Raw genomic sequence first — 269,319 nt, forward strand, 5'->3', positions numbered from 1 at the left:
CCTGGCTGGAGAGGTGGCTCCCAGCAGCCAAAAGTGCTCAAGCCTGCATTACATCCACTCCCCTCCATCTCCGCTGTTTCTTGTTTGGTGCCAAGCACCAAATGGAGCCAGGACACGGGACGCTGCACAGAGTGAGAAGGTGCCTGTTGCTGCTTTAGCCTCTAACATTTATTTATGTCTAGAAAAGCTCTGTTTGGTCTCCAGTGCCTGCGTTGGAAGGAAGAAAACACAAGCTGTTTATAAGTGCACATATCCCTGTCGTCCTCTGCTATTACCCTGGCTACATGCAGCGAAGGTTTTGCCACGCATGCAACCTGCTCGGATGGTGAAAACCAAACTAAAGCACGCAGGAGAAAACGCTCAGCCTCCAGCCCTCTGCCTCCTTCCCCAGGTGATGCTTTGGTTCGGGGAGATGGGAACCACTCGATCCCCACCAGTGCGGCTGCTGGAGCTGCTGGAGCAGCCAGTGCCCTGCTCGCCCGAAAAACAGCCACCCCAAGAAGACGTCCACCAGAAGAGATTGCTGTGTGTATAAATAACCCGCACGGTTTGAAAGCAGAGGGTCTGGAGAGGCTGCGGGACCCACGGGACTGGGACGGTGCCGAGCTGCCTTTTATCTCCCAGCCGCTGCCTGCGCTCCTGCAGAGCCTGGAAGTTGTTCTCAGCTGGTTATTTTTAAAGAACTAATAATACTTCTCCACGGCTCCATCCTGCACCCGCTGGGGCTGGTGGAAGTCTTGCCACGCTCCATGGTGGGAAGGAGGTTTTGGTGGCCATCCCTCAGGTCTGCTGGGTCTCACGGTCCTTCAGAGGTCGCTGGTGTGAAATGCGCTGGAAGCCGGGTGGGAGAAGGCTCCCAGGGACCACGCGGTGGCTCCTGCGGAGGTGCCCACCAGGTGTCCCACCACGTTGTCCCCAGACGTGAAGGACCCTGCCCCTCCAGCCTGCTGGAGGCCAGACCCAGCTCTGAGATGTTCTCAGGGGTACCATGAGAATTTTCTCCTTCTCCGTGGGGTCCCGATGGTCCAGGGAGGTCGGGGCATTGCTGGAGGAGATCTCCAGCCCTGGTGGTCTCTGGAACCAGCTCCGTATCACCCCCAGTCCTTTGAGAGTGCAAGCTTTTTAGGTGTCCTAAGCACTTGAAGCATGCAGTCAGGGTCATGACCATTTAACCTCTTTAGGGACTCACTCCCCCCAAAATCCCTCCCTGGACCTGTTTTCCCCTAGAGTGGCAGCCACCCCTCAAGGGTATGTTCAGCCCTACATCTAACTTTCCCGAATATAAGGATTTTTCCACCTGACCTACCAGAGATGGCTACTTCTGAACAATGAATTAACTGACCGATTAATTAAATGAAATGATTTTGGAAAACCATAGCAAATATCCTGCTTTGTCAGGACCTTACTGGGATAAAAGTTCCCAAAAAGGCATATGTTCTCTAATGTGATTCCCCTCGATCAAAATGTGCCTCCTCCCGCGCTTTCTCCCCTCAAAGGCTGAGTCAGATCCTTTTCGTGACTTGCTGGCTGCTGCTTCCTTCTCCTCCCGGGGAGACTTTCTGCCTCCACCCTCTGCTTTCACCCAGCAGCTACCTGGAGCCCCAGCGCCGATCCCACCGGTGCCAACGACTCCCCATGGGCACAGCAGGGACGAGAGGTGCCCCCGGACCACCAGGAGGGAGGGTTTCTTCTCCACTTTCCTTAGGCTTTATGCTCATTCCCACACTTCTTATTTCTTTTTCCTCCTGCAAAGAAGCCAGAAAGCCAGAATGTGTATCCCAAAGCCCTTCCCCATCCTTTTTCTACCCTCTGCCCCCATCCAGGTGCTCCGAGGGAGCACCATGTCTTTCGGAGAAAGCCTCGCCTCGAGGAACACCAACGCAGGACCTTCACACTGCCTTTCCTCGCTGCTGAGCCTTGCTTCTTTCTTACTTTTTTTTTTTTTTTCCACCAGCTCTCTGCCCGAGAAACTTTTGCCAAAATGCATTTTCCACATGTTCCCTATTAGTCATGCTCTCTGTCTTACAAATCTGTTACCAGCGCCACTAGCTGATGCTATTAATTTACTTCCAGCCGGCGCGAGAGCTCGGCAGCAAAATTCCAGGCAGCGTTCCTAAAACCAGACCCGGCGGCTTGTTTGGATTTAAAACCCATGCCTCCTTCCCCCCTCTGGGACATAGATTCCACCTTCTCCCAAGGCTTAGGGAGACCCGGCGAGGTGTGGAAGCAGGAGGTTGCGGTGGGAGCGGGGCTGCCCCAGAGGCGGGGTCTGCGGTGCCTTAAATTCATCCCCGGAGCTCCGGTTTCCAACGGCCGGGGCATGGCTTGACCGCAGCGGTGGCGGCGGCAGGAGTTTATCTAGGGCAAGGCGCAGGAATGCCGACGGAGGAGGGCAAGCCGCCGCAAGAAGCACCATGTCTCTGTGAGTACGTTTCCCATTGTTTTCCCTTCAGTTTAAACAACTGGGTGGGAAGCGAGCGGAAAGGAAGGACGTCCAGCGAGCACGGATTTTCTTCTCTTTTTTTCGTCTATTATTCTTTTTTTCTTCTTCTATTATTCTTTTTTTCTTCTACTATTCTTTTATTTATATTTTTCTCCCTGTTCTGCTTAGTTTACCCTCGGCTTTTAAAGTTTTCCCAGTTCCAACAGTCGTGCCTGCGATTGCACAGAGGGGTCAGTGGATTTGGGGAAGTAACCGCGGTGGGAACGTGGAGCCAGCAGCTAGTTCCTGGCTAAAATTGTCACTATCCTAAAACGCTGCTGCCGGGCAGAGAGGTCCAGCCGCTCTCTGTGCACCATGTGCCCGATGTGCACCCCATGCACGGCAGCAGGGCTGGAGAAGCGTGCAGGCGGATGGCTGTGAATGAATGGATTTCCGAGCCGGAGGGATGGGAGGTCCTCTCAGGGGATGTCTGTGGCAGATAACAGAGCTACAAAAGCCAACAAATCCCAACCGTCTACCTGCTGCAGACCCGTGCACCCCTTCCCCAGGGGCTCGGCTGCCTGCCCTCTCCACTCAGCGGAGGAATGAGGGCTGCAGCACACGGAAGATGCAAAAATCCAGTTCTTGGGCTTCGATAGCCAGCAGCGTCCGGAGCTGAGATATAGTCCTGGCCTGTTACCGTCCTCCCCATCAGCAAAAGTGAACGAATCCTTCCTCAGAAGCTTGTTTGTGTTAGAATTGGTTTTAAAATGTTAGCATAATACTCTCTCCCCACAACTAAAGGCACTGAAATCCCACAGCATTGCCTTCCCGGCTGGCACGTCGCAGGCCGAGCACGGGAAGCAGAACCAAGCTGGCCCTAGGAGGGTTTCTGCCCTCATTTCCCCGGGGTCCAGGGGCTGCAGGAGCTGATTTCTGCAGATGTTTCTGAGGGTCCGGGACAGCACTGACAGCTCTGCCTGTAGCTGGCATCCTCTGCGTGCCTCCTCAAAGCCCCAGCCTGCCAATTCTGCTGGTTCACAGCCTCTCTCCCTGATGCAGGGGGGCTGTGAATGTTTTTATGCCAATGTTGTGGGGTGCTCCTTTCTGAAACGTGCCTCCCAGAGGAGTCAGTAGGTGCTTTGCTAACAATCCTGACTAATAGGATTATTATAATTAGGATCCAAAGTGGAGTATTTGCTCCAAAATCCATCATTACCTGGGGCAGGCCCTCGCTGCTCCAGCCAAACTGCTGCTGGGAGGTGACTCCAGTCTGTGTGGATCGTGTCACAGAACCACAGCATGGTTTGGGCTGGAAGGGACCTTAAAAATCATCCAGTTCCAACCTGTGCCATGGGCAGGGTCCCCTGCCCCCAGCCCAGGCTGCCCCCAGCCCCATCCAGCCTGGCCTTGGGCACTGCCAGGGATGGGGCACCCACAGCTCCTCTGGGCAGCCTGGGCCAGGGCCTCACTGCCCTCTGAGTGAAGGATTTCTTCCTAATATCTAATCTAAATCTCCCTTCTTTTAGTTTAAGGCCATTCCCCTTGTTTTATCCCTACACGGAGTCCCTCTCCAGCTGTCCTGCAGCCCCTTCAGGCCCTGGCAGGCCGCTGTGAGGTCTCCCCAGTCCCTGAGTGACCCTTGCAAAATGCTGAATTGTCCCCAGGGCCCACCTCAGGCGAGCACCGAGCTGACAAAGAAACTGCTGTACGGGACATTTGAAGTCCATGTTTTAGAACAAGCCTAAGTTGGGGCTCACAGCTAATTGGAGAAGCAGACGGTGGCTGAGCACCGACATGGGGACCAAGGGGCTGGGTCCCCGTGTGCTCCGTGTAGGCCCCAGACTTGCCTCAGCTGGACACTGATGCTCCAGAGGTGGAGGCACCATGTCCCACAGTGGGCGATCGGCACCCTGGTGCCTTCCCTTCCTACCCACCGTCAGCTGGAGCTTGGCTGAGCGCTGGGATTAATCCTACAAATTGGCTGAGGTCCCATCCTGCCCTAATAGGTCAGGGACACAACGCAGAGGGAGGGCTGAAGACACCTTGAAGTGGGTCCAGTGGGTCTAAAAGAAGCAAAAGGTGCTCAAAGGGGATGGTTTCCTGCCTCACCCCAGATAAATAACATAATGCTAAACCCAAATGCTTCAATAAAGAAAGAAGAGCTCTGTGGGGTCACTTTCCACATTCTTCTGCAGCGGCTGAGCTGTTGGTTTTGTGGCAGCATTTCTGTACTGACCATCAGGTCTGAGGCGTCACTTTTGGGGCAGGAGATGAGGATTTCTGGTCCCAGTAGCATTGAGGGCTGTAGTGCTTCTCCAGGTAAGCTGAGGGCAGAGAGGAGACCTTCCCCAGCCCTGCTGGCTGGGCCGAGCTCTTCCCCTGCTCCCTGCCCCGGTTTCTCCAGCTGCAGGACAGGAATTACAGCCCCCAGCACCATCTGCAGCGCTCCCGCGGTCCCAGCCTGGCGTGTGAAGACCTGGGGGTTTGGGTTCACAGAGGTTTTGTTTGATCTAGAAATAGCAGGGTTAGAAAATTCCATCTGCCGGCTCTCGAGAGCCCTCGACAGTGGAAGAATTGAGCTGGATCTCGAGCCTCCGGCCGCGCGAAGGCGAGCGCTGAGCAAACCAGAGCTGCTTGGCTCCCGTCCTAAGAAGCAGCGTGAGCAAAATAACATTCCAGGAAGGCAAAACGTGGAGAACAGAGCAAGTCACGTTCGTGGCTTGCTCCTGTGCCGGCTGCTGCTCGCAGCTGCTCCCACCCCGTGCCTGAGTGGCTAAGGGGGTTCAAAGCCTCCCCTGAAAACCTCAGGGTGGGATTTTGTGTCTCCGTGTAAAAACGGTGCCAAGGGTTAGGACCAGGCTCAAGTCTTGCGGCGTCATTTGTCTTCCTGGACATTTGCCCCCGTAAATGAGGGCTGTGGAGCAGCAGGGAGGTTTGGGAAGGCTTGGTTCTCCACCTGCAGAGCCATCACACACCCCACACCAACCAGCTTGTGCCCACACTCATGCACTTGGCTCCGTCATCCACCACCATCCCACTCTATCTTCACTCCCACCTAGGCACTGTTTCGCGGCTGGGACTGGGCTCATGGGTGCCCAATTCATCACCTGACATTAGGGGCACGGCTCCGAGCCTAGGGGTGATCCGGAGCAGGGACGCAGGGGTGCAGAAAGGGTGAGCCGTGCAATTACCGCCTGCCTTTAATGGTGCCTGGGGCAACCCAAGGAGCTTGGGCTGAGCCCCTGACTCCCACAAATCGAGCTAAACACAAAACAGTTCTTCTTCCTGCCCAGCTGTCCAGGTCTTCTAAAACATGCGTGGTTTTCCCTGCAAGCTTTTGAAGGTTTATTTTTAAAACAGTCTGCATTTGATTTAGGCATGTTTTGCTTTGTTTTTCAAACGGAACTTGAAAGGGACATCAGCCTGTAAATATAAATATTCCCATTCTTTCGCTGATTCTTTGCATTTTTCTGGGTTTGCTAATGAAAGACATTTCAGCATCCCCTGCTCCCGCATTCAGCCCAGGCGCTCGAGCCCATGGCAGGCAAGCAAAAGACTATCACAAGTTAAGGATGTTCTGGGTACCTAGGTGGCCTCTGTGGTGCACTGCATTCATTTTTAGTCACCCAAGCCCTTCCTACAGCTGAGCAACGTCTTGAAACAGGCAACAAAACGTGTAGCTGGGATGTTGGGATGTTTATTTACAGCTCTGTTGTCTTCCTTCCTTCTCCCTGCAGGTTATAACTGAGTAGCCCTTATGACCAACATGAGCTGGAGCTTTCTAACCCGCCTGCTAGAAGAGATTCACAATCACTCCACCTTTGTGGGGAAGGTCTGGCTCACCGTGCTCATCGTCTTCCGCATCGTCTTGACGGCGGTCGGCGGAGAGTCCATCTACTCCGATGAGCAGAGCAAGTTCACCTGTAACACCAAGCAGCCCGGCTGCGACAACGTCTGCTACGATGCCTTCGCACCGCTGTCGCACGTCAGGTTCTGGGTCTTCCAGATCATCATGATATCCACCCCTTCGGTCATGTACCTGGGCTATGCCATCCACAGGATTGCCCGGTCGGCGGAGGAGGAGAAGAAGTTCAAGGGATTCAAGAAGAAGAAGCAGTTTGCTCTGAACTGGCAGGCGGTGCGCAACATGGAGGACCCGATGGAGGCAGACGAGGAGGAGCCCATGATCTCCGACGACACGGCAGACAACGAGAAAACCAAAGCCAAGCCCAAGAGCAAAGAGCAACAAAAGCACGACGGGCGGAGGCGCATCCAGCAGGAAGGACTGATGAAAATCTACGTCTTCCAGCTACTTACCAGGGCTTCGTTTGAAGTTTGCTTTTTGATAGGGCAGTATTTGCTCTACGGTTTTGAGGTAGAAGCTTATTTCGTCTGCAACAGACTCCCCTGCCCTCACACCGTGGACTGCTTCGTGTCCCGGCCAACAGAGAAGACGATCTTTCTGCTGGTGATGTACGTCGTGAGCTGCCTGTGCTTACTGCTGAACATGTGTGAGATGTTTCACCTGGGGTTCGGGACCATCCGAGACGCCATTCGCAACCGGAAAATCAACAGCTTTAGGCAGCCCCCCTACAACTACGCCTACCCGAAGAACATCTCCTGCCCTCCCGAGTACAACCTGGTGGTGAAATCAGAGAAGTCCACCAAGATCCCCAACAGCCTGATGGCTCACGAGCAGAACCTGGCGAACGTCGCTCAGGAGCAGCAGTGCACCAGCCCGGACGAGAACATCCCGGCAGACCTGTCCACCCTCCACAAACACTTGCGAGTGGCCCAGGAGCAGCTGGACATAGCGTTTCAGAGCTACAGCAGCACCCAGGCCAACACGCAGCCCTCTCGAACCAGCAGTCCTGCCTCAGGGGGCACGGTGGTGGAGCAGAACAGGGCCAACACCGCCCAGGAGAAACAAAGCGCTAAACCTAAGGCCTGCTTGGAGAAAGGGAGCTCCAGCAGTAAAGACGGAAAGACATCTGTATGGATATAGCTTGTCTGATGGCAGAGAGGGCAGTGTAAGTGCGGTTTTTGTTTTGGTTTGTTTCTGGTTTTCGGTATTGTCTTGAGTTCATTTCACAGGGCACAGACGCAACTTTTATATAGAAGTCAAGAGAGAAAATTCAGACCAGTTTAGTGCTGTCTTCCGGTGCATTAACAAAAGACGTTTCCTTCCTCTTCCCAACTCGTTCTCCAGCTGGGAAACTCCAGCGAGCAACAGCGAATGCCACATCCCACCGGGACTGGCTGCGAGCAGGCAGCACGAGGACGCAGTGCTGTAGATCATACGGTGTTTAATTACTAAATACCCTTAATCAAAATTAACTTCTGATCCCTCGGTTGGAAGGGAAAACAACCAGTCGGTGGCATGAACTTTGACGACGTGCTGCCCTGCCTGAACCTGCAGACCTCAGGCATCGCTGAGGGTGGCAGAGATGTGTGCTGCGAGCGACGGCCCGGCACCCGCACCACTAACACAGCACTGAAGGCTTTCATCTTTTGGTCCCCTGCGCTGAAACACCAAGCAACTACGATTGACCACCCTTGCAGATGCGGTGGGAAGCACTGCAGTTACGGTGTTTGCAGCAAACCGCTGCTCCACATCATCAGAAAGTGCCTTTATGGAACCAGGAAAACAAAATCGCAAAGGGTTTCGACTACTTGGTTTGCTAATTTGAGCAGAGGTGGGAAGATCAGTGCTGGCAGATTTGTTTTTCTGTTTAATCAAACCCTTCTAACTAGTGGCAGAGAGCAGATCTATGCATCGCGTGTATACGGTGTGTGTGTGCGTGCATATGCGTATATACATGGACACATGAACATGTGTGTGTGCATATAGATATATAGAGAGATATATAAATGTAATATCAACCCTCTGGTAATTTTACAGCCTTCCAGCCTCACCAGGCCACGGGCAGGTTTCCACACACTTGTCTGGGGGCTCACCAGCAGCTCCGGCTTCCCTGGGGGCAGGACCCAGGCCAGCAGCAAGAAGTTTTCCCCCAGTTTATGGACAGCTTCTTTTGGCTTCACTTGGTTTTAGGGTGAGGTAGCTAGTGCTGGATGTGTTTCGTCAGGATGCTTTCATCCTGGGAGCTGGGATGTCCCTGAGATGCTTGAGGCTTGGCAGATGCTCTTGCAAGAGTCAAATGGTTGATTCACCACCATGGTCAAGGTCATACTTCACGTGAAGGAAGCAAATCCTTTCTGAACACAGCACCATCCCTGCTGAGCTGCTCCCTCATGGCTGTGCCAGCACACAAGTCCCCATGCATTTCTCATCCACTGGATCAATGTACCTTCCTGATGGGCATCTTTCTCCTGTCCCCGAGATCAGTCTCTGAAAGCCTCAGGGGTGCCAGTTGTCACAGGCCAGCCCTTGGGGACCTGAGCGTGGCCATGAACACTGGGTTCACTGCATCAGAGCTGTGCAATGCCCTTGGGGTAGCTAAAAAAAGAGGTTCAGAAAGATGCAAAGAAACATCCTACAGGGTATTCAGCTGCAAATATTCAGCATGGTTTTGGGGAACAGTTTCAGGCTTGTTCCTGGTCCCGCTGAGGGTACTGGTGAAATGCCTGGAGCTCTGCCTGCTCTCGCTGCTGGAGATCTTCCCCTTGATAAAGCCCATATGCATCCAGGAGGAGGATCAGCGCCTCCTCACAGCAGCAACAGGCAGCAGCACACACCGGTCACATGGAGGGATGCTTTGTGCTGTCAATTTTCCATGAAGGGCTTGTAGAGTTCACGCCGCGGTGGTAGGACACACATATCACACGGCTGGAGGGGCCAGGTGCTGGTGGGTGAGCTCCTGAAGGTACAGGGAGAGCACAAGAGGAGCTCTTGGTGGACATTTGCCCCCGGCAATTACAGCAGACACCAACCTGTCCCACACACTGATGTGAAATCCTCACCGAGGGAATCCCCCCACGTGGCCTGAGCACAGCCTGGTGAGGTCCCGGGGCTCTCTCAGGAGCCCACGACAGATCCGTTTCCACACCTGCAGGTTCAGAGATGCTCAGAGCAATGGTGCTGGAAAGGAGCACAGATCTTCTCGCCAACCTGCCAGCATCGAACGCATCCCCAAAGGCTAGCACCAACGCCCCGCTGCCACCCCTGGCTTCTCCCCTGCTCGGTAGACACGAAGAGACGCTTCTTCCCTTTGGGTCTGCAGAAGGTTGGGGGTGCCTGAAGAGGGTCTCTTTTTTTTTTTTTTTTTAATTTTAATTTAATTTAATTTTTTATTTTCACACCACGGATCCAGCACGCCGAGAGGGTTTTGGACGCTCTTGGTCCTGCAGCAGATCCGCAGCCTCCTCCTGGCTGGTGTCACCGCCCCATGCAATACGCACACACTGTTTTCCATAGTGGGAGTCGATAATTGCAATATTGACAAGTACTGGAGCCGGGGCAGACACTCGGGGGGATCGATACCAGCTCCTCATCTGGCAGGGCAACCGCTCGCTCGGCCGCCCTCCCAGCCAGCCCTGCTCATCTCCAGGGCTTGAAACCTTCCCTTGCATCAAAGGCTTTGCATATGGGGGCCGATCTCGCTTCCCTATTTCTTTTTCCAAGCGTTTTGACAGGGACCAGAGCACACAGGCACGTCCATGGCAGGACTGCTCGGTGCTGGAGAGGGATGCAGGGTGTCCTGCGAGGCCCCATTGACTCCTCTCACTCTGAGTCAGACATGTATAGAGGGTTATTATTATAATAATATTATTATTATATTGCTCACTTTCTCCTTTCCTCCTCCACTGCTTGGCCCCTGAACCCCTCAGGAGGTTGTGTCTTCCACTGAGCCACCACCAGCAACGCAACCGGCGCGCACTGAGCGGCTCCTTCCAGGGCAGGAGGAGCAAGCCCACCTCCGCCGTGTCCGTCTGGGGAGCAGAAGGCAAAGAAGGCAAAATAAGCAGTGCCACAAGCAAAAAAAAAAAAAAAAAAAAAAAAAAAAAACCCTCACAAACCCAACCGGCAGCCGGAGGAATTTCAAGTAGACGACTGGCAGCGTCGGCCGCGAAGGAGACGCCAGTAGAATAATTAACGCTTTGCTTTTCTTCCTGCAGGTCGGTCATTTTGTTCACGCTCCGGACGGGTTTAGCTCTGTAGCTGAACTAATCGTAAACGTTGACACTCTTGCTAAGCTTTGCCGGGTAAAGCGCCCGCCCTCGCGTTTCTGTTCTTGCCATTCAGGGCCAGGAATGTCCCCCGTAAAAGCCAGATTACCTTGTTGCTTGCATCACATTCCTCTGGGAAATACTTGAACTTAACTCGAGGCCATAACCAGTCTGTGCTGTTATGAAGTTTCTGGGATTTTTTCTTTTTTTTTTTTGTATGTACTAACTGTATTTGTACTAGAAAACCTTTGAGTATGAGGTTGACTCTCTAAGTATTTTTCAGTGTAAATGTTCCATGTGGGCTGTAGTTAGAATATGAAGCACTGGTCAAAGGAGAGATACGTCAGCCCGACTCTTCAACTGGCTATTCCACATCCATTACTAATAAATGGAATAAAACTTACATTTTGTTACAGTACGCAGAGTGTGTGATGTTTCCGTGCGAAGGGGGCTGAATGTTGATGAGAAGACATTCTTCTCAACCTCTCATTTGCCCGGTTTAACCATATAAGACCTCTATTTTCCCAGATACGGCTATAAATCACCGCAAAATATTTTTGCCTTAAGAAGCAGTTGACCTTCGGGTTGTTTGGGATGTGTTGTCTCTCTGATGAATCACTGCCTGCAGTTCCTTCAGGCATGGAGCTGAAACCGCCTAGAAAAAGCCTCTACCCCGAAAATTGAGAAAACTTTTCCGAGGCTGGGAGAAGTCAGGAGCGAAGGCGAGCAAACGCTGGGAGAGCCCTTGTGAGAAAGCCTGCTTTTCGGAAAGCCCTCGGTCTTCGCCCCTCCCATTAACTGGCAGGCATGTTCGCTCACAACTGCCATCCAAAGAGTCTTCAGGAAACGGATTTGGGGCGGAAACGTGCATTTTTTGCTGTTCCTCTGGCAGCTGGGCTGTCTCCACGACTCCTCCGGCAGAGCAGGATCAGCTCCCCCCAGGAGACGAAGGGAAATGGCACCCTGCAAGGCGTCCTTGAGGATGGCCGGTGGTCAGAGGCACCTTGTAGGGCACCCACTTTGCAGTGCTACACAAAGCAGATGAAAGAAAGAAAGAAAGAAAGAAAGAAAGAAAGAAAGAAAGAAAGAAAGAAAGAAAGAAAGAAAGAAAGAAAAAAAAGTCTTGCTAAACAACAAGGCGTCCTTCAGACCAGGAACAGGCTGAATTCGCCCATGCTGTGGGGTGATACCAAAGCCAAACACCCATGGGTGCTGACCTCAGCCTGGTGCCGCTGCAGGACTGGGCCCTGCAGCGCGATTCCCTCGCTAGCAGCCTTCATCTCTCACCTCAATTCCTCCGGGACCCAGCCTGGGGGCAGCCCTGTCCTGTCCCAGTGGGCGAGCGGCATCAGCGAGGGGTGAGGTGTGCGGAGCAGCAGTACCCCTCTTCCCCAGGTCACCTCCAAATTCCTGCTGCCGAGAGAAGTGGCAGCAGCAGCCTCGGTCTTGCATTTTCTCGTTTCTCTAGAAAGCCAGGCTGAAATGCCAGCGGCTTTCCAGCACCCCTGAGATCACAGGGCTCGTCTTGTTCATCAGCTGCTCCACGCCTGCAGACGTTCGTCCTGCCAACAGCATCTCACCAGCCCCCAGTCGCCCCCCCTGGGGAAATGACAATGACAGCTTCACCTTCGTTTTCAGACAAGTCTCGCGTTTTTTTGTGCCACCCAGGCCAGCTGCAAGCTGTGTTTCCCTCCCGTGCCCTGACCCCTGGATGCACAGCTCGGGGACTAGCACACGCACGGGGCTGGGGCTGAACAATCGCATCTCACGTGGGTTTGTGGACGGCAGCTTGTGTGCTCTGAGGAAAAGCCGGAGCAAAGGAGTGCACGGCAGCAGTGCTGAGCTGCGGGCGGGTGGCCAGGGGCAGCCACCGCTGGGTTAGGGGGGAGCACCCCAGGGTGAGCCCTGGCAGGTGGGAACCCAGCAGCCAGCAAGCCCCAGGGAGAGCAGGGAGCAGAAAGGCAGGGGCAAAAGGCTGCTGGCAGCTCTCTGAGGCCAGAGGGAGAATTGCTGGCCTTTTCCCATGTCGTATTCATTGTTAGAGGTGTTTCTGAGGCGCCCCAGTGCCTGGAGGAGACGTTTGGGGGGGATGTCCCCTTTGGGACAGGGTCCTGTCACCCTGCCACCCTATGCCACCGTTAGAGCATTACAGAGAAATTGCTTTTCCAAATTCCCCCTGCCTCTGCCAGCCCTGCTCAGCACCAGGGCACTAAAACTCCTTCGAAGCGGAGACATGGAGCAGTAGCTATCAGGTCGAAGGGGGTGCCTCTCCCCCACTATCCCACCCTTGTGAGACCCCATCTGGAGTCTGCACCCAGCTCTGGGCCCCCAGCACCCGAAGGACAGGGACCTGTTGGAGAGAGTCCAGAGGAGGCCACGAGGATGCTCAGAGGCTGGAGCACCTCTGCTGTGGAGCCAGGCTGAGGGAGTTGGGGTTGTTCAGCCTGGAGAGGAGAAGGCTCCGGGGAGACCTCACAGCGGCCTGCCAGGGCCTAAAGGGAGAGCTGGGGAGGGACTCTTGGTCAGGGGTGTAGGGATAGGACAGGAGGAATGGCTTTAAACTAAAAGAGGGGAGATTTAGATTAGATGTAAGGAAGACATTCTTCACTCAGAGGGTGGTGAGGCCCTGGCTCAGGCTGCCCAGAGGAGCTGTGGGTGCCCCATCCCTGGCAGTGCCCAAGGCCAGGCTGGATGGGGCTGGGGGCAGCCTGGGCTGGGGGCAGGGGGCCCTGCCCATGGCAGGGGGGTGGCTCTGGATGATCTTTAAGGTCCCTTCCAGCCTGAACTGCTCTGTTATTTCATGTTTCTATGACTCCAAGTGCACTGAGGGCAGGGCGCAGACTCCTCTCCAGCTTAGTTTTTCCACACAGATGCTGAGCAGAGAAGGGGGGTCTCAGGGCAGAGAGGAGAGGACCAGACAAGCCCATGCATACATGCTTCTGGAAGCACAGGTCAGATGCAAACTGCCTCAAATGCAGTTCCCAGTGAGGGACACGGCAGTGCTCACTCTCACCCTGTTCATCTCACAGGAGAGCACCCGCCACATGCAATATTGCCCTCCTGAACAAAGGCAGGAGGGTGCTGCTGGAGAGGGGCTCTGGTGCACCATAGCTTCATCAGGTGCTGAATGATGGAGGTGGAGGGTGGGTAGGAGGCACCCCATGTCTGCTATGTCCATGGGGCCAAAGCTGGATCCGGCTGTGGGTCCACAGTGCCCGTTACCCCTGGGGACTCAGCCCAGCTGTGCTTCCAGATGTGCAACTTCTTCCAGACCTCTAAATGTGCCGCTCTTGGCAGGGATATAAAATAAATAAATAAATAAATAAATAATAATAATAATAAAACAACGATGGGCATCACCTCTGCATCCCCAGCTGGCTCAGCCACCATGTGTGCAGCTCCCCAAAAAAAACAGCCCCATCAGCCATGTTTTAGGGTTTGGTGGGTTGCGCCTTGGGACCTTCCCATTTATTTGGGGCCAGCTGAGCCCCCCGTGCCCAGGGCAGCAGGAGGGATGTGACCACAAGCGACAGGCACCCCCAGCTGAGGGACGAGCCCCAGGCTGACGAACCATGGCAGTACCAGTCCCTTGAGAGCCACCCGCCCCCTGAGAGCCACCCCAAGGAGCGCCACCAGGGTGGGCGCGCAGCAGGGTGGGTTGACCAGGCGGCCCTAGGGGCTGGGGCGGCCAGGTCTACCCGGGGTTAGGCCAGCTGGATGGGGCGTGGCCACCAGGGGGCGTGGTCTGTAAGAAGGGGGCGTGGTTTGCAACCAGGGGGCGTGCCCCGCCCCTCCCCGCCGGCAGGTGGCGCCCGGCGGACACACACAAGATGGCGGCGGCGGCGGGAAGAGGAAGCGGCGGCCCGCCCTGACAGCCCGTTACCCCGCCGCCATGTTGGTGAGGGCGGGCCTGCCCGGCCTGCGGCGGCTGTGGGGGCGCGGAGTGGGGAGCGGGGCCGGGACCGGGGCCGGGGCTGCCGCCGCCGCCTGGTGCTTCCCGGCGGGCCGAGCGCTGCTGAGCGTGCGGGGCGCCGAGGCCGCCATCTTCCTGCAGGGGCTGCTCACCAATGACGTCACGCGGCTGGCGGGGGCGGGGCCGGGGGAGGGCGCCGTGCCCCCCCTACCGCGCGCGCTCTACGCGCATGCGCTCAACGTGCAGGGCCGCTGCCTCTACGACCTCGTCCTCTACAGGTGAGACCAATGAAGGGGGGGGGGGGAGATGGGCGAGACCATTGCCGGGAGGCGGGGGGGGAGCCTTGGAGCCTGCGCTGTTGCCATGGAAACGGGGGCACGCGGCCTGCGCGGCATGCTGTGTGGTGGCATAATTCTAATAAAGTGAAAATCCTAATAAAATTATAATGATGTATCTTACTTTATCATTCTCATAAAATGACAATTATTTTATTTTATCATTATTAAAAATGATTTTTTAATTTTATCATCATAAATGATCATTGCCACAAAGATAATTATTTATTTTATCTTTATTAAAAATGATATTTTTTATTTTATCATCATAAAGTGATCATTACCACAAAAAGATCATTATTTATTTTATTGCTATTATACAATGATGATTTTATTTTATTTTACCATCATAAAATTTAGTTTTTATTTTATCATTATTATAAAACGATAATTTTTATTTTATTATCATAAAATTATATATTTTTTTATTTTATCATTATCATAAAATAATAATTCCTGTCAGCGGCAGTCACAGACCCGCCCCTAAGAAACTTTGTGCGTGTCTTTATAAATTCAGAAAAGTACCAAAAGCAGCTCCTCTGTATGATTTTCCTCCCTGGCTGTCATATCTGTGAATTATCCCACAGAAAATTACGATAACCTGACTTTTTAAAGCAGCCCTCCCAGCAGGTCCGGTGTCCGAGGATCTGTCTGGATGGTGTCCAAGGGTTTGGGTTCTCCACTCACTGCCATTAATGGGGTCATTAGCACAAGCAGGATGTCCGGCGCTAATTACACTTTATAGCCACCTGACCCAGGTGTGAGAGGGGAAATGTGTAACCCAGTGAATAAACATCACGGAATGTTAGGGATTGGAAGGGACCTTGAAAGATCATCTATTCCAATCCCCTAAACATCCTGTTTGTACCGTCAGGTCACTCGCTTAGTAATGAAAGGCACAAAAATGAAGACCAAAAGATGGAACTATCAGTCTGCTTCTTAAGCTGGTTATGATCTGGAAGAGAACAAGAAAAATACACATCTCAAAAATACGCTCTAGGTGACCCTGCTTGAGCAGAGGGGTTGGACTGGATGATCTCTGCAGGTCCCTTCCAACCTCAACCATTCTGTGATTATTTTGTTACGGGGTGCTGAGTGCTGTCCTTGTCTGCAGCAGCAGCATTCCCCAGATCTCTGGATTCGGACCAGGCTCAAGATAATAATGCCTGTTTGCTTCCTCCGCTGTGGGGGTTTGCTTCCCTGACCTTGTAGGTGTTGCTTTTTTTAGGCTTCACGAGAGTCCAGAAGAAGAGCCACACATCCTGCTGGAGTGTGACAGCAGCGTGCTGGATGCCATACAGAAACATCTGAAACTGTACAAGATCCGGAGGAAAGTAAACATCGTCCCTTGCCTTGACCTTTCTTTGTGGGCCGTCTTCCCTGGGGAGCAGGCTGGAGATATCGCTGGTTCCCTCGCACAATGTGCAGACCAGGCTCTGGTTTTAACTCCTGACCCCAGGACAGAAGTCATGGGGTGGAGACTGGTTACAAAGAAAGGAGCAAATCTGACAGAGGTCATCCCTGGAAGTCGTATCGGGAGCATTCAGGATTACCACAGGCACAGGTATAAGCAAGGTAAAGCCAATACCTGTTTTGCGCTCTCTGTCACTGGGTTTTAGATAAATACATTTCTTTATTATGAGGGTCTTACTATCGGAGTCCACTCTGATACTGATTGGTGGAGTAAATTATAAAAGCTACAGGGGAATGCCTCAGTGTGTTTAACTTTTTAATAAAGGCAGGAATTGTTTGCTAATTTAAGGATAAGACTGATCCAGTAGTTACAATTCTGGCCTGTGGCAGAATCAATATTTGAGTCCAGTTTCCCATTACAAAAATCGTGGGATTGTGGGTCAGCGAAAGAAAAAGGGGATTATTCATTTTCTTAGAGGGGAATTTCTGTGGTTTGAGTCACTTTGATTATTTTAGAATTATGCACAATCTACATATTTTCCTTGTTGCTAAGGAAGGAAAAGGAAACACCCTGACATACTTTCCTAGAAATGTATGACTGGATTTGAAGTTATTTTGGAGGCCAAGGAGTGTATGTTTGATTTGAGAAGGAGTTTGGTCTTGAACGCCTCTGTGCCTGTGCAGAGCTCCCATTGATTTTACTATGTCCACATAGACAGTGGAATAAAATAATTAGCAGACAGAAAGATGATGGTCGTCTGCTAATAAACAATGACCGCAACGTGAGTGTCTGTCTGGTACAGAAAAGCTAACTGTTAATGGGTCACAGTGGGCTGGACCGCGGTGGTGTGCTGCCTCCCAGAAATACCAGCGCTAGTCTTGCTTGCTACTACAAAAAGCCAGGCCCAGCACTGCTTCAAAAAAAAATAACATGCCACTGGTCACAAAAGAAGCAGTCATAGCTACTCACACAGCATTTGACAGTTGGCTGGGTTACTTTTGCTAGCTTTGAAGAAAATAATTCATTGACGTTACGGTCTACCTGTGGGAGAAGATAATTTTGCCATTAGCATTAAATGTATGTTGATGCCTTTGTATGGGAGTCTGTATTGCTCAGCTTCACAGGATTAGGGTTTAGTGCAGTTTTTGCAGTTATCTTTAGAATAATCTTTGCTAACCCTGATCATTTACAGCTAGTGGTTTCATTAAGGCCCAGACCAGAGTACTGACAAGCTCATTCCTTTACATTGCTTCTTCTCACCTCTCATTTTATAACACAGACGAAACATACTCCAGAACTCTAAAATACTGAACATGTTACTTTATTTACATGTTGGTTTTACTCCTTTCCTAGGAATTCCTGAAGGTGTGAAAGATCTCCCTCCTGGAGTAGCCCTCCCACTGGAATCCAACCTGGCCTTCATGAATGGCGTCAGCTTTACCAAAGGCTGCTATGTGGGACAGGAGTTAACAGCCAGGACCCACCACATGGGTGTCATTCGCAAGCGTCTGGTGCCAGTGCAGTTTTCAGTTCCTCTTCCCCAGGAGAGCATTCCCGAGGGTGCCGAGATCTTGACTGAATCGGGAAAGTCAGCTGGCAAGTTCCGGGCTGGAGGAGATGAACTCGGCATAGCTTTGCTGAGGCTGGCTAATATAAACGAACCACTCTGCCTAAACGTAGCGGGTGATAAGGTGAAGCTCACCGCAAGTATCCCTGAGTGGTGGCCAAAAACTGCTAGCAAATAAATGAGGAGCCGCCACTTGCACATTTGCCTTATTGAGAGTATTTTTGTGTGACAAGCTTGGGAAGGTGACTGTGCCTTCAGCTGTTGTTTGTGGTGTTTGGTGAGGGTGTGTGTCAGCAGAATTCTTCAAATTGGGCTTAAACAGCAGGAGCCCAAACCAGCAGCAAGTGCTGCTGACTGTAATGCTTTGTGGAGAGACCCTTACACAGGGAGGCACACCTTTCTCTGAGGGTGCCCCTTGTTTATTTGGACTCCTGCTGAATCTTTAGTCCACCACTTGCTCGATCAAGTTGTATTCTGCACGGGGTGCTGTGTGTATGGAGAGACCAAAGTGAGTGATGGGGCAGGAGTATCAACACTCTATGCACTGAAGTTTTGTGTTCAGAATTACCAATCTGTGGTATTGTAATTTTCCATTGGGGAGCATGCTGCACTTACCTTGAATAGGATATATCGTTGCTATACTCAGGCTGAAGTGTTCATTGCAAAACACTCATTGCATTGAGCTTCTTATTAAACTTGCTGATTGGGTGGGTATTTTTTTTCCACCACTCTAACTTCTAATTGTGCTCAGGAAGAGGAATAAATTGTACTTCTCCTTTCAGATCTGCTTTTAATACATCACGCCACATTGAGAAATGGGGGAAAGCTCTCAAAATATCCCTGTCCTGTTCCCTGCTTCATAGCCAGCAGAGGGAGCACAGCCAGAGCAACCTGCACCGAGCTCCTGTGCCGTTGCTCACCTTGGCCACGCGTGCTTTGCTCACTCAAACGACTGTTCAGAGAGGAAAGTGATATTTTATGGAAATAAGGTGTGCTGGGGCATGCCCTGGAGTGGCTATTGTATTGGTGTACTGGTGCTTGGCTGAATAATCTATTACTATAAGCACCTTCCCTCCAGCCTTAGTGATTGAGTTGCCAACAACAGTTGAGGGGTGGAATTTTTTGGCAACTTTGTAATTTGTACATGAATGTGTGCACAGTTACATAGGAGGAAAGATTCCTCACTGTGTTTCAGTTGCGCTGGTGTAGTTACAAATGAAGGTAATGCCAGGTGAAGGTGTTGTGATTAAATGCAAAAAACACTAAGACCACATGCCCCGCAATCTTGTAGAAAAATCCTCTGAACTTTCCTGAAGGCTTCAGCAGGGGTAGCACAGCTGGTGAAGGGACAGCGTGCCCCCACGTCACACTGAGGTCCTTGCTCTTCCCTCTGCGTAAGCTGCACTCTGGGGCAGGGGTTAGTGCTTAGCCTGGTGCTTGGGGCAGGATTTTCACCATGTTCATTTCTCTGGCTGCTTCATCACCACACTTGTTCTTCCAAGAGCTGTGTCCCTCATACAAAAAGCCCATTTTGGGCGAGTCTCTGCTGCCATCCCTAGCTGAGGTTTTCTCCATCCATAGTCCCCTCTGGGTTTTCAGAGCAGCCCAATACTTCAGGGTGTCTTTGCTGCTTTTTTCTATCTCCTGCTGCTCTTCTTTAAGCTTGTTCCTGCTTCTGCAATCAATGTGTCCATCTCTCTGTGCCCCAAAGCCAGACAGGTCTGTGCCTGTCAACCTGTGGCAATTTATAGGAGCCCTATGTATTTTTATATTACAATAAATCCATTATGTGTTCAGTCTTGTATTTCCATGGGTGATGAAGGGGGCGATGAGAGAGTTTAGCAGGTGACTAAAAACGCTCTTGTATGCATATTTGTAATAAAAAACCGTCCAAAGTGTGTTCTATTACTGTGAAGGGAATTTATCTGTGAAAAAAATGCTCATATTGCTTAAAGCTCATTAAGCTTGCTGTGAAATGAATCTGTGGAATATCTCATTAAAAGTTTATTGTCTCAGTAATTTAAATGCGACTTCTCTTAGAGGGAGAAACACTAGCTGTTGTTTACCTTGTGCAAGGATATACAACAGAAGAGTTGTTAGGGCTGGTTGCCGACAAGAAACATGTTCAACACAGCCCTAAAACACTTTGATGGGTTTGAGATTGTTAAAAAGTCTCTGCACTGGAAAAATAAACTAAACTGTAGTGCTTCACACTTTCAGGATCCTCTGAAAGCGACAAAGGAGAGACTGTGCTGCCTGTGTTTATGCCAGTCTGACAGAAGCAGCTTTTCCTCTCAGCCACCCACTGTGCAAAGCCTTCTCAAAATAGTTATATTGCACCGCCATACCAACAGCCTGAATAAACACCGCATTTCTTCTGTCTGGGGAAGCCCAGTACCTCTTTTCTGGTGCCCAATACCTCTTTTTCTCTCTTAAGTATTTGAAAGGCTTTTTTTCTGTTGTCAACTGCTGCATTTTTCAGACTGCAGACTGAAAATGTGCAGGCACAAAATATGTCCACAGGCTGATTTTCAGAGGCACTAGACCACTTCTGGAGGTGAGAAGGGATGTTGCAGAAGTTGGGAGGGCAGCCCCCATGCCCACCATCCTCTTTTTTTTTCTTTTTATTCTCCCTCACAGCCCGCTCCATCACTAAGAGCTTTGTCTGGGTGAGCTTGGGCTGAAAGGTCAGCAACACAGCTTTATAACTATGAGCTTGCATTTGCAGTGGCATTTACTCTATTATTGATTTTCGGTAAGGAAAATCTCATTCAGCTAAGGTAGAACTGAATGAGGCACAAAGATCCGTTGCTGAATGAAGAAGCTATCAAATACAAGCTAGTCAAAAACAGAGTAACCACTGACCTTTCTGTTAGCTGCATAAACTAATGGGTCAAAGTGGTACTTTTAATGAGCAACTTCAGTATGAATGAGGAAAAACTGAGAAATAAATCACTGGAGGGCTGCTGCCTGCATGATCTGATGCCTTCCTAGTCAGGGTTTAGGCACAGTCCACATATTAGAGGATTACCTCCCTACAGACTGCTCTCAGTTGCCAAAATCCTTATCAAACTGCTTGCTCTGAAATTTCCAACCAGGTGTAGACAGCTTGAAACACCTGAGCGTGGCTCACACAGTCCCCTTGCAGAGAAACAAGATGCTTTTATGGTGCAAAGCCATCTGGTTTTTGTGCTTTTGCCAGCAGGGGATGAGCATCGCCCCGGGTTACCGAGCTCAGCTGCGTGTATTTACCTCCCCAGAAGCTAGGTGAGGTGAATCCCACACCAGGTGCTTGTCTCAGACTAAATATAGCTGAAAAACGTCAGCCAGAATAGATTATATCTGTAAACACGCAGCTACGGGACAAGGCATTGTTGTGGCTATTTAAAAATCGCGGTGGCCCTGCCTGGCAGAAGTTTCTGGGCTTTCTGAGGTGGAGCGGGGACTGCATCCAGGACCAGTGGGCAGCAGGAGAAGGGGGCACGTATAATTTCTGAAAAACAAACAAACAAAAAAAAACATTTCAGTGGGCGGTGGCAGCAACGGCCGGGGGGGAGGGCTGGGGCGGACCGTGAGGGAGGGGGAGAAGGGCTAAGATGGCGGCAGGCCCTGGGGCTGAGGGGGCTTGTGAGGGGAGGAAGGGTTTCTTTCCTTGTGAGGAGCAGTGCTGTCACTGCAGTGGGGTTGTTGGGCTCCCTTAGAGCTGAGGGGAGCCCCTGTGGTGGTGTAAATAAATAAAGGACTGTCTTTGAAAGTACCAGGTTTTCTTGTCTGTCGTGTGCCCTGCTGGGTGTCTTTCAGAAGTTAAAGGACTGTGAGGGGTGCTGGCACCCCAAATGGGTGATGTTTCTGACCTGACAGGGAGCAGGAGGGAGCTCTGAAGCAAGCAAGGGTTATCGATTGAAATCCCAACAGGGTAAGACAGGCATCATTTTCTGAGACTGTTGAGGGGAATACCCTGAAATGTTTGGTTTCAGGAAAAAAAGTTTTTTTTTTTTTTTTCCTTTTTTTTCTTCTTTTCTTCTGTTTGTTTCTGGAAGCAATGCTCGGTTTCATGTTTCTGGTGTTTAAGTTTCCTCTCATAATAAAAAGCCTAAAGGTGTGGTGAGGGGTCCCAAAGGAGGAGTGCTGGTGCTGAGTCTGCTGTGCATGCAGGTGTTTGCGGGGTTATTGAAATCACTGCTGCCTGCCCTGTAAAACGTATTGTTACTTGAGTGAATCCACTGCTGTGGCCTGCTTGATCTTACAGATAGTGGTAACTTTACTAACATTTTGAGTATGTTTGTCAGCTGTTGATACTTTGCTAAGACCTTTTAAATCTTTGTTGAGTTGGAGTGCTGCACAGGTGAGTCACAAATGCCACATATTCCTCCCCAAAGCGTGTGGTGTTCCTGCCTTTCTAACAGGCATGTTTTCTCCAGAGTTTTCAATACATGGCAGTTTGACAGCTTGTGCTGACTTTTTCATAACAATCCCTGTTGAAACCCAGCTCTGCCTGCACACCTCTGCATGGGCAGGAGGGGCACTCAGTGCATTACTTGGAGGTGCAGGTACCAGTGCTGGCTCCTTCCTCACCTTGGTGGTGTGGGAGCGTGGGTTCTGCTGGCTGGGGGCAATGAGATCTGCTACATTTTGACTTAAAACTACTCTCATCAACCATTTACCTTTTGTTTTTGGCATAGACTGCGAGCCCATCTTGTTCTGCCATACCATGCAGTTCTGAAGCTAGTGGAAATAATTTATCTCCAAACAGGATTTGGGGATTTGTATATGGTTTTCTTGACTTTCCCCTTTCTTGTCCAGGTCAAACGAGTGTGAAATTTTGCTCTCAGACTTCATTTGAAGCCGTTTTGGTCTCCATATCGCTAAATTGAGTGCCTGTACTTCAGCACTGTTTGTGTTGCCATAACACTGGAGTTGTTTGGGCTTTCTCTGTTTCTTTAATCCCTGGTCAGAACGTGGCTTGAGATCAGACTTGTTGAAACACTTGAGCTTGGCCTGTACTTTTGGCAGCGTTAGTGCAAATACATTATTCTAAACATGGAAGTGGGTGTTAAAGCTTCCTATATCACGTTTATGTACATTGTCGGTCTTAAATCATGGCCCCATCAGATTATTGGGGAGGGTGGAGGAGGACAGCCACCTCCTCTAAGTGCTTTGTGATAGGGGAACAGCGACAGCCTCATGGTGAGGGGCTGAGGCTGTTAGGAAGGCGAGCCCTCATTTCCTACATGCTGCTGTGTCAGGAAAACCATATGGATGGACTTAACATCTGGGGGAGGTTATGTGCTGCGGGAAATTCTGGGGTGTGTTTTAGCAGTGCTGTCACTGGTAAGTGCTAGGGTGATGGTGATTGTGAAGGATTTTAGTGAAAATGCCTTAGGAACTTTGGATAAAGTCTCTCTCTCTTTCACCTTTTAAGTTCTTTAGTTTTTAGTCAGTCTGCACTAAGTTGTTCAAGAATTTAAGAAAGCGATTTTCTGATTTCTAATGCAACACTTGTGGCTGTCATAGGAGTTTTCTCCTATTTTGTAGGATGGATTTAGGGGCATGGTAAACACTTCAGTTTTATTGCTCAGGGTGAGCAGTGTATATTTTTGATTGTAATTCAGCTGAAGGATAGATTGAGATTTTTTGGGGAAAAAAAAAAAAAAGGCTAGGGACTTGCTGGCACTTTGCTTCCTGCTTTATTCCAGTCTCTAGAGTCACTACTAATACCTGGCTGGTGATGGACTGTCCTACCCAGCTTGCTTTCATTTATAGCTATCTGACAAGTTGATTGCTTTGTTGGTTTGTTTTCCCCCAAAAAAGATGAAAATGGCTCTGTTGGCACTGTGCATTGTCTCTATGGATTTCTTAATTTGCTTAAATTATTTCTTATTCTTTTGTAGAATGAAAGAATGTGGTGTGAGGGAAGGATCAGGGTTCACTGTCTGAATTAATGCAAAGAGTTGTAGAAAAATAACATCTTTATAAGGAAAAATGTGTAAATAACTGTTTAAGGGGTGTTTGACTGAAAGTGGAGAGAAGGTAAGTCAGGTACAGCACTTTAGCTTGCAAGGAAACCTTTGCCTAACATAGCCTTTGTTTCCTGTAATGAGAATTAAAAATATAGGGCTCCATTTGCTCACACTGCATCCTTCCCTGGTTACTTAGCTGGAGTGAGCCAAGCTGTAGCTTTCAGTGGGGAGAACAGGAACAGGAGAGGAGTGGCAGGTGCACCATAGGCACTGACAGAAACATTCATTTGGGGAAATTATTTTTTCATGTAGAGAAACCAAAACCCTGGAGGTACAAGAGGCAATGAACTTGTTGTAGGAACTCCTGTATTGTTAAATAGGATGTTACTATACCCCATAGCAATTAATCCTCAGTGACAGTGCTTCCTGATTACACCTTAAAGGCATTTGGAATTATTGATCACCTGAAAGCAATTGTCTAGGAACTACTGTTCCTGCGGGCAGTAGGAGAAAGTGCATTTCACAAGCACCAGACGCCTTTTTCTTTCCATCTGAGCAGCAGTCCCCAGCTAAAATACTTCATCTCTGTTTGCCAGGCAGTTCCTGCGAGGCGCCGTGCGAAGGAAACTGCTCCAAGGGCTGCAGCCCTGGCTCCTGTGCCTCGTGGCTGCTGCACGACGGAGAGGAGACTACAATTCCCATAGTACTTCCACATACTGGCACTCCAGTGACATCAGACGCTACATGGCTGAGACTGGTTGTAAAGCGAGGAGACCGAAAATGTAAGCTCGGTGTTTCTTTCGCTTCTGTAGCTTGGCCTTCGGCAGCGTGAAATCTTTGCCTGCTAGGGGAGGATTTCACTTGCTGCGGAGGTGTTTGATAAGGGCGCGTACCTGAAGAAAACCTGAGGTGACACCTAAGGGCAAGCCACCCGTACTGCTCGTGGCGGTGCTGCTGCAGCTCTGGGACTCCCCTAGTCTCGGAGCAGCTGCGTGGAGCCCTCGCTTAATGCCTGTGTTGCCAGTTGGGCTCGGTGGGCCGTTGCCTTGCCCGCTGCTTTCCGCTCTTTCTGGCGGGTGGAGAGGAGACGCTGTCCATAGCCTGGCAACGGCTTCGCCTGCGTGTAGTAACCGGCTGCGCGGCGCCGGTCCCATGGCAGCGCTGGTAGGAAGGGGAACGAGGTGCAGCGGTGGCACCGGCTGAGCTACGCCAGCGGACTCGCGAGCCCAGGGATCGGCTGCTGCAGTGTGTACAGCTGGCACGTCCCAGTGCCTGCGCCGCGTCCTCGGTGGCCCGTGGCGGGGTTGGGAACGCTGCTGCGAGCGGCTGGGGGGGACCGTCCCCGCAGGTTTGTCTTCAGGGAGGTTGGTTCTCGCAACGGGGAGAGATTTATGGGGGGGTTTATTGCTCGGGAGAGATGTCAGCTGTCTGAAGTCGTGCTGGTGTTTTAGGAAGCTGGAAAGCAGTTTTGCAGTGTAGTATTGCTTGGGTTGCTTGAATGCTGCAGTTTAAAGTGTAATCGGTTACTCGCCTGGCGGTGCCCAGCCTTTCAAGAGATCCCATACTACAAGTGCCTGGTAAAAACAATTCTCCAGACACAAACGTCGCGTAGTGTGGACTGCCTGAGCTTTCTATAGGGCGATGGTGGGAGACTTACAAAGTGGATGGGAAACTTGAGAATACTTGCTGTTGTCCTTACTCTGAGAAACTCAACTTTTCAAGCAGGTAATAGTTTTCCTTTAATTCCTGTTAACAGTTTAAAGCTGTTAAATGGCCTCGTGACGTTATTTGCTCAAGTCCGCAGTCCTGAAGACTATTTACTACTTGAATTTCACAAACTGAAGAAAGAAGTGGCCAAGAGGGAAGAGTAGCTTTATATCTAATCTTAGCAGTCTAATGAAACTAGGAGACAATTCTTTTTATAATGATACTGTGTATACAGATCTGTGTATACAGATCCTTGTACTGCTGACCTTAAAAATTCAATTTGGCCACATATACTGGTTTGTAACTTCAGAAAATTTATTTTGGTACATGAAGTAATTTGAACTTGAGCAATTTTATGTCTGTTTAAAAATAACTCTAAAAAATACATTTGCAAAGACGTTTTCATTTAATGGAGTTTAAATTGTAGTGGATGAATCTGGAAAAATATTTTGTAACTTCATTATTGATTTTGTATTCCTAAACAAAGAGGTTTACTGGGAGTATGTCAGTACTAACAGTGCTGTTCTACAGAAACATCTCCGAAAGGATATCAACTGCATATTGTGCTTTTATTTTTAATACATTTAAACCACCTTTGGGTTAGTTATTTGTGAAGTGAGGAATTCAAAAGTCATCGCCTGTCTGTGTAGCAGTGCCTTGTGTTTCCCTGCTCTACCAGGAGGTGATGGATGTGACACGTGGTAAGAACTGAGCTGAAGGTGAATAAATAGAGGTAGCTGCTGCTAAGTTCCTTTTTATTTCCATGAAGCCTACAGTGAACTTAATATTTTATTAATTCAAACACTGAAGCATATATTTGGTTGCCAAATATTTTAAGTATCATAGCCTGCTCACTGATAAAGGTGTTAGAGTAAATTCTTTCACCACCTTTGTACAACTTTCCCTTATCAGTCCCAAATCTGACCTTCTGGCTAAGGACATCCCACAGCTGAGTTGTGCCTACTGCTCTTACAGCTGGCAGCTTAAAGTCAATGCTTTGTGAGGAGTGGGTTTTCTTTTTAATGGGGGATTAGCGCATCAAGGCATTTATAAACAAAAACATCCTCTGAAACTCCAGAGTAAGGGTGGGAAGCTTAAGTCACTGCCTGCAGATGGACTTGGAAATAGGGCTCTGCTGTTTGAGGTACTCAGGGTTTTGGAGCACTGTTAGAGTTTGTAGATCATTAAAAACAACGCTGGTAACTTTTGTTTAAATGAATTGCAGATCAGGACTTTGTTTCTTAGCTACCAACTGGCAAAGGAATAGCTTATTTTTTAATTAATAAAGCAAAAATTGCAGCAAGAGAGGTTAAAAATTTGAATTTCTGAAATTAAAAACTTTAGGAAGGTTGAAATTACAGTGCTTGCACCTACACAGCCCCACTTCCTGTGGATAAATCTGTGTTGCGTGGCTTCCCAGGTGCTGAACTTGCTTCATTTCTTCCCATTGACTCTCTAAGCTTTTAAGTTCATGTTGTAGAACTGTAGAACTGTTCTGCATGTTGATTGTTTAATTTTTTTTGGCCAAGGAAGAAGCACCTCACAGAGGTACTGGCACACTCTTCCGGGGATAATGTTTTCATGAAGTTGCAATTGAGGAGCAGATGGGAGATCCGTTCTGCAGCAGAATCTTTGTCTTGTGGCTTTGTAAAGCAGACACAGGACTAAATATAAGAAGTCCAAACCAGGCGTGTCAAAAAAAGGAATGAGGGTCTTCAGACTTAGCACTTCACCCTTGGAATCTGATTTCTACAACTTGTAAAGGCTCAGGTAGTGGAAGTGGAAGTCTTTATGCCCTCCTTATGATCTACCTACAATATTAAAGTGACGTTTCAAATTCTTTTTTCCCCCCTATGGTTTTAGATGCAGCCCTGATGCTGATACTCTTCCATGCTGACATCAGCGTGGGTGCACGTGCACAAAGCATCTCTAGGAGGGCGATGTAAATCCTTCTGAAGATGCTGCTACTTGTGTTATTTTGAAAAGCAGGCAGCCAGGTTAGCAGAGCTCACGTTAATCAGTGAGAAAGAGCTCAAAGTGAAGTTTCGTGCTCAAAGTTTGCTTCTGTTTGATCAAAACAAGGAGATTGTTGAAGCGTGTGTGTCCAGACATGTGCATAAGTATACAGGGGAACACATTATCCCTGCCTTCATCAGGGGACAGGGCACGTGGGGGCAGAAGCTCAGAAATCGGAGTGGCTGCATATGTCTTGAGAGGGCTCATTATTTACAAGGCGTGTTCAAAGTTTCTGGTGTTAACCTGAAGTGCTGAAGGGCAGGCTGATGGACATGACGCTGGCATGAAGGAAGGGTTGGGGGCCTGTTCTTTCAGGATACTGAGAGTTATGTTTTTGGGGAACCTGTCCTTCCTCTAAGCTTTGAACCATCGGTTAAATGCCCTGAAGTTGCAGGAGAGGTGGCGACGTGTCTTGGCAATAATGGATTTCCGTAAATGCCACGGAATTTGACAGGTTTGCACAGAAGAGAGCATCCTCGTACGGAAAAAGGCTTCTGAGTAACTTTGAGCATCCATCGTGGCCTGCTGGTGCAGCCCCATTACCGTAAGCTCTGTGCTGGTGGCCCTTAGGAAGAGAAGGGGGGAGGCCACGAGGCTGCGGCAGGGGAGGTGCTGCTTGGGGCAGGGCACGAACGTGGAGGAAGGAAGCCAGTCTTTGGTTTTCCCTGCTGATGGAAGAGTGGTTTCCTCCAGGTGCTGGGCCTGAGGTCGTTCATCTTTTGCTCAGAGTTCTTGAACAGTGTCAGAAGAAAAAAGGAAAAAAAATAAAAATAAAACTGTTTAAGCATTCAAGACACGGTGTGGAAAAGCTCCACGAGAAACTTTTTGTTTGTGAATTTAGCAAAATGCAAGCTGGCATTGCTTCTCTAACTGAAGCATTTGCTTCTACCTGAACTCTAACGTAGCACCCTCCCATCCTGAAGATACCCCAAAAGGCCTTTCTAGGAATGAATTATTTACCAGTAGGGCAGCGAGCATGTGTTTGTCACTCCCTAAAAGGTAAGTAACAGCTCACAAAGTTATTGAGAATCCTTTTTTTTTTTTTTTTTTCCTGAAAGATGGTGTATTGGCTGGGGCACAGTGATTGCACTCTTACCTCTTTTTTGGACAGCTGTATGAATTTAAAACTTGGGTGTTTCAAGCCAAGCCTGCGGAAATCCCACTTTTAAAGCTGCAAGTAGTTGCAGTGTGTCACAGAGAGGAATGATTTGGCTAATCACTGCAGGTCTCGTTAAGTCTGCTTTGGCAGAAGAACGGCTAATAAACCACAAGTAGGTAAAAGATCCAGAGAGGTTAGCAGCTTAAACGTACTGACAGAACAAATCATCACTGGTGGTGTAAAGATCCTGCTCATCATCTCTATTGAAAGGAAGCTGTGTAGGGAAGGCAGCACCAGGAGCAGCTGTGTGCACCTGAATCCCTTCAGTGCTGAGCCCCCTAACTTAGCTTAAGCACGGGGGGGGGCTGATCCCCCTGGTTGTAGGGGCCACGGAGCTTTTTGTCAGGAGTTCAGAGGGTGTCAGCGCATCGAACGTGCGCTGAAGGCCACTTGGTGCTAGAGCTGCAAGCTCGGCCCTTCCTAGAAGCATCGAGGTACCTGCAGGACACTTCCCAGCACTGTTCTGCTACTGGCTGCAGACTTTGCTGTCCGTCTGAGCATGTTTCTCTGCTAAAAGGTGATGTAAATGCTGTAGGAATCCCAAAAAAGCTGACTACCAAGAACGGGTTAACTAATTCATCCAGCTCTTTGCCCGTTTCCAGCAGCCCTTGGAAGAGAGAAGAGCAGGAGCTTGTCTGGGGGCTGAATTAATTGCTGTAGCATGTTTCGGTATGGCCATCAGGTTGGGTAAATCTGGTTCTGCCGTTCAGCAGGTCAGCCACAGGTGGACGTGCGTGCAGCCGGACATAAGCTTCTTTCTTTAGAGGAGTAAATTTAGAAGAGTAAGCGCTGCGCTGATTTTTAAGAACTTAAGATGGGACTTGCACACTTAAGAACAAGCTAAATGGAGACGAAAAGCAGCCCGTTCCCCACTTGTTGCTTCCACTAATTAATGCTTTGTGTCAGCAAAGATGAGACCTTACAAAGATGAGACCTTGAGCAGCGTTCAGTTCAAATGTGGGCTCTGCTCTGCTGCGTGCCGCGACACGGGCGGCTGATGCTGGAGGAGTGGCACACATACAGCTGCAGGTGTGTCAGTAAGCGGCGGCAGCTTGACAGTCTGCTTCCCAAAAGGGAAGCACGGAAGGTTAGACTCTTAACACGTGTAAATGCACATGCAGAGCAAAGATCTTTAGGGTCAGCCTGTTTTTAATTGGAGTGCTGCTGGGAACGTGCTCTTATCACACCTGGATTTGGGTAATGGTGGGAGAACCTGCCTGGCCTTTGCCACTGACGGAAGGTGGAGTGGAGCCCTTACACAGGCAGTCCCAGGGGGTTTGTCCTGTGTGCTGGGGATGGCCGTCGGGTTCTGGGCTTGTGAGCAGGACCCCGTGGTCCTTACCTGGTAGGTAAGGACCTGCGTGATGTGTCGGTCAGCCTGTGGCTTGCTGGGCAGCGTGCTTCTGCCTGCCTGAGCCTAGGTGCAGCACAGGGCTGCTTGCTTGTCCCTTCTGGGCCTCCATGTGCCCCGTGGTCAGCAGCTCCTGGCTGCCGAGCTGTTTTATCGTGTGGGACCTCAGCAAGAAAGGAACATCGTCATTGTTCTGCCAGCATCTGAGATGTAGGTGATAGCGGAGGAGCTGTGGGCATGGAAAGATGGTGGGAGGAGCAGTGAGGGGTGGCTAGAAATGAGTTTCGTGCATACCAAGAAATACACTGACCTGGTAATTGTTCTTCTTCTTTTTAATTGTTTTTAAATAGGTTAAATCTGCCCATAAGAATCTAAATTTCTGCTTGCGTGGCAATGCTGCATACGTCAGAGAAGAGAACTGGCATTCTGCTACCAAGGACATGGTCAAGCCAAGTGCCACCCTTGGTCCTTACAAGTCACAGGTGAGTCCAAAGAGCAAGTTTGCTTAGGGAAACAGAAATAAATACTTCTACAATATGTTGTTTTTTTTCTAACTACGTGTATTGAATAAGCACATACAAAAAATAAAACTCCTCCAACCCAGGAAGTGAAGAGAGTGCTCCATTACAGCCAGAGCAGATTTCACTGTTTGTGTCGGTGCAGGAGATTAATCCCCTGTTCGTGGCAGTCAGCAGTTCCTCATCCAGGCGGGCTTTGAGTGTCTCCTGTCAAGGGCGCTTGTGAGACTCACCACAAAGTCTTCTGAAGAACAATTACTGGAAACTACTCTGGATAAAAATTCTTTGACCGTAAGAAATGAGTGTACTTAGATGTCAGTGTTTAAAACAAACATAAATTTCCACAGTAGCCCTTGAGTGTGCTTAATGGTAATGGGGCTACAGAACCCCTGTATTGAGCAAGCGTCTCAGAGCTGTGCTCTCTGTAGGATTTTGACCCAGCTATCAAAGGAAGCAAGTCTGTCAGAGCTCTCTTATTCTCAGGAAAAGTTTCCAGTGCTTTGCAGAGAAGGAGCATTCCCTTTATCCCTAACAAGCCCTTTGGATGTTAGGAAATTGAGATTTAGAAGGAAGTCTCCAGTAACCTGCCATCATTGTCTTTTTGTCCCTAATATCACGAGATCTGAATACCTGACCTATTTTCTTCCCCATTTGTAGTTTTTATTTATCCCTGTCACCTGTTTGTACCCCTGCTGGTTAGTTTCCCAGGTATCACAAGAAGGCAACTCGTAGAACTCTGATTTTTTTCACTAGTTTGTTTCAGAGAGTTACTAGCAGTGCCTCCCAAATGGTTAACTGGTTTGTGTGCTGTAGGTAGGAGTTATTAGGGTTCTTAGTCACAAACAAACAAAAACCACAATGCTTTTTCATGTTTGGTTTATCTTGCCAGGAAAAGCAAGAAATAAACACTAAACGCTTATCCTGCCAAGAAATCAAAGAATACATTCAATATAGAAGCAGTAATGCTGTTGTGGTGCTGTCACTTACTGGCATCACAGATAAAGTTTGACAGCTGGTCACAAAATGCGTCTGCGAGCAGTGCTCTGTAGTGGGGCAGTCCTGCAGTTTTAGGATACCTGGCTGTAAAAGGACTTTTTGCTGATGTAGCTCAAATGTTTTTGGTAAGTGCTCGAGTTTGCTTACTCCTCAGTCGTGATGAGCTTCCTGGAAGTGAAAAGCCCTCTGTGTGCATCTGAAGATATGGTGTGACTTAATAACAGTATTAGATGTCTCAAAAACAAAGCAGTGTGCCCAGTTATGTTTGCAGAGAGAGAGCTTAGCATATGCACGCTTCCATTTTCCAGGAACAAACTGAAGCTCTGTCTTGTTATGTTTTGAAAGAAAAATCCTGAGATAATCTGTAGGTTTTAGATAGGGCAAGTCTTTTGTTGTTGTTTTGAGAGGTAGTTGAGTGGGAGCAGAGGTTTTCCCATGCTTTGCAGGGTGGGAAGAATGAAGTAAGAACCTGACTGCAGGAGTTGCCATTTCGTTTTGTTGGAGACAGCGTTTTGTTCATTGATTTACTTTATACATTCTCTTAGGGTTGAAATCTGGAGTGAAAGACACCTGTGCTTCTGCAGGCAGCCCTTTCTTTGCAAGGCCTGTTAGGGAGGTTATCACTGTCTGAACCTCAGTGAAGAAGGTTGAAAATAAAACAAACTGGCAGGCAGCACGTTGTTTTATCCCTTTTCTTTTTTTACTCTAGCTTGCTGCTAGTCTGTACGTGAAGCCCAGGTGAGATTTCCCAGTTAGTTTGGAATTTTGTTGAACCAGATCGAATGAGACTTCAGAGCTTTGGAAGTGCAGACCGATGGGGCTGTGTGCGGGGTACATGGAATACCTCCTCTGCTGAGCTGTGGTCACATTGTCCTGCACAGCTCCCATCAGCAGTGACTGATGGCTCTGAAAATAAAGGATACATCCAATAGTTACAGGTCCTATTTTTAAAGCTCTGCAAAAGCATTTTATACTTTAGCCAAGGAGTGTGATTTATCTCCGCGCTTTGATTCTGAGCGGACTAAACAAGACCAGAGCCCAGGCAGTGGCACATGCTTGCTGATGCCACTAAATTGTTCCAGAAGTTCTGGCCCTGGTGAGCTCCTGCTTTCCTAAATGGTACCTGGGCACGATTTGGGAGCCACTCGCAGCAGGCCCTTTGGGTACCGTGCTCCTTCCCATCAGCCAGGGTGAGGGTTCAGCTGAACAGCGTCGTGCCGCTGGGTCTCTGGGAGAGGGATCACGTCCTGTACCGTGTGTGTGTATGGAACAGTACAGAAAGTGTCCACTCTACAGGATGATACTGCCTCTAAAATAACCCGTTATTTAATAGGGGTTTGTTTGGGTGTGTGAGACAAGGTTGTAGCAACTGATAAGCCCTCAGTTTAAGCTTTTTTCCATTCAAGTGCGCTGCAGTGTCAAAGGGCTGTTCAGTCCTGCTCCCGGTAGGAGCAGGCTTTGGCAGGTAATGCTATGTGTTCAGACTTAGAGTCAGGAAGAGAGCCTTCTGAGGCTGTGGCAGCTTTCGCTAAATCAAATTCTGGCTGAAGAGTTGTAGTAAGCAATTTTTCTTTCTTTACACAACTTTTTTCAATAGTAGACCAGTGAAATCTTAATTTAACTTCATATTTTCTCTTTTGAACAGATAAGGCACGAGGTAGTGATTGATATCTAAATAACATAAAAAGATAAATCCAATATAAATGACTTTTGAAAAGCCTGTCACTGGCTCTAGAGACACTTAAAACATAGCTATATTCAGACAATGTGAATTTCCCATAGCAAGTGCCAGTCTCACAGGGTTGACAATTTTGGCCACGTAACTGTGACTCTAGCGACAGTGCAGTTTTTAATCTTAGGGCCATAAAATGAGATTTTAGTAGATCTGTTTAAATGTTTTTAAATAACTCGTTGTCGTAGCACCGTTTCTTCCTTTCATGTTCTGTTTTTAACCCTTTTCAGGATTTTAAGTACATGATGGCGATTTCTCTACAGTTATTCAAAAAGGGTTTAGCAAACGGTTTGTTTTGTGTGATCCAAGGCTAGTTTGACCATGCTGATGAAAGATGTTTTTCTTTTTTTCCTTTTGTTTTTGAAAGCTTCCCCCCCCCCCCCCCCCCCCCCCCCCCCCCCCCCCCACAAAAAAAAACAAATGTTAAGCCTGTCTTTGTACCTTCTCTAGCTGCATTTGCAATGGAGGAGAAGTGTTTTATCCTCAGTCTTAAGAGCTCTTGCTTTCCATCCTCTGCAGCCAGGTAGGCAGAGTTCAGCATGGCTTCTAAATGCTAGGATCTCAGATGAAGCTTTTTGCTGCGGTGCCTCTGGAATTCTTCCTGCTGACAGGTTGGACGCAGGGGGACTGAAGGTGAGAGATTAGCGGAAGGAAGGGATTCCTTTTATGCAGCAAGTTGTTTTTTTTTCAGTCTGCCTACTGACCATTCATTTACCAAGAATGCAAAATTCTGAGATTGTTTCAGGAAGGTGGGTTGAGTTACAGAAACTGAAAGGTGGCATCTTGAATGAAACTCATCTTGAAATAGGAAATCCCCTCGATAGATTTTTTTAAGCTGGTACGTTGGTGTTTTTCTTTGCTCGTAAGAACCGCAGCTTGCTAAGAAATACTTCTAGAAACGGTTGGGGAAAAGATGCTGCTCAATGTTCTCCCTTGCCTCACACCCTTCCCTCCTTCCCATGGTCTCTTGCAGCTTTGGTTTGAGTCTCCCAAATGTCACTTGCAGAAGAGGAGTCAGTACCCCATCTTGACTGGGTAGCTTTACTTAGGAGAACTGAAGGGACCTAGTTCAGTACTGCATTATATATAATCTATTTTTTTTTTTCCAGGAAAGCTTGAGGTTTTATTTTGAGAGTCAAAACTTGCAAAAATTGATCAACAAGGATCGGGGGCCTGGTGGCAAGTTGGCCATTGGTCAGCGGTGTGACCCTGCAGCAGAGAGACAGCGACCCTGTGCTGGGTTGCTTTAGGAAGAGCACGGTCAGCAGGGCGAGTGCTCTTGTAATCCCTCTGTTCTGGGGCTTCCCGTACAAGGGGGGACTGGAGCGAGTCCTGCAGAGGCCCCCAGGATGGTTGTGGGGTGGGGACCAGGGAGCCCAAGGAGAGGCTGAGAGAGCAGAGTGTGATCAGCTGGGAGAAAAGAGGAGGAGCAGCTTGCTGGTGTGTGCAGCTACCGTATGGGAAGGTAGAGGTAAGGTAGTCCAGGCTCTTCTCTGTAATTCTTAGCAGTAATTCCAGGCAGCATTTAGAAAAACTTGCCCAGAGAAGAAACGTTGGGACCTCAAAACCCAGTGTCAGGTTTGTGAGTAACCTACCTGATCAAATCTACCACGAGCAGGGAATTAGGCCGGGTGACCCCAAAGGTCCCTTCTGATTCAAAGAGTTTCTGGTATTCTGTTCCCACCTTCATCTGTCACAGGTTCTGCTGTAGCAGCTCCTCGTCTAGATGCAGGAGGTGCAGTTCCTCGTGTTGCTTACATCTCCCACTTTTTGCTCTTTGAACAGTAGCTGTCAGTCACTTACCTGTAAGAGTCTTTCCGGGACCAGTACTCGAAGAGAGGTTGCTTTTCTTAACTCCACTTTTCTCTGAAGTTTAGATTTCCCTCCCTGCTTACGTGGGGCGCTCTGCAGGAACATTTCTGTTCTCAGGGGATATAGCAGGGGTAATTGCTGTACTCTGTTTTCCCAGAAGGGATGTGTATGCCTGTGACATGTGCATTTCCAGTCACATAGGCTAGAAGATTCTGAGCTTGTGAACTTGACACTCAAAAACCAGCAATGTGAAATCTGTAGAGAATTCCTGTTATTGTATAGTAAGTAATCTTTATTATTTACTTTCTTATTTTTAGGAGATGCGTAAACTTGTCACATTTCAACTACTTTAAGGCAGGGAAAGGAACAAGTTTTAGACAGTATCCTTTTATAACACTTATGTTTCATTTTCCTGACAAATTATTTAGCTCATCATATGAAAGACAAGTTTAACTTTGTTGCCCTTACTGCTCACTGAGATAAACATCTAATGTTAACAATTTTTCCTTTTTCAACGTAGGTAAATATCAAGAAACAAAAAATGGACACTCAAATATTTTCCCCGTTACTAGGGGCAATTACTAGCACGCCACCTCCGTTAGAATCTTCCCGGCTGTATAGCGACTGGTCAGCATGTGGAGAAGAGATCAGCACAAAAACTTCTTTTCAAGACTGCACAAAAAAACGGTATGAACCTTTTTGGCATAGTCTTCTGGTGGTGTTCTGCAACACTGAAATTGTTGCTGAGCAGCACCAGTGGGATTGTGGATTGTTTTAAGAAGAGGTTATGGCATAACCTTGCTCATTGTGGCCTTTCAGTACTTGAAGGGGGCTTAGAAAAATGATGGAGAGCGACTTTTTACACGGAAGTTACCGCCGGGACAAAAGGGAATGGTTTCATACTAGAAGAGGGGAGGTTTAGATTAGAGGTTAGGAGGAAATTCTTCACTCAGAGGGTGGTGAGGCACTGGCACAGGTTGCCCAGAGAAGCTGTGGGTGCCCCATCCCTGGAGATATTTAAGGCCAGGCTGGATGGGGCTTTGGGCAACCTGGTCTAGTGGGTGGCATCCCTGCCTGTGGCAGGGGCTTGGGACTGGGCAGTCTTTAAGGTCCGTTAAAGGTCCAACCCAAGCCACTATGTGGTTCTGTCTTCATTAGAAACTCAACTTATTATGTAGTAGTTGATGTAGAGCTTGTGAGAAAAGATGAGGGAGTCTGTGTATGTGTATCTATGTAAAAACTTAAGAGTTTGGTAAGAATAGTACAATTTCATTGTTAGGGAATGGAATGGGAAACTGTCATAAGTGAGAACTCCTTTGGGGGGAAGAAAAAAACAACAAAAAAACCACCACCTCTCCTTCCTTGCCCCATCACTCAGTGCTGCAGCTCGTAAAGATCCCGCCTGGTGGTGCAGTGTCATGGAACATGGGTGTCAGTGGTACCCATCTGCCACTGAAAGCGTAAATACGTGCACCACTGCTCTTGTGGCAGCCTACTGTCTTCATGTGCCCTTGACTAATGCACTCAAGTTTGATTCTTATAATACATTAAAAAATATACTTGTAATGCTGGCTGAATGCAAAGCCCTTTTTGGCTTGCATCGTCTATTAACTGGAACCATGTATTAAGAATAAATAAGTGAACTTTCATGTCAGCTAAAATTAGCTAGTTTAATACACAATTTTGTTTTCTTGATGGAAAAGATTAACGTTCTTTTCTGAGATTAAAAGCCTTGTTTTCCCCCTAATTAAAACAGCTTTAAAATGCTCTCGAAGAGGAGAGGATCACTGAGTTCTCTTTAAATGACAATGGGCTTCCTCATCTGCACTTCTCTTGGGTTCTTGACCTTTAGACCAAAGCTATTTTATCTTTACAGCCCTCCCTTGGACTTCTTATGGAGTCCTCCATGGTAGATCTCTGAAAAGATCACCATAATTCTTTAGCATTTGCCAGAAAGACACATACATCGTTTTGAAGCTTATCGAGGAAAAAAGGCAAAACCAGAAACAATTTTATTCCTCTGGAGAAATTCACTCTGAGTCTTGAGTATTGCAGGCACTTGTGATCCATCTGGTCTTAGTAATGCAGTGAAATTATTAAAGGGACAGAGAATGAGGCTGGGCAAAGGCTTGAAATATTCCATGTCAGAGTGTAAATAAAACTGCTTTTTGGTTGTGATAAATCAGGTGGGCAGGCAAAAAATCATGACTTCTGTAAAATCAGGAGTTATATGAGGATTGTGAGGAGCAGGGAATGAGTTCGTAGTATACAAACTAGGGTAGGTACTATGGTTTTATTGTATACTACAATTAAAATTGGGATGTTTAAATTATTTCAACTTTTGAAATGCATAAACAGTGAATTCATATTAGGCTTCCTACTCTTTTTTTCTTAATAGCATATGCTGGCAGTATAATACTGCCTTATTTCGGGGGTTGGTCGGTGCAGACTGACGGTAGCTTTTAACACTTGCTACCAGCGCTGCTAGCATTTCTAGTATCAATCTCTCTGTGTTCAGAGTCATAGAACATCCTAAGTTGGGTTTGTATAAGGGAAGGGATAGTTGAACACTTAGTGTTATCACAAACACTTAACAAAATTCTGACTTCTTCTAAAATGGGATTACAAAGTGGTTCAATAGATCTTAAATAAAAAAAAATACATTTAAAAAGTAAGATTAAAATAGTAGATATTCAATATCAAAGTAGAATAAATCAGAACCCTCAAGATTTTGAGAATGATGATTGTGTTTACCCTATGAAGGAAATAGTCAAGATTTGAAGAAATGTGTTCTGTGAAATAGTTGCATTGATTGGAAAGAGGAAGATCTTTTGGCACTCCTGTCTCTTCATGTAACAGCTAGAGAAATCCCCACTGAAGCAAAAAGTTAGGAATTGGGAAATGATAAAGGAAATTCCTTCTACTTGGTATAAGCTATAGAATTCACAAATGCAGGAAGAGATTTCTATATGTTGCTGCTGAGAATACATTACATTCAAAACACTTGAGAGATGCTGCTAATGCAAATCAAAGGTGAAAATAATATTTTACCTTTTCTTTTATATGGTTTGTTTAGGGGAGAGACTTGCTTATTTAGACTTTATTTTTTTCAGGGCACAGGTAAATCTTTCTTATTCTGGCAGTGGCCCAGATATGTTTGGGCTAGTGTCAAGCATTTTAGAGGAGCCAAACAAGACAGAACCGGTTACAGATTGGTAAGTTTATTCTGAAAATTCTTTTATGTTGCATATCACTTTTGCATTCTTTTATCACCTGTATACGTTTTGAATGTTTTCACAGAATTTAGATGTAAGGGTCTTATAAATGCCCTTGAAATGTGGAAGCTTTTTCTTTTTCTTTTTTTTAACAAGTGGTTGAAGTAAGCTGTTAGAAGTGAAAATTTTTTCCTCCAAATGCTTTGAGATGAGACTAAAAATTTCATTTTAAAATAATAGAGAGTTGACTAAATAGAGTCAAATCTAAAACACTGAGCATAAAATCTGCGGTGCTGAATATATATATATATATATATATATATATATATTAAACAGAGAACAACGTTGGCAGTCAGATCTCACAGCATTTATTGAACTACAGCAGGAACTTCCCTGCCCTGAAATTTTGTAGGAGAGCTGTGTGTGACTAGCCAAGAATGTAACTGGGGGCACTGTGTTAGGGGCAGGAAACCAACCCTGAGATGTGAACTATTGCACTGTATAAAGAAGCGTTCGATTACTGCTGGAATTTTGTTTAATTTTGTTACAGGAATTCTCTTTCAAGATTGTTTCCGCCAATGTGGGCACCTGATCTTGGAAACAAAGGTGAATTCTCAGGGCTTTCATCTAAGCACTCTGTAGAAAATAAGGATTTTTCAAACCTGATGTGCACACAGAACTACTACCAAGAAGAGCTGCAGAAGTCGCGTGACGTGGAGATGTTGCACAGAGGGTTAGAAGATCTCCATCTCCTAGAGTCTTGGCTTTCTCCATCTGGCCCTTGCACTCAGCCTGATAACATGCTGAAGAACAGTTATCCTGACAATTCCTCTTTCCAGAATAAGAATTCAGTTCACCAAGAAGGGTATTCATTTCAAAGTGCCAACTACAATCAGCACTTGCGCAGTTATGACCACACGAGGTTAAATGGGGACTGTGAAAAAATTGGTCCCAATTTTAATACTTTTTCTTCTAGAAACAGACTTAAAGACGACACTACTGTTCAGAAAGACTATTGGAAAATTGAAAGAACAAGGGGTAACGTTATGAATAATGATGCACGTGAGCAAACTAAATATTCCCCTGATCTTTCCAATCAGCCTGCTGATGACTCCTGGGATAAAACGTCGCAGGACAGCCACTTGTTTTCTAAAAGATATGAAAACTTTACAGCTGCTCATAAATCACAGTCATCTGTTCATCCATCGCTGTATTTTTTCAATCAACCATCTAAAGAAAATTTTTCTGGAGTGACAAACAGAAAACCACAGGAAACCCACATGCAAAATGGTCATCAGAGCTTTACTTTGGGGGATGCTTTTAATAACAATGAATCTAAGATCCATGCTAGTCCTAAAGAGTGCTCTCATAAAACTTTGGAGTATGATTTGTCTGTCAAAAATATGCAAAATGGGAGTTACTCGCCCTACCATATGTGGCTGGATGGAAAAACTGCAGGTCCAACAGCTGCGTCAGATGTTGTGTATGGAAAGCAGCTGGTAACAAGTCCCCAGTCAGCTTCTGGGGTTTCAACCATGTCTGGTGGTTCTCCCACCCATCACTCTGTAACACACTCCTACTTCTCACAGCTCTCCCCTGTCCCCCCTTCAAGAAAGGATGGAAGGTTACACCCTTCAAATGGTGTTTCTAATAATTTGGGACTTTCTAATTTCATCTCGGGAAACCAGAAGCAAACGAAACCCTTTGGACGCTCGCAGCACGAGTCGTTGACCAGTAAGGAGTGGCAGCACAGCAAATTCCCCACGAGTTTTTCATCCAACTGGTTAACACAGCCCAATGCTGTGAGCGAAGACCCCGAGCTATTCCACAGATTTCAAAAAAAGCAAACGCAAGAAAATGGTAATAAAGATGATAGAAGAGGCAGAAGGAATTGGGTTCCCCATTTTGGATATGCAACCCCAAACCGCCCGCAGTTCAACATGTTCCGAAAAAAGCCCGAGCAGAACGGTGGTAGCATGTCAGATCTCATCAGTCCTTCTTTTCTCCCCTCCTTCCCGTTAATGGCTGATTTTAAGCAAAATCCTGGCTTCCCTCCGTTTAATCACCACCTGTTTTCATCAGCAAATAACTTCAGCTTTCCCCCTTCACCCTTTCCATTCTCAGAACTTGTTGATTTTCTTCATTATGATGATTTTAACCACTTGAACCCCTTCATCAGTGATCTGTTTTGTGGGGAAATAACCGCACCGTACTTTGCCTTTCCAACGCCATTTAACAAGTACAGACCGCCAAGAAATCGCAGCGGACCTGCTAATGAGCTTCATACCCACCTGGAGGAGTGTTACGAGCAGTGGAGAGCTCTGGAGAAAGAGAGAAAGAAGGTAAAACCATAAATGAGTAGCTTTCTGTCAAAGCTGGTGATGGGATCAAACAATCCACAGAGAGCAGAGGCTCTGGTACTTCTGAGGAGCAGAGGATCCTGTTGTCACACTTAGCTTTAAATACTTCAGATGCCATCTGAAACATCTTCCCTTTCCACTCAGACAGGGCTGCTGACACAACGTTTTTCTCCGTTAACCTGCAATATTCGCTACAACAAACAGATGTGTCGCTGGCCAAAGCACTGAATTATCCTTAGCTTGGATGCTGGTTCTTCTTTTTATGGTCGATAAAAGATCACCAGCTCCTTGTTACTCATTCAGGAGGCCTTTATTATGATTCTGGAGCCACCAACCATACGTGGAGACAAACAGGGTCAGCGCTACCACAGGCGATTCTTGTAGACTGGCGTTTTATGCACCTCCGTGGTGTAAATTTTTATATTATGTTCAGGGATTGCTTTTCTTGTCCCACCCCATTTTTCCCCAACTAAATCTTTAAGTGATATATTTAGCACCCAGGCTCTACTCTTCGATAGTGCAGTCACTTAGAGAGAAACTTGTGTTATCTTTTATTTAATTAAACTAACAGTCATCTTCTGGTGTTTTTCCCTTTTTATTTCTCCTTTTTTTTTTTTAAAAAAAAAATCTTTGGCTTAGTAAAAAAGAAAGGAAATAATCCTGGGCACCCCATGCCCAGCTGTAGAAGACACCTGCAGTGTCTTGTGTGGATGTGACTTCTCCCAAAGGTTCACGCTCCTATCTCAGGTTCTCTTTAAGAAATTGTCTGCGAGGGGACCGTGCTCCTAATAAATGTCTTATTTTTAGGAATGAAAACTCTGAGCTCCGAAGGAGCAGGAATTGCTTCCCCAGGAAGAGTCAAATCTCCTAACTCTGCATCAGGTTTTGGCAGCTGGGTTGTTGCTCATCCAACAGTCCCAGCGGATACGCCGAGCGCCTGCTTTCTGCCTCTGTTAGGGAAGTCTCCTGGTCCTTGGAGAAGAGGCAGGTTTCTGACCCAGCTGGCTTGCCGGAGAGCACTTCTTTGTTTCTTTCTAGGTTTTTGGAGACCTAACTAGAACTGCTTGTCGTCTTTGCTTACTGATGCCCTTAACTCTTTTCTACCCATCCAGTCGTCTACCAGGAATTCTCTGCAAGTGAGAACGGGTGCTGATTCTTGCTCCTGGGTCTGAGAACAGTGTTTCCAGAAACTCTTCTGCTTTCTGTTGTGACAGGCAGCTATTCCAAGCCTGCTCATGCAGCACTGGGGTCAATTAAGTCTTTTGGGATGATTGATTCAGTCTTCATCTCATAAAACACATTTTTGTGCTTTCATCCTTAAAGAAGGATTGTTCATCCTTGTTCAGTGATGTTCTTAATAATCCAAGGGATTTAATCAGTGAATTTGATCTGGTCCATTTTAAGTGGTCGTTTATCCTAGTGGTCTACTCAGGCTACAAACATCGGTCCTTGATTTTTGTGGTAAAAGCTACACCTGCAGATAGCTTTATTTATGAGCATAAACTCTTCTCAGTCCTACAGGTCAGCTGTGATAGTATGGTTCACATCCCTACAGCCAAAATATTTACTCCTCAAACGAGGATGACTGCATCATGACTGCCTGACAGGAACGTGCCTGGACTGCATTAATTGCTGATTGTGGCTCTTGTTTGGACGAATGCTGGTTGGCAGGGAGTAAAACTGTCAGAAACTGCTCTCATGCTCCTGACAGTCTGAACCATGCTATGACAGTGCCGAGGCCTCTGTGTCAGTGTTGTTTAGCTCATTAGGATATGCATTTCACCTTTCCTTGGTCCTTAAAAAGGGTTTGCTCTTGAGGTTCTCGCCCTTTTGATGTTGTTTTGATTAGCCTGTATGCTTTCTGAAGAGGGTCGGCACGAACTCCTCGCAGTGGGACTTGTGTTAAAGTCTGGCACAGCGAGCTTGGTTCTTCCTCTACATCTTCCTCTTCTAGGGATCTGTCATCAACAGAATATTACTAATTGTCCATTTGGAATTGCCTGCAGTATTAAATTGGCATATAGATTAACACTAAAAGTTGTTTATTAGCTGTCATTCTTGAATACCTGGTAGGGTTTTGTAAATTCATGACCCTTGCCCCAACTTTTTTTCCTGAATGTCAGACTTCAAGAGTTGACTGTAAGTGGAGTGATTGAGCTCTGTACTTACTGATTCTGAGTTAGAAGGCAGACACCCAGTAGTAAGGATGCCAGTAAAGCAAAAAGGAAGAGAATTTTGCACGCTTTCTGTCTGAATATGGACTTAACCTTACCCTGAACAGCAGCATGGTACCTAATCTTTGTCCTCAGTCCCTTGCATGCTGAAGAAGGACCAAGACGGAAAATCCACTGCTAGTTTTAGCTCTTTTTATACTCCAGGTACCAGAAGCTCCTATCCAAAAACAGGTTTGGTGGTGGTTAGTCACTACCTGTGCTGTATAGCATTTGGGCCAGTTCCTTTCTCAACACAGTCTGGCAGCTGTGTTGATGACTTTCAGAGCCAATACCAGATGGTTAAATCTGGTTTAATTCTGATGCAGTTCAGATGCAGCTCGTGCTCCTGGGACCATCTGTTTCTTTTGGTATGATCATAATATGTAACAATAGATGTGGTGAGAGAGTTTAAGTAACTGGTATACAGAACAAGAAAATCTCTGCTTTAGCCTGTGCCCAAGGTTGGTTAAAATAAAGGTGCCCAGAGAACTTTATTCTGAGGTAGGGCTGAATTAGAGAAGTATTCTTCTGTAGCTTGCTGCACATCTAGACAGATACTTGGGAGCATTTTGCTGTGAATGCAGTCAGAAGCAAAGATAGGAAGTACTCTTCGAATGTATTTGAGAACTCTTAAATGAAAACCTTGGTTGTAATTTTGTGCTAATTTCAGACAGTTAAAATGGGTATGTATTTCCCCTTCAGACTGAGGCTGACCTCGCAAGAAACTTCCCAGGAAAGCGCATATCTAGCTCAAATAACACTCCTGTGTCTCGGCTGCCTGCTAACCCATCCCGCGTCGATCGCTTGATTGTCGACCAATTGCGAGAGCAGGCCAGGGTAAGTTTTCTTGAAATATTGTCTAGTGAGCTCTAATATCTGGTTAAATGCTTCATTTCTCTTCTTTTCTTTGTTTTATTTTGATAGAGAGTTATAAATAGTTAGCGACTTTGGTGTTTTCGATGTGTCTGGTAGGTGCTCACCTTGATAGGGAAAATGGAAAGGCTTCGTGGTGCCCCTGTGCACGGTAACATATCCGCGACGTTGGAACACCACATGGAAGCCATCCACGTAACACAAGCGAGGCGTAAGGATGAGATTGTTAATGCTGCTAATCCGCAGAGACAAGGAGCGCTGCGCTATAATAATGAGAAAGGTAAATACTTTCCGTCTAGTAGTTCTTGGAAAATCTTTTCCAAAGATTTAACTATGAAGATAAATGATTTGAATTACGCAGCAATTATTTTATCTTCAGCAAAAAAGTTTTTAAAAAAAAGTCTACACCTGCCATTAGGTAAAATTGTTTAAGCTTTTTGAAGAGCTCTTTTCCTTCTTTTTGTTACTACACTAAACACTTTGAGGCCTTCTCCTCTTTATTAAAAGATCTGTAAAAACTGTCCAGCGATACTATCTAACCAGAAGTAGTTCTTAAAATCAAAATGTACTTGTTCTTAAACAAGTTTGTTTTCTTATTAGTGCTGTTTGGCTAATCTTTTCTCTTTAGCTTATAAGGTAAAAAATGTGTTGGTGCTGTGTTACTTCATGGTGTTTACCTTATCAAAGTCACAAAACCACCAGAAATTAGACTTTCTAATTCCTAACTTCTGTTAAAGTAAAGCCAGAATAACTTGCAGCAGAAGTATGTATTTCTGTAGAGACATTGTGTGCTGTTCTGCAGTGTTTTTCTCACCTGGCATAGCTGCTACTTAAATAAAAGATTAGCTGCAAGAATTTACCATAAATCTGTTTTCTAACTGTGACTTTGAAAGCATATTAATTGCTAAAAAGTTAACAAACTCTAGCTTGTTATGTATTACAAAATACCTCCAAAATACAAAATACCTCCAAACCTCAGTGCCTAAAGGTGCAGATCATTACTTTTCTTCAGAAAGTACCCATCTCAGGAAAAGGTTTCCAGAGGGGAAACCTACTTCCCCGGCCTCATTTGGATCCGTGTGCAGCACTGGTTTGCAGTGTGTGACTTAACTGTCCCTGTAGTGACACTGCCAGTGGGTAGTCCTCGGCTTTGTGGGATAACCTTCCTCGTAAGAAGGGAAAGCTGAACTGTAAAGAGTCAAAATACTTAGTTTTCACAACTTAGGTGTCAAGCACCTTCTTAATGATGTCGTATACTTAAAAGTAATAGTCCCGTAAGCAAACCACCTTCTAAAATTACTCTGAAAATTGTATGATGTGATTTGAAACACAAGTATAGGGCAGGAAGTAGGCATCTTACCAAAAAACCCAACGCCAACCATGTTTTTGATAACACTTTATAGTCGAAGGACCTGGAACCAGTATGTGAGCCATTGTAGCTAGAAAAATTGCTGTTGCTTTTGTCGTTAATGGTGACACTTCCAGTGTCGATAGGGTCCTGAAGAAGAGTTGTGCTGCTGTTGCTCGTCTAAGTTTAGTCTAAATTGCATACAGAAAAACCTCAGGTCTGTTTTCTGCTGTGAAATAGTTACTGCCCTGGGTTCTGCTGCTGATTAGGTAGCCAAAGTTCGGTGCGCTACTGGCGGGTGGGTAAAGGAGGAAAAAAGGATTGCCTCCAGCTCCTCTGGCTGGACTGAAGTAGGTAGTTTTACTAATCATACTTGTTTAATGTTGTTGTAGATGGTCTATTTTGATAACATTAATTAGGTTTAATTATTATATCATAGGCATGGTGATTATGGCAGTGAATTTTAAACATGATTATGGTCGCTAGTAGTGTGAGATGTTAGAGCTATCAGTTGCAAGAAGGGAATAACTGTTGCAATTCAACTGTTGCAGTAACAGGGTACAATTTTAGCTCTTTCTTCGTAAAATTGTGTGTATTTTCAATGTATTATGAGGCTTGTGTACTAGTTTTACCCATAACGTGTTTTTCTGTTGCAGATGTTTTGGCTCTGGCAGCTGCCATCAGAGAGTTGGCTGCTTCCACACGCAAGGCTCGTACTGCGCTGTGGTGTGCGCTACAGATGACTTTGCCAAAAATCTCTTTAAGCAGCCCAGTACGGCAGGACAACGTTGAAAAGGCCTTGCAAGAGCTCTATCCTACAAGCACACAGGAAAAAAACAATGTGGAGCATGAAAAAGGAAGCAAAAATGAACAACCTGAGGAACCCATGAGGATTCTGGATTAATAACAAATACTCGAAGGGAGGCAGAGGGCTGAGGATCGGGAGGGAAGGGCAAAAAGCCTGCCTAGTACTGAGGGGGGGGTGTTTTGATGGGCTATCGGAAGGTGAAAGGGTTAAAAATAACTAATCAGTGCTGCAATTCTATTACTGTGATTCTGGTGTTGAGAGACACATCCTGTAATAGTGTTAATGCAATTTTAATATTGCTGGTGTTGCGATGTCTGCTACATAAGAATTTTATTATTAAGGGGAACTAAACAATAGCTGAGCATTTTCCTTTGTCTGCTTATCCAAAGCTCCGTATCAGCTGTGACTCAAGCCATGACCCGAGAAACCAGTGAGACAGGACTTAATTCTCTTTTGTTAATGATATAATTTTGCATACTTAAAAGACAAAGAAAAAAACACATTTTAAAGGTATTTAAGAAAGGTATTTAATTCAGGTGTTTTTTTCTTTTGTTTGTTTTGCACCATGATGTGGTTCTTTGAAGTGCCAAAGTGATCAATAAGTAGATTGCATCCTGTCACAGAGCAGTCCACCTCCTGTATTGTTTCTGTGACTGGGAGTCGTTGATCGTTCAGGTTATTGCCAAGTTTAACGAGAAGAATCGGTGTTTCCTGGTGGTTCTGCGAGATGCTTCAGCAGTTGTGCTGCCGATTCAGTTTCTACCTAGACCAATGTAAACTGAGATTTCATATCCCGTATTCCATATAACAATGTTTTACATCTTAAAAAAAAAAAAAAAAAAGATTTTGTAGATGTGCAGTAAGTTCTGCATTAGCAGGCGATATAAAATTGTCACTCAGGATCAGAAACTAGATGTATTGATTTCTCACTGGGTTCAAACCCATGAACTAGATGTCATAGTATGCACTTAATTAGAAAATATTTTTTGTTACTAATGTAAGTTCATGGTACTATAGTTTTCAGAACCATTCCATATTTATTTTAATGGCTTTATTGAATGTTTATTTAAAACTTTATTTTAGTAATATAAAGTTGGATCTTTTTGCCAAACCTTCCGAATAATCAGATTTAACGATTTACTCAGGAAATATGTATATTATAGTATACACGTGGTATATAGGGATTTTGGGTGGGAAGGGATGTTTGCAAAATATTTACACAAAGCTAACTATATACTAGATTACCAAAGCTGTTTAATTCATTTTCCGCATGGAAGACTTCGTAAACTTAATTGCTGTTAACTAGTCTCCGTTTTGTGGCTTAGACAATCAGAAGTGTCGTGTGTCAGTGTGGATGTTCAGGGTGAGAATTAGAAAGGAGAGAGTAATTCCAGTTTTGTTCGTAGGGCACGTCAATATTTTAATGCTTTAACAGCTGTCTTGATGGAACAGGATCTCTTAACATGTGCTGGTAACCAGCTGTGGCTCCTGGGCGTTGCGATATTAGCGGGTGGCTTTGGAGAGCAGGTCTTGTTTTAAAAGTCAATTAAGTATGAAGAAAGGTTGAAAGATAGAAAGGTGGAAAGATTAAAAATGATTTGTTTTGTGTTCCATAATGCTTGATGTTAAATTCGACACTTTGTGGATAAATCTGATTGTTTCCATATATATGCACTTGCAAAATGTTCTGTAGTTTTGGATCTGTGAATGTTTCTAGGACAGATACAGACTCGTTAGTCCCACTGTTAACTGGAAGGAGGCAGTAACCACATAACCCTGTAGATACAAGGTTACATGAGCCTCTTTGTAATGCACTGAATAAAGCTCAAAAGCTAGAGTTGACAGAAATCCGAATCTTAGTGTAGCAAGATCATTTTTTCCTAAAGAAAGTGAATTCAACTTAAATGAATATTTGCAGCCTTAGCCTAAAAAAAGGTACCGAAGAGTTATTTTACCATTTTCTTTGTGTGCGTGCAGTTTATTTGCACAAATTAATTTCAGAATTTACTTTTGTGAAACTAATTAACTATACTTCACAGTTTAGAAAGTGGAGTCTACAGTATTTCAGTTAATGACTATTCTTTAATTATGATTACTGTACTGACGGGAAGTCAGAATTTGAAAGTCTTGATCTGCTTTTCTGTTTACAGAACAGTCGTGGTCCTGCGGGATTGCTTTGTAGTGGTGGATGTACAGGGCGTGGTAGGTCCTACTGTATCGCTTGTGTATTAATTATTATTATGAGGGAATGTGGTCTTAATTGGTTCATACCATAGTTAATGTGCCTTCAGCTGTCTCCGTTTTCAAAACCAGTAACTGTGCTCACTCTGTTTTCCATTGCAGTTTAAAACCTCCCTTAAAAAGGGTTACGGTGGCTGTGTTTGGCTGCAGCCAACACCTGGACACTCATTCCTGTTGCTCGTGGGAATGCCCAGCACAAAGCTCCATGGCTGCGGAGAGTTATCGGGGTCAAATGTGTTCAGTATGGGACCTCCCTGGTCATGCCCCACACATGCAAGCACCGTGTGCTCCAACTTCACTTTGCCTTGCTCTGCTTTCCCTCAAACCCCAGGTCTTCATATCAATATGATTTTGCGCCCATTGCTTTAAATTATTTAAATATGGATAGCACTGGACCTAAAAAGACCTATTTCAGAATATTCATTTCCATTGCTTTATTGCACACCCTTTTATATTTCAGGGGAAGTAGCACTCTATTTTATCAAGTTGCCACTTAGAGTTGCAGTAGCTCTGTTGCAGTCATAAAATATTTTTAGCTGCCTAGCATTTGATTTGTCAACAATGCACAAATTGTGAACGTATTGCACTGAATTGTTGGTATGAATGAGTGTAATGCTTCTGCTTTTAGGGACCAATCCTATTCACATTTTATTGACTTTGCTGGAAGCAGAGTTGGGGTGCCAGGTTACACTTAAGCCAGAGATGGTTTTGGATTGGACTTGGGATTGATTTTTGATTATTTTTTTTCCATTTGTAAAGCAATCAGGTAAAAAAAAATTAGCAGTGGATCCTTAATGCTTTAAAATCTCCAACTCCTATTCCAATACAAGGTGGATTTTAAGAATTCAAGTTACTTTGCGGCCTGTATAAATAACTGGAGTCCTCTGGTGATTCGACCTTACAGTTTCCCAGAAGAAAGGCTTGCTTCAAAGAATGATTTTTTTTTTTTTCCTGGTAATGTGTGATATCTCTGCTTTTCTTCTGTATCCACGGAGTGCCCATGGCAGTTAAGTTAGTCTGATGGGATTTACATAAACCAAAACTAAGAAGTTGGTGTTAGTTTGTGTGGTGTTCTAGTAAGTAATGACAGGGAGATTGTTTTGCTGGGGCTTTTTGAGGAGCGTGTGTCAGGTTGTAGAGTTCCTAAGCCAGCCCTATTGTTTTTTCTTCCCAGACTGACTATTCTTTGTTGGTATTGGTATTTACCGCTGCTGCTAACCTCTTTCCCTCCCTACCTGGACATGTATAATTTGGAAACAGTTTGCCTTACAGCTTAGGAACTGTTGCTCTGGGCTTCACGATGTCTTCGTATTCCTGTTAACATTCCTTACTGGTGTAGCAAATGCACGGCAGCAGATGCAGGTTGGGTGAGTGGGAGGCTGTCTGAGGAAGTTGCTGGCCTTTTGGCCTTCACTGTGTCTTCAGAGAGGCGTGGAGATGCTCCAGGCTGTAGTGGAAAGCTTCCTAGCCGTTAGTCCTATGCACTTGTCTAGAAGTGACCATGAGCACACTTTCCTGGGGCTGTCTGGTCTGCTGCCTTCTCACACTCTGGGGAAATACAAAAGGAAAGGGGAGCCACAAGGAGGAACACCGAGCCACTGGAAGCCCTCCTTCCAGAGGACAAGATCACCCTCTGTGGCTTAGCGTGAGACTTTCCTTGAGCTATCTGGCTGTGGGTTAATTTTTTAATCGGTTATTCCCCAAGTGAAAGCATTCAGCTCTGCTCAGCACAATGTATCTGGTACCTGATTTATGAGGTCATAGCTCTAACTCCAGGATGTGGGATTTTTTTGTTTAACTGCTGTGAAGATTATGCAACAAACAAACCTTAAAGCTATATGTATTTGTTTAAAAGTTACCTTCTTACCTGTTCTGAGAGCTGATTTTGTTTGTTTTATTCTCTGTTTGGGAACTGATGTCAAAATGCTGCATTTTGGAGCGACCCGAAGCAGTAGGGTTTTGAGTTTTTTGTTATTTGTATCTTTATTGCTCTGAGAGTATATATGATAAAATTTTATTGCCATGGTACTCTGTAGCTTTTTTTCTAATAGTGTCATTAAAATGGAAAAACTTGAGCTCGGGATTATTTAAATCTTCAAGATTGTACATTATGTTGGACACGAATAAGGTATGTGGCACCTTGGTGAATATATGAGAGCAGTTGACTTTGGAATATATATTTTTATTTTTTTTAATTAGGTGCATTTGCAATTAGGCTACTGAGGAGATGGGTGCGGTCCTGCTTCCACTGAAGCCAGCAGCTTTAACAGATTTTTGTCTTTGTCTGTCTTTGTCACTCTCCTGGCATGGTATCTCGAGTTAGGTAGGCTTTTTGTAAATACAGCCTTAGTAGTTCACCTTGAACATTTGATATCGAGAAACTCCGGAAGGATGTGTTCCTGACCTTTTTGATAAGGTTTCTCCCTCTGCTGACAAACTTGGGATTAGCAGGGTTGGTTTGCTTTCTTTTAAAGCTGAGGAATGTACCCACAGCTGAAGCTTCGGCTGAGTTGAATTTGTGGGTTTCTGAGAATTTTGCACCTTGTTTTATCCCGATTTGCTTGGATGGAAAATAGAGCCTTAACCATACCAAGACCCTGATTTATTTCCTGTGCAGTTTATTGGTCTCTGTCACCAGCACTTTTTTGTCTTGTGGAATGTTCTATAAAAATCAGGCATCTCCTAATAGATTGCTTTCTAATTAAGAAAATAAAAATCACTTTCCTGATCAGTTTTATCAGTTGTATAAAATGGAAGGTCGTTATTTTTCTTCGTTAGCAATACTGTAATCAAAGGTGCAAAAAAAAAGAGATGCATTTAATGTCTGTGCTGTTACAGATTGGAAGTGTACGGGGTTAGGAGCAACTTTTAAAAAAAACTTGAGGAACTGGAGCTATAAATCTTTGCTTGTTTGCCAAATGAGCTTTAAAAAGGAAATTATTTGCAAATAGTGTGTTGAAAGTTAGTTAGAAAGGATAAACCAGAGTCAACGTAAAATCATTGCCAGATAAAAGTTGCTTTACATTTTTTTACTGTATGAAATACAACCAGTTCAAAACTTGTTTATGCACAATAATAACTTAAGGAGCGTAATTTTTTCACAGAATTAGGCTATTTCCAATATGTGTGGGGAAAAATAGGTTTCCTTTTATTTTTTATGACAGATATACAAAGATTAATAGTGTCTATATTTTAATATACTATTTGGTGTCTGAAGTATCTTTTACATGTTTGTTGGTCAAACTTATTTACTTAAAATAGTAAATTTTACACTGCTAGCGTTGTATTACTGCAGGAGGGTTTTGTGAGTTGATCCATGTGATAGACCCAACAGAAATATGTGAAAGTATAATTTAGCTTAAAAAAAGTCAATTGTTGATTATAAAAGATTTTAATCATTGGTCAATTTCGGCTTATTTAAGTATTTCTGTAAAAACAACTGTGGCTGTTGAATGAACACTGCAGAAATCTTACTTCTACCTCTTGTGTGACGTTCTTAAAATTATACTTCACAGATCTCTTTGGGATGTACTTTGACGTTAGAGGAAGTCGGTACACCTGAACTTGTGAATTTCATGTGCTTTCTTTTTTTTTCTGTTAGTAGTTTCACGTGGAACACCAGGATGCCTTGTGGCTGAGGCTAGGTTCTGTTCACTCGTGTAAAGTAGCTTCAGGCAAGCTGTGCACATTCACGCACCGTTTCTGTTGAGCAAAAGGTACAGCAGTCGAGAGATGAGGTTTGTGTTACATGTGTGAAGTCTCAGAAGTATGAGAATTCTGTAATAAATCATGGCCAGTGTAATTTTCTAGTCTTTTTATGTACACGATTGATTCCTTTTATTTAAATAATCAACTGTGTTGTATGTATGTCCCTAATAAATAGTTACAGCTTGTTGTTTCGTTAGTTCAACACTATTCATCAGCTGCTGTTCTCCATATGAAATTAATTTTGGGGCAATTCTGCCTCAAAAAGACATGTTATGTGTTCTGCTTTAACACAGTTACAAAAATTAAAACTCTTTGTTTTATGACACTGATCTTACTCCTTTAGCAACCTCTGTGGGTGAAGAACGGGCAGTTCTGTTGAGTATTTGTTGTGCCTGGGTCTAAGGAATACCCTTTGAGCTGTATGCGAGGTCGCATACAGATTTTTCTCAGAGAATGTAGAATTGCATCAAAGAGTTGAAAATAAAGGATGGTCTTCAGTTGTACTTCCAGTAAATTGTACTCATCACTTCACACAGCATTACTTGGGGTGGGGCTGGGTGGGAAGTGCTGATGAATTTGGCACGTTTCTCAAACCAAGCTACCAAGTGTCGTGGTTCTGTTGGTACGAGGCAATAGTTACAAGCAGCAACAGAACTCCTGTGTACTGAATATTCTAAAAGGCACTGTGAAAGACTGCGTGCTCTGCAAGATCTGTACTTCCCCCGTGCCCTCAGCAAGATGACTTTTGGCAAATCTCAGGTATGTGGAAACTCTTTAAATTCTGGGCTTACTCATTGACAAGGTGTCTGTGTGCACATCAGGTGAGTTTAAGCACTTTAAAAATTAAAAATAAAATATTACTGATAAATAATGAACGCTTGCTTTATTTACACTGGGTGAGCTGTTCTTTACAGACTTTTGAGGATCCCATCTATCCTGCATATAATAGCTGAACGCTTTGTAAGGGTCAAGGGTGATTCCTCTCAACAACACGTAGACACGTAACGTGAGCCCGGCAGGTCACGTTGGCTGAAAGGGCCCATGTTTTTTCCCCTAGTTATAGATGGGGCATAAGCTGGCTATCTCTTGTTACTTATGTTGATGATGAGATTAATCCTGTCTTGCATACTTTCTGGATTTATTACTGGTAGCAAGTCAAGCATTGCACAGCCAACGTAAGGATTCAGCTTGTTTGTCTTTTGGAGTCTAGTGTGAAATTTCAGACCTCACAGGGAATAAATGTTCCTTAGTTTAGAGTTTAAAACTTTCTTACAGCATTTTCTTTGCTGGTGGCATGCAGGAAAAACAATTTCCACTAAAAACAAATATATTAAGTTTTTATGGTACTTTGAATGATATAAATCTGCAATTTGCAAGCAGCACATTTCTAGATTGAAATTACTTATATGTGTCAGTTATCTTAATGTGAAGTTATTAAACTCTTTTTCCATGGCTCAGCTTTGCAAGAGTTCCTCCCAAATCAAAGCTGTACAAACTGTTTCGGTTCCTTTCTCCGAAATCCCCAAGTTCGTGCATGTCCTATATGGTGTAGGTGCTTGTGTGGCACCCAGGGGCACGCACACGATGGCTCAGAATGACGGCAGCAGTGTCAGATGTGGCTCGAGGAGGGAGGTTGCAGTGGTTTCCTGAGGCATCCTGCTGCACCTGTGTGGGTTTGGGTTGAAGTCTGCTTGGGAATCGATCAAGCCATGTCACTTACGGCAAGCCACAGGAATTTAGGTTATTAACCTCAGTGCCATTACAGCTGTGATGGCTTGCATGATAACATGCAAGAAACACTTGAAGTCTTCCTATGAAAACGCTTAACTAGGTAATGGAAGCAGCTGTCTGGGTTCTGGACCCCAGATCTATTCACTTATTCTCAGCAGGTTTCTGTTGCTCTGGGGTCACTAAAAGGAGCTCTTTTTTTTTTTCTTTTTCCCCCAGCCCCTTTTACATAGAGAACAGGATTTCCAAAGCACTGTTATTTATCACATCTTCAGAGGAACGTGCCTCTGCAGATGAGTGTCTCTACTTTTGCTCAAGTACAGCTTGGTTGCTTTGATGCTTGTTCCAAAACACCTGTAATGGAATAGTCGCAGCTATTTCAGTACGACTGTGCTGGCAGCTTGCCTGGGAAGATGCTTTGGAAAACAGTCACAGTGAAGTGTTCTGGTCTGTTACCCACCCCCGTATTAATCTGATAATGTTTGGTTATCTTACGGTGATTGTTAAATAATAATAATAATTGAAAGTATGTGGAATTACGTGTTTGATAGGTTGATTTTTACAAAACCATGCAATTTGGTTGTCCTGTTAGGATTTGAGTAATAGTCTCATATAAAAATGAAAACACTTTCCACGGTGCTAGCTTGTAAAGGTTCCCGAGAAGACCTTTGACTTCTAGCTGATGAATCATGATGTGTATAGATAGATCTCTATTTCATGAGTGTTGAGTTGCAAGATATACACAGTTCGGTAAGTGAGGAATTTAGTTAAACACTGTATGTTTTCCTAAAAGAAGCAGCATTCCTTTATACTGTCTAAGGAATAAAATTTGTTGCACTCAATGACACCGCGAGTAGATTATAAGCAAATGTAAAACTGAAAAGTTTGTTTTATTTGTTTAGGATCGGTGCCTGAAAAGCAGAAGATGGACGTGCTAAATGAAGAAAACAGATTTGGCATAAAGACCTCAGTCTAGCTGTTAAAAGGGAAGTAATGACCAACTAAAAAAGTGGCAGTGTTGTCTTAATTTCCTCACTAATGTGTTGTCCTAGAAACAAATCTATCTTGTACTAGCAATAGGAGTACCAGCTTACCAGCTGTTGGGATTTTTTTTCCTCCTAATAGCCACCGACTGCCTCATCAATTTTATTACAAAACATTATTTCATATGGTCCTTTCAGACTGCCAAGTAGCTTCCGCAGTTGTTTGCAATATACACTTCCCAGATACTTGTGACTTCGGTAAGCCATTACTGAAGCTAATACATAACTTGTAACTCAAATGTGGCTCTTTCCCTGCCTCTCCCCTGACATTTGTGATTTTCCTGGTCTCTGGTGATTGAAGAATCCATCACAGCAAACCATTGATGTTGCAGGTTTTCTTTTTTTTAAAAAAAAAAAACAAAACTCACAAATTGTGAACTAGAGCATGTAGCTGGATATATGGGCTCTAACGGTAAAAACACGTGAAAAATCTGCTTTTAAATTTCTGTATGGTTTTGTGAGTGCAAGGGTGATATGAGGTATGATTTAGTAGTGTAGTGGGTAGTATTGGTGATAGGAGGATGGTTGGACTAGATGATCTTGTAGGTCCTTTCTAACCTTGTGTTTCTATGATTCTGAGTGCAGACGTGTGTCAGAACAAATGTGAACAACTGACTACCAAGTGACTGGCAATCTGAAAATTCCCTAAATACATCTTCAGTGTCAATTTTGCGTACAGTTTGCAGCTTGTTCAAAACAACTGTAATTTTTCTCCTTTTCTGTTTCCTTTCTTTATTTGCATGATTGCATTAGAGGCCAGGCTTCCCACTGCCTGTTCACTCACAGCTAGCTGGTTTTGTGCAGAGCCCTGCATGCAAGACATGCAATGTGAAGGAGCTGCGTGGACATTCTGATTTACAGAAAATTCCTTACGGCATGAGCTTTAAATTTGCTTAAGTTGTTGTTCTGAGAAATGTAGATGAGATTAAGAGCTTCTAAAACTTGCAGGGTTATGTTTTCATCGTAAGTAGAAGAAAATAGTGGCTTCTGTAGGTAAGAGTGAGTTTCAGATCTTATGTAGGCAGTGTTGCATATGTAGTTGTTTGGCTAATCCTCTTCTATAAGTTCATACCTTACGTAACTCTCAGGACCCACTTCTGGTTTCCCTCTCCCATCTTGCAGTGTTACAGACTTACTGAATGAAAGAGTTCCTTCTGGTTTCTGGGTTTTGTGGTGGGGAGGCTGCCTCAACAGTTCCTGATGTAAATATAGAAGGACTCGAGCTCTGCTTGAGTTTAAGTCAGTGTAGTTGTATCAGCATGACACCGAAAGCTTCTGGTTAATATCGCAATACAGGATGGACTAAAATCTCTTAGAGTGAAAAATAGGATTGCCAAAGACTTCTCAGAACCTTAAACGAAGACGTGTGGGCAATCGATATCAAAAGTTTTAGAAAAGCAATCTTGTTGAATCGATGGAGCAATGCTTTGTTTCTGTGATCCACCTGCCTGTTTTCAACAAATATTTAATGTGTAGCCTGCTTGCATGTGGCTTATAGTGCGAAAGATGATTTTACATTATCCTGCCAGATCACCATAACAAAGGCTGTAGGGCAATTACATCAAGACTTAAATGTCCAGAAGAACAAACAGCTTAGTTGTAAGAATTAGCAATATGAAACTGCAGGTGTCAAGGGAGGGAAATAAATTCTATCTTGCTAGTGTCAGAGGTTTTTATCAAAATATTTAAGTAAAACTTTCATCGTATCTTATTATAGGGCAGTTTATTAGCAGAAGGATAATGCTGTTTGTGTCACTACAAGCTCAGCTAATGATGAAGTACAACAGATGGGTGAGCTGGAGAGCCAGAAGAAGGGGTGAGGTGATGGTCAAACACCAGTGTTCTGGAGGCACTGGGACAAGCTGAGTCCTTGGGCAAGGTCTGAAGAAGGTTTGGGATGAGAAAAGGAGACCATTTTATCAATTCTGACACCTCTTCCTTAAATGAAATCAGTATCAAGCAAGAGCTTTATGCATATGACTAGCTTAGAGCGTATGACTAATCCCATTGACATCAGTGGTGCTACTTAAACACTTAAAAATAGGCATTACTTTTGGGTAACTTTGAAATGGATTAAACTTCCCATGTGATAGGCATTCCATAAAGTAAGTCAGCTTCTAATTTCTTCTGATAGTCTAGTATTGTCTGAATATTTATATACAAAAGCTTCTGACCAGCTTCTGTATGGTCTCTTCAGTTGCCTGTGCATGATCCAAGGTGTTTGCATATTCTTGAAGATCTTCACCACCCAGCAAAGAAGTTGTTCACAAGCAAAACCATACTTGCATCAGGATTAAAATTTAATGTACCCAATATAAAAGCTAACTTTGCTATATTGGCAAGGCAAGAGCTAGTGAACTACTGGCACTCAGTGATAAAACACTTGGTCAGAGGAACCTACTATGAAAATGTTTCTGGACCCTCGCCTTCCTGAAAATGTCAGTTGCCTGGGAAGAAATAGTGCTTTTTGAAAAACAATGATAATAAACCAGCACCTGTGCTCTTCAAGAATGCGTGTTTTCAGGAAGTAAGGAGTATTTTTAAGAGATGAAGTTGTAAAAGAAAGGAAGGGATGAGAGAAAATACAAAGAAAAGCATCCATGGAAGACATGGTGAGAGCTTAAAAGCGATGGAAATGTTTTTGAGGACAATTTTAAAAAGTGAATGTTTTCTAAACATAATGCTATTTAGCAAAGACAATTTCACTACTCTTGGTGTAAAAGAAGAAATAAATCCGGTGCCTGTTTCTAGTAGTATGGGTTTTTTCATTTTCATGAAGACAGTAATCCATGTAGAAACTAGTGATGCCTAATCTTTTATTTATTTATTTTAATTCCCTTTACATCAAAAATGACCCATGTAACATTTAGGAAGTATTAGACAAATTAGACAACTTTCACGGGCAGAAGTACATACGAAATCTCCAGCAACCACATTCTAAGAGAAGAACTGGATCATGAAATATGTAAGTTTGGAAGGGACTTCTGAGTATCTACTTCTCTGCCTGCTTAAAGGAAGGCCAATTTCATAGCCTGGGGGCTTGTCCGCTCAAATTCTGCATTTCTCCACGGATGGAGATCCCACAGCCTCTCTGGGTGCTGCACCACTCTCATAAGGAAGACTTTCATTTTTCTTATATCCAATTTGGCTTTTCCTTGTAACTTTTCTTTGTCTATTGTCCTTTTGCTGTATCTATGAGAAGAGTCTGGCCACAGTCTGTTACAGCTCTGTCTCCTTACCCTTTGGGTTCTGGTATGTGTCAGTAGAGCTTAGGAGGAATGTCGGATCGTGTAATGGAAAGTGGGTACTGGTGAATGTTCCTTCAGAAGTTTATCAGCTCTACCGAGACTAGTGGGAGCACTTTACAGAGAGCCCAGCTGTAGAGGGAGGTACTAGCTTGCTTGCTTTTCACCTGGATTCATATGTAGGAGTCTTGGAGAAGTTCAGGTATAACGGATGGGGCTGCTGCATGCAGAGGGATTTGAGATATGCTTAGAGAAATGCTGGTACCCGTGTTCAGATTGGAGCCACGGTAATCAAGGAAGGTCAGTGGGCTATCCAGAAACAGAGAGCTTGGCTGTGTGGTCGGACTCCAAGCTGGGATGTACGCGTGTGTCTGAACAGGACCCAGACTAGAGAAATAGTTGAGAAAAGCTGTGGTGTGAAAAACATGCAAGGAGCAAGCGACTTAATGATGATAAACATTTTACAATTGTATGAATGATAAAAAAAAAAGATTGAGGAAAGGATTGACTGAATATTTAGTAAAGCAGGGGAGTTGTCAATACATTTTTTTTTTTTATTATTTTTACTCAGTACAAAGGAGGCTGCAGCCAGATGAGTGACATAGTGTCAGAACAAAAGGTTTTATCAAGCAGGCTCTGCTGTGGGCACACTGACATTTTCCTGAAAACCTGATTTTTGACAGCCTGTATCATGGCCTCAGCAAGTCAGATTTAGAGTTCCACAATCACGGATTTGAGAAGAGGTCTGAAAACTATGCGAGGTTCTCTGAGAGGGAAGGTGCTAATAACAATCAGGTGCTCAGTGGCAGCATGGGAATAGCCGTTCAGGTGCGGTTCTGTGAAGGATTTGGGGATTACTGGGAAGCACGAGTAGATTTGGGATCAACAATGCCTGGCTCTTGTGAAACAGCAGAGTCCATCCCAGGATGCCCAAAGGGACCGGCAGGCTGCAGCACGGCCCCAGTCATCCTTCTGGTCAGCTTCCCCGAGGGCTGCGCCCTGCTTTGGCCATCACTCATAAAATTCATGCAGACAGATGGATTTGGTCCAACTGAGAGGAAGGAAAATCACCGGTGGGTCAGAACTGGGGCTGTGCAGCCCAAAGAGAAGATGAGTGGGGGAGGCGGTCTGCAGCCATGTCAAGGCTTCCTGCCAGAACAGAAGGGCATGAAGTGTCTTTCCTATTTAGGGCATATACGGTTTTAAATTATGTTTCAGATTTGCTGTATAGAAATAGGTTTAATGTCAAGGACAGGAAAAGGCTGAAAAAGATGGCATAGGATCCTTTGTATGATTTTTTTTTGAAGCCTTTAATACTAAGTCAGGCAAGCATGTGTAAATTTTGTTTTTTCGTTATCGTCTGTCCACAAATTATTTTTTTCCATCAAATCCTGGAAAGATGCCTTTAAAAAAAAAAAGTTAATCCAGTACCTCTTTTTTTTTTCCTCAAGTACTTAAATTTCCCTTTGTACTATGGCCATTTCTGTATCCTCAGTGACTCTTAACTACCAAGTAATGTTGTCAGGCACATGCAACCTTTTGGGATAGAAATGCTCTGTTCAGTGTGGAGTGCTTTAGAAAGCTGCTAGTGACTGCAAGATGTTTGGCACAGAATAGGTGGTTCTAATAATCAGAATTAGATGTGGTAGAAAAATGTTGTCTGCAGGTTGTTCATGTGTGAAATTTTTGTTAGCATTGTTTTTTTTCTGCTCTGAAATTTTAGTGTTAGATGGGAAGAGAATTTTTTTTAAAGTTTTCTGTGAAAACTAAATAATATTGAGAAGAAAAAAGGTGACAGCTTTTTAATTAATTTTTTTTACAGCATCACTTGGGAAAAAAAGGTTGTTTTTTTTTTTGATGAAAACCTGCCCTTCTATCCAAAATATGTAGTACTTAAGAGGAACATTGCAATTAGACCTAATGCCCTAGGCCTTGCCAGTTGGAGCAATTCAAAGAATTTCATTGATTGCCTGAAGGAAAAACAAGCACAACTCATTTCGTTTTCTGCAAGCTGTGGTTAAATCACTTTGGAATCCTTTTGCTTTCAACTTAGAATTTAGATGAACAACTCTGGAGCTCAAAGATACAACCTTTTCAAGCACAAGCAAAGAATTTTCTCTATTTTAAAACCGTATGAATAGAAATTGCTCCTTAAAGCACAGCTCCCTGATGTTTGGAGGGACAGAGGGGAAGAAGACATCCTTGTGGAAGAGCTGGCTGTTGGCTTCACAAAGGATGAGAAGGGACTGGTATCATGCCTGATACTGGTATTTTGTGTGTTTTCATTCAAATGCAGGTTACTTCAACCTATTCATCATTAAATCATTAATTTATATCTACAATTTCAAACATTTATTAGTCAATATAGAGCTTTTCCTTTAGTTTATACCTGCGATGCTGTAACTTCTAGGTAAATAACTCCTTGCTACTTCAGTTCATCTCACTTGAGAGATCTTCGTTCAGGGTATCTCAGGCCATCCACTCACGTCAAGAGATCTGGGATGAGTTGGAGTCCAGGAAAGCAACTGCTAGTGCAAGAACACAGATATCACTCATTTGTGTGGTGCCTGGGAATGCCACTGCGGAGTACTGGCAGGCACGGTAAGAGGAGCTGCAAAGAGATGAGTTAAGCAATGAGGTAAATGCTCCAGGGAACTGTGCTTGGAAAAGAGAAAATTGAGAAGGGGTCTTAATGTGTATAACTATCTGAAGGGAGGATGTTAAGAGGATGGGATCAGTCTCTCTTCAGTGATGCCCAGTGATAGGACGGGGCAATGGGAACAAAGTGAAACACAGGAGGCTCCAGCTGAATACGAGAAAATATTTTGTTACTGTGAGGGTGACAGAGCACTGAAGAGGTTGCCCAGGGAGGCTGCGGAGTCTCCTTCTCTGAAGGTATTAAAAACCCACCTGGCTGCCATTCTGTGTGAGGTGCTGGGCAGAGGGTTGGAAAAGGTGATCTCCAGGGGTCCCTTCCAACCTCAGCCCAACCTCAGCCATTCTGGGATTTGGTGATGTGTAAAGGTCGGGGGCAATTCAAACAGGATCCTCTTAAAAGGTATTAGGTAAATATGTGACAATTTGCTGGAACTCTAAACTCAGTTTTGGTGTTTTTTTCTCAGACTGAAGGAAACGTTCTCCCAAAATAAAAGGATTACACATTTGTTGACCAAAGTACATTTAAAAGCCTTCCTTAAAACAGACCACCACCACCAAAAAAAGCACCCTAAAGCCAGAAAAAAGGGGCACTCTTTGTCCATCTCTCCAAAATGCACCAGGTGAATCACAGAATCAAGGTCCAGAGCTGGAAGCCCTTCCAAAAAAAGTACCTGTGTTTTCACTCACATCAGGGGAGTGCCAGCACCCTTATGATGCTGGGCTGGCTTCAGCTGGTGCCTGCAGAATTGAACAGGAACAGAGGTGGGGGCTTGGAAGGGGCTTTTGTGCCATTATCATCACAGGGTTGCAATGTGGAGCTGATGCAGGTGCATTCATCTTATGCTTTGCACCTCCAAAGAGTGAGTCTTGCATATTAATTACCTGATCCTCCTTCATAGAACTAAGCAGAAGGGCCAGAATCTTTAAGAGGGAAGATGAGTTTCACAAAGCCATCACTAAACATCAGATAAAGTTACAAGTCATTTGTAAAAAGGCTTCATACAAACCTCTGCCTCCATCTCTCAAAGGAGTGCCCGAAGATTTGTGTGGAGCACACCATTTCCTTTGGTAGATGGTGCTAACCATGAGTGGCCTCTCTGTTTCCAAGTATTTGGCTCTGTCATGCAATGAGGACGAGTAGTCAGGGACAGCATAATGGCATTCATGTCCACCTGAACTCCTCTATATCTGAAATAGCTCTACAAATTGCTTTCTCAAACGCTGTAAGAAAATAGGCAGCCACTGATGTTACATATCAAATCAGAGATACTACCAACGATGCTGTAGACTTTGTATTTCCACGTGTTTGGCTTTCTGTTCCTAATGGCAGGTGAGATGTCTGGAAGAAAGCAACTTTTGTACATGCTGCCTGTGGCTTTGGGTGGTGGTCCTGGTGTTCCCGATCCCTCAGCCAGTGTGCAGGCAGTTCAGGACCAGAAGGTGATGAGGAACAGCCACTGTGCGTGGATCAATATCCAGTAGCGCCTGACCAACCTGGTGGCATTTTGTGATGATGTGGGGACAGCAGTGGATGGTTAGAACGGACTTTGTCATGGTCTGCCATACTGTCCCTATGGCCAATTCAGAAAACTATGAACTAGATGGGTAGACTACAAATTGAATGGAAAACTGTCTGGAATCCCAGAATCCCAGGTTCAAAGGGATTCAGTTTTTCACTGTCCATCTGGCTGGCAGACTGTTCACTTGGTAACAAAGTCTTCTAGTTTTCCTGTCCTTATCTCCTGAGGGTCAGCATTAGGTACACACCTCAGATAATTTCTCCCTTTTTTCCTTGCCTGTGCTTTCTGATCAAACTGTCTTCGTATTGATATCATAAACTATATCAGGAACTTTTTAGCATGTTCTGGTTCAGGATTGCAAAGCTCTCAATGATAACCACAAGCCAGGGTCTGTCTACTTCTGCCTGGGCTTTCTCTACCAACTTGAGGAACTTATGAAAACACCACCTAAGATCTAGGTGCCTTCTTCCTCCTCAATCTTACAGCTTTATAGTCATTTTTGACCCACTGTGGGTAACTTCTGATTGTATTTTTACTCAAAAGGAGTGGGGAGCATGAGGCAGTAGCATGCCACCTTCCTGCAGTGTCTCTTTGGTCCCTCTTACTCTTCTCAGCCCCTGCTTTCAAAATCCCTAATACCACTCCCGTTTGCTCCCCTGCTGGTGTTTTTGTCCTCTGGAAAGCGAGTAAACACAATACATCGTTGTGCCTTCAGCTGATCTGTGTCCTCAGACATGCAGAATGTTATCTGTTTTGTTTCCTGCCAAGAATAAGCATATCTCACAGCTCATTCCCGATAGCCACGTGGAGATGAAGTGGTTGTGGGGGGCTCTGCTAGACTTTGGTCTAATGCCCAAAATATTAGCAGAATTGAATTTTAATTTCAAAATTGTGAGCCTTGATTGCTAGTAAGAGTTACCAGAAGCTCTGTGTTGAGGAAATAAATAAAAACAACAGTTTTACAGGTAGAAAATAGGATCTTGGGCCTCTGAGATGCAACGCGTGTGCAACTCAACACCATTTCTGCTGACGCCGTGCACAACAGATTCGTGCTGCAAAAAGGGAGATAGTGTTAGGGTTATTAACTCAATGCTTATTTGCCGTTCTAACAGCTCTTGCCTGGGAGGCTATAAATAAACCTACTATTGATCTGATGCCTTTTGAAAAAGGCATTACTCCTGTGAGGAGCGGCGTGCAGCGCTGATAAGCTGGCAACTGCCTGCTCCCGAGTCCCTGTTTCACATTTATTGCTTGGCTCTGGAGAAGCAGCCCTGACCCGTGCTGTCACCACAGCCTGTCCCCTACACCACTGACTACACGCCCCTCCGATGAGTCCCCCCCTGTTGCTGGACTGTCCCAGTGAGTCCCTAAAACGCTGCCCTTTCGCCTCTCTCCCGCAGGAAACCTAATCTCCCCGATAAATGACACCCGGAGCTATTTTGGAGCTGGGCTGCAGAGGGAAAAGCGAAGCACGTCAGCGATTTGACGGGAGGAGGACAAGCGAGAGGAGGGGTGGGGAGGGGGTGGCACAGCCTAACCCTGAGCCGCAAAGGCACTGCCGGGGGACTTGGGGGGACCTCCTGCTGCACGTCCCTGCCATCGCTGGGGTTTCTGTTTTATTTTGCTGAAGGGGAAAGGGGGGAACCAAAAGCAACATGGTCCCCCCATGTCCTCTGTTCCCCTTTTCCCCCTTCCCCCTTCTGTCATCTCAGTAGGAAGCGGCTGTTACCCTGCCCAGAGCTTTTTACCTCCTCAGACCCTGACAAGACTCCAGGTAAGACCTAAACCTTCAGCTAAAGAGGAGTAGGCTCGGGGAATCCGGTATTTCAGAGAGAGTGGAGGACGGTGGTCCTAGCTGAGGGAGGGGTGAGCTTATTCCTCTGACAGTGTTTCTGTGCTGGAGTTATGTCTTGTCTCACGAAACGTATTTGAAGATGGAGCTGAAGACAGAGGAAATCCATCCTTCTTCTGGTCTGAAGCAAACACGGATTCGCTTTGCTTAATTACTTCTGGCCTTGTTAGCCAAAGAGCAAAGATAGCCTCCAAAGGAGAGGAGAAAAGAGAGGGAAGTCAGGTTTAAAGCTGGTGGCTGTACTTGGTACATTTTCTCCTCAAACTGGTGAGAACAGTGTGCGCGAAGAGCCTGGAATAAATCAGGTTCCTGCGGAGAGGTGGCAGCAAGGAGTGTTTTTTAAAGAATTATTTGCAGGGCATAAAGTCTGCGCTGCTTTTCTCCTCAGCAAGAACTTTTTTTCCTCTGAGCTTCTCTCCGGTGTCAATACCAATTCAAACCACAGCCCCCCACCCTCCTCACATTTCTACAAATGGCTCTGACGAGAGATGGGGAGAGATGGAGCTCGACAGCTGAGGCTATTTTCGGCCCTACAGCTCAATGGGGTGGAGTGGCTGTAATGACAATGACGTCCACCCGTTAAAATACAAACGCTCGGGCCGCAGCCTCATAGCTAATTGTCACAGAGGGAATTCTTTGTCCCTGTGGCAGTTGTGACCCTGAAACTCCCTCACACAGGAAATCACACGTGCTAAAACTCGAGGCAGTGCTTCCAGATTAATATAAGACAGTTTACTTTTCTGTTAATGCTGGTGGTGAAGTATTTAAGGGTTGGGATTATTTCTTTCAGTGCTGGTAAGAGCCTGCATTCTTCGTGAATATGCATGTGACAAGTGACAGAAAGCAAGGAAACGGTCTCAGATTGTACCAAAAGAGGTTTAGGTTGGACGTTAGGAAGAACTTCTTCACAGAGAAGATGGTCAGGGTTGGGAATGGGCTGCCCAGGGACGTGGTGGAGTCCCCAGCCCTGGAGGTATTTCAGAGATGTGTGGACGTGGCACTGAGGGACATGGTGTAGTGATGGGACCCGGGAGGTCAGGCTGGTGGTTGGACTTAGTGATCCTGAAGGACTTTTCCAACCTAGCTGAATCTATGACTCGATGTGTAAGGGAGAGAAAGGTACATGCACACGTCCAGGGTGTGTGTGTGTGTGCATGGAGAGGAAACGTGCATTAGCTCAGCCGTGGAATAGTGCTGCCAACTTCAGACATGTAGAACTCCAGCCTTCAAAACTGTGAAGTAGTATAAATGAAGTATTATAAATCTGTGTGAATCCACTGTTTTTCCGAACTTTTCAAGCTCACCCAGCTCACGCTGTCATTCCTTGCCATCTGAGCAGACACTGGGGTGCACCTGCAGCAGGGGTTCTGCTATAGACACTTGCTTCCCGGGTATGTTTTAAGCAAAATCCAGTTGGAGGAAATCTGTGATGAAATTGCTAGAGTTTACATCACTCCTTTTCTGTCCCCAGGGTGTCAAACTCATAATTTTTGTCTTTCCCCTCTACTCATGTCCTGCCTTTTCAGCCCCGCAAAGCAGTGATGAGCATCGCCACATGCCTAAGAACTCCCCTGCATTGTAGTTATTCTTTATGTCCCATCAGAGCAGCCTGGGTGGCTTTAGGTTCAGAAAAATAAAAGGAAAATATGATGCCACACCATCTTGAGTATCAGAGGGGCTGAGCTGAACAGTTTTGGTCCTTTGGAAGCTTCTGGGGTTGTTTTTGTGGCTTCATCAAACAGAGGATCCCAATGAAACCCTATGCTGCAGCAAAGCCCTGGTAGGAAGAAGTCTCTATGTGGACCTATGGACCTTTTTGGACCTTTGGATGTGTTAGAAGGAAAGCAAACGCTAGCTGTATAGTTAAAAGGGGTGAGTTTTATAAGCAATAGGTCTGCCTTCATCAAACAGGAAAGACCAGTGTGCTTGAACCAATGTAAACCATCTAATTGGCTTCAGCCACCCGTGCTTTACATTAACCATGTGCTTATGTGACTGGAAGGTGATCTGCCTGGCTTGGTAGAATCACAGAATGGTTTGGGTTGGAAGGGACCTTAAAGGTCATCTAATTCCAACCCCTCTGCCGTGGGCAGGGACACCTCCCACTAGACCAGGTTGCTCAAACCTCATGAATGATACTTGTTACAGTTTTCTAATGGTTTGACTCTCTTGTTCGCTACCAGTCATTGGAAATATTCGGATTATTAAGAGAGGATTCATACCAGGAGCATGAGGTGGTGCAGGTCCCTTCCTAGACAGCTGGTGCACATTTAGCCCTTTCCTGAGGGCCAGGTTGGAAGATTTTGTCTTGAGCTTAGCTGTCTTTTTGCTGAGGGCTACTCACAACCTTTAATACCACATGCTAGCCACTGACCAGCTATGAAACTTCCCTGAACATCTCCTGTGGACTTTGGCTAACTATGGAGGCACCAGATGGCGGGGAAGGCAAGTGAGCCTCCCTCTGACTTGAGATAGCTTATGGCAGTAGGCTTATTTTAATGCATGGAGTCCTCTGTGTCCAACATCTCCTACAGAGCATGGACACCTATCCTCCAAAGCGCCATGGAAAGCTTTCATCTGCTCACCAAGTGACCTTTAAACATGCCAAAATCTGTTGTCTCTCACTGAAGAAGAATTTAGAGTAGCCCAGGCTAAGCTCTATGTCCAGCTCCTCCGTGACAGATCCTGTTCCTGCGCAGATGAAACAGGCATCCGATCAATTCTGTCATCTCAGAGCAGTGCGTCTGTGTGAATGTCTACTTACACCTGATTTGGAGGTGTGATGGGCATGTAGCACTGGGTGTGCTGGTGAGCATTTCATCCTCCAAGCAGGAAGGATTTGGGACCCAGGAACAGGAGCTTCCCTGACTTAATTGCCTCTCTTCTCAGGAGAGGAAGGAGTGCAAGGCTGTAGCAGTTGTCCTTGTGGAGAAGTCCAGGAGACATGAGCTCTAAAGCTGAGTAAATGAACAAGCAGGCGTGTGATGGGTCTTAATGTGTTTCTGAGAGAACCCTCGTGTTCCTGACTTGCATTTCAGTAGTCTCCTGGGTTTAGGGAGCTGTTGTCATGTGTTTAATATCCTTAAAGTTCCTTGTTCTTTGGGGGGGGGGCTACTCATGGCCACATTTGTCTTGGGAATGTTTTGTGAGGTGCACTGCACAGTGCTCTTTGCCCAGGGTCATGGTGGACAAGATTTCCTTTCCAACCATTGACCTGAGAGGCCTCGGCAGAGAATAACCTGCCACCTCTGTACCCTCTCATGCCAAAGAGCATCACTACAGGGGCAGTACTCCACGGCGTGGGGCCTCTGCCTGCCCAGGGGCTGCTGAAGGCTTCTCAGATGCAGCCCAACATTGGCGAATCGAGGTGAAACCCATCCGCTAGCCAGCTCCGCTCAGCGAGTCACGGGAGGTCACGCGAGCGATGGCGCTGCCTATACATGAGGTGACATTTAATGACAAGGGCAGTGCCTGGCTCCATGGGCTAAGACAAGTGGCAGGAGGGAATCATCTCATTGATGTAACCAGAGGCGCCTGCGACGGCTTCCAGCGGGGGCTGCCTGCTGGTGTGCAGGAGGCCTGCTCTCGGTACTGCAGTCGGCACGGTGGCCTGAGGTGATGCTTCTTTCTTGAGGGGAGAGACCTTTCTCTCTGAAGGCCATTTAAGTTTATTTTCTCTTCAGAAGGAGAATCCTGAAAGTAAATGTGCCCTTGGCGGAAGACCACTGTCAGGGGCTTGCTTGTCCAGGGGGAAGCAGGTGAAGGTGGAGGCTGACAGCAGTGAGGAGAGTGTCGGTGGCCTTGGCTGTGTGCATGCTGTGTGTTATTTCCTATGATTTATTTACATTATCTGACAATTCTTTCCCCAAAACACAAAACGGTGAAAATTTGAACGAATAAAGACGCGGTTAAATTACAATACCACTGCGTTTCCCTCAGTGTGCTCAGAAACACCCCGATGGGAATGTGATCTCTGCTGCAAATGATTAATCACAGTGGGATTATAAAGTGAAATATGACACTGGTAAATGTCTGAGATTAATTGGAAGGGGCGTTTGCATTGACTAGGTTTATTCATGCTTTGCTGTCAGTCCTGCCGCTTCCAAGAGAGCTGTCCTGGCATTTGCAGAGTTACTATTATTTTTGACGTTTACATGCACCTACAAAGAATTTGAATTAGTGATTTTTTTTTTTTTTTACTAAATTGATTAACAAGTTGCACTATAGAGAAAAAAATAAATCTTTTAGCAGTATGTCCACAAGGTTATTCTCTCCCTCTTACTTGTAATCTATTTATCAGTCTAATCTAAGGTGATGCGTTTTGTCCTATTTAAACTTATAAAATGTAGTTTATCTAGTCCAACCTATCCAAACCTTTTGTTATGTCTGACTGTTGGTTAGATATTTATTGTAGCTTCATCCTTGCCACAAGTTAAGATTTCATGCCTGTTACGGGATTTCTTGCATTCAGCACCCTTAAGACAATGTTTTTATTCAGGCAGAGACTGAAGATACGAGTGATTTTTCTCATGATTATAAAAGTAAGCCAGTGGCAGAGCAAGGAATAAGCCCTGTTTTATTTTCCTACTGTGTTAGAAATGTATCTAAAATAATGCTGATGAGCACACTGTTGTCACTGATGCCTGGTGGTCTCCTGTCATCCTGGCCATCTATAATGGCATAAGAACCGTCCAGTGTGAGGGTGCGTGGTGAAAGCTGGTAGAGAGCAAGGTGCCTGTAGGTTACAGGATCAGACCTGGGGGCTCGACCTGGCACAAGGATGTCTCTGTCTGCTGGGGCATAGGGGCTTGTGCCTGCTGGAGAGAAGAGAAATGAGATGCAGATACCAGGGAAAGGTTTGGGAGAAAGGGGAGAGGGAGGCTGCAACTTAAGGGAGCAGACCTTGGAGAGAAGTGTTTTGGAGTGGCTGCACCAGTCTAGTTCAAGAGCAAGGCCAATAGGCAGTCGATGCTGCAGCTTCCCCATGTTTTAACTGCTCTTGGCTGTCAGAGCTACCAGTGAATGGTGAGGCACCCGTTTCGAACAGGGATGTATCCATGCAAGCAGACTGTGGGTGGAAGGAAAGCACGGGAGGGTGGGTGAGGTGAATGCACAAGAGCTTTAGGAAGTGAGAAGCATTCCTGTTCTCACCTTGTAACAGCCAGGCTTTGTGAGCGCCCACCGCATGCCCACAGCTCTCCTCCAGCCGTGGAGATGTCCCCTGGTGACCAGGGGAGGCAGGCTGCTTGAGGGAAGCCTCTGCTGAAAGGTCTCTGGTTGGCTCATAACCAGGCACCTCTTGTGTCTGTAGCCATCTCTGTGCTCCAGCACTGCTCCATATTACACAGATCCCACTTCACAGAAGTGAAGCAACTTCACTCTTTTGCTCTTTTTGGTGCCGTGGATTTGAAGCTGGAAATGTTGTTGGTGTGACACATCTGTCAGGAACAAACAGGGATCTGGAAAGGATGAGACACAGCAATGCCTTGTGAAGGTAGATCCAAAAACTTTGATGCCACGATGCAGCCTGAAATTCAGCCTAATGGGCAGGAAAAATTAGGTAGGACATGAGCTTGAAGTCCATACCTTGATTTATTCATTCTTATTGTCCTGAATTTTCCTGCTAGATTCTCCAGAGATGAACTTGGATCCCAGCATACACACACACACCACTAAAACTGTCCAGCCTCAAACAAGCAGAAGACCCTGATCATCACTCAGTCAACTTCAGTGGAAATTTCCACTGACTTCAGTGTACTTTGGCTCAAGCCCAACGCCTGTATCTACATCTTCCAACCGTTCATGTAGCTTCTCTGCTTGCAGCCTTGCACGTGTTTATGGAAAATATATTTTAAAGCTTAAGTGAGGACAGAGATTGAATTTAGTCAGAGGGAATAGGAAGTGCAAACTAGTTCGCAGATTTCTGAACTCAGTTTGAGACTAAGGGAAAAACAGTTCTGTACATTAATTTCAACGACTAAAGGTGACCACTGTACAAAAAGTCAGATGTTCTGAGCATTAATGACTGCAAGTCAATTGTTCTTTGCATTCCTAGCATTTACAGAGTGATTTTTCCCCATTACTGTTTTTCAGGTTTAAACTTTGAGAACAATTTATTTAATTGCTAAAGATTTTTGGTGGAATAATGCAAAATGCTCAATAACTGGAAGAAAAAAAAAAAACAAGCAAAGCTGAATTAGTTTAGCAAGTATCAATTTCCTCTAAACAGAAAGGTGTCTGACTACTTCTTAAGAGTTCAGTATGTTGGAGAGGGAAACAGGAGAGGGTTGTAAGTAGTGTATTTTTCCTGTTATATATAGCAGGAAGACTGCATTTGGTTTTGGCTTAGATCCATGGCCCAAATGAAGTCTGAAGGTTAGATCAGCTATACCATCTTCAATGGTAATAATGATTACAGTGAAAACCATTTTGTGTTTTTGTGCCACCACTTTCCCCGTATTTAGTTTTAATGGTAATTTGCGTCTTTCAGTCTCCAGCAGAGAAAATGGAATGAAAAACAGTAATTTGCTGTTAATTTTCATGCATGATTGTTATATACTCCAGCAAGTACCTTGTCATATACACGGAGCACATCATTATTCATGAGACCATCCCTGTCCTAATACAGAGACGACTTGGGAGAGGAGCCAAGGCACAGGGCAAGCAGGCAGTTTCCCCAAGGTCATGCTGCGGGTCAACAGCCCACTCAACTCCCACACCCTTGTGCCATTATCGATTTGCATATTAACATTAATGCACTGCAACGGGAACTGGGGAAGGAAGGAAAAAATAATGCAACTTCTGCCCAAACGGTGGTGCAAGAAACGGAAGCCAGGTTTTTGGCCTACTCTTAGTGCTTTCTGCTGGAGGTGGGAAGGAGGTTGTAAGGGCATGCATCTGTCATTGGGTGAGAGAGTGGGTGGATTTGTGGCCAGCAGGGAAGCCAACCTGCTGTAGGATTAAGAAGGATATTTCTGTCAGGGTGACTGGGTATTATTTCCTTTGAATTACTTACAATGCTGGCACAGTTTGCTTTGTGTGGCCCTTCTGAAAGGTGAAAAAGCAGATATGTGAGAGCAGCCTTGCAGATCTCCCCTGAGTAGCTCCCATGGCTCAGGGGGTGCAACTCGCTAATGCCCAAGTGTCTGGCATTATACAGCTGAGGACATCTAGTAGCTTGGAGAGAAACAGTGCACACTGGTCTGGTGAGTAGGCCTTGAAGAAAGGCTTGGAGCTGGGGAGTTTGCTCTTTACAGAGCACTATTCCCAGGCCTCATCCTGCTCCCAGGAAGAGTCAGGTGGTGCGCCCTGGGGTTTCTGGTGCCAGTAGGGTCAATAGCAGGCCTTGAGCTGTGCTTTGCTTGTATAAGTAAATGACAGCCAGTACACAAAAGGGATTCTGTTCTTGGAGGATTAGAAGTAGTTTCACTCCATCGGTAGGGGAGGGACATCCAGGAGTCTGCATAGAGAGCAGCGAATGAAGAAGACAAGTTTGTGTGTCATGGGGAATTCAAGGGGACCCTAAATGCAATGCTCTCTGTTCATAGAATCATAGAATCACAGAATCATTAAGGTTGGAAAAGACCTTCAAGCTCATCCGGTCCAACCATCCCCCTACCACCACCGTCACCACTAAACCATGTCCCCAAGCACGTCCAACCTTTCCTTCAGCACCCCCAGGGACGGTGACGCCACCACCTCCCTGGGCAACCTGTCCCAATGCCTGACTGCTCTTTCTGAGCAGAAATGTCTCCTCATTTCCAACCTGAACCTCCCCTGGTGCAACCTGAGGCCATTCCCTCTAGTCCTATCACTAGTTACCTGTGAGAAGAGGCCGACACCCAGCTCCCCACACCTTCCTTTCAGGCAGTTGTAGAGAGCAATGAGGTCTCCCCTGAGTCTCCTCTTCTCCAGACTAAACAACCCCAGTTCCCTCAGCCGTTCCTCACAGGACTTGTGTTCCAGGCCCTTCCTCAGCTTCGTAGCCCTGTTGTATTGTTCTCCAGCCACAAAGGGGCTGGTGGACTCTGTGTGGATGAGGGCTGTCAGGAGTAGTGCCACTGATGGCTTTTGGACACAGTGGCACCAGAATTGCCATGAGCTGTAGTTCTGAACACTGCTTAAGCCTCATCTCCTTGGCTGGTCTTTGTTATCAAACAGCTGCAGGCTGGTGCACAGCTAGCTCTGAGAGCAGCTGACAACAGGCGGGTGATGAGACATCTTTCCTGTGAGCCCTAAGCCACGTGGTGCCTGTTTGGAGACATCTGGCACCGTCTGGATTCCAGTGTGGGTGTCCCGTGGTGGTTCCTTCATGTGCCTTTGTGCTCCTGGGAACGTGAGCAGGTGGGAGAAGGCAGGAGTGAGAAGGCAGACCCACTGCGGCTGGGTCTGGCCCTGCAATGTCTGGATGAAGCTGCACATAAGTGACAGATACTCGCTGACTACCATCCCAGTCAAAGTGGCTGTGTCTCAGGGTTGTGCTGAATACAAATTGGGAATAAAGAGAAATGTCATCAATAACGTGGCAGGGATATCTGCGTCCCCCACTAAAGACTGGCCCCTGCAGGAGAGGGGTTTACTGCAAGGTCTGCATGAACAAGATTCATAAAACAAGGCCTAGGGGTGGATAAAGACCAGACAACAGAGACAATAGAGATGGAGAGTGTTATATTAGCAGAATTAAAACAGTAACAACAAATGGGAAGGAGAAAGAAATGTTGAAAAGAGTAAGGTTAATGAAGTGGGGGATGGAAAAAAAAGATGAAAAGGAAGAAGAGGTGACCATGAAGAAGGAAGCATCTTGATAGGTAGGCCCATCTCTCAGAATTTGTTTTCTGTGATTACAAAACTGGTCCGTATGTTATATAGCATCAGTGCTGATCATTTCCTAGTGCCATCATGTTCTTCCTGTATGAACGCTTGTATTTTGAATACTTGTATTTTGCCTGGTGACTCCAGTGGTAAACTGGGCCACTTCCTCTGTCAGCAGATTCACGACTGAGATAAAAACCAAGAAGTAGGCAAGATCTTCTCACCCGTAATGAGAACAATGAAAACGTGCCCCAACCAGATTGTTCTAGATGGCAAATGTCCTGAAACCATGAAAGTGCAACAGTTCTTTGCTTGTACCACCTAATCTGTTCGCTCCTGACATTTTTCTTTCTCACCCTTTAGGTAACCAAGATGGATTACAGCTCGTTCAGTGGAGTCCCCCGATTCTTGACCCGGCCTAAGGCATTTATGGTGTCTGTGGGGAAGGACGCCACCCTGAGCTGCCAGATCATTGGGAACCCCATCCCAGTTGTGAGCTGGGAAAAGGATAAACTTCCAGTCCAGTCTGGGGGAAGGTTTAAAACCACAGAAGATGGGGATCTCTATCGGCTAACAATCTATGATCTGAGCCTGGAGGACAGTGGCCAATACATCTGCCGGGCCAAGAACACCATTGGGGAAGCTTTTGCTGCTGTCAGTATCAAAGTTGGAGAGGAGACCACGGTAACAGAGTCAGCCCCGTATTTCATCCAGAAACCGTCCTCCATCAAAGTAACTTTGGGCGAGGATGCCATGTTCAAATGCAAAGTTCAGGGCAGCCCTCCCCTCTCGGTGAACTGGGAGAAAGATGGGAGACACCTGCGGAACCGGGCTGACGCAGGCCGCTTCCAGATCGAGTCTTCCGGGGAGTCAAATGCTCTCACCATCCAATGTGCCCGGCTGGGGGACAGTGGCACATACACGTGCCGGGCAGAGAATCCCATTGGCTCTGCCAGCGCTTCAGCTGCGCTGGTGGTGGAAACGCAGGGCTCTTCGAACCCAGGCAGCAGCAGCCATTTTGACACCAGCTGCGGCAAGACGGCTTCCTTGTTGTCTCACTTGCAAAAGAGGAGGGAGGAGATAAGGAAGACAGACGTAGCCCATGGGTCTCTCGATTCCACGGCTGCCCAGTCTTACTCCATGACAGAAGGGCTGTCCAGCATCAGTTACAGCCTCTCCCGGGACTACGAGCGGGCAGCCAGCCTCACCACCAAAGGGGCCCGCAACGCAACCTTCGGTGCGCTGACGCGCACCTGCAGCGTGACGGAGGGCAAGCACGCTAAGCTGAGCTGCTATGTGACGGGTGAGCCCAAGCCTGAGATCGTGTGGAAGAAGGACAACGAGGTCATTTCGGAAGGGCGGCGGCACGTCATCTACGAGGACGATCAGGAAAACTTTGTGTTGAAGATCCTCTTCTGCAAGCAGGTAGACAACGGGCTGTACACCTGCACGGCCTCTAACCTGGCAGGCCAGACCTACAGCTCTGTGTTGGTCACTGTCAAAGGTGAGTGCTGACGTCTCACTGGGGTGGGCAGCACACAAGAAGAAAACCGCTTCCACATCGGGTGGGAATGTGGGCAGAACTTCAGGAAAGAGGTGTGGGTGAGGTATGAAGAAAAGCTCTCCAGCTGTGAAGGGGGTTAGCATTGGAACAGAATACCTGGGGAGGTTCCAGAATACCTGGGGAGGTCTCTGGGAGAGAGTCCCATCACTGGAGGTTTTTAGGAAGCACAATAAACAAGCATCACTCAGGGATGGATGGTGTCGAACTGGCAGGTTGTGGGGCAGCTGGAATGAACTAGATCTTTAAAGCCCCCCTCTGTCCTCATTTTATAGTAATCTAAGAGATCCATTATCATCCTCTGGTTTAGTGATACTAACCCCTCATCTTCCCCTCCAAGGTTTAATCATATTTAATCAAGGTTTAAAATCACCACAGGGCTTAATCAAACTGGTCCTCTTAATCTCACGCTTGCCATTTAAAAGATGGTAGAGGAAACTCCTCCCTGCAAACTGAGTGTGCCAGGTTGCACCGGATCCCTTGAGGGGCCTACCCCAGCTTTAATACTGTCCCCTCTCAGTTTTCCTGCCCAGAGTGACCCATCACCAGCATTTTTCTTGTCTGGCCTCTTCAGTCTTTTCCCAGCTTGTGTTGCTGGATAGCCAGTAGTCCTTGTGTGCTCCCAGATCTCCACCAGCTCCAGCATGCCTCTGTTTGCAGTGCTTAGAGGTGATGAACTTGCCTTCAGAAGGTCCCTCAGCTCTGGCAGAGGTCAGATCAAGCTCTTCAGAACACAAACAAAAATGTGGCACGTTTTCACAGAGGAATTTCTAAATTTTCAAGTTGCTCTCCCATTTGGCAAGGCTTCAGCAGGCAGTCTGCAACCCCAATAAATTAACTCTCAGATGTATAAAAAAACAACAACAACAACAACAAAACTTTGCCACTTGTGTGACAAAACAGACTTTTTTGACTGGCAGCGAAATGTGTTAGAAATTCAAATGAGTAGGAAGGGTCTGTGTTTGAAATTTGTCTTTAAGACGCTCAGCTTTTATTCGGTTTTCTGGTTTCCCTGTTCCAGACCTCTCCTTTCGTGCTCACCATCTTTCCCGTCAGTGACTCAGTCCCTGTGTCAGTCAGTGACACCCGATCCGCCGAGCTCGCTGGCACTTGTCCCGCTCATTGCCATCCCCTGGAGGTGCTGAGTGGTGTCGAGAAGGGCATTTGGCCCCTTCCATAATGCTGTGATTCCCTTATGAGACAGGACTCAAGGGAGAAGACTGAGCCTGTTCCCTCTGAGCGTGGCTCAGGCTCCAGTCCTCGCCTAGCTCTTGTCTCGCAGAGAATTGCCCCGTGCCTATGTGGTTATTCCCAACGGGTGCACCTGCTCCAAAGGAGACAGGCAAAGCACGTGAAGCAGCAGGTCTGGGAGCAGGCACCACGGGAAAGGGTTATTTATCAATGTCCATTGTCAAAAGATGCCTGTGAGTCAGAGGACTCAAGTGGAAATGTTTGCGGTATGTTTCTTTGTTACACTACACCACGGTGGGCTTGCTGGCCAGGCTTGCTGCCATGGAAAATCTACATGGGTTGGTTATAATTAGGCCCTGCATAATGACTCTCCTTTTTGTTACCAGAAGTCCTCAGTCATCCAAAGACAGCGAAATGATGGAGCAGTGAAGGGAGCTTTTAATTCTGTCCATTATGCCATTGGTGGTGCCCTTAGCTCATCTGCAATCATGTTTGGGGGGGTAGGTCATCTTGCCACATTATCTTCTCTTAGCCACTTCTGCAGGACTGAGCAAAACTCTCTGTGCAGCCACCTTCTGCCAACACGAAGCTGCTGCACTGGCTTTACACAGGTGGCAGCATGTTTGTAGAGCCTGTGACTCTGCTTCCCCAGAGTATATCCATAGCCACAGATACCTGGGTAGGCAAGCTTCATGGGTTTAAGTACCCTCTGGCATTCTGGTATGCATATAGCACGTAATTTCAGCCTGAGTGAGAATATTTGTGGGTGTTTTAAAGTGTAATAATAAGAAAAAAACAACTAGCTCAGCATCCTGCCTCTGAGGTATTTAGTAGCAGCCTCTCAGGGTATAGGACTGGGCACAGGTCAGACATCTTCTAGCTTGCCTCCTGTATTTTGTCAGTCTAGATGTTAGACCTAGGGACCCAACACTTGGCCAAACCCATGCCTTAAAGATCATTGAGCTGAAAGAGATTTTTTTGAGCTGTTCTTAAATGGCATGTAGTCAGTTAGGTGAAAATCTCAAAGGAGAGGCTACAAGGCAGAGAGTCACTATCATAGTTAGGGAAAACCAAGAGTTGATAACTCTTATTCAGAAATGTGCTGGATTCTAATGTCTAGAGCAGGGATAAAAGCACAAGCCATATACTGAAACGTGAGCTGTAAAAGTTAAGAAACTCTTCCCAAGAGTAAACCTCTTTGATGAACCAAAGAGCAGAGACGATGGGAAGAATGTGAATTAATGACTTAAGTTTCCTGAAGGCTTTGAAGATGTCCCTAAGCCATGCGTAAAGTTAGCAAGAATAGCGTACAGGTCTCTATCCTTGGGCCTGGGCCAAGCAATGTTCATCTGAGGAAAGGAATTTGGGACTGGGTCACTGAATACAGAGGGACTAGTTGAGTAATCAGATACTGTATGGAAAGGTTAAAGGCTGCGAGTCAGATAGGATCAGGACTGGAAAAACAGACCGGTGTGGAGGCTAATCCTTTCTTCTTCTGATCTGAAGTGATTTTGGATGACTGCTGTCATGGTAGCTGCATTTGAGATCTGAAAGAGAACTACAACATGAGAAATGTGGATGCACAGAGGCAATTTGGAAAGCACAGTAACTAAGGAAAAGAGCTAGGAAACAAGATGGTGGAAGCTTGTCTACATACCTTCAGATAGCTTCTCTTGGAAGTATTTTCCATATTCTTACTCTCATTGGATTGTTTTTGGAGAAAAAGGAAAAATTGCCTCTAGAGTAAAAAATGGAGAACCTCTGAGAAGGCCAGGAGTAGGCAACAGGAATTGTAGGCAGGTGAAAATCACAGAATATCCTGAGTTGGGAAGGACCCACAAAGATCATCAATTCCAACTCCCAGGTCTGCACAGGCCCACCCCAAAATCAGCAATCAGACCACATGTGTGAAAAGACCTACAGGTGAAAAGATAAAGGTCAGGCAGGCAGATATGCCTTGGGAAGGTTAGGAAGACACTAGCTTCTCTGCAGGCTGCACCTATTCTTAGCAAAATATGTGTGAGCAGGACCTGTTTTTAACACATAACATCATCTCATTGCTAGTTTGGTTGGTATGGACCAAACAAAAGCCTATGACACCCTGGAGAAATATGTTTTCAAGACAAGCAGCCAAATTTATGGCTGGTTTAAGCTCTTGCAGCTTTCCCACTGACTCCATGAACTGCTCTTGCTCCATGCTCCCTTGGGGTTTTGTTGTGCTGTTTCCATCTCACATTTTTCCCAGTAGGCAGGATTTTGTAGGTCTTTGATTTCTCCTTCTTTAGAATTGTTTTTATTGCCTTCGTTATGTGCCTTGGTGAGTATTTCTGCTTTGGCTGAAGACAGATTAATAGAAAAATGTAGCCAAAACATTGTGGAGAATTCATCATTAAAAAAATAAATTCATACTGACAGTAGAAATGTATTTAAATGACCTCTCAGGGCACTCAGTGAATAAAAATGAGTCATATTGGGAGTCCAGGTACTACAAGGACAAAGTAGAAGTGATGCTCAAATTAGGACCACTGAGCTTGGATGGAAGTAAACGTTTCTAGAGAATGAATGGTTGATTTGGAGTGATCAGAAAATCTTTGTTTCATACTTGTGGTCTGATTCTGTACGACATCACATCCACGTGAGCCGTGCTTCCAGCTGACAAGACCTGCAGCTTGGGGACCTCTGCTCGCCCCCAGCCTTGGCTGTGTCTAAACTGTGTCCTCCACAACGTGTGGCCCTTGCTCTGCCGGGAGCTCTGGTGACTTGAGCAGAGCTGAAAGTGCTTTGTCGTGGGAACGATGGAGCCAGTGGGGAGTGTGTCCTCAGGAAAGGATGGGGACACAAAACAGCCAAAGCGTGGGGTCCAAAAAGCACCACAACAGATCACCGGGTTGTCTTCTGGTGGGAGAAAAAGTTTTTTGTTACCACTTTTGAACATTTCCACTCTAGTCATTCTGACAAACCACTTAAATACAAGATGGGGTAGGCTGACACAAACCACTTAAATTTTCTTATAGGTAAAAATAATAATAATTGAAAAAAAAATTGAGTAATTTAGGGTCTTGAGTAAAATCAGCATTTTGCTGTGGAACAGAAAAGGAGATCAGAAATTGCCGTTTTTACTTGATGTTAAATAATTTCTAACCAGCTCTGGTATTATAGGAGCTAGAGATGGGAACTGGTGGCACTTCTTATGTGAAACAGGGCTCCCTGTGCAAACTGTCACAGGTAACCTCAGGTGAATGCACCTTATCCTCCAAGGACATTCTCAGATATTCTGAACATTTTGGATAAGGACACCGGTTGGTAGCCAACTGGCTTTATCTTCCATATTAGAGTCATACTTAACAAGAGCTTACATTGAGAATTACCTTATGAAAGTAATGCATGACAAACAGGCATGTAGAATTGAATAGTCAATATTTATGGAGTCCAACAGATCAAGAATAATGTAGTTATCTGCACCAACTCTTCCCCAAACGCCTGCGGTAGCTGCAGCACAGAATTCAGAGTTGTGCTGGGTGCTGTACAGAGAAGTAAGAGGGTCCCTGGGCTGGAGGATTTGCACTGTAAATGTTGATATCTGGCTGATATCTGCAATATCTGCAGCCCGGCGTGGGGTGAAAGAGGGCGATGTAGAGGTCTCTGTTCAACTCACCATTCTGACCAGTGGGGTCCTTCTGTGGTCCCCTTACCAAAATTGACACCTCCTGCCTGAAAGCTGACCAGGCATTTGTTAGACTGTGTAAAGAGCATGAAGATGTATTCAGGAAGAGGAGGCTGGTGGGTTTCAGAGCCTGTCTTATATCTCCAAAAAAGCAGTGGGCTGGGAGAATTGCAGCTTTTAGTTCAGTTTGTCAGCTGCTGTCCCTCTGAAGCCCATTCAGAGAAAAATAAGATGCGTGTGCACATCAGCAGAATGAAAGCAAAGTTTTTTTTCAGAGGAGATCTGTGACCCTAGGCTGGCAAGGATAGCCTTGTACCTACCATCCCTGGCTGGAAAAGCCATGCTTTTACTGCAACACATAAGAAAGAATCTAATGACTCGCCTGTGGTTATACATTTAAGAACATTTTCCTGGGGTAGCTTTTTTTTTTTTACTTTAGATACTGCTCGGTGGCTGTAAAGGGAGAGGTTAATGACACGGCCAGCTGCTCCAAGTGTAGAAACAAGCTGCTGTGCTTCTCAGGTGCATCTTGGATTTCCTTCTGGCCCTTGGGCATGCCCCTGTGCTCTCATGGCCAGCTCCAGAGTCCCTCTGGTCTCACATAGCAATATCGCCTCCAGTTCCTCAAGGCTGGCATCCTTCTGATAAAGGCTTGTTCTCCTCCCCCTGCTTGGTCCCATGGCATGAGAATTGCATCCACGTCATTCCCCCTAACCACATGGGGGGCTTCCAGATGTGAAATACAGGAGCGCAGGGCAGGAGGCTGAATTCTACATGGGACAGAGGAAGATAATTAATACGTGGGATGGGGGCAGACAAGGTCTGTGTTACTGCAGCAAGACTGCAAGACTTTGACTTGCCTTGAAACGAAGCACATAAAGCCAAAAGACACGTCCCTGTTCCTAAGGTATTCCATGGGTTCCCAGTCAGGTTTCAGTCCCCATTTAACAACCAAGCTAGCATTGCTCCCTCCAGGTGCCCTGCAGGAATCCACTCCTGCCTGACACTTAGGCTAACACCTGCCATTACTAGCTGCTAGCTACCAGCTGAAATTATCAGCCTGGGAGCGTGTGTGTGTGATCAAGAAGAGGGGGAATGGCACCATGAGAACAGCCTGGATGCTGATGCAGGAGCTATTAGAAGGTGAAGGTACACATCAAGACATAATTTCTCATGAAGCATGGGTGGTGACACATTGTCATGAGCTAATCCAAGTGTCTGATGTGGCAGTGGCACCGCTGACCACTGGCTGCCCTGTTCGGTTCAGTTCTCCTTTTTCTAGTTTGTTGCTGGGGTACCAGGATGATTTCACAGCTCAGCTGTCACAGGAATTAAAGGGCATCTGCATTGTTCTGTTTGTAAAATGTTTTTCCTCACTGTCGTGCAGCTGTTCTGCCCATTTGATCTACGCTCTGGTATTTCCCTAAGCCACAGCAGTGCAGCCCCATTGTTGTAGGAAAGCAGAGGCAGTTGGGAGACTCAGGCTCTTTCTCCTGTCCTTTCATTGCTATTGACCAAAGCAGATGTGGAGGCTTTGGCGCTTGCAGGGAGAACAGGAAGCACCTCCATCAGCTACGTCGGTGCTTTCCTTCCCATCTGCCCGTGTCCGCACAAACACCTCTCATCTTTCCGTGCCATTTCAGATCCCTCCATTGAGCTCATCTCTGACTCAAGACCCTTTACACATTGTTTTTTGCACCAGCTGACTAGCTCAGCTGCTCACCTTGACCTAGAATTGCTGCCCTGTGTCCTACCCACCTGTAGCACTTAGCGAGTACGGTGCAGAGACGTTCGTGTTAGAGGACGAGCAGGCCATGAGAGCAGAACTTACCAACCCAATGCTGCACCAGCTCGTTCACATGGCTTTGGATTAGAGCTAACTCCTGGGCGGTGTTGTGGGGCAGGTACTGCAGTTCAGACTGACACTGGTTTGTCTATAAGTAAGTCCTGAAAAATATGTCTGATGAGATCTAATATATATATATTTGAGAGCAGATCACCTACTGCAGTAGGGCTTGATTCTGGGGTCAGATGGGAGCCCAGTACAAATCAATATCATTATTAAGGAGTGTTAGGGTTAAGTCTTCCCTACTAAGTTATTTATTTGCATGCTTCTTACCTCAGACCATCCCAAATTCTTGTTTCTCCTTTCTTTTTTTAATTCCCTGAAGAACCCTTGATACCCTTCAAGGAAAAACTGAAGGATCTTGAAGTTCGGGAGAAGGAATCTGCCACCTTCCAATGTGAGGTACCTGTTCCTAGTACGGAGACAGCTTGGTTCAAGGAGGAAACCAAACTCCGGCAGAGCAAGAAATACAACATCGAGGAAGAGGGCACGTACCGCCGGCTCACCGTCCAGAATGTCACTGCAGATGATGATGCCGTCTATATCTGTGAGATGAAAGAAGGGAGCAGGACCATTGCAGAGCTGTCTGTCCAAGGTAAGGAAGAGTCTTACTATTTCAGACAGGCCAAGTCTCGCCTACTGAGTGCCAGATGCACATGTGAGCCTCCAGATGTGAGCTTACGAACCGTGTACATCCCCTGCACGTATGTATGGAAGAACAGCCGACTCCTTACAGTGAGAGGAGAGCCACGTGTGATGGGTCAGTGGGTCCCTGGGTCCCCTGCCAGGGCGTATCTGGGACATGGGGTCACAGAGCAGGGAGAGATTGTGTTTCTGCTTAAGACATGTCACTTGGTGGAGCCCTGTGCTTGAAGGGGCTTCCTAGAAGGCGAAGCCCTGGAGCTGTAGCCCAGCATCGTAGACTTTCCTTAACATGATCCAAAGCAAAGGATGTGTCCCCTGGTGCTGTCTCACACCGGTCTTGCCGGGAGTCTGGCAGACACGATGGTAAATCTGGTCTGAGAGTGGTGCTGATCACACTGGGAAGGTGGCTTAGCAACGGTTCTATGGTCTGACGTGTGGGGCAGGCTGTGGTCATCACCAGGATGATTTCAGACTGGGAACCAGGTTCATGTTTCAGAGCCCTGACATCGGGAGCTACTTTCTGGGGTATGGAAGGCTGATGAGTAAGGGGTAAAATGTAGGTGTAGATCCACATCCAAGCCCCCTGAGACTGGCAACTTAGGACTGAAGTTAATGTAGGCATAGAGTTGGGTGCACTGTTGGTGTCTCACAACCAGTGGATGTGCTCATCAGAGACACAGGCATGTCTGCAGAAGGGGCCATCAGTTCAGAACTCACCGATTTGCTCACTTACCTGTGCAACTCCAGGACCTGCAGTTTTGATTTAGATACTGCTTACGCTGCAATCATTGACATGTTTTCTGTAGTATGAGTTGCAGACCTGTAATAGCTGCAGGCTCACACTTTTCCTGTCTCCTTTGAAGCCTGAGTTTACTCCCACTGAAAACAGAAGTTCTACACTACACAAATCGGTGAAAGATAACTGGGTGCTCTTCATCCTTGGGCATATTCCTTTCTGTATAATTAGCAAAGGCGTAAGAGTTCATACGGATGAAGGCAGAAGGGGTAATATAGCCCACAGACACCTGAGAGTTTAGATAGCCCTACCAGAACAAAAAGGATGTCTAAGCCATTCAAACACTGTAAATGTGTTTAGCCCTGGTAGGACATCTGGTATTTGTGTTGTGCTTTGGTCCTACAACAAGCTCCATTATAAGACAGTGACTGAGCCAGGTGGAGCTCTCAGGAGGGAAAGGAGGCAGAGGCTTACTGGGGGATCCCATTGCCTGCCTTGGGGGAGAATATTCGAGAGAGCAGGGTGGGGTTGGGAGAGTGTGAGAGCTTGGCAGGATGCACAGGCCACAAGTAAGTGATTTAATTCCATGTGAATTTCAGGGCTCACTCTAAAAAGAAATCTGAGGCTTTTGATGTATTTTCTGTTAAGTTAGGTGGCTGCTGTGTTTGGCCTCTTGGTTATGTAACTTAATGGTCATTTAATGGAGACAAAATCCCAAAGACAGCCGAGGACCTGTCTGGGTTAAGACTGACCTACTTCAGCAGAGTGTTTGTGCAAATTCCCAGCATATGCAGGCAATAAAAGCCGTATCACTGACAAATCTGTTCTTGGCAAAGCCACGTACCTTGTGTTTACCCAACAACAGATACTGCATGTGAGACTAGAAACATGAGTGACTGTAGTCAAATAAAATTGTTTTTCTCTCTTTGAAGGGCAAAATGAGTCCTTGGGATTATCTCTTCTGTATAACACAGAGCCTAGGGTTTCATTTAGGAATGCCTGTGTAGTGTCTATAGTTTCAATTAGGTGAGAGCTATTGGCTAGAACAGCTGTAGTCTGGGTGGTCTCGTGTTACTAGACACTTTAATATCTGCTGTTTGCTAATCATAATTACTTTATTTAAAGGGAACATCATTAAAAAACTTCCACGAAAGACTGCAGTTTCCATAAACGATACAGCCATCTTCTGTGTGGAGCTGGACAACGAATGCCAGAACATCCGCTGGCTGAAAAACAAAGAGGAGGTGAAAGCCAGTGATCGGATCTCCATCACACGCTCTGGCAAGCAACACACCATGATCATCCGAGAGTGTACGATGGAAGACGCTGGTGAAATTGCCTTCCTGGCTGATGAAAGCAGGACTTCTACCCAGTTCACTGTGACCAGTAAGTTTCCTTTTTATTTGGCCTTGGTGTTGTGTCTTCCCCTGCGAGCAGGTACTCCCGTGTTAGCACTGCTCTTACTGCCATGGTAAGTCATGCGTTGTCCAAAGACAGTGGGAAGTTCGTTGCCTGCGAGAAAAGGCCAACGACCTGATGTTATGGAGAGGTTAAAAGAGAGAGAGAAAACACGTTTTGGGAAAGAGCGTGGCACAAATGTGTCTCCCCCATACCATTCTCATTCCATACTGGAATGAATATACAATGACAGCTGTGTAAAATGTAGTGGTAAGTGTAGTGTGATTTCTTCACACTGGGAGGTGCTTAGAAAACAATTTGTAAGCTACATGCATTATGGTCATCTTGCTTCATTATACACAGAGTGCTGTGGGTACTCTGTCTACAAGCTGACCTGCATTTTCCAAAATCATTTGTTTATCTGAGGGGTATTTACCAGTCCTTGTTGCCACTTATTTCTCTCCCTCTCTTCAGTGAGTATTTGGAGGGAAGTGTCAGCCAGCATTCAGTTCAGTCCCTAAGTCCTCAGTCTCCAGAGACACGAGGGTAGCTTGTAGGCATGCTGGCTCTTACAGGGAAGTAGATAGGTGTCCCAAATACTTTTGGCAGTGTGTGAAGTTCATTTCCATTCTAGGAAGCAAAAACATCTGTGAAAGAACATCTACACACTTGCACACTAAACCTTTCAGGGGCAGTCAAGCGTTCAACAAACTCGAAACATCTTACTTTGATTTTAGCTTCTTAAGCTGTTTGCATTGAAGTAAAATAAATAAATAAATAATAAAAAATAAAAATAAAAGAAAAAACAAAGACCTGCAAGAAAAAGGGAAAATGCTTCCTCATGAAAATATAATTTCTTTCCTTTTGTGGGGCAACGGATATAATATGCAGGCTGGAGAATTCCTTCGGATGGCAAATCTGATCTGAGCAAGGGTCCCAAGCATAGCAGTAGCAGCAGGTGCAGTGTAGTTGATAACAGACCTGAAATGAAATTTTGATGAAACTGCCTAATTTTATTAGGTAGGTGTTCATATTTTGGCACTGTGTTTCCCAGACGTGTGGTTTTTGGCTCTGCTGCAGTTCTGGTCTGCATGTGAACACCAACTCTACTTACCACTCGGGGAGAATAATACTTCTTTTCTCCCACCAGCACCTCCAAATTGCGGGGAGAATAATACTTCTTTTCTCCCACCAGCACCTCCAAATTGCAATTACTGAGTAGTAAAAAGAAATCCTTAAATAACAGTTTAAAACTGTTGTGTTATCTAAAGTGCTTGGGGCATTCTGATGCTATTAAGCTACATGTTTAAATGAGAAAAAAAGCATAAGTATCTTAGCATTGTGACATTTTCTAAGGTATTTGGGAAGTTATAACATCCAACCAAGCATTGATGGGGATGACAATATTCAGTATGATTTCTGACTCTGCTGTTTAAATTGTGAAGCAAGAGCTGATTCATGGAACAGAAAGAGCAAAGTAGTTGTCTTCCTGCAAGCAGGTATCTCTGAACAAAATATTACATTTCAGTTTCTGTTGGTAAGGTCAGGAGATCCAATTCCAGCGTCTAGTTTTCAGCTTAATGCTATGTTAGCAGGACCTTTGGCATCTAGCTCTGACCAGCACCAACTGACAGGCTGGTAACAGTGCACCCCAAAACACTTATGTGTCTACTTATGTAATGAAGAAAAAGTGTATCACATTGAGATTTCCTATTTTTACACTTTGTGCCTATTTGATTAGCTACTATGTGCTATGTCCACATCTTTTTCGATTAGCTGGATGAGATTGTTGTTGTGGTTAAGATTGTTGTTAGCTGTTTAATACCATTCACTGGACAAGCAATGTTTATATATTAGTTGCTCATGATCATGTGTTATTACTATGTCTGTTTTACAGATAGTAAACTGAGGCAGAGAGCAGCTCAGATCTCCCGGACTTCAGTTTGTAGTCTAGACTCATCACACAGGCTCCCTCTTTAGTCTTGAATACTTGAGTCTCTACAACATGCAACTCATTGCCCCTGTCTCACACACCTTCAAGCTGGGAATTGTTGCTCCTGAGTGTGCTGTTCTCCATAGGACTGCAGTTGGAGTCTGGATGGCTGACTTAAACCAGACAGCGAACTTTTAAATATCCAGAATTACACAAAATTAATCCTTTACAGTGTCAGTAGTCTGTAACTAGAGCACATCAGCTAATGCCTAGCCTCTTGCCCATATCAGTGGAAGCACATAGTGATTAACCCTAGTAGGATTTTAGCCTTCTCTACAAGAGCAACAAGAGGGAGAATGCAAATCTTTGCTATGCAAATACCTGCAGGAATAAACCTGTCATATATGACCTCAGGTACCACGAAAGAGCCACATCTCCTTGGCTGTAGGGTCCCACAGTGGGACATGCCTTTTGCATCATTTCCTTTCAAAGTTAATTCCCCAACCCCAAAAGCTGGCTCTGCATAGATTACTAAAACACACCTTTCCCAACAGAGGTCCCTGCTGATGGCTATCACTCGGGGGACAAAGTTTACAGAAGGCTGTCTGCGGCATAAAATTCAGAGGCAGGACAGATTCCCAGAAGAAAGTGGCTACAGAGAACAGACAAGCCTGTGTAACCCACAAATGAGACCTCTGTGAGGCAGTGTGACTCCAAAACCCTTGCACTCTTTATTCATGTGTATCTTTTGTCTCTGAAACGTCCCAGTCATTTAGCTGGTCTGTGTTTAAGCCTGTTAGAACCTAGACTGAAACATTTCTGTATGCTGTTGGAACAGGTTCTTGAGAAGAAATTTAGTCCACAGACTCTGGCACACGCTGCTCTTTATGGGGTAGATTTACATTGCCTCACAGGATGCCACATCTGCATGGAAAGCATAGCAAAATGTTATTATAGAATCATAGGATGGCTTGGCTTGGAAGGGACTTTAAAGACTATCTAAATCCACCCCCTGCCATGGGAAGGGCCCCCTCCCACGAGCCCAGGCTGCCCCCAGCCCCATCCAGCCTGGCCTTGGGCACTGCCAGGGATGGGGCAGCCACAGCTCCTGGGGGCAGCCTGGGCCAGGACCTCACCACCCTCTGAGTGAAGAATTTCTTCCTTACATCTAATCTAAATCCCCCCTCTTTTAGTCTAAAGCCATTCCCCTTGTCCTATCAGTATCTGTCAGTGTAAAAAGTCTCTCTCCATCACTGTGCTCCTCCTTGACACCTTGGTGCCTTGCCACATGCTGGTTCTCATAGGCACATCTGTGTTCTTGTCTGTGATTCCGAGGGGACTTGTTCGGTTGAAGTTCTGACAGCAGATGAATCCCAGTAGGCTGGCAGTATTATTGCAGGTCAATCCCCTGTTCAATGAATGACATGTAGTAAGCAGGTGGATGAGGGGTAAAATCACATTGATGTCCCTTTTTTTTTTTTTTGGTTGGATTCACACTAGGGAAGTGGAAGAGGAGTTTGGTGCATACAATTTTGGACAACAACTGATGGTGATTTTATCCCTCTTCTGAGTGAAAATAACATACTGAGCCTTAGTCTGCTTTATCCAGGAGCTGTATAGGAGGTGGCATGGGTCTGTATCTACTTTAAGCCTGTGAGTTGTTCACAGTAAACTCTTTGTCTGTGTAAAGCAGCCTGAAAGGATCTTCCATCGATTCTCTTGCTTTTCCATGTCACATTAAGGTTTTACAGAGGTTTATTAACCTAGGGTAGCCTTTAGACCAGTGTAAGCTCTGGTTTTCTTCAGTGAGACACAGTGGCCTTTTCACTCCAACATTTGGAGTACCCATTCCTGGAGGTTTTGGAGTCCACATCCCTGGAAGTATTTCAGAGACGTGTAGACGTGGCAGTAGGGGACATGGTTTAGTGACGGGACTCAGCAGGTCAGTTTGATGGTTGAGCTTGATGATCATTAAGGTTTTTTGCAACCTAAATGATTCTATGATAAACTTCTTGCTGTTTTTATTTCTGTGCAGCTCCCAAAAAACCTCCCACACAGCCCCCAGTTGACCCCGTGGTGAAAAATAAAACAGAAACCTCAGTGACGCTAGCATGGTCCCCTCCGAAGCTGGACCGCCCCATTCCAATAGATGGCTACGTAGTGGAACGCAAGAAACTAACTGGCTTTACCTGGGTGAGATGCCACGAGTCTCACATCCCTGTCCCTGAGTTCACAGCGAGCAATCTGGCAGAAGAGGCTGATTACCAGTTCCGAGTGTCTGCCGTCAACGCACATGGACAGAGCCCGTATCTGGAATTCCCAGGGAGCATGCACCTCGGTGAGCACAAAACCCCCAGAGAAATGGCTCAGTCTGTGCTGACCTGCCACGTTGGTGCTCTAAAGACATTTCCCATGTCTTTGAGGAGTACTGAGCAGTAGCACTCCAAAGCCTTTTTCCTTTGCTTCTAGCTCTTCTACCTCATTTCAATGTCTGCCTATCACTAACGTGATGCAAGTTGGGTTTCTGTGATAGAGCTGTGAATATGGTTATATTCCAATATCTCACACCAGGCTGTGTGAGAGGCAGAGCTCTCTGTAGTGGATCTTCAGCCTGGAAGTGCTTCTTCCAGCGCTTGTGTGAAAGGAAAAATAAAGGTGTGCTTGTGATTTAATATTCAGTATATAAATGAGATACTCAACTTGCATCTAAAGAATATTTCTGTGATGATCATACGGTCCTAAAAACCAGGTTCCAATTAGACTCTCTAAAGTGTCCGAGTTACTATGAGAAATATGGGGATTTTACTTTATTTCTAGGGTACCAGTGTGCCACAGAATTATGTATAGTGGTATTGTCTCCTCCTTTGATTCGTTCTACTGAGCAATATCTACTTAGACCCAGATCACACTCTGTCTTGTTACTGTGTCATTCTTTTCCCTAGCTGACCACATATGCCTGTGCTTCCCTAGAATATCTAGAAGTAATTAGTGGGCTGAGTGGCCTGTTGAAGATCCTTTTGAAATCTGAAAGTAATATTTTTTACTAAAGAAATAGCACGCTTGCTAGGGATCCTGGGTGGTTCAGGATGCCTAGCAAGTGTTATGTCTGTCATGCCTTTAAAGACGGTAGGGAAAAAATAAGTAAAATATATTTGTTGTTCTATCTGTGCAGGAAACAGGACTTAATCTAGTGCCACAGGTCAGTTAATGGCAGACGTAGAAATCAAATCCCATTCACCCATTGTGCATTGCTTTCGGTACATGCAAGTTGTGTAAGTGTGTAGGATTTTATTCTCACGTCTCATTTACCTTGAGAGCTTTGCTCTTAGGAAGGACTGTTCTCCAGCATGGCAGTCTTGTGTCTTTTGTTCTCAGACATACAAGTTGTTCTTCTTTCCCAGAACCGGTCCTGGCTGTGAAAACCCCCTTGACAACTGTTGAAGCTGTACCTGGAGGGGATGCCATGTTCACTATTGACCTCACAAAAACGTGTTCTGGAACTTGGTACCTTAATGGTAAGGTCTTGCAGGAAAGTGAGACCTATATCATTAAGAGAACCCAAACTACTCACAACCTAATCATAAAGAATGTCACCAAGAACGATGATGGAGCAGAAGTGAAATTTGTTGCCAACAATGTTGATATGAGCACCAAGATGAGAGTGAGAGGTATTTACTTTGATCATTGTCCTTTCTTCTTCCAGTCAAGGGACAGTTGCTGTGACCTGATAGTTAGAACTGGGGCTGGAGGCCTGCACTGTGGCCTGGACTGTACAAAATACCTGAAATTGCAGCATATGGACTAATGTGGGTCCTGGTAATGACAGAACCGTGGTAGCACAGAGGGAGTCAGTCTACTCAGCTGCTTGGTATTTGAACTAGACTGCTTAATGTCAGCTTGGGAATTTCTGCAGCTCCCAACCATCAGTCAGTAGATTCAGTTACCGGATAAACTGCTGAATCCCTTTAAATCGGTAATTTCAGCTCCAGGTTTGGCTAGACTTTCTGGCTATAGTGGAATCATTCAAAAGTAAAGGAGCATTAATGGCTATACTATCTGTATCTACTGGTGTTGCATGGCAAAAGGTAACGAATAAAATGTTTCTTATGGAAGAAAGTGTTTGGCTTTGGGTGAAAATCTCTGCAGAAACATGTTTAGAGTATTGTTAATCAGTAGAAAATGTGCATTTTTTCCTCAGTGAATCTGAAAGGAAACAAAAAAAAAAAGATTAAATCTGCAATGGGAAAAGAATTGCGAGGGCAGGAACAGGACCTAACACTTTTTCAAAGGTCTTGCAGCAGACACATATCAGGGACATGCTAGCCTGATATAACTTGAAATAATGAGGCCTGTTGTTCCTGACAGGTGCTGAAGTGAGATTTACCAACAAGAGCAGAGATATAGAAAAGGTCTCTGCTCGGCTGCGTGAGGAAGCCAAACTTCAGGCTGAGCTTTCAGACACAGACGCTACTGTGAAGTGGATGAAGGATGGGAAAGAGCTCAAGGCCAGTGAAAAATACGAACTTCAAGCTGTGGGGAAGAGGCACGTCTTGAAAATTCGCAACATTGCAACAGAGGATGCTGGAGTTTATCAGTGCATCTGTGAAGGGGATAAAATGGTCTTCCAGCTTTCAGTGAAAGGTATGTGACTGGGTTGCTTTGCATGAATGGCCTGTTCCTGCCCTATACCAACAGAGTGTTCAAGGGACAGAAAGGGAGTGCTCCAGAGGTGGTGGCATAAGCTGCTGGAACTGGGGGTTGTCTTAACTTCCCATTGACATCCAGCGTTGACAGTGTCTAAGATCCCAGAGTAGGAGAATTTGGGAGTGAATACAAGATGTAACACCATCTCAGTGGTAAGAGCTATGTTTTCACTCAAATTGGCATCTTGAAATTCCACAGGGTTTATTTCATGAGCTTAAATTGTAGGTAGTGAAAAGGTGAAGAAATTCAGCCACGGAGGCAGGTCATGATGCCATCTCTGCCCTTTGCTTGCTATGTGATGGTGGGTAAGTCACTCAGGAGGTAGTTCAGCTCTGATTAAAGGTGAAGGGACCAAGGTAATATTGGCACTGCTTTTTGTTTTTTCATCTGTTTGTTTTCTGTCAGTACCCTGGCAAATAAGAACAGACATTTCCAGGGCATGGTTGAATGGCTTGACTCATTGCTATTTGCAGGGTGTTCGGATGGAGGCTGTGTGGAACAAACAGCAAAACACAATTTCCTTTATATTATAGAATCATAGAATATCCTGTGTTGGAAGGGAACTATAAGGATCGTTGAGTCCATCTCTGGACTCCACACTGGGCAACCTGAGTTAAACCATGTATCTATAATGCTTCTTGAACTTGGGCAGGCTTGGTGCTGTGACAGGGGCAGCCTGTCCCAGTGCCCAACCACCTCTGGGTGCAGAACCTTTCCCTAACACCCAGCCTGACCCTCCCCTGTCCCAGCTCCACACCGTTCCCTCGGGTCCTGTCGCTGTCCCCAGAGAGCAGAGCTCAGCGCCTGCCCCTCCGCTCCCCTCGTGAGGGAGCTGCAGGCTGCCATGAGGCCTTCCCTCAGTCTCCTCTACTCTGGGCTGAACAAACCACATATTAATGCTTCCTGTTTGACAGATTTGAACCAGTACAACTTTACAGCTGCCTGTTGTTCAGCTGTTTCTGCCTTCATGGCTGTCCTTTCCTTACTGCATGCCCTCTCTCTAGCTGGCAGGCACTGTGACTACACATCCACCCTCAGAGCAAGGTGAGGAGTCTTGAAGCTTTTCTCTGAAAACAGTGGAATGAAACTTTTGTCTCGCAGTTTTGAGTTTTGTCTACCTTGAATGGGACCAGAATTTGGCTGAAAAGCACCAGATCCTCAGACTTTTCCTTATGAGTATCATCTAGTTGTCTGCTGAAGTTCAGAGTATAAAGCCTGACTCCAGGACAGTCTAGTGTGTTATCAGACATTGTTTGGGGTGTGTTCAGTGGCTATTTTGATTTAAACTGGCAAATTCACTTTGTAGAGCCATTTGATTTCTTTGTAGAGCCATTTGATTTCTTTGTAGAGCCATTTGATTTCTTTGTTCTGTTCTGTAATTTATCCCTAAGATACAGGAGGAATCAAGGAAAAGATGGGAAGAAGAGCAACCTAGCTTTTCTGCTGTTCTCTTAGGATAGCTAGAAGAGGTGATATAGTTTTTTTTATGGCAGTGATACAAAATTTGAAAGAGGAAAAGACCTGTGAAGAGTTACAGGGGTTTTTACCTAGCTGTCATTCTGTCATTTAATACACAGTAGTAAAGAGAGGGTTAAATTTTCCACCCTGATACCTGTTTTGCTGAAGGTTATAGGTCTGATCTCTGAGATCAGTGTGCTGGGCATTGGTTGCAATAAGTAAGAATCCTTTGTGTACTCCATAGAAAGATTTGCTGTTTTGTCCTGAATCTTCAGGACTGCATGCAGATTACAGTAATGCAAAGGCACCTTCTTCCCAGCAATGACTGCACTGAGTATGTATGAGGCTCCTCTCCATCATATTCTGCTGGCTTGTCACACTCATTCACCTCTAGAAATAACTAAACCCTGGAGTAATATATGCATTTTGCCATTGGAAAACATACTTGCTTGGTTATTCTCAAAAAACAAACTCAAAAGAGACTTGAAGACAGCTGAAAAAAAATGATTGAAAAATGGGACTAAATTTATGGAGGAGGAACTTTCTGTGTACGCTTGGCAGCTGTTCTTAATTTTGGTTTTCTTCTCTCTCTCTGCCTCTTTAGCATAATTTTTCACACTGGCAGATCTACCCATGGATTTAATTGAATTAATTGATGGACATGTCTATGTGCTTTTCACTGTAATGTGACCATCAAATGAGTAACGAATGCTATTATTTTAAAATCTGTGTTGGCAATCTGTGACTTAAATGTCTGCTGTTTGTAGCTTGATTACTGGAGAATCAGCTTTGATACATCTCATACTGGTAGCACGAGGCTCACAAAACTAGTCCCCTTTTCATGCTGTCCCACTATTTCACTTTCCAGCATCACCACCTTTGATCCGTTCTTCCTGTAATTCAGGTACAGCTAGCTGGTAAATCATTTGATTTGCAGGTCAGCTGTGTCTAGCACACGAGCATCAGGTGGCTGCCGAGAGGCCTCTGTGTCAAGCTGCGGCCGGAGGTGTGCCACTTGCTGGGCCTGATGCCCAAAAAGCCCCGCTAGAAGGTGCACTTGTCATTTATCACTTCAGTCCCTACACTGCCGTGACACTTCATGTGCCAGATGTCCTCTGACACATGACCTCCTGCGTCGAAACAGGACATCTGAGAAGTCTCTTTCAGCCTGCCGTGGCTGTAGTTTTTATTCTAGTTTTCTAAGTAATGGAAAAGTGCATGAATAAACTTATTTTCCTGTTCTTCCTCCTAAACCTTTTAACCTATGCACCAAGTTCCAATAATGCTGATGGAGAAGTGGAGATCTCAGCAACATTCAGCCTCCACAGGCTTCACGGGTATAGGAGTTGGGTAGAAGAGAGACACTGTGTTGTTGTCCTGCTGAAACAAAGCAGCACCATCCTGAGTCTCTAGAGAAACCACTGGAAACAGGACCCTCAGACAAAAAAATAAGAAATTCATTGTTTTAAAAGTATCTGGTATGACTTCTTTACCCATAGACACTGCTTCACCAAGCTTAATAAACCCCCAAAAACAGGGCTGGTAGCAACCTAGAGAGGTCAGATAAAATCTCATGTCTGCCAGAAGCTCATGGTTGAACAAACTCACTTGAGGACCAAAACTAGAGAGGTCTCTAGTTTCTTTTTCTTCAAGGTTTCTTTTTCTTTCTTACCTGTGGACTGCTTAGCAAGTCAGTTCACTCTTAATTCTTTAGATGTCCAGACTCTGTCACTGTACAAGCCAGTGAATTTTGATTTCCTACCAAATATTTAGTAATATGTACATAATTAAAAGCACTACACATTCAGAGAAATCTGAACAGCTAATCATGTAATCACACAGAACCACAGAATAGTTTGGGTTGGAAGGGACCTTAAATATCACCCAATCCCTCCCCCTGCCACGGGCAGGGACACCTCCCACCAGCCCAGGCTGCTCCCAGCCCCATCCAGCCTGGCCTTGGGCACTGCCAGGGATGGGGCACCCACAGCTCCTGGGAGCAGCCAGGGCCTCACCTCAATCTGCGTGAAGAATTTCTTCCTCATATTTAATCTAAATCTACCCTCTTTTAGTTTAAAACCATTCCCCGTGTCCTATCCCTACACCCCCAACAAAGAGTCCCTCCCCAGCTCTCCTGCAGCCCCCTTTAGGCCCTGGCAGGCCGCTGTGAGGTCTCCCCAGAGTCTTCTCCTCTCCAGGCTGAACAACCCCAACTCCCTCAGCCTGGCTCCATAGCAGAGGTGCTCCAGCCCTCTGGTCATCCTCTTGGCCTCCTCTGGACTTGCTCTAGTGCAGGCTCCAGGTGGGGTCTCACAAGAGCAGCGCAGAGGGGGACAATCCCCTCCCTCGCCCTGCTGCCCACGCTGCTGTTGGTGCAGCCCAGGGCACGGTTGGCTTTCTGGGCTGCAGGCACACATTGCCAGCTCATGTCGAGCTTCTCATCCACCAGCACCCCCAGGTCCTTCTCCTCAGGGCTGCTCTCAATCCATTCCCCACCCAGCCTGTATTTGTGGTTGGGATTGCCCCGCCCCAGCTGCAGGACCTTGCACTTGGCCGTGTTGAACCTCATGCGATTCACACAGGCCCACCTCTCAGGCCTGCACAGGTCACTCTGGAAGACATCCCTTCCCTCCAGCATCACACAGCTTGGTGTTGTCGGCAAACCTGCTGAGGGTGCACTCAATCCCACTGTCCATATCACCAACAAAGATGTTAAGTAGAACTGGTCCCAGTACTGATCCCTGAGGAACACCACTCATTACTGATCTCCACCTGGACATTGAGCTGTTGACTGCAACTCTTTGTGTGCGACCATCCAGCCAATTCCTTACCCACCGAGTGGTCCATCCCTCAAATCCATGTCTATCCAATTTAGAGACAAGGATATCATGGGGGACGGTGTCAAATGCCTTGCACAAGTCTGGGTAGATGGTACATAATTAAAAAGAAGGAAACTAAATGCAAAATCCATCCTTGTTAATAAGGTCTCCTGAGGGCTTTGAGATAAGGAAAGCCCTCATGCATTGCACCAGGAGGTAGCACTGATAATGACACCTTTGGAGCAAATCCTGTGACAGTTGTGCTTAGCTGGTCCAGTCCCGTGGACTGTATCAGCAACGAAAGCCAATAACTGCATTTGAATGGACTGGGCTTATATCCATCAGTGGTAGTGTGCAGTTAGAAGTAACAGTTTCTGAAAAATGAGTTTTTAAATCTGACATGATTACAGGATGGAGTTAAACGTATTTACAGGATCTCAGAAACTTCTGTGTACATCAGCTAGCTCTTGAGCTCCTAAAACACAGCCATTTGGTACAAATTTGTTTAATTAGTATTATGTGTGCACATTCTTGAAATTACGGAAAACATGCATACATAATAAAGGCTTTGATTTTAGTAGCTTTGGCAGCACAGTCCCAAAAATCTGACTTAATTGTATGTGCTATTTTAAAATAATATGTTAACAAGAGGTTTGAAGATTAATTCCATTATCTAGAGTAAAGTGGGACTGTGGCTTTAGGCTAACGTTTTTGGCTAGAATAGTGGTGCTTTTTTGGAATCTTTGCAGTCAGTGACTTGAAGTGACTTGATTATTCCACTATGTATTAATAGATGCCAGATTCATCGTCTGTCTTCTGTGCTCCAGTAGATTTCCAGGAAGATTTTTTTTTTTCATTTCTGTCCTATGTGATATCTCCATAGATTTTTAATTTATTCTAACTTTAGTTATCTAGATTACATTTTAATTACATTTTACATGGAGTTGATTTCTTTGCCAGGAGGTTACAGTAGAATGATTGGATATCCTTCATCTCTTTCCTTCCAGTTTGCTTGTTTCAATTCTTTCCTCACTTTTCCTATTTCAGGTATTTTCTTAAAGCCCTATTGCCTAGGTTCCTCTCCCCTTGACTCAGCCTCTGTATGTCCTCTGACTTTTGGATGTATGATTATCTGGTATATGGTTTGTAAAGGCTGCAAATTTGTCTGCTTCTGAATTAGAATCTAGTGACTATATCCATAATTATACATGGATATTTGCTCTTATGATAAATTAATACCTTATGTGCATGTTTTCTAATGTTTATGCAATTATTTACCAGCACTAAGTGTCCATATTTTGTTTCAGCACTTGCAACCTTCATAAACAAAGAGAGAACTGGAGGAGTTATCAGGGCCATCACTGGAAAACAAGCTGAATTTGTTTCTGAGACCTCTGAAGCCAACATCATGGTTAAGTGGTATAAAGATGGCAAAGAAATCACGGCCAGCAAGAAATTCACTATGGAAGATAAGGGGAAACTGCATAAACTTGTGGCTTCAGCTGTGACAAAAGAAGATGAGGGAACATACACATGCAAAATTGGAGATGACACTCTTATTTTTGATTTAAAAGTCTCAGGTAAGCTTGTGATGCAAGTGTGGGATCAGAGTCTGTGTTAGGCACTCAAGACTTGATTCAAGTTACTTGTGTTGCCTTGTAGATTTCCAGGTCTTTGGATTAAGTTTGCACAGTACTATTTCAGAAACACTGACCTTACAATAGTCCTCTTGCAAATCCACAGTACAGGCAAATAATATAACCATGCTGTTCTATGTTCAGGTCCGCTCAAGGTTTTGCTAGGGTTGTAGTCCTGACTTGAACACTCCATGTGGTGAGCAGGCTGAGGGCCACATCTGGGCTATATGCTTTTACTTGAAGGATTGCCTCAGCATTTACATTATCCTTGAACCTCCTGACTGAAGTGGCCATAAAGTCTTTCCCTGGAAGTCCTGTGTCCTCCTTTGACAAGCTGGAGCTTGGAGATTTGGAGAGCTAAGCGTCTCCTTTTGTTCCCAAAGGACGTTATGATCTCTGAGATGTCCCTCCGAGGTGCCGTAAGCCCAGCCATTAGTTCATGGCATATGCCCATCAGCATAAAGCACATGCTCAAGCGTGTGCTTCTCAGATCAAGCCCAGAAGAGTAATGCTTGTCACTGATGTGTTCCAGTTCGGGATGGAGCTGGAGTATAAAATAACACAAGAAATTATCTGTGAAATTCAATATCTGGAAAATTCTGCTGACTCAATTTGCATAGCCTGGTGGGAAGCTTTCTCTTAAAAATGGTTTTCTGGCTTGTGTCTCAAGCCTAATTTTTCAACCCAGTCCTCAGTTACAAACTGAAACTCTAGTGAAAGCTTCTCATTTTGTATCTATGTGCTGCAGTGCAATGCCGTTTAAGAGAAGTAACAACTCCCTGCTTGTGACCTGTAGCAGTACATCTGAGTTACGGTAATGCTGTCCATCAGCAAACTTAAAAACTCAGCAGAGCTGATAGATCTAGCACATCACTGAACTTGGGATTCCTAGAGGGTTTACTGAGCTAGAGGGATTGCTTCCAGTTTACAGGTGATGTTTGCTCAAGTATTCACTCTGCATCCTGCCGCCAGTTCTGTTTGCTGTTTTGCCAAAAAAAAAAAAAACAAACAAACAAAACAAACAAACAAAAACCAACAAACAGAAAACAACAAACAAACAAACATAAACCAGCATCATATGCAAAGTATCTGTGTATCCTCATGAACTTTTTGATGAACAAGGAATGAGTTACAGCCTGTTAACAAAACCTTAGCTAGGGCAATTTCCACCTTGTTTCACGTCACCACAAAATGTTTCCAGGTTGTTAATAGGAAGTACCAAACAGTCATGATATGGTCTTAAGGCAGGAAAGTAATCTGCCTTTATGGTAATGAGTTACCCCATTAGTTTTGAATAGCAGGACTCTGGAGGGAGTTACCCTTCCTTGCCCGTCTATTTTTAAAAGAATAGATCACTCCTAATGATTACAGTTTTTAATGAAATAATTGTTTCCTGATGCCACAAATTTGCCTGGCATGGGTATAGAATAGCAAATGTCCTTGGTATATTCAGTGACTGAAAGCAACAGTTGCTGCTAGCAGAAATACAATACTGAGCCAAGATTGCTGGTAACTGACAGCCATCAGCTTGCTCTTCAGGCATGGGCTGGCTTGATGGAACGAAGGGTATGAAATACCTGACATGCTCATCAAACACTGCTTGTTAGCTTAGGGACGGGGCGTGTTGAGTAGGTTTGCTCACATTTTGCGAGCAAGGTGACTGTTTCCACTTAGTTAGTTGCCTTCATTTTAGCTTTAGAAATGCAGAAAAATAATACAGTAATACAGAAAACTGAATTGATTGAAAAGAAAAAATTATTGAAAAAAAAAAGGCTGTCAGTAACTTGAGGGCATCTCAGCTTGATTTAAAAGATCAAAGATTGCAGATTTTCAAATTCCATGTATTCGACTAAAACACACTGAGTATTATTTGTATGAAGTTACATGTTGAGACCCAATTCTGAAACCATTTTACTTACAGAAACAGTCGTATTGAATACAGTGAGGCTTAACATAATATTCTCCTATCTCTGTATGTCTCACGCATGCACGTGTATATAGGAGTGTATGTATACACATATGGAAGAACAGTTTATTCATATGTATACATTTATAAAGGATTCATCAATACCCAGCTCCCAAACTGGAGACCACTGTGTACTAACTCTCTTAAAACTTGAGCAACAAGTTCCCCAGTACAGATAACTCTGCTGTACCTCGGTGGGAGGACTTTTCTGACTTGTAAGGACACCTTCTTGCTGTGTCTGTTAATGCCCTGCCATAGTTAAATTGAAAGAGTACCATGCACACATCTGTACCTTTATACCTCCAGAGATGAAACTTGATCACCCAAGCGTGACTAGCAATGAAATAACAATCAGTTGTAACTATATCTTAACATTGTGCTGAATAAGCCATGAATCAGGGTGTAAACTGCCTTCTTCTTTTCTTTCAGATGAAGCTGTTAATTTTGTTAACAAGCCCAAAACAACTCCGGAAATATCAGTCAGTCCTTCTGAAAACCTTGAGCTGGTGTGTGAGGTGTCGGCTGCAAGTGGAACTGTCGTATGGAAGAAGGATCAAACTGAGGTGAAGCAGGACCAGAGGACAACAATCATCTCTCAGGGGACACACCGCAAGCTCATCATCAAAAATGTGACGCTGCAAGACCAAGGGAGCTATACCTGTGAAACAAAGAACGACAAAGCAACATTCCAAGTCAAAGTCAGAGGTGAGAAAATGCTCAAAATTCCAAAGATCAAGGGATACTCCATTTTGAATAATATCTGACAGTTCGAGAATGATCTTACAACCTCTCTGGGGTGAAACATTTCAGCTGTAGGACTTGATTTGCAGTCAAGTATCCCATCAGCTTTTGTACACACAGTTTTAGTAGTAACTGCAACAAATGATGGGCAAGGAGGGTAATTTCTGCACCTCTCACAGTCAGCAGGTGTGTCTGCAGAAACACTCCTGCAGAATTACAGTGCAAGGCCATAGCAGAGGTGCAGGGGTAAATAAAAGGGAAGGGGGTGGCATTTGAAGAGCTCTGATTAGATGGAGAATTGCAAAATTTAAGTGACCCAAATAGGTGAAAAAACGGGGGTGATTCCTAGATAGGAGGGCTCTTCCCTTCTGATTCGCTGGAAGCTGAGAGAGATATCAGAAGAGAGAAAGAGATGAGAGAGGAGGGTTCAGGCAGTGCATATTGGTGCCTCAGGTCCAAACCTGTGCTTGAATTTTTTAACATTGTCCCACAGTTCCCACACACCTATCATTTCCCACTGGCAAAGTAGAGAAGGTGCTTTCCTGTCCTAATGGGCCAGCACTTGCTCTGTTAGAGGCAAGTACGGTGAAATAGGGGGAGCTTGAATAAGCACTAGAGAAGATTACTGCAAAAAACGGTGTGACTATTGTGGTATTCTTGCAGAGAAAGATGTGTTTACAAACAAGGGCAAGGTACAAAAGGAGGTGAAGGCTGTACTGACACAAAATGCCACGCTGAGCTGTGATGTGGCCCAGGAGAAAACTGATGTGAAATGGTACAAGGAGGGGAAGCTGATCACCTCGAGCAAGAAGTTCAAGGTGGAGTCGGAGGGCAAATCTCGTCGGCTGGTGGTGAGTGAGGTGGAGAATAAAGATGCTGGGGAGTACACCTGCGAGGCTGCTGGCCAGAAGCTGACCTTCAAGATTGTTGTCACAGGTAGGAGAGACGTTGTTTCTCATCATGGAATGGCCCATGAGTCCCCTTTAATACAGACCAGAATAAATCAGTTTCTAGGCTCCAGGGATTGGGTAGCGTAGATCTTCATTGAGGTAGTGATAGAGATCAGGCAATCAGCTGGTGTGCATGCACTGTCATACAGATGCTTATAGCTAAGTGTCTTCATCTGTGACCTGAATCCCACTTAGCCATCCTTGCTGTTTTCTGACTACCTGGTAAAGGAAAAACAAACAGTGATATGTAGTGTTGTGATTTATGGGGATAAAGGTAGGGCCAGCTCCCAGATCTGTTGGAAAATAGGTCTGGGAACAGGTTCAAGAAGTCACCTAGAGTGGACAAGGCTTATACATGAGTACCAGTGGCAGATAAGATCAGATACCTGCATGTGCATTATGTTATGGAGCAAAAAGACATATCCTGTACATCCACAGAGATAAGAAGAACCTAAACTCCTAAAGCATTGGAACATTTTGCTCAGAAATGGTGATTTGTTGCCCTCAGGTTGTACACAGGGTCATGTCCTGTCTGAGGTGTACCTCAACTCTGTGTGGGGACAATTCTGACATGACAGAGCTGTGTGAAACTTTCATAAGCAGGATTTCATATTCAGTTGTGAAAACTATGGACAGCATGAACATACCTGTGCATTTTAAATTGCTTCTCCCACTCTACAGAAGAAGACGGTTTTATCAACAAGGACAAAGTGCAGAAGGAGGTGAAAGCTGCACTGACACAAAATGCCACGCTGAGCTGCGAGGTGGCCCAGGAGAAGACTGATGTGAAATGGTATAAGGAAGGGAAGCTGATCACCTCGAGCAAGAAGTTCAAGGTGGAGTCAGAGGGCAAATCTCGTCGGCTGGTGGTGAGTGAGGTGGAGAAGAAAGATGCTGGGGAATACATCTGCGAGGCTGCTGGCCAGAAACTGACCTTCAAGATTGTTGTCACAGGTGAGAGAAGATACTTTGGCCCATCCTTCCTATTTATAGAACATTTAGAAAAATTATTATTATTTTATAAAAGTTTTTTCCAATTATGCTTCAAATTTTTGGAGAACATCATTGGGATGACCGAGCTCTGATGGGGAAATGGAAGAAAGTGTTTCAGGTACAGTTCTGAGGAAGCTCCTTCCTTTGAAAAGTTCAGGAATTTCCCTTCACTGTGGGAATGGGGAATGGGGGAATGGGGAATGGGGAAAGGAAGGTTCTGATTGCACCTCTCCATCACTGCGTGTTGGTGCAAGTGGAACAACTCTGCGGTGCAGCTGATTCCCAGGACATTTCAGAGCAGGGGCACAGTGGTGAGCGATAGGGTGTCTGCCCCACGTCTGCACACTTTTTGTTTGTCTTGGAAGGGCTCGTTTCAGCCTGTGGGGAGAACATGACACGAAAGCTTTGTGAAAGTTCAGGTCTCTAAGGCATTGAGTTAATGGCAACTGAGGGAAGAAAGTGGCATGGAGAGTCATTCAAGATGTATTGCCATGCTGGGGCTCCAGAGTGGGGGAGTGGGTTCGATTTTCCAGCTCCCTCTCTGCCTCCTGCTCCTCTTTCCAGTGGCCCAACTAATCTTTCTCTCTCCCCTTCTCCCCCAAGAGCCAGAAGCTGTATTCACAAACAAGGAGAAGGTGCAGAAGGAGGTGAAAGCTGCACTGACACAAAATGCCACGCTGAGCTGCGAGGTGGCCCAGGAGAAGACTGATGTGAAATGGTACAAGGAGGGGAAGCTGATCACCTCGAGCAAGAAGTTCAAGGTGGAGTCGGAGGGCAAATCTCGTCGGCTGGTGGTGAATCAGGTGGAGAAGAAAGATGCTGGGGAGTACACCTGCGAGGCTGCTGGCCAGAAACTGACCTTCAAGATTGTCGTCACAGGTAGGAGAAACCCACCATTTTGGTTGATATTTCATTACCTTTTCTTTGTGTCTAGGTGTTCTCTCCTGTTCTTTCAGTCCAAAAATACTGCTAGGCTGCCTTTTGGTGTTGGCCTAAGCTACCATTTCAGTGAGGTTGTGTCAGACTTGGCAGGTCTACTGATTACACGCAGGTATCTTGTTGTCAGTCACTCGACTTCCCCTGTCTCCTTAGGCTCAGATATTGCATCTAGAGTTTTTGCTAGGGAGCACTGTACTAAAGGACCTCTTCCAGTTTGGTATTCTCTTATTTTTGCTTTTCATTCATGAAAGTAACTGTTTTCTTCCCTCTTCATTTCATCTTTTTCTATGCACAATGTCCTATCTACCAAAACAGAGAATTTCTTTGATTATTTCACTGTCAGGCTGTGCAATCACATACATGTACACTTCCTTATGACTCTCCCATGAAACAGTTTTGTGGGTAATGAACAGAAGTGGGTACAGATGCATGGAACTCGAATTATGAGTTGTTTTTAACAACCTCTCATCCTTCCCTTACCTCTTCCTTCACATCAGCTGCCTTTGGGTACCTGAATGTGATTTATCCAGCTATGAGAACTGTGCAACACTGGTTTACCAATCAATATTGCAACAGTAGCATTTACAGCTCCCTACTTTGTTGTGGCTGCATTGAGGTTTGGAAGTTGATGGTAGCATACTGTCCTAAAAATTTTCAATCAGATACAGTACACTTGTCTGTGGTCTATTGAATCCCAAGTTGATGACTGTTTCTTCCAGGTTCTACATCTGTAATGACCAGTTGTGAGTCCAGTAATGTGTATTTCTATTTGCAATTTTCTCTTTAGCTTTAGATTTGGACTCTTTAGATTTGGAGTCTGGGGATTTAGTGCAGAGGCAGTTCTCTTGCTCTAACTGCGGTATGTATTTCTTTGGTATCAGTAAATTTTGTGAGAGGTCTAATACATTTTAACTTAGGCTCCAGACATCCATGGGCTTGTCAGATACATTCTGAGTGACTGTTTCTGAATCGGCTGATAAGAAGGGCTTTTGTTTTGTTTTATTCATAGTAGTTACACTCTACTGTCTCTGCTCATAAGTCAGATGGCTCTCTGTTAACTTTATGGTTTTTGTTTCATATTCTGAGCTGATCAGAACAAGGAATCCTTCCTTCCTTCCTTCCTTCCTTCCTTCCTTCCTTCCTTCCTTCCTTCCTTCCTTCCTTCTTTCCTTCTTTCCTTCTTTCCTTCTTTCCTTCTTACGGCATTGAACACACTGGACCTTAATCCTGGCTGAAGTCTGGCATTTTATCAGCTATGCAGAGGAGCAACTGCACTGGGAGTCTACTGACTTTCCTGCTCGCACACATGCTAGAGACCTGAAGTCCTTACAGGGCATAGCTTGCGTTCTGTTCCCTTGTAAAGGTTGCAGTCTTTCTGCTGTCACTGTCCTGGAGCATCCCGCTCCCTGAGTCTTCAGTGTGCAATGTGCAACTGCTCCTATAGCGCAAAGCTTTGCTGCTGCCCTGACTGTCAGCCGTCAGCTGTTACTGTCCCCACACCTCGTGGTGTACATGGGGTGTGATTTGAGGGCCTTGGGATCTTTATCACGAGTTGTGTAGCTCATGCTTTTGGCTTAGGAAATTGCCAGTTTCAGTGAATGATGGATTACAGTAAGGCTAGGTTTGAGAGGCATCTGTCACACAACGTGGACATTGATGGAAAGACTGTGGCATGGATCAGAATAAACCAAGTACATCCTCAGCTGCTGAAGCCAGCCCATACGTTACTGCACAGGTGTAGATAGGAAATGCAGAAATGTAAGGCCTTTACACTTGAATTTCGCTAGCTGAGGGCTATTCTTAGCTGTTTGCCTCAGAAACCAAGGGTTTTCAGTTCTCTTTCAAACTGGGTGACTTCATGGCTGCACGAGGTAATTTAACACCTTTCCCTCTCTGCCGTAAGTGGAGAGCGCTTGCCTAGCTACTGTTGCTGTATTTCTCATGTGTATCACTGTAACGTGACGTGCAAGCCCAGCACTCACTGGAAAATGATCTAGTGTGAAAGTCAGGAGGGGATTATGAGTACTCTTTGAGCGGTTGGCTCTTTCACTGCAGAAGTCCTCGTCTTACTGGATTATCCCAAAGTGCAATGGCTTTCTGAGTCTTAATTTATCCTCTTACCATTGTATTCAGAAAGCTTTTCAGGGTTCCTGTATTCCAGGGTTCCACTGGTAGCACAAATCCATCCCATTTTAAGGACAGCTTAAGGTTAGATTCTTAGTGTTGAGTATCGGGATGCAGCTATGGCACTTTTAGCTCATCATGAAAAGAACAAAGTGCCGCACACCTTAGAGACCAAGATAAAAGTGTAGTAAGAAGAGTTTAATCTGCAATCTCATTATCTCAAGATTCATGATATACAGTGAAACCCTTATCAGAAGGATACATGATATCCTTTTGAAGCCAGCTCCATTTGTTGAGACAGAGGTTCCAAAGGGAAGCGTGGAAGAGAGTGACTTTAAACACTTCATTCTGCATGTGTTAAGTATTAAGAGAAGATTCCCTCAGTCAGTTTTCTGAAAAGTCAGAGATTTCCAAGTACAAAAAAGTGTATTTTATGCATAAAACTGAGCTATGAAAATTAACTTAAACCAAGTACTTTTCCATATTAAGAACTGTATCTTTATAATTTCCTTGGGATTAAGTTAAAAGATATTTTCTGAACAATACCCCATCTTAATCTGACATACTCAGATGCTGGTAAATTCCTGTAAATAATGTGATAGAGAAGTCTGTGATTCATAATTGGGCTATATTTGGCTAAACTCAAATGCAGAGTGTAGCAATACGAAAAAGTCACAATGGTGAAGATTTATCTTTGTCTTCATTAGAAGAAATTCAAAAATGAGGAGTTCCAGCTATTTTAAAAGAATAGTTAGAGAGATAGAATGATTATATGGACTATCTGTAGAGGGTGCATTATAATGTATGATAAACACAATCGTAAAGCAATGTTCCTTACAAGAAATCGTCCTATACAATATGTACACAAAATATGTGTAATATCTTCCAGTCGCAAGCTATTTGTATCTTATATATATTTTCCCTAACATTTCCCAATATCAGAGCCAGAAGCTGTATTCACAAACAAGGAGAAGGTGCAGAAGGAGGTGAAAGCTGCACTGACACAAAATGCCACGCTGAGCTGCGAGGTGGCCCAGGAGAAGACTGATGTGAAATGGTACAAGGAGGGGAAACTGATCACCTCGAGCAAGAAGTTCAAGGTGGAGTCGGAGGGCAAATCTCGTCGGCTGGTGGTGAGTGAGGTGGAGAAGAAAGATGCTGGGGAGTACACCTGCGAGGCTGCTGGCCAGAAGCTGACCTTCAAGATTGTCGTCACAGGTAGGAGAGAGATTCTCTCAGTACTGTTTCCTATCATGATTAATTGCTGCCTTAAACATATTCTGAGTTTATATGCACTCTGCAGCTTTATTTTATTTGTCATTCTACAAAACTGAGTTTGATTCACAGGGTGATAGTTACATCTTACCTCTTTCTATCCGTTCCCAAGATGGACATAAGATTCGGTTCAGATGCCTGCATGTAGACTTCCAGTTATTCCTGAAATGCTCTGGAGATCCCTGGCTGGCATCCATCTGCCGTACTAGAAATGGGCAGCTTTCCCAAGAGTCCCTGGTATATGTCCCAGCCTCATGAAGACATCTTGGGTGTACAGGGTGTGTCAGATTGCCCAAGACACTTGTATGTGGGCAACTGAAGTGTGGTCCTAATCAGTGCAGTCTGTGAAGTGACCATTGACAGGGTCACTCCTGACTACAGCAGGGTTTCCAGTACCACATTCTCACTGGGAAATCTAAGCTTAGGTGTCTTAATCTGGGAGCTGAGACCAGCTCTACCTCCTGGGTAGCTAAAGTTGAGTGAATTTCTGTCATGATGTCAGATTCCTAACTACTGTGAATCATCAGTGGCTTCTGGGTCTCAGTAACATAAAACCTTTTTTCACTCTTGAAGATTCGCTCCACAGCTGAGATTGATTTGTAGGTATGCAGTAAAAAATGTAGTATTCCTGCTTACAAGGGCTGAAACAAGCATGTAATCAGAGGTCAAATAAATACTGGTGGTGCATATGATTTTAATATGAGTATATTGTTTTGTGTACAAAATATTCCAGTTACCACAGATTTTCTAAGGAATTATTGCTGATACCTAGATATTACAGAGCACATCATGTTCATATTTGCTGTTTGCTGTTGGTTTCCAATTTTTAATTAATGTAACCATGCAAACACTATACTCATTTAAAAACAGATTTTGCAGAAATGAGTTTATGCAGAGCTCCATGAACCACAGAGAAATGGAGTTAAAAGGGATCTCCAGAGGTCGACCTAATGAATTCCTCTCTGCTGCATGAAAGTAGCTAGATTTCTATCCAGGTACCCAAGAGGGTTACAGATGGCTCGTTTAGAGACAGCTCTGTGCTTAAATTAGGAAAATATTTGATTAAGAACCCTATTTGTTTCAAAACTTTATAAGATATGAAGAATATATGGTTACAGTAGTCCACTAGTTGTCTGGAGAAGGAAGTGTTAGGTTGTTAACTTACAGAAAGAACATTTTTAATCTGGATCATGTTCATTCACTTTAGTATGGATGGAATTATTCTAAAATGACAAAGATGCATGAAGTTGTTGTAAGCCGAATTTTGCATTTGGTTATGAACACTTTGGACAGAATGACTGTACCTTTGCATTTTAAATTGTCTCCCACTGTAGAAGCAGAAGATGCTTTTGTAAACAAGGAGAAGGTACAGAAGGAGGTGCAGGCAGTCACGAAAGACAATGCCACACTGAGCTGCGAGGTGGCCCGGGAGAAGACTGATGTAAAATGGTACAAGGAGGGGAAACTGATCACCTCAAGCAAGAAGTTCAAGGTGGAGTCAGAGGGTAAATCTCGTCGGCTGGTGGTGAATCAGGTGGAGAAGAAAGATGCTGGGGAGTACACCTGCGAGGCTGCTGGCCAGAAACTGACCTTCAAGATTGATGTAACAGGTGAGAGATTACCTACTTACATTTATTTATTTTTTTGTCATAACAATTAAGAGAGTTCCCTAGTGTTTTAATTCCAGAATTCCAGTGATTTACTTCCAGCATTGACCTGTGTGGTTCTGCAACACAACGTATATCGTTATTCTTAAAAATCAATATTAAAGGCATGTGCTTGGACACTTTAGGAAATAGAGAGGTCCATGCAAGCCAGTATTCTTTCTCGGAGACTGACCAAGAATGGTTATTAAGATAAAGGATTTAAGAACAAGACGAACGTATAACAGTCCTTCCATCCTTTAGGAATCACTAATTCCACTCTAAAAATCTGTAGTTTCTGTCTCTGCTGGGACAGAGTTTGCTTCTACCATATCTATACAAGACATGGCTTTGCTGAAAGATTTTGCCAGTATGACCTTGTGAGGAATTGAAGAACACATTTTGAGTGTAAGTTCAGAACACTATCCAGCAGTTTGTGTAAGCAACTCTGTCATCAATACATACCCTTCTATTCTTGCTGCTAGTTATTTTTGTTGAAAACACTCCCCCCTACTTCCTTTGTCATGGAATAAGTTCCTTCCTTCTGTCTTGCTTGAAAGAATTGAGAGAAGACTAGTTTTGATGTAGTCATTTCTTAATTGATTGTGGACAAGAAGAAAATTTTAAAGATGCATGCAATTAAAACTAAAACAGATAAAACTACCAGAAAGTGAAGCAAAACAATAGAATTGGATTTGGTGGAAAGACTTGCTGTTTTTTCTTTCAGTGGATTTACCCAACACTAGAATCTGCTCATTTTTGAAGTGTGTGCATCTACACAGCCCAATGCACCACTCACGCCTCAAAGCTCTTTATTTTGGATTCAGCTGAGAATGTGGTTATTTATCTTCTGCACTGGAGGTGTTTTGTGGCTGGCCTCCTCCCAGTGTGGTCTGAGCAAAAGCATGACATTACAGCGTTGAGATTCATGTGACTGCCAGTTGTGGGTCTCACTGAGGTACAAGCTGATTGGATTTCACTCTGCTTGCCCTGCTGTGTCTGTGTTCTGTGGTATATATTGCTGGGGAGTGACCCTACAAGGAAATTAGAGACAAATGTGCCTCATTCTGCTTTGAGAGGTGGCAACTCTCCTTTGTGCTAGAAAAAATACAGTAATATTTATTTTGTGGGTCAGTTACGTGACTCTTCTGCAGCTCTATGCAGTTTGTAGGAGCGGTACAGGGTAAAACTGAATAATTATTTTATTTCAAACGATGAATGTCATTGATAGCAGAAGCTGTTCAAGGAAAAAATGTAGTAGATTATTAATTTCTGCCTTTTAGTTTCATTTTTAAAGGATCTTATTACACTGTTTGAAAGAAGAACTCTTCTTAGCTTCATGTGGAAGAATCTTATAATCTGGACCAGGAGAACTTTATCCTGTAGTGGATGCAACAAAGCACTGAAGGGCTTTCAGCAGCTGTTTGTGCTTACAACTTAGCCAAAAGGTCTCTCTCTGAGGAAAGCTGTTGACAGCAATAACTGAGGGTTGCATGAGACTTTGGGATGAAAACCCAAGATTGGCCTGCTGTCAGGGCGTCTGAGAAATATTCAGTCATATTCATGGGAGAAAATCGCACGGCTTGGACAATGAGGATTCATATTTTTGGGAAATGGCGTCATCCTCTGCAACTTGAGATGGGTATCCTTGCTATCACCACACATTTCTGCACCTCACATCCTCTCCAATAAATAGGTGTAAGAACAGTGTCCTACCCAATGGAAGTGTTTTTCATATCATGGGTTGTGAGATACAGGGGGACCATAGAAAAGTGGACAAGCATTTTATCTGTAAGATACATATTAGTGTTCTCCAAGCCAATTGCTGCCAAAGGGAGGATGTTTTCCAGCTTTTGCAACTGCAAAAATAGGAGGGTAAAGAAGAGTAGGCCTTCTCTTGACACTGAGAGATTGACTGTTTACTTTAAAGACAGAAGTTGGGAGCCTTGAGGTTCTTGTTTGAGACTGCAGAGAAAGTACGCTGTAGAACCAGGCAGGGAAATGGATCTTCTGACCCTCTTCTGTGCCTTAATCCTAGGTCACCTTTCTTTTCACTTTGTGGATGATTAAAGGTACAACTGAGGGAGAGTACCAACTAGAGTTTGTGTAAACAAGTAACATTACCCCAAGGGAAATTAAAATAAACTGAAGCCTCCCACTTAAGAGAATTGTCTAGGTTGGAACATGACGTGTGAGCTTAGGAGTTGATCATTCAGTTAGTAGCTGTATAACCTCTGTTGGTTTATACTGGTAGGTGAGATGTCTACCTAGGGTGAGAGCCAAAACAAAACAAATTAACCTGTAGAACACTTTCTAGGAACATCTGCAGGTTATCTTTGGAAGTATGGTACAAAAAGGTCTGAAGCTTGAAATCCACGCTCTTTGTAACATGGCCTCACTTCTTCCCTTGCCTACACATACATCTAAGGGTTATATGTGCTAAAGTATTCCTTGCTAGGTGTTTTAACTTCCTTCAAGAGCTTGGATCCAGCCTGACTTTTGGCAAATTTTGCTCTGTTACTACTGCTCCTGTTACCAGAGATGTAGCTTTCTAGGAGAGCTGCCCTTTCTTCTATTCCTTGTTTGTGCCATGTCTTTTGAAGGATTTTAAGGGACAGTTCCATGATTTTTAGCTGGTCTTGACGATCCTTTCCCTCCTCCTCTTCTACTGCGTAAAAAAGAAGATTCTGAAACCCTTTAATGTGAAGAAGCCAGATTGAACACTGAGTCTTGAACAAGTTGTTCATCTTTTCTTCAATTATCAGTTCTCATAATTCACCCAGGTGTACAGCTTCCAAATAAGTGCATTACAGGGATATTTTTTTAATTTCCTCTATGACTTTAAACTAGATCATCTTATGTTCCTTATATCTAGGGTTATTTCCCACATCCAACTTTTAAAATGATGTCCTTGGAATTTACCAAAACTAAGCCTAAAATCAAGTTACTTTTCTTAGTTCAGTGTCTGCTTGACTGGAGAATTTCCCAGATCTTACATCTAGAAATCCATGATGCTGCTGGCATAGCTCCAGTGGAGGCAACCAAGATGATTATGGGGCTGGAGCATGTCATATGAGGAGTGGTTAGAGGCTGAGAAAATTGGATATGTTCAGACTAGAGAAGAGAAGCCAAAGGGAGTTTTTACTGCAGCCTGCAGCTAGCTAATGGGAGGATATAGCTACAGGTTCTTCTCAAAGGTGCACAGTGACAGGGAGAAGAGGCAAAGTACTCAAGCTGAAACGTGGGATGTTCTGAAAAGGTATTACGAAAAATATGCATCATGAAGGCAATAAAGCTCTGGAACAGGAGCCCTAAGGTTGTGGGTTCTCCACCACTGGAGATATTCAGAACTCAATTCGACGTGGCCCTGAGTGATGCAATGTAATTTTATCTGCTCATAGTGGGCAAATTGGACTGGATGACCTGCAGAGATCACTCCCCACTTGAATTGTTTTATGACTTGGAATTTTGTATTATTACCAGCACATGTTCTGAAGAATATATCTGGGAAGTTATGTTGATCCATACGGACACAATTCCATATAAATCACTGTGAAGATACTCCAGTTGTTATGCAGCTACTTCTTAACCCTTATTGTTTTTTTCCTGAAAATGATCTGGACCCAAATATGGGGACAGCACTGGCAAATGAAGGATCCTGCCTGGTATATCTAAAGTAAACAGGAGATAGGCAGCCCAGTCTTCTCTGCAAGTGAACACAACATGCTGTGCTTGCTGAAGAGAGCCCTCCTGCTTGGCTTGTAGAAACTGACCCTACAGCATGTCTGCAGGAAAGCTGGTGGAAGCCTAAGGATGAGGTTCGTCTTGCTCCTCAACTGAGCAGCAGCCAGAAACTGTGATGTCTCAAAGCAAGCTTGTACTGTTGGGAAGTTTCTGCCAATGCTTCCTCAAGCATTTGCTTAGCTCTGTTAGCCTTTTTGATTTCACATCTGCTTTATTTAAATTGTAACCTAATATGCAGTCTCCCACTGAAAACCCAGTACCATGCAGTTTCGGAGACAAAGCTTTGTCACAGGCTTCTTAAAATCTGTCACCAGCTTCACTGGCATGGTTTGGAAACTTGTCTGAATGAACCTAGACTGTGTTCCAAGGTAGAAATAAAAGGTGAAAGCTGTTCCTGTCATTCTTCTGTGCAGCTCTGATGGGATATACCCATGGCCATAAAAAGGCTGGCTAGTTGTCCATACGGTATTGCATTCTGACCCCAGCTGTGTCTGGTACCACCTCATTCACAGAGAGTTGCAGGATGCCTCCAAGCACTTGGCTGTGGTTAACATGATCTTTTCCAAATTGCCTGTCTTTTACTTCTGTTACATCTGAGGGCTTTAGTGCTGGATCCAGCTGTGGGACAAAGAACTGATGCCATTTCTCTCTTACATATCCATGAACGTGTACTTCAGTGAGAAGTGCTACGGACAGAAGACTAAAAACCTGCTTCTGGGGGTTGCTGTGCATTGCAAATGATTGAAACAGCAACAGATAGCAGAGATCAATTATTAGTAACCTTGAAACAGGTGGATTTAGATTTAGTTCAAGGTAGGTTTGCAAATTAATGGTCAAGCATTATCTCAAATGATAGATACTTTTTTCACAGATTTTTCATTCTTTGCTATCTTACAGATGATGTGTTTGAACACAAAGACAAAGTGCAGAAGGAGGTGAAAGCTGCTCTAACAGAAAATGCCACACTGAGCTGCGAGGTGGCCCAGGAGAAGACTGATGTGAAATGGTACAAGGAGGGGAAGCTGATCACCTCGAGCAAGAAGTTCAAGGTGGAGTCGGAGGGCAAATCTCGTCGGCTGGTGGTGAATCAGGTGGAGAAGAAAGATGCTGGGGAATACATCTGCGAGGCTGCTGGCCAGAAACTGACTTTCAAGATTGTTGTCACAGGTGAGAGAAGATACTTTGGCCCATCCTTCCTATTTCTAGAACATTTAGAAAAATTATTATTATTTTATAAAAGTTTTTTCCAATTATGCTTCAAATTTTTGGAGAACATCATTGGGATGACCGAGCTCTGGGGAAATGGAAGAAAGTGTTTCAGGTACAGTTCTGAGGAAGCTCCTTCCTTTGAAAAGTTCAGGAATTTCCCTTCACTGTGGGAATGGGGAATGGGGGAATGGGGAATGGGGAAAGGAAGGTTCTGATTGCACCTCTCCATCACTGTGTGTTGGTGCAAGTGGAACAACTCTGCGGTGCAGCTGATTCCCAGGACATTTCAGAGCAGGGGCACAGTGGTGAGTGATAGGGTGTCTGCCCCACGTCTGCACACTTTTTGTTTGTCTTGGAAGGGCTCGTTTCAGCCTGTGGGGAGAACATGACACGAAAGCTTTGTGAAAGGTGAGGTCTCTAAGGCATTGAGTTAATGGCAACTGAGGGAAGAAAGTGGCATGGAGAGTCATTCAAGATGTATTGCCATGCTGGGGCTCCAGAGTGGGGGAGTGGGTTCGATTTTCCAGCTCCCTCTCTGCCTCCTGCTCCTCTTTCCAGTGGCCCAACTAGTCTTTCCCTCTCCCCTTCTCCCCCAAGAGCCAGAAGCTGTATTCACAAACAAGGAGAAGGTGCAGAAGGAGGTGAAAGCTGCTCTAACAGAAAATGCCACACTGAGCTGCGAGGTGGCCCAGGAGAAGACTGATGTGAAATGGTACAAGGAGGGGAAGCTGATCACCTCGAGCAAGAAGTTCAAGGCGGAGTCGGAGGGCAAATCTCGTCGGCTGGTGGTGAGTGAGGTGGAGAAGAAAGATGCTGGGGAGTATACCTGCGAGGCTGCTGGCCAGAAACTGACCTTCAAGATTGTTGTCACAGGTGAGAGAAGATACTTTGGCCCATCCTTCCTATTTCTAGAACATTTAGAACAATGATTATTATTTTGTAAATGTTCTTCCTATTACGTTTCAAATTTTTGGAGAACATCATTGGGATGACTTAGCCCTGATGGGGAAAAGAAAAATATGTTCCAGGTACAGTTCTGAGGCAACTCCATTCTTTAAAAAGTTCAGAAGTTTCCCTTCACTGTGGGAACAGGGCCATAAAAAAGACGGTTCTGATTGCACCTCTCCATCACTGCGTGTTGGTGCAAGTGGAACAACCCAGGACATTTCATAGCAGGGGCACAGTGGTGAGCGATAGGGTGTCTGCCCCACGTCTGCACACTTTTTGTTTGTCTTGGAAGGGCTCGTTTCAGCCTGTGGGGAGAACATGACACGAAAGCTTTGTGAAAGTTCAGGTCTCTAAGGCATTGAGTTAATGGCAACTGAGGGAAGAAAGTGGCATGGAGAGTCATTCAAGATGTATTGCCATGCTGGGGCTCCAGAGTGGGGGAGTGGGTTCGATTTTCCAGCTCCCTCTCTGCCTCCTGCTCCTCTTTCCAGTGGCCCAACTAATCTTTCTCTCTCCCCTTCTCCCCCAAGAGCCAGAAGCTGTATTCACAAACAAGGAGAAGGTGCAGAAGGAGGTGAAAGCTGCTCTAACAGAAAATGCCACGCTGAGCTGCGAGGTGGCCCAGGAGAAGACTGATGTGAAATGGTACAAGGAGGGGAAGCTGATCAGCTCAAGCAAGAAGTTCAAGGTGGAGTCGGAGGGCAAATCTCGTCGGCTGGTGGTGAGTGAGGTGGAGAAGAAAGATGCTGGGGAGTACACCTGCGAGGCTGCTGGCCAGAAACTGACCTTCAAGGTTCACGTTACAGGTGAGTAAACGTTTCATCTGTTTTAAATCCCCCCCAAAACTGAAGGAAAGACAAATTGCACGGCTTGACAAATTCCACCTCAGCAGTCAGTTGATGGAATATTTAAATTCTGCTGTTTAACACAGTTCCGTTCACACTGTTTGGCCTGTCTTCCTTCTTTGAAAGCAGAGAACTCAGAGGATTACTGTAGCCTAAGCCCAGGAAATCTGTTAATCTAATGGAGATGCAGTGATAACAAAATAATAATTTAATAATTGCAGGAGAAATTAAAGGACGTAGAAAACATTCTGATCACAAGCATTTTCTTGCCAATACTTCTTCCTGAAATGAAGTGTCTTTTTACTATAGAGTCTTAGAGCCAGCATTTGGTCACAATGCTGGAAGAAGACATGAGTGTTTTTTTGTAAATTATAAAATTACAAATAAAATGTAATTCACTTTTTTTTTTTTCCCTCTCTGTAACAGGTACAAAAGAAATGTTAGAAAAGACTTAAAGCTGTGGCTTTTCTTTCCAGAAATGGAGAAAGATAAACTTTCAATATGTATCAAGGGGCTTATAAGAAAGATGGTGAAAGACTTTTTACCATGGTGTGTAGTGACAGGATGAGGGGCAGTGGTTGTAAACTGAAGAGGGTAGATTTAGATTGGATATAAAGAAGAAATTCTTTATAATGAGGGTGGTCTGACACTAGAACAGGTTGCTCAGAGAAATTGCATGTGTCCCATCATTGGAAGTGTTCAATATCAGGTTGGACAGGGCTTTGAGCAACTAGATCTAGTGAAATATGGTGCTGGCCATGCCAAAGGGATCAGACTAAATGATCTTTAAATGTTCCTTCCAACCCAATCCATTCTCTGATTCTATAAAGGAAACCTTTTTATTATCACTTCTGCCATATGAGAACCATTCTCAGAAGTGGTAGCTGAGGAAAACAAGTTTCTTCAACATGACGTAAGCAAGAATGGGATTTAACCTTGACATCCCTTGGTTGTATACTGATGAATTTAAAGTAAATTGAGGAGTTCATATATTAGATTGCATTTTGATTCTGGCGTTGTGCAGTGCTAAGCAAATACCATGGGGGCTAGCTAGTTCAAATTCATTAGAGAAACATAGTTCTGGGTTGACACATGTTTGGAACACTAGGGAAATAAAGGTAATAAACACAGAATGTACTCACAAACATTGTTTCTCAAGCCTACCTTTGCTTTTGCTGTCAAAGTAAATTACAGCTCTCAGCTTGTTTGGACAATTTAACGTATGTCCACTTAAATCAAACAATTTTCTTAACAACTATGTGCACTGTTGTGCTGCTGGACATTGGGGAAATGTGAATTTTTCTGCAGATTTTGGAGAATGATGGTGGTACAAGTGAAAGTAGGTTTCAGGCCATCTAAACTGAAGGAGTCCTTCACTGGCACTTGATGTAATTCAGATGTTAATTTTCAGTTAATAGCACTGGAAGGAAATGCGAATAGGAAAGCCATCCTCAGCACCACAATCCAAAGACTGATGTGGGCATTTGGGAAGGGCTGTATAGAAAAGGTTCACTTTTTTAATCTGCTTCTTTACCCTCAGTTCCAGAAGTAGAGGATGGTTTTATCAACAAGGACAAAGTGCAGAAGGAGGTGAAAGCTGCACTGACACAAAATGCCACACTGAGCTGTGAGGTGGCCCAGGAGAAGACCAATGTGAAATGGTACAAGGAGGGGAAGCTGATCACCTCGAGCAAGAAGTTCAAGGTGGAGTCGGAGGGCAAATCTCGTCGGCTGGTGGTGAATCAGGTGGAGAAGAAAGATGCTGGGGAGTACACCTGCGAGGCTGCTGGCCAGAAAATGAACTTCAAGATTCATGTTACAGGTAAGAGAAGACACTTTGGTCCATCCTTCCTATTTCTAGGATATTTAGAAAAATGATTATTATTTTCTAAGAGTTTTTCCAATTATGCTTCAAACGTTTCAAGTTTACTTTTTATTCAAGTATGCTTTTTTTTTTTTCAAGTTTTTCCTATTATGCTTATTCCTTCAGGGGAGGTTTAGGTTGGATATTAGGAGATATTAGGATAAATTTCTTCACTGAAAGGGTTTTGCAGCATTGGAACAGGCTGCGCAGGGAAGTGGTTGGGTCACCATCCCTGGAGGTCTTCAAGAAACGTGTTGACGTAGAACTTAGTAGCATGGTTTAGTGGTGGACTTTAGTACTAGGTTAGAGGTTGGACTAGATGATCTCAGAGGTCTTTTCCAACCTGAATGATTTTATGATTCTGTGATAAATGACAGCTTGGGGGAGAAAGTGGCATGGAGTGTCATTCAGGATGCATTGCCCTTCTGGGGCTCCAGAGTGGGAGAATGGACTCAGTTTTCTGACATAGTCTGCCTACTGCTCCTCTTGCAAGTAGCCTGACTAAGATGCCTCCTGAAGAACAAGAGTATTTCACCATTTGGATGCAATAATGTGAGATGGGCTAGGCTTTTCTAAAGGTCACAAGGGAAGTAATGACACAGTCTTGAACATGGATGTCCTGGTCAAGCACGCTTCACGCTGAACAAAATGACCTGGTGCTGATCGGACAGCAGAGGCAGCTGTTGGGAATGAGAGAAATCAACAAATGGGGCTCTGACACAGCATGGTGCAATTTCTGCCACTAGGAATTCATCACTTTGCACTCAACTTCAACCAAAATATTTTCTGCCTTAACTGGGGCCTGCAATAGAGTGATGATGATCCATCAGGTGATCTCCTAGCTTGCTGCACAGAGACACTAATCTTTGTGTTATTTGTCATGAAGCAACTAAAAGCTTCTTTGAAAAAACTAAACAACAAAGCAAGCAAACAACAAGAACAAAAAACCACCCACCCCCCATGGAACAGTTTGCATGCTCTTCCAGCAGCTTTAGATGTGTACTGTCAAGTCAAAGAGATTGTTTCCAGCATTCTCTGTAAGCCCTAAGGGGACCAGGCAACTTCATATTTTGTAGATGCTGAATCTTTCTCTCTTTTCAGAGCCAGAAGCTGTATTTACAAACAAGGAGAAGGTGCAGAAGGAGGTGAAAGCTGCTCTAACAGAAAATGCCACACTGAGCTGCGAGGTGGCCCAGGAGAAGACTGATGTGAAATGGTACAAGGAGGGGAAGCTGATCACCTCGAGCAAGAAGTTCAAGGTGGAGTCGGAGGGCAAATCTCGTCGGCTGGTGGTGAATCAGGTGGAGAAGAAAGATGCTGGGGAGTACACCTGCGAGGCTGCTGGCCAGAAACTGACCTTCAAGATTGATGTCACAGGTAAGAGAGACGTTGTCTGAATTATAGTGGAGGATAATAAAGTAAAAAATATAGTAATTATCACAGAGTGGTCCAGTTGCAATGGACTCTGTTCAGGGTTCACCTGTACCTGATTTTCTTGTGACCAATTGCCTGGATTTGTAAGAACTGAAATGTTTGGCTTTAGCTCGGCACAAAGGGCTATCTCATTCTTTGTCTGTCTTCCCTAGTTTCCACATTACAATTTGCTTACACAGAAGGGTAGATATTGTCTAGTGAAGGCAACTAGTTTTGTTATAAGTCGCATCCTAAATATTTACCAGCCTGTGCACATAAATCTGTAAGATGACTTCATTTTAATCCCTCTGTAAATGTTTTCTTCCTTTTCTTCACTCAGAGCCCAAACCTGCATTTATAAACCAGGAAAAGGTACAGAAGGAGGTGAATGCTGTCCTGACTGAAAGCGCCGTTCTCAGCTGTGAGGTAGCACAGGATGCAACTGAAGTAAAATGGTACAAGGATGGAAGACTCCTTGTTTCCTCTAGAAAGTTCAAAATAGAAACTGTGGGTAAAACCCGGCGTCTGGTTGTAGAGCAGCTGGAAAAGAAAGATGCTGGAGAATACGTCTGTGAGGCTGCTGGCCAGAAGCTGACCTTCAAGTTGGAACCAACTGGTGAGTGTTCACTTTGGAGGCACTAAGCAGCATTCTGTGTGGCTTAGAGGAAGACTGGATGTTATCTACCCACCCAGTGGCCATGGTGCAGCCATGATTTCCCCTGGAACAACATCATTGAACCACATCATACATGAAATTGTCCTGTTTAACGTAGCAGTGAAGTGGAAAATCTGTCTGAAGACTATTTTTGGCTAAGGAAATGCTATATCTTTTTTTGTTTATCTTCTTTGCACATCTCATCACCTGATCTTTTTCAATGGTAGGGAGCTGAAAGTAGAAGTGGGAAATTCTGAAGAGCAGAAATAGAGCTGGGGAGAAAGGAAACTAAGAAAAGATTTTCTGCTGCTGTGTGTGTCCCAGAACTGCCCAGTTCTGTGGCAAAGCATTGTACAAGGTAGAGAATAAGCCAAGAGAAAGGGAGTAAACAGAAAAGAGAATAGACCATAAATTCAGATTTAGCATATTAATACTTCTTAATTAGATTTAGAATCCTAGAAATGGGAGAACAAAAATTATACAGGTCATTTTATCTCTAAGAAACAAGTTTTTATAGGTAGCGGGATGTGTATTTTCATTTTCTTTCCTTTGCTTCTGTTCTAAGCAGAAGCTCTGGGTTACCTGGCAGGTGATTTTCTTTCTTCCCACTCACCAAAAGATGATAGCAGCCACAAAGATTCAGCCATATTCCCTGTGTTATTAGAGATTATTATTATATATTATATATATTATTATTATTATAAATTGAAAATTGCTGTGTTTAAAGATTTGAGAATTAAATTATTAGTTTTTCTATTTTAATGTCTTTCCTAGAACCAGAGGCTAAATTTGAAAATAAAGTTATCCAGAAGGAGCCCCTCATTGTTCAAGAACATGAAAGCATCACTTTGACTACTTCAGTAACGCCTGAAACTGCTATAGTGAAGTGGCTCAAAGATGGAGCAGAAATCAAGGCGAACAAGAAGTATGAGATCAAGAGCGAGGGGGCATCCAGGACTCTGACAGTGAACCTGGCAGAGAGCACAGACACTGCTGTGTACACTTGCAAGACAAAAAGTGACAAGCAGGAATTCAAAGTACAGGTGAAAGGTGAGCAGATAGCAGCCTGCAAGTTGTGTCCCTTCCTAACAGTTGCGTTCCTCATATGGGAAGATAAGGTGAAGATCATGAACTTCTCTCAAAAACTGTTCCAACCTCTAGACTTGAATTGCTTTTGCAGCTACTGCAGCTTCCCCAGCATGGGCCAGCAAAGTCCTTCCTGCCTTCAAAGACCCAATTTTCATCCTTCAGTAGCCTCTTGGGCAACAAGGACACCTAAGATGGCTGCTTTTCCTGGTGTTTGCTCTCCAACGTTATCACACCATTTCTGTCTCCTCCTATTCCAGTGGTTAGGGCACGGGCAGAGCCTTAGCTCTTCCTGACTGCTCACCAGTGTGTCAAAGCTGATGAGTAGTTTTAATGTGTAGTCAGGCAAATTAGGCTCTGATGTTTAGAACAAACAAACAATCAAAACCAAAACAACAAAAAAAAAACCCACAACCAATCAAACAGCAAAACAACAAAAATACCCACTGTGGTCTCATCAAGTAAAATATTAGAAAGAAAGAAAGGCACAACACAAACACAAACATGTTTTAAGGCACAGTTCTTACTTTTCAGAGTGATAATGATAATATAATTTAATGTAAATGGGATCTCCACCTTCTATCTTTTTTTTTTTTTTAAGTTGGCTAGAATGAGTTTCGTAGAACAGATTTCTTAACTTTTCCTTTCTTGCCATTTTTTCTTTCCTCTGCACCTCAGAAATCCCAGTGAAGTTTGCCAAAAAGCTTGAAGCTGTTAATGCTGAGATTGGAGGCAGCGTGTCTTTGACCTGTGAAGTGAGCCATGCCAAAGGGAAGGTGGTGTGGCGCAGGAATGGAGTTGAGATCAGGCCCAGCAAACGTTTCCAGATTCACGAGGAGGGTGTCAAACGAACCCTGACAATAACAGGGATCCGGGCTGAGGATGAGGGAGAGTACTTCTGTGAGTCCAGAGATGACAAGAGCAGCATTACCATCACCCCCAAAGGTAAGTCTCTAGAACTGAATGGTGACAATGTGGAAAGAACCTTGGCTTTCCTCCTCAGCTGTTACAATCCTACAAAGCCAACTTTATTCCTGTGTTTATGCTGTTCCCTCTGTTAAAAACAAAGTACAAAACTCCACTTTTTCTCTGAATGTCTGTGGAACCTCTGCTTGTGAAGAACATCATTGCTGAGCTCAGGTCTCTTAGTATGTGGGCAAATCAACCTTTATATTGCATTTGAGTCTGGAATTAAGTATCCCATATCTAAGACAGGATTTTTCCCCTCTTTGTTTGCCTCTTTCTTCTGGCATCTTTATACATAAAACCTACTCAGAGATGGGAAATATGATGGTCCATTATTTATTACTGTAAGTAATGAAATTTGATGCTTCTAATGAAATCATTGAATCTATTGGCTCTTTGAAGGTGCTTATGCCATGCCTCAGAGACATGCTCCTAAACGTTTTCTTCCTATCCATCAGCTCCCAGAGTGGTGAAATTTGTTACGAGTCTCAACAGTGTGGTCTCTGAGGAAGGAAAAGAGGCTGTGTTCAAGTGCACCGTTTCTCCCAGTGATGCTGTAGTCACGTGGCTCAGGAATGGTGTCAAGATTGAAGCCAGCAAGAAGTATGTGATCTCACAGAAGGACACCAACCACAGTCTCACGATCACTGATCTGACACTGGAAGATGCAGCTGAAATCTCTGCCAATGCGGAGGGTGTAGAAAGCACAGCCAATCTCAGAGTCCGAGGTAAGAGGCAATAATGCACCTTTGACGGGCTGTCCCTGATGCTGTGGCCTGTGGGTTTCACATGGCCTTCCCTCTGATTATGGTAGCAGTAGGGGATTTCTGCTTTTGCTTCATTAAATAGGAATGTCCAGAATGCATTGGGGCTAGGGATAAATAAGACAACATTTTAATACTTTCTGAAAATATGTTTTCTGGATCCTCTACATTCTTACTATTATTACTTCTCCTTTATCAGAGGCCTCAATCTCCTTCAAGAAGAAACTGGAGGCCAGAACTGTTGAAGAGAAGGATACAGTGACCTTGGAGGTAGAACTGACCAAGCCTGCAGAGGTGAAGTGGATGAGGAACAGCATCGTATTGAAGCCCAGTGAAAAAATAGAGATCAAAACTGAGGGAACAAAGCACATCTTGGTGGTTAAGGACATCTCCTTTGCAGACAGGGGCTTTTACTGCTGTGAGAGTCCTGATGACAAGACACAAGCCAAGATCAACGTGGAAAGTAAGTTGAATGATTGCCAGGTCCGTAAATACCCTGGACAGGATTTGGATGTGGATTCTAGTCTCTTCCATTATCATAATGGCCACTGCCACCAATCCTGACATGGGGACACAGCTGTGTGCTTGGCCACCAGTCAAACTCCTGAGATAATGTGGAAGAGAGGGCAGTAAGCAGAATGTGGATGGCTGGTTCCTGTTGCCTTCATCTCATCCCACGAGCTTTCAGTCATGCTGTTGACTATTAAACCTCTTAGCTGATTCTTCCTCTTCTGAAACTTCTCACTCCCTGGTACACTCTGTTTTTTCATTTGTATGGCTTTTAGCCTTTGTTCACCCATCCATTGCCCTAACTCTTCTCTATAAAGCACCTCTTTCAGAACAACTCTTTATATTCAGTCAGGGTTAAAAAAAAAACAACACGAGAGTAAATCTTCTATCTGTGGGTGCTACCCTTTCAAGTAAGCTAATGGTATCTCAGCTGTAGCCCTGTACTTCTGTCCTTTTTCCTGCATCCTTTTGTCATGATTGTTACAGGATAGATGAAGATAGAATTTAAGCACTTAAGGACTACCTAATCTTGTCTGCAAAGCCCCTGCCACCAATTGGTGCTGTGTAGGTCATAAATAATAGGTAAGGAAGGACTTGATAACAGACTTCAAGTACATAAAAGGCTGTTATAAAGTGGAAGGGAACAATCTGTTCTCCATGTGGAAATAATGGACTTCAGTTGCAATGAGGAAGATCCAGGTTATACAATAAAAAAGCTTTTTAATAGTTGGATGACTGAATAGGTCATCTGGAGAGGTCTTGAGGCCTCCGTCACAGGTTTAAGAAAAAGTTAGTGAAATACCTGTCTGAGATGACATAAAGAGCTGAGCGTGTCCTGAAGCAGTGGAGAAGGGCTAGATGATTTTTCTGGGTATTTCCAGCCCTACAGTTTTGTGATCTTCTGATGGTGTGAGTACATACCTTTATACAAGATAAACCAGTTGATTTAATGTTCAGATTTTTCTTTTACAGCTTTCAGCAGTACTGAAAGTGCTGGGTCTCACTCCTCTCTCCCAGCTGCTGTTGTGCAGCTTTTTTTTTTTGCTTTTTTTTTTTTTTCCTCTTTCTTAACTCTGCTCTCACAGATGCACAAACAACATCACTTATTGGTTCGGCTGTGGCCAGCGGCATGGCCCTTTGGAGCTGGCTGATACCGGCCCTTATCTAACATGAGGCAGCTGCTGGATTCTTCTCACAGAGACCACCCCTGCAGCCCCCACTACCAAAACCTTGCCACATAAACCCAATACATCATTCTAGGATTTTGTGCATATTATTAACACTAACATCATGAAAAATTTCATCAGTAATTCTCCCAACATATATATATATATTTTTCTCCATTTTTCTGATTGGAAAGGTTTAGGCTTGGAAATAGGTTGGGCATGGTGAAATCAGTAGCAACAACCCCACTGATTCTCATTTTTTTGAGGCTCTAATTTTTAACTTTATCCTTCCCTTCATGATTCTGTGCAGCTGCATGTGCCTGTAGCTAAATGTTGGATTTCCACCCTGTCACTCTCCAAGTTAGTCTACTTCAAATCTCCCTGCCAATACAGATGTGTTTTTTTCTGCCCCTTCTATGAGGCAGCAGCTCGAGAGGGCAAAATGAGGGCTAGGGTTGTTTGCCTAAGAGCAGAGTGGGAATCAAAGGTATCAAAAATTGATGACAAATTGTCAAGCAGGGTTTGTCAAATCACTTTCATGCACTGTTAGGACAGCTTCATCTTCAAAATCTTCCTGGCTGACAGTTGTCAAAACCCATTTCTTTAGTGTCACAAAATGTGGTGGTTATCACTTCTATAGGATGTTGCTCGTCTTTTTTCCAAAATGAATAGCTCTAGGAAAAACAAACAAACAAAACCCACAGACATTAGACCAGCACCTATTACATTAATCTTGGATCCATTCAGCCTAAATCTAAATCTAATCCTCCTTCAGCTCCTTCTGTGTACAGAGAACCAAAAAAAAGAAAAAAAAAAAAAAAAAGGACTTTAAAGACTTTAAGGAGTGTTTTAATAAATAAATGTTTTAAGTTGTAGATGTACTGAATTACCTTCTGGAGTGTCTTTCTGAATATTCAAGTAACCACAGGTGACTACAGTCCTGATTTAGATCTAGATTCAGGTTGACTGTCTCAGTTAAATTGGATGAGCTGGCTCCACAGAAGGTAGGGAAATACAGTACTTCCCTGGTCACCATGTGTTGGAAGAATGCAGGGCAGTGTGGGGCAGTTTGCTGCGCCATCCTCTTTTACATGTTGTACACCAAGGCGTGTTTTTCAAACTCTGGCTGAGTCAGTTACCCTCCAGCAAGATGTTTCAGCACAGTTGGTTGTAGCTTCAGTTGCATGAGTTTTTTAGACACTGGCTGTTATAGCCAAGTGTTAAAAAAAAAAATGATAGAAAAATGTTTATACAGGAAAAAAATGGCTAGTCCTGATAGCTACCAACAGTGTTTTATAGTTTTGTGCAAGGTGCCTCATGCAAGCTTGCGTGACTCTGGTTTAAAACCTTCCTGTTCTGATGGAGGGAGTGAATGCTGGTACCAGATAATTACTGGGTGTGTGCTTTGCAGATACCCAGTTGCACTCTCATCACTTAGAGACACTGTAAAAAAAGATAGCTTCTCTGTTGATGAACTGAGATCATTTCATTAAGTGGCTGAAACTCAAGGTGATCCAAGATGATCAAAACTGGAAATCAGCTCATTGTAGGGAATTCTTTTCGCGTGTGATCACAGAATCACAGAATTGTAGGGGTTGGAAGGGACCTCGAGAGATCATCGAGTCCACCCCCCCTGCCAAAGCAGGTTCCTTAGAGCAGGTTGCACAGGTAGGCGTCCAGACGGGCCTTGACTGTCTCCAGAGAAGGAGACTCCACAACCTCCCTGGGCAGCCTGTTCCAGTGCTCCATCACCCTCACCGGGAAGAAGTTCTTTGGCATGTTGGTGCAGAACTTCCTGTGCTCTATCTTGTGGCCATTACCCCTTGTCCTGTCCCCACAAACCACTGAAAAGAGGTTGGCCAAATCCCTCTGTCTCCCACACCTCAGGTATTTATACACATTGATGAGATCCCCTCTCAGCCTTCTTTTCTCCAGGCTGAACAGACCCAGGTCTCTCAGCCTTTCCTCATAGGGAAGATGCTCCAGGCCCTGTATCATCTTTGTGGCCCTCCACTGGACTCTTTCCAGGGGACCCCTGTCTTTTTTGTACCGGGGAGCCCAGAACTGGGCACAGTAAAATTCACAGTATTCATATTTTGCAGCTCATGGAACTGAAGGAGAGTAAGACGCAGACCTTAAGCACACACGCCAAGCCACATGTGTGTGCTATCATGTCAAACCACTGCAAAGAACTCCTCATGGCCAATAAAGCCATGAGACTCTCCCAATCATCCAAGCCTTAGTTATGAGGTGCAGCAGGAATGAGGCAGTGTACAGGAATCTCACTTGACTGTAGGGATTCCACATCCAAGTCCTGCAGCTGACATGGGAGTGGGCGCTCACACTGCTTTATGGCAGAAGCAAGACCTTGAAAGTGGAAGTCTAAAATTACGCTCCGTCTTTTGGCGTTTAAGCAAATGTCTTCTTTTTAGTTAAATATATCATTTAGAGCTCATATTGAGGTCAGCAGATATTCTTTAAATGCTCACAGTCTAGGAAAATGAGCTACTATTATTTGGTGCTGACCTTTAGGCTAAGAAGCCTGATTTTAGAGGAGTGTGGGGCTTTTCTTGTTTTTTTGTTTGCGTTTTCTTTTTTTAAACACCAAGCTGGACTGATACTGTCTGGCTTGAAAGTGCTTTTAGAGCAAGGCAAAAAAGGAATAAGAACGCAAAAATCTATGGATTTACTCCAGTATAAAAGATGCTTAACCAAAAGATCAGTGTCTGTTCCGATCTTAAGATGCCAGCAGATCCTAAAACCAACTGAGCTGCTCAAACCAATGTCCTATTGGCCTGAATATTTTATTTTGATAAATAAAACATCTCCAGGAGGAGATATTTGAGGAAGACTTAAATAAAAATAACTCCTGAGTAAAGTGATCCTCCTTTTGATACGCCTCTAAGTTTTCATCAGGGAAAAACATAATTAGGTCAATTAATTATAGCAGAAGTTATCCTAAGAACATGGATATAAAATTTCAAATCTCTTGACATGAACTATTGTCTATTAAAATAAATCCTGTAGAAGTTCTGCCATTCCCCAGCTGTTTGCTGCTTTATGATGAGAAGGCCTTTGTAAAAGTAATTTTTTTTCCAGTCCTGTGTACAGTACAAGGTGAGGATATATCTAGAGGGCAATTTACTGAGTTAAAAATTGCTATACTATTTAGTTGATTTCTGGTCTAGACAGTGGGTGATTGTGGGGGGAACTGGCTAGAAAAAGGGCCCTGCAGTGTTTGTGGGACCTATTTTTCTCAGCTGAAAGCATCCATTTAAGAAGAGCAGCCATACTAGCAGTATGGTCAGGGTCAGATATTTTATTTTTGTTTTTTTTTGCAAAGGTGGTTCTTTAATTGGCAAATGCTGTACCCGTGTGAGGAAGCAATATATTTTGGAAGTCCTGATGCAATTTCTCAGCTGTTGCTGTGAGATCTCCAACTTGTCCATGTTGTTTTTCAGTGAGGCAGATCAAGCTGGTGAAAGGCCTTCAGCCCCTCGAAGTCTCTGAGAAAGGGACTGTCACCTTTGAGGTGGAGGTGTCCCATGAGGATGTGGAAGGGACCTGGCAGAAGGACGGCGTTCGGCTGAAGCCTGCCCTGAATATCAGTATGGGCGTCCAGGGGAAGAAGCATTCACTGACACTTTCTTCTGTGACTCTTGAAGATGCAGGACTCATCTCCTTCAAAGCAGATGGCATTCATTCATCAGGGAGGCTCACTGTGACAGGTACACTGACCCCAAAGTTTGAGGCGCTGTTTGGTGTGGCACGTGGTTATTTGCTCCTGTCCCCAGAGAGTAAGCCTTTAAGAGGGCAACAAGCTTTCTTCATCAGGAACATTCCCCTCAAATATCAACAGGATTATTGTAACATCATTGTCCCTAGTACATGTAATGATAATGTGTTCAAAACAATAGTATTTGGGGGTTTGTTTTCACTTAGAAGTTAAATTAAACATGGAAAACAGGCACAAGGCTCTGCCTATCCATTCTTCCTTGTGCCAGATGTTTCTAGAGACCTCATTCCCTACTAACTGGACATCCTTTTGTATTTGTCTCTCTCTCTTTTTTTTTTTTTTCTTTCTAGAATTGCCTGTGAAAATCAGCAAACCGTTGGTAGATGCTAGTGTAACTCAGAAGGACAAGGTCACATTTGAGTGTGAGCTGTCCAGGCCCAACGTGGATGTTAAGTGGTTCAAGGTACAGCATGTGATGGGCAGTGGTATTTTCATTTCTGATTTCTCTGGAAATGAGAGCCTTTAATTTCACTTCCGAGGGATGTAAGCTTTTGCTCTACAGGTCTCAGCATTGCTCTCTTGCCTTTATGTTCATTTATTTGCCCAGTTCATCACTCCTTGTTATTTGCCAGATACATTAATTAGTTTGAATTTTCTCTTGCATTTTAAGTGAATGTCTGAGCTTTTTTTGCACAGAATGTGAGCACTGTTATTGATAGGAGTGCAGTCTTTTGCTTCAGTTCATACCTAGCAGTTCTCACACAGGATTTGTAGCCTCATTGGGAACTATGGTTTAAAGTGAGACCTCAGTTCCCTTTGTACATGATAGCCTAGGGATGAGCTCAGACACTTCATGTACCTTCCTTGGGGTTCATCTGATTCTTCCCTTAGATGGGGATAACATCATTTCTTCAAGCTAATGTCCAAATGGGTTTACTGCCAATCCTGTACAGTGCCTTAAGCCTGCAAATAGCTGTCACAGGTCGGCCAAAATTCGTGCATGTTCTTCAGCCATTCCTACATGTTGACAACTTTGTGCTGTGCTTAAGTTTCAGCATATGTTCCAGTAAGCACAGATCCATTAAGTCCAGTGAGACAGGTGAATTAAGCATAGATCAGAATGCTCCTTTTGCTCAGTGCAGATAAAGAATTGCTGACGGTGATCTGATTTGGCCTTTTCCCTTCTAGGATGGGAAGGAGCTGCAGCAAAGTAAAAAAGTGGGGATTGTTTCCCAAGGAAATAAGAGAAGTCTCATTATTCACAAGTGTGAATATGAAGACCAGGGAACCTACATGTGTAAAGCAGCTGAAGACAAGACATCAGCTACCCTAAAGGTTCATGGTATGTTCAACTGAAAGAGGAAATAACCCCTACTGCAGTATTTTACTCCACAGTAAGAAATGCTTCACGGACAGTTTGTGCATTTCCCAGTTACTATTTTGGATACCTTTCTCTTCTTAGTGAAAAAATACTGGCAGAGCTGTTGTGTTCTTGTTCTATCCTTAGAGGAGTTATTTTTGGAAGAAGTGCTAACTTATTTTTCCATTTATTAGAAGTCATTTCTGTTCTGTGGAATTTACATGGTGTTTCTGAATGGGCAAGTTAGCAGATACTGGACAGTCTGGCACAAAGCAGGGCATCAGTGGCTGACACACACATGGTTTGGTTTAGCTTCTGCCATTGTCATAGAGGGACTTTGCCTGAACCAGACAAGCCCTGGGAATGATCTCAAGATTTGCCATACTTTTTATGTAGTAAATGCTAAGGAAAGTGTAAAGATTTCTGACTGCATTTCTTCTTCATACTCAAGACAGATTTTCCCTCCATATGTCGCACTGGATAAGCACCAGATGTATTTTGTCACCAGGCTCTGAAGCACCAGATCATAAGTGCTGAAGGCCAGTTACTGAACAGACAGGTCTGCTGTGCCCTGGCAGATTTGTTTTCCAAAGGGACATCTTAAAAGACAAATCAGCTTTTTCTTATTTCTTACTAGTTGCTGTCCTCATGTGGCCACTTGGGTTCAGCATTAGCAATTTCTTCATAAACATCTGTCCTGTTCCATAGCTCTGCTGAACTCCCCTTTTCTCCCTGACCTTGTGACTGGGATGGGTCGATTTATATCTGAACTTGTTCCTGGGGCTAATCCAGGATGTATCAAGACCTGTCCTTTCAAAATGAAAGGGCTGCAGTAGCACAGAAATATGGATCAGTTCTGACATAAACAAGTGCAGATCTATGGAGTTAAAGGGGATTATGCCAAGTTCAAGGGATTCTTAAACAAAGGTACCCCCTAGGTAAAACACGGCTGATACAGTCTGGGCACACAAGCAAAGAAATGAGAGAGGGGTATGCAGAGAAGCATAAGAATGAGACAGGTTTATAGTGACACGAGATTGTAGGGGTGTGTCTAGTTTTCCTTGGCAGATTTTTCTTCCATTAATATGTTTAGACAGGTTTTAAAAGACATTAAAGTTCTGGCTTCCATAAAATCCAGTTGCAGTGAGCTCCACTGCCATTAGTAATTCTATCTGTGGGTTCAAGTGCAAAATGTATTTGCTGTATTGAAGAAAGATACCATCCATGAAGGGAAGGTGGTTTAGAATAAAATGCCATCTCATTTTTTTTTCCATGCAAGTATGCATAAGGTAAAGACGCTGTACTCAGCTATGTAGAAACCCCAATAAATATTTGTCTCTATGATTTCACAGCCCGAGATATCAAGATTGTTAAACCACTGGAAGATGTGGAAGTGAATGAATATGAGAGTGCATCTTTCGTCTGTGAGATTTCACACGATGAGGTCCAAACCCAGTGGTACAAAGATGACAGCAAGCTGAAGGCTGATGACAATATTAGAATGCGTCAAGATGGTAGGAATTCAAATGGGAATCTTATCCTTGAGTGGGGGGGTGGGTTGGGAGAATAAGCAGAATGGTCTGACCTCTGAACTCAAGTTAAGACGGTTCAGCAGAGAGCTCCCCTTTTGTTTTGGGGCTGCAGTTAGGCTGGGGCAATGACATGGTGGGAACTTTAGTGTGCCAAATCTGGTGTTATGCCACCATCCCATGCTGCCAGCAGCAGGTAGGAAATCAATGCAATTTGTTCCAAAGAGGCAGTAAAAAGGGCAGTCAGTTAATCTCTAAAGGAGTTTGTGTCTGACAGTGGGTGGGATCCTTCTGTTTCAACTAATTTTCTGATGATGGGAGCTGCATTCAGTCCGTCCTTGGAGAAGCTGTGTTTAGGTTACGCTTTGTTACAGGGATGTGGATGTAGGGGAATGGTCAGCTTTGCTGCCACAAGAACAGGTAGTAATGCTCTGAAACCAGACAGGTGGTGCTGACCTGGCAATGTGCTTTGGAGAGTGAAGCTGTTTGCTCACAGGCAGCTGTGTGTGGTTGTGTGTCTGTTCTCAGGAAAGACCTATTCGCTGACTTACACGCGTGTCCAAGTCAAAGATGCAGCAGAGATCAAATTTGTCGCTGAAAAGGCAGAATCTCATGCCCAGCTTAGAGTGAAAGGTAATTACACTTTTGATACCAATACCGCTTAAATTGTCTCCTGTTATAAATCAACCAATTTCCCTTACTTTTAACGTGAAGAAAGTTAAACAGCACTTAAAGCTTTCACAAAAATAAAAACTTCTACCAACCTTTGTGCAGGTGAAATATCCATGTCACTGTTGGGGATTTACTTTTGCTAAGTCAATTCATTTTCTCACAAGGTTGATTTCCTACTTTAGACATTGAGTTTCATGTTTGGACTGTGAGGGACAAAAAAGACATGGTTTGACTTTCATTTTCTCTTGTTGGCTTTTGTTTGGAAAGAAAACATTTTTTTTTTTTTTTAATGTACAGCTTAAATATGTGATAGAGAAAGTGAAGGAAGACATTTGAGCAAACACGCTGAGGAAGAGATCAGGAAATCTCTTATCAGTCCCCATCCTTGTTGAGTAAATTACTTATTATCTCTGCAATTCAGCCATCCAAGTGGTAAAATATGGATAGCAAGTCTTTCTTTCATTACCTCTTTACTTGCTGTGTGTTAGATGAGTGCTTAACACGGTGGGGACTCCTGTCATCATCCAAATAACTATCCACAAAAGAAATATTGCTTTTGATATTTTAATTGACACCTTTCACAGGAACTGCACCAATTATTGCATCTTTTTTTCACTCCTTTTAGAGCTGCCTGTAAAAATTGTGAAGCCTTTGCGGGATAAGATTGCACTTGAAAAACATCGGGGATTCCTGGAATGCCAAGTATCTCGTGCCAACGCTGAAGTTAGATGGTATAAAAAGGATATGGAAATTCACCCTAGTGACAAATATGAAATTGTGAGCGAAGGTGTCTATCGGAAACTCATCATCAATGATGCAGATTATGAAGATGAGGACACATACACTTGTGATGCCTTTGATGACAAAAGCAGTGCTCATTTCTTTGTTGAAGGTAGTAAACAATTTTTCCTCGCAGAATACATTGGAAAGGCTGATTCAAAAGCCCTTGTCATTTACTTTAAAAACACAAGACCACTTATAGTTTTTTCATTCAGTGCAGATTTAGTGTGAATTCCATTGATATTGCTTCTTAGTAGGATTATAAGGGCAGGAATGGCTTGGAAAATTGTACATTCTCTTAAGGAGGGTGGTTAATTCATGTTCTGGAGAACTTTTTAAGATCTACTGAACAAAGCTTGTTTAGAGAAAAGTTGCTATAGTTTACCGAAATCTTTCCTATTAACATTATCTGCATTTCACTGACCCTCTATTGCATTTATATATGAAATAATAAGTAATAAAATTTTCCATATGTAATTCCAGTTATAGCTCCAAGAGTTTGATATCAGGATGGAAAGGTGGTGGTCTGCTTTAGAAATTGGACTGGGAGTCAGGAGATCTGGATCCTCTCTTGAGGTTGTCATAGTCTTACTGTCTGAGCTGTTAGCAGCAATATGTATTTATTATTTAGAAAAAGAAAAAGGGATTTTTTAAGGCCTTTTGAGCCTGGTTCACTATTCAAATGCAGTAAAGATGGCATGAATGTGCAGGATGACAATCAAAGAGCTCTTTCATGGATCTTAAATCTCTGCTTTCTCTTGCTCCATCTTTCATCCAGAGCAATCCATTAACATTGTAAAGGAGCTGTGTGATGAGGACGTGACTGAGCCAGAAGAAGCCAAATTTGAATGTGAGATATCCATTCCATCTGTGAAACCCCCCAAATGGTATCTACGTGGAGAAGTCTTACAGGCTGGCAGAAACATTATCATGCAGCAAGAAGGCACCATCCACCGGCTGACAATACTGAAAACCAGCGCTGATATGACAGGCACCGTTCAGTTCTCCATCGGCAAATCAAAATCCACAGCAAACCTGCTTGTCAGAGGTAATGTGATATGTTCTAGCTTGAATTAGATCATGAGAGATCCTTTCTCTCACAGTCTCTGGAAGCTAATTTTCCAGACATAGTGTTTAATGTGCAGGCTCCACTGCCTGGGATCTTTGAAATGTTGCGTGTATACCTGGAAGGTCTGCTTAGGTTCCCAATTACAAGTTGTTGGGCACTAAACATGACAGGAATGTCTCAGAAATGTCTCAGCATCTGATTAATGGGTGTGGTGTGCCTAGTATTCAAATCTATAGAGCCAAGACTGTTTTTTCTTTTTTTTCTTGGCTTTACCAAAGTAGTCAAAACAGGTTAAATTTTCCCAGAGAATTTATTTTGTCGTATTTCTGAACTAGACAAATTTGCTGGCAGATTTCCTTAATTCACTTTTTCATTGATTTGATCTGGGACGAAGCTTCAGGACATTTCCTCTTCTGTTGTCACCATTGTAAATGTCTCCAGTCACATCCTGAAGTCCTTGGTTTGTTTCTAATTCACTCTTATTTGAGTAAAGTCCTCAATCAGAGAGCAATTCAATAAGCACTGAACCAGAACTGGACCATGCATTTGGTGCAATATTATTGTACAGAAATGTAGTCACCAGTATCCCCTATAGATTATTGTACTGTTTTAGCTTCAAGGTAAATCAGGTCCATAACAGAAACCTGTAGCATCACCTGAGCAGCTCACAGAACTGTTGTGAACATGAAATACATGAAATTAATTGGCATGAAATACAGAGTAGAAACTTTCCTCTTCTTCACATTGCATTCATCCTTTCTTCTTTTCCAACCCTGCTTTGCAGATTACCATATACAGATCACCAGGAAGATGGAGGATAAGACAGCTTTGGAACGCCATTCTGTCATCCTGTCTTGTGACTTCAGGCCTTCTCCAAAGGTTGTGAAGTGGTTCAAGGGCCACACGCCCATCGAGCCCTCTGAAAAGTACAAGATCAAGCGGGAGAAGCATTCAGCAGAGCTCAAGATTCTGAAGGTGAAGCCTGAAGATGCTGGTGTGTACAAGTGCAGGGCAGGAAATGCAGAGACCGAAGCCACGCTGACAGTTGAAGGTATGAGCAGTTTGCAGCAGGGAGGCTTGCCTGTTGCATATCTTTACTTTCAGTATTTCTCTCTAGATTTTTTATCTTTTTGAGGTCAAAATCTACAGTTCTCTTCTTAATTTGTTAATTTGATATAAGCGTACCATTTTCTCTGATCTATTTATATTATGCACTGTGCTGATATTCCAACATAATGAAATCCAGCATTTACCATCAAATAGAATATGTACATGGAAGGGCAGTGTCTGGGTAAGGTGCTGGGATTAGGCAGAAGTGTATTTGTCTTTCTTAAGGCACATCATTTTCCCTTTTGTCCAAGGAACCGCACTCTTTGGAACTCTTTGATACTTTTAGCTAAAAATGTTTTCCTTGTGTTTAACTGCTATAGGCCTCTGATTTTTCGTGCACCTTTGTGGTTTTCATTTCCACTGACCGCTGTGTCAGCTTTTATCTGTAATATATCTGTTACTGGTGTTCTGTCACATCCTGGTATAGCAGTACTGTTTAGCCAGTTCTTCCCCTCTGGTGAAACTGGAAGAGAAGTTGATCTCTGTGTCACTTTCAACAAGACTTGGAGGCAGGCTGCTGAATCATTTCCAGCAGTCCAGGAAGCAGCTTTTGGTAACAGTTTGGCCTTGCAGAGGTTCATCCAAATGACAAGATTTTTTAATTCTCCAAAACCCTCTTCTGAGTTAACCAGTCCTTGAGAAAAAGCACTTCATGTGTAGAGAAGCTTCAAAGACAAACTTCTGGTCAAGGACTGGAAAAGAAAATAATTCACTTCCTGTTGCTCCCTAAACCTCAGCAAATTGTTTTATCTCTGTAGTAGCTGTTTGTGGCCAAAACCCTTGTTTTCATATAATCTTCTTCGTGATTCTTTCCCTGGCAGTGAGTCAGGGATGATTTACACACTGTGTATGTGTGTGTGCAGTGACTAGAATACAGGGACTGGAGCTCTGAGGGGTATTTAGACATCACTGTAATGTTATTACCATTTCAGAAGAATTACTTATCTTTAAATAAAAGAAAAAGATTTATGTGTGAAAGGAGAATTGAGGGCTCTGGACAACATAGTCTTTTGTAATGGATGCTCTTCTGTTGGACTAAGTGCAGAACCAAGTAAATGAAATGTATTGGCCTGTGATGTTCAGGAGATGAGGCTAAATCATTTAATAAACCCTGAACACTGTGAAATCTGTGTAACAGTACTAATATATAGCAACAGTGGTAATGGTACACCTTGTTTATCCAACAGCCCGCAACGTAGAAGTAATCAAACACCTGCAGGATGTGGAAATTGAAGAAGAGAGCTCTGCTGTCTTCTCCTGTGAGCTGTCCCATGATGACGAGGATGTGGAATGGTTCCTGAACGGCACCCTCCTTTACACCAACAATTTCAATGACATCAAGAATGTTGGCAACTGCTACACGCTGACGATGAAGCAGGTCAAGCCTGAAGATGCTGGCACAGTGACAATGAAGTCAGAAAAGGTGTCAGAGACCGCGCGTCTGAAGGTGATAGGTGGGTCTGATCATACTCTTCAAGAACTAAGAGACATAAAGCAGGTATTACTTACCATATCCATGCAGCAATCCTCCTTCTAAGCCTCACCCCTCTGGGGGGATAAGTGTTCAGGTGCTTTCTTCTAGTTTAAGTTTCTACTGTAGCTGATGATTTTCCTAAGGAAAATTGTTTTGGTGTCCTGCCAAAAATTTCTGTAGCTCTTTATCATTCTTTTACTTATCATAATTATAGTTTCAAGGGCAATTTCCTTCACTTGTTGCTCTCTTAAATAGTATGTAGTCTAAATACTGTTGTTTCTAAAGATTTTCTTTTTGACTGTAAGGAGCTGAGATTCAGTGTACCTTCAAGGGTAGGGCCCACTTTTCAGTGTATCTATCATCAAGTTGGACTGATTCAAATGAGCAAAAAGAATGAAATTTGCTGCTGTCCTTAATGTTTTCAAGTTTGCTCACAGAACTGAATTGCTGTGGTTTAACATTCTCATGCATCAGCTAAGCCATAGTAAGTTGAATGATATTATTTCAAGCATGCTAGAAACATGAGGTAAAGCTTCTATCAAAATTTAAAAATCATATTTTCTTTAGAAATACACCTGTTTCTAAAGGCATGCTCAGGTAACTCATAGAGATTTGTTGCCATAAATTAACTCCATCATGTATCTGCATTGTTCCAGGATAGAAGTGTCAGTGGGAAATGTTCTGAGACATTCTCTCTGAAAGTCAGAGAGTCTAATATCCTACATATTCTTGTAGGAAATCAGAGACCATTCTTCACGTGTTTTGCCTCCTGGTCATCACTAATTTGTTTTTCCTAGAGCATCAGAAAAAATTAAATCTTTTACTCTACCTACTCAGAGAGTCTGAAGTATTTCCTCTTCTTCCTTTCTTTTACACCTGGTCAAAAAATTCCCCTGAATTTCTGCATGAAATATATTTTAAGATAAATAAAGGGAATCGATGCCCTTTAGAGGCAAGAGCAAAGATGTTCATAGAATCATAGAATATCCTGAGTTGGAAGGGACCCATAAGGATCATCAAGTCCAACTCCTGGCACCGCACAGGTCTGCCCAAAAGTTTAGACCATGTGACTAAGTGCACAGTCCAATCTCTTCTTAAATTCAGACAGGCTTGGTGCAGTGACTGCTTCACTGGGGAGCCTGTTCCAGTGTGCGACCACCCTCTCGGTGAAGAACCTCTTCCTGATGTCCAGCCTAAACTTCCCCTGCCTCAGCTTCACACCGTTCCCTCGGGTCCTGTCACTGGTGATAACAGAGAATAGGTCATCTGCCTCTCCACTCCCTCTTGCGAGGAAGTTGTAGACTGCGATGAGGTCCCCCCTCAGCCTCCTCTTCTCCAGGCTGAATAGGCCCAGTGACCTCAGCCACCCCTCATACGTCTTCCCCTCTAGGCCCTTCACCATCTTCGTCGCCCTCCTCTGGACACTCTCCAACAGTTTAATGTCCTTTTTGTACTGTGGTGCCCAGAACTGCACACAGTACTCGAGGTGAGGCCACACCAGCGCAGAGTAGAGCGGGACAATCACTTCCCTCGACCGACAGGAGAGTGTGCAGCATATCCTTTTATTTCTGCTGCCTACTGTATGAGTTCTGCTTCATACAAAGACAGTGCCAGCTCTCCAGCTTCAGAATAGCTACATCCCAATTATTTTCCTTCACATGTGTTATAACCACCTGACCACTTTCCGCTTGTGCACTGCTGCAAGAAGCAAGGAAATTCCCAGAGAACATTTTCTTCTTCTTCATGATGCATGCAAGGTTTTCCTTACTTAGGCTATCTTGTTGAGCATCTTCTAAGTATGAAGCTATTCCTTGGGCCTTCACTAAGGCCGTACATGTCTGATTCAAGCCCTATTCTCTGTGACTGCATCTCCCTTGGGATCACCTCTGCCTGACAGATGACCCAACACTGACAAAAAAGGAGTCCATGCAACCTCAGAGAGAGACCACAATTGCAGTGCTGTCCTGATTTCCATAAAACTCATTCATATCATGAGTGTGAAACTGCTGTAGGTTCTATATTGGTACCATCAGTTTTGGTAAGGGTTTACTTAAGCCCTCTTTAAATATCTGGTAGCAACTGAAAATTTCTCGGCTTAGATTCCTGGTTAATTCCTGTTTTGCTTGTTAAACTTCAGAGAAGCCTGCTGTCTTCATGAAGTCCTTGGATGATGTTTTTGGTGAGGAGCGAGGTATAATTAAACTGGAATGTGAAGTCTCCAAAGAGAAGGTCAAACCTGTTTGGAAAAAGGATGGTGTGGTGCTCACTGCTGGCAACAAGTATGAGCAGATACAGTCTGGGAAGACTCTGTGTCTCCTTATCCATGACCTTGAAAAGACAGATGCAGGTTTATACACCTGTGATATTGACACTGATGTTGCCAAGTCAAAGGTCAGCATTCAGGGTAAGTACTGTTGACAATTGCCAGTAAAGTGGTGCTGAAAATACATGTGGGTTGGTCCCTACATCTCGCACCTATCCCCTCATGAACATAAATTGCCTCCACTATAAAACAGTGTTACTGGAATTTACCACAGTGATTTCTGAACAGTTCTTCTTGCTCTTTGTTGTAAGTATACCTTGTGTTTCCGTGAAAATCTCTGGATGTGTCAGGAATGTACCGGCAATGTTTTCTTTCTGAACATTCCTAAAGTGGAGAAACCCTCCCAGAAGAGCAGCTGATTTCTCAAAACAAAACGATGCAATAAAAAATCACACCCCAAAGCAAAACACACATACCAAAAGAAAAAAGGTGTGGCCGGAGGGGGGGGGGGGGGGGCGGGGCAAGAAAAGAAAAAAGCAGCTTGTTTCACATGGCTCAGCTAGTATTTCAGTCTGCTGTGGGAACACGAAAGCAGTTCAATATTGTCTGCTGAAGAAGACAGCAATCCAATCTGTCCTCTAATCCTTGTGGCTTCCTGAAGGAAGGAGGAGTGTTCATGGCTTTTGAACTCTCATTGGTAACGAAACAAGTTTTGAATTTCAGTATGATTTGAACACCTGGAGGAGTAGGATGGTAACAAATACACAAATAAAAACATTCCATTTCTCATCATGGGCAAAAACCTTTGTCTCATACAATATCCTAGAGTATTTCCATCTGTTAGCTTTTCCTCATTACATCTTCACTCTGCTTCATGGAATGAGCTGTTCTCCACACAGTCCTTCCAGAGCAAAGCCAGGAGATTCACAAGTCCCTTTTGCTATAGCTTTCTGGTAATTCTGATTGGATAATGTCTGAGGAATTCTTTACATGTCAAATACATCAGTAAGGAATGCAGTAGCTTCCTGCAAATCCTGCAGATAAACCAGTCTGATGAGCTAAAAATGTCAGTACTACTTCTCATGTCAATCGTAAATGCTTTTTCTTCTTATATTAACCTACATTTTGTCTTCCAGAACTGAACATTGGCATTACCAAACGGCTGAAGAACACTGAAATCCACGAGGGAGAAGACTGTATGTTTGAGTGCATTTTGTCCCATGAAAGCATTGATGACTTCAACTGGACACTGAATGGGAGCAAAGTGGAAAGTGGAGGGCGATTTAAAGCCTTTAACATGGGTCGGAAGTATACTCTGAGTATCAAAAGTGCGATTCCTGATGATAGTGGGGAAGTCATTTTCACTGCCCGTGGTCTAATCTCCAAGGCCTCTCTGGTTGTGAAAGGTAATGAGACCAGAGAGCTTCTGGGGGTTGATATCTTCTACTCTCTTCTCATAAGGTGTCCCAGTAAACCATGAGGGCAAATTTGTGATATGGTTAAAGTGAATAGCAGCCCTCTCTATGAGCCTTGAAGCACTGAGAATTTCCCTTAAAAGCAAGTAAAAGGGTGATTTTTTTTTTATAGATATGTGAGAATTGCAGAATACACTGAGTGGTGTTGGAAATGGCTAGTTCCACTTCTCACTCTGGCTAGTTCTGTTAACAGTAGATAAAGAATGATCTGTTCAAATAACTGTAGGTGCAAATATCCTGTAAGTCTAAGCTGAAGGGATGGCCTTCGTGCCATCTAATTGTATGTGGTGGTTTTACCCAGCTGGGCAGCTAAACCCCACCACAACCGCTCTCTTTCTCCCCCTCCTCAGAAGAGGGGGAGAAGAATGTCTGTATTTAGAGAGAGACACCCCACCGTAAGTGTAAGCCTGCAGTAACTTCAGTGACAACAAAATGATGGCCTCTGAAAAGGATGCTGTCAAGATGAGTCCTAAATTCCTGTAAGTGATCATTGCTGTTCACTGAGAGCCTGTAACTTCAATTAATGTGCACTAAAGAACAAGATTAGATTGCTTTTGTCTCTCCCTTCCCCATCATAACCGTAATTATTCATGGGAGAACAAGAAAACTTATTGGATATTTGAATTTGAAAAAAACACTCTAATCTTACTGCATTTCTCATCGTGTTTTTTACCTGGAACTCATTTATTTTTGTTTTCCCACAGAAAAACCTACAGAGGTTACAAAACAACTGGAGGATAAAACAGCAGCAGCGGGGCAGGACATCAGCCTGAGCTGCGAATTGTCAAAGCCTGATGTGAGCATCAGGTGGTACAAGGATGGCAAAGCAATCCGAAAAAGCCAGAAGTATGACTTGCACCAAGAGGGAACACGGGCCGTCCTGATCATCCATGACTCCACAGTCAAGGACAGTGGGGAGTACACCTGTGAGACAGAAGTCTCTAAAACGAAAGCCAGGATCACAGTGCAGGGTCAGTTGAAACACACACAGGGGCTGACACTTACAAAAGTTGGGTTAAATATCAGCAATCTGTGGGAGGTGTTCTTCTGTTTTCTTAAGCAGGATCAACCATTGGTGTTCAAAAAATGTCATGGATTAAAGTCTTTTTTAAACAAAATCTGGAGACTGCATAATCTTCTGTTACTTAAAGAGCCAATCTATATTGGTAATTTGAATTAGTCTTTTTTGAATATGGGTGATTAAAACTATGCACAGTCTACCAGATGAGATCTCACCAGCGACTGTGCAATGGCCTTAAACTTTCTAGATATCTTCTGGAAATATTTTACCTGGTATGTCCTATGTTGAGGGGTAGACTTGGTGATGTTCTTAGACCCTTTCCATCTCTGCATGCTGTGGTTCTGTAAGTGGGGGCAGAAGAGCAGAGGAGATTTAAGATGCCTCTGTATGCTCTGGACTTGTTGGGGTAACAAATATCTCTCTCTCCTCCTTCCCTCCTCCCCCTTTTTTTCCTTCCAGAGAAACCTAATTACTTTGTCAAGGAACTTTCAGATCTGAAAGTTGATGAAAGTGGCATTGCAGTTTTTACGTGCCAGAGTGAGAAAGCCGCGTCCTCTGTGGTCTGGAGGAAAGGCATAGCTGAACTCAGGGCTAGCAAGAAATACGAGATCACGCAGAAAGGACAAGTCCTGCAGCTGACCATAAATAATTTGGAGAAAAGTGACAGTGACACGTATACCTGCGACATTGGTGATGCTCAGTCCAGAGCCAAGCTAGTCGTGCAAGGTATGCATGAGAGGAATAAGACTGTTCGTCCTGTTTTTCCAACAGCAAATGTTATTTTGGTGGAATTTGTACATTTATGGCAAATCTCTGGGACTGCAGCTGTCTGGCCTGATTAGAGGCTCTGTGCATGACATGTGCAGGAGGCCAAGTGCCCCAAAAGGGAAGGCTGTATGAACTAGAGCAGTGTTGTTGGGTGGCTACATGTCCAGATGTTTAAGTGCTGCCATCCATGCACAGGCAGATCTATTTCTCAGCATATGGATAGCAGATTTGATTTCTGGTTCTGATACTTGATATAGATAGGCTGCACAGGCCATGTGGACAAAAATCTAGCAACTTGGAACTGGACATGCAGAACAATTTGTTGATTTGAAGCATTTACATCTGGAGCACTTTAGGAATGATTTAAAAACCAAAATGCTGATGTGAGGAGGAGCCGGTGAACCTGAATTTAGTGTGAGGTTTCTAACGCCGACTTTTCTGAGTTAAAAATAGTTCTCTGTCAAAAAGCTCAAGACAAAAGTAAAGTTCCCTGATGCTGCATTCCAGGTAGTTCTGTTAGGAGAAACTTCATAACATTGGATTTGCATTGTGCTGGCTACTTGTTCTGCTATATGTGTTCTGGTATTTTGAAGCTGTCTTCATCCTATTTTGGTGTGTGTCCTGTATATATTATCTTCCTGTGAATAATTGTTGTGTTCAGTTACAGGGGAGTTACGTTTCAGTCTTCTGTATCATGAATGTATTTCCTTCTTGAACTACTCATGTGGGAAATCCATAACCATAATCCATAAGTTTTCCATAACAATTTTCATGCTAGGAGTGGAAGATTCCAGTAATTGATGTATCTGTGTTCCTTTCAGGCCAGAAAGTGCTAATAACAGAAGACCTGGAAGATGTCACTGTGTTAGAAGGAGAATCTGCCATGTTCAAATGCAGAATCTCTCCTGTAGACTATAGCAAAGTGCAGTGGTTTTTGGATAAAACCCCACTTCATACCAATGAACTTAATGACATCCAGTCTCAGCCTGGTGGATATCACTTGCTAACACTGAAAAAGCTCTCACTGAAGGACTCGGGGGTCATTACATTTGAAGCTGGTGATAAGAAAACATCTGCCAATTTGGTTGTTAAAGGTAATTCAAGCATAAAAACTGCAGGAGAGAAGAGAATGCATAAAAATGTCTACAGGATAATGTGGACAGGTGAAAAACGGCAACAAATTTGGCCCCAGCATACGCATATCTGTATATGTTCAAGAATATCATTACCTGTATGATGAAGCTAGGGGTGAGGAATTAACACTTTGCATTCCTGGAGAGCTGTCAGTGTATTTATTGGACCTTAGATGGGAATGTTATACTGTAATGATGGACATTGGATATCTTGTCCAGTTTTCCTTCAACCAAGCTGGTAAGGTGGCAACGTGATGATGAGTGAGAAGAAATAGATTAGTTCAAGGAAAAAAAAAAGAAAAAAGAACAGTCGATATGTTTTTAATTTATGTTTCATTGTTTGAAAGGCAACATTAGGTGTGTTGTCTGCTCTTCATTGTTGACAATGTTTTCTCCAGAAAAGTTGATCTAGACCAAAACTTCAATGTTAGTCTACTTTTATAGTGAGGGAATAAGATGAATGCCAGGCAACCTAAGAGTGTAGGTTTAAAGAAATGTTGTTTCCTTATGGGAAATATCAATATTTGTCTTTATACAGAGATCTAAAACAGTCTCTGCTGTGTCAGATAGTATTCTCATTCTTTTTGGAATCATCATGTTTCTTGCAAGGATTTTTTTTTTTAATTTGAAAATTTTCCCCAGTTGGCAATTTTTTCCATGCCACAAAAGTGCATTAGATTTTTCTGAAATCAAATGAAAGATCTTATTTCCAAAAGGCTGACTCCCTTTGGTAACACCAATATGTGATGCTGTAGTGCTGACGAGAACAGTTTTTGGTTTTCTGATGAGTTGGATTTTTGTGTATTAAAAAACCATTAAAAAGCCAGAAGTTCAGAAGGGTAAGATCTACCTTGGCTGTTGCTATCCAGCTTCTATAAACCATGTAGAGAGACGAGCACTTCCAGAGAGCAGTTCATCTCTTCTCTCCTAATGACATATTTTGGAAGTAAATATCTGGTCCTTGGAGGAGCATATCATCTTCCACTGATGATAGAAACATTCTGCATGACCAGTCTAGGATATCTGCCTGGTTTTTAGATGACCTCATACCGATGAGGTGAGCCCTGCTCTGTATAACTGGATTTGGGAAATCTGTATTGCACCTCACTTCATCTAGAATTAACTTTCGATGTTCAGTTAGAAGGTTCAAACTGATAAACCCACATAGAGAAGTGTTTATGAATACTACCTCCATCTTGCCTATATTTAATGAGACATGAGAGATATTATTTTTGTTCTTCTACAGGCATTTCTTTCTCAGTTTCTTCCAGATGGCATTAGGTATTTACTAAACCACATTTTATGGCATGACTGATGCCTTCCTGAGGGCTTTGTAGTCCTGCACACCAAATTATTCATTACTAACCCTGATCTGTAGTTTTGACACAAGTGATCTTGGATGTAAGTCTTACAGATTACTTGTGATCTGAAAATCTGCACCTCTTCTGAAAATCTCAGACCATTTTTATGTGATTCTAGAAAAGCCCTGCATCTTCACAAAGGAGCTGGTTGATACTGAAGTCACTGAGGGAGAGGATGTGATTCTCCACTGTGAAATCTCCAAATCAGACAGCGCTGTAAAGTGGTGCAAAGATGGGAAGAGCCTTAGGAATTCTTCTAAGTATAACATCAGCCGGTCGGGATTTGAAGCCAAGCTGGTCATTCACAGGGCAGAAGAAAGAGACAGTGGCAGATATGAGTGTGAGGCTGGAGCAGCTAAAAGTAGTGCGGTTATTACTGTCAAGGGTAAGAACATTTGGAGTGATGGTTTGGGTCCTACCTTGTTCTATATGCTATATACGTGAAGCTATACTGAAAAGGAACCTCGTGTCTTTGCACCACAGTGCAGAAAAGGTTCTGAGTCATCCAGAGACGTGGCAGAATGTGAGACAGGAAAATCCTTCATCTTACCTGATTTGGGTTCTGTGGAATGTAAGTGTCTCACCTTTCTAGAGCAGTCAGCAGTGGGTCAGCAGAGAACAGTCTCTGTAGAATATCCACCCAGCCTAAGAGATAATCCAGAGAAAAAATTAGTCGCCTTCTGTAGCTGTCTCCTATGCTGTCTCTCTCCAAGAAGAAATCAATGCACCCACAACTGTCTAGATAATTGCTTTAGGCAGCTAAATTTTTGAGAGTAGCACATCCGAAGCATTTATTCCAAAGAACATTATCTGGCAGGAGGTGGTAACTGAAGGGTTGTATTGTCTGAGCTGCAACAAATCAATGTTATTTTCTTAGACACATGAGATTTTAGTGTATTTCCTGAGCATTTTAGGAAAGCACCAAGTATATTAGGCAGAGCAGTGGGTATGAGCTGGGTCAGAACTAGGTTCACCTGCTATTCACGTTACAAACCCTCCCATCATAATTTCTCCAGCCTCTTGTGAGTCACTTCCCTAGCCTGAGGAGGAGCTCAGTTCCTGAGAGCAAGTCTGCCCATTCACACAAGCAGGTTTCAGCAGGCTGTTAATGCTTAGCCTCACCAGTGGGTATCCTGCATGCAGTTATTCCCAACACACTCTGGAAGGGCTGATCAGAAACTGCATCCAGATTAGAGAAGTAAGTGCAAACAAAAAGGCTTTGGGTCATTGGAATAGTCAACCTGAACCTCAGAGCACAATGAGGGAAGGCAAATTGCTCAGCCAGAGCACAGAGAAACAAACCAGTTTAAGGCTGAGGTCTGCTGTGCAAGGAAAGAGAACAACTGGATGATGGTGATAGCTGCTGGTTACTGGTCCAGATTTGTTATAACTTTCCTTAGCACTACTATGCTTTCCCAATACCCATTACACACAAAGGAAGGACCTGTGTTGACTCCAGTAGGACCTGGATCTTACCTGTGATGAAGTGGAATTTTTCTGTTAAATAAAAAATAAACAAACATTCATAACGAGTGTTACAGAACTGCCCCATTTCTCCCTTCACCCAGAAGGGTGTGGATGAATGTAGGATTTGAAAACGGATTCAGATCACTAGTAGATGCAGAGGAATCGAGTCATAAGGATGTCTACAACAAATTATACTGTTGTAACATTCCTTTACCTAATAAGTCACATCAGAATAGCAGAATGCAAAAATAGCAGAAAATTTCAATATTCACGTGACACTGTGAGTATCCACAAAGTAGAGGTGAAAAGAGAACAGAAGAATGGGCTGTAAGCCACAGGACAAACACATCATGAATTGGTAGCAGACCTCCATATTCATAAGAACACTTTATTAGACCTTTTTTCCTCCCTCCTCTTCCCCAAGAAGTGCTATCTCTACAGTAGCTCACCTTAAAGTCTTGGGTCCCAGGCTGTGATAGAGCCTGCAAAGGAATCTCCCCAGGGGCCCTTTTGTGTCCAGCATGTCCTGTGTTTCTTCTGTGCTGTTTTTAAGTCTGCATTCATGTCTGATGAAAATCTGTCTTGGTTTCTTATAATAAGAAATCAATAATGCTAGTCATGATAAAAGGTGCCTTGTCATTTCTTTGTGTTTTCTGTGTTTACGTACGAGGTGACCTCGGTTAGATTTTACATTTTTTGTGCCACTGATTGAGCTTTGACCACCAGTCTGCAATGTAGTTCAGTGTCTGCCATCCCTGACTGACTTCTTGCACCACCAAGAGCGTGGCTAAGTTGCACTGGTGGGACTGGCTTCTGTTTGTATATTCTGTGCCTTGCACCACGGATCTGGCTGTCATCCCAGAATGGCACTGGGGAGCTGAAGTAGGACATTTCCCCTCACAGCTAGGGTCTTGCAGTGCCCCTGCATTACATTAGATAATTTTGGTGCTCCCTTTACTACTGAGGGGATGGGAGAGGAAAATTCAAATAACTGAGTAGCTGGCCATTGCTAAAGATCTTTTAAGACTGAAATTGCGCACTAATTCCCAAAGTACTGAAACAGTACTTTTATGTCACTAATAGTATTGGCAGCATCTGATGCTGTTGTTAATAACAACAATAATAATAGCAATGTCTTTAAATAGTACAAATAGTGGTTAAAAGATAAAAAGCATACAGTCCTGAATATTTTTGAGACTTCTCTGTAGAGTTCTGGCAGCCAGATGTGATTTGTAAGAATCCGTTCCCTTTGTTTGCTAGTGTATTTTCATTCCTGTGGTTTTCTACCTGAACAAAAAAAAGTCTGAAACTAAAAAGTGATTTCCAAGCTCGTGTGATTCCTTTAACATGTGCAATGTTCTTTTCCAGAAATACCAGTTCTCTTCAAGCAAGAGCTTCAAAACGAAGAAGCTAAAGAAGGAAAACAAGTCAAACTGACCTGTGAGCTCAGCAAACCTGATACCCCAGTGAAATGGATGAAAGGAGACACTGTTCTTTATGCCAGTGAGAAGTATGAATTTAAGCAGCATGGCACTGTGGCAGAGCTCATTATTCGAGATGTCAAATTGATAGATTCTGGGGACTATACCTGTACTGCTGGAGAACTGAAGACCACTGCTCAGGTGAAAGTAAATGGTAGGCAAGGTTGGATGCACTGCAGCACTTTCTTAATGCGTTGCTTTATAGATTTTCTACAAAACAAACAAAACCACAGCACTTCTTTTTGTAGGAGTATCATCTACAAATTCATGCTTAAAATTTAATGGCAATATTGCATACTTGTAAGTACCTGTACATACTTCATTCATGTAATTTTATGTTATGCATCTGGGAGCTTAAATCTGTAACTTCCCACTGAGCCTGAAATAAGTGCAGGCGGTTTGTTTCCTATACCCTTTGTGCCAGAGTTCCTGACCTGTTAGCTATTTTACACGGTTGTGATTAAGACTGCAGTTAGATTTTGAGACTAGCAGCATGACAGCACAGGGAGAACGTGAAAACATAACATGTAAGAGCAGACAGGAATGCACAGCAGTCAGGTCTAGTCCCTAGCAAATTGCAGGTAGCCAACTGATTAATGTTTAGACTCCCAAAGTCCCCCAGACATCCTTTTTAAAGGCTCTCAGATGCCATCAGTCCTCCCCAATGCCACTAAACAAACAGCTTTAGTAAAAAAGAGTGAGAGCCTCCAAAACCAGTATATGCTGGAGAAGAAAGCAACGGAGATTTAGGGCATAGGTACTGTATCAGAGACCTGCAACAGCAGGGAATTCGTTGGACTAGAAGTCTAGGACTGCTCTGCTTTTTTGAAAAAGGACTGTTTTTAGGGGTGACAGCTATCATAGGGTATTTGTACAGCGAGACAACAGGGCTTGTCTTGATCACTGGTTCTGTATTCTAGCTATGCCTGTCCTTTTTAAACAAACCCTGGAGAACAAGGAAATGGAAGAGGGGAAATCTGTCTCTTTGCGCTGTGAACTCACAAAAGCTGATGCCACTGTGGTGTGGAAGAAGGGAGAAGCCACACTCCAGGCAAGTGCCAAATATGAAATGAAGCAGAAGGGAACAGTGGCAGAGCTGGTGATTCATAATGCAGAGCCAGAAGATGCGGGAAGATACACCTGTGACACTGGAGACCAGCAGACCACAGCCCAAGTCAAAATCCATGGTAGGAATAAGACACCTGCTTGTGACCATTTGTTATTGTTCTTGCCATGGTCCTGCACATTTACAGTGAGTGTTCAGAAAAAAAAAGGGACCAGTACAAATGAATGGCAGCTCTGGCTGGGTCCATTCAGTTATCTGTTTTCTAGGACAATAACTTCATACTAAAACATAACAATCAAGTGTCCTTGACCTGATAACAAGGTATCTTTTCTTGCCTCTGAAATAACCGTTCTGCTTTCTTCTTGAGACAGAGGCACATGCTAGAGCTCTAAGGTAAGAAGAGCCTCAGCCACGTGCTTCGTTAAAGAATATGCAGTTCTGTTCTGTACTTACTGAGCAAGTTTTCCATGTATTTGTGACCAACAGCATTTGGGCAGCAGAAGAGTAATTATTTTTATATTTTAATTATTGGAAAATAATTCTTTTTTTCCCCCAAACTCATGGTATGCTATTGTAAATGCAAGTAGAGTCCTGGAGGTGCAGGTAAGTCAAGGTTCGTTAGCTGTGCTGAGAGAATTTGTTTCAGTCTTTTAAGTCCCATGTGGGGTAAAGTAAAATGAGAATGCTTCATTCCTCAGCTGTCTCTGCACTCATCGAAGAAGAACTTAAGAGCCTAGAGGCTCTGGAAGGTGGGACAGCCATCCTGCGCTGCCAGCTGAGCAGAGAGGCCCCTGTGGAGTGGAGGAAGGGGCACACTGTTCTCAGGCCGAGTAACAAGTACAGGATGAGACAAGAGGGCACAGTGGCTGAGCTGCTGATCCATGATGTGGACACAAAGGATGCTGGAGACTATACATGTGTAGTGGGAAGCCAAAAAACCACAGCAGCCTTATCAGTGAATGGTAAAAAGTCAAAAATAACCCATGAAACTCTGGAACGTTTCTGTCCATCCCTTCCCTCCTCCTTTCTGTACATTCTCTTTCAACACCTAACTTTATGTCCTATATCTACTTTTGTCATCTTTCCATTTTTTCATGTTGCTGTGTCACTCCTTTCCCCAATCCCTGTCCATGATCTGTTTTCATTATGCCCAATATTGCATGTGTTTGTTGTAATGTCTTCTCAGAGACCCTTCTCCAGAGAAGGGTGCTGACATGCATGTATGTTTTCATGAATTAGTATGGGAAAAGATTCATTGGGATTTTCTGTTGAGGAGGGTTCATTACTTTTAATGATGAGGATGAGTTTGTCCTTTGTATGTGGGATCCAGATCAAATCGGAGACTTTGATTTGCACAGAAAGAGTTGTTAGAGAGTGGGTTTTACCAGCCATGAAAAAGTCAGGGTGTGATTATGGATAAAGGTGTGAGGATAAGTATTTGATCAATCACAATTCAGCCTCTGATCAGAGGTGCTGGGCAGGGCCTTGGGTTGCGATCCCTTGTTCGTTCTGCGTCTCTCAGCCCTGCCAGTCCGTTTCAAAAAAGAGCTGAAGAATGAGGAAGCCACGGAGAGTGGAACGGCCACGCTGCAGTGCGAGCTGAGCAAGGCAGGCAGCTCGGTCGAGTGGAGGAAGGACGGAAAGGTGCTGATGCTAAATGGCAAATACAAAATGAGACGGGAAGGCCGCTTTGCTGAGCTGGTAATCCAAGACCTAGACTTGACTGATGCCGGGAGTTACACCTGTGTGTGTGAAGACCAGAAGACTACAGCTACTTTGAAAGTGAATGGTAAACATTCTACATGTTTCTCATTAAGCCCCAAATTTAGTGTGTCTGACAGTGTTTGCTGGTTGTCTGAAGCTTGGTCGGTATGATTTCGAAGAAGTTTTATGGTAGCTCTGTGGAGGCAGAGTCACCCTATTAGAGAATATTCCCTTGTGCTTTTTTAGCTTTGAGACATCTCAGCAATGTTCTATATTGTTTTCTCCATTTTTTTTTCTCTCTGCTCCAGGAGATCTTCCTCCCCCTTACAACTGTATCCACCTAGCAGTAGTACGTTTGATTAAATGCATATGCTGTAGTCCAGTAATTCACAGAAAAGCCCAGATCATTTTGTTATATTTCTGATTCCGTCTCTGTTGGTATTGCATCCTTCAGCCTTGCCTATCCTCTTCCAAGAAGAAATGGTGAACAAGGAAGCTACAGAGGGTGAGGCAGTTGCTTTGCACTGTAAACTGAGCAAATCGGCTCCCGTTGAGTGGAGAAAGGGGAATAAGGTCCTCAAACCAAGTGAAAAATACAAAATAGAGCAGGAGGGCCCCTTTGCGGAGCTGATCATCCAGGATTTGGATTTGACAGATGCTGGTGATTACAGCTGTGTGTGTGGAGATCAACAGACTACGGCCACTTTGACAATAAATGGTAAAAAGAAATTCTTGGCACACACCTCAAGTAAACCTGCATAATTCTGAACTGTTCTTCTTTTTCTCCTGTTACATCTGATCTCTGTATACTTTCCATTTCCATCCCTTGCTGATTTTTTCCCTCTTTTTCTCCTCTGTCTCTCTCTCTCTGCACACCACTCCCACACCCTTCACCTGATCCCCTCTTGATGTGCTATTTTTCTTCCTCTGTACTATGTTTAAATGACAAGTGAAGTACAAGTCCCAGCTCAACACAACCTCCAAGTCCCGTGTACCTGCCGTTTAAAAATTTTCCCATAGGTATTGTTCTAAAAGTGAGATTAATATTTTCTTTCATTACTTAAACTGCTACACCCATTACTGCTAAGTGGAAAAAGTTTTCAAAAACATGCGATGCTACATAAGGATTCTTACTGAAAAAATACTCTTTATTATGCTCCTGCTGTTCCCAGGCCTTTTACAATTTATTTATTTATACCAATTTTGTTTTAATTATCCCAGAACATGTCCTGTATGTCTGCGGAAAGCCAACAGCATGTTTGCAAGTGTTTTACTTAAGGAGTTACATTTATAAAAATACAGACAGGGCCATGATCCAAGCACTTCTGTGGAGCTGGTGCTTTGCTCCAGGGAAACAAAATGCTCTGGGCCTCATACTGACGTATGGCCTCTAATTTTATCCCTTTAATTTTATGATGCATAAAATAAAGGGTAAATGACTTGTCAAGTTTGTAGAGAAACAAGACTGCTTTCAAAACAAATTTTAAAGTGAGAGGACAAAAAAAAAAGGCAAATTAAAATCTCTTGTGAATTGTTAGAGATTGAACACAATCCTGGAGTGTGAAGAAGGTTTTATGACTTTAGTGACGTGCAGGTTCAGGGAGACAACAGACAAGAGCCAGTAGGTCATGGGTCAGGCTTTCTCAGCTTTGATGCTGTGTCTGTATTCCATTTACTCTGCAGTCCTACCCACTCTTTTCACCAAAGAACTGAAAGAAGCAGAAGCTACAGAAGGTAAAAGTGTCTCTCTACGCTGTGAGCTGAACAAGGCTGCTGCTAATGTGGAGTGGAAAAAGGGATTCAAGACCCTCAAATCAAGTGACAAGTATAAAATGAAACGAGAAGGTGTCGTTGCTGAGCTTATAATCCAAAATCTAGACACGACGGATGCTGGAAATTATTCCTGCGTGTGTGGAGACCAGCAGACTATGGCAGTTTTAACAGTACATGGTAAAACTAACAAAACAAGACACATACTAAAATTAACTATCTTGTTTTCTCTGTCTGTTTGGGCAGACACCTAGTTACTCTCCTTCCTACTGCCAGGCCCATACCCAGAGCCCACTGATGTCAATGAAGTGTTCCTATTGGTGTCAGCATGGCTGGTGTGCATGGCACAGAAGGGCTGTCAAAATACAAGCTCTGAGAAAAGATAGGCAACCAGGATGGCTGCTACTATTTTAGTGAGAGTCGATCATTTTGATTTTCCTTTATCAGACTTCCTGTTATGCTCAAGCCCATTAAAACGGGCTATGACTTAGTGGTGTTAAGGTTTCATCACATTCAGAAAGGTTGGCTAATTCCCTAGAATCTTATTCCCATACTCTATTCCTGGGACAGCAAGGTGCTTTTATATATACAGGCCAGTTGTCATTGTATTCAGTTACTCTACTGTGTAAAGCAAGCCCAAACTTTCTAAGTGATGATCAGGCTCATTGCAAACTTTGATTTTTACTGCAACTGACATATTTGAAAGAATATTTCAGTTGAAGTGAAAACGCTTGTTTTCCCATCATGTATTGAAATGAACAATTTCATTTCAAACTGACATTTAGAATAAAACCTCAATGTTTCATTTTTCAATGTAGAATGTCTTCTCATTTACTTAAGTTTGTGAAAATATAGTAAATATCCTCCTTTCATTATGCTTTAAAACTTCATATGAGAAAACCAATTTTTTTCAGAAATTTCAAATTAGCTTTTTTCTTTGAAATTTCACAGGAAAAAAAGGGTTTTCTACTTCTGTTGGTTTGTGACTCTGAGTACATGTAAAAAAATCTCTGTGGGTTACTGCAAGCACTGAATCCTTTTGCAGTTATTTCATTCCTCATACTTTTTCATAGAAACTATTGACAATTTATGTTCTTGTGTTGATAAACCAATTCAAGATAAGAAGGAAAAGGGAAATTAAACATCAGTGTTTAATTTTAACTCTTTGGAGCATTACATCTCACTGCTCATATTGCTGTCTCTCAGCTTTGCCTGCGTTTTTCAAAGAAGGTTTGAAAAACAGAGAAGCCACAGATGGTGCAACAGCCACACTGCACTGCGAGCTGAGCAAGGTCGGGGTCCCAGTGGAGTGGAAAAAGGGGGACAAGACACTCAAACCAAGTGATAAGTATAGGATGAGACAAGAAGAAACCTCTGCAGAGCTGTTGATCCGAGATCTGGAGGTAGAAGATACCGGAGAATATACTTGTGTGTGTGGAGATCAGAAGACCTCAGCTGTCCTGACAGTCCATGGTAAAAAACAAACAAACAAAACATTCTCCTCTATGACAGCAGCATTTCAGAGATCCCCCTTTTCTCTGGCAGATCTCTTTCTTACCCGTGTTGATGTTTTCATTCTGCAGTCTTTTCTTGGTTTGCTGGCTGCCTTTATTTCATCCTGTCTCCCACTGTTTGTCAGTTTGACACTGATGGCCTTATGGCAGCATAGAGTTGTGAGAGTTTTTTATCCTAGACCCTTCTACATGTTGTTAGTGTGAAAAGGCAGCTGTATGTAAGGCCAAAAGTGTCTAGGCCTCTAGCAAATAGCTTGTTCTCAGAAGGATTGTCCCTTGTGTCTCACTGGTGTCAGTGGATTAGAGGAATGTTCATTAAGGGTGCTGAGCTTGGTTAGCAAGAGATTTTTGTTCTCTGTTTGGGAGAGAATGACCATCCTCTTTTGCAGGACCGTGATACATTGTGCTGATGAAATGGCACTTTCAAAAAACAAATGAACAAAAATCACCACCAACAAGCCATTACTCTGAAGGTCCTGATTTAGAGAGAAGTTAGGCAAAATATGTTCCTGTTTCTGCCATGGTGAACCTTTGGTTCCACCTCTGGCAGCAGCAGCTGACATACAGTTCCAATAACTGAAAGGAATGTTTTTATTTGAGGTATATCTTAAGGATGAGGTGCTGGAGACAAACTCTCTTCTCTCAGATTTCTCGGCACACTTTTACATGCTTTTACCTCTTCTTTCTCCCAGTCAAAGGTACTTCTGTTCTTGCCTTCCTCTGAGCTGGCACTTTCTTCCTTGTGCAAGTCACTTCCTTTTTGCTATGGTGACACACCACAAGGCAACTTGCAGAGTGCTGCTGAAAAAACACTTGTATTCCTCATATTAGAGCCTTTATGCCCTTGAAAATTATGGCTTAAAGGTGCACCTAAAATTATATAACTGTTTTTTTCTGAACAAGAAACATCAGTTAAGGTGTTAGGAAAGTCGTTTCATGTAAAGATCTCCAGCTAGCAGTGCTGGCATCAAGGGCTATGACTTTCAGTCAGAATTGAAGTCATTAATGTTCAAGATAGATGAATTCGGACAGAAATGGATAGAGAGAACTACTGGAATCAGCAGGGAAATGGCAAGTGTACTGCATAAGTTAATTTTAGAAGTGGGTTATTGTGGCAATTATCCTTGTGAGACCCTGCAATAGTTTTCTAGTTAGTGCAAGATCACTGCTTACAGAGACTGTATGTTTTGTTCTCCTGTGATAGTGAAAGACAAGCCTCGGGATCTAGTCCTAGGTTCCTCAAGGTCCAGTCAATGTTTTTGATGTACTGTGTTTATATTACATTCCTTAGCTTTGCCTACACTGTTCAAAAAAGAGCTCGCCAATATGGAAGCCACAGAAAGCGGGACAGCTGTTCTGCAGTGTGAGCTAACCAAATCCACTCCGGTGGAGTGGAAGAAAGGGCAAGAGGTGCTCAAGCCTAGTGACAAGTACAAAATGAGGCTGAAGGATACCATTGCTGAGCTGACTATCCATAACCTGGAGGAACAAGATGCAGGAGATTACACGTGTGTGTGCGGAGAGAAGACAACTAGTGCATCCCTGACCGTGCATGGTAAAATACATAAATTTAATAGGGATTTTTTGTCATCTGGGCACTCATGTAGGATCACAAACGAGTCTTGATTCCATGTATTACTTTGAATTTTTGATAGCTGTGTAAACCACTTCAAATATCTTTTACTGAAAGTCTGTCACTTGGGAATGATAAATGGCATCACACAGTCTTTTCTGTCCCTGTTCTATCATGTTAATCAAGTCTGGAAGCAGATAATGATGACCTTGGTCATAAATAGCACTTTCAGTATTTCCTTTAATTGATTTCTAGGCATATCACTGGGATTTCACTTCTTTTTCTTGAATAGAATTGGAAGGTGCTCTGTTATGATAACAATTGAGAAAGATAGGTGAGAAAGATGCATTGCAGCCTGGAATTCTAGTTAACATAGCATTCCTTTTGATTGTTCATCTGATCTTAAGACAGAGCTGTGCAAGTTCATGTAAGGCTTGGGGCCAGCTTTCTGTTGTTTATATCTTAAAATGCCTTTAAAACATACATCCCAGTACTGAAGTCATAGTTTTGCAATCCTGATTTCCAGTTCAGTTTATACATGCTGAAAGGAGTATGTCACAAAGAATAAGGCAGGGAAGCCCCTAAAATTGTTGTTGTCTGTCTCTTGGGTGCTATATATTTTAATCACAACTTTTAGAGATTAAAGGGTTTTAATCCAGTGGAGCAGACAAGATGCAGTATTTCCTCACTTTTAAAGTGCTCTCTCTTCACCTGTGATCTTCAGCCCTTCCTCCGCATTTTAAAAAAGAATTGAAGAACATGGAAGCCACAGAAAATGGTACAGTCACTTTGTGCTGTGAACTGAACAAGCCTGCAGCTTCTGTGGAATGGAGGAAAGGAGACAGAGTCCTAGAGCCAAATGACAAGTTCTCCATAAGATGTGAGGGCACAATTGCTGAGCTGATGATCCGTGACTTAGATCTGACAGATGCTGGAGATTACACATGCTGTTACGGAGATCAGAAAACTACAGCTGCCGTAAAAGTGAATGGTAAAAAACTCATATAACTAATTAAGTAGATTATTTCCAACCAGCTGTTTCTTAAAAACATGATAGGATCAGCCTAGAAATCGCAGCCATATTTCTGAATTTAGCTACGTATGGTTGGACATGGGCATAAAGTCCTGAATGCACTGGTCAATACCAGGCAAAGGTCAGATGTTTCTTGCAAATTATTCTTTCAATTATTCATCTAGGTTCCAAGCCACTTCTTTGATGCTCATGTGCAGCAGTAGTTGCTAAAGAAGGAAAGTCATATTAGTCAGATGTTGGTTGATAAGATATTACAATCCCAAAGCTGACAGTATTAGAATTTGGTGATGAGTTATTTTTGATAGTTTTCAATGTGGTGTTAAACATTCTTTGAGAATAACTTCACTGTCAAGTTCTGCTAGATCATTATCTGAGGATAAATCTCATGGAAAATTGAGATTGATGCTTCAGATATAGGTTCATTTATGAACTTTTTCAGTAATGATTTGCATTGTAATAGCTCTTAGACACTGCAGTTAGGCTTTGTTTTCCATTGTGCTAGCAGTACTCAAAGTAAGGCAGGACTCAGTCTTGCAGAGTCTGAAGAAATGGACTAGTATGTTTCTCCATTTCATGCCATAGACCATGTCACAGTAAAAAACTCTGCCTTATGAAAAAGGTGTTCTCCAACTTTCCAGAGTCACCATCATATTTTTCTCAAAGTGATTATCAATTCCAGTTTGATTAGGGAAGTTTATACTTGTCCCATGTGGTCTATGGACCAGATAAGTAGTCACTTGGATAGCTACTATGATCATACATTCTCTTCATTTTGAACTCCTCAGCCTTGCCTGCACACTTCAAGGAAGAAATGAAGAATGAGGAAGCCACAGAAGGTGGAACAGCCACACTACAATGTGAGCTATCTAGGGCTGCCTCTGTGGAGTGGAAAAAGAAACACAAAGTGCTCAAATCAAGTGAAAAATATACTATGAGACAGGAAGGTACCACAGCACAACTACTGATCCATGCTTTAGAAGTCAAGGACGCTGGGGAGTATACCTGTGTGTGTGGAGACGAGAAGACTACTGCAGCATTGACAGTGCACGGTAAAAGAAAAACAAAAACACACAAACTCAGAAATTAGAAATTATACTTTTGTGTGGTGTTTCTCCTGTCTTCCTCTGGGAGCCTAAGTACTGACACACAATGAGTTCTTTCTCTAATCTTGACATCATTAATTCTGTCTGTAATGCATTTATTTATTTATTTTCATTTATTGTGATTTTTATCTAATTCTAACTAGAATTCTAGTTCCATGGATTATACTAACACTTTCCCTGTTTTCCTCTCCCTGCTCTTTTTGGTGCATGGCTGTATTGCTTTGTACCACACTGAAGGCTGAAGGATTCCACATGCTTGCATTTTTTGTTCTGGTTTACATACTTCTGACTTGGACCTAGGGAGATGGAGTAGCGGGCACACTTGTACTTCTTAAAAAAGAGTGATCTTAGATTTCAAGTTACATTAGGATTTGACAGATTATTATAAATAGTGCAAAAAAAAAGTATGATTCAATGCAACTTTTTTATATAGCTGTAACTAAAAGTCATGTAGATTTGTATTCTGATATTGCAGAATACTCAGCATTATGAAGTGTGAGAGTGCTTCACAGTCCTCAGTCAAATTCATCTGTAAACTTTCTTTGGAAGAAAGGAGAACTTTATTTCCACAAGTAATGTAGGACAGTGGGAAGCAGTTTCAGCCATCTTTCTCATCTGGAAAATCAGTATGAGTCATTTTCTTTGCTTCAGTGCCCAGACTTTTTCACCTTGATATTTACCTGTAACGCAAGGATGGGTTTAATCTTGCACTTCCAATTTAGCTGTGGAAAACAGAATTGGAAAGAACATCTACAGGTCATCTGGTCCATCCTTAAGCCCCACGTCATCATCCTTATCTAGCCTGCACTTGAAAACTCTAATGGTAAAGAATCTGCAGTTCCCCTCGGCACTCATTCTACTGCCTAGCTGTCATTACTGCTAGAAAGTTCTTTCTAATGCCAACAAAAATCTTTCTTGAGCTGGCTTATATCCTTACTTCTTTTCCCATGTCCCGTGGACAGGGAGAAATATTATTTTCTCTCTGTGACTTTACAGATTTGAAAATTTTTATCATGTCTCCTCCTGTATTCTCTTTTCTGGACTAAGTAACTTCATTCCTTTCACTCTTTCTTCATAGGTCATGTTTTCTAGACTTCGGCTCATCTTTATTACTTTCTGGACCATCTTCAGTTAATCCACATCTTTCTAGAAGTGTGGTGGCCAAAAGTGAACTAAAGTGCTCCATCTGAGGCTTTCCAGACTGGAGTAGGAAGGAAGGACTTCATGTATCTTGCATATGACACTCCATTTTATACATCCTATTATGATGATTGCTTTATTCACATCAGAATTGCATTTCTTGACTTGTGTTTGCGCTGTGATCTCTTGTAACCTCAAACCTCTCTCTGCAGATCTGCTGCCTGTTGTTCCCTATCCTGTATTGGTGTGGCTGATTGCTCCTAAATACAGTATTTTGCACGTGCTCTTGCTGGACTGCAGCCTATTTTTTTCACCACTGCTTCATCAAAATCTTAATCCTAATCCTGTTTAACAAAGTGCTTTCAGTTTCTCTCCTTTCCCAGCTTGAGATCACCTGACAAATTAGTAAAACTACTCTACGTTTCATTGTCCGAGTCACTAAAGAAAATGCTGAATGCTACTGGGCTCCAGAGTATTGAAGTACTCTGCTCAACTCATTCTTTCATTGTGACTGTAAATCCTAGTTGATTTTTTTTGACTGGTTTTCAAACTGATAGTGCTTCCTACCTAGAATTATTTCAGGATAATTGCTTTAATAAAATCAAGGTGTACAGCATATACTGTGTCTATCAGTGAAAGTTACTAATTTAACTAAAGAAAAACTACACTGGTCCACTCCTTCATGAAGAGAATTGCTCTTGGCAAATCCAAGTGTATTGCTACAATATTATTTCAGAGAATTAAAGTTAAGCTAAAATGTCCATTATTCTTTGGATCCCCTCTCTTCCTCTCCCTGTCCTGTCTTTTAAAAGACAAGCACTGTGGGTGAAATTCAGCTCATTGAGTAAGACTGGTGAGTATTCCTAAATTCCTGTTGTTGTCAATGGAGTTCTAGTCAACGCAGTCAGAGGAAGCCAGGGAGACATCCAGCTTCCCTTGTAGCAGATGTTTACTGATAGATAGATGGATAGCAGATAGATCCATTGGCTCCACTGACTTTGTCTGGATCTGTTTGGGGAGCTTAGACTCTTGGTTTACATTGGAAGAATTAAGTGCCTATACTTCAGTCTGTGAGACCTTTTCCACCTCTGAATTTCTAATTTTCTGTACTTCTGGAACATCTCCATTCTCTTTGATTTCTCTAATGCAACTGTTTACGTCTGATATTGGTTCAGCTTGTTCCTTAAGTATTTCAGGACACGCCATCACACCAAGGTGATTTTGAGAATATCAAGTTTATTTAAATGTTCTCTAATCTGTTTTTTTCCTTATCCCAGTCAGAGTTTCTATTACTTTCTTAGCTATCATTAACCTTTAATATTAAAAAAGAAAAAGGAGGTAAACACTTCCGTTTTCTCTGTGTCACCAACTATCAACTTATATTCCTGTAAGAGAGGTAGACAACTTGTTTCTTGTTGTTTTTCTTCCTTCTAATCTACTTACGGAATATCGTTGTATTATTTCTGTTTCTTTCTAGTACAAGCTAGCCAGATTTTCTGGGATTTGCATGATAATATTCTGATACAACCAAGTGCTACAAGGCAAGCAGAGAATACCAGCCAGTTGCTGGATACGACTACACAGAATGTGCATCTGTGTCTGGAGACATTTGATATCAGCATCATTTTGCAGATTACCTTTCAGACCTTCTTTCTTATCAGTCTCTTTGTCCAGGAGGTTCCAGAGCCCAGGAACGGGGAACTACCCTTGACCCTCTTGAGACATGCAGGGAACCTGACCTTTCTGATTTTGCCTCTATATTCTGTAGTATTTCTTTCACAGTGATCTAAACCACACATATTTTACAGGTCTCCTGGGTTTCAGGACATTGAAGAATTAACGATTTAGGCAGGCTGTTCCTGATGGTCCTTGTAGTTGCATAGTCTGTGTAATTATGCCCTTAATATTGTTTTTTCAAGAAGTTTTCTGTCTCTTAAGCCTTGTCCTTTAAATTTGCTTCTACTTATCATAATTAACAATTCTTAAATTATTGAAGCTTGCCTTCTTGTTTCCCACATGATTTCCCTTTTCTTTGCTCCATGGTTGCCTGTCCTGAAATCCATGACCTCCCCTGCTTCATATTGGTGGCTGCCCCATTATCCTCCATATCCACATTTTCAAAGATTTATTTCTTGCTGGTTGAAGTCAGGACTTGCAGATCCTCCTCTTTGTTTCTTTCATATATATATTCTTTGTCCAAAAGTGGTCCCCACCCCTTTCCAAAGACTTAGCAGACATCGTCCCATCCTACTACTTCCACAGTACATTTTACCATCACAGAGCCATCCAATCTTATCCTTTAAATGATTCCATTCTTCCAAAAGAGGTGGGTGTTATGATATTCCTGAACCTCCTGGAGTGATGAACTTACAGAAGATATTCACAATGGAGGCATCCTACTTCTTTTTCCTTTTTATTGTTACCCAAGACCTTTCTATATGTCTGTGATTTTGCCCTTCAGCCTCATTCTAACTTTCAAGCTAAGTCTGTAGGCATCCTTAATGCATAAACCTTTTCATTTTTTCCTTTAGCTTTTTTTTTCTGATGTTGGTATAGCCTCCTATATCGATCTTCCAGGCTGAATTATACTAAGGAAGTTATAGTTTTGGCCATACATGAAGTCTTCCCATTCCTGCTGTTTGTGGCCGTGATACAAATTGGTATCTTCCTTCTGCGCAATGGTTCTCATGTCAATAATGAGGCATGGACAGATAGTGGTAAACATCAGGTTCATTTTTATTTTTTGGTGGCCAAAAGTTGCATGTCATGAAAATGTTTGCTCCTTTGTTTCTCAGCCCTTCCTGCTCTCTTCAAAGAAGAGTTAAGAGATGAGGAAGCCACTGAGGGTGAAGTAGTCACTCTGCACTGTGAGTTGACCAAGACTGCTCCAGTGGAATGGAAAAGGGGGCACAGAGTACTCAAACCTAGTGAGAAATACAAAATGAGGCAGAAGGATGCCACTGCAGAACTGGTGATCCATAACCTAGATGAGAGCGATGCTGGTGATTACACCTGTGTGTGTGGGGATAAGCAGTCCACAGCTTCCTTAGCAGTACACGGTAATAACCATTTTCATCTAGATGTCCTCATTTTCAAGCTTTTGATTTGAATATCATTTTTTCCCATGTCCATTGTTATCTCTGCATAGTTCTTGTCTGACATTGCATGTCATGGTAGTTAATTTGCATTTTATGATCTAAGAGGAAAACCTACACCCCATACAAACTGGCTTTAGGACCTGATCCCTTATGAAGTAGAAACCAGGCCCTAAGACATCTCCCCGCTGTTACTCTAGCTTTTCCCCATCGCAGCTCTGCCCCTCATCTGGAGGCTGTGTTTGTGGCTCCATTCTAACCTTCTGTCCTTGCATCCTCAGCACTGCCTGCACGCATCAAGGAAGACCTGAAGGATGAGGAAGTAACAGAAGGTCGAACGGCCACTCTGTGCTGCGAGTTGACCAAAGTTGCTCAGGCAGAGTGGAGAAAGGGAAGCACTTTGCTCAAAGCCAGCGACAAATACAAAATGAAACAGGAAGGCACAGTTGTGAAGCTGCTTGTCCATGACGTAGAACTGAAAGATGCTGGAGAATACACTTGTGTGTGTGGAGAACAGGAGACAACAGCTGCCTTGATAGTGAATGGTAAAAAAAAACCTCTATCCGTATATCTGTACCATTGTGTATTTCTTTACCAGCTCATCACTATTTGTTGTGTGTTCATCTCTAGCTGAATTTGTATTTATTTGTAAGCTGTATTTAAGATCTGGTTGCATCCAGGCTACTTTTCCATCTGTTGGTTTATCTAATGTCCTAGGATTATGAGGAAAGGAACCTCTTTCCACACTAAAATGTTCTCTCTTTCTGTATCTCCTCATCTCTTCCATCGCCTGTGTGACCTGTCATTTTAATGTTCTCTGTCCATTTTGTGACCTTCAGCCCTGCCTGCACTTTTCAAAGACAAACTGAAGAACCTGCAGGCCATAGAAAGCCAAACAGCCACTCTGCGCTGTGCACTGACCAAGGCTGCATCTGTTTCATGGAAGAAAGGAAATAAAATACTCAGAGCAAGTGAAAAATACATCATGCGGCAGGATGATGTCCTTGCTGAGCTGGAAATTCGTGAGCTAAATCTTCAGGATGCAGGAGATTATACCTGTGTGTGTGGAGACCAACACACCACTGCTTCTCTGACAGTGAAGGGTAAATTCATCTTGCAGATGACTGTCCATTATTTGTTTCTTCGCAGCATCCTGCTGCTGTATGAAGTGTTCACCTCTCAGCTTTAGGCTTTTTCCTAGGAATTAATTTGCATTCAGAAAAGGAGAATTTTTGTTCTGGCATCTTAATTTTGTCTGATATACCTGAAAAGGGGGCTGAGGAAATGACTATTTCATCTTACAGACAGATGGCTATGCTGCATATTTAAGGTCACAGTGCCCAGGAAGTGATCCTGTTAGACTGAGATGTTCTGCTCCCATGGAGGGTAACTGTGTCGTATGTTCTTTAAGTTGCATTTTGAATCCATCCTTTGACGTACTGTACTTTGACCTTTCAGCTAAGCACTTCTTTTCTCTCTGTCACTGGTGGATTTAATTTTCCAGGTCATTGTAGTGGTAACCCCAACAGCTAAAGTATCTGACTTGGACAGATTTAAACTTGAATTAATAGTTCATTATGCCAAGCACAAATGCAGAGGTCTTAGTTTAAATACATTGTCTATTGACTTTCCATTCCCAGCCCTGCCAGTGGTTTTCAAGGAAGAACTGAAAAATGAAGAAGTCTTGGAAGGAGCATCAGTTTCTCTGCATTGTGAATTAAGCAAAGAAGCTCCAGTGCAGTGGAAAATAGGGTCCAAAGTGCTAAAAGCAAGTGACAAATATCAAATGAGTCAGCATGGCACCACTGCTGAGTTGGTCATACGTGACCTAGATGTAAAAGATTCTGGAAATTACACCTGTGTTTATGGTGACCAGAAGACAACAGCAACCTTAACAGTTCATGGTAAAAAGTCATTATTAACATTAATAAACAGCATTATAGATAGTCATCATTCTGAAATTCAGGTGTTTCTGCCATTGCTCAATAACTTGTGTTATTTTTTTTTCTTTCTGAGAAAAAAATAGCTCAGGGCAAATTTTGGGGTTAAATTTGCTTCCCTTTAAAAGGAGAATGAGATTTTTCTTTCTGTTCAGGATCCCTTTTCTTATGTATTTACGTTTTCCAGCTCTTTTACCTCTGACCTCCACAGTTCACTTCGGCCAGCTTCAATCTTTTCCAAAACATGCAGACAGGGGTCTGTCAGGCACCCTGCTCTACAGCACTGCTCAGAGAAGTGAAGGATGGGGAAGCAGAAGGAGGAGAAGTCTTGATGCTGTGTGACCTGGCCACCGCTGCTCCTGGGCAGTGGCAGGAAGGGTACCACATTCTTTAAGGCATGCAGACGGAGATAAGAGTTCAGAGTCAGTACCCCTGACCTAGGTTTGAAGGATGCAAGGGTCTGCACCTCTGTGTGTGGGGATCAGCAGAGTAAGGACTATTTTGACAGTTAGGGACTAAAAAAACAAACAAACAAACAAAAAAAAAACAACACAGCAGCAGAGACAGGTTATCAGCAGTTATCCCCTTCTTTATCCTACTAGCTTCCAGTAGACCAATACAGAAATACATCCTTGTGTTATGTTAATAATCTCATTGCCTGATATTATCCTCTCGTGTCCTTAATGAGTATAGTATCTATTTTAATGGAGTAACAGCCCTTATCTCTGAGGAACTTAATTGGTCACAGATCCAGTTCTGTCCCTCCAGCTTTTTCCAAAAACTCCTGACTCTTCACTGAGCTTTCCTGAATGATGGACTTTTCTGACATGTTCTGGAAGTGCTCTTTGTGTACTGCACCGCTAACGGTAGTTGTGCATGAGGCACATTTGTGGGTAAATGTTAATAATTTTTTTCCTGAAGTTTTTTTCATTCTTTGGTTTCCAATTTTCAACATGGGAAATAGTGAGAACTTGAAATTCTCCACTTCTATATAATGGCCCTTCAAATTTCAATTTGAAACTAAAAGCAGTTTTCTTTTGAACTCTGGCTGCTTTCATGCAGATGGGGCTATAAGTTTTCGGTAAAAACAAAAGAGAAAATGACAACATTCTACTAGCCTCCAAATACTGCAGCCAGTAGCGTTACTCATGAGCACTTTTGACCCTTTCAGTATTGTTTTTTCACTATGACAAACAACAGTCAGGGAAGTGATCACTTATGGTAAGGAAAACTTACCCTGCCTGAAGGAGGATGTTTTCAGAGTTCCTGAACTAGGCTATAGCTAATGTTTAGAATAGGCTGAAAAAGAGAAGTGTAAAGGGAAATAATCCCAAGCATGGAAAAGAAATTAGGATTTCAGTTCTGGTTTTCTGATGACCGTTTGTCTGTGTTGCATCCTTCAGCTCTGCCACCACTCTTTAAGGAAGAGTTAAAGAACAAGGAAGCAGAAGAAGGTGGAGATGTCACCCTGCACTGCGAGCTCACCAAGGCTGCTCCAGTGGAGTGGCAGAAGGACCAGAGGGTTCTCAAAATGAGCAAGAAATACAAAATGAGGCAGGAAGGGACCCGGGCAGAGCTGGTGATTCATGAAATAGCTGAGGAAGATGCAGGAGACTACACCTGTGTGTGCGGAGAGCACCAGACTACAGCTGTCTTAACAGTACAGGGTAAAACTATCCTGACCCCTTATTTCCTAACTAGAAATGTCTGTCCTCTGCTGGCAGGTGTTCGATTTTCCATGTCCGTTTGTTCAACCTTATCAGTTGAAGTTCCACTTATTTGAAATAGTATTGCCTGTCTTTGGTGACCTTTGATTAGAAAATACCACTCAGAATATAATTCTTCTGTGCCATCCTTTTGTCTTTTCCTTTCCTCAAACACAAACCTGCTTTCCTTTCATCTTTCCCTTCTGGTATTCTTTTCTTAGCACATAAAATCACTCTTCTTTTATCTTTCCTTTCCTGTCTTTTTTTCCTAAAACACAATTCTGCTTTTTCTTTCCCTTTCTTTTCTGGCATTCTCAATGCTTAGCATTTGAATGTAGGGCATAATAAGCAGTATCCAGAATAAGGCTGTGTTAGTTATTTCTTCTGTGCTGAGGTATGTTTATATTGGGTTTTGTGCCCATAGCAGCTGTCCTAATGCACAGAGATAGGTTAGCACTGCAAGTCTGGTTTTCTAGGTAGAATGTTTTAATTTAGCTTCATGACTATGGGGTGAGTCATTAAATTTAAGATCTGAGATATCAAACCTTGTGTCCAACAAGTCAAATATCCTGTTAACTCACCTAGTTAATAGAAGGACATATGTGAAGTTCACAAAATTAATTTCAGGGACATAACTTGCAGTGGTTACCAGAATTAAGCAAATGGGGAAAGTATGCTCTGAGGCAGGAGTACAGGCTTGGGATTCAGCATTTGGAAATTTTCTATGGGTTCAAGGGGCATCTGTGAGCCTTGGCTGAATCTTTTCAAGGGCACCTCAAGGGAGAAGGAACAATGATGAGGAAGGAGTTGTGCCAACACTCAGAGCTCAGTGGAACTGCTCTGTGAGAAGGAAAAGACATTACAAAGGCCTGAATTTTGTGAAAGACACTATCACGTGCGTGAACTAAGGAGCTCACAGATGATGCTCTTGGTTCTTCTTATATGGAAACTGGTAGAAAACAGGTGTAAATCTCTTGATGACATTGCAATTATGCTAGTAGGAAGCCAGCACAAACCAAAAGGATTAAGGTATATAGTCCCCCTAGGATGTTTTCCTTTCTCTTCCCTTTCTTTGTTGCTGATGCTGTGCCTCTCCATAACCTTCACCGTACCCTGTCACTTTGTACTCCCACCCACCCCAGGAGATATCCTCAGTTTGTAATACATTTTACCTGCACCCTTCAGCTGTGCCTCCATTTTTCCAAGAAGAACTGACCAACAAGGAAGCAGTAGAAGGTGGAACGGCCACTTTGCACTGTGAGCTCAGCAAGGCATCAGCCCCTGTCCAGTGGAAGAAGGGCCATCGCATCCTCACCTCAGGCAAAAAGTACAGCATGAGCCAGGAAGGCTGTGTCGTGAAGCTGGTAGTTCATGATTTAGACTTGAATGATGCTGGAGATTATACCTGTGTGTGTGGAGATGAGACCACTACAGCTGCCTTAGCAGTGCATGGTAAAGTAATCCTTGGGACTAAGGCTCTCCAGACCTTAGACCTACCTTAGACCTACCCGAGTCTCTATTGCTGTGGTCTCTTCCCACTCCCTTTCTGTTTGCTTGGGCTTTTGTGTTCCTGTGGAGGTAGCTTATGTGCTTCTTCCTACTGTTGGAATAGGGAAAATAGTTGCTTGTTGGTATTTGTCCTCCTCAGCTGTGCTGGTTCTTCTTGCTGTCCTTGCCCTGATGCAGTGTCCAGGGAAGCTGGGGGAGATTTTCCCATTGTGTTCCACTGACCTGGATCAGGGCTCAGTAATGCACCATGCATCCTTTCCCAATGGACTTCAGTGTTTTTTTAGGAATATTCACTCCCTATGTGGTAATTCTTTTACTCTCCAGCACTGCCTCCAGAATTCAAAACAGACCTGAAGGACCTAGAAGCTGAAGAAAGTGGGACAGCTACGCTGCACTGTGAGCTGACTAAACCTGCAGTGGTGGAGTGGAAGAAAGGGCAGGAGGTGCTCAAAGAAAGCAGCAAATATAAAATGAGACATGATGGTGCTGTTGCAAAGCTGATTATCCATGAGCTGGATGTGGAGGACACTGGAGATTATACATGTGTGTGTGGAGATCGGCAGACAACAGCCACTTTGACGGTCAATGGTAAAACAAACACCCCATATATACATATATATATATATATATATATATCTTTTTTCCTGGATATAAAACTGTGTTTTAGTGTCACTTGGCTCTAAGAGAAGACTTGGCTATGATTCATAAGGAAGGTGTGTAATAGCATGGTCCATACAGCTTCATAGAGTGAGCAGGTAGAAAATGGGAATTGCTGTGCAGAGCTAAATACATTTTCTCAGTCTCTTACTTTCAGGGTAATTGTAATCTGTCTCCTGCAAGTGGACTGCCCTAAGAGGGAATCTGAACTATTAAAAATCCTGCTGGTTTTCAGGACACTTCTTCAGCAATCAGAACAACGTGTTGGCTACTTTTATAGCAGGGAAAATGTTCTGCTATTTTTCAATCACTGATTGGATTAAGTTAGTATACCCTTTGTGGCAAAGTAACTTCTTGAAATCAATTTCTTCTTGTTCTGCAGATATTCCTATTACCTCCTATGGGGAAATAGCTTTGTACTTTAAATCTACGGCGTTGAGATTTAGAGCCATTTGCATATAAGCTCTTTTGGTGTTTCCATTTTCTTTCTACTTTCTCTTTCCCAAACCCCAGCTGCAGTATGTTCCAAGTTATGTTTCTATTTTATAGCCCTACCAGCTCTTTTTAAACAAGAGCTTCAGAATACCGAGGCAGAAGAAGGTGGTATGGCAACACTGAGGTGTGAGCTTACCAAACCCAAGGCTCCAGTGGAGTGGAGGAGAGGCGATATTACTCTCTACCCTGGTTTGAAATACGAAATGAAGCAGCAGGGCTCCACAGCTGAACTGGTCATTTATGACTTAGAACTGGATGATTCAGGAGAGTACACCTGCGACTCTGGACATCAGCAGACAACAGCTGCAGTAACTGTACATGGTAGGCAGAGTACTGATCTCAATAGAGATGAAGCGAAAGAAGCATCTCTTAGTATTCTCTGTGGATATTTATTTGTTTTGCTGCTGGTCCATGCCGTCTGACCCTTGGTCAGGGTAGAAAGGTTTTGCTTGCAGTATCTGGAGTGATTAATCATCATCAAAGCAATTTAAATGTGTCATGATGTCAAAATGTGATGAACCTTCCTGCCCTATGAGTGCAGGAAGTGTGGTCGCATACGGGGTTTTAGGAAATGGATAACAGAAGATAGGCTAGGCAGCCTGATTCTCTTGGGTTGTTGATTGCTTCACTAGGCATGAGAGATGCATAACTGGGAATAATGCCTGATTGGGATGATAAGGGATGCAACAACTGGCGGACAAATATTTTTTGTAACATGTGAATGTGCTGTATTATTAATTGAGGCTTTCAGCCTCAGATATAAACTTTGAGTGCAAACACCTGCATCCACATCTGTTTTCCTCAGCCCCTTCTACCAACCTGAGCAAGATATAGCCTGAAATCTGTACTTCTTCCATTTATCACTTTAATGTCATCTCTTAAGGCACTGCCTCTTCTTGCATTTTGAATGCTAACTTAATCTTTTATATGTTGGTAGAAGTTTTATTTGGGGTGTGTTGGGGAGGAAGGAATACTCTTAGCTCAATATTGCAAACTCACAGACTTCTATTGAGGAACAAGGGTTCAAGTAGGAGAGAGCACGTCCTGCTGTGTCCTGGTGGTCTTTGACTAAAGCATCCCTAGCTGGCACAGGGAGATGTCCACAGGAAAGTCTGACTACTTCAGGCTGCACACCAGGACATTCTGGGGACCACTCTTTTTTTTCTAACTTCACCGTCTGTCCTCAGATCTTGGTTCATATAATGCTTCAAGAAAGATGCTACCAAGAACGAGAGCAGCAGGATTGTGGAATCATTAGAACAGGCTGTTTCTGCAGAATGAGGGTAGGATTGGATCCTTTTTGGACTCAAACACTCTTAAAACATTTCCCTCTCAAATTTTGCAGCACTACCTGTCACATTTAAGCAACCCCTTCAAAATAAGGAATCAGAGGAAGGAAGTACAGCTACTTTCTGCTGTGAGCTATCAAAACCCAGTGCTGCAGTGGAATGGAGGAAAGGAGGAGTGGTGCTGCAGCCCAGCCAGAAGTATGAAATGAGACAAAGGGAATGCCTGGTAGAGCTCTTAATACATAATCTCAAATTAGAAGATACAGGAGAATACAGCTGTGATACTGGGGATCAGGAAACAAAGGCATCTTTAAATGTAAAAGGTATGTGGCGTGAGCTGACTCAAAAAGCAGTAGATTTCATCTAACACAAGGCAGCATTTTGAATGTGATTATTTTGAACTACATATTCTTTTTTCTTTATAAATATTTTCATTTTCAAGAATGGAAAAGAACGATGCTTTGTTCTTCCAGTACTGTATTTAAGTCTTGGGTTCTAAGAAGAAATACTTTCTAGCTTTACAGCTGGAGAGAAATTAAAGAAAGAATAATGCTTTAGCATAACTTCTGGATATTTCACATGATATGTGATTTAAGTATTTCAAAAAAGATTTTCTTGCAAATCCTGAAATGAGACTGACGACGACCTTCCTGATCTGTCAAGGCTGTCCACAGAGTTTTCAACTGTTTTACTCCTGAGATCTTTGCAAGTTCAACTGAAGAATAAATGCATTCAAAGAGTTCAACCCTGGGAAGGATTTGAGTCAAGGAGCAAAGGAAAGAAATTTTATAAGTGCAGATGGCTGCTTTTGATGCAGAAAGATCTGCTACCAGCTCCAGGCAAATTAGAAAACATGGATCCTGCCTAGGAATCTAGCACTTGCAAAGAACAGTATCTTGTTCCCCCAGGTATCCAGCTATCTGTGCTGTCCAGGACTTAACTCTGGCTTGAATAAAAGCTTCTATTCTTTGTTGTTTTCTTTTTTCTTTAGCCCTACCAGTTCTTTTCAAAAGGGAGCTTAAGGACAAGGAGGTTGAAGAAGGAGCTGCAGTGAAATTCCAGTGTGAGCTGACAAAGGAAAATGCAACTGTGGAGTGGAGGAAAGGCACCATGGAGCTCTTCTCGTGTGCCAAATATGAAATTAAATTAAGTGGTTGCACAGCTGAACTTGTGATCCATAATGTAGAACCAGAAGATGCCTCCGATTATACATGTGATACAGGAGACCAGCAGAGCACAGCAGTCCTCCGAGTGAATGGTTAGCATTGCACCAAAGTGGAACAGCAGTTCAGAGGGATTTGTGGAACTGCGTAGATGGTATTCTGTTATTTGTTGGTGAATAAGGCCCCCCAAAAGTAAGATAAAGAGGAAAGGTTTAGGAGGTTCCCTGTCATAAACCAAAATACAGAAAAGATGATCATATGGGACAGGATTTGTAGAATGGCTATTTAAGCCTGTAAAGCACAGTGCATTGGTCCATTCCTTGGATAGTGGTAAAACTCTGCATCATGGGGGTGTTGAAATTCTAATAGATCTTTATTTCTGGCACTTAGCATTTATTGCTTGTTCATTTGGATCAATATCTAATTGTAGGGCATTTACTAAAAACATTTTAAAACACCTGCTGCTTTCAATTTTTGTAATGTCCTTCCATGAAGATCCTGAGAACACCATGTTTAAACAAACCAGGAGTAATGTCTGTGATCGTCATCTGTGAAGTGTTTGTGGTTGTCTCTGACTGTTAGGTGGAACTCGTGGCTTTGATCTAAGCCACAGCATTTCAAACTCTATCCTGTGGGCTGGATCTGACCCAGGTAGCAGCTCCTGCCTCAGTTGTGAGTCCTTTGCTTACTTTATATTCAAATTTCTGATCCTCTCCTTGTCTGGATATATAGAATTTACAAAAGAAAGAAAAAGAAGTTGTTATAAGAATCATATAACCACATAATGCAAATTTGTTCTGCAGCTTCAGACCCTGGATGACTTGTGCTGAGTTGTCCAGACCTGGGCATTCATTTGTACATTGAAGACAGTACAGTGTTCATGTGTTGATTGCCTTTTGCACTTTGCAGCCATCAAACCCCAGCTAAGGCAGCAGCTGAAAAATGAAGAAGTGGAAGTAGGAGGAACAGCCAAGCTGCGCTGTGAGATTTCCATAAGCAAAGCAGAAGTGGAGTGGAGGAAAGACGGAGTCCTGCTTCAGTCGAGTTCCAAGTACGAAATGTGGCAGCACGGCACCCTCCGTGAGCTGCGTGTTCACCGCTTGGAGCCCAGTGATGCTGGCGAATATTCCTGCAAGGCTGGAGATGAGACAACCTCTGCAAAACTGACTGTGAAAGGCAAGAGATGTTTCCTGGGGCAGGGGGATTTTCACTTTAAGTTACTAAGATTTTCCAACGTAGTTGATACTATTGTGATAAATGCACACAGAGTGCAGGAAGGGCATCATGAAGTAGTGTAAAATCCTATGGTGTAAGAATGTACAGAAGCAAAGATTCACTTGATGGGCAGGAGAAGATAAAATTTTTGATTCAGGGCTTGAAATATTTGCTTGATATCATGTGCATGTGAGTGAACAGATGGTTCATCCATCCTTAGCTTCCAGTCACATGGCAGCTGCCCTAATGTTATTGCAAACAGAGCTTGCATTCAGGTTGGACCACTAGTTTGGAACAACCACCCTACAGGCTCGTCCATATTATAGATACTCTGCCTGCTATGCCCGGCTGCACCATTTTTCATGCAGAATGACCTCAGTTGTATAAATATGTACTGTGTTTGCTCAGATGGAGACTGGGCTGCTTCTCCTTCAGTATTCTCCATCAGGTTCAGGGTACAGCTTTTGCCTATTGCAGGCTGTCTTTGTGATCCCTGCACATCTCTGCAGGTGCCCAGCTGTCCTAGAAGCAGGACTCAAGCAAACCAAAGCACAAATGTCCTGTGCTCCCACTAATCCAGTAAGACATGCTGAGAGCACCATGCCATCCAGATACCCAGCCAGTTTGAAGCACCAGCACAGAGTATTTCTGTTTGCAAAAAGGCAGCAGAGGGATCACTTTTTAATGCTATTCTGTGAAGATATCTAAGTGCAAATGCAACAAATTTCAAAATCCTGCATTTGGAATCTGGCATTCAAGCCTTATTCACCCAATTACAGTATCAAACGTAATTACAAAAATCAATATGCAGTGCATCTCCGAGACAGAGCAAGCAATAAAACCACTAACAGAGATACTGGCCATATTGCCACATACACTGACAGCAGTCAAACAGCAGAGTTTGAAAGGTAATTTAAGAGGCTGTGATATCTTTGTCCTTGGAGGTATTTAGAGCTCAGCTGGACAAGGCTCTGAGCAATCTGCTGTGAGCTGGCTCTGATTGGACCAGATGAGTGCCAGATGTCCCCTCCAACCCATATTATTCTGTGATTCTGTGATTTGATCCATGTTTTTCCTGTGTTGACTACTGACTGGGCTGTTTGCAGAGCCTGACGTGACCATTGTGAGTGGCCTAAAGGACATGGTGGTATTTGAAGGGGATGATGTCACCTTTCAGTGCCAGGTTTCTCATGAGAATGCAAGGGATGTTGAATGGAAGCTACAGGATGTTGCTCTGCAAAATAATGAAATGAATGAGATCTCAGTGGAAAAGGGAAAGATCCATAAGCTGACGTTAAGAAAGGTGACAGACCAGGACATCGGCACTATTGCTTTCCGAGTGGGACCACACGTGTCTACAGCAGAGCTCACAGTAAAAGGTAAGGAGCCCTGTGATGTGCTGAAGAAACAAGATTGGTGAGAACAGGTGACGTTTTGTTTTTGTGTATGCTAATAGGAAATGTAAGGCCATTGTTCACTTCTTGTTAGCTCGTGTTAGTAGGGTGCTTGTGCTTCACAGTGTACATGATGCACTAATGTGCTCTCATATGGTGCAACCACTATGGATCCAAAGTGGAGAAACCACCAGTTTCGGGGTCCTGAAGCTGTGTTTCTTTCTCTAAACACTGTTTTCCAGAAATTCTCAGTCAAACATTCTTTTCCTTTCCTTTTTGAAGCTGTTGGTCTGGTCAAAGTCCCCATTCCATCTGAACTGACCAAAACATCTCTAAAGTTTGTGATTAGTGCTTCCAGTAACTTCACAAAATACTTCTGAGTGGGTTTCAACATTCACTTGTTTTAATGTCCCAGAATATTACACAGAAGTTAAAGTGTATTTTAATACTTTACTGTTCAGCTGTAGGTTTACGACTGTAGAGAAACAAAATAAAGATGACTGTAAGTTCCTTTACTGCATTTGTAATTTCAGTGCCACCTCCAGTCTTTAAGGAGAAATTACAGAGCACAGAATTGCAGGAAGAAGAAACTGCCACCTTCCACTGTGAGGTCTCCCAGCCTAATGTTGCAGTGCAGTGGAAGAAGGGTGCCCAGGTGATTTCCCCAAGCTCCAAATATGAAATCAGGCAAGAGGGAACAATCCATACTTTAAAGATTTATCACTTAAAACCAGAAGACTCGGGTAAATACACCTGTGATAATGGAAATGAGCAAACGACGGCCACTTTAACTGTTAAAGGTAGGTTGTTTTGTTTTAAGATAAGAAGCTTCTTCCACTTTCTTGGCTGGGTACTTGTGAGAAGGCTGTACTGTCCTTGACTTCAGATCTGCTTTACTGACATAAAGCATCTGAGTCCTTTTGCTTTCAGAAGTCCAGTAGTTCCAAGCATAGTAACTGCTTCCACAATTCTAGACCCAAGGGCTTCCTTTTTGTCACTCAGAAAAACAAGGCTGGAAATAAAATTAGCGTGACACCATTCTGATTCTCAGGCATCTCTGTCCTTTGAGCTGTGTTCCCACCTGGACAAATGGTGCTCAAGAATCAAAGTGCTCATACGTACCTGAGCACTCAATTCCAGGTGAAAAGCAGGGCACCTAAACATGGTTAATGCTTAGGGTCTTAAAAACAGGTGTAATGTGCCATTATGTCCATTAAAAAAAAAAAAATCCACCCTGCTACAAATACAGTATTAATGGGACTTTTTGTGAGATAGAAGATCAGCTGAAATAAAAAGGAGACTGGAAGTTCTTGTGAAATGTCATCTTTTGAAATATCCCTTGAGGACATGTTTCCCATGAAGGGCATGCTTGCTGTCACACTAAATTCAGGATCCAGTGATGCCAGAATATCTGTACTGTAAGCACGTCCTCTGATGGTGGCTGGCCTTTGTGTCTCTGTGTGTGGTCCCAGCCATTCCAGCACTCTTTGAAAAAAAACTCCAAAATCAGGAAGGTGAGGAAGGTTATACAGTCACCCTTCATGCTGAGCTCTCCAAATACAATGCACCAGTGAAGTGGAAAAAAGGGTCAGTCTTACTCCAGGCCAGCAACAAGTATGAGATAAAGCAAATGGGCTCTGCTGTGGAGTTATTCATGATCTACAGCTGAAGGATGCAGGAGACTACATCTGTGACTCTGGCGATGAGCAAACTATGGCATCCTTGGTAGTGAAAGGTGAAAAAAGCTATCACTTCACCTTTTAGGGAGCTCTAGGTTAGTTTAGATAATTCATATGAAAGATTCAGGGACACTGTGGCAGAAAGACTGTTTATTTTTTTGTAGTAAGGGTTTCTCACTCAACGGTAATCAAGTCTAACAGACTAGGTCTCCACAAAGCTTGTCTGTCAAGACATTATTTCTCCACACTCCATATTTCTTTCTTGGCTCCAAAGAGGCATAGGGCTGCAGGAGTTAGCTGCATAGTGGGATGCCTTCACTTCAAATGCCACTGTACAAAAACCTTGACTCAAGCTATTGTCCATCTGTCCCACAGAATACACCATCCCCTCCTATGTCACCTGCAAGCACCTTCTTATCTTTCTCTTCTATATACATCTGCCACCCAGTTCCTATGAATACACTGTGATTTCTATAACCCTATTTCCTTCCCTTATAAATCCCGTTTCAGCGTTATCTGTGGAGCCACCAAGGTTCTTCTAGACAACTAGACTTGAGAAACAAAAGTTCTACATGTGGCACATTTTAAATGAACCTACCAAAACTCTGTCTTGACCCATCAGTTACATTTCAGTGCAGAGACATCCAACTTTCATTCCTCTTCTGGGTCCAGCTTTCAAATGAGAAGCATTGTAGAATGATATTTTTCTGTGCACCCTCATAAACACCTGGGAACTTAGATATCAAGCATAGGATTTTGAGTTGTGGCTTTGGTGTACCCATTTGGAGTTACATGCCCTTAGATGCTCAAGAGTCCATATCTGTGACCACTCCTGTGTAAAGTGGAACATACTTCCAGAGGTTGTCAGGGTGTGCAGTGCCCAGTGATTCTTGAGTGTTTAGTACTCCTGGAAATCCAACATTCTCTCTCATTCCTAGTTTGGTTTTTAAAGTTTTAATCAAGTTTGGAATGGTCCTACAATTTCACTAAATGCAAGACTTAGTGACACAGTCATCAATGAAGCAAGCTTTTCCTCTGATTTCTCTTGGTTTAGCTTTACCAGTAATCTTCACGCAACCGCTCCAGAACCAGCAAGCTGAAGAAGGTGGCACTGTCACTTTGCATTGTGAAATCTCAAAACCAAATGCCACTGTGCAGTGGAAGAAGGCTGGGACAGTGCTGCGACCAAGTGACAAGTACAAGATGCGCCAATCTGGGTCTGTGGCTGAGCTAACGATTTGCAACTTGAGTGAAGCTGATGCTGGGGAATACATGTGCGATACAGGGGACCAGCAAACCACCGCAGTTGTGCACATGAAAGGTAGGGCTTCACGTGGGAAAATGTGGTACGGAGATCGTTGCTATGGCTGTGGCACACAATTAAGTAATTTGACAGCTAGACATTGTCCTGTGCCCAGAGGGATTTCAGAGACAAGGGTGATTTCAAAGGCATCAGAACTGCAGCAGTTATTTCTAGAGAATCAGAAATGGGTCTTTAGTCAATGGTTTAATGTTTAATGTCTTTAGTCAATGGTTTAATGCTAACGTCACCTACTAAAATCTGTTGACAATGTTTTCACAATACATATATTGCATATAAATGTTGCTATTAAATACACAATATAGTATAACATGCATACTTTTTAGACTATCATATATATGTACATAATACATATGCACACATACATGCATACATAATACATCTGTAAGACTAACATATCACACTATGCATACCCATGCATGTAGTGTTTCGTGCCTTGTGGCCATTAGTTCTTTCAAATAATACAGTACTGTCAAGAATGAGCATAACAAAATGTTTAACCTAGGAAAATAGGAGGCATCACTTGAAAGTAGATATCAAACTCTGTTGACCTTTCCATAAAGAACCAGCAGCAACCATAGTGGAGATGCTGAAGGACGTCACTTCATATGAAGGAGAAGATGCAGTGTTTGAATGCAGGCTGTCACGGGAAACAACTCAGGATGCTCAGTGGTTCCTGGGAGATGTTCCCTTGCAATCCAACGAAATGAATGAGATCAGAGTCCAAGGGACACGTCACACTTTGGTCCTGAGAAAGGTGACACTAGAAGACTGTGGGCCTGTCAGTTTCAAAGTCGGGCAGCATACCTCAGGAGCACAGCTAACAGTCCAAGGTGAGCAGCTTCCTAGGAAGAAGGGTTTAGGAAATACTGGTAAGCACTGCCAATATTGCCTTAGCTTCTGGTGGTGTGTATGTGGGAGCAGGGGTCTCTGGAAATCTCGGGAGATTCAGCTAACCTAATTTAGGCATTTAGAGATAGACATACACATCTGAGCTAGTCATTTTAGACCTTTTAACAGCCTGTAGAGTGAAGCAGACATCCTCTGAGAACCACCCAATTTATCCTAAAACAAGCATCTAATTTATGTTAGAATCAATGCTGAAGAACACCAAGAATATTCTCTGAATTAATTTCCTGCTTAAGATGTTTTCAGATATTTGCTCCGATAAACTTTTCATTAATTTCTATAGAATGATTTTGAAAGGTTGACTGTCAATACTTATCTTGTTTGTTGCCCTTTTATCATGTTCAAAATACAACTCTGGGCACTCAGTTCTGATCTGGGGCAGTGCTGGATTCCCCATTTGCAGCAGTGTCTGTACCGTCTTCCCCACAGTTCCTCCAGTCACCTTTGTAAAGGTTCTCCAAAATTTGGAGCTGCAGGAGGGCAGCACGGCTCACCTGTGCTGTGAGGTGTCCAAGCCCGACATCCCGGTGGAGTGGAAGAAAGGCGCGTCTGTGATCCACTCCAGCCAGAAGTGCAGCATCAAGCGGGAGGGGAACGTGCACACGCTGGTCATTCACGATTTGAACCGTGAGGACTCGGGAGAATACAGCTGCCACACGGCTGATGGGAAGACCACGGCCAGGCTGGAAGTTAAAGGTATGATTTTCTCTTTGCTCAGCAGTTGCAAGACCACAGTTGGAGGAGTACATTCGCTTACTTGGAGCTCCCCAGTACAAGAAAGACACTGAGGTGCTGGAGCAAGTGCAGCAGGGGGACTGGAGAGCATGAAGTAGGAATAGAGGGAATGGCCTCAAGTTGCGCCAGGGGAGGTTCAGGTTGGAAATGAGGAGACATTTCTTCTCAGAAAGAGCAGTCAGGCATTGGAACAGGTTGCCCAGGGAGGTGGTGGTGTCACCGTCCCTGGGGGTGTCCAAGGAAAGGTTGGACCTGGCACTTAGGGATATGATTTAGTGGGGTGATATTGGTAGCAGAGAGATGGTTGGACTAGTTGATCTTGAAGGTCTTTTACAACCTTAATGATTCTCTGATTTTAAGTATAAGGAAAGGCAGGGGCAGCTGGTTTTGTTCAGCTTGGTGAAAAGCAGAGAAGGTTGAGGGGGGACCTCATGGCTGTCTGCAACTACCTAATGGAGGTCTACAGAGAAGAGAGAGACAGACTCCTTGGGGTGCCGAGCAAACAGATGAGGGGCAACAAGTACAAACTGCATTAAAAGAAATTTGGATTTCTTTTGATTAGGAAGATTAGGAAAAAAAGACAAGCAGCCTTTCACAATGAAGGGGTGCTCATTTTTTGGACTTCAAAAATGAGTGTTGAAGTTAGGTGGGAATTCTTTGAAAAAAAAAAAAAGAAAGTTTAGGATATGGGGAAAGAAATGCAGCTCCTGTAGAACTGAATTTTTTTCCTACTGGTTAACTCCTCTCCCTCCTCCTCCACCTCCTCTGTCTGGTTTAGAACTAGACAACCCTCTTCAGGTAAACACAGCCAGAATTGTGCATGAACTTCATGAATGGCATTACCATTCCAGTTCTTACCCGTACTTTAAAAAACAAAACATTTCTCTATTTTCTATTTTTGTTTTGCCTGTTTGTTCCCTTTCCACCATTCTCCCTTTCAAGCCCTACCTGTGCTTTTCAAACACTGGCTGAAAAATGAGGAGGTGGAGGAAGGGCGCACAGCCGTGCTGCACTGTGAGTTGACGAAGCCCAGCGCACCCGTGGAGTGGAGGAAAGGAAATACCGTGCTGCACTCGACCGACAAGTACGAGATCCGGCAAGAGGGGACACGTGTTGAGCTCTTCATCTACGATGCTGAGGCTCAGGATGCTGGGGATTACACGTGTGACTCGGGGGATCAACAGACCACTGCATCACTGCAAGTCAAAGGTAGGAGAAGCCTTGCCTGATGTCAGAGAAGTTACAGCTGTGGCTGCCCTCCGTAGGTTTCAAGTCGAAGTTTAGTCACTGAATTGCTCTGTATCTATGAATTTCAAATATAGGAAGGGGTTTGATCCTCAGTCTGCTCTTTAAAGAAGAATATAGTGTCTTCTAAACCCAATTCTCAGTTGCAATTTTGATCTCACTGTGGAAGTTGAGAGCAAAACTGCAGCTGCTGTTAATGGAGAGTACATACAGGAGAAAAAAAACTTGCTTGCTGACAGTCCTGGCAATAAGAGACAGGAATATTTCACTTATACCTAAACCAGGCCCATTTTAAATGAAGCCAGTATGGCTATTTGTGCCTGAGCAGCCCAAGATCTGTGGCTCTTTGTCTTTTTCTAGTGGCTATGCTACAGGATTTTATAGTTCTATTCATTTTATACTGAATGCTGTCTATTTTAACTCAGACAACAAGATCGTGCTTCTAGATCCTGAGCTTTGCCCCCATAACCAGCATTTTGCTCAGTGTGTGGTTTCAGTGATCCAAATTGCTGTCACTGGTAATTTTGTACCTCTAATTGTTTACATTGAAAATTGTGGTTATGCACACATGAAGCCCCTTATACAGCCCATGACCTCTGCCAATCCTTTACGGGGCAGCAGTGGTCAACTTCACACCAGCAGCCCCATGAGTGTCTGCTATGGCAAAACTCAAACGTCCTGCTCTGGGCTTGGCATTCCCAACTGGCAAATTGTGGTTCAGAAAGACGGGGAATGCCAAGCTGGAGAAAGGAGCATGCAAGTCACTCACCCCTGACCACCGTTACTATTGTGGATGCTTCTCCACTGTAGTACTACCCGTGCTGTTTAATGAAGAACTGAAAAATGTGGAGTCTGAAGAAGGGGGAACAGCTGTCTTGCACTGTGAGATCTCCAAGCCAGACGCCCCAGTTGAGTGGAGAAAAGGAGGGGTCATCATTCAGCCCAGTGACAAGTATGAGATGAAGCTGAAAGGCAGCATTGCCGAGCTGATCATCCATGGTGTGGAGCCTGATGACTGCGGGGATTATACCTGCAGCACTGGATACGAGATCACCACAGGTTCTGTATACGTGCAAGGTAAGATGAAACTTGGGAATGCTCTTATTTTGCTGCCTGAATTTCTTACAAAAATCTTTGGCAGTAACTGCCCAAACTTGTCACAGATGCAAACGGTTGAAACTCCATTTATTTCTTCCCTGATTTCAGTGAAGATATAAACATTTACATTCAGGCTGGGGTTGGACTAATGTGTATAAAATAAAGTAATTCGAGGTAGTGACTGTACTGTGCACCAGAGGAGGCGGTGGTACTGCTTAAAAATATTTTCTTGGAGGAACTGTTATAAAAAATACTGAAATTCTCATTATTATTCATTATGGCTTCTATCATTGTTGATACTTGTATGACTTTTTTACTGTACTGAAAATAAATATCCCATTTAACTCTTAAGCTACCTGTCCGCCTTGCACTGCATACAAATGTCAGTGCGGATGGCTACAACACACAGGACAGCCAGGAACTAGTAATGGAATGATGTCCTTTCAGTGAAACAGTTTTTGCAGACACACACTGCCTTGCAAGTGGTTGATGGATAGAAGGCATTTCTCAATCCCTTAAAGAAAATTTAAGCTCTTTTTTTTCCCAGAACAGCATTACAAGTTCAATTCTCCTGGACAACTTGCACTATTGCTTAAGTTAGTTCTACAGGAAGGAACTTGTGTATGTTTATGCTTGTGTTTTCCTTTGGCACCTTCTCTTGCTCTGTTATACAGAAGAAGAAGCAGTCATAGTTTCTGGTTTAAAGAACACAGACGTCTTTGTGGGTGAGTCGGCCACGTTCACCTGCGAGCTCTCACACCCGGGCGTGAAGAATGTACAGTGGTGGCTCGACGGATCTCCCCTTCACAACAACTTTGTGACTGAAATCTCTGAGCAGGATGGGATAATCCACACTTTAACCCTAAATGATGTGGCGTGCCACGACTCAGGCACTGTCACCTTCAGAGCTGGGTCTCTTATATCTTCTGCTAAATTATTAGTCAAAGGTATTTAGTTGTTAGATAGACAAAGATGGCCACCTCTGGAACTGCTCAGTGCACTACTGCTTCTGCCTTCCTGGCTACCCTTACTAAATCTCTCCACAATTCTTCTGTGGCATGATAATCCTGCAGCTCTCCACTTCTGCAAGTCACCCACGCTCACTCCGGAAGTCTTGTATGTACAAGCACATCAACTTTTTCCACCTTTTTGAATGGTTCATGTGAAGAACGGCTACTGCTTTCACTGGACTTCTCAATGGAACTGAACATACATAGGAGAAGAAACTGTTTTCACCACTGTGGTAGTGCCTGATTTTTTATCCCTCTTCAACATGTTTTTATAATACCACAGAAAATTGTGTGGTTGAATATTCACAGAACTGATCACTGTGCTGCTCCATAGCCTTGTTACTGGTACTGAGCTCAGCATATTCCTGAGACAAGACCTTGTGCATATATGCTGATGGCTTCAGAGCTCACTCTGGAAACCAAATGGTATATGACATTGCAGTAACCCAGTGACAAAGTGGGCCTCATTTGTTGATTGCCAGAATACTAATGTTCATCATTGTACTACCAAAACCTTGTCTGTTGAATGAATATTTTTCTCATTTGGTAAGGGTAGCCACAAGCTGCAAATAACACTGAGCTCCAGACTTCATGGTAAAGCAAGCTGCTTCCCATCCAGCCCATTTATAGCCATTGGGAAAAGTTGTTATTTATCAGACAAAAGTAACAGTTATTTCTTGCTTGGAAAAGGGATTTTTATATATAAACATATATGATATATTGATATGAAGGGTTAAGCATTGTATATTAAAATCTACCCCAAGCTATTCACCATAACACAATTGATCCACAATATGAAACTGAGTCAGGGATTGATGTCTCCTTCTCTGTCTAATGTGTCCCTTGTACATTCAGAAAATGCAACTCTATGCAGAGATAAAATACCAAATCATTTTTACTAATATCAGAATCATGCAGCATCGAGGCAATGTGTAAAACCCACAAACCCCATGTCTGTGTGTATGACTTTTGAGTTTCATATTTCCCGAGACAGAATTTGGTTCCAAGCTCTCTAGGCAAAGAACTCTACTGGGCATAAAGCATAAACTAAAAATAAATGCATCATGAGGTATTCTATTCAGACAGATCAAGGGCTTCTGAGAAGTTTCCTGAAATTTCACAGAATCACAGAATCGTTGATATTGGAACCTCTGGAGATCATCTTATCCAACCCCACAGCTCATGCTACTACACACGTGTGTGGATATTTTGTGCTTCCATTAAGGCAAGATGCAAACACGAATCACAGTAGTATATGACTATCATTGGATTAGGATGAGAGAAGTATTTAAAAAAACGCCAAAATTACACTGTGCTCAGGAACACTTGATTTAGCAGGAAAGTAAAAACTAGTAAAATTCCAACTACTTGTACTAAAAGCCAGTTTCCTGCACTTTATTTTGGCCAGAGATTTAGAAGTAGATCTTTCTTCAAATTAGGCATATTTCAGTCTATCTTTCTATCCATGGTTTGCTCTTCATCAAGGAACAAGTTGTCTTTCAGTTCCACATGCCCCATTCTCGTGATGTAAAGCATGCTTATAACTGGAGATATTTTATAATAAGTGAGATCTTAGGACAGGTTCTTCAGCCTTCACGGTATCACTGCCCTAGAACTGCATTCATTCAATGGCCCATCATGATAACATCTTCATATAGGGGAAGGTAGAAAATGGGACAAGTTTGAAAGAGCTGCAGCCTTCTGACCCCCTTGGGCAGTGAGAATTACAGACCCCAGTGCAACTCTTTGGCTCCTAAGGCCCAAGGAGCTTCCTGCTGCTCTGCAAGGGCAAATAGGGCCACCAAGATCTTATCCCAGCAGTGGGACAGTGTGATGGGGCAGTGGAACCAGGACACCTTCCTTCTTCAAGACCACAGGTGACATTTGCTGCGAGGAGCGCGTCTGCATCTTATGAAATGGGGTGGTAGTGTACTCCCCTGGTTGCAAAGATACCTTCTTGCTTCTTCAGTCCTGGTGTAGCAAAACATCTCCAGGATCTGCCATTGATCTTCCTCTCCATAAACACACAGACACACAGAGTGGTAGAGGGAGACTTAGAGAGCAGGAGCAAGACTTGCAACAAGTTTCTAAGAGACATAAGTAAAACTCTCTTTGCTTCCCAAGGTCTGCGAGTAACATCCCAAGTCCTCCACCCAATGCACCAGTTTCAAGAGGAGCATTCCAGGCAGAGATCCAGTGTAGTTTATTCTAGCCAGTTTGTGAACAGAACGATTTGAAATTTAAGGGCATTTATTAGCTTTCTCTGACTGCCATCTTTTTATGTCCCATTGTAGTATCAGTAGCCCTACCAAGACTTTAAGGAGCTGATGTGGTTCTGCTGAGAAGAATACTGCAGAGACACTTCACTTTTCAAACGCCATTGAGGTTTTTCTTTTCAGCATATATATTGCAGTTTTATGCAGGTGGTCCAATTTGACATCTCAGGAGACATTCCTGGGCTGCTTTGGAAGCTCACAGTATTTTGAGGTTAGATGTATTTACTGTCCTGAAGCTGCCTTTCAAGAAGCAGAAATAGCCTTTTAAAAGAAAGACACCGATTGTTTAAAACAACCTCATGGATCTCACCATCTTCAGAGGAGCTGCCTATCCAGCTGCTCCCAGCATTCTGGGGGCTCTCAATTTGAGACTGCAGTGGTTGGCAGGTGAGAGTTCAACAGGTTCACACAGCTGAGTTTCTAGATCACCTACTGTAAAGGAAATAGCATATTATTTTTACCCAAATTATGTCTCTTCTACAGAGGAACACATAGCTAATCAAAATACTGAGTACCTCTCTCCTGTGAAGTGCCCTTTTTAATTACAACTGACCTGGAACTTTGCTCCCCATACTTCCAAAGACATCTGACACATGGCCATCACCAGCACAGGACAGGAATGTATATCTGCATTTGAGCATTGCATTTCTTTTCAATGAGTGGTTGCTGTCTGCTCATACAGAAGGAGCCTCCTGTAGCTCGTGGCATTTTTTCGTGGCTGTGAGGTTGCACATCACAAGGAAGCACTCTCAGCATCCCATCCACTGTACTCCTGTCCCACACCTGCACTCCTGGCACGTTCTAGGAAGCAGAAGTGGTTCGCACTCCCTGCTTCCTAGCCTAGATGGTGTCAACCATGCTGGGAGGAAAACTAAGCCAGCCTGGAGGAACTCCCAGCAGATGCTCTGTACAGAGGTTCATATTCAGAGCTATTAAAGTGCTGGCCCTAATTGTCGGTGGCCCATGCTCCAGCATGATAGTTGTATTATAATGTGCCAGTTTTGCTTCGGTCCTGCTTGATGCTGATACAAACACAGACTAAACTGCTAATGCCCAGTGTGCCCGGCCAGCTTCCTGCTTGCACTTTCACTCTGCTTGCTTCCCATGGGCTCTGTGCTTGACAAAAGTCTCTAAGTTGCTGTTTCCATGAGGATGCACTAATGCATGTCCTTCCTGACGTGTTGGTTGACAGATCCAACCATTGAAGTGGTCAGTCCCATGCAGGATATAACTGTTGATGAAGATGGCACAGCAGAGTTCATATGCCAATACTCTAGGCCAGTGCACGCCATATGGAAGAAAAATGATCAGGAAATACATGCAGATGGGCAGCGAGTGATTGTCGATCAGGACTGGAATGTAAGCATGCTAATAATTAAACCTACGGTACCAGAAGACAGTGGCATCTATTCTTGTGAAGCTGAAGGCACTAAAGTGATGGCTGCACTTGATGTTCAAGGTGAGGTCTTCCAGCCAAAGAGGAAGACTATCATGGCTTCCCAATAAGAGGTGGAAAAATCATGGCAGCATCTCTCAATAAGTGACACGTTAGAACCCACTCTTTGGTGTTCGCTCCAGTGCTGATAATGATGCTAAAAGTAGTTGGGAGTTAATGGGAATTGAATATGAAGCTGCAGCATTTCGTTGGAGCTTAGTTCTAATTAGTGCTCACTCATTACACCACTTATGCATCACACCTCTCCTACAAGGAACCGGATTTGGCTGCAACATCAGTGCAATGGGATGTGTCCTGCTGAGTTATTGTGGACTCCCAGACATAATGTTGGCCCAAAGCAATAATAAGAATACTTTTTGCTGTTACAGAGTGATTTTTACACGCAGTATGCTCTAAAACTAGTAGCTAATAGAAGGTGTGAAATTTCTTTTTATGGCTAAGCTAAGCTATCATGTTGTTTTACCTGCTTCAAATACCAATTGGTTGGGAAATACCTTCTCACTTGTAATCAGCATTTGTAAGGGAAATTTGTCCTGAGAATCAGCAAATAACAAGGTTAATAATAGGTTTATGATTTTCTGTTGATGTCTCTTAATTTTTTTTCTGCTGTTTGCATATGGGATTCTTATTTTCAGTCACCGGGTGAATTAGTTCAATCAGCAAGGACAGGGGTTCTGATTTGATTTCTGAATTGTCAAGTTTTGTTAGGCAAAATTATGTCTTTTGCCTAATCAGAGCTGTGAGTATAGAACAGCAGCGTATTATTAACTGTAGTATTTGCTACATTGACAAGCACTTTCCATTTTAGGTATTTAAAAATATATTAATGAATATAATCTAAAAACATCCCAGAGGAGGTAGAGGTAGGACCTACAATTATGTGCTTCTCATAGTTAAAGTAGTGCTCCAAAAATACACACAGGAACAGCTTGGCTCTATCCTAACAAAATTATACTTTCTCCAAGGATTTACCAAACCCTCATTGTCCTCCATAAGTATGAATACCATAAAATATAGACCTGTTTTAGTTACTCGTGCATTTTTTTTAATTAAGTAATTTGGCATTATTTTTTACTTTGTTTAGAACAATTCTATGTAATAACTATAGAGATCCTAACCAGGAATGTCTCAGGTCATTAGTTTATATTATGGATCATAATTGATATGACTATATGTATGACTATTGTATGGTATCTGTGTAAACTGTATATACTTAACTGTGGGTTCCCACTGCTGTGCATATAATTTGTCCATGTAGTTGGTCTAACAGAAATTATATTTTCAAGCACCATCCCATGCTTAATTTTGCATCAGGCTGGCTGCTTATGTGCAAATACCAACCAATGCATGCAGCGACTGTGCAGGCAAATGGAGTGTGTAGGTATGGGTATGTTTCTCAGCACACATATAACCACACATGCATGAGAAAATAAAGCTAATACGTTATCACAGAGCCGTTATAATAATTCAAAAATCTGCTATTCAAAATATTGTTAATTTAGATTTTAATTCTTTGCGTGTTTCCTAGAAGCAGACTTGCAAAACGTGTTGTTAACTCCGATGACAGTCACTATAGCTTTGCCAGCTGTAATATCCTCTCATGCTTGCTTTGCATGACAGACAGAAAGGTTGCATTGTGAGCTGCCAGTTGGTTCACATCTTCCCAGCTCTGGTGATAATCGTACTGCCTGGGAGATCTGGGGGAATGGTGCCTGTTGTGGGACAAAAGGACACCGACATTTTTTCTTTATTTGCCAAAACAGAAGTTGGGCTTCTGGAGGAAGTTTAAATAAAATGCTAGAGGTCCCAGGGGTTCATCATTATTTTTAAACCATCTCACTGGTTAAAATGTTTTTAAATATAGTATTGTGTTACAGCCTGGTTGGAAATAACAGCTAAGCCTTCAAGCACACTTTATCACATCCCCGCGCTTTCCATCAGCTTTTCAGGAGTGGGAGTCATCCGGTGCTCCGAGGCTTGTTGATGCTCAGCTGTGCATAGCAGCCCACTAATACCCTTGGGTTTCCTTCCTTGCTAGCCAAGAACAGCATTGTCCAGGGCCTGGAGAATGTGGAAGCAGTGGAAGGAGGAGAAGCCCTGTTTGAATGCTACCTTTCCAAGCCCGAGTGCTGCGATTACAACTGGCTGATTGACGACGAGCCTGCCAAAACTACAGAAAACACTGAGATGGTTTACTTTGAAAATGGGCGCAGGCATCTGCTGCTGCTGAAGAACCTGACTCTCCAGGACAGCTGCAGGGTGACTTTCACGTGCAGCGACGCCATGACCTCAGCCTTCCTGACGGTGAAAGGTAGCCAAAACAAGTGTTGCATGGGGAGGCTTAAACTTCTGGTTGGACAGGGCAAATGAACCAGGAACGTATTATGAAGGGCAGAGAGGAAAAGGCATAAGCTGCTTTCTTTTTATGTGACTTTTCTTCCCACACAATAAATGGATGATATTTTTAAAATGTCCTTTTTTTTTCCCTTGTTCTGTATGCCATGACATGGATATAAGCAGCATCAGCTGGCAGTTAACAGCAAATGACTGTCTTACAATTGTCATTTCTCTGCTGAGTTGAGTTGTGTTTGTGTTTAAATCAGAGCTTCAGAGATGAGTTATATCAGCAACAATTTTATCTCTGTATCCTAGTATTTTATGCTATTACACTGAGACCCCAGGGGATCAGAATCCCTTTCAGAGAATCACAGCATCATCTAGGTTGGAAGAGACCTCCAAGATCATCTAGTCCAACCTCTGACCTAACACTAACAAGTCCTCCACAGCATGGTTTCTTCTTGCCACGTGTCCTGTCAGTGGTAAGATGCTCTGGGAGGGTACAAAATGTCATGTAAGGTGCCAGGTGTAGTCTTATCAGGCTGTAGTTGCTCAATCCATTCATTCCAGCTAGTTGTGAGGAACCACCTGATTTCTTTACAATTCTTAACAAAGCCAATTGTCTCTGCACTGCTGGCTTATGCATTTTCCACTTGCATCGAGGCATTGGGAGCATGATCAGCTTGGGTAACTGTAGGCAAATCTGTGAATTCAGTAAATCCACTTGTCCTAGATTCCTGCTGTACTTTGTAGGGAATTGAGGTATGTTCACAGTGTAATTCAAACCTTCCGTGTGGTGAGTCATGCCTTGCAAATACCAATGTCATAGAGATACAGAATCCTACAGGCAAGGAATGCACTTCTCCACATTTTCATGGCAGCATTCACAAATTGCTCAGTAAGGAGAACAGACAAAAGCAGACATTTCAGATTTGTGAATTCAGATACTGAAAAGCCCTGCAAGTTCCCTTAAGTAACTCCATTGTATTTTTCTGCTACTTGGAAAAGAAAGACATTGCTTAGTTGATTTTTGCTCCTGAAAGTTTTGGAAAGTTTCAGCCCCCAATGATATCATCTGTTCTAGTGATACACATAAGCTCCCTTTTAATGATCTCCTTGGTCTCTGGGGCCTGACTGTCCAGAGATTCAACACAAATATTCACACCATCTCTTACCTGGTTTTGTTGCTATAACTAAGGGTCTAACTATTTTCATCCATAGGATGGCGCCTGAAGATCTTGCAGCCTCTCACTGATGTGGAAGTCTCTCTGGGAGAGAAAGCTACATTTAGCTGTGTTCTAAGTGAAGCTGTGCCAATTAATGAAGTTACCTGGTATATTAATGACATGGAGATCCAATCAGATGAGGACTGGGAGGTACAAGCAGATGGAAACAAATACAAACTTATTCTGAGAAAAGCTCAACCGCATCATTCAGGAGAGGTGACCTTTGCTTCCAGGGAAATAATTGCATCAGCCAAGTTATCTGTTATAGGTAAGTTCATATGTTGTGTCTGAAGTTCTGGCCCTGTGGCACTTGAAATCTCAGACTTTGGCATTGAGCTACAACCTCAAATTTTGCTAATCTTTGTACTGATTTTTTTCTCTTTGCCTTCCATGTCCTGAGGTAGTGTTCTTTGTCTGAGAAGATGCTTCAGGGCAACTTGTTCCTTGACCAGAAACAATTTGGCCCATCAGAATAAAATTAGATCAGGCTAGTGATGATAGAGATGTTCACCAGCTTTCTTTAACTGCAGTCCTCTGTAAAGTGTAACACAATTGCATGGAAATGAATTTACTCGGAGTTCAACACCACATTCAGCAAACCCGTGGGCACAGGAAGGAGCTGCACTGGAGTGCATGTGGAAAAAGTTATCAAGGGCTGCAGAGAACCCTATGAAGTCTGCTTATCTACTCAAGTGCAAGGCAACCAGTATTCCAGATTACTGTGTTGCATATTACAATCTTTATGTGGCTGAAATCCATAGGACTCGCACCTCATACTTCAGAGATATGAGAATGAGAAGCTCTTGGAGTACTTTTCAAGTGGAGAAGACAGTAGATGCCAAATTCCCTTGTGGAGTTTGTTAAACAAATGGTTCAACAATATCCATTCCAGCACCCAGAGGCCTGGCTCCTTTCCACAGGGGGGTAGGTCAGTCATCCAGCAATGGTCATGCCAGCACAGCCCCAGGGGTGGTTATGGGATAACTGCAATGTGTTTTAGCTGTATACTGTACTTGAGATGTTCAAGAGCCACTGACTGACCATCCCTTCTTTAAATTATTTCAGGTAGTCTGTTCTGTCCCTCTCATGAGTGCTGAGACTTGAGAGATGCCTGATATCTTCCATTGAAAACAGTTTCACATTATTTTGGGCATTTACACTTAAAGAATTGTAAAATGGTATCCTCGTGAACTCCTGATGGCAGGTTTTGTAGATGAATTTTGGCTGAAAATATAGAAAAGAATTCTCTATTATGTGGGAAGAAAAGACTGTGGTGTTCAAAATTAAAGAACTGGCTGTTTTACCTTTAATTTATTGGTTTAGTACATGGTGGCAGGTTGTTTACTTGGTAAATGCCATGAACTTGAAAACTGTAATTATTTCCAACTTCTAAGCCAAAGAGTAAATTAGATAAGGAACATTTTCCATTGTACTGAGTATGATTGTCAGTAGCCAGCCTGGTAGGACACCACGGTATTCCCATTATGTATTTTTTTGTTAATGCCCGATGCTACGACACAAACAGCAATTACACAGAAATTAAGTGATTTGCTCTTGAAGTTACTTGAGTTACTCTGTAGTCCAATGGTAACCTGATGGTTCAAGGCTGGACCTGAAGTGAATAAAATCAAGGCCCAAATGTACTTGAAACTTTCAGCCAAATTCCTTAGTAACACACATAGTATAGGGTCATCTTTATTTTGAATGGGGTGGGACAAAGCAGCGGGAAAAGTATCACAATAATGTGTGACATTAAGTGTCTGAGAGGGCAGCTGGAAAATAAGTTTGTTGTTAGCAGTGTAGATCAGTGCAGGAGAAGCCAGTGCACAGGTATGTCTGAGTCATGGGCATGTACCCCTCAGCTTTACAATGAGACAAATAGTGAATTTGTCATGCTTCCTTTTTATTGCTTGTAGAAAGCTCTCGGACTGTTTTAATATAAAGCAATATTGTTCATATCATGCATCACCGGACCTCTGTTGTGCCTCCAGCCCACCCTGATCCCCCCGAAGAACCAGAAGTTTTAAGTAAGAACAGTCACTCTGTAACTCTGTCTTGGTACAAACCGCTGAGCGACGGTGGTTGCGACATCCTAGGCTACAAAGTGGAGAGGAAGATCCCAGGTATTGGCTGGCAGTCATGCAGCAAGGGCATTATTCCAAACACGGAGTTTATCGTGGATGATCTCACCCCAGGTGAACCCTACAGATTCCGCGTCTCGGCTCTAAACAAAGTTGGGGCCAGCGAGCCGGTGCACTTCCCTCAAATGGTGCAGCTAGGTGAGAAAGGAGAGATGCCCCCACGGAGGACTGCAAGCTGTTGTAGGCCTGTTTCGCATGGCATGTCTGCTTCTCCCGTTCCAGGTATCTCCTGGAAGAGTTCACTCTGCAACACCTTTCAGTGCTTTGCTGCCAACACAATATAGGAGAAAGAGCTTGAAAAAAAAAATACATAAATTGTTCTGGGCTGCCACAAAGCAAAACCTGCTGTGTTGTTAGTACTCAACCCTTATTTTCTCCAACCTGCATCAAGCTGTCTTGCGGCGTGCACTGCATCCATGTGTTTTCCGGTCGCCACGAGTTTCTTTTCTGGTGGAGTTCAGATGGAATGCATCAGAAGGGGCATGCTGGAATGTGTTTGGGGCAACCAAGACCCTGGTACTGATGCCGTGGTGGGCAATGTTGTCTTCTTCACCCATCTTCCTCTCTCTTTACATTATTTGCATATCTTTTGTAATAACCCCCACAAAGGAGTGCTGGAGAACAGAGTTTCTTTGCTGTTTGTTGGTGTATCTTTGAAAGTGGGATGCAGAGCCACTGCCTCAATCTTTCTTTTCTTGCAACTCCTTCTGTGATAACTGAATGCCCAGCAAATTCCTCAAAGTGAGAATAATGGTAATAAAAAATCCTCTTTTGCTCTTAAGCTCAGATACTCAATGATGGTTTTGCAACGTCTTCCAGTGCGTCAGCTGGACCCTGGTAACTCTGCATATGCTCCCTTTGTCTACAGCAAATCCAAGGTATTTTGGGCAGTGGTTCCCTCACCCTGCTGAAATGAGCAGAGGGCTGGATCACACTCAGATGTGTGCTGCTTGTAGGAACTTAGCCATGCATGTGCTGAGTCAACATCTGCACATTTAAAGCATTTGTCTTCATTTTGAGCCTCAGTGATGTAGAAACAGCAATTCATTTGCAAGCCAAAGTAAAGAAGACGGTTTTTTTTTTTGAGATATTCTTTATTCTTTTTGTGTTTTTTTTTTTTTAAACTCTTCCTAAACTAGCATAATTTTATTTTTTTTCCCTTTCAACACTTGGATGAATGCATCTTTTAATAATTTATTTTCTTTTTTATTCTTCACATTGTTTCTTCATTTTTTCACTTCTAAACATTAAGATCTTCTAGGATCTGTAGGACTGCTTGAATACTGGTTGTGATGGGTAAATGAAGATCAGCAAATAAACGCAGGAATGGAAAAAATGAAATGACTTTTGCATGTATATATTTAAGTGGAGCTAGTTTAACCCCTAGGAGAGCTTGTACAGTTTTGGACGTGCAAACTTTGGATGCTGCCAGTGATTTTTTTCCTTTTCTTTTGCTTGTCTACAGCAATTAAAGAATTTGTAAATGAAGGATGGGATGCTTGGACATTTCAAAGAGCGATCTGGAGTGCCTTAAAGTCAGACTGTGGTATGTTCTCTGTGTTAATTCACCTTTTTTTTTTCATAATTACAGAACCTACAGTTACGGTCACCCATCCTTTGGTGGGAGGATCAGTCTCAGAAGGGGACATGGCTCGCCTGGAGTGCAAATTATCAAGTGAAATCAAAGAGAGTGTGACATGGCTGAAAGGAAAAGAACAAATACAAGCTGGAGGGAGATATGAAATCATCTCTGATGGAAAAAAGCAAATACTCATTATTCATGCATTTAAACCTGAAGATCAGGACACATATACCTGCATGGTTTCTCCAGAAGTCAAGTCTGTTGCCAGCTTGTGTCTTGAAGGTATGGTGTGTGCATTTGGGTGATGTTAAATCAGTTCTGTTTATGGACAGCTAGGGGCATCTCCATGTGTTGGATTGGAATTTGTTTTCCTTTACAAGCTAAGTCTAAGATCCACAAATAATTGTTATTTTCCTTTTTGGTACAACTCAGTAAATTCCTGAATTTCTAATAGTTTTGATCTGCTCACATAAGATGTGTAAGGTGGGATACGGTTGCCTCTACCTGGGTTTCTGGTGCTTTTTGAGATGCCTTAGGGTATCCTGCCTGGCCTTCAGCTGCCACTTCAAAAAGCAAGGGCTCTTTCATAGATTCTGCATGATATCTTCCAGCCCCTGTCCTGGCCATCCCAAATGGCACTAGGTTATAGTGCTTAGTAAGCTGTATTACACCCTTAAGGTGTGGATTCAATTGCCCACACATAGGCATCTAGTCCAACTGAGGTACTTTAGGATACTGTCCCTGGCCTCTGTCTCCTTCTTTGGAAGGACCCAGATTACTCATAGGTCTTGTGCTATATCTGCAAGCCACACAAGGATGTCCCAAACAGCCTGGAGCATCTCCAGTGTCATTGGGCACCATGCTGTGGCAGGTCAGTGTGTCCCAGAGGGTGAGTTACAACTTTCAGACTTGGACACATGTAACTCAAGGTATCCACAGGCAGGTGCCTTCATGTAAGGGGAGTCTCAGCTCTCATTACAGCCACTGGAGAGCTATTTCAGACAGTTGGTGGAGCCCTGTCTAGCTTTAAAATGGCATGAACATGAATAAATAGCTTTCCAGGCTCCACTAACAGTCTTAAGTAGATATTAATTAAATTGCAACATTTAAAAAGCTCAAAAATTTATTCAAAAATATATATTCAAAAAGCTCATAAATTTATTTGTTCAAATGTGTGAGGAAGAAAAAAAGTTATTGTCTGGCCATGTCTTATGCTCGTGCATAGAATCACGGGATAGCTGAGGTTGAAAAGGACATCTGGCATGTTGTCCGACCCACCTGCCCAAAGCAAGGTCACAAGTTGACCAGGACCATGTGCAGTTGTATTAAATTTGTATTTTGTTCTCAATAAAATGCTTAGTTAAGTGCCACTGGTCCTCTTCTGTCCAGACTTTAGAATAATGTTTCCATGTGCTTTTCAGAGCTTACTCATAGACTTTGTCTTTTAACAACTTATCAATTTAATTCTCCTCAGTACCTACAGTGACAATGCTAAAAGAGATCGCCATGGAAGTGCCCCCTGCAAGCCAACAGGAAGAGCTGGTAGATGGCCATGTCCAGCCCAGGCTGCCCCCCGAGGCTGCACAGGAGGGAGACCTCCACCTCCTGTGGGAAGCTCTGGCCAAGAAACGCCGGATGAGCCGGGAGCCCACCTTGGATTCCATCAGCGAGGTACCTGAAGAGGACGAGAGGCTCCAGAAGCTGAAGAAGGAGGAAGCAGAGATGTCTCACTATTACTCAGAGGAGTACTCCACATGTGATGAGCTGGCCAGGACAGGAGAAGCAGATTTGTCCTTCACAAGCTCAGATGATGAGTCCAGAGCTGGGACTCCTTCACTAGTGAACTACCTCAAGAAAGCTGGAAAGAAAAGTGTTAGTGTTACTGCCAAGGTTCAGTCTGTCTCCACAGGCAAATTATGGAAACAGTGGGAGAAATCCAGTGTGGAGACTGTTGTGGCTGCCCCAGCTGCTAAGCCAGCTGAACCAGAAATAACAGATTTAGATGATCCTTCCATGAACAAGGCTGCTGTGAAGATTCAGGCTGCTTTCAAAGGCTACAAAGTCAGGAAAGAGATCAAGCAACAAGAATGTCCAGTGTTTACTGAGACCTTCAGAGACTTCTGTGGAGAGCCTGGAAGCACTCTCCACCTTGAGTGCATGGCCCACAGCAAAACTGACATGAAAGTCCGTTGGCTGAAAGATGGGGAAGAACTTTCGGATGGTCGCTACTATCACATAGATAATTACAGTGATGGGACCTGCTCTTTGATCATCACTGGCCTGGATAGGAAAGATGCAGGTAAATACACCTGTGAGGTATCCAATAAATTTGGGAAGGTTTCACATAGTGCCAAGGTGGTGATCGGCACTCAGGAACCTCAAGTGCTTCGTAAGGAGAAGCAAATTAAACAAAGCACTGATAGTGAGACAGAGAGCTCCTCTGGCAGCGAGCTGGATGATGCTTTCCGTAAAGCAGGAAGGAGACTTCATAGACTTTTCAGGGCCAAGATCTCAACGGAGATATCTGATGTGGAGGAAGAGCTCTTTGTCAGCGCGGATGAAGGGGACATAGACGTGGTTGACCATCAGACATATCGTGAGGATGACCAATACATTTACATCAAGTTTGAAATCTTGTCTGAGGCAAAAACTGCTGCCACTCGTTTCAGAGAGATGTTCGGTGCTCTGGGAATTCCTGTGGAGATTGACATTTTAGAACAGGGCCCTAAGAAAATTGAATTGCGTATTGGGAAAGCAACACCACCCACCCATGAGAAGTTTGCACCACCAGTAATGAGACCACCACCACCTTTGCTGACTTCTGATACAGGTAGGTAAAGCACATGTTTTTTATGATTTGAAAGAGGCAGCTGGAGCATGTCAGAACGTTCTCACTTGTGACTTAATTTCTAAAATTTTTGTTTTTCATTTTGTGCAGATATTTTCCTGGAAACTTTGCACTTTTGGAAAAAAAGATTAAGTTTTTGTTCTTTCTTGTATGTGGGAGAGGAGGGCAGATCAGTGATGAAGGCAGAGACTGCAAAGTATTCACTTATTTACAAAGCTGCTTTTCACAGTAGAAATGTCCCCTACAGTAATCAGATGGCCATAAATGCTATACGATTATTGTCCTTACATCAGTGAAACAGTTTTCAGAACAGTTCTGAGGAAGAAAAGACGTTTTGAAAAGGGGAGGAACAAAGACAATGTTCCAGTTTGCACTGGCGGTATTGCAATGCTTATGGTGGAATATCTTCATAGTGTTTATCAGGGACTTTCTTCTTGACTGTTGTCATGGAGGAAAGAAACTACTCTGCAATTTAAAACCCTAAACCAGAAGTCTTCAGGCACTGGGCAGCAGTGCTCCTAAAACACATCTTTTAACACAACCATTTTTTCTTTCTTCTCCCAAACTACCCTGGCTTTAGCTCCCATGTTCATGACTGAGCTCCAGAACCAAGAGGTACAAGATGGATATCCTGTCAGCTTCGACTGTATTGTTGTTGGCAAACCCCTCCCCACGGTTCGCTGGTTCAAGGATGGGAAAGCTATTGAAGAAAATGATCATTACATGATCAACGAGGACCAGGAGGGGTGCCATCAGCTGATCATCACAGCTGTGGTCCCCACTGACATGGGCGTTTACCGTTGCCTTGCTGAAAACAACATGGGAGTTGCTTCAACCAAGGCTGAGCTTCGAGTGGACTGTAAGTCTCAAAACCACTGTAGAAAAAACAGAGGGAAGGGGTCATGTTCAGAGGTGGATATATATTTTTTCAAGAAAACCACTGTTTACATATTAAAAATATGTACATGTTGCCCACAGAATGTTTCACTCTCAAATCTCTTTGGTTCAGTCGGGTTTTGCCAACACCAAGGTGAGGCTCTGAGCAAAGCTTTTCCGATAAACTGAGGTGTTTTACATAATGCAGGGGCAAGTGGGAGCCTGCTGCAGTAGCAGCAGTGAAATCAAACTGCCAGTCAGTCACATTAATAGGGAAACTATGATTATAGTAGAATAAAATTTTCAAAGCTCAGAATATATAAAATATTTCCTTTTCCATTTAACAGTGACCAGCACTGACTATGAGACAGCAGCAGATGCAACAGAGACATCTTCTTACTACAGTGCCAAAGAATATATTTCAAGGTAAAATATCAAACTCTAACTCTTTCTGACTTTTGGAATGATAAGATTGCCATGTATATTTATATGAAGTCTGTTTTTGCTATATCTGGTATGGCCAGTTTAATGTCATAAAGGAACACTGACCAGCTGAATATTCAGATGCAGTAACTACAACAGCTGGACGTTTATCATGTGGAAACTTACTCTGGCTGCGTCGAGGCTAGCCCAGATATTTCTTCACAATACCTTTCCATTACTTTTAATGCCATATGCTGCTGAATCTGTTGTCATAATGACAAAATACACAGATTAAATTAATCTAAAATAGGCGTTTCTGATTCCAATCTCTTTTTTCTGGCTTTCTGACTTTCTTCTTTCTAATTCTAATCGCTTCTTAGTCGAGAACAGGAGGAATCTACCACTGAAGAGGAGCAATTGCCCCAGATCCTCGATGAACTTCATGATATTCATGTGGCACCTGGAGCACCACTGGCTAAATTCCACCTGAAGGTGAAAGGTGAGGGGAGCCCACAACACTGTCCTTTGTTCCAGGTTTGTTGTCAGGGTGAAGTGCTAGCCAAGGTATTCTGATGTGCTCTTCTGCAGTTGTGTCCCCGGTCTGTGCATCTTGCACCATATTTACACAAAACAGCTAGAAGAATGTCTGTGTGTGTTGATGAGTCAATGCTGATGCATTGACTTTTGCAGGAGACTCAGACAAATAAATGTCTCATTCTCTTCCTATATCTACAGGGATAATTACAGGCATATGCTTCTGAAAACAAAGTCTTGCTGTCTCTGAGCACATTAGTTATAGAGGAGCAATAAGAAATTAAAAAAAAAAAAAAAGAAGATGACAGTGAGAGTGTCTTTTATTAACTTTAATAAATGAAACAATTCTAGATTTGCCTTACTCTGTGAGAGAGTCACTGCCACAAGTTAAAAAATGCAGAAACATCCTTCTGATGTTGCCTGTCTATTGTAGGGAGAGGTAGGGATTCTACTGTTGTTTTTTTTTTGCTTGTTTGTTTGTTTGTTTTCTGATTGTTGCCTGTAAAAAATGATGAGAACTCTCTTGGTTTCAGTGTTTGGAGCCGATACTGAAACTGTGATATAAGCCAGGGTGATTTAGATCCACATTTTACTTCACTGGGGACTTTCCACTTTATGTACATTGCAAGTCAGACATGAGCATTACCTTTCCAACCCGGAAGGCATTTGGATATGCAACAAATATGAGGAGTGCCAGAAACTGAAGAGACACAAAAGAACTTTCATAAATAAATAGAATTTCATGAATGTGCTGTCAGTTCCAGTTGGGTAAACTTTCAAAACAACATCCCAGGGCACAGTTGAGGATTCTTTGACCGTCCAGAAGGATCTGCCTGGTTGGAGATGTTCCCAAATCAGCGTTGCTAATGCATTCTGTTGTCTGTGTCTGTAACTGCTCCTCACAGGGTACCCAGAGCCCCGTCTCTATTGGTTCAAGAATGGACAGCCATTAAAGGCCTCGGATCGTATCCTGAAGATCGATAAAAGGGAATTGCATTCACTGGAAATTCTCAATGTCACTAAGTCAGATGCTGGCCAATACTCAATATTTCTCATCAACTCTGCTGGTTCTGCATATTCATCAGCCAGGCTGGTAGTCAAAGGTAATACTGGCCTATTTTTGGCACCTGATTTTCTCTGTTCCAGTGAACTGATTTTCTCTGTTCCGGTGAAATTTTCCCATTTGTATAGTTATTTTTCTTGAGAAAGCCTACCAAGGGAAGTCATGGGAGATGGAGAAGGCTGTAGTTAAAACACGACATGCTTTAATCTTAGTTCACCTGTAAATTTACTGTGAGTCCCAAAGATGAGACATATCACTTCTCTGGAATCTGACTGTTTCATAAACATACAGTTTACTCCTGCCTACATTAACTTTAATGGTTAATTTTACAAAAACTGAGGGCCTCTTATAAGTAATATACGAGGCTGTTGTAATAAGACACTGTCATAAAACTAAAATTTTGAGAGTTGTGGAAGCTGGTGTTTCCAGAGACGACCATGTATATTTGTATTTATTAATATAATTGTTCTGAAATTAGTAATTAGGTCATCTTGGTAGGCAGGCGTTGTAAGTTATGAAAATTATATTTATGAGTATAAGTTATAGTAGTACTTGAAAACCTAAACAGGATACATTCCTATGCTATAGGACTATTCTTGTCATTATTAATAAATGTACTTCAGAATAATGTTTTAACAGAACTAAGATTTCTGTGTAATATGTCCTGCAATGAGTAATCCCCTGGAATCCCCTTTCTGTTTTTTTTCATCAATTCATGGACAAAAACGTATTTGTATTTGTCATTTGTTTTCTTCTCCTTGTGTTACAGATCCTGATGAGAAAGAAGAGCCAGAAACAGGTGAGAGAAGCCACAGCAGGTGGTGACAGAACCTGTAGGAATTTTTCAATAGTCTAAACTCACACTGAAGTTGTCACCATGTTTCATCAATAATGTCATTTTCAGATTCCCACGAGCAGCTGATACCACCAAGGTTCCTAGAAAGATTTACTAATAAAAAGGTGAAGAAAGGTGCAAGCATCACATTATCTGTAAAAGTTGAAGGTAAGTGAATAGTTACCTAGTCTCCTTCCATAACACTTAAATTGCGTAACTTCATAATACATTTTGGACACTCTGACCCAAGTCATTGCAGCCTCATCTCCTGTATTTTTAATCTGAAGTTTGGGACTTTACTCCCAACTCTAAGAGATTTTGTCCACTTTGCAGGAAAGCATGTCACTCATCTTCACCACCATTTTTCTGTATGTAAAAATAAGGATAATAATACTTACTAGTCTTATGAAGACGTGTTGATTAACAGCCTGGGCTTTAAAAAAAGTTTTGATGTCTTTATGAGTGTGCCATAGAAATCTTTATGTTCCTTTACTATGTATTATGACTTATTTTTGGAGAAAAATCAGGAAGCAAAAATCAAAAGCAGCATTTGTTCATAGCATGGCTTGTGATTGTGTGGAAACAACACCATTAGAAAAAATTAAGTTCACTTCATTGGTTTTCCTTTTAGGACACCCTCCACCAACTATTACTTGGATGAAAGAAGAGTCTCAGGAAGACATCCTGTGGATCAAACCAGATACTCCTGGATATAAACTCGCCAGTTCAAATATGCATCACAGTCTAATCCTGTTGGATGTTAAAAAGAAGTACAGTGGAGCTTATACATGCATTGCTACCAACAAAGCTGGCCAGTCCATCTGTACTGCCACCCTAGAAGTTGCAGATGGTAAATTTTTCTTATAATAATGATGTTCTCTATATTACCTTCCATACAGTTCCCAAGAGTATGACTGATAAGGAAATAATCAAGTCATGACCAAAATTTTTGGTCACGTTTTCACAAGATTAGCTATGACTTTGCTTGCCTTGCAGATGATGATGCTCTTAACTTTTAAAATGATGTTTTAGATTTCTGATTTCCCAAGCTTCAGTTAAAAGCAGCATCTTTTCTGTATAAACAGAAGACAAGTATGAGAAAGAACCATATTAACCACAAAAATTAAATTAAATTAAATTAAAATTTTAAAAAAGTAATGTAAATTAACTGGAAAAAGTCACCATAAAAATATTTTAAGATGAATGTTTCAGTCTTCTAAGGTATTTTGCATTGCAGAGTTGCCTTTAGGAATCCAAGACAGACAGAGTTATTTCATTCCCCTATTGGTAACTTTCCATAAGTTCTTCTTTCATGTTCCCTGCACTAAGAGGAGGGGGAAGTAAATATAGGTTGAGAGTAGGGGCAGCACTAGGAAGGTCTTGGAAGCATTTTTCTTTTATCCTTCCTTTCATCCCACATTTTAACTGTACTAAGAGCTAAAGCAGAATAGCTTGAGCACTGTAGAGAAATGGGACAATCCTACATCTTTGTGAACAGGGAGAGGAACAAAGTGTTTGCATCACGTAAGTGGGAGTATGTATCTCAGCTCAGGAGCTACTAACAAAGCAGATTCACCATGTCAGTATTCCCAGTAATCCATGTCTAGAAAATGTGCCTAGAGTAAATATATAAAAGACCATCCTATGTCTTCTGTCCTCTGATGATAAACCCTAATTTTGCAGTGAAAGAGGCTGAAGTTCTGACCCAAGAGCGCGTGATGGTATCAGAAGCCATAATGACCACGCTGGGGTAAGTGGCTGGCCACCCAAGCTGAAGTGGAGCAATGCCGATATCGTCCTGCACAGGTTCCCAAGTCAGTTTTAGGCAGTATTGTACTTTGGACGTGTTGTATACGTGTCTCAGCACCAGATTTCACTGTGAAATTACTGGCTGTGTGTGTGACAGAGTGCTCATTGGTCTGGTAGCTATCAGGTAGCTGGAAATGATTTTGGTAAAACAGTGAGAAGCGAGTGGCTCAGTACCTACAAAAAAGAGGCTATTTCCATTGAGGATCCTGAACAAAGATCTTGAATACCAACATCTGTAGTACTGACCATTGTCCCTCTATAACTGCAGATCCCACTTGACATAATGCCTCCAACTGTAATAGTTTTATTTCAGTGCCAGCTGAGAATTAAGTCCATGTAACACCTGGGAGACAGAGGTTACTCTGCAACCCATTTCCCAAGCACCCAGGTCTTCTCAAGCTACAGATTTAAAACAAGTCAGGAATAAGAATTCTCAGGTGGGATTTGGCTTAAAAGTTAAGACAGCCAAGTGTTTGTGCCTGTATGAGCCAGGTGCTTCAAATCTTGATGTAGCCAAAAGGAATTCAGGCAGTACAGACTGTAGGATATGGAGTGATGGAACTGAGCCAGTGCTGGTGTCTGCTTTTAGTGTGAGCCCTCTCACACTGAGCTACTTCAGTGACCCACCAGTTGTGTTAGGTAGCAGTGGAGGCATCCTGGATAAACAGCACTGCTCAATGCCAAGCAGAGTCCTAAGCGAGCTGTTCTCAGCCTTCATGCACAAGTTGTGAGAAGGAGGGGTTTTTTCTCATTTAGATCTTCTTCCTACACGTTTCATTTTAACTTCTAACTATGCTTTACTCTTTTTTTCAGAGCTGTTCATCCCTCTGAAGGTAAGAGAAGCTATTTTCTTTCTCCTTTTTCTGCCCTTTACACCTACAGCTGAGATTGTCTTTGTTTTTCATGATCACCACCTACTTTTGTCCTTCTGTTCTCTTGTAACTGTCCAAAATGGAACTTTTTGGGACTGGTCTCTGTTCAGGGTTAAATTTTTTGAAGAAAAAGTGAGCAAACAATTTTAAAAGCACCAGAAGTGAAGAAACATAGACCTTCCTTCCACAGAAGCTTCTGTTACTTAAAAATTACTTTCCAATGCCATATTGAATGCTTAATAGACTTTTTTGTTGTTGTTTCCAGGAGATCTTGAAGCTGGTAGGGAAGGCGTACCCAAAACCCCTATTTCATTAGCTGATGTTGGAACAGAAGAGTTCTTCCAGAAACTCACCTCTCGTATCTCAGAAATGGTATCTGCAAAAATAAGTCAGGGTAAGCAACCTGGCAAGCACAATTTAATTAGTTTAGAAAAATATGAAGTCTTTGTTACCATTTGGTCTTTAAATATCAGTGAGATTTGTGAAGCAGGTTCTGAAACAGCCTGCATAAGCATATGAACATTAGTAAATGTTTAGTACTAAGAATTTTAGTAAGAGCCCATCCAAACTGACATGTCTTAGTCTACAAATTTGAAGAATAAATAAACTACTACAATACACTGAAATGGCTTATGTCCATCTCAGGCATACAATGTTTATTTAAATAAATAGGATTAAATGTAAGCTTCGGAGTGTAGGGCAAATTGTAAAAATGGAAGAAGTTTGTTTTGAACATCTTAGGTGCTTTGATTTACTCAGATAGGCATCACTCCCGAGTAAGAGAGGAATCCTGCTTTGAAGACTTCCCACGTCTTAAAGTTTTAGCTCAAAATGGGGTTTTAAAAATCAAGTCAAGGCTGAAAACTTTGTGCATAGCTGTGCAGTGAATCAATGACTTGCTGAATTATGTGAAAAATATCTGGTTTTGTGTACTGATTATCTTGCCATCTATTTATTTCCATGTAGTAAATTTTTATCTTGAAGCAAAGATAGAGACATACCTCTCCTACAGATATTCTTGCAATGCAGTAACAATGCATGTAGTAGGCACACAGCCTCATGCATTAAAACGTCTCCGTTGTTTACTCAATCCTATATATCAGTAGGATATCACACTAAATACTGCAAGTGATCTTCTCTAGCAATATTTGTTTTTATGACACTGAAAGTTATTACAGATTTGGTCCATGTTCAAATAGGAGATCTTAATTTCTTACTTTTGGGTTGCTCTGCTTTTTAGCTACACTTCGAGTGCCAGGTGCAGAAAGTGATGAGGAGTCAAAAACTCCCTCTGCATCTCCTCGGCATGGACGATCCAGACCTTCATCCATTGCTCAGGAGTCCTCATCTGAATCTGAAGATGGGGATTCCAGAGGAGAGGTATGATACCTTTATGGAGAAGTTTCATGCAAGGAGAAAACCTTACTTAGAATGATCAGTCTCCTGTATTTTAAGGATCTCCAACCCCTTTGGGGATATACCTCTCTTCAGTAGGTGCATTTAGTAGTAAAATATATTGGACCTGTGATACAGAGAACAAAGAATCAAATTCTCATGGCTCACTGTGGGACCTTGAACAAATCATTCAAGTCAACATGGTCAAAACTTAACCATTTATTTATTTAATACCTTTTGTTTTCACCACTCAGCTTCAGAAAGTCAGAGCTTGATTTTCTGTGGCCTTGGTTCCAGTTAATCAGAAGAATTTTGTTGAGAAGTCCTTTGCACGGTAAAAATAGAATTTAAGGTAAATTAGGATGGTTTTGAATGTTCATTTCAAAAAGTTTATGAAAAGAAGAAAAAATAAATTAAAAAAAAATTAAACCTTTGGCAATGTTGGCCAATTTTGACATTTTCAGGAACATTCTTTTTCCTTGGGAGCAAAATTCACTGTTTCATCATGTAAATCCCAAATAGCTTGGACAGTTTTGAAAATATGGCTTAAGCCTCCTTGAAACTATGTCCCACTTTCAAAAAGCAAACAGTGATTCTCTTTGCCATGAAGGGGCTGGGAAATAAAACATTAGACATAGATGAGCACTTATGTTCTGCTGGTGTTACTGTATTCACTTTTCAGAGCTCGAAATAACTGTCATTTCATCCATCCAGATCTTTGATGTCTACATGGTCACAGCTGACTATGTGCCTGCTGCACCTGACAGGGAGACCATCACTTTGAAGGAAGGCCAATATGTGGAAGTCCTTGATTCAGCTCATCCTCTGAAGTGGCTGGTCAGGACTAAACCCACAAAATCCAGCCCCTCTCGACAGGGTTGGGTATCTCCAGCTTATCTGGACAAGAAATTAAAGGTGACTGATCATACTGTGTTTATTTTTATGTAAAATTACGTGGGTTTGTTGCCATCTATAGACATTGTTTTTGCATGAAGTAATTAGTGAGGAAGTCATTGAAGAGGTCTGCAAAATGATCGGGCTCTTTGCATGTTATGATTAGGCATTATTTCTTTGTGTGTGCAGGTGTGCCTGGGTTTGAAAGACCTAATCATCTTCCAGCAAGAAAGAAATTTCACACTGCTGCTTTAGAAATTATTGAAAGTGACTGTGAACACACGAGGGTTATTCCTCAGTGTGTGCTGACAAAAGGACTGTTAACTTAAGATAATATATTTCTTTATTCTTCTATTTCAGTTGTCACCAGAGTGGGGATCAACAGAAGTTCCCGAGTTTCCTGGAGAATTTGTTTCTGAGGATGAATATAAAAGGAAGCTAAGGTAAGGTCTTGCCATTTGTTTTTTGCAACTTTGAGTCTTGCTGGTTTTTGAACTAACATGAATATTGGCATTGAGGTACCTTCTGCCAGAGTTGCCTTTTTTGTTCCTCTGAGGTCTGACACCTACCCTTTCTAAGACTTACAATGTTTGAAGTTTGATTGATTTTTGCCATTTTCAGCCAAGGAGAAATCCAGGCAATCACATTGGGTGACTTGAAAGGAGGATAGGAGGATTTTAGTGATGGAATGCTGGTGGTTATTTCACAAAACAAACAAACAAAACACCTTAAAATTTGGTACTTCTGTCCTTTAGGGTGCCTATATGTGAGGATGATGTCTAAAAACAGTGAAAGCTCCCTCAGAAGACCAGCTACAACCTTGTGTTACTCTCCTGTAGAGCAGCACTCTACTAAATGTGCAGTCACAGAGATATTTGCTTTCTTGGTAACATAATGTGGCAATGAAATTGCTGCTGTCTACTTTACATAAATCCTTTCATCACTCATGTTCTGTTTCATCTGCCCTAACAGTGGATATCTGTAAGGTAGAGGTAGTTGTCACACCATGAGTGAGGTTGTCCAAGTTCCCTTTACGGTCAGAGAGGATCTAGTCAACACACTCCAGGGAGTCTATTACTCTGATAAAGTATCTCTTCATTAGAGGCTAAAAGTCTTTTAACATGTTGAGCATAATTGTGATGATTGCTCTTTCTTTTTGCCTGTGTTTCTTCCCTTCAGTGTTCTTATTCAAGAACTATTGATCTCAGAAGAGGATTATATTCAGGATCTACAGTTCCTCCAGACTCATCACCTTAAGTACACTGAGGTCTGTCCCAATGTCCCAGGAGCTGTTGCCAGTCAGAAATCCACCATCTTCAGAAATATTGATGACATTGCTCACTTCCATTCCAGGTAGGCATTCTCATGAGCCATCATTTGAGACCAAAGAGTGGCTCACATGATGTCAGAGATAGAGTAGCTATGGTTACTGTGAAGGATGTGGAGCATAGGCAGTGCCAAGGTGCAAGGAAACTAATAAACCTTTTGGGATGAGAGATGATGGCATAGCTTAAGTCAGAGCACGGGGCTGGGACTCCAAGATACCCCTCAATGCTTCAAGACTCCATGCGTCCAGCTTACTTTTAAGATAACTTAATTGTGTTAATCTGAGATTGTGCCTGATCTAAAGGTCTGGCTGCTGGGGCTGAGTTCTAGCCTCAATCCATCACCTTCTCCTCAGGTGTCTTTTTTTGTTTGCTTTCACAGTGTCTTCCTCCGAGGCCTACAGAAATGTGACACTGATGATGACGTGGCCATGTGCTTTATTAAACATGAGGCAGAATTTGATAAGTACATCCAGTACCTGGTGGGGCGGGTACAGGCTGAGTCGATTGTTGTAAGCAAAGCTGTCCAGGATTTCTACAAGGTAAACGGTAACCAAAGTACCTGCTGAATGTGCATTCTATAACCCACTGCGTCATGAAATGTAGTTATTAATTACAACTGTGATCCTGAAAAGAATTATTAAATATTTTGGAGTGAAACCATGGCTACATATGATACTTTGCATTCACTCGCTAGCTCTCCCTGGTAGACACAATGGATATGTGAACATATTTACATATCAGAGTGGTAGAGCTATCCAATTTTGGCTTAGTGAGTTAGGTCTACGAAAGGGTACCATATGAGCATTTTTAAGGGAGTAATCCTTTCTATTGCTGTTTATAACAATATTTTCTCTTTTTCTTCTATGTACTTTTTTTCAGAGATATACAGATGAAATTTTAACTAATGAAGATCCGTCACATCCACTTATCCCACCACTGCAGCACTATCTGGAAAAACCCATAAACAGGATCCAGCAGTATCAGACTATTATCAAGGTGAAGAGACTTTATTATATGCTTATTTCTGATAGGCTTATATTCTGCTTTGTGCAACCCGTGGGGGAAAAAACATTTTTATTTCATGTTTCTTGGCTTCATCCTGATGTAACTACTGTCAAAAACTGATTGAGTAAATTAAGGCAGTAAACATTACCGGTGATGGTGCTCCCTGAATAGTTTTGTAATTGTAAATCCAGATGGAGGTTCACTGTCTCCAACACCATAATGTTCAGCAAGCTTTATCTGAATTAAATTTAAGTAGATGCATATATACATATATATGTATATATGTGGATAAATGTATGTATATATCCACGACAAGTGAGAATTTGCATTGCACTGAGCAACAGTTTTGTTATAAATATAAGCAATTTCCAATGTTCAAGACATCAAATTACCAGTTTACCTCATTGTGTTTTGTATTGACATTGTAGTACGATGAAATTTCTGTTTCTGAAAAGCTTTTCCCCACTTCCCTATTCTACCATCCTGAAATATTTCAGCTTTCAAGTTTTCATCTGTCCTGCTATCTTAGGTTCTAGCCAAGACCTCAGGAAAAAGCTTCAAAACAACATTTTTCTGTAGTGTTTTTCATGGGAAGTAGCACAACAGTATCCAGAAAGAAACTTGTCTGGCCAAAAAATTATTTATTTTAGCCTTATAGAAGTGAGTAAGCAGTGTGGATAGTTTGAAGAAGGGTCAAATTAACTTTCTAATTTTGAACACCTGCCAGCACACAGACATCAAGATTTTAAGGATGTCTTGGAACAGACAGTAAGCGTGTATGCTTCCCATGCCTTCAGTGATAAAAGAGAAACATATGAACAAACGTGAGAGCAAAAAGATAACTGCCCTTTTACACTTTTTCCATCCTTTTGTATTTATATCTAATATCTACTCTTAGTTTAGCATTGTCCCATGAATTGCTTGCCTCATGGTTTTGTCAGGATAAGCACAAGAAAAACACAAGGGATACATTTACGATTGCTTTGGTGTTTGTTTTTTTTATTGTTTATTGTTTTGTTTTCCATCACTGAAGCATGTCCGGTATTTGCTGCAACTTCATCTTTGTTTAATTACAGTTGATAAAAGGAAAAGCCAGACTGGTTAGTCAGTGAGGCTGCAGAACAGGTTGGAAAGCAAAGACTTTGGTAGCTAAGCAGTGCAATGTGAAAGAATAGGATAAATGTTGCTCAGATGAAAGAGCTGGAACAGATACTTGGGAAACTTATTTTTTGAAGGAAATGCACTTTTTTTATTCTGACCACACAGTAACATTTGCATCATTCATCTACAGGAATTAATCCGAAACAAAGCAAGAAATAGCCAAAATTGTACTTTGCTGGAGCAGGCTTATGCCATTGTGTCAGCACTCACCCGAAGAGCAGAAAACAACCTTCATGTCTCACTCATTGAGAATTACCCAGGGACTTTGGAAAGCCTTGGTGAACCTATCCGACAGGTAACTGAAATTTCTCAGTCTGTATTATGCTGAGCAAGTCACTTACTCTGTCTCGTTGTATCCCCTCTCTTGCATGGGAATCAGTGTTCTACTGAGCAGGGTTGTAAGGCAAAATTACAGCAATTGTGAGGCCATCTGGTGGAATCCAGCTGTTCACATTTAGTCATTCAATAAAAAGAGTCCAGTGAATCACAGCCCAAGTGTGCTTGCTTCTCCCTAATGCTAGAGGGAATCACTAACTGAGCTGCTAGTGAAGATACATAAAATGAGTATCTTTCTCTGGTGAAGGAGATCAAATAAGCATATAAAGCACCCTCATAACACACAGGATATAATTCTCTATCAGCGTTAGTACTGGTGAAGTGTATCTAACAACACATAGTGGTGGTCTTACCCTGCTGGGCAGCTGAACACCACCATAGCTGCTCTCTCACTCGCCCTTCTCAAAGGAAAAGGGGGAGAAAATACGATGGAAAGGGCTCAAGGGTTGAGATACGGACCCTGCTCCACATGGGGTCCCTCTGACGGGATGCCGTCCTTCCCAAACTGAGCCTGCGGGGGCTGCCCACAGGCAGCAGCTCTTCAAGAATTGCTCCCACACGGCTCCATACCACAGGGTCCATCCCCCAGGAGCAAACTGCTCCAGCACGGGTCCCCCACGGGCGGCAGCTCCCCCCAGACCCCCTGCTCCTGCGTGGGCTCCTCTCCTCGGGCTGCAGCTCCGGCCCGGGGCCTGCTCCTGCGGGGGCTCTCCATGGGCCGCAGCCTCCTCCAGGCCACATCCACCTGCTCCACCGGGGGCTCCTCCACGGGCTGCAGCATGGAGATCTGCGCTGTGTGGGACCCATGGGCTGCAGGGGGACAGCCTGCTCCACCAGGGGCCTCTCCACAGGCCGCAGGGGAACTTCTGGCTTGGCTCTGGCCAGCGGTGGGTCCCTTTTGGATCCATCTGGAGCTGGCTCTGCTCTGACATGGGACAGTTGCTCGGCTCTGCTCACAGAAGCCACACCTGCAGCCCCCCTGCTACGAAGCCCTTGTCATGTAAATCCAACACACAGATAGCATCACTTGAAGGACAATGTAATGACAACCACTGTGTCAGTCTGATTCATTGCCATCAGCATTAGAAGCAATCTGCTATGCTGTAATAAAACAACAGTGCATAAGATGTGGATATAACAGTAAACATTTCTTATCTCGTTGCTGAAAAATGATGGTGAAATATCACCATAGTAATTTTTGCAGAGTTACCACTATGTGCTCTTTCTTATTTTTCCTATCAGGGCCACTTCATTGTGTGGGAAGGAGCTCCAGGAGCTAGAATGGCATGGAAAGGACACAAAAGGCATGTCTTCCTGTTCAAGAATTACATTGTGATCTGCAAACCAAAACGAGACACAAAGACAGACACCTACAGCTACATCTTCAAGAACATCATGAAGGTCTGATCACTACATCCTCACCTACAGCATTTCTCTGTCGTTGAGAACTTCACATTTATGTCCAGCGTCTGATCATCTAAAACCAGGATATTTCACAAATTCTTTTGAGCTCTTCCCTTGTTTCTGAAAGCCTTTGAAGCACAAGTAAAATCTGTCTGTCCCAAAATTCTCTGTGAGTCCTGTTAGAAATATGCCCGAAGCCACCAGAAGCATGGGTAGATTTTTACTGTGCATCAATGAGATTTACACATACAAGTGTTTATACTTCATTGTTATCTCACTGAGTTAACTGCAAAAGTGTGTGATATTGATTTTAGTTTGGGCGTTCTCTAGAGTACTTGCTAGAATTTGGTCTTTGGTTTTGGCAGTCTGTTGCGGTGGAATTAAATTGGAGAAAATGTGTTTTTTTGTCAAATGGCACAATCCCAGTGGTTCTCTTTACTGCTTGCAACCTTTTCTAAAAGCAATTCCTGTTTAGAAATGAAAAGTTCAAGACATTTGTCTGTCTCATCTTCAGAGATTCAGGGCTCAGATGACTGCAAGAAGTCACAGAAAGAGCATTAGATACTGAACTCCAGTAAAAGACAAATAAACAAGAAAACAAAAAGGCATGTGGATTTGTTGACTAAATGCAGCTGGGGCCTTCTGAAAGTCCTTATCTCTGTTCTCATGGATATTTACAGACAAAATTTATTTTCCAAGAAAAGGATATTTTGTCTAGAGAGTGCCTGCTCTTTAATTTCTTTTCATGTAGTCCCTAATTTTGCTATTCCCAGGTGTTGTTGTCAGCCCAACAGCACTGCACCATAGGGCAGTTTTGTATCCCATCTAGGGATACGCTTTAATGCTGGATGTTATTTTTCTGAAATGTAATAATTACTCACAGGAGAATGTTTGTTTGGTATCCAAAAGCCAGGTATACAAGGGAAAGGGTTGCAAAGTGGCCCTGACTGCTGTTCAACAAAAGCCACATTGCATACAGTCTGACAAATCTTTAAAAGCAGTGTAAATTATCTTTGTTTCCCATTTTACTGTTAGAGCATCTCATATGCTTTAATGGGAATGACATAACTAATACCCGTGGAAGAGGGTACACACTGGCAACAGGAGACATGCTGATGGTTAGTAGTTGCTTTCATTTAAAACCTTTATTGAAGACAGTTCTGTTTCACAAGGGCTAGGTCCAGATCTGAACTGTGCTATACTGTGGGATTTCAGATTTGGGGAATGTTCTGGCTGAAATTCAACCCTAGGTAGAAGAACAAAGAATTTGTGTTGACTTTCTTGTGTTCCTTCTGTAATGCAGCTGAACAACATCGATGTGAACGACATCGTGGAAGGGGATGACCGTGCGTTTGAGATCTGGCACGAACGGGAAGATTCAGTCCGCAAGTACCTCCTTCAGGCGCGTACAGTGAACATCAAGAACTCCTGGGTGAAGGAGATCTGTGGCATACAGCAGCGAATCAGCCAGCCTATCTGGAGTGAGTATTGCCCAGGATAGCCCAGACCTCCTACTGCTTGCTTTGGGGTGACTCCCTGATTCAGGAAGATTTTGTTGTCGGGACAGATAGAAATCATCCAGGGTCACATGCCAGCTCTTGAACTGAATTAGGGTTAGAGGTTTCCCACGGTCACATCACTGCTCTAAGTAACAACTCACATGACTGCAAGCAATAAGCTTTAACTGAAATGATTATAGTTGTGTTAGGTCTTTTGCCTGAACTGGGGTAGGCACTGTTATCAGGATGGGACCATGGTTTATGACTCTCTCCATTTGTCATCAAGAGAACCAAGACTGTACACCATCAAAGTGATTACATTTATGTGACAGAGCTCCCACATGGTCCCTGGCCATTTCAACTGATACCTGTTATGTGGGTTCCCTCTGATGGAGGGTCAGAGTCAGAGGCTGAGGTGGTTGCTCAGTTCCCTGTCTTCATGTTTGGATGTCCTTGTCAATAAACAGAGAATGTCGTTTTCCATTACAATAGCCCAGAAAATGTGCATCTCTGGAGGACAGACAAACATTATTGAAACTTCTAGAAAGAATCTCAAGATTTAGACCAGAGCCTTGCTGATATCAGTATAAAGCCACCTGTGACTTTCCTGGGTATCGAATCCTCCACTCTAGACTTCTGGCTTACATTGTTGTACCTGGTCATGTAGATTTGCTTTGGATTTTTATCTTGTCATTCAAGTCGTTTTGTCCTCACTGTCATTTAATATTCTACCAATTTCCAATCCACAAAATTTGTCAGCAGGAATATTAGATATTTATTGTCCAGCTATAAGTCAAAAATGGTGCGCTTTGCAGCATAAGGAAATTTGTCATCTTAAAATGCCAGAACATAGTTGTTTTCCATGTATATACATTGAAAACAAGTCCTGGCCGTTTATTGTTGTGCTTTTAGTGAGGTGTTCTAATGAAAAAGACTATCAGAACAAACTATATAGTTTTGTGTGGTAGGAATAAGTCAAAATAAAAGTATCTTAATAAAGCATAGATTTGCTATATGGAGACCAACAGAATACTAGTTTTAATTTCAAGGGTGTATTTTAATTGGGGGAATTGTTTTACCTGTTGCAGCAGTGTGGTGTCTGAATAATGGATGTGCTTATTAAAATCATGGTCTAAAATACTTCCATATCAGCAGCAAATTCACATTTTTTTTATTGTTCATCTTTATTGCCAACAATGGACATTTGTCAGACTCAGTTTATTCTCAAATAAGCAAGGACAGCATTTTGCCTTGAAAGTCACTAGCTGCTAAAATTTCTTATTCAGCTTTCCATCTGAACCTCACAGAACTGCAGAAATTATGCCTGTTATCTTACCTTGTAGCAGCCGTCCTACAGACATTCTATCCTCCTTGGGACTAACATGCTTATTCTGATGTTTCAGTACCTCCAGACTTTGAGGAAGAACTGGCAGACTGTACAGCTGAGCTAGGAGAGACAGTCAAGCTGGCTTGCAAAGTTACAGGAGCTCCCAAGCCATCTGTCAGCTGGTACAAAGGTATGAGAAGCAAGTCACAGAATGCATACTCCAGCCTTCTTTTCTGTGTACATTGCTCTGTGTTAAGCTGTCAGTGAGTAATATAAAAGCTAATCACCTAGAGATACCCAATTCTAGCCTTACTGTTAGATACTAAACAACCCAGATGCAGGTAATACAGATCTTCCTGAGAGTTAATATACCCTGCTTTTCAAGTTTGTCTTTTAGTCTGTGTGAAACTACATCTTGTTGCAGTGAAACAATTTCTAGGAAATGAACAACTTGTTTGTACTAGCTCAGGCATTTCTGTGTCATGGCACAGGCAGCTCTGTGGACACACTCTTTTTCCCCAGCATTGCTATATTGCAGAGGAAACAACTTTGGTATAACTTAATATTTTTTAAAAGATTTGTTCTGCATGCTTACAGTTACTTTGGAAGTGGTCCTCTGGCTAGCAAATAAGAGCTATAACTACACCACACATACTGTGGGAGAATTTCATTTTTAAATGAGGATTGATGATGAACAACATGCCCAAACAGTGATTTACCTACCAGTTGTTTTGTAGACAGATGGAGGAAGATGAAGACCTCATTCTTCAACTACTACTATCAGGTGCTGAAAGAGCAAACACAGCTCTTGGTCCTCTGAAGTGGAAGTGCTGAATGAAATTCCCATGGAGAAAACGTAATTAAACATACCAAACAATTTACAGAGACTTTTTTCCCTTTATCTTTAAGATGGAAGGCCAGTGGAGGTGGATCCCCATCACATTATAATAGAAGATCCCGATGGTTCCTGTACATTGATCTTGGACAACCTAACAGGTGTTGACTCAGGACAGTATATGTGCTTTGCTTCCAGTCCTGCTGGAAATGCCAGTACCTTAGGAAAGATCCTTGTTCAAGGTAAAGACCTGCACAGATGCATTGTTTCAAAGAGGTCTTCTATATAATGCCATAGACAGGAACATTAAGACATTCCAGAAGTTCTGTATAGCATGTAATGGATAATACTTTTTCTCTGATGATACAGTAGTAGTGAATTGTTCTCATGTAAAAAAAAAAAATGGGTCTTTTAGTGTTTTGTGTGCAGAAATCATGAGAGTCATGATACATCCTTTGTATCTGTTAGGGAGTTATCGTATTTCCAGCTGTTAACTACATTTATCCTTACCTTGCAGTGCCACCACGGTTTGTGAACAAGGTTAGAAATGCTTATTTTGTTGAGGGTGAAGATGCTCAGTTTACCTGTACTGTCGAAGGAGCACCTAGGCCTCAAGTCAGGTCAGTTCTTCACATAGCTTTGGGACAAATTCTATTTTCCCATTTTGCATGGCCAGAAGAGTCTCTTTGCTTTTTTTTTTTCCAGGTTATGACCCTTTCTTCTCTGTGTTTTCCACCTCATTGCCATCCCAATGCTGGTTCTTCCTGATCCCACCTTTCCTGAGCTTCTCAATATTTTTTTTTTCTCTCTAGAATCTGAAAAGAAATACTTAATACTTTATATAAGATCTAATGCCCTTTTATAATTCCTTTATCCTTCCTACACTACACTTAAATTAAGCAACCCGTCTGGGGTGTTCAGATAGAAAGCTCAGGATAGCTTCTCATGATTAGAAGTTCTTTTCCCTACATTGGCTGATGAGATGTCTTGAGAAGGATCTCAGAAACTTGTGCAGTTCAGTATCCACGTGTGATCTACCTACCTGTAGACCTGTCTTTTAGGAAACAAGCTTTTGTCTAATGGTTATCTTCTGAGCTGTTTGCCCCCTGATCTGATAGATGGATCAGTGAGCTGGGAACTTGCCTATTTTTCCTGGCTTATATTCAATGTTTTTCACATACAGATGGTACAAAGATGGTGTACTGTTGAAGGACACAAGTAAATACCAGATGTTCAGTGAACCACGGAGTGGCATTCTAGTCCTGGTGGTCAAGAACACTTCCAATGAAGATATGGGACACTATGAATGTGAAGTAAGTTCAGAGTGAGAGATCGGCTGTCTGACATGATATAGATTGTAGAATTCATTTTACTGAGATCCACTGCATGAGATTAGTGGCTGAGCAATTGTTGCTGCATGCCATATCAAAAAAGTTTATACAAGTCAGGTTCTCCCTAACTAGATCTGACTTGTGAAGCTTCAGAATATTCTGATCTGACAGTTTGGTTGTTCAAGTAATAATAGGGTGAGCTTATTCTAGAGCTTAAATCCAGATCTCTAGAGCTATATCTTGTAAAGTCTAGGATTGTTCTGACATGATGTTTTGTTTCAGAAAACATATGTTCTTTAAATTAGAACATATTCATGCCACTACAAATCCAAGAGTAAGAAGTAAAGTTTAAATAGAATTGGAAAGCACTGACATTCCTGCTTATTTACTAAGCATATATGGGAAGTATCTAACAAAATTAGAACAAATGTGCTGTAAAACATTCTCTAAAAATTTGTCATAGTCTGTGCATTCACTGTAATAAAAGAGTAATAAACTCTCAGGACTCAGCAATAAAATTGTACACAGCTCAGCTCACAGCAACCTCACAGTTATTCCACATAATTTTTAATGTGATCTATATAATTTAAAGTTTTCTGTTAGAATTTTAGCAAAATCGCATTACCTTGCATTTGCCATTTAGCTAAGATTCCAAGATCCAGTATTCACTTGGTTGAGTAAGATTGAGTGGATTAATGGAAGATAAACAGAAAACAGCAACTGCTTAACTACCACTTAAATGGCATATGACAGGAATTCATGTCTCTTGATAAAGACAGAGTCACATTAGGACCAAGTCACAGATCAAACGACAAGCAACTAAGCTAGCTGTTTGGCCATAGCTTGTCTGTGTGAGTCATTTGTGGTAAAACATAATGAACTCACTGAGCAGCATGTGTTCATTGAAACTGTAGCTTAGGTCTGGGGTCACAAATTCATCTCTTTCTGTTGTCATGTAATTGTGATGCATTTGTAACACAGTATAGAAAGATTTTATATTATAGAAACACCCTGCATTTTATTCAGTACTGCATAATTCTCTTCAGCTGGTGAACAGATTAGGGTCAGCAAAAAGTGGAGCAGAACTTTACCATCACACTGCTGCAGCCCTGACTCAGGAGAGGAGAGGAGACCAAGCCATTACCATAGAAGGTATGATCCTTGTCCAGCTCTGTAAGTATGCCAGTGAATTACTCCAAAACAATCTCATCGAGGTTCAAATATATTTGCAATCTTATCCATGTTGATTATTGGTGTACATGTCTGTGTATGTCTATAAAGATGTGCATGGGTATACTGCGGCTCAGCTCTATACCCATCACCATCTGTTGATTTCCATATCTGGCAAATCAACTTCATCATATAATGTTCATAAATGCATTATATGAAAAAGGAGGAGTAAATGAAGGGTATGTCACACCACTGTTAGCGCAAGAAAAATGTTTCTATTCCTGTTGCAGTACTTGAAAACATATGTCAGCCTGGCAGAACATGAGTTATATATTACTGAGAAAAAAACAGGGGCCAGTAAGTAAAGCTGCAGATGTATTGTGATTGTTTCTTGAAATAGTACTGAAAAGCTTCTGGAATGATTAAGAAAGCAAAACTGACAGCAGTATGTCACAAACAATTTAGTTCTCCTGTTAGCTAGGACTGTTCAGGTATTAAACATCACACAGTCATAGAATCTTTTTTTTTTTTTTCCCTGTATCTTTTATCTGTATAAGTAGGGTGATATGGGCTGATCTTACACCTATCCAGTAATGCATCTATTTCTTAACACATTTAGGAAGTGACTTCTTGTAGTTACCTATGTACTAAAGGAATTCCCACAAACAGTATGTCAGGCACATTTACTGTAAACCTATCGTGAATCAGTGGCTATATCTGAGTATGGCACATTTCCCAGCATCTGAAATTGGTTTTTCATACATGTCCTTGGCTGTCTTGACATGGGCCAACCGTGCTGTCTCTTTAGAAGAGCTCCCAGCAGTAGTTCAGGAGATAATACAGCCAAGGGACAATTTATAATACATAGTAGATGGTTTACTGTTTTGGAGGGTGAGAGAGAGGACTAGGATAGGCATAGGCCATTCCATGCCAGCAAGCATTGGTGTCAGAGAGCTGTTTCAGATGCAGTTAGAGGAGGCATGGCCAACAAAAGCCAAATGTTTGCCAACAACTGTAGAACCTTCTTTCCTCATTGTCAGTGTTTTCACATTAACTCATTGTAATAACAGAGGTTCAAATGTGCTTTGGACGTGGGATAAGTGTTATCAACACTTATGTGAGAGCCATCAAATGCAAAGACCTGAATGAAGAAGCTTCTGAGCAGCAAATTGACCAGTTTGGGAAAATGGCACTCCACTCTCCTATTTTCTTATAATTTTCCCCAGGTTTCTGCTGGTCCTGTCTGAGACAGGAGCCTGGTCTGGATGGACCTTGCGGTCAGCCCTCTGTAAGGGCTGATAATGTATTGCTACACTATGAGGATTCAGCCACACTAGGCCATTAAGAGTAGTATCCAGATCTATGTACTCACTTGTTTTGGTTTTATGCTTGCTTTCCTTGTGGTCCTTAACCAGAGTACCATCAAATCATTCAACAACAGTGCAGGGAAAATGGTATTACTATAGTTACACTAGAATTGTTTCAGTAGCACAAACCTTGAAGTACTTTAATGCTTTGTCCTTGCTGAGGCATAAAGAGAGAAAAATAATTTATATGCAGCATGTAGAGGAACAGAAATAAATTACTGTTAGGGTGGCATATCTTCATGAAGTTCCATTGTGCCAAGGGAGAAGATATAAAAACAAACAAGAGTTGTAAAACAAGTAAAAACTCTTCACAAGTGTTGTGAAGCATTGTTCAGCTCATGGGGTTACAAATGTGTGTGTTCAGCCCTGAATTAGTCATGTAATGTGTCATTCCCACAGTCATAAACAAACAGATTTTATGGGTTTGGTTGAAGAAATATAATTGGAGCTTGCCTGCAAGCTCCGGAAATATTATCATGAGATTGTTTTTGGTCCATTATGTGCAATTGCCTGAGCTTGGTAATAGGGAAGGAGATAGTTCCCTGAGTCACCTCCATGGAGAAACAGCAAGAGCTGCCCCACGCCAACTGGAGCAAAAAGCAGGCTCATCCATGGAGCATTATTACTGTTCTGAGCAGAATTGTATCAGGGGTGAATTTAGCACAATGCACTTGAACGAGGAGGGAATTCATTGCTTTCCTGGGAATCAATAACCGTCTTTGATCTACCTATTGAAAAATCAAGCTCATCTGGCAAAGAACAGGAGGATGGATGGATCTCATGACGGCTTTCACTTTCCATCCTTACAATCCTTCCTACTTGTGAAAATGGGATTATTTCTAACTTCACCAAGAGGACTACATTACTGCTGTGTGGTATTATTACATTAGAAAATAGATAACTGTGTCTGTTTCCTACCTCACCTGCAAGGTGGGTCTACATTCTACCTGATTTTTTGTTGGTTCTGTGAAATGTCTATTACCAGAGCCTCCTGAGGCACCTAAGAGCCTTTAATTGCAATTATTTTAGTTGTTATTCTCCTGCCTTTTCTGTACTGTTTATTATACTGAGCCAAACCTACTGTTACAAGTTGGGATACCATTAGTACAGTGGTTTAAGGGCCCTGGCCTGCAGTCAGTGATGATCCACAGACCCACATTAGGGGGTCTTAAAAACAAACTTCTTGTCATTAGGTTTAAAATCATGGTATGAGAATTTGCAGATCCATTGGAAGGATCAAATTCAAGAAGGATGGAAACCACTGAACTAAGGGTCCCCTTGCAAACAGTTGCAATTTAGGCTTCAGGCCTGAAAGGTAGAGTTCTGCCTTCAGTTACACCTGGTTGTTCCACTGAAGTCAACGGAGAGTTGCTTTAAAAATCCTCTTTCTGTGGATTTTGGGAGAATTTTAGACACTTTAAAAACATGTAGTTGGAAGATCTGTCTCTCTGACTTCAAGCTGACTGTCTGCTTTGTGGCCACCCGCCTCGCTGCTTAACCTACATACAGTAGATCTGACCTGACATGGGCTGATGTGCTCTGGCATCCCTTTTTAACACCTTACTACTGTAATCCACTCATCTCAGGTTCACTAACTTGTTCTTTTTTTTTTTTGTTTTTCAAGAAAAACAAAGCCCAGATTCTGAAAAGAGTTGGATTTTTTCATCTGGGTGGGCAGATCCAGGATGTATAGTGAGACAGTCAGCAGAAGGAGAAGGGATCAGGTAGTCAAATGGATATAAGCAAAACCTTTAAGAAAAAAGTACCCAAAATCTAGCACAGGTAACAGAAATTTCTTTGTAGTTTTGTGTTAGTTCACATGCAGAGCTGTGGGCAGGTTATTTAGTTGCTTTGTACTAGGCTTTTGGTAATACCCCTCTTATGAGGTAAAGCTAAGTATTCTGAGGCTCTCAAATGTGAGATTGCTTTAAACGCAGAAGAGCATTAGATCTCCTAGTGTTACCCTTTTCTGGAATAAATAGGGCATATGAGTTTGCTCCCCTGAACGTTTTAAAGCTCCCCAGTTGGGGTGAGATATTAATCTTGTTATTTTTAATTTGTTGTCAGTGTCAGTTAATCTCATTTTTGTGCCAGCCATGGGGTATTCAGTGCAAAATGCAAGCGAGCACAGTCTGTCTTTACAGCATTTTCTGTTGCTGTGGGACTAAAACATTTTTCCCTTTACATTGAGAGAAAAACACTTGCATTTCATTCACACAGTTTAGGAAATTATTTTGTGTCCATGAATTGCTCATTTTGAGATTAGCTGTAGCAGTTCATGTCAGTTTTGTGCATCCTCTCTTGTGGGCTTATCTCTGAAATGTAGCAGAAGAGGGGTGAATGCAGAGCAGCATTCCCCTGGTTTATGCCAGCAGGAAAAATAGGTTTATGCTTCTGTGAGTGAAGGAAGTAGAACTTAAAGCGTGTAATGAAGGCCACATTGGAAACCACCTTTCATCCATTTCAGAGCAGCAAAAGCTGACATTCATTCAGACTTAGCCTAAATGTTTCATCTCATAAGTCACTGATTTAATGTATTAACCAAAGAGGAGTCTAGTCTTGTAGAAGCACTGGCTGATCCTAATGCTTACAGCTTTTAACCTGCTTATCAGGGGCTCCTGCTTTGCAAAGCTGTTTTCCTAAACTGCTATCAAACAAGTTGAAATGATAAATCCGGTGCTAAAATGGATGCAGAATATTTTCCTCTTGGAAAAAGAATCCCAAGTTCTCTCATCCTACTTTCATGTGGTTCTATCCTTCATAAAGAATTGCTTAAATCTTCCTTCACACCTTGGATATAGCACGTATAAAATAGATGTTTTATGCACTAAACTGCAGCTCATCAGGACCTATTTACTACAGGCCATTTACAGTTTCCTCATGCCCAGGCCTGCTGACCCTCGAAATACTGAATTCCTTAGCATCTGCTGCAGATAGAAGTATTGCAATCAATGTCATATGGGAGGACTTCCAGAACACACAGTAATAAAGTAAATGTTACAAGGGAATTTTTCTTACAGACATTGTTAAATATATATTTAATTATTATCTAAATAGGGTTGCTGTTATAATAATTGCTTAAACACCTGTGTTTAGGTGTACAATCAAATTAATCCATTTCCTGTTTACATCAGAACCGATTCTCTTGTTGCTTATGGATTCATCTCATGATATTATTTGATGACTTTTTCTAAAAGTTACGTTACATAAAAATTCCACAATATCAGTTTAAGGATTTACATATTCATTGGAAATTTCCAGTTTGGGCACAGTAAGTTGTTTGAGCTCTCAATTCATCTTCCATCACTGAGTGATGTATTTCGTAATTGAAAAAATGATGTTTTAAAATGCTTGAAAATTGTTAAATAGGTAGGTAAAGAAGTTATATTCTATTCACATTCACATCTGAACATTTCAAAATAATTTTATCCTTGACATAGCAGATAGACTGTAAACTCGTTTTCCAAATGGATTATTTTTAAACCCACCTAATTCTGTAGTAACTTCCCTGACTCTGCTGGAAATGATTCCAAATTTATACACGCATAAATGAGACAGAGCTCTGCAAACAACGCATAAAACTCTAGGTCAGATATTACCATCAATATTTGCACAACATTCTCTTTAATTATCGTGGGATTTGCAATTTCACCTAGCGGCAGAAGAAATTCCTTGAAAGTGGAAGTAAAATTAGGTTCAACTATTCCATCTAATATTGTAAATATATTTTTAATATTCTGGCAATGCAGTTTTTGGCCACTATTAAAAATATCAGCATGAATCATAAATTATATGACAAATAACACAGACACTACAAGCTCCCTGGGCAAGAACTGTTTGTGATTTTATAGATTTTATGTGTTTGTTTTGAGTTGCAGTTCACTTGTAATTGTTCAGACAAGAGCTTATTTATTATAGGCTGGCTGGAAGATTGTAAACCAATTGCTGGAAAAATTACTTTGACATTAAATTATTTTTTATAGAAACTAACTAACTTATTAGTTAGTTAGTTTTACTAACTTATTAAATAAAAGATGGGGCTTGGTCTTGTTTTTTTCTCAATCTCGCATTAAGTTCAGTAGATCAGAATATGTTCAAAACAGTCTGGTTCAGTGTCTTAATTTTATTCAGGCAGATAAGTTGGGAACCTGCTGAAAATCTATATTAGCTCTTCAAATGTTATCAAGAAATTCTAGTTCATTAAGGGACAAGGGTCATGAAAATCTGCAAATTAAGTAAAAAAAATAAAATAAAAAATTGAAGAAGTAGACATAAGTGTATTACAGGGCTCCCTCTGGGCTTGGTAGAGAATTTTTTATTCCAATTTTCTGTTCTGATGATAATGATTTTAGTTTTCATTGTTATCAGCTTGGATTTTGCATCTAGTCCACAGTGGAAACTGTTTATTGTTTTGGGGAAACTTTTCTTCTAGTAAGTGAAATCACAGTTTAAAGAATTTCAGCTCTCCAGAGTTTTTCATATCAAGACATTTCCAGGTTTCAGGTTTCTTACACTATCACTAACTTATTATAGGGGAAGGAAAAAAAAAAGGGTGGAAAAAAAAAAACAACAACTTTGTTTTCTATGTTTGCCCTTCCAAACAAAAATGCCATGATCTCACAACAGCAAAAAACATTTTTTGCGATATTGTTCTCAACAAAATAGTTAATTGCAAACCTAAATTACTCTGTTCAGAGAGCACTCTGAATTCTCATTCTTGGTCATAATCATTAAAGGTGATGCTGGAAATAACCACAGAAAGCATGGATGGGATCGTACAGATGTTTTTCTCACTCCAGTTTATTTTGAATAACTGAGGAAAGTTAATTTAATCATTTCAGCTTTTGCCTTTCTTTAACCCCATGCTGTTCATACTGTTTTCTTTGTAGTCACTGAACAAGAGACTAAAGTGCCCAAGAAAACCATCATCATGTAAGTGCTGACTTTTTTTTTTTCTGGTAACATTTGTGATTTGCCTTGCTGCCTATGCATGATCCAATAACAAGCTTGTGTTTATTGGCCATGCAAGTGTGTTCATTCCTGTTCCACCAGATCTCATGGTATTTTGTGTTATGCACAGTGACAACCTGAAAAATCTTACTGTCCCCTTCAAAAAAAAAAAAAAAAAGCAATGTTGCTGTTAGACACAGCATGGGCTAATTATTTTTAGGATACTATATGAGAGGAAATTCCACTGACTATTTCAGGAGTCGCACAAGGGCTCAAGGATGTAGAATCTGACTCACAGTGTTGGAAAAAAAAAAAGGCGTTGGGAACCGGGTACTCTAAAGATGTACAGACATAACAAACACAGCTTACAATGTTTTATTTTGCCTTCCTGTTTAAATTCTTCAGGAAGGCCTTTCATGATAAAGCAGAAAGAAGCTGCACATTTTTACCCTCTCTGGCTCTATTTCTAATATGAGTTTTTTTTTCCTTGGGCTTCTTGGATACTTTGATCCTGATTTATACTGAAATATATGAAGATTAGTTGCAGCAAAAAACAGTACGTTCTCAATTGTATGTGGACCAGTAGCTCATCAGCTATTAAAATCTTAAAGTATCTTCTTGTTTATAAGCATCATAAGCAAGTACATAAATAAAATTGTCTTGTGTGCTGGAGGGGCTACACTGTCCTTCTATGTTAGGCCTTCAGAGCACCTTCAAAAAATGTAAGCCATGTCTTAATGGCCATAGGTGACTGTGGAATGTGTATTTTGGGGAAATGCATTTCCACCAGAGTCATAATTTTGCTAAAACCAATCATCGACTTGGACATGCTTCGTGATTCTTGGACATGATGCTTTTTTTTTTTTTTAACAATTTTGTTAGATGGTGAGGTGGATGTGTGAAATGACACCTCAAATATGGTTAAGCAATTGTTTTACCTTTTGTTTCTTGTATTATTTTCTGTGATGACTATCAGTTGTCATCATTTAGCCACTTTGGAGCCAGTGGATCATTCTTATAAATATGCCTCCATGCCTCCCGCTCCTAGAAGCTTCTACCCTGAATAACTGATAAATTGGCAAAGAACAGGAAGGAGAGGCAAGAAGGAGGTCTGCCTTTGCCCCCTTCCTTGAACACATCTGTTCAGTTAACACCTTGAGTCATTTGACTTTTTTTTTACCTTGTAACGACCAGAAAATGAAGGTGCTTCTGCCTATGCCACCTCAAGAGCCAGGGTTCAGATATCTACAGGGTAACAAAAAAGAGAAATACTTTTTGATATCACATTCAGAAACATCCCAAGAAAGTCATGAGCAGGAAGTAATCACCCACAGACAGGCCATGTCTAAAGCTTAGTAAAGCTCATCTTTCTACATATCTGTGCCTGCAAGTCAGCTGAAAAAATGCTTTTATTTCACATCTCTCCTCAGTAAGCTTACCATCCTCTTTACGATTTCAGATCACAAGAAGCAGCATTAATATTGGCTGATTAAATAAAAACAAACTAATGCAAAATACCATCAGTTCAGCTGATTCGTAAATTTTTAACTGCTCCATGGGCTACTGCATTGGGCAACTCGAGAAGTGATTCCTAAATTAAGGGCTGCAGCCCCAAAGGAGGTTGGTATCTTTGTGAGCGGGTTCTCAGACCGATGGAAATCCCCCACCTTTTGCTAATGGATGGGGTCATGAACCCATCAGGGAGGCCCTCAGCTAGAACTAGGGTAGTGATGGAGTAAAGTTTGGAACAGCTCTGTTAAGGGCACATTGCATCTTTTAAAACATAATGAGCAAAGCAACAGAAGCAGCTTTGAAACTATAACCAGGAAATAAATAGACAGGTAATTTAGAGACAAGATGAACAATATCTGTATGTGTAAATCCTGGAGCCAAAAAAGCATTTTAACCTTGCAATGTAGAGCAAAGTCTGCTGCAAACACAAAAAGGATTCGTTCTCATCTGTATAGAAGGGACTTAATTTTGCATAATTCAGAAAGGCGCCGTGGTCATTATGAAGGCTCTGCATTGCAGTGCCAGCAAACAAGCCCAACAAGAGGTGCAGAAAAATTCTGATAACTTTTGGGAAAGAGTAAAGCAGTAGGAGGTAAACAGTAGAAAAGAAGGCTGGAAGGCTGCTCAGGGAGAAAAGAAATTTCACTGTAGCTGATCCGATCCTGACCTTTACCTCATCCTCAAAGGGGCAGAATAATCATGGGAAAAAATCTGATCTCATTACGAGAAGGCACTACCAAACCAAGTCCAGTCCCCAAAGATCAAATTGGTAGATGAGAAAGCCTACAAGATATTCAAGCTGGTTAGTCTTCTGTGCTGGTTAGGCAAGTGCAGCAGGACAAACAGGCTCTGCTTTCACAGGGGCTCCTTCCACCTATCTCTGAGTCCCAACTGAAGAGCCAGAGCACAGAGGACTGGAGAGCAGAACTGTTGGTTTCAGCCCTTCGAGGCAGCATGTCAGACTAGCTGCTGAGGCTGGGGAGGAAACAGAGAGAAACAGAAGAATAGAAAAAGCTATTGTATTGATTCATAATCACTCCTTCCTGCCTCAGGCGATTGTCTTTATCCTTCAGTTACCTCCATTTTTTTATTCCAGTCTCTGTTGCTTGGAGGTAGGAAGAGAATCTCAGTACAAAAACAAAATCAGTTTTGCCTCTTGGTTCCACTGAACTAGCTACCTCTGCTGAAGAGCATCAGCTTCTTTGCACTTGCAAAGCAAATGCTGTCTTTGCCTTCACGTTTTTTCCATGTGAAAAATGACACTGAAAATATCTGCAGGAGTAACTGCATGTTAAACGTATGAATTATGAACATTAAAGACTGAGTTTGGGTGTTCCTGTCCCCAGCTTTTAGTTATTGATAGAATTTTATCTGCAGCTCATTTAAAGTCAGTTTGCTCAGGGATGGGAGGAGAATATTGTTTTGACACAAGCAGTTTATCTCTGCAGAGATACAGAAAAATCCCAACTGCTTTGGATGCCTCAAAAAATATAAAGACCAGCAGAATTCCTCTCAGAAATAGCAATCATGCATCCCAGATTGATCTGGTATTCCTATGACAATCGCTGGTAGTAGGATCAGGCTGTGCCTGCAATGACAGTATTATGAAGAGTAAAAATGAGTATAGTTTGACATAGATGACTTCTGGGGGAAATGTTCTAACTTCCTTTTCCTGGCTTCCAAATGCCCTCTTAATGTAACTGTTCTGCCTGTGGAAAGGCAGATGTGTGGTCTCAAAAGAATCAACAGCATAAAGATATGATAGACTTATTAAAAAAAAAGGAAACTACTGACCCTACTGTAAAAAAAGAACATTTTGCCATTGAGTTTGAAGCCCAGATTTTAGCCAAGGACACTTAGAAAAAGGGTGAACACCGCGAGTGTTTAAAATCTTTGGGTGAAACTGCCAGGTGGGTCCAAAGTAGCATAGTAGGTGGTCAACACAAGCACGTGAGATATAGCAGCATCCAGAAGACCATTTCTCAGCTGGAGATACTCATTGTCTTTGTGCACTCAAGGAGGCTAATGGAGCTAGGATCCACCTCGGGGAAATGGCACTGAGGTTCTGCCTGATTCAGAAAGTAAGTGGAGATGGGCATGTGGGTGTGTGTGTTGTGTGTGTATCCCCTCCAAAATGACACGCTTCACCACAAGCTGGAGTGCTCATAAAACTAACCCCACTGTAGCGCCTTGAACCACAATGGCATGTGCGGATGGGGTGTGGCTCCCCAAAAAGTCTTGTCTTCTTGCCAACTCCATCTCAACCCTTTCCCTCATCAGAGAGGAAACGATAACCACTGTGGTGAAGAGCCCAAGGCAAAGGGGAAGGGTTTCTCCTGCCCGTTCTTCTTCAGGTCATTCACCTTCCCGCTCTCCGAGAGCGGAGCCAACTCCAGAGCCAGTTTACGTTTCAAAGATCAGGCAGCCTGTCCACAGACATGAGCAAGAGGCAACATCGAAGTCTGCTGTCCCCGTGCTTTATGTCACAGAGCCCGAGAACAAGCAAGGAGCAGCAGCAAGAGAAATCACAGAGACCAAGACAGAAGAGCAAAAGCCCAAATGGGTTGAAGTAGAAGAAATAATTGAATTCAAGGTGAAAAAATCACCAAAACCTGCAAGGAAAAGAGGATCTTCTCCAGCAAAACAAGAAAAAGATGACTCAGGGGTGTTAACATTCACTTTTCCCAGCTCAAGGCCTAGGCATTCCCCAGATGATGATCCAAACACAAACAATTCCAACAATAAACTGGTGGAACAGTCAAAATCTTCTTTGCCTAAAGACAATCTCTCTGAAGTTGACATCCAGCCCCTGGTTTATGCAACAGATCAGGAAGGACCTCAAGTCAGCAGCGAGGATAGAAGTTCCCCGTGTGGGTCTGAACAACTAGGCAATAATTCATTTATCGATTATGGAACTGAAGGAAAGAGCAGCCCACAGGAAGCGAGCGCTCACTGTGGATCAGGTGTCGATTCCCCACTGCTTGCCTGCGGGGGTGAGCCCTTGATCTTCAGCTTTGAGACCACTGCTGCAGACGAACACCAACTTCTGTTCTCACCAGCGAGCGCCGAGGTTAAAGAAGAGGAGGATGAATTAGACACATCTTGGCCTGTTGAAGAGGGAGTACCCGAAGTAGTGCCAGATGTCCTTCCAGAAGAAGATAATGTCATCATAGTTGAGGAACCAGAAGAACTACAGACAGAAGACATTAGCACCCGGGACCGCAAAATCTTAACCCACAATGGCAAAGTATTAACTTTGGAGGATCTTGAAGACTATGTTCCCGAAGAAGGCGAGACCTACGGGTGTGATGATCAGAACCAGACAGCAGACAAACCGTGCGAGATCTCTGTGCTCCAGACAGAGATTAACGAGCCAACGATTGGAAAGCCAGTGCTGCTGAACCTGGGGAGACCCGTGGTTTCCAAGCCCAGGCAAAGATTTTTCAGCAAGTTTGAGGAGCATGTTCCTGGGGGCATGTTCGTGTCGGCATCTAGAGTAACTGGTGTGCAGTCTGTAGGCCCCTCAAACATCTCTTTCCACGTGAGTGATACCTGCATGGCGGTGACGCCCGGAGTGCACGCAGCAACAGCAGCAGCTTCTTCTGGTCCCTCCTTTACAGTGAAACCATCTTTCTGCACTGAAGTCCAGCTCTCAGCAGACAACGGACAGTCAAGTTTTAAAACTGAAGTTTCCACAAGAACCCTCAGCTATGGGACTGTTGGTGAGCCTGTTACGCTGCACATCAGCACAGAAGACCTCTCCCAAAGCTGAGCAGATACAAGCATAATTTTTAACACAAAAGAAAAGCAGAGAAAAAAATCAAAATTGTTGTAGGTGAGGAGAATTGGTGGCAATGATTACACAGTAACATGTATGAGGGAATACCTTTGAAAAAAATGTATTTAAATATGAGTTTTTCTAGTCTTAAAGGGAACATGTATGTCAGTTTGGTAATTTTAAAAGCTTTGATCGAGGTGAACATATATCATTCCAGAGTGGAGCTGTGGTGATAGGTTTAAGAAAAGCCTGATTCTCCTACCTGTGACACAAATATAAATAAGTGTTTTTTTGTTCGTGAACATAAAAATTATTTCACATGCCAACTTGTAAATTATAGTGTGGCAAGAAGGTGAAAGTACCTAAGCTTTTCAGCATCCTTCAGCAGCCAGAATAGGAAGACTGTTTACAGCTAAAGCGATCTCCTGTCACGGTGTGCACCTGAAGGTCGTGGAGTTTCTCACTGCTTTGACACCAATTAGCTCTGCCAAAATTTTCTTCATAAACCTTTCAACATGCACAGTCTGATTAAATTATTATGAACTTCTGCCACAGAATGAAATAACTACGAAATATTACATTTACTAGGAATGCAAAGGGCTGCTCAGACCTTTCAGTTGAAATTCTAACTTGACTGAAGTCAGCGGTCAAAGTCCCGCTGACTTGAGGAGGTCAAGGATTTCATTGCTCTCTTCTGCATTGAGTTAAAAAATAAATAAATAAAAATACAAGAAAAAATACCATATTTAAAATGACAGCTATGTTCAAGTCCACTTCCTAGTTGTGTAAAGATGTAGGTTTCATTTTCTCTGCATTCTAGTGTAGTGGATTTATGACCCATACCTTTTAAAATACAGATTTACTTAATGCTCAGCAAAAGATTAAAGGGCTGCACAAAATGACTTCTGTATCTATAATCAAATGCTAACACACACAGAGAACCACAAATGTGGTCTTTGTCAATAAATATTACTGGTAGAATAATCTGGTATATTTGGTTTCCTGTCCATGCCAGCGGTGAAGCGTTGCTGTTAGCAGATTGATGGATAACGTCTCCTAACATGCTAAAAGGAATTCACCACTGAGCAGCAGGAGCACAAACACAGTTAAAACCAAAACAAAGCAACAGATCTTTACCATAAATGTCTGGCTGAAGAATACACCTGTTGATAATATTTTGGGCTGCTTGGAAGCACTGCCAGGTACAATTGCATCACGTTACTGTAACCACATATGTTGAACTGCACTGTAGATGTCACCCTTACTGCCTTCTGTTGAGTTTCTCTGAAGCTTTGCAGCAGGAGAGCTGATTGCGAGGGGAAGGCTGAGATGCACCGGGCATGGCTCATTCATTCCTGTTGGCTTCACCAAAAGTGGAATTTGCACAAACCTTCAACAAGTTGCTCAGCCCTGGGAAGAAATGAGCTCATAGGCCCAAATACTGGTCCCAGTTGAAGTCAACTGGAATTTGTCATTGATCTCAGTAGGACCAAGCACTGGCCCTCTCCATCTGACAGAGGTATGGGGTGAAAAGTCCCAACACCTTGTCCCTGCTGAGTTGTGTGGCCGTGTCATAGTAGAAAATGTTTTCATTTAGATGGTGCAGGGAAACCAGAATGCTCAGATGCAGCTGAATTTCTAACTAGCATGAAGAGAGAGGATTGAGTGAGTTTTTGCCTTGGAAATGTTGGTGTGTGATGTTCCGTCTCAGTGTTTCCCAGCTAGGTAATATTGTGAAACTTGTTCTGGAGTCCCCCAGGCAATATTCCTGCTAACAGGGACTGAATTTACAAAAGGTGCTTGTAGAAAAGAATGCATTTTTTTTTCTTCTGTGGCTGCACCTTGATCATGTGGTGACTGAAATTAATGCATTTCACAGCCTTTTTCATTTCAATATCCAGACAGGATATTATGTGTAATACCACGTGAACCACCCTCCAGATATAGGATGCTTTTCCAGTGATTGCATATGGTGAAAGAAATGAAGCCTCTTTTATGTTACTCTTCTGTTTTTGATAACAACTCCTTGGTTTATACGGTTTGTTTTATAATTAAGCAATACAATGGATATATATTAGTGCTTCTTTCATATATTGCACTGTATGTTGGAAAGTAGCAGACATACAACAGGGATATGTTTTTGAAACTGAAAGTGTTTCTTTCATATCAGACCTGATTCTGTTCTCAGTTATTCAAGTATCCATACAGAATAATTCCACAGGAGGAAGTGAATTTCATTTGGATTTATGTAGATACTGCTAACAAATGAATTTGCTCTATATTAGTCTTTAAAAACATAATATTAACCCAAAAGATAGTAAAGATGCATAAAGGAATGCAGAGGTTCCTCCTGATGTGCTTGATGCTCAGGTATTTTTTTTAAGAAGCTAGAAAGCTGCAGTTCAGATGGTCATAGAAAAAATACTCATTAGCCCAAAATAATTAACATCTGTTTACACTTTCTTTTGAAATTTAAGCAAAAGAAAATCAATTGAAAAGAATGTTTAAAATCTTTATATAGAACTCTGTTCAAAAAATGAAAGGTTTATGAGAAGTCCATCACATATTTTTTCAAAATATTTTCCTAGAGGTTAAAAATTATGCTTGTAAGTGATTAAACTGTGTAGATAACTAATGAGATGTGTGGGGGTTTATTTCTTGTAGATGAAAACACAGCTGTATTAAAATTTTAATACAATGTTTTACCATAATTCCTGCAGGTATTAATAAAGTGGAAACTTCAGTTTGCTTGAGATACAAAAAAAAAAAAAAAAAAAAAAAAAAAGCAACAAAGCAAATCAAATGCAAGATATGCTGTTAGATGCTGAGTTTATATCAATAAATGTCTTGCATCGGCTGTCACTAAACTTGCTGGTTTTGTCTTCTTCTCTGTTCACTGCACTCCATCCTCCGTCAGCTCATCCACTTCTCTCATCGACCAGCAGGAGCTGAGCTGCAGCCCAAGGACATTATTAATGCAGTTCGGCTCTAGCTGCAATTTTTTACAGTTTCAGAAGTGTGGAAATGAAAGAACCTGTTTTGAGGGATACTTCCTGTTCAGTTTTAGGATCGTTCAATAGTTTCTTTAATAATTTTGAACAATGCTCGTCTACTTGGGTTCTTCTCTGAGGCTGATTTGGAACTTCAAAATATGCATGGGTATTGTGTTCCTGGTTATTTGCTGAAGGAGATGTGAGGTGGAAAGGTTCATGGTCAAGATTTTAGGACTGGCAAACAGGCTGTCCATTGCAGGAGTGTCATCACCACAGTGTTAGTCTGATGTACCTTAGATAATATTCAAGCTCCACAGGTCAACAGCTTGAGTCCCAGCGTGTAACATCACTAAGTAGGGAAGAAAGCAATGGTACTAGCAACACAAGGGGAGCTGAATCCTGCATTATCTTGTTAGGCCTGGAATGTTTGAGAACCTCTTGCCTCACCAGTTGTCTTAGTTTGATCTTAATACCACATTTGACCATAATAACACAAATCGTAGTTAAACTGAAATATATTTTCTCCTTGAGAGATACCGAGGGTGTTTCACGCCTTTCCAAATGGCTCACTTGTTGGCAGCTGCCCAGCTGGTAGGGCAGCACCAGCTGGCAGAAATCATAACAGGAACTCCAGGGAATCAAAATATTTTTCTAGGGAAACATTTAAAGATCTTTCACCCAGCCCAGTGCTGATGACCGCTGATGGGGCAGGCTGGGACGTGTAAGCAAAACTTGCTTTTTCCATCAGCAGACCCAGAACTGAAACATTCCATAACCATGGGGGGAGGACAGTAGAAAAAAAAAAATCAAGTGAGTTGTGTTAGAAGAGGGTGATCCAAACCTAGCCTTCAACTTTACCTTAAGGCCTATCATGTGAATTTGCTGTCTAAAGGCTGGGAAAGAAGCAGAATCGAAACAGAGCTGCAGGACCTGCTGTATGTGAATGACGTGAATCAAGTCAGAACCATGTGTATGCAAGTACTTTATTTTTTTCTTTCAGCAAGATCCTGATTGCTCTCCCTGCGTCTTGGCCCGCTGGGAACCAATTCTTGGTATGGCAGGGAGTCATTTTTTCTGCTCCGAGAATACAATCAGATTTATTTTTCTTTTACCCATGGGAAACTTTTTATTTTTTTTTAATTCCTGTATGAAATATTTTTCAAATAATTAGGGTTTGGGCAACCAGAATAGGATGTCTAAAGTAGAGCTTTTTAGCTCGTTTTGTTGTGGACTGCAACATCATTCACATTTGTACCCTTCCTTTGCGAGCAATCACATTGTAAACATGATGAATAGTCTTAATCTGACATGGATTTTGTCATTTTTGATGGGTATTTAAGGGTATCCCTAGATATCTGTCCCTTTGTTGTGCCTGATCATGTTTTGGGGAAGGAGTGCTGGGCAGGAGATTGGATGTGATTAGCTCCTGAGGTCCTTTCCAATCTGAATTATCCAGTGATCCCACCTCCCCTAGCTTCTTCTGCCAGTGCTGGCTGGGGAGGAGTCTGTGGGATTTGTCTCCCAGGTGGCAGTTCTGCAAAGATGTGTGTTCAAAATCCATTTTTGTTTGGAAAGCATCTTGTCTTCCCTCTTCCTTCAGGACTGTAGTTTCTTGAGGCAGAAGATATGTCTTCCTCTGCATAACGCTTCCCTATCCACAACTGCTGTGCATTACTGTGCACACCAGCTGGCCTTGCCCCTATACTGCCTTACAAAGACACAGCTGAGTGAAATTTTAAGTTTCAGGTACTTTCCGGTGCAAACCCAAATATTGCAAAGGAGGACAAATACATTATTCTTCAAGCAGTAGCTTCAGAGTCTTTTTTGCCAACCTTTCAGGCTTACAGGCTCATCAACCCTCCCTTCTTTAGAGGCACCACTTAGCCTGGTACGTGCCCGATTCTCCTTCCCCTTCCCCGGGACAATAGCTTTGGTATCTGCACAGCAGGTCACCTCTGGCTTCGTTTCACTGCTCTCAATGAAAGTATTTTTGCCAGGCCAGCCAGTGTGGGGTTGAGCTGGGAGATGAATCCCAATGTGAGGAGATGAATCCCTCGTTCCACTGTCTGGGATGTCTGAGGGGCCGGGGACACGCGCTGTGGTGCGGTGTCCTCGCCCCGGTGAGATGCGTCTGTCCGAAGCTTGTTGTGCCAGTCTCCTTTTCCTGAGTCTTAGCCACCTTTCCTCCTGCTGGAATAAGTGTTCCTGCATCATCTCCCTGCTCTGTGAGGGGAAAAGGACATGATGACAGATGCTTCTTCTGATTGTGAGGGGTTGGATGCTGCTGCTGTTTTCTTTTTACGCTGAAGAGAGAAAAGCTATTCTTCTTGTCTGTAGGAAGGGCTTCCTCACAGCCAGCACTGGAGACTTCTGTCCAGGCCTCACTTCAGCGTGCTGACCAGGAGATCAAGACAGCCCTAAGGAAACTTGTGGACTCGGCGTCACTGCTTGTGACTCTTCCCCCGGGTGTGCGAGGAGCCGGTGGCCATGGCCTTCCTGGGCCCGTTCCCTCAGACCACTCAGGAGCAGCGGCCGGGCCTCCCGTTCACGAAGCCAGCACCCAAACCCAGACTGCTGGAGGGCATGGTAGGTCTGGAATTAATTGGGAACATGTCGCAGGGAAGCTGAGGGAGGCAATAATGTTGAACACACAAATAAGGATTTTTTTTTCCTCCTTGGTTTTCCATTTTGAGCAGCTGCAGGGTAAGAGAGGACATTCAGACCCAGTGAAACGTGGTGCTGTGGGTTGGGGTTAGGTTGGCACAAACCTTGGGGCAGCTCTTTCTGGAAACAGGATTTGGTGGGGTGGGGAAGGGAGATTGTTTTTCTCTTCTTGTCTGCCATAAACAAGCTGGAGTTTTAAGAGCCCTTTGTCAATTGCCAGAGGCTCTGTAGCATGTAGGGCACAAGTTCACCTGCAGTTCGCTGGCCCTGGAGCTTGAGGAGACCCCTCAGCAGTTTATTTGCTTAACACCAATGATGTGTGTGACTGTGTCTTGCTATGGGAACAAGGCTTTTAAATCCATGGTGTTTCTGAAACACACAAACAAGCTGCAGCCCTTCCGCTCCTCCTCCTGCTTCTACCCTAACAACTTGTCTCAGCTGTCTGTGTCCTGTCAGAGCATCTGGCCTCCACCAAGGTGATCCTAAAAGGATTTGTCAGGTAGCCTGCAGCCCTCAAACTCCAGACACTGTTAAAAAAAAATAAAAATTGTCTAAAACTTTAGAATGATTTAATGGAATCAGACCCAAAACAACTGCTTAAAAAATTACAGAATTTTAAAACCTTTTTTTTTGTTGTTGTTCTTTTAGTGGGAAATCATCCATGCAAATAATCCTCTGGTGAAGTAGAATGATTCAAAAATGATCTATGATTCTATGAAAAATCAGAAGTAAAATATGAAATGGATTATTTCTTTAGTCTCAGCTACAGAGAGCACAGGATAGAGAATGTGATGGGTCTGCAGTCCTTTCACTCGAGGCAGCTAAAGGTCTTATCAACAGGGGAATTATCTTAATAAGATGGAGACTTGACAACTGTCCCTTTGATTATATGTTTTAAACAAAAAGAAGGCAAATATTTTGATAGTGCTGGCAACAGGAAAGCACAAAGCCATTTTCCACCCAGCTGGGATCTCTCACCCTGCCAGTAATGCCTTGAATAATCATGTTCATCAAAGTAAAGCAGTATTATGTGCTTTCTAGAAACTGCTGCTTTCTTCCAAAACCAGCCTGCACCAAACATTCCCAGAATGTTCCCCCCAAAAGCTCCTTCCCTCTGGCAAAAGACTTCTCTTGATTTCCCCTTTTCTCAGATGGAAAAGATGATGTATTTTATTCTAGGGTGTAACTCTAGTGGTCAGTGTCAAAAGAAAAACAGGTACTTTTGCAATAGATGCTCAAACCAGTTTTTGAAGATATATCTGATCAAATAATTAGTAATAAAAACAAAAAATATCTCATCTGCCTTCAAGCTCCTCCACCTTTTTATTTCCTCCTTCCTGTAATGTTCAGATGCCAAACCTTGTTCTGGTGTAATTTAAGAGCTGTATGGGGACATTTTCCAAGAACCCAAGGGAGGTATACCAGATTACTCCTCCAGATTAGCCTATCTCCATGCTAGCTGTACGTCTGGACACGGCCTTCCATGGCCACCAGTTCTACATTTATGTAAGCTTACTAATTTCACTGATGCAATCTGATTGCACCAGTGAATCCGAAACTGTCCTTACAATGCATAGTTTAATTGTATTATTTGTGTGTAGAAAGCTAACACCAGGCATATCATCATAGTCACACACTGGTGGAACCCAAGCCCAAGTTAAATTATCTCCTAAAATGGATGCTCTGAACTAACACTTTCTTTCAGTCATCCTATTTCTTTTTGTCCTTATAGACTGCCTTTTCTATTTGTGCCTGCATGTGTTTCCTTACAGAAAAGTTCATATAAATAAAAAATAAATAATAATAATAATGAAAAAGCAGCCCTTTGCTTCATATGGCCTTCTCAAAAGGGCCGAATTCCCCCTTTAGCTTCAACAACGCTCAGCTGAGGTTGGATGGGTTCAGCTCTGACACAAGGCAGACTGGAGATGGCTCCAAGGTTTTGCTCTGACTTTCAGCTGTGCCCTCATGGGTGACATGCCTAACTTTCCCTATTTCTGCCGCCAGACAAAGCACAAAGGCAGATTCCAGCTGAAGAACCAAGCGCACCGAAGCCCAGCCCTGGCCTTTCCCGTGAAGAGACGGCGGCTGGAGCTGAGAGCGCTCAGGAGCACACTGTTCCCATTTCCAGGTGAATACAGGTTCTGATACACAGATTTCCAAACGTGGCAGACTTTGGTATCAGAAAAGCAAGTCCTCTGTAGAGAAGCAGTTGGTGACTTGAACTGGTTCTTGTAGGTTTGTTATCCTCTTCAGAGTCTTGTTCACACATGCAGTATGCAAGAAGGCTATAAATGGTTGGGGAGAAATTAATTCCACCAAAACTAAATTCTTCTTTTATTAATTTTAAGTAGATATCGTTTTGTCTGGTGGTTAAATGCATAGATTGATGGCAAAGTATATCCCTGCAGTTATGTGTGACTGTGTAATAATCTTTTCTTCATGAAAGAACATCACCAGCTGCGGGGGCAGGAGACTGGTACAGAAGAGAAGGAGATGTGGTCTGGGATGTACACAGTGAAGTTTATATTGAGACCACGGAAAGAACTCGTGTGTACAAGACTGAGGAGAAGACCCCAACAAGTAAGGAAGAGACTTGTTTCAATTTCCCAAATCCTGTGACTGTCGTTGTCTTCTCTTTGGCTGATACTTCTAATTGACTTCTTGTTGTTGTTGTTTTTTGTTTTGAAATAATTCAGTGTTTTGACCAATAACTGTTTTTTAAACAAAAAGTAACATATAAGCATGAAGATAAGCCTAAAGGTAATGTCAATATAAAGAAACCCAAAAATATTGCTGTGTTGTCTCTTGATATTATATTAAGCCAATATCATATCCAAAATGGCTGGTCATGAAAATCCCGTTCGAGAAACTCAACCTAAAGCAGCACACCATGGACAAAGTTATGGTATCGTGAACGCCTCAAACCTTTGTGTCTCACCAGGTCCTCCCTATATGCAAGTGACAATAGAGGACGTGCAGGTGAATGCTGGGGAACGTGCCAAATTTCAGGCAGTCATTGAAGGAACCCCTGAGCCTACTGTGCTGTGGTTTAAGGTAAGTGCAGGCGTTTCCCCGGACTGTGGAGAGGACTGCAAAGCAGTACTTCTGTGGGGAAAATCTTCTTATTCTTTCATCTTACACCTCTTATGCTGATTCTGGGTGATGGCCCAGAAGGGCCATCTTCTGTGATGGCCCTTAGTTTTCGTATCAGAAAAAGTCTGTCCTTGCCCACTCTTTCCAAACTATTCAGAATTTTAGACAGCTCTGTCATATCGTATTGCTAAAGCCTCCCTTCCAGACTGAAGAGCCCCAACTTGCTCTATCAGTCCTTGTCTGGAAGCTATTACAGAGATAGCATTGCTGCAACAGTTCCTCACCCTTGGCAAACCAAGGATTTATAAGATGGTACTTTCTATCACCTTCTATGGTTCTTCCCTAATCATTTCTAACATCTGGTATGTATTTTTTTGTTGTTGTTGTTTTGTTTTTTTCTTTTTTGACTGCCATCCAGCACTGAGCTGGTGTTGCCATGGAGTGATCTGTTGTAATTCAAAGTTTTGCTCCGGTGTAGTAAAGAACAGCTCACAGCCCATCATTTCATATGGAGAAACAGGGTTGCATCACTTTATGTTTTATCTGTATTAAATTTCATCTGACATATATTACTGCCCAGTCAACTGTTCTCATAAGGTCTGCACATCTTCATAATCTGCCCTCTATGTCACACAACCCCTCCGGTACTCTTTTTTTAACGGCATTTATGGATGTAAAGCGGTATGCGTGCCAGCACAAAGTGGGGACCAGGCAGGAGCAAGGCTGCTGATCTTTGTGCTCCCTGGGCTGACTGCCCAGGTTTGGTGTGTTGGAAGAGATGAAACATAAACCACACAGCCCTGGTGAACCTTCCCAAGCCTGTATTCCTATGAATGGGTTACAAAACAAAAATGTTGTGTAACATAGATAAACAGTTAGCCATGAGGACTTCTTCAGCCAGCATCTGTTTTCTTTCCATTTCTTGAAGAGAAGAAATATCTGTTTCCATCTTGGTTTTCCAGTACCAAAAAGTCTTTTCATTCTTTCAGGGCACTTCACTGCTGACAGACAGCAATAGGCTCCATCAAGGGATGGCAGGCACAACGTATTTCTTAATCCTGGACAACGTTGGCTCAGAAGATGGTGGTGTCTACACCTGTGTAGCCAAAAATGCAGGAGGGGAGGTTCTGTGCAAAGCCGAGCTTGTTGTACACGAAGGTAATGTTGTTCTTTCAGCTGCAGGATTTGCTGCGATAGCCCCTGCAATATTTATTCTGTTGCTGTCTTCTCCTGGTACTCGTATGGTTTCTGCCATGTATTCCTACCTAGCAGTTGGATATTAGCGGTATGGCATGATCCAGTATAAATGTAAATGGTCTAATCACCTACACAGATGGGCAAAGGAGTTTGTTTGGTTTTTTTTCCCTGCTTGAGACCATATGATGAACACTGATATGATATAGCGGGCCACAGAAATAAGTGGGGGCATGCCTCTGGTGGTGGTCTGCTCTTTACCCTGAGTCCTCTTATTGCTGTCAGATGAAGATGCAGCCCCAGTGATTGTGTTGGCAGGTTCTGTCATCAAATAACTACACCTAATTCTGTGCAGAAGTTTAGAGGACCCCTGTATATTTTCTATATACTGTCCTGAAGTAAATTTGAATACCGTTAGCAAGACATCATGGTCTGAATATTAACCCTTACATTTTTCTTCATTTCCAAAGCTAAGAAAGACCAAGCAGCAAAAAAAGTGGCCACCCGGAGAAAACTCCATTCCCTGTACGAGGTTAAGCAGGAGATTGGAAGGTAAAGGAATTTCTCAACATCACAGCATCACTGCAGGAGTACAGCTCATTGCCCATCTCAGCTGCTGAGCAGCAGCAACCAGAGGCAGAAGAGGGCCCAGCTGTGAAAAACTAGGGAATAGTGAAAGGACTGGCGGAAGTAGGAGGTCACCCCGCTACAGGTGGGCTGGAAACACTTTCCTGAGTTTTCTGCCAGGCTGGGAGAGTCCATAGAACCCGCAGGTCCAGGTGGCTCCCACCAGAGAAATACCAGCCAGAGCCTGGCAGAAAAGGTGCCCAGGTATGGCTCTTGGGCAATATTAGCCTCAAAAGCCCACAGTAATGTACTTACAAGCACTGTGTCCATCTAAGGGGTCCGAGAGCATCAGCCTTTGCCAGCACAAGCCTGTAGCACCTGAAATTCCTTTTCCTTCGTTAGGAACTTATTGCTTAGTTTTGGAGACAGCCGGGAGAGGGCAATAGCAGCTCGCACACAGGAAAATCAGCTTTGGTGGAGAGTTTAAGCCCTGAGCAGTAGGAGCTGAAAAAGGCTGGGGAGTGGAAAGGTCTACGCCTGCAGTGCAGGGGGCTTTGAGCCGAGTCTGAGCAGGGTTTTTCCTTTGATTTTACACAGGGGCTGCTTCAGCTTTGTGAAACGAGTTGTGCATAAAGGGAACAGAGTGTCTTGTGCTGCCAAATTCATCCCTCTACGAAGCAAAACGAAGGCTCGTGCACATCAGGAGAGGGATATTCTTGCCTCTCTGTCCCATGACAGAATTACCAGGCTGCTGGATCAGTTTGAAACACGGAAAACCCTGATTTTGATTCTAGAGTTGTATCCTTTTCTGTGCTTCTTCTCTGAGGAGGCTGGGAAGTATTCCTCAGGCAGACCTCAGCTATTAAATAACAAAGCAAAGAGCCATTTTTAGTTTTTGCCTGAGATAAAAAAAAAAAAAAAATCTTTCCACACTTTACAGGATAACATAGCTATGTGCACTCCTCACTGAAGTACTATGTTTCTGCTGTTTTAGGCAAAGCTATGATACTTGCATATAGGAGTAGGAATGAGTTGTTAAGCACCAAAGTTCTTTTCTGAAATATCTGGAAGTGAACGACTCAGTTTGCAACGAGATGTCATGAATTCTGCTCTCTGTTAGTTGAGCAGAGGTAGCTACAAAGTAAAAAGAGTAATTTAACTGTAGTTGTATTTGCCCTTAATGCCGTTGTGAGATGCTCCAGCGAGGAGCTCCTTGACCGTTTATTCAAGAAGAGTGTTGTCACTGAAGCAGAGGTAAGCTTTCCTTCTCATTTGAAAGTCCAGAGCTGGTGGGTACCACCTGTTTCTTCTGCAGAGAATAATTTCCAGCTGTATTTTCTTTTTCCAGTGTGAGGAATATCTTTGAATCAGTGATAACTTGTTAAAACAGAATCAGGATTTACAATGTGTTCCCATCAGCTTTTATTGGTCAGTTTCTTCAGGGAACAACTAGAAACTACCAGTGATTTTGCACACCACATCACATTCAAACTAATACAAACCATATTTGCTGATGCACCATTTCTTTGCTATCTGTCACCTATGGAGATTCCATATCTTCACTTGTTTAATATTGTAATGCTTTGAATGCTTTGTCCCTTCACAATTGTACAGGTATCCAAGGGCTGAAATGATAGTTTCTAAGGTGGTGGGTTTAGTTTTTTAATATTTGGTACTCAAAGCTCAAAATATTTCACGTCTCCTGCCTATTAGCCAAGTTTCCTATACTTATTGATAAAACTGATTTTTCTCAGAGATCCTCAGAGGGAAATGTCAGTTAACGCTATAAAAATTCAAAGGTGATGGACTTCCGATTTTGAAGCTAGCTGTAAATCTTCATTCCTCATTCAGTCTTAGTCACACTGGATCTATACACAGTCAAGAAAGTAGGTTTGCAACATAGTTTTAATGTCTGTTTGTTTTTCAAATGTGTTTGCTTGATTTATGCTGTTTATGAGCCAAATCTGAGTTCTAAAAATAAGGCTCATCGAACTTTTTAAGTGAGGGCTTTCTCACATTAGGCTCAGCTTCCTTCCACACAGTAATGTTTGGTTCACATCTGATTTCAACTGCAAGGACTAATATAAGAAGTTCAGTCCAGTTTGAAAAGTATTCCTAGTTCAATCTCTTCCTCTCTTACATAGAAAAAAAAAAAAAAAAAAAAAAGAAACCATTGGTGGAATCAGGGACCTTCTTTATTTAATATTAATGTTTAATGCTTTAATGACTAATTGTTTAATATCTTATTGATTTTTTTAGGTCAAATTGTATATCAAGCAAATTTTGGAAGGAGTCAAATATCTTCATGACAACAACATTCTACATTTGGACATCAAGGTAATGTGCAGTGGCAGGTCTAGTTTGTCATAGCTTCTTGTTGGCCAGGGAACATTTTATTTTTATTTTATTTTATTTTATTTTATTTTATTTTATTTTATTTTATTTTATTTTTGTTTTATTTTACCAGCCTCTGAATATCCTCATGGTTTATCCTGAAAGGGAAGACCTTAAGATCTGTGACTTTGGCTTTGCTCAGAAGATCACACCCTTTGAGCCTCAGTTCAGCAAATATGGGTCTCCAGAGTTTGTTGCCCCAGAAATTGTTTCTCAGTCACCGGTGTCAAAAGCAACTGATATCTGGTAACCTATTGTCTTTCTAAAAACCTTCTGCACTAGACAGCCTGAATTTGGGGCTTCTAGATTGAAACAAATGTTTTCTTAGGAATACCTAATGATATTATACTGTGTGTGTACATTCACTCCGTAGGGTAATTTATTGTAGTTACAGCAAACTATTTTGCAGTGGATAGGCTTCATCTCATCACAAGCTCAGTACCCTCTGCTTTGCAAATCTGACGGTGTGGGGTATGGGGAGTGTTGTGCAGAATCACGTGCTGTTGGTCACACCTGCCATGTCTGCAATGTACCACATGCTTATAGGTACAAACAGGGTGCTAGGGAGTAAGTAATACTGTACTTTGATAGAGATGGTGCAGTTAATAAAGGTGTTCCTTAACATTTAATAAGTAAATGGACTAGTGATGATAAGAAAGGAAACTGAAAGTGAACACCGAGAATCCCAAATCCCTTAGGGTTATTTAAAGCTCCTTCTTTTTGTTTTGGTCAACCATTACTGAACTCTGACAGCTAATTAATGCAAAGGAGCATCTTAGAGAAGCCAATCTTTCATAAAGAGGCAGCAACTAGAGAGAACGATCCTAAGAGGCTTTCTAGAAAAGGCCAACAGTCCCTAAAAAGTATTTTGAGTCTTTGCCTCTACCTGTGCTTTAAAAACGGAGGAATACTTGAGACCAATCTTATAAAACGCTAAAAGAAAAAAAAAAAAAAGGTGAAAGCAAAAGCTTTGGGGATTTATTTTCCTTGGAAAGGTGGGGAAAAGAAAGTTATCTTACTGTGCTAAGGTGTCTAGTGGCAGGAAAAGGGGCTGTGTGCTTGAGAAGTGACGGACATCTGACATTTGTGTTCTTTCTCTCCTCAGGGCTGTTGGAGTCATCACATATTTAAGGTAAATAAATCTGCTTGGACATACTTATTCAATATCCCTTTGCCAGTCAGAGCCCTCCAGCACCTTCCAGTGAGGGATCTGAATGAGTGAAGCATCAAGTCCTCTGGCAATTTATTTTCTCTTTTGGTCACTCTTTTCTGCATCTCCAAGGGCTTTGGTCACTGGCCCTGCCTAAAGACTTGACAGCTGCTCTCCTCAGCAATGAGAGCAATGGATCGGGTTCAGTCTTTATCTTGCTCATTTTAGCCATCATCCTACTGTAGCTGTGAAAAATCAGACCCTAAATTCCTTATCTGTGAGTAAGAGATAAATAATCAGTCAGATGTTGAGTCATGCTGTAGTAAAAGATGCTCTGTTAATGGATGCACTGTTCACAAGCACTGCAAGTCCCACACATGGAGTCCCTCAGGCCTCTTCAAGCCCTACATAGACATGTGTGCTCCTGTTGTTGAACAGCAAATAAAAATCTAAAGTCTGTCTCCTTTTACTTTACGTCATTCAATGAATAAGCCTAACATGCAAGTCTCCATTTGCCGGGGAGAACGACAGAGGAACACTTCTAAATATCCAAAATGGAGAAATTTCATGGACTATCCCTGATTTTGTTCACCTGAGTGAAGATGCAAAGGATTTTATAAAGTGGATCCTACAGCAGCACCCCAAGTGAGTGCATTTTTGAGCTTCCTACAGATGGCATGCAAAGATGCTGGTGTCTTAGCAGGCAGATCTCAGCTCATCAGAGCTGCAGTTGCTTTGAAAAGTGGAAAGTTGAGTGAGATGTGGTGCGTTATGCCCTAATTCTTTATTCACTACCCAGAACACAGTTTGCCAAAGAGCTCTGCTTCTGGTATGGCAATGTCTTTACTCCCTAGCTCCAGGCACGTGGGTGTCGGAAATGACATGAGGAAGTGGGAAGAGCAAGTGCTACTACAGTGGGAGTTATGGGGGAATTAAACAATATGAACCACATTTATTAAGCAGTTTCAAGCACAAAAGGAGGCTTGAAGACATGTATAGAGGTCATTGCTTTTTAATTTCATTTCTGTTCTTTCTGCCTGGTGCCAAAGCTATTTTTGCTTTGGTCCTTTAAAGAGTCAGAGTCACTCATGGGACTGCTCTTGATGCCCTTGAACAGGCTCCCTACAGGGTGCCATGGGATCTTCCTGCAGATCTGCAGGGAGGCTCAGGCTGGGCAGGAAGAACTGTTCTGCCTCAAGGGAAGGAAACCTTGGGTTGAAAGCTTCTTTCTGTCTCTGTGGCTTCTAAGCTCCAAAACAGAAGCAAAAAGACATACACTAATGTGTATGCGTGTGTCCATATGAAGCAGGCACCTTCAGGAAGATCTTGTGGTTGCTGCTTGAAGCGACTTGCTACTAAAATGGTTATTTTTTCTCTTATCAGAGACAGGCCTAGTGCTTTGGACTGCCTTTCCCACAAGTGGTTCCTGGTAAGTTTGCCCTTGTTCTTTATTAAAACCATAAAAATAAATTCAGGATGGAAAAGACCTTTGAAGGGGCAGCTCTCGATAACTTATCGAGGCTGCTTGATAATTATTTGCTGTTTTATTTTTTCTCTTGGTCTCCAGGCATGGCTCTCCAGAAAGAGGAGACACATTGGTGTTTACTTGCCAGGATATCTTTCCTTTCCAAAGATTACTACTGACATGAGCAAATATAACATGTCTGTAGAGAGAGGAAACACTGGTTTTGCAGAAGGAAGTTATGGTTTATATTCTGGTGCCATAAATCTCTAAGGAAGAAGAGGAAAAAAAAAAAAAAACTTTAAAAAAATGAAATAATAATTAAGGAAATTTACCGAATCACGTGCATTGAACAAGGCTTGCTTTTATCATTGTAAAACTGATATTGCCTACAATGTAGCCATAATGGGATTGTAGAATTTGTTCTATTATAACTTTCCTAAATTAAACAATTCTGGAAGGAGTCAGTCCTTAAAGCAAAACAAACAAACAACAACAACTTCTCTGGAAATGCAGTCAGGATTTTTAACCACTGATTTTCCTCTCTTTCTACCTGCCAGCATAATCTCCCACTTGAAATAGCTCATTTCATTAATACCAAGCAGCTCAAATTCATTGTGACTCGGAGCAAGTGGCAGGTGAGTTGGCCTTAATCTATGTTAGTTCTTTTTAGGTAAATATTTTTCAGTTACATTAGAATCTTTTAAAGTCTGTTGTGCTAGGACAGGGAGCACGGCAGAGATCTCAGCTTGGCTATGAATGGGGAATAAGCCCAGAAGTTCTATGGATGTGGCAGAAATAAATTACCTTTTACTGTAGTTCTGGGGTGTGTGCAGTGCTTTTCCACCAGGCACTGAAACAAGGATTAAGACACCTGCCTTTAGGTGTGTAGATGGGAGTAGGTTTCTGCATTCCTGCCGGAGTCAGCAGAAATTTTGACTTTTACTTTGGTTTTCTTTTTTGTGTGTGTGTGTGTGTGTGTGTGTGTGTGTGTTTTTCTCCCAGTCTGTACTCCTGCCTGGCATTGCTCTGACCCAGGTACAGCACCTTGCACTTATCTAATGTGTTTGGTTAAAAACTCTTTCTCCATCTGCTTTGAATGGCCAAATTGTCTTTAAAAATCTCAGACCAGGTCCAGTTTCTCTGTTTACAGAGCAAGTATGTAGTAGTCAATACGGTTTCATCTCTGTGAATGGGTGATGAGGAAGGCTCAATGAACAACGGAGGCTTAGGCTGACTGTATCTATAAAAGGGTGGCAACATGTTATTTAACTAGTATTGTGGTTTTTAGGGTGCAGGAGATCATTTTCCTAAGTTTGCTTTACCATACTCCACCATGTTTCCAGCTGATTGTGCTGTATTTTTTATTGGCTTTCAGCGGTCCCTGATGTGCTATAAATCCATACTGGTGATGCGATCCATCCCAGAAATCCTGGAAGGGACTCACGACAACACCTCCCTGGCCATCTCCCGGCATCTGATCGAAGAAAGCACTTCCTCCAGCACTAGCGGCTCCTCTTCAGACAACGAGAACTCGCACTTCCCCAAGAAGAGGCACTTTGGCTCTGCACCTGAACTGCACTTGTCCATATTTGATGCACCGAGCAGCCAGGAGCCTCCAAAACATCCACGTGAAGAGAAGCCCTCCAAAATCTCAATCCCACCTGTGAAACCCATGAGGAAGAAGTACGCTGCAATGAAAAGTGAAGTGAAGGACAAATCACCTACAGAAAGCAAAGAGCTCGTGACAGGTATTTTAAAAGAGCAAGAGGAGGGGCTTCAGCTCAGAATCCAAGATGAAAGAGCAGAGTGGTCCCAAAGAAGTGGTGCAGCTGAACCTTCATCAGTGAAGACTTCCTCAGAAAATGCATCAGATCTATCTCAAAAACAAAAACCAGACATAATTTTACCTGAAAAGGACAAAACTGAAAAGGCTGGGGATGGGACAGAAAAGCCACCTGTGTGTGTTCCTAGACAGAGCGTCATTAAAAGCACTTTCTACAGCCAAGCAGCTGAACTACCTGCAAGGATGCCTTCGTCACCCAGCAGGGAGCTCAGGAGGCACTTGGACAGAGCCAGAAGAACTTTCCGGAAAGCTGGATATTCAAAAGTGCCCCTCAGTGGTCTCCGTGAACCCCTCCTGGAACAGTTCGAACTGGAAGAAGAAGAAGGCAAGTCTGATGATGGAGATGATCACAGGGAAAGCCTGCTGGGTTCCTTGACCAAATCAGCTTCGTTTGATACTTCCAGGAAACCACCCCATCCTGCTATTGCTGGGTCTAGCCGGAGTCGTTCCCTGGATGACTACAGGCTGAGGGCCTCGAGATCAGTGAGGGAGCAAGATATTTTGGAAGAAGACTGTGATATAACGGCACAGGAAAGTTGCCCGGAGGGCAGCGAGCACTGCGACATTTCTGCGGGGCCAGGCAAGGGATGTTCTGCAGGCACTTCAGAGCAAGAGGACTTCAGGAGAGCCAGCAAGGATCGTTCAGAAGAGCAGCTCTCTCCTTCCACACAATGTGAGGGTAATGGGTGCCCAGCTGTTTGTGTGCAACAGCTAGACAGGCTTCCAGTGTCACCCCAAAGGAGTGAGAATAGGAAACATTTACTGAAGAAGTCAAAAGCGACTTACATGGAGGAGGCGGCTGGAGATCTGGAAGGCAAAAGCCCCATTCTGTCTGCCCAGCACTCAGACGTAACTGTGTCATCAGCTCAAAAACATGAAATCAAGGAGGATAAGCCTCCCTCTGGCAGTGCTCCTGACGCTGCTTTTCAGGAGGGTGAACAGGCCATTTCAACAGTCCCACAGTCAGAGACCACCTCCACGTCAGCCCCTGGCAGTACGAGAGGAGCGTACCATCTGCCCCAGGAGTCTGCTCACAGCACCGACGCCCATCCCCATGTAAAAGGCGAGGGCTTCCTCATCAAAAGGACAGCCCCAGCTCCACCTTGGAAAGACAAAAGGCAGAAACATTCCCATGAGAAGGCTTCTGCTCACAGCGTTGTCAAGTCTGATCTCATGGAGCATGAAAGCTCTTCTGTTGTAACAGGCCCACAGACAGAAACTGATTCACTTCCAGTGTGTAAAGAAAAAAGTCAGCAACTTTCCGATCAAAGCATTCCAGCACCTACTGGCGTGGAGGGCAAACAGCCAGGTGTCCCATCAGTTCTGCAAACAGCTGGTGAACATGCTCACCAGAAGCCAAAGACCTACAAAGAGGTGAGATCTGCAGTTCTGGAGGATGAAGGACCAAGTATTGCTGGGATCACTCCACTTTCAGCCCACGGTGGTGAAAGTGAAGCCCACACAAAGGCTTCAGTTCATGCAGACATGACATCAGCCGTCCTAAAGGGAGAGCATCCCGTTGTTTCAAAAGTCCTGCCACCAAAACCGATGAGAACTGCCATTGCTGACAGAGCACGGCATGCTGAAAGGGAGCAGCCAGCTCACAGCAAGGAGATGCTGGCTGCTCTGAGAAGTGAAGGTTCATCTGTCACAGAACTTGTTCCCAGTTCGGTCCATGAAGCTGAAATTGGGGGAGGTGTACCCCAGAAGGCTTCTCAGGGCAGTGGCATGGTGCCTGCTGCTCTGGAGGGCAGACACACGGCTATAACTGTTACATCCCAAAATACTGGTCTCCCTTCGGTCTATGAGAGGGAAAAACGAGAACACCCAAAGGCATCGCTTCACAGTGAGGTGAGATCTGCTGTCACAACGAGTGGAAGCCCAGAGGTGGGGCAGACTTCGTCTGCTCCTTGCCCCAAGGCTGGAAGTCAGGTGCTTGAGCAGCACAAGGCTGTCTATCCTGGTGGAAAAGTTTCAGCTGCTCTGGAGGGCATGTGCCCAGGTATTTTAAGTGCTCCACAACCAGAAGTTCAGTCTCCGGCTTCAGTCTATCAGCTAGCATATGAGGAACATCTAAAGGTTTGTGGTGAGGGGAGAGACACTGCCTTAGAAAGTGGAAGCTGTGATGACGGAAAAACTGTCCCACCGCTGCTCCACAGGGATCAAGGTCAGGAGCTCTCCCATCACAGGTCTTCTTTTTACAGCGATGAGGAGTCTGCTGTGCTGGAGGGCTTAGTGGACGAGATGGTTTCCCTCTCTGAAGAGATGAATGTTTGGGCAGAGTCAGTTTCTGGCCAGGAGGAATGCAGAAAGCACATCTCACCTCCCACAGAGATGTTCTACAAAGGCCCAGATAGCCAAGTACCCATGGACACCTCCTGCCCTTCTGTACGAGGGGGTAAACGAGAAGTCTCTGAGCTGGATGACCTCGCAGAACCCTACCTTGCTGTGAGCGAGGAGCCAGAGGTACCAAAAGGGCAGGGAGCAAAAACGGTTCCCCATGAATGCGAACATCTGGAGGACTTGGCATTCGAGAGCCTCAGTTCTAGCCAAGTGAGCGTTTCCCCGACGGAGAGCTCGGATGCCGAGAAAACACCCGGTGAAGTGCCCGTGAGCAAGGACACCGGCAGACACCCAGAAGTTTCGTTAGTGAAAATCAAAGACCTGTCGGATGAAGCACCCAGTCCTGGCAGCGGGACTCCAAAACTCGACATATCAGAGGTGGAGCCTGCCTATTTGAATTTCTCTGACTTGTATGACATTGTCTATTTTCCGTTTGAATTCATGAACTTTAGGAAGCCTCCTCCCAAACCAACGGGTAGGCGGTTTATACCTTTTAGTGAAAGGGCAAGGGCAAGGTCACCTCCTGCAGGACACCTGCATAAGGATAAAAGACTGTGCATCAGAGAGGAGGCAGAAGGAAAGAACAGGAAGAACCATTTGGAAATATCTGAGGATTCAAAGGCAGCTAAACTTGTAGTCATGGGAAAAGGGTCAGAGAGCCATAGGGAAATGTATGGCCCCCAAAAGGACTCAAGTGGCAAGCAGAAAAGCTCCTTCTACAGCAAGCCAGGACTCTTTAAACCCTATGGAAGGTCTCACTCAGTGGAGCAGTCAGTGGAGCAAAGTCTGAAGAAGAAAGTAAAAGCTTCTGTTGCCCATATTTCAAGAATCCTAAAAGGAAAGACATCTCCAGAGCCAGAGACAGAGGAAGGTAAGTATTTTATTCTGTGCCTTCATGGATTAACCACTATAACTGAGCTCTATTAAATCTGCCACTTCCTTTCCCCCCAGTGTATCTGAGGCTGTGGTTAGACGGTCATAGCAAAACTGGCAGTGGCAGGTCATGAAATTAGCTGTCCTCAGCTCCACCACTAGCTCTCTGTTAGTGTCCCGCTCCAGTGCAGAGTCAGCTGGGGTAATCTGCTGATGGAAGCAGCTGAATTCCCCTGCCCGACTGTGCATAAAAGCTGTGCATGCCTCCATCTGCAGCTGTCATCTGACCATGACAAATCTTTAAGGCTAAAGAGACCGCGTGAAGTTGGTAAAGTCGCCCTGGCTGCCTAACTTGATGATGATATTCATATCTGGACCACAGAATCTGGCCTTACTTCTCTGCCACTCCTACATACACCCTGCTCTTCCCGTACGTTCTCCTTGTAATGGCTGTCACAGCCTTTTCTAAAGGCTCTTGACTAAAGGCTTGTTAATAAGGATGTCCCTGTCTGCCAAGCTATTTTTGCACGAATGGCAGACCTCTGCTGTAAATGCATGCCACGGGAGGAATGACGGCCTTGAATGACTTCTCATCCTTTCTTTGAAACAGAGTTCGGTGAGCTGGGGAGTGAGGTAACAGAAAAAGTGCCCTTAACAGGGGCTGAAGGATCTATGAAGCGGAAATCAGGACTTGCTTCCTTCAAATTATCAAGCCTCATGCCAAAAGACAAAGGTATCGCTGTTGCATAAGTCACCAGTTAGTTTTATTATGAAGCATCACCAATGAATATGTGTGAATATCAGTCCTTTATACTGATATATATAGTTTCTATAAGTACTGTATAGAGTGTCTTCGCTAAAACTGTCTTTTTGTGGCCTTGCTCGCAAATTGGAGCCATTCTAGGAAACCACGAAAGACAACTAAAACCTACTTGAAAACTAAAAAGGAAAGAAATTGAGTATCTTAGGGTATCCAATGGAGTATCCAGGTGGCAGAAGTGGGGAATTGTGGATTCCTGTGCTACAGACCTGCATAGATGTGTAAGGGCCAGGCAAGCTGCTGGAAGAGGCAGCGCTGTGAGATGAGAAACAGTAGGGCAGCCCACTAAATGGCTTTTTTTTCTCTTTCTATATCCATCTTTTATTTCTTCCTCCTTCTCCTCATGTTGTCTTGATCCGATTCCCCTGTCCTTGAGATGCCTTCATTTAGTTTTGCCCCCACGTTTGTACCAGCTCAGCAGAAAACTCGTGCTGTGACATACTCTTCCTCCCCTCTGGGGGTTCTGCTGCTGTAGCTGTACCAGCAGGGCTGTACAATGCTCGTGTTCCCCAGATCCGTCTCAATTATCACGTGTGGGCAGTCACACTGTGCCTGCATGCCCAGTGCCCAGGGGATTCTCTGAAAACCAGTGGTCACCAGAATGCCAGGGCATGAACAGAATGCTCTTAAACTGATCAAAAATGCTCTACAACATCCTGCTTGCACTTACTTTCCACGTAGCACTCCTGTCCGCTCTGCATCAATACTTTTTTCTCTTCTTCACAGCGCCTTTGTTTGTTGAAGAGCTCCTAGACCAGGCTGCTGCAGTAGGACAGTGCGTAACGCTGTCGTGCCGGACAGCAGCTCACTCCTCCCTGCTCATCAACTGGTTCAGAGGTAACGTTTGCACCCCTTTAGGGAGTACCCAGCCCCCAGGACAGGGGTGCAGGGAAGGTTTAAGCACCTGAATTTGTAGGCTACTTCCTTTTTCTCCTATCCTCTGCCTTTCAGATGGGATACCTGTCCACAGCAGCAGTCAGATCCTCATCTCATCCACACTCAAAAACTTCCAGCTGTTAACTATCCTCTCTGTCAGTGCCGATGATTTTGGCGTTTACACCTGCGTGGCCACCAACTCCCTGGGTTCAGCATCTACCTCTTGCATCATAAGAAAAGCAGGTAAGAGAAGGATCTAGATATTTTTTTTTTTTGTCTCTTGTAAGTGCTGTACGCAGAACTGGTCAGCCCTTGAGGATTTATCCCTCATCAGATTGTTGGTTTTGTTGTTTCCCCTTATCCTAGATGCGAGAAGCCAGCTGAAATTAGGAGACTCTGTGACTTGAGAGTTAGAAGCAGGGTAGATTTAAAAAATGATAATACAAAAGGATCTCTGTAATAGCTAATGCAGCTGGCATTCAGGAGCATGGACAGAGAGGGAGATGCTGAGGATTAACAAGCTTCACAAAGCTGGTTTGGTTCAGCAAGCAGATTTTGAAGCTGAAAGCAGCCACAGGTTTAGGGGTTGCAGTACTGCCACCAAGGAAATGTGACCACTAAATACCTGTGAGGTGAGATTCCTGCAAATGTGTTCAGGGGAAAGTTTCTCCTCCCTTGCCTGCTCTAGTCCACAGCCACAGGCCTTGTTTTCTGGTGGCGTGGCACATTTTGCCGTGTTTGTTCCCTTTTCTTCACCCTTTAGTCTCTCTACTGGATTTAGAACCAGTCTAGTAACCATGTGGTTATAGAAACAGACTTCAAAATCTTAGTATTGAGTTTAAACTAGGCACAACTGAACTGTTCTTCCACTATGAACGTGCATGTATGTATACATACATATATATATGTATGTATATGATGTAGAATGTCTGTAACTCAGAAATGCTGGCTGTCTGGGTGTGTATCACAGCAGTGCTGCTGCTAACACTCACTGGTTGTCGTGCCTCCTCTCAACAGAAGTTCCTCCCAGCCCTCCGCCCCCTGACATCGTGGAGGTCTACGAGGATGGAGTGCAGGTGGTCTGGAAACCCGTGGAAACCAACACCCCTGTCCATTACACCATCCAGTGCAAGAGTGAAGGTAAAGTGGAGCTCTGCCTTTCTGCCTTGCAGAGAACATCTCGATTTGTTTGATTTCTCCACCAGCTGGATGTATTATTTTTATTCAGAAACAGCCTTGCTTTAGCTCGCTCATTTGGAGTTAGGAATGAAATAATTATACACTAATAACATCCACAGCAACGGCGGTTAGCAGATGATATCATCCTATATCTGGGCTTTCTTTACACTCTGTGGAGAAGGATGGTCCATCAAAAAGGCAACTCTTCCTACACCAAACAGACACACTTTCTTTTTCCATTGATGCAGGAAATTTAGGGTAGACAGCCAAATGACCCAAGTTTGATCAAACTGCATCCCATCCCTTTTGTTCTCTTCCAAGGCTTGATTCAGAGCCTGATGAAATCGGTGGATGTTTTCTTGTTTAATTCCATGAACTTCGAAACAAATCGCTGAGTCTGTTCTGTTTCTCTTGGGATTAGTTTTGTTGTTCTTAAGAGTACTGCGATTGATTGTCACTTCTATTGCAGTCATGCGTACATCACCCTTTGGAATGTACTGCTCTGTGCTCCTTTTAATTCTCCAAACACTTAATTCTAGATTAACACTAACATACCTTTTTATTCTGGAGCTGATGTCAGTTGTTTTTCCTCCAACACACCTTTCTTTATTGTCATTCCTTTCGACACAACTGTAGCCAAGACTTTGGAGAGGATGCTAAATGCAAGTTATTCTAGGTAGGAAGAAAACCAGGAAACTGCATCTACTATCTTCAATCAGATTCTGTGTTATTGACAGGAACAAGTGAAATCCTACTTTCCTGAACACAGGAGGATTAAGATAAACAGAAAAAATAATCCTTGTCTTATGCATTATTTGACAGTGGGCTTTGGCACGCTGCTTCTTCTGAAACTTCTCTGATTTTAAGCTCCTTCTTACACATACACACACCCTAATTCAACCAGTACCCTGCAAAGTCATTGATACCTTTGTTTTAAGTAGGGAATTATTGCCTTTGCTATGATTTAAGGCTCTCTGTCAGTGTTTATTTGAATGAAGGGATGGGTTTATTCTTGAATAATCTCAGGGAGTTTGAGTTCAGCCTTGAACACGGCAGCAATGACAAAGTGTGGGACACAGCACTATGTGAAATGTTTGCTGCTGACTTCCTGGTTCACACCTTAGTCCCATGGTTGGTAAGTCCAAGACAAACCTACAGTTTCATTTCCCTGAGATACCACCTAAGTTTTATAAAAGCTGAGTGAACTTGAAACCTCAGTTTCAAATACTGGGTTTGCTAGGAGGGTGTTAATTAAAGGTTTTGTGCTGAAATCCTGCAGCTCATGATTTCAGCAAGATTCAAGACAGGGCCAAAGGGAAAATAAGGTGATTTTGTTGGGCTTTTGTTTGGAGTTCATGATATATATTTGCACTTGAAATTGGTGGCGTGAATTAGATAAAGAGAAACCATACAAGAAAGTTTCACCGTTCCTCTGAAACACTATTGCCACACCTTGGACTGATCAAATATAAACCAGCTGACTTTGGAAGAGGTGAGTTTGCCACATTGACTAGTTACACCATGCACAAAAGTAGGCCATATCAGGTCAGTTTTTCATCTTGACCATCCTAAATGAGTCCTAATTTCTTTCTCTCTTTCCTTGGCTAAGATGGGGACTGGACAACTCTTGCTGCTGACATTGCTGACTGCTGCTACTATGCCAAAAATCTCTCCAGGGGATTTATCTACTGCTTCCGGATTGCTTGCACCAGTAAAGCAGGCATGGGCCCTTACAGCAGCCCATCTGCCCAAGTGAAAATCAGCGGGAAGGATCAAATGGGTAAGAGCACGGGGAGAGCATTGTGTTCTTCCTGCATCTAAATAATTGCACTCTTTTAGATGCAGGTCCAGAAACCAAGAACAAGTGCATCAGGACCAATGCCACTTGGCTCGAGGTGTTTTAGGGCTTCCCCCTCTTTGGTTTTCTTAGTTAAAAGTAAATTATTTTCTAATTCAGGACAGAATTAGGGGAATATCTATGCACGGCATCTGGAAACTATAGATTGCCCCCTGACGACACACTCAGTTTTTCACATGAGGTCGTGAGGTCTGGGACAATGACCATGTTACGTGAGGCACTGATCTATTCGTGTATATCTGCCACTGTTTAAAGCCCTGGATCTACTCCTTCTCATAGACACAGTCGTAATTAATTCATGTTAATTCATGTGCTCTGGTTTATACTTGTGAGTTGCCTTCCTACTGCGGTGTATTTTTCAGCTGTATTTTCTCTCCAAAGTAAAGCAAGCTCAATTTACTTTTATGTTTGTGTTTTTTTTTTTCGTTTGAATACTTTGTACTATTCACTCGTTTTGTTTTGTTTGTTTTTTTTGAAGAAGTCCATGACCTCACAAAAAATACACCCTTGTAGCAAAACATTTTCTTCCAAGAAGTGGAAGGATGGTCTAAATGGAATTTCCTCCCAGTGGAGATGATTCCTTTGTAAAAGTCAGTTCACAGAGATGTTTTTAACTCACCCTAAGTCATCTGCTTTCCCTTGGCCCAGGATTCATTAACAAATATATGGCTCCTTTGCAGTCACTCCCTAAAAGGCCCATACTGTCAGATTCCTTTATTTCAATGCTTCCAGCATTTCTAAGCAGATGCTTTATTATGTCAGGGGATGCTACAATATTTCCAGGTAGCAATTAGATGGAATCATATGCCAGAACCAGAGCAACCAACTTCAGCTGCTTCCCAGTATACCCAACCAAAATAAGTTTCTGATCCTTTAGCAGTGTCTTACTGTACCCCGTTGATTGGTTATGTGAGCAGATGAGAAATGGTAGCTGAGCTGTTTGATATCATAGTCACAGCACACAGCATGCAATCGATCTCGTATACTTCAGAGTGGTCACACCAGGGAATTACTGGATGGTCAGCCCAGACTCTGTTGCATTCACATAGCCCTTGGTGCCTCAAGTGGGAGCCAACATGCAGACTTCCCTGGAGAAAGCTCTGCTGTTGTCTTTATCTTTGCCCATAGATAGTGGAGGGTGGCTCAGAGAGGCTCCCGTTTCCACATGGAGTTGTTTTCCCGTGTAATCCTTGCCACTTTTTCTCTGCAGAGCTTCATGCTGCAATGAAGAGCTTCCCAACAGCTGCTACTGAGGAAGAGAGTGAAATAATCACACCATCTGAACCTTTCCCAACCTACCAGACCTATGCCTTCCAAACAGAGATCAAAAGGTAGGGAATCCAACTGAGTACTCAGTAGCAGGAAATGCTGCATTTGGCTAGAGTTTAGAAAAGTCACTTTTATAAATGCGCTGCTCAGCTACAGTCATGGTATTTTGTTTAGAACACCTCCACAGCAATACACTGGGCAAATAAACCTCAGATCACTGGCTGAACGAGCTTCATCTTAGTTTGATAGGATTCATGTGTGGATTTTCTGGGAGAGCAAAAGGGTCTGTGGTGAGCACTATGTGCTGGATAACAAGCCCCTTAGCATATTGTGGAGCGAGGCCAGGGCTAACAGTCTGCTCTCCTTGTTGCAACACCCTTTGCAGGTAGTGGTTTCAGATGTAGCATTGGGATTCAACTTTCACTGTCTAGAAAAAAAAGGAATAAAGTCCCAGAGGGACTTGGGATCCTTTTGTTGCCAAGAGAAGCAGGCAGCTGCCTGCAGGGGCCAGTTCTCATGCTCTCGACAGGATGAGCCAACTTCTCTCTTTCCAGAGGAGTTAGGATCTCCCTCCTGCGATGTAAAGTGACTGTACAGATTAGAGACACAGGAGGATGTGCAAACTGTGACAATTGCTGCAATAACTCACAGCATGGATGAAAACCACAGCATGGGATCCTTATAATTTTGAAATACAGAAGCTCCTGGCTCTTCCAGTAGTAGCGGAGAAGCTTAACCTGCCCTTGTGTTCCTCTGTACCAGGGGGCGTTTCAGCATCGTCCGACAGTGCAGGGAAAAAGTAAGCGGCAAGACTTTAGCTGCTAAAATTATCCCTTACTGGCAAGAGGACAAGCAGACTGTGCTCCTGGAGTACCAAGTCCTGAGGAAGCTTCACCACACAAACATCGCTCAGCTGAAGGGAGCCTACGTCAGCCCGCGGCACCTGGTGCTGATCCAGGAGATGTGTGTGGGACCAGAACTGCTCCACTCCTTGGCATTACGGTAAGAACAAGTGGAGGGAACAGTTTTCCCCATCAGGGCTGGTGTAGGTAGCAAAGCACCTCTTGCTTTCACTTGTCAGACTGGCTCATCTCTCTCATCTGTTCTGTTCTGAATTGCAGTGCATTTATTCTGCAACTTCTCGTGACATAAAAAGGTACTTAGGTTCCCTACAAGGCTGGGGTAGAGATCAATTCAGGGCCACTCGGTTGAGTTGCTGAAAGCAGATCACAGTAGTTACTATGAACCCCTCTTTCCCATAATAAGCAGAATACTCTGGCTCAGGAAGCCTTGTTTCCCCTCCATGTTGCTTCTCACATTGGCAGAAGATGGATCTGCTGGAACCCTCTGACTAAAACAGGGGGAATGGTGGGCATCAAATCTGCAATTTGATTTTTGCACGTCCTCTGCTTCCTCTAACATGCAGCTCTCACAACCTCACGAACCTCTTGTATCTGTAAACCTGAATTACAGTATGGGTAGAAATCTCTGTATATGATAGATTTGCTAAATTAATAGAGTTGTTTCTTGGCTCTCAAGTGTCTCATGGGATTAGATATGACAGTGGGTGCAGAATGGTGCTCTCAGATGTGCAGATAAAACACCTCTGGTTTCTATCCCCTTTTTCTTCTACCAGGACATCGTACTCAGAAGTGGAGGTCCGAGATTACCTGTGGCAGATCCTCAGTGCAGCTGAGTACCTCCATGCGCACAGCATCCTGCACCTGGATCTCAGGTCTGAAAACATGATCATCACCGAGCCCAACCTGCTGAAGCTCCTGGATTTTGGCAACGCACAGTTCTACACGCAAGACAAGGTTATTACCATGGACAAGTGCTTGGACTATGTTGAAACCATGGGTGAGTGGAGTTCATTCACAGAACCTTGGCATCGTAGGCAATCTGTGGCAAACAAAAAGACTGAGCCATTGGTCAAGGCAGTTGGCCCCAGCAAGCAGTCCCCGCAGTGCTGCCCTCCAGTAGCAGCATGAGCTGGTGGGCATGGGTAGCAGTGACAGCCACCCTGCTTGCAGGCCACAGGGGACACAACCAGAGGTCACAGCCAACACCACTCTGGCAGGCATCCATGAGTCCTAAGCTCAAGGATGCAATGTTACAGCCAGCAGTCCCTGCTGGTTTGATGTTCTCAAGGTTTCATTGCAGTCATGACCTAGGAGAGTTACCTCAACTGGCTCCCCATACTAGAAAGTTTTTCTTTTTCATCTTTGGGAAGGCAGCAAAGCGTAAAAGTACCTGCTGTTTTGTGCTGGCTTCAGTGCTGTAGCACTGGAAAGGAGCTTGGCTCACACCGATTTGCTTTTCTAGCTCCAGAACTGCTGACAGAGCAAGGAGCCATCCCGCAGACTGACATCTGGTCCGTCGGAATCACAGCGTTCATCATGTAAGTCAGTCTGTCTGTCCCTACCCTAGGAGTGGCTTTAAAAGTGCAATTTCAGAGTCATCAGCAAGGGGAGCTGCAATGACTCAGTTAACCTCCGCAGCTCCCTCTCCCGGGCAGTGCCCCAGAAGGGTGTGGAGCTAGCTGCACCTTGCAAGGAGGCCCCATCCCACCGAGGTCTCCACATAAAGTAATGAGGCTCTTCTGCAGCACAGCAGCTGCTGGTGTGTTCACTCAGCTTCATCTGAAAAGCTTTAACAACAACAACAAAAAATATACCAAATTACACCAACCAAAAAAGCAGCTGAAGCCATGAAACACTGCTCTTTGGGATTTTGTTTCTCCATGTCATGCTTCTGCACATTGCCATGAGCTCCCTATCTCACAGCTGGGTGGGAATTCCCAGGAGAAGGAGTTATCTTGAGCTACGCCTTTCGTGCTGATAATTCTCTTCTTTTGGGGCAGGCTGAGTGCCAACTACCCTGTCAGCTCTGAGGTACCCTGCGAGTTTCTGCGAACAACCAGGAAGGGGAAGGTGAAGCTCACGCGGTGCTACGCGGGTCTCTCCGGAGGAGCCGTGTCCTTTCTCCAGAGCACACTGTGTGCAAATCCTTGGTAAGGCAGCGCCTGCTTTTCTAGCAGGACAGTTTGTGTAGGTCCTGGTTATTGCCCCTTCCTTCTCTCCCATTTGTGAGGCTCTTCCTCACCCAACGTGGATCCCCAACTGACCTTCTCATCCATGTCCTAGGGGAAGGCCATCAGCCTCCGAGTGCCTTCAGAGTCCTTGGCTCCAGGAGACCGGTTTGGACAACAGGCAGCAAGCACTGGTTACCTTCCCCACCACCAAACTGAGGAATTTCCTCACTGAACGAGAAAAGAAAAGGGGCCTGCTGTGCTCCAAGTACGGCCTCATGATTGCCCAATGAAAGAGATGTGGCGACGGACAGCAATGGTCTCCCTCTCCCTTTCTGCACCCAGCGTTTGGTACCGAAGGGTGCCGTTGAGTTACTGTGCATCACCTGAGCCGGGCTGGCTGCCTGGGGCTGTGCACATCACTCTCCGTGAGTGCAATTTAGCGTAACTGAGCAAATGAATCCACGTTACTCGCATTGCCATGTGGTAAGAACAGAAATACAGGCTGTCAGTATGGCTCAGCTGACTAACAGTAACTTTACGGTATGTGTCACTCGGCTCCATGCTTCCAGGAATAACTGGGAAAGGTTTGCGTAGCCATTTCTGAGGGGGACTAGCTACTAGCCCCGAGCAGCTTTGCAAATCCTTCCCTGAGGTCAGAAAAACTCCCTGTGTGCAAATACCGGGCCCTGACTTCTGCCCCTGGCCCCAGGGTGTCATCGCCAGACACTAGGACACGTTACTCACCTGCTTGTCCCACGGTAACCCCTGCAGCAAGGTCTGAGTGCCTGGTGCGCTCCTCACCTGCCTCGGATCCAAAAGAAAATGGTGAATACTTGTGATGGGAAAATATCTGATGTGGAGAGGACTCAGGGAAGGTGATAGGAGACTGGGGGAAGCAATCGGGGTAAATAAGACAGAAAGATTAATCGTGGGGAAATAGTGAGCAGTTGTGGGGTATCAGACAGCAGTGTGTCTGAAGGCTTTGGATGTGAAGGTCCAACAGCAGTGTGTCTGGAGGCTTCGGATGTGGAGGTCCAACTGGAGAAAGCCCTGAGCTGACCCTGCGTTGAGCAGAGCATTGAACAAGAGACCTCGAGAGGTCCCTCCCAGTGTGACTTGTCCTGTGATGCCATGTCTTTGCCACGTGCCAGGCACAAGGAGCAGTAGGGCTCTGACAGCACCATCGGCAGCTGGGCTCAGCACACCACACACTTGGCCAAGTTCTGCACCATCCGCACGGGGCCTGACCCAAGACGAAACGTGGGGTGGAGAAGGGCTGTTGTGGAGCAACAAGACGCTGCAAAGGGGAGGTGTGGTACGTATGTGACAGTGGTGCCACAGGGGAGATTTTAACCTTACTTTGTGAGGAAACCCTTTCCATCCCACGTCACCAAGAAACAACCGAGCCAGTCTCTGTGAGAGCAGCCTTGGAGCACAGGGTGTGTGCAGGGCGGGCAATGGCAACAGGGCTTTCCAGCCACTGCGCACATCTCATCCTCACCCTGTATAGCTTGCTTGGCTTTGAGAGGAGTTACTGCTCTCCCTGGGCCCCAAGTTAACCCTCAGCTCCTGCTGTCATAGAGCTCACCAGCCCTCCGTGGGCGCTGTTGTTTCTGCAGAGCTGACCGTGTTTCTCAAGGGGTTCAGGGTGAGTAAACTCCACAAAACTTGGGTTTTTTGGAAGTGTATTTGAAGTTTCATATTAGACCTAGATGATCAACTTACTGATCACATAGGATCTAGCAGTAGTCCCTCATCTGGCTGACTGCATCCACATCGCTTTGTCTTAGAGACACGTTAAAGAACAAACATACCGACACAACTCTTGGAGAAACCAAGCTGTGACTTCGTGTCTGAGCAGCTCTGGGAAAGATGTTCACCATGAGCAGGATGCTGGCCCATGGAGGATTTAGTTGTATGTCTTTCCTCACAGGCAGGGCTAAAACGAGCACGTGCAGCAAGCCTTCTCTGAGCACATCCAGAGCTGGGAAGTGGTGGTGTCAGCACCGGGCCAGTTCATTGCAGCAAAGTCTCTGCCCTGCTTTGCTGCCCATCAAAGACACTGCCCCATCCTGCCTGGCTTGACAAAGGTCTGGATTTGTGCATTCTGCCTGCCACGGGATAGTTCTGCGCATGCTGTGATGTGCTGGGAATAGCTCAGCACAGGACAGCAACGGCAGCACACACAAGTGACCGTGACCTCGTTCCATGCAGACTTTGCACCACAAGGGACTTTGCCGCTTCGAAGCCCAGCTGTCATTTTCCAGGGAGGCTCACCTATCACGAGACGTGACTCCAGCAGCATTGGAAAATGCTGGGGGGGTTATTTCTTCTGAAAAGTCCTAGAGCAACCTGAACTTTCGTGGTCCTTTTTCTTCCTCAACATCTGCTGAGGATTGCTTGCCTTCATGAAGGACAGTGTTAGCTGTGTCATTGCTTCGCACTTATAACCTCTGTTCCTGCGACCTTCTCTGGTGTGAATGTTGTACCTGCTGGTGCACTTGGGTTTCCTGAGCTTTCCTCACAAGCAGCATGTAAGCAGAGGCTTCCCCAGAGCCACATCTCACTCTCCTTAGAGGGATGAGGGTGGGAAATCTGTTCCTAACGTGTTACAGTTTAATACTAGACGTGATGCTGTTTCACCAGTGGTGGTCTTTTCCAACACATTTAACCCATGTTGTCCCAGACCTGAAGCGTGCAGCATCACGGCTACTTCTCCTGCATGGTGTGCAGAGTGAACTGGGAGCAAAGGAGCTTTCACTGTGCTGTGGAGAGCAGACACTGATTCAATAGACTGTATAACTTTGAATAGCAAGGTAATATTGTCCTCACAATGCTCTACAGAAGAGAAAACCAAGGTTTTAGGGCCAGATGCCACTCCTGAGGGACAGAGGAGTTAAGTAACACAGACAGTGTGACAAGGTCTGGCCACTAAACGTTTCAGGAGCCTGGATTCCTTCCGATTTAACTTCTTTTACAAACCCAGTAAGGTTTCTGTTGCCGCATCTAGTTCTTCACTCTTGCTGGTACGTGTTGGGATGGAGTGCTCGGTGCCAGGGGACAGCCCATCTATGCATAAAACGTTGATTGCTGATTAACCCATTTGGAGCTTTCACACTTCCTCAAATTTGATTTTCAAAGTGATTTTTTGCTTCTCACACTTGCATGCATTTGAGCATGTCTGAAGTCTTTTACAGACTCAACATTGTTTTGTTAAATTAACCATTCTGACAAGGAAGTAAAGCCAAATTTTTCTGCTGAATCATTGTCACTGTCATTATTTTTATACCCCCTTCTCAAACCCAGTCTGTGTTTGTGCAGAACCCATCCCTCCTCTCTGACCTGGAGCCTATACGCGCGATAACAAAAAACACACACCACGAAGTGCATTAGTCATGAACAGCCTTTATGTAAACGACCCACAGAAAAAAAAAAATCCTCTTGCCAGAGTGTTCTTTGGAGTGGGGAATGTCACTGGGCCAGGGCGTTGCTGTGCGACCAGGAGCTCCCATGGGTGTCTCCCAAAGAGCGAGAGGCTTCTGCGGTCACCAAAGGCTTTGAGACAGCTGGAGCCATCAGCCTCTCGATATACTTAGGTTATCTGGAAAGGAAGAGTTTCCTGTCATAGGACAAAAAAAAAGATTCGGTGACAGATTTCCTGCACTGGTTGGGAGTACAGCTGAGAAAGTAAAACACTAAAATGCAGAGTGTTTTTTTCCTAGGGCAGTGCTGCCTTCACCAGGGGGAGAAACCACCAGAAACCACCCAAGTAAGCTCATTTCTGGGAGGCTGTCAGGTCAGATTTTCAGGTACCAGCATCAGCTGCAGGGTCTGGCTTGCCTCGGCAATTAAGGTGCTTTCGGGGACTGTTTGTAGGTGTGGAGGTTCAGTTGTCCATGTGTTAAGGGGCAGCATAGTCCTTGCCGTGGCCTTGACCTGTCCAGCTATCCCAAGGCATCCCTGGGCACGGTTTGGAGTGTGCAAAGGTCAGGCCATTGGCCAGAACTTGGGAAGAGCTCCAGCTTAATTCCTGGTAGCAGAGCAAAGAAAAAAAAACACGTGTGATGACCAAAAAAAAAAAAAAAAAGGAAGAAAAAAAAAAGAGATGAGAGCCATAGGGGGAACGTGTAAGTTGTGAAAAGGAGCTGGAGTTTTTAATCAGAAGTGTCACAGCCGAGCCTTTTGCAGTTACAGGTAGTTCTTGTTTCTCTTGGCTCTGCCACAGCTGCCTGACAGTTTCTGTCTGAATTTCCACCCCTGCAAGCTCTGGGCTCACGCCCAGTGTGGCAGCACTGGACCGTTTGCCCTTGACGTGCAAACCTTACAGCACAACCCTGTCCTTCACAACACAGAGCAGGGTCTGGCTTTGATGTTTTGCCACACGTGAAAATGTTCGAGTTGTGCTCCTCACTCATACATAACCTCCAAAGTCCAAAGTCAGTGTTAAAATCGGTTCGCTGTCCTCTGCACAGGCACGGCTGGGTTTAACTCCTGGGAGGAGTGCTGCTGCCAGAGCTGCGATGTTGAAGGAAAAAAACACAGCAGTGCTTGTAGGGCAAAGTTTTATCCTTCATCACACGAGGTGGATAAAACCAAGATGTTTGGGGTCCCAGAAGGTCCCAGCAGCTGTAGTCTGTAAGGGGCTGAGGTTGTTACACTCTTTGCTCACACCCCAGTTCATTTTTCTAGCCCCTTCCTGCTAACCCCATCCCCTTCCTTACACGTTTGCAGAGGCTGGGGGCTAAATTTGGATGGGGGGGGAGGCACTTTCCAGCAGGCATCTGGGAACACCGTCGGCCCAGGGGACTCGAGGGAAGGGTGGAAGACTATCGGGGTCCTGATCAGGCTCAGCCCTCCCCTCGCAGGAGGACAGAACTGCTGCAGCCCTCTGCAAACTCCAGAATTTCTGGGTTTTGCAATGGTTTGCACTGAAGCAGTGAGCTGGCTGCGTGCTGCAGGGGATCCCACCTGAGCTGTGTTGTGGTTGGTGGGATGAAGCCAGACACAAACACACACACAAAGCTTTTTATATCCCCAGAAACTGTTCACAAGACAGGGCTTGAACAGCCAGCCTCCTGCAGTCCTGGTAGGGCAGGTGGCCACATGCATTCCCAATTCAGGGCAATGCATGAAAACGGGTCCTTAGGCTATTACTGACATTTGCAACTCACTTCTCTTGCTAAAGCAGTAAACAAGACTGGAAAATCTCTCCTTTTCTTAAGCATGAGCAGGGGATGAGTTGTCAGTATGTCCTTGCTCTGTATGCCCCACATCTGCTGTGAGGGGCACCTCTGTGGAGGCTTCATAGGAGCACGTCTTGAACAGAGGAGAGAAGGGGATGACAGATGAGGCAATCTGAAAGCCCCTAGGAAATCCTGATGGAGAGGATATTTGTTGTTGTCTGACCTGTAGGGGTGTACTACAAGCTGACGCCATCCTGCCCATGATGTTTCATGTGGAAAATAAGCTGGGATCCCTGCTCACCTTGTGGTCCTTCTGATGTGTCGTTAGGGCTCTGAAGGGAAACAAAGCGGTCCCAAGGTGGAGCTGGCACACACAGGGCTCATCCCCAGCTCTCAGGCCCCTTCACCAACTCCCTGCCTCATCCAGCTTGGTCTGGCTTGCACACCCATGCTCACACCAGCTGCCGGCACCATGGACCCCCAGACCTTTGGTTCCTTCCCCAAACATCCCATCATACAGCCCATACAATGCCCAAACACTTTTCTCCCGCACCCCACAACATGCCTCACCCCTTGGCAGTGACCTACCTGGATCCGGGGGAGGTCTGGAGAGCTGCTCCTGATGGCACGTCCTGGACCCAGCTGAGGTCCCTATGGGGCCCGGACAACGTGCTGGCTCCTCGGAAGTCCTTAATTTGGGTTCCACCTGCCACAAAGCCCCCGTGCTCCTCCGGGCTTGTGCGGATGTGTCTCTGATGGGCTGGCGGCCCCTGTGCAGGGGTTGGGAGTAGCCCAGCAGGGTGTTATTTGGGCTCCCCCACCTCACCATTGTCGCTCTGTGCTCTCTTGCGGGCATGCAGACGAACTTTTACCTCATAACCTAACCGAATTCAGGAACCAGAGGTGCAGGGCAGCGACACGTGCGAAGGAGGTAGAGAGGAAAGCCACAATAACCACTAAGTGAACAAGAACGTACCGCTATCGGCTCCACACAGATCCAGCGACCATGAGATCAGGCAGTTTATTTCATAGATAACACCTGAACAACAACAACAACAAAAAAATGCAAAAACGCAACCTGGTCTTCTCAGAAGTGCCGCCGGTACCTGAAGCGAACGTCATGGACGGGCTGCATCGTCCCGAACCCCCAGCGGCTGATGTCGATGGCTGGGACCTCCTCTTTGCCATCGACCAGCTCCAGGTCGTAGTGAGCCAGCATCAAGAAGACAAACAATTTAATTTCGGTGGTGGCAAAGAACCGCCCAGGACAGATGGATACGCCCGCCCCCCAAGGCATGCTGAAGTATTTCAGCCGTTTCCCGTCCTTGTAGAAATCTTTCTTGGTGCCATCTGGGTTTACGAAGCGATCGTACTTGAATCTGTGAGGCTCGGGGTGGATTTCAGGGTCCATCTGCACGGAGAGGTGTGGGAACAGAGCCACCCTGTCTCCTTTGCGGAGCACGTACTCCGTGCCGTTGCTCATCTCAAGACTCATGTCCTGGAGGACAGCTCTGACCAGCAACGGGGCTGCCACCAGCCTCAGGGTCTCCTCCAGAGCGCTGTCCAGAAGAGGAGTCTGGTTTAACATGTCCCTAGTGATGTCAGTTGGTGGGCTTCCAGCCTTCACCTCGTGGCCGTTCTCCCTCAAGACCTTCTCTACCTCTTCCTTCACAGCCCTCATGGCATCTGGATGCTTCATGAGATAAAGGAGGAGCCAGAAGGCAGTGGGGCCTGTATTGCCTTGGGATGCCCAGAGGAGCATAAACCTGAAACGATCCCGCATGTACTCAGGGACACCGTTTTCTGCCAGAAATTGGTCTTGATCGCTTATCCACCCACTGACGTTGTCTTTCTGACAGCTCCTCCTCACGGACAGCGTGCTCCAGAAGAACCTCTTCAGCCGCTCAGCTTCGAGTTTGTCCTTGGGGGGCAACATAGAGTAGGCCAGGCAAGGGAAGAGGCAGTCATACTTCCGAAACTCATTGAACAGCTGGTTGGAGTGGATGAGATCTCGCTCGTTAGCCTCCTCCTCATTATCTGCCCCTCGGTGGGATTCTGTGCCATACAGAGCCAAGTACCCAGCTCTGAAGACGATGTTGTAGCAGTAGTGGAAGAGGCTGTCCTCTTGCCACGGTCGCTTCTCCTCTCGTGAGCTCAGCTTGGAAAACATCAGCTTCTGAAGGTTACCCATGGTGGCTTTCGTCAGGAGGTTGAGCCCATCTCCCGTCAGGTGCTTCATGCTCAAAGCATGCATCGTGCTCTGGCTGGCTTTGATGGGCTTGTAGCCAAACACCTGGAGGACCAGTTTAGATGCGAAGGACCTGAAGTCTAGTTTAGATCGTGATTCCTTCATGATGGCTCCAAAGCAGAAGGGGTCCATCACGAAGGTAAAGTAATAGCCTCCGATCAGCACTGTGAAAATATCCCCATGTTTTCTCTGCATCTTTTTTAGAAACTCTGAACTGTTCTTTCTAAAATCCAGCACGTAGCCCAACCAGGGGATGATACCTTTATCCAGAGGGGGTTCATTGGGTCTTCGGCTCCGGAAGACATCCAGGAGGTAGAGCCCACCGAGCAGCGATGCCACCAAGGCACAGAGGAGAGCTGCCCAGAGTGCCATGAGAGCCCCGTGCCCGGCCGGGAGCGGGACCCTGAGCCAGGCTGAGGCAGGCGGGTGCTTTTTATTCCCATCCAGGGGCTGATATGCAGATGCACAGCTGACAGCATCTGCCCGGATTGGCAGCAAGTATTTGCTTTTCCCCTGTAGCGTGAGGATACCTCTCCCCTTGGCAGGGATTTTTAAGGTGGAAGGCACGTTGTAGTCAACTGGGGTTATTGGGCTGCCGCATAAAGAGCAAGGGTTTCAGCGTGGGCTCTGCAGCAGCTCAAGCAAAGCCCCTTTTCTGGGCTGCGTTGAGCCCAGGCTTTGCAAAAGGAGCTTCAGAGAACTCCCCTCCGTGATTTCTGCCTTTAACACCAGGCTACGGACAAGTGCTGCAGGCTGGGAAAAGGAAAGGAGGAGCAGGTGTTGGAAATGCTGCTAGAAATGAACTTGGGATGGAAGGAAGGGGCTGACAGCTGATATAAATCCGTCTCAAATGCCAAAAGGAAAGATTTCTAACAGTTTTACCCATTTTCCCTTCTGCTTCTCAATGTCTCCTGACGGGATTGGGGGACGGAGCAGGGCCCTGTCCCTTGTGCTGTGCTGTGCCTCCCGCTGCTGCCAGCCCGGCCCAGGGGTCCGGTGACTGCAGCCCCTGCCCCAGCTGCTGCCCCTTGCACGGCACAGCACCTGGCGTAGATGGAGGGATGTTACACGGAGAGAGAAAAAGGATTTGGAGAGAAAATGGGACAGACAGCGACGAGCAGGCGCAGGGCATGCTACTTACCCACAACCAGCTCCTTTAGCACCCCCTCCTTATTTTCCCTCCCTTGTCCTTCCCCAATCCACCCCCCATTTTCCTTCCTTCCCCCCTTCCCCTACACATCCCATCATAAGCTCTGCACAGTCCCACGAGCCTTCCTTGGGGAGGTCCCAAGACAAAGAGTGCAGCCTTCATCTTTGATTCGTTTCCCAGCTGCTCTCCCTTTCCACGTTCCCTCCCGGTGACCTCATGAAGGCCACATCACAGCGCCAGCAAAATACGTGCTTCAGCACTTTTTTTAAGCAAAGCTCCCAGCCGTACTGTTTTTCACACAAGCAGCATGAAAACTCACTGTAGCAATGCTGGAAAAAAAAATTATAATGCCAGTGAAAACAAACGTACCTTTCTGGTTCAACTCCAAACCTTTCTCAGTCCTGTCGGTAACCCCGTCCCACAATAAAAGTAAGAAGGTGATGAGAGTTTTGTCTTAAATTATAAAATTTATTTGCAAAATTCTATGCAACCCCTGTATTCACTTTATTTCCAGGCAGGAAATAGCCCAGCTAAGGTTCAAAAGCAAACAGTACCTTTTACATAACAGTCAGCAAACTAATGACCTTGAACTTTAAAGCTACACTGGGTGTAAGGACTGGTACCGGCTGTCCGTGCTCTCCTGTCTGAGGCCGTGCTGTCACCCTGTGGTGATGTAAAGCCAATACTTGTGTTAAAGATGGTTGCAGAGCTTTGTCTTGTCAAAATTTATGTTGGGAAGGCAAATAACTCCACCGCCATCCTGCCAAGCCCATGTTTTTTTCTCTTTCCCCCTGGTTCTTACTGGTTTCAGCTCCGTGACCGCGATGTTTCAGCACCGTTTAAAGCACCTCATTCCTCCTGCGGTCTGACCTGGTCGACAAAGGGCCGAGCCCGCTGAACACAAAAGGGAGGCCACAAAGATGCTCAGAGGCTGGAGCGCCTCTCCTGTGAAGAAAGGCTGAGAGAGCTGGGGCTGTTCAGCCTGGAGAAGAGAAGGCTCCTGGGAGACCTCATTGTGGCCCTTCAATACTTGAAGGGGGCTTATAAAAAGGATGGAGGAAGACTCTTTACTTGGGTAGATCATTATAGGACACGGGGAATGGTCTTAAAATGAAAGATGATTGATTTATACTAGACATTAGGAAGAAATTCTTCACTTAGAGGGTGGTGAGGCACTGGCACAGGTTGCCCAGAGAAGCTGTGGCTGCCCCATCCCTGGAGGTGTTCAAGGCAAGGCTGGAAGGGGCCTTGGCCAACCTGATCTAGTGGGTTGGAGTTGGGTGATCTTTAAGGTCCTTTCCAACCCAAACCATTCTGTGATCCTATGAACACGTCTGGCAGACGGCAGAAGCCAGGAGAAGCGAAGCTGCCCAAGGGTGGCCTTCTGTCTGCCTGTGCCCGGCCTGGTGGCTGGGTGTGCTGAAAACGCTGCCCAGCCGGTGCTGTGGGCTGTGGGCGTAATGGGATGGCTCTGCTCCGACAGCCCCTTTGGGATCCGTGAGGGAGAAGCTCTGCACAGGATTCACATCATGGTTTTACACCCCTCCTTACCTTCCCACCCTTGTTCTTCCCTGAGGGCGTTCAGATTGTGCGCAACACCCAGGCAAGCCGCTCCTTCACCCAGTAATGCCTCACAAACCTCACACAGGGGCTTCCTCTGTTCTAGCACAGACCCAGGGCAGTCGTTTTGAATCATTTTATCACTTTCAGTGACAGCAGAAACAAATCCCACATGTAGTTTTCCAATCCCAACGCGGAGATTCCTCAGCTGGATGCCGGTGCTAGGCTGCCACTTCTGGCTACGCAGCCCCGTGGGCTCACGCCAACCCCATCGCATGGCCAGGACCAGTAAAATAGAGCATAGAGGACATAAAAATAACGTAAAATAGTGTAAATATTTATCATGCATTTGTGATACTCAGCATTTCTATCTGGGCAGCGTACCTGCTGCAAGAGGGGCTTGTCTCGGAGGGCTGGATGTCAACGAAAGTGCTTCTCCTGCAGATGGCCTGAGGGATCTTCCACAAATACAGCCGGAACCGTTTCTTCACAAAAGCATAGAGCAAGGGGTTGAGGCAGCAGTGGACGAAGGCCAAGCTCTCTGTGATCTGAATGGCGTAGTCCAGCTGCCTGCTCCTCTCGCAGCTCCGGATTGCACCAACGTCTTGCAGGGAGTGGAGGATGAGGACGATGTTGTAAGGGAACCACAGGACGAAGAAGACGCCCACCAGAGCGAAGACCAAGCAGAGGGCTCTCCTCGAGCCGGGCATCCGCAACGTGGTGAGTACGCACGCTATGCGGGAATAGCAGAACACCATGAACAGGAGGGGAAAAAGGAAACCCAGGATGTTTTGGATGACCTGAAAGACAACTTTCCAGAATAAGTGTTTCTGCCCATAATCACGGGTACACACGATGGTTTTGTTGTTGATATGCTTCGTGGTGGTGAAGAGGCCATCCGGAATGGAGAGGAGGATGGAAAGGACCCACGCCACCACCAAGACGAGGATGGATTTCCTCTGCATCGTGGAGCTGCGAGGAGAGCAAGCATCAACAATCTGCAGGTACATGTCCAGACTCATGCAGCTCACAAGAAAGACACCGCTGTAGAAATTCATGGTGTACATGGCATTTAAGACTGGGCACAGCATATCCCAGGTCACCTGCTGGGAAATGTACAGGGCCCAAAAAGGAAGGGTTAGCAGCAAGGAGAAGTCTGAAACCACCAGGTTGAGCAGATACACCTCAGTCATCTTCTTTTTCTTCCTGACGTACAGAATGAGGACAACAAAGAGCAGAACGTTCCCCGCCAAGCCGACCAGGAACACCACGGTGTAAAAAGCCGGCAAGAACGCCCTGCTGAAGGAAAGTACCTCTTCTTTGGTGCAAAGGCCATACTGCATGTAGTCCTCCTCGTCCAGGTACTCGTAGGGGTAGTCGCTGGCATTGGCAGCGTAATCTTGGGCATCCAGCAGGGCTGCAGCAGTTGTTGCTGCCTTGGAAGCTGCGCTCGACATGGGGCTGCCTAAGACAAAAGACAAGCGAGTTTCAAGACAAGTGTTTCAAAACATCATTCCAATCCACCCAGGAAAAGCAGACATGGAGCGTTTCCCTCTAGTTCATAGGTTGAAATCTCTGCCACCTCCGGGTAACTCTCCCACATCCTGCGCTCTTTGGTCTTTGCCTGCAGCACGGAGAAGGCTGCCTACACATACCCAAAAAAATCTCAGTCTGGCTTCCTCACTCCCACGCATTAAGAGCACGGTCTCCTCTGGGATGATTCATTACTTCCTCCTGACACCACTGCGAGCTTCTAGGGAAGTTTGTGCCCTAAATTATGCAGAGCCCAGCACCACACCCCGCTGTGCGCCGCTCTGGGGTCACCCGGGGTGCTGCCGGGAAGCGGCATCGCGCTTCTCGGTGAGGGGAACCCACCACCAGCACCTCTGTGTTGGTGGGGCTGCACCCAGAGGCAAAACATTGAAAAGTAACCGCTCCTGGAAGGGCTCTGACCCCTCTCCGTGCCAGCTCCAGGACACAAAGCCACGGGCACCCATAAATGATGTTAGTAAGTGGGAGATCCCAGCTGTAAGGACGCATGGGCAGCAGAATGACCTCCTGAATGAAGGTGAGGGGTGGGGGGCACGTTTGGCTGGAATGTGTTGCTGGCACCATGTGAGATAAAGCGGGTGCAACCCCGCTGTGTGGGGCAGGCGAGGGGCACAAGGCCAGCGTTTCAGCAGCCCAGCCTTTCGGAAATGGCCGATGGTTTGGAGAAGTTCCAATTTTAGGAGCCTGATTCTCGAGAAACTACACACACACCCCTCGAGGAGCACCACGATGAGGCCGTCTTCCAAAGGCCACCCAGCCTGGGTCGCTGAAGAGCCGAAATCTCCTACGGTGGGAGATGAGACCTGCCTGAGCCACCTCCCGCCAGCACCACGGAGGTTAGCGGGGTTTTACAAGTCAAGGCTACTCTCTGGGTGCTGCCAGAAACCACAGCAGACTGGCTGCAGATGCCCCCGACCCCAAGAGCGCACAGGTTTTGAGCCATGGCCAAACCTGCCCTCATTTCCCTCGGGACTCATTTCTCCAGCAATCCCAAAGCACACAAGTGTTTCCCACCTGGGTTGCAGACCTCTGCCCCGCTGCTGTCTGCACGGAAACAACCTCACGGAGGTGGAGGGAGGTCCCAGCTCACCCCACAGCCACCGTGCAGCACCCCAAAGAGCCAAAGTCCCCCCGAGCCAGCCAGGGGCAGAACTGGGTCTCCCCTCCGGAGGGGGCTGAAGCAGGAGCCGCTGCGCCCCAAGCAGGTTCAGCAAAGCACCCCGGGCTCGGAGCAGGGTGCTGAGGGCCCCTGATGGTGCAGAGCAGCGAGGGGGGAAGCTGCAGACCTACCTGGAGCAATCCCGTGTCCAGGGTTGCTGAAATATCCATCCCAGGTACCCGGGGGCGGCTGAAACAAAGGGAAAGTTTGGGCAGGGCTGGGCCGCGATGTTCCCTCGCTGGCTCGCCCTGCCCTTGGCAAGCGCCCCGCGGTGCATCAGAGCAGCCACAGCGCCCAAAAAAAGATCTGGGAATGAACTTTTGTGTTCATATTTTGGAGGAAACCCACCCCCGGCCAGATGCTTTTGGGAGGAAGCCAAAGCTGCCCGGCAGCTCTGAGCACGGTCCCATCCAGCAGGACTCCCCAGCACCTCCGACGGCCCCACATCAGGGCCACCCTTCCCCGCAGCTCCCATTTTGGGGTCTCTTTCAGCTTTTTTCTCCCCGCTGCCACGTCGTTCCTCCTCCGTACTGTGCTGCTGCTCGCACCCTGACAAAAACGACGTGGGCTGTGCGCTGCCATTAATCCCAGCCCGCCCGCGTGCCAGCGCTCGGAGCTGGCCAACCTTCAAGGAGAAAAAAAGGAACCTCCCCAGGTTTCTCCCACGGCTTTATCTCCGAGCACAAAAGAGAAAACACACTTACGAGAGACGCTTCTCCACGGCGGGCAGTTCCCATCCTGCCAGAGCTTGACTCAGGCTTTAGAAACCTCCCGTCATGGTGTCAGAGGACAGGCAGGAAACATGAGCTCAGTGGAACCGCCCTGGCTCCGCTTCCCCTATCCTGGGGTTGCTCAGCACGCAGCCTGCGCTTCGTTTTCCTCGTTGGCCTGAGGCTCGCTACGTAACAACCCCTGACGTGACAACACGTTCTTTCGGATTTACTTTACCAGAAAAAAAAACAAAACACTTTAATCATTGGAAACATCTGCCCCAGCCTGAGAAAGAGACGGGCCTTCAGGTGATGTCCACCCTGCAGCCTCCTGGCTCCCACAGGCAGGATCCAACCCGCTCGCTCTCGGCACTGAGATGCCCTGGGGACTGCCCAGGAAACCTCTCTGGCCAGCATAGAATTTGTTGTTGTTGTTTTTTCCAACAAATCTAACTATTTTCCAGTTAATCTGGATGCTGCAGGATCCTTGTCCCTGCTTTCCTCAGCGTTCAGGCAAGGAGCAGCGGGGTCTGCCTGCTGGTACCGCTCCCGTCCTGTTCTCGGTGGCTCTGGACATCATCCCAACTCAAGGTGGGCAAAAAGATCCTCCAGGTCTCCGCCGTTTTGTCTGTGGGCACACAAAAGCTGGGGTCAGGTTCTCGAGAGTCTCTCCCCTTCTCCGTGCATCCCTTCACCACGGGACGGGGGCCAGGATGGGGCCCCAGCACCATGGAGCCAGGGCGTGCTACCCCTCCAGGACACAACTGAGGGGTTCATTGGGTTTCCACCTGGAGCACACTGGTGGGAACAGGGTGAGGAGCAGAATAAGCAGATATTTTTGTAGGTAGTAGATATCGCAGAATCATCTAGGTTGGAGAAGGCCTTCAAGATCACCGAGGCCAACCATCAGGTCGTGCCGAGCCCCATCACTAAACCACGGCCCTTCGTGGTGCATCCATCTCTTAAATACCTCCAGGGATGGGGACTTTGGGGGAAAAAACAGTTTTTGGGGAGGGAAACGAATATGCTGGAGCTGTTTGAGATGAGACAAGTGTGGGGTTAGGACTGAGCCAGTTATATTTTGGACCTTTCTGGGCTTTCAGAAATCTTTCAATAGTGTTCCTTATCAAATGTTCTTAAAGAAACGAAGGGAGAGTAGCAAAGACTGGGCTGAAACCCCCCGGTGAATGGCTACAAAGGGCTACGAGGCTGGTGAAGGGCCTGGAGCACAAGTCCTGTGAGGAGCGGCTGAGGGAACTGGGGGTGTTGAGTCTGGAGAAGAGGAGGCTCAGGGGAGACCTCATTGCTCTCTACAGCCACCTGAAAGGAAGGTGTGGGGAGCTGGGGGTCGACCTCTTCTCACAGATAACGAGCGACAGGACCAGAGGGAACGGCCTCAAGTTGCGCCAGGGGAGGTTCGGGTTGGAAATGAAGCCCTGCGCCCTCCCCTGCAAGCCCCCGAGCACAACCGTGTGGGCAATGCCCCTGTCAGCAGGCAGCAAAACGCCGCTCACAAAGCAGAGGCCTTGAACGAGGCTGCTCCAGGTGACTGTAGCTTCATTAGCCCAGCAACAAAAACAAAGTAAGTTTGGGTTTTTAATCGAGTTTCTTCCCCCGAGCACGTATCGCTCGGAGCTGCAGGGGATTAGATGTGCCTGTGCCAGCCACAGCCAAGAGCAGCCCTCGCTGCCATTTATTACCAGACTTTAATTCAATTCAGGAACTGGTAATTGCATAGATTTCTTTTTTTTTTTTATTTTATACTCTGCAGATCCTTAATGGCTTTGGCAATTAAGGTAACGAGGTTATCGGTAATGGGAAGCGCACTTAGCGAAATTCAGTGGTACGACCAAACGCTTGGCTGGGCTGCTTGCTTTTCCCGTTGCCGAAAACGCTGCAGGTCAGGAATGGGGCTCTGCCTTTCCTGAGACAAAAATGGGGCAGGGGGCTCCGAAAACCTCATTCCTTTGCTCTTTCACTGTCAAGTTGCTGCCTCACTTTGGGGAAGCTTTTAGGATCTGCAGGATCCAAGGGGATTTTTGTTCCAGGGTCCTGCTGTTGAAGTCCAGAACCATTTCTAAGTTGTCTTGGGGCTTTAAAATCCCCAGCCTGGCATACAGAGGGGTCAAACCAAGGCCCGCCGGAAAGCCGAAATTCAGAAGAAAAAAAAATAAAACAAAAAGGCAATTCACTGGCAGGGAAATCAGATGGAGGGAACGCAGGGCCTGCCTTTGCCCCGTGCTAAAAAAATCCCATCTGATGTCAAATCGTGGCTTTGCACCAACACATTTCTGAAGCAAAAACTCAAACAAATCGCAGAAAAAGCAGCGCTCTGCCTTCCCTCCTGGGAGGAGCAGGTTGAAAACCAACTTGGGAGCGCAGCAACGCGCCGGGCTCAACCCCAAACTCCTGTAACTTTGGGGAGCGAGCTCCTGGCGCCTGCCGGAGCAGCAAACA

The 269,319-nt window shown here is 43.8% G+C and overlaps 6 protein-coding genes across 12 annotated transcripts; 4 read left to right on the forward strand and 2 right to left on the reverse strand.

The window, feature by feature from the left end:
• The first annotated feature begins 2,046 nt into the window (after positions 1-2,046).
• On the forward strand, positions 2,047-10,973 carry GJC2 (gap junction protein gamma 2). Of its 3 annotated transcripts, XM_035554396.2 has the most exons (3): positions 2,062-2,422; positions 6,163-7,455; positions 10,217-10,973. In XM_035554396.2, the coding sequence occupies exon 2, from the start codon at positions 6,183-6,185 to the stop codon at positions 7,428-7,430; it is 1,248 nt and encodes a 415-aa protein (XP_035410289.1). In that variant the 5' UTR covers positions 2,062-2,422; positions 6,163-6,182; the 3' UTR covers positions 7,431-7,455; positions 10,217-10,973. The 3 variants fall into 3 exon arrangements, with proteins under 3 accessions (XP_035410287.1, XP_035410289.1, XP_035410288.1); XM_035554394.1 differs by having other exon boundaries at positions 2,047-2,422; positions 6,163-10,973; XM_035554395.2 differs by having other exon boundaries at positions 2,070-2,426; positions 6,163-10,973.
• Positions 10,974-14,368: 3,395 nt separating this feature from the next.
• Positions 14,369-17,982, forward strand: IBA57 (iron-sulfur cluster assembly factor IBA57). The gene is made up of 3 exons (XM_035554453.2): positions 14,369-14,746; positions 16,032-16,378; positions 17,571-17,982. Exons 1-3 carry the CDS (start codon positions 14,448-14,450, stop codon positions 17,960-17,962), a joined length of 1,038 nt encoding a protein of 345 aa, XP_035410346.1. The 5' UTR covers positions 14,369-14,447; the 3' UTR covers positions 17,963-17,982.
• A 6,459-nt stretch (positions 17,983-24,441) lies between these two features.
• Positions 24,442-46,676, forward strand: LOC118251862 (meiosis-specific coiled-coil domain-containing protein MEIOC-like). 4 transcript variants are annotated; one of them, XM_050708815.1, is made up of 8 exons: positions 24,442-24,526; positions 30,328-30,459; positions 35,556-35,722; positions 38,149-38,250; positions 38,801-40,592; positions 43,526-43,660; positions 43,796-43,976; positions 45,701-46,676. In XM_050708815.1, exons 2-8 carry the CDS (start codon positions 30,418-30,420, stop codon positions 45,946-45,948), a joined length of 2,667 nt encoding a protein of 888 aa, XP_050564772.1. In that variant the 5' UTR covers positions 24,442-24,526; positions 30,328-30,417; the 3' UTR covers positions 45,949-46,676. The 4 variants fall into 4 exon arrangements, with proteins under 4 accessions (XP_050564772.1, XP_050564774.1, XP_050564773.1 ...); XM_050708816.1 differs by having other exon boundaries at positions 24,513-24,653; XM_035554465.2 differs by lacking the exon at positions 24,442-24,526 and adding an exon at positions 24,972-25,092.
• Positions 46,677-73,030: 26,354 nt separating this feature from the next.
• Positions 73,031-224,247, forward strand: OBSCN (obscurin, cytoskeletal calmodulin and titin-interacting RhoGEF). The gene is given in 84 exon segments (XM_050709295.1): positions 73,031-73,753; positions 73,875-73,901; positions 73,904-74,162; positions 81,246-81,515; positions 83,427-83,687; positions 87,668-87,970; positions 89,034-89,300; positions 89,998-90,273; positions 95,921-96,193; positions 99,621-99,893; positions 101,504-101,779; positions 104,906-105,181; positions 106,573-106,848; positions 112,432-112,707; positions 113,313-113,588; positions 115,174-115,449; positions 116,593-116,868; positions 117,245-117,520; positions 118,334-118,609; positions 119,324-119,590; positions 120,070-120,339; positions 120,575-120,838; positions 125,513-125,779; positions 126,138-126,250; positions 126,976-127,129; positions 129,205-129,309; positions 129,974-130,240; positions 130,907-131,176; positions 131,982-132,248; positions 133,495-133,761; positions 135,919-136,185; positions 137,181-137,450; positions 138,224-138,490; positions 139,000-139,266; positions 140,130-140,402; positions 141,921-142,187; positions 146,515-146,778; positions 147,975-148,238; positions 149,204-149,470; positions 150,497-150,763; positions 152,096-152,359; positions 154,196-154,459; positions 158,449-158,712; positions 159,030-159,293; positions 159,588-159,770; positions 162,092-162,355; positions 166,401-166,667; positions 167,336-167,602; positions 168,417-168,683; positions 169,829-170,101; positions 173,680-173,949; positions 183,884-184,156; positions 185,404-185,676; positions 187,400-187,687; positions 189,141-189,413; positions 190,606-191,003; positions 191,064-191,513; positions 191,559-191,961; positions 192,560-192,838; positions 193,203-193,281; positions 193,659-193,777; positions 194,718-194,915; positions 195,645-195,674; positions 195,780-195,878; positions 196,342-196,560; positions 197,394-197,460; positions 198,333-198,352; positions 198,657-198,785; positions 199,632-199,771; positions 200,501-200,701; positions 201,041-201,123; positions 201,860-202,033; positions 202,388-202,547; positions 202,888-203,004; positions 204,305-204,469; positions 205,753-205,911; positions 207,218-207,395; positions 208,817-208,930; positions 209,650-209,817; positions 210,093-210,195; positions 210,759-210,888; positions 211,953-212,058; positions 218,333-218,375; positions 222,186-224,247. Coding segments are annotated over 84 exon segments (20,577 nt in total). The 3' UTR covers positions 223,678-224,247.
• Positions 224,248-256,687: 32,440 nt separating this feature from the next.
• Positions 256,688-261,136, reverse strand: LOC118251836 (7-alpha-hydroxycholest-4-en-3-one 12-alpha-hydroxylase). The gene is made up of 2 exons (XM_035554420.1): positions 259,073-261,136; positions 256,688-256,902 (listed from the first exon to the last, which is right to left on the reverse strand). Exon 1 carries the CDS (start codon positions 261,102-261,104, stop codon positions 259,572-259,574), a length of 1,533 nt encoding a protein of 510 aa, XP_035410313.1. The 5' UTR covers positions 261,105-261,136; the 3' UTR covers positions 256,688-256,902; positions 259,073-259,571.
• Positions 261,137-262,333: 1,197 nt separating this feature from the next.
• ACKR2 (atypical chemokine receptor 2) lies at positions 262,334-267,000 on the reverse strand. Of its 2 annotated transcripts, XM_035554370.2 has the most exons (3): positions 266,857-267,000; positions 266,284-266,341; positions 262,334-264,907 (listed from the first exon to the last, which is right to left on the reverse strand). In XM_035554370.2, exons 1-3 carry the CDS (start codon positions 266,887-266,889, stop codon positions 263,784-263,786), a joined length of 1,215 nt encoding a protein of 404 aa, XP_035410263.1. In that variant the 5' UTR covers positions 266,890-267,000; the 3' UTR covers positions 262,334-263,783. The 2 variants fall into 2 exon arrangements, with proteins under 2 accessions (XP_035410263.1, XP_050564775.1); XM_050708818.1 differs by lacking the exon at positions 266,284-266,341 and having other exon boundaries at positions 266,857-266,901.
• Positions 267,001-269,319: the final 2,319 nt, after the last annotated feature.

Source organism: Cygnus atratus, chromosome 2 (genome assembly GCF_013377495.2).
Source record: "Cygnus atratus isolate AKBS03 ecotype Queensland, Australia chromosome 2, CAtr_DNAZoo_HiC_assembly, whole genome shotgun sequence".
NCBI classification, from domain to species: domain Eukaryota; kingdom Metazoa; phylum Chordata; class Aves; order Anseriformes; family Anatidae; genus Cygnus; species Cygnus atratus.

Excerpts from the sequence above, each read along its gene's own strand:
- LOC118251836 (XM_035554420.1), bottom strand. The coding sequence starts at position 261,104 with ATGGCACTCTGGGCAGCTCTCCTCTGTGCCTTGGTGGCATCGCTGCTC.
- GJC2 (XM_035554394.1), top strand. The coding sequence starts at position 6,183 with ATGACCAACATGAGCTGGAGCTTTCTAACCCGCCTGCTAGAAGAGATT.
- LOC118251862 (XM_050708815.1), top strand. The coding sequence starts at position 30,418 with ATGGTCAAGCCAAGTGCCACCCTTGGTCCTTACAAGTCACAG. Across the intron at positions 35,723-38,148 it reads CAAGACTGCACAAAAAAACG|GGCACAGGTAAATCTTTCTT; the intron begins GTATGAACCTTT and ends TATTTTTTTCAG. Across the intron at positions 40,593-43,525 it reads TGGAGAAAGAGAGAAAGAAG|ACTGAGGCTGACCTCGCAAG; the intron begins GTAAAACCATAA and ends TTTCCCCTTCAG.
- IBA57 (XM_035554453.2), top strand. The coding sequence starts at position 14,448 with ATGTTGGTGAGGGCGGGCCTGCCCGGCCTGCGGCGGCTGTGGGGGCGC. Across the intron at positions 14,747-16,031 it reads TACGACCTCGTCCTCTACAG|GCTTCACGAGAGTCCAGAAG; the intron begins GTGAGACCAATG and ends TGCTTTTTTTAG. Across the intron at positions 16,379-17,570 it reads CAGGCACAGGTATAAGCAAG|GAATTCCTGAAGGTGTGAAA; the intron begins GTAAAGCCAATA and ends CTCCTTTCCTAG.
- ACKR2 (XM_035554370.2), bottom strand. The coding sequence starts at position 266,889 with ATGGGAACTGCCCGCCGTGGAGAAGCGTCTCTC. Across the intron at positions 266,342-266,856 it reads GCCGTGGAGAAGCGTCTCTC|CCGCCCCCGGGTACCTGGGA; the intron begins GTAAGTGTGTTT and ends CCTTTGTTTCAG. Across the intron at positions 264,908-266,283 it reads TGGACACGGGATTGCTCCAG|GCAGCCCCATGTCGAGCGCA; the intron begins GTAGGTCTGCAG and ends CTTTTGTCTTAG.